Source organism: Cervus elaphus, chromosome 20, assembly GCF_910594005.1.
Source record: "Cervus elaphus chromosome 20, mCerEla1.1, whole genome shotgun sequence".
NCBI lineage: Eukaryota > Metazoa > Chordata > Mammalia > Artiodactyla > Cervidae > Cervus > Cervus elaphus.
In genome coordinates, this window is record NC_057834.1 from 52,537,767 (window position 1) to 52,762,607 (window position 224,841).

Consider the following 224,841-nt stretch of genomic DNA (forward strand, 5'->3'; position numbering starts at 1 on the left):
AGGAAGGAAGTTAATAACTCTATTCGAGTATTGTCCGTTCAGTGTCTTGCCTCAGGCTTGATTTAATGTTGATTAAATGTATCAAGTGGCAATTTAGAATTTGCAGTCAAAAGTGGCTGTCCACAAAATAGTTTTAAGGTGTGTTAGTAAAAGTACACACTGAGTTTCACTATTCCTTTCTGTAAGAGACTAACTTTCATTTTTGGGAACTTGATTTATATAAACTGTGTTTTCAGTTCATTTTTGTTCTTTCATATCTCTGAAACTTGTAGCATTTTGTTATAAGCCAGCAGTTTTATTTTATATCAGATTATAATTTGCAATTCTAAAAAATTTTAAAAACAGATTATCTTTGTAGGTCTGTTTGGCATAAACCTGGATTTTTTTCCACTTGAGAAAAATAAGACAATTCCACAGAAGTTGATTGGCCGATTCTCTAATTTGTAACATCATTCACCTTTTATGAAGTTTTAAGTCTCTCTGGTGCTAAGAGTTGGCACGTTATGGCCTGGTGTCTTTACTCTTGAGAGAACCTATTGCTAGTCCCCACAAAATATACTTGAAAGTAAGTCAACTTTTTTTCCAGTGGTAGTATAATCATAGTATTGTTCAAAGAATGTTGAAAATTTTGTCCTGTGTATGTGTATGCACATACATGTGCTTAGTTCAGATGCTGAGTAAATTTTATTTATTCTGTTAGATATTATTAGTCAATTCTTCAGTTTTGTCCTACTTGGAAATCTTCAACTTGGGTAGTTTATCCAGTGTGAAGAATATATAATAGGTTTATTCACATCATAGTTATAGGTACTACATTCTACAGTTTAATTTATATATAACTTCCATTTGTAATTAAGAACCATCACTTGTTTGGATGTCTTTCATCACTAGTACTAGTAGTTTGCTTTTTTTTTAGATCCACTTTTGACAAGGAAGCAAAGTTTTATCACTTAATGAGAGTTTATTTCATTTCTGGAAGCTGTGTTGAGAGTCAAATGCTAAGTGATCAGCTAGGCTCACTCGTCATTTGATTCCCTCATCTCAGTTTATCTTATTTCAAATTTATAAATTACTCATGTAATACTGTCAATTTAGTTTTGCCCCCAAATAATTGAAATAATGAATGCTAAATCTGTCAATATTTCCCAATTACCCTAAGCATTGTACTGCATGGGATAGGCACATCACTAGAAAGATTTTTGTTAGTGCTTTGAGTGGTGTAAACTTTCTTTTGTACTGCCATAAAGAATTAACACCAATTAAAACAACAGAATTTATCCAAGATATCCTAAAAGCATCTGATCCCAGTAATACTAACAGACTTTGCCTATAGTGGTAGGCTGTAATGAATTGGTATATGTCATTTTTTAATTTGTCAGATTTCTATTCAGAGTCTTGTAAGCAATTTGAAAAACATTTCCACCCAAAGTGTGGGTCTTCTTATCTCATTTCCTGAGTATGTAAACTTTTAGTCTGATCATTTGCCTTGAAGTGCATGCCCTAAGTGCCACCATTTCCCACAGTTCCATTCAGGAGGCAGAAAAATGCCTTTTGTTAGCTGCCATGGCCAATTTTGGGTGAAAATGGTAAAAAAATCAAAAGACCCATTAAAATATAACATAGTGTCCCTTTATCTGCTCTATGTCCCTTTAGAGATGTTTGTAGAGTTGTTTATATCTCAGATGTCAGGATAAATATAAATACTAACTTTTCCCTGGCAAATCAAAAACTTGAAGCTTGAGTCTCAACAACTCTCAAGACCCTGTATAATATAGAGCCTAGCTGGTTTTAATACTATGAAAATAGTGTGTAGTTAAAGAGGAGAAAGAATGTTCTTGACTTGGTTTGAGTATGAAAGTTTACTTTGCAGTCGATGAAGGAACTTGACTGGTTTCCAAATTTTAGTACAAACTTACCTTTTTGAATAAAAATCTCATTTTGAGAATAACAGCTAATATAACTCAAAATGAGTCAAATTATTAGAAAGTGCAAAGGTTTATATTTCACTTATATACCAGCCTGTCAATTAGGGCATTTCATAAATACTTCCTAATTATCAGATTATAGTTAGTATAACCAAAAATAGTTATTTCTGAAATGGTTTTAGAGATGTACTTATAGTTAGAAATCATAAGTTACATGATTACAAGTCAAAATGTAAAATTAAAACAGTTTGGAAGTGTCTTGAAAATTAAGTATTATTGAAATCTACCTTTATTGTGATTATTATTAGTCATTAGTTATGTCTGACTCTTTGTGACTCCATTGACTGTAGCCCGCCAAGTTCTCTGTCCATGAACTTTTATTAGTATCATGCATAATTTGATTCAAACACTGAAAGTCTATTTCAGTGTTCCTCAAAATGTGGCTCACTGACCTAAAATAGAAGTTTGGGGATGGAATCTAGGAATTTGTATTTTAATAATCATCCCAGATAACTTCTAAGGACATTAGTTTGAGAATGTCAAACTAATTGACAAAAAAATTCAGTGTTTTCAAAGAAAAATCTGGTAGAGAGGCAAATGTGATAAATAAAAGGATGTATTGAGTATAGAGGAGGAACTATCTACAACTTGAGAATCCTATAGAGACAAAATAAGGCTGAATGCTGAAGAATCTGAAGTTGAATGGTTCTGTGAAGACCTACAAGATCTTCTAGAACTAACACCCAAAAAAATGTCCTTTTCATTTTAGGAGACTGGAATGCAAAAGTAGGAAGTCAAGAAATACCTGGAGTAACAGGCAAATTTGGTCTTGGAGTACAGAATGAAGCAAAGCAAAGGCTAATGGAGTTTTGCCAAGAGAACGCACTGGTCATAGCAAATGCCCTCTTCCAATAACAAAAAACAAGACTCTATACATGGACATCACCAGATGGTCAATACCGAAATTAGATTGATTATATTTGCACCAAAGACGGAGAAGCTCTATACAGTCAGCAAAAATAAGACTGGGAGCCAAATGTGGCTCAGACCATGAACTCCTTATTGCCAAATTCAGACTTAAATTGAAGAAAATAGGGAAAACCACTAGACCATTCAGGTATGACCTAAATCAAATCCCTTACGATTATACAGTGAAAGTGAGAAATAGATTCAAGGGATTAGATCTGATAGAGTGCCTGAAGATATATGGATGGAGGTTCATGATATTGTATAGAAGGCAGGGATCAAGACCATCCCCAAGAAAAAGAAAGGCAAAATAGTTGTCTGAGGAGGCCTTACAAATAGCTGTGAAAAGAAGAGAAGCAAAAGGCAAAGGAGAGAAGGAAAGATATACCCATTTGAATGCAGAGTTCCAAAGAATAGCAAGGAGAGATAAGAAAGCCTTTCTCAGTGATCTGTGCAAAGAAATAGAGGAAAACAATAGAATGGGAAAGACTAGAGATTTCTTCAAGAAAATTAGAGATACCAAGGGAACATTTCATGCAAAATGGGCACAATAAAGGACAGAAATGGTATGGACCTAACAGAAACAGAAGAGATTAAGAAGAGGTGGCAAGAATACACAGAAGAACTGTACAACTCATGACCCAGATAATCACAATGATATGATCACTCACCTAGAGCCAGACATCCTGGAATGCAAAGTCAAGTGGGCCTTACGAAGCATCATTACGATAAAGCTAGTGGAGGTGATAGAATTCCAGTTGAGCTATTTCAAATCCTAAAAGATGATGCTGTGAAAGTGCTGCAGTCAACATGTCAGCAAATTTGGAAAACTCAACAGTGACCACAGGACTGGAAAAGGTCAGTTTTCATTCCAATCCCAAAGAAAAGCAGTGCCTAAGAAGGTTCAAACTACTGCACAATTGCACTCATCTCACACGCTAGCAAAGTAATGCTCAAAATTCTCCAAACCAGGCTTCAACAGTACAAGAACTGTGAACTTCCAGATTTTCAAGCTAGATTTAGAAAAGGCAGAGGAACCAGAGATGAAATTGCCAACATCCGCTAGATCATGGAAACAGCAAGACAGTTCCAGAAAAACATGTACTTTGGCTTTATTGACTATGCCAAAGCTTTTGACTGTGGATCACAACAAACTGTGGAAAATTCTTCAAAAGATGGAAATACCAGACCACCTTACCTGCCTCCTGAGAAATCTGTATGCAGGTCAAGAAGCAACAGTTAGAACTGGACATGGAACAACAGACTGGTTCCAAATAGGGAAAGGATTATGTCAAGGCTGTACATTGTCACTCTGCTAATTTAACTTCTATGCAGAGTACATCATGCAAAATGCCAGGCTGGAGGAAGCACCAGCTGGAATCAAGATTGCCGGGAGAAATATCAATAATCTCACATACGCAGATGACACCACCCTTATGGCAGAAAGCGAAGAAGCACTAAAGAGCCTCTTGATGAAAGTGAAAGAGGAGAGTGAAAAAGTTGGCTTAAAACTCAACATTCAGAACACTAAGATCATGGCATCTGGTCCCATCACTTCATGGCAAATAGATGGGGAAACAGTGTCAGACTATATTTTTGGGGGCTCCAAAATCACTGCAGATGGTGACTGCAGCCATGAAATTAAAAGACACTTGCTCCTTGGAAGGAAAGTTATGACCAACTTAGACAGCATACTAAAAAGCAGACATTACTTTGCCAACAAAGGTCCATCTAGTCAAAGCTGTGGCTTTCCCAGTAGTCATGTATGGATGTGAGAGATGGACTATAAAGAAAGCTGAGCACTGAAGAATTGATACTTTTGACCTGTGGTGTTGGAGAAGACTCTTGAGAGTCCCTTGGACTGCACGGAGATCCAACCAGTCCATCCTGAAGGAGATCAGTCCTGGGTGTTCATTGGAAGGACTGATGCTGAAGCTGAAACTCCAATACTTTGGCCACCTAATGTGAACTGACTCATTGGAAAAGACCCTGATGCTGGGAAAGACTGAAGGTGGGAGAAGGGGACGACAGAGGATGTGATAGATGGTTGGATGGCATCACCAACTCAATGGACATGAGTTTGAGTAATAAACTCCAGGAGTTGGTGATGGACAGGGAGGCCTGGCCTGCTGCAGTCCATGGGGTCACAAAGAGTCTGATGCAACTGAGTGACTGAACTGAACTGAGAGACAAAAATAAGTAGGAGAACTAGAAGGCTGGGTCCTTTCTAGTTATTGTAAAATCTCCATTTCCAGTTGTACTTCATTTTACAGATACTCAGGTACAAGGAGGTTATTCAAACAGAAACCAAGATTCCAATGCAGACTTGAAACATATTCTTAACTATTAAGATTCCTTTAAATGCCAAATAATGTTCAGTATTCAAGTGGTTCTTGATAAGCAAAATCTACTTTTATTAATAGTGGAAAAGAAACACCACAGCCTACATATTACAAAATATCATGAATTTAATAATTGAAGCCTGGAGAAGGAAATGGCAACCCACTCCAGGACCCTTGCCTGGAAAATTCCATGGATGGGGTAGCCTGGTGGGCTATAGTCCATGGGGTTGCAAAAAGTCAGACACGACTGAGCAACGTCACTTTCACTTTCACTTTAAGTGATGAGACCTAATTGTCATCTGTTTTCCAGTGTGTGCATGCAACCGAAAGGAACAGTGTTTAATCAGTGCTTAGCAGTACTAACTACATACAGGAAAGGATGTGGTTCTGTCTTTCAAATCTGCCTCATTAGCATATTTTTCATCTTTCATGCTATATTCTTGTTGCAGGAAGGTTGGTGCTGTGCCAGAAGTCATGTCCATGTTAGAAAGCAGGAAGAAAATAGAGGGGGGAAATAGCCTATGCCAGCTCTACCTGTTCTCTTTTATGAGGAAAAGCAAAGCTTTCCCAGAAATCCAGACAGTTTCCTTTGTCTTATTTGCCTGACCTGTTAAATTGTGAACTTCTAACAGCAGAGGAGGCTGGGTACATAGCTGCCCCAGATAAAATCAGTATTCTGTTAGGAAAGAGCATTAAGAAAGCAGCTAACAACAGTCTTTACACTGAATAGTTTTTAACCATTGTGTTGATGTTGAATGGCCAAGGAGTGGGCTGCAGGAGATACCTGTCATCTCTCTTCTTGGCTGCCCATTATCCTAACTCATACTATAGTCAGGGAACCTATCACCTAATGAGGCAGCACCTTACTCCCTCCTGACAAATTTGAAAGTGTCAGATACTTGTTTTCCCAGCCTCTTTGCAGCCAGGGAAGACACCTCTGCCTTAAAAGTGTGTGATAGAAAGATGGAGGGCTATGCAGAATTCTTTGAGTAAAGGCAGTGATATACAACACCGGCTTCTACATCCACAGAAAGCAACAAAAAAATGGCGGCACTGACAACACTCAGTGTCCAGTGTCAGCAAAGTCCACGGTGTAAGCTGCAGTGTCTGCCCAACAGTGGAGACGGTGGGGTCTTCACTGAGGCTATTATCTGAAGTGATTATAGAGGTTGTACAGCCTCTAAATCTGGTCTTCAGGGTATCCAGAGATCCTGAGGACTACTTATTAGCTTTTACTAATGTCACTTTTTGTTAAAATTAACCTGAATTGACTATAATTAAGAATGGAACCCTGACTGATAAAATAAGCATAGTTTAAAAAGCAACCTTTTGAATATAAATCTTGTCCACACTTTATGCATAATTTTACACTTAATGTTTTAATGTAATTTTTGACTTACAAAAGGATGTGACATGCATATAAATTATCAAGCATAATAATTCATCTCTTAATTTAAGAAATAGAACATTACCCATTTGTTTCATTTATTTATTTGAGCTCCTCTCCTGTCTCTATCCCTCTGCTCCCTCTTTTTAATAGTTTTGTCACATGTAAAAAGACCTGAAATATGTATCTCACCCTGAAATGACATTTTTAGTTTTGTTTCTTTTTGAGCTTTATGAAAGTGGTATCAGACTGTATAGGAGCCTATGGGGATTTTATTTTTTTCACTCTTTGTTATATTTCTAAGATTCATTATGTTATATATAGTTGTCATTCATTTTCATTGATGTATAAGATTTAATCATGTGACTACAGTATATTTTGAAGGGATACATAAATATAAAATAATAAAATCGTACTTTTTAAAAAAAATCCTTGATACTTTCTGACTCCTACTTTATAATTCTCCCTCCATATACCTTATTGGTATTATATACATTTCACTATAAGCAAGTGTATTTCATATTCTGTAGTTATTTCACTTGCAGTCGTCTCATGTCGACTTTTAAGGTGAATTAAGGAGGAATATTCACTAATATGCATAGTGGAAAGCAAATGATGCTTTTTTTCTGTCACTCTTCAAGAATGCTAGAGGAGGTGGAACCTTCAGAGCTTCGATGAACTACATTTTGTTCACATTTTGTCTAGCCTCCTAGAAATGGATTTCTTTATGTTATTGATCCTAAGATTTATTTTTATTTCATACTTTAATGTCTCTGAAATTGGGATATGTCTTATACATGTTGGGGTTGTGGTGTAGTTGATTCTAAGCATAAGGAAAATTGATTTGAATTTCTGGTGGCATGACTGGACAAAGGCAAGCTCTTGACAGTTCAGTCAACAAACTAAGAACTATTTGAAAACGGAATGGGGGGTTAGCTGTTTTCTGTGAACTTTCCATTAACATTTTATTTGTAAAATCAAGAGTGCATAAGAACTTGGGAGTATGGCTGTCTTATTTTTCTATTGCTATATAACAAATCACCACAAATTTAGCAGCTTAAAGCAACAGTTATTTATTATCCTATAGTTCTATAAGTCAGAAGTCCATGCAGGGCTCAACTGGGTTTTCTCAGGATCTCACCAGACTGAAGTCAAGGTGTCATCTGAGCCTAACATCTCATCCAAGGCTCTGGTCCCTCTCCCATACTTACATGGTTGTTGGCAAAATTCATTTCCTTGCAGGTGTAGAACTCAGAGGCCTTCAAGGCCAACAGAAGATCATCTCTGACTTTCATTGTCTTCCACTTCTAGACTCCCTTATAAGAGCTCACATTATTAGGCCCACATAGAATAAGCTCCCTCTTGATTAACTCAACTGATGAGATACCTTAATTACATCTACAATGATCCCTTTTGCCGTTAAGGAGATATAAGTGGTATCCTCTAACATCTACAAACTCAGACCATGCTCAAGAGGAAGAAATTATAGAAGGCAAATGTACCATATGATGGGAATCTTGGTGGCCATCTTAAAATTCTGCCTACCACAGTGGCTTTTGGAAGTTTGGAATAAAATCGTGAAGACAACCGGTGGCTCAGCAATAAAGAACCCACCTGCCAATGCAGGAGACCTGGATTCAATCCCTGTGTTGGGAAGATCCCATGGAGGAGGAAATGGCAACCCACTCCAGTATTCTTGGCAGGAAAATCCCGTGGACAGGGGAGCCTGGCAGGCTGTGGTCCATAGGGCTGCAAAGAGTCGGACAGGACTGAGCACACATTACATACTCAGCATTACGACAGCAATGAAATGCTGCATTACCAGTATTTTTTGTGGCCCCAGAATACTTCCGTGTAGAAAAACCTGCACATCTATGAGACCAAAAAAAAAGAAGAAAAAGATTTATTAGTAAAATCCACCAATGCATGCTAAAATGAGTGAACCAAAGTTCAGTCAGAAAAAGTCTCCTTATCAGTTTCCCAGAGTTGCCATAAGAAATGACCACAAACTAGATGGCCTCAAACAACAGAAATCTATTCTCTCGCAGTTATGGAGGCTGCAAGTCTGAAATCAAGGTGTTGGCAGGTCAGCTCCTTCTGGGAGATCTGAGGAAGAATGTGCCCCAGCCCCTTTCTAACTCCTGGTAACTCCTGGCACTCCTTGACTTCCACATGCATCTTTGCAATCTCTGCCTCCTTAGTCTTCACATTATGTTGTACTTATATGTCTCTGTGTCCAAATTTCTTTCTTCTTCTAAGGATGCTAGTTATTGGATTAGGGTTTACCCTAGTCCTGATTTCATTTTAACTTGACTATTTGCAAAGATACTATTCCAAATAAGGCTACATTCTGAATTCTGGGTACACATGTAGGTTAAGAGTACACTATTCAATCAAGCATGGTCTCAGAGTATCTCCCCCACAATATTTTATTATTATAAAGGGAAAAACAGTAATTTTACCATGAAAAATGCAGGCAGACAACACTGACCAATTGGTTAGGTAAACATCACTAATAATACTTTCAACATCATATAAGCCCGGTGTAGGATGCAATGAGAAGCATACATGACCTCTCTGTAACATTCTTTCAAGTAATGCATAGTATCAATCTAAGCAAAGGAAACATCAGACAAAACCAAATTAGGGAAGTTTACAAAATAACTCACCAATATTGTTTTATAACATCTAGGTCATGAAAGAAGGAAAAACTGAGGAAATGCCACAGAATGGAGGTAACTAAGGAGACAGGGGAAACTGGAAACAGTGTCAGACTTTATTTTGGGGGGCTCCAAAATCACTGCAGATGGTGATCGCAGCCATGAAATTAAAACACTCCTTGGAAGGAAAGTTATGACCAACCTAGACAGCATATTAAAAAGCAGAGACATTACTTTGTCAACAAAGGTCCGTCTAGTCAAAGCTATGGTTTTTCCAGTGGTCATGTTTGGATGTGAGAGTTGGACTGTGAAGAAAGCTGAGCACCGAAGAATTGATGCTTTGGAACTGTGGTGGAGAAGACTCTTGAGAGTCTCTTGGACTGCAAGTCCATCCTAAAGGAGATCAGTCCTGGGTGTTCATTGGAAGGACTGATGCTGAAGCTGAAACTCCAATACTTTGGCCACCTGATGTGAAGAACTGACTCATTGGAAAGGACCCTGATGCTGGGAAAGACTGAAGGCAGGAGGAGAAGGGGGACGACAGAGGGTAAGATGGTTGGATGGCATTACCGACTCAATGGACATGAGTTTGAGTAAACTCCGGGAGTTGGTGATGGACAGGGAGGCCTGGCGAGCTGCGATTCATGGGGTTGCAAAGGGTCGGACACAACTGAGCCCGACTGAACTGAACTGAAGGAGACATAGTATTAAGTGTAGGGTGGGATCCTGCATTTGATTCTGGGAGAGAAAATGGATGTAAGAGAAACACTGGTGAAACCCAAATTAATTTTGTAGTTAATATTATTGTGTCAAGGTTCATTTCTTACTTTTCTAGAAAGCTTATTATGTCAGTGACTGAAAAAAATTTTGAATGAGGCTTGAAACTTCTCATCCAATTCTGTGAATATAAAGAATTATGTTGTTTAAAAAAACAGGAAATTAACATGTGATACAGTATTAAATTACAGATTATATTCAAACCTCATAAAATTTTATGCTAGTATCTGTTTTCATACCTTATTCAAGACTCCACATTGTATTTAATTGCATTGAGCAGCTTCAGCTGCATGCAACAAATTCTGGTAAATTCTCTTTTCACTTTTATTCTATTACAAATACTTTCCTAATTTTCCTTGTTATGGCTTCTTAGCTATACCCCTCATTTAAATGCAGGCATTATTTTCCAAATATAAGGGATTTTTTAAAAGTATCTTTGATATTAATTTCTCATTTAAATGCTTTGTTCTCTGCAATCACCCTCCATTTTTTCAGTCTTCTAACGTTCAGTGAGGCTTTCAATGGCTAAATCAAAGATCTCTCTTGGTGAATGTCTCACTGCACTTGAAAATATGTAGGTTATTTTCAAATATCTTTTGATACTAATCTCTAACATAATTCCACAGTAATAAGAGAACAGACTCTGTATGATTTCAATACCTTTAGACCAGGAAATTTCTGGATATATTCCAGTGTCTCCTAGTTTATAGTCTATAAACTAGGGAACTTAAATAGAATTTTAATCCTACTGTTGTGTGAAAATTGTATAGATCTTAATTATTTCTAATTGGTTCTTAATGCTTCTCAGGTCTACTATATTCTTGTGCTTCTCTGTACATTCATTTAATTAATTTCTGAGAATTTGATATGGAAACTCCAACAAAAAATCTTCATATATCTACTTAAAACAAACAGCTATAATATATAGCGGAACTATGTGTAACTTTGTTCTGTATTTTCCAAGTCTCCTGTAAATGTTACCATATTTTCATAATTTAAAAAATAAAAAAGAGATAATTTCTTACTTTTGAAAACTGCGATGGTAAGGTAAGATTAACATGATAGAAAACTGGGTGAAAGGTTTATGAGAAATTTCTGTGCTGTGCTTCTAATTATTTTGTGAGCCCCACATTATCTCAGAACAAATATGCATTCCCCTAATTACTAATGAGGCTGAGCATAATTTCAAGTGTTTATTTGCCTATACAGGGATTTAAAAAATAGAGACATTTGAGTTTTTCCTCCATTTTCTTTTGCTTTTTTCTTATCATTTGATATGAATTAATTTACTATATATTCATGATAACATTGTCAGTCTTATATGTTCCAAATATATTTTTTCCTAGTCTGTTGGTTTTTTATTTTTTTATGTTTCCTCAATGTATGGCATTAAAAAAATATGTTAAAATTTATTACTAAAAAGAAAGAGATTCAGAAGAGCTGGACTCTGTAAAGAAGTTTTAGGAATGCCTTAATTAATTTACTTTGCTTACTTTTTTTTACTTTATATACACACAAGTGTGACACATGATTTAAAAAAAAACTAGGTCTAAATAACTTTATTTTTTGTAAATTAATTTATTTTAATTGGAGGCTAATTACATCTAAATAACTTTAAAAGAGATATTTTAATAAGTACAAAATTCTCAGTAATAAAACTATTATGTCGGACTTCCCTGGTGGCCCAGTGGTTGAGAATCTGCCTTGCAATGCAGAGGATGTGGGTTCAATCCCTGGTTGGGGAAGTAAGATCCTACATGCCCCAGAGCAAGGAAGTCCATGTACTATGAGGAGCAACAAAAGAGCCCATGTGCTGCAAGCAAGACCCTACACAGCCAAATAAATAAATTTAAAAAAAAAAAAAAACTATTATGTCATGGTGAACTGCCTTTTTTTTTCCGGCTGTGCTAGCACAGCTTGTGGGATCATAGTTGCCTAACCAGAGATGGAATCCATGCCCCTTGCAGTGGATGCACAGAGTCCTAAACACTGGTCTGCCAGGGAAGTCTCTGTGTCATAGTGAACATAGCAACACCTTTTCTTGCTGGTACATAAATAATGACATATCACAAAATCAATACTGTCTTTTCTTCAGTTGCTAAGTTTTGTCCCAACTCTTTGCAACCCAATGAACTGCAGCACGCCAGGCTTCCATCCTTCACTATCTCCCCAAGTTTGCTCAAACTCACGTCCACTGAGTCAGTGATGCCATCCAACCATCTCATCTTCTGTCACCCCCTTCTCCTTTTGCCCTCAATCCTTCGCAGCAACAGGGTCTTATCCAAGAGTCGGTTCTTTACATCAGGTGGCCAAAGTATCAGAGCTTCAACTTCAGCATTAGTCCTTTCAATGAATAGTCAGGGTTGATTTTCTTTAGGGTTGGCTGGTTTGATCTCCTTGCAATCCAAGGGATTTTCAAAAGTCTTCTTAGAGTTAGTTAAATAAGTATAATTCATTCATTCAATGAATATTTATTATTTACTGTTATCTCAGTCACAATTCTAGGTTTAGAGGATACAACAAAGAAACAAACACAGAACTAAAGCTTACACTGTTGTTCAAGAAGTAGGGCAGTAAAACTTAAATTCACAAATGTGTTAATTTTGGAAAGAAATACATTTATAAACAAGAGAGTTTCAGAAAAGCATCTACTTTTGCTTTATCGACTATGCCAAAGCCTTTGACTGTGCGGATCACAACAAACTGTGGAAAATTCTTCAAGAGATGGGAATACCAGACCACCTGATCTGCCTCTTGAGAAATCTGTATGCAGGTCAGGAAGCAACAGTTAGAACTGGACATGGAACAAAAGACTGGTTCCAAATAGGAAAAGGAGTACATCAAGGCTGTATATTGTCACCCTGTTTATTTAACTTCTATGCAGAGTACATCATGCAAAAATTCCGGGCTGGATGAAGCACCAGCTGGAATCAAGATTTCCGGGAGAAAAATCAATAACCTCACATACGCGGATGACACCACCCTTATGGAAGAAAGTGAAGAACTAAAGAGCCTCTTGATGAACGTGAAAGAGAAAAGTGAAAAAGTTGACTTAAAACTCAACATTCAGAAAACTAAGATCATGGCATCTGGTCCCATCACTTCATGGCAAATAGATGGGGGAACAGTGGAAACAATGACAGATGTTATTTTGGGGGGCTCCAAAATCACTGCAGACGGTGATCACAGGCATGAAATTAAAAGACGCTTACTCCTTGGAAGGAGAGTTATGACCAACCTAGATAGCATATTAAAAAGCAGAGACATTACTTTGCCAACAAAGGTCTGTCTAGTCAAAGCTATGGTTTTTCCAGTAGTCACGTATGGATGTGAGAGATGGACTATAAAGAAAGCTGAGCACCGAAGAATTGATGCTTTGGAACTGTGGTGGAGAAGACTCTTGAGAGTCTCTTGGACTGCAAGGAGATCCAACCAGTCCATCCTAAAGGAGATCAGTCCTGGGTGTTCATTGGAAGGAATGATGTTGAAGCTGCAACTCCAATACTTTGGCCACCTGATGCGAAGAACTGACTCACTGGAAAGGACCCTGATGCTGGGAAAGACTGAAGGCGGGAGGAGAAGGGGACGACAGAGGATGAGATAGATGGTTGGATGGCATCACCAACTCAATGGACATGAGTTTGAGTAAACTCCAGGAGTTGGTGATGGACAGGGAGGCCTGGCCTGCTGCAGTCCATGGGGTTGCAAAGAGTCAGACATGACTGAGTGACTGAACTAAACTGAACTGAAAGACAATAAAATAAGCTAATATTATGAAGAGTAATGGTAATAGTGGTAATATGGAGAGTAATAGTAATAGTGGGTACTTTTACTTTAGAAAAGATTTGTGAGGTGGTAACATTTGGGCTTGAATGATGAGAAAGTGTCAAATATCTAATGATTTGGGGAAACAGCATTCCAGGCAGAGGCAAGAGAAAAGGTAAGAATTCTGAAGTCTGAACAAATTTGCAATGCAGTGGCAGTGGATTAAAACATAGTGAATCAGGAGTTAGAAACTTAGCAGGGACTAGTTCATTTATGGCCTTGCAGATCATGGTAAAAGAGTATGGATTTTATTCTAAATGCAATTGGTTTTATTTTTAATTAAATTTGAAATAGGCTTTGCTCCATGCTTTTCTCTGGCTAATTGACAGAGCTAAAATGTTATGGTTATTACTTTTAGTGTGGAGTTTAGCCTGTCCACATAATTCTTCTGTTAAGTGCAATGTTGACATTTTAAAGAGAAGCATTATATTAAGCTTTTGCCTTATTTTTATTTAAATTCTAATAATTGCTATTCTTATATGTTATCCTCAAAAAATCACTTTAACTGTTTGGGGGCTTGCTGATGAATAAAAAAGTTTTGGATTGTGGTGTTCTTAAGTCTTATTTGGGGAACTTCCCTGGTGGCTCAGACGGTAAAGCATCTAACTGCAATATGGGAGACCTGGGTTCAATCCCTGGGTCAGGAAGATCCCCTAGAGAAGGAAATGGCAACCCACTCCAGTACTCTTGCCTGGAAAATCCCATGAATGGAGGAGCCTCGGAGGCTACAGTCCATGGGGTCATGAAGAGTCAGACACAACTGAGCGACTTCACTTTTTCACTTTTTAAGTCTTATTTGCATTCCTATAGAAGTAATATTCTTTATGAAAGTTTTTGCTCTAACTTGTGTTTTCCTGTTCTGAAATTTTGAATGTGGATCCACTTGCCATTCACTATTACCATAATTTTATAAAGGAAATTCCCATTACCTTCTCTAGCTAGGAAAGACATAATATGAGAATAAAAACAGTCTTAAATCTTGAATCAATTAAAATTTATTCAAATTAAATAAAAATTTAAAAGAAATCTCTACATTGATCTAATCTTTCTCATTTCACAGAAAACTGACAAAAATCTCTCCATCACAGCTCCAAGAAAATATTATAAATGTGTAGAGGATACTTACTTTTGATTCTCAAATAGACTCTGGAAAAATATGCTTATTGGTAATTGTAAGGAAAAAAAACAACTATAATCAATTTCATTGTCTAAGTTTCTCAGAAATAAAAATTAGTATGATAAATAAACAAAAAAATACACAATTTTAAAATTCTGATTATTATTTCTTAATGGACTAAATATCTTCCCCAAGTCTGTGATTATCCTTTTGTATAGGAAATGATTTCCAAGTGACTTCACAAGCTTGTGATTTAATTAACTTCACGTAAAAAAAATAAACATGAAAACATTTTGGATTTTTTTACTTGGCTTCAAAGTTAATTTGAATAAATATTGTCCCCTTAAAATGTGATCTAAAAATGAAACCTATCTCTACCTAAAAATGAAACCTATGAGTACTTGTAGAAAAACTAAATCATTGAAACCAGTGATTTAAATCAAATTACTCCATCTCTTACTTTTTTTAAAGCTTGGAAGCTAAAATATATGCTTCTGGGTTTATACATATTTGCATTTTGTCTTAAATATAATTTGATACGAATTATGGATCAAGGGGGAATATAAAGGCAACTGAGCTGTATCAGAATAAAGATGATGAAATGGTTTAAGGTCTTACATGGTTTAAGGTCTTTAGAAGTTAAGAGTGATGGTAGAAATTGAGACCTTATTCTCATTAATAGGATTTGTACTTATAGAATTTAGTGAGACTATTATTTTTTACATTTCCCATTGCTGTGATATGAGACCTAATTCTACTTTTAGCCCAGCTTCACATGACCTTATTTCTAGTGCAAGAGCCCAGGGCAGTTCCTCCATAACATTAGATTAGAATATCAAACGGATCTATTGCTGGGGAGGAGAAATCTCAATTTAAGTTTTGGACAGAGGAAACAAAACAGCTAGTCTGATGTATTTACATTCCATACTTCCCAACAGAACACTCCACTTTCTAACAACTTCTTACATTGTTGTTCTGTGCTATTCATTCAACAAACTTTTGAAGGTTGTCTATGTCAGGCATTGTCAGGATAGAGCGACGCAAAGATGAATGTCACAGGCCCTGTTCTAAAGTATCACTAGCTAGTATAAATTAGCAAAAACAGAGTGAACTATGAAAGCATTAACAGTGAAGCCTGGGAAAGCTGTGGTGGAGCGGGTAAGCATCAAAGAGAAGGGGCATCTTGTGGGATTAGACCAATAGCAGAAGAGTTGGAAAAAACATCTTTGAACTTCGGAAGTCAGATACTACCTCCTCTTATAATCCAAGGTTACATACTCTCATAACACTGTGCACCTTTCCTTCATTGCAGTTATTTCAATGTGTATGTTCAGACTTTGGTTTTGTGATTAAATGATGCTAGACTGAAAGTTCCTTGAGGACAGCACCATGTCCATTTGTTGTTACTATTATACATCCCAGCAATGACACATATGAGATGCAGGACAAATAAGTGTTGAGAGGGAAAATAAAGTGGGTGGGCAAGTTCTCAGAAGCATGACTGGTCATTTTTTATCCAGTGTTCTCAAGTGAGAGAGCCACAGAATGTGAAAAGCATTCCTCTCACCAAAGGGGACTGCCTGATCTTTGGCAAGGTGTAATTCATTGAACTTTTCTGTGGTCAGAATTAACATTTCCCTCCTACCCTCTCTCCTTGTGAGATAAATCATCCATTTATCCTTATTTCAACCTTTTGGTTACTGATTCAGTCCCGTGGATCACACTATGAACACCTTCCAGTAACTAGAAAGGTCAGTTGAAGGAGTTTAATGGCCATGATACCTCGCTCACTCACTGTCTGTGGCAAGCAACACAGTTTATGGGAGATAAAGTTCTCACTTAAGGCGTTCAAAGTACCTTGCTAAAAATCTAACTCTATACTAAATAAAATTCCAGTCTAATGTAGCAGACAAGAAAGCCTCCAATGTGAGAAAAATGAAACTGCGGTTTGGGAACTTCTGGATTATTGCTGAGGAAGGAGAATCCTTTATATGACATTTCTGATACGTCCTCCAAATTGTTCTCCCTGGAGGTTCACCCTGGTCTCACAGCCTAAAGCATATTCAAGTTTGCAAAGATCAGAGACACTGAAAGTCACCCGACACCCCACCCCTTGCGTCCCAGTGGAGTCAGTAAACACAGATTGATTTCCGCAACTCAAGGGGGAGGGGATCTAGGGGAATTTAGACACCACCTCCGTTGTGGTTAAGCACAGCGCACTGCTGGCGTCATTCAGCCCTCGTGCGCAGGCGTACTAAGGATACACTCCCCCTCCCCTTCCTGTGCACGCGCTCGGAGCCTGCAACTCTCGCGAGAGAAGCGAGATTTATTCCTACGTACCGGGCCGTGCTGCTTATGGCGGCGCTGGAGAGGGGGCGCTGAGCTGTTGGGGTGAGTACGACCTCAGGGTCCAATTGGGGGTAGCAGGAAGCCAAGTCAAGGGCGGATGAAAAAATCAAGACAAACGGGAGAGACCTCTGAGTCAGGGTGGGCACTTCTAGAGCCTCGTGTAGATTACATTTCGCCCTGAGTCCCCACCCCGGGCTTTTCCACCCGTCCCCCGTTCAACTGTCTAGGCCTCAAATCAGGCAGCAGAGCCGAAGTGAAGATTGGAGGCCAGGCGGCAGCGCGTGGTGGTGCTGGTGACTAAAGTGGGGGGAGGGAGCGAAAATGGAGGCTCCGACCGCAGCCAAGATGGAGGCAGGGGTGCGGGGCTCGGGCGCGGAGGCTGCTGGGAGTTGTAGTCTGGCTGTTCCCCCCTCAGCCGCTTGGTGGGGGAAACGAGAACTACAAGTCCCGGCGGGCGGGGCGAGGGGGTGGTGGCGCGGTCCTTTGTGTGAGACTGGAAGAGCCGGAGGCAGAGGAGAGCGGCCTACTCTGACTCTGGACACTATAGTTTCTTAGCCATCACCTGCTTGCGGCTCTGCCTACCAGTAGCAGAGCGCAGTGCGGCAGTGGCCCTTCCTTTGTGTATGAACTGAGACCCCGCTCTATCTAAGTTGCTTAGAGACACCTCCATTCTTCGGCCACTTCTGGCACGGTAGCCCAGCCGAAGTGTCATCTTTATTGCCATTCACCCAGAGCTGTTTATCCTGGGTCTTAACCCTAGCTTCCCCGTCTAACCCTCTCCTTTAGCTTCTTGAGAAAGAGAACCGGCCTCTGAACTTAGGCGCAGGGCTCTCACCCCTCTAATTCTAGGGTTAAAACAGACTCTTTTGAGAGCTCAGTGGCGTTCTTCTTACCACCTTCTCTGGTTCTTATGGTGTAAGAGCCTGGCCCATATTGTGCAATGAAAGACTTGACGTCGTCATTCTGTGTAGTTTTTTTAGAGCTCTGGTCGCAGACACTTCGAGGTTCTTACCATTCTATCCTGAGGAGGAGATCTTAGTACCACGGTTCTTTTTTGCCTTAAGGTTTTGCTTTGGAAACACCCGGATAGCTCCTCCGTTGCTTAACTTACAAGTAAGGCAGGGAACACTCTAAAATAGCCTTCATTCCGCAAATACAAAAGGCTGAACGTTGTTGTCCGAGGTAATTTCCTTGTTTTGCACCTAAAATGAGCGAAAGAATGTGGTCCTCTTAAACAGTTGGTAGGCAGGATAAAGCAGGAGGGAGGACGCCCAGAGATACTATGATAGTTAAATCTTGAAATATTTCCTGTCAGAGATTAAGCTTTTTATCAGGATGGTGTTAACTGGCAGCTTTTGACTAGAGCTATTAATCTGTAAAATGTAGTTATCAAATTATTGGCGCAAATATAAGTTACTCTGTTTCAAAACGCTGAGTAATTTTCTTGAGTTTCTAGAAGGCGAGCATTTTCAATACTACATTGAGGGCCAGTAAAATGCCTTGGTGTCATTTTGGTACTAACCATTATTGGGTATTCATGGTGTGGGTCAGGAGGGGGTTTATATACTTGAACAGGCATAGACTTGAGTCATAAAATCTTGAAAAATGTTCAACTTTGTGTTTTTTTTTTCCTTTTAGCCATAGGCCCGAAATAAAAGAGATGGTAGTGGTTTGAGTGATTTTGCAGCTGCTCTGGATGCTTACCATCGAGATGAGTATTTATAGCAGCTGAGTTGAAAAGTAAAGTATTTGAGGCGCAGAAGATAGGTTTTCCTTTTTTGTAAATAAGTTCTGACTTAACAGGTATGACCTTTAGAGTTTGTTTGAAAATTCTGGTAAATTCCTACCAAATAAAAAATGAGAATGTGAAAACTGACTTGTCCTGCTTTATCCTACTCCTGTTTTCCCTCCTCTCCACTTAAAGATGTAGGGCCAACATTTTAAGATTATTTTTTTCTTTCAAATTGTAAGATACACATAATGGAATTTACCATTTTAACCTTTTTTTCAAGTGTACAGTTCATTAGCATTAAGTTCATTCACATTGTTGTGAGGACCATACTTTTAACAAGGTAGTTTAAAAATGGAAATGCTGTGTGGGCAGATTTTTAAGGAGTTGAATTTGAGGGCTGTATTACAAAATAAAAATCTTGATCTTGTTAAATAAATACAAGGCATTGATTTATCATCTTCTTAAAAAACAAAGTGGGAACTACTTCGAGACCTTTAACCCAGACTGTCTTGTGGAAAGCTCTAACTTGTAGGATTTTTCATAATAGAGAATTACAGCTAGAAGAATTAGAACTATTTTTTAAGACTTAATAGCTGGAATGTCCTCAGTGGTGATGTTGCTGTGTTGGGAGTAACTTGTTTTCTTGAATTCCATCATTTCTTGCTGTTAAATACTTTCTGCCAAATTACAGTTTTTAAAAATTTCTTTGTCTTGTATTGGAGTGTTTTCTGCTTGCATGTATGAGTGTCTAGTTAGAAAACTGAATAATTCAAAACTTTTTTTCCATTTAATTATATGTTTTTCCTGTGCTACATTGTGTTCGAGAAACATAGATGTTTCTCTTGTGCTACATTTTTTATTAGAGGTATTAAACTGAGTATGGTGCATTGAAAGATTATTTGGGGAGCATTATATGTGCTTTTATACTGAGGTAAAACATTAATGTATAGTTGAAAATAAATTGATCAGCAATTTATTCACATTGAACCTATGGACTATCCATTGGTTTACAGTTGCGGCTGGTATATAACCAGTTAGTTGTTTGGACTTCTGCTTCTTGGATGTATTGATGGTAAGTGTAAACTGCCCATTGCAAACTCTTTCTATGGGCAAGTTTGCTAGGTACTGCTGCTTTTTATCAGCGAAGGTCTTTGCCCAATGGCCTTACATTTGCTCTTGTTTTACTGGGCATGCCAATGCCTTTTCCTGGTAATTAGTCTATACCTTCTCTGGCCAATGTGGTAGCCACTAGCTTTGTGTGGCCTTTGGGCCCTTGAACTGGGCACAGTTCTGAGAGTTGAAATGTGCTGAAATATAAACATTCAATTTCAAGGGATGTTAAAAGCATGTCGATTGTCTGTGGGAAGTGATGACATTTGGATTTGGCTAAATAAGATACTTAATTAAAATGAATTTTACTGGTTTCTTTCAGCATTAATATGATTACTAGGATATTTTTAAGTTGCATATGTCACTTGCACAATATTTCTGTTGGACAATGCTAGTCTGCACTGTTCTGATTTTTGTGTCTGGAGCATTTCTTCAGCTTCTTTCCACACTACCGTTTGTCCTATTTCAAAGTATTAGTGTATCATAAAAGAAGTTAAGTGATGGGAGGGTATAATTTTAAGTGTCTGGTAATAAGCACAATTGTTTTTACTACAGTGAACCTATACAAAAAGATAGTTGCAGCAATTTGATATTATTTCCACTCAAAATGGTGATGACTTAAGTTGTTTTGAGGTGGTTAATTAAATTTATTACTTTCCTTAGATCCCAAAGTGAAACTGAAAACTTATTATAAATAAAATTAAACTTGTCTTGAGTTACGGCATCAAGAAATATGAACTGAGGGGAAAAAAAGAATTATGAACTTCGGAGTTAAGGCAGGAATGAGTATTGGTCATATAAATCAACAGAGAACCTTTTCAGTTCCATGCTATTTGGGTCTTTGCTGTTGTTTTCAATGAAAGTAATTTGAACAGAGTGGATTAGGTAGAGAGACTTAAAGACTGGTTCATCATTTCTTTAGCATTCTTCCCAAGTGAATGCTGTACAGACTTGTGAGTATAATTTGTCAAAATGATAAACTAGGTTATATGGTAACATTTTAGATGAAGTAATGCTGTAAAAATGTACTGGTTCAACATATGTATTACTTTAGTACCTACTATGTGCCTGGCTTCGGCTAGCTCTTTGAGATAAAGCAGCCAACTGGAGGAGACAGTAAATAAGACAGGTCATGATAATTTTAAGGAAGGTGAAATAGGGCATGACTGTTTGGATATTCAGTTCAAGTAAAGGAATTGGCATTAATTGCTGAAACAGCAAGTCATAGTAGTTGATAATTAATGGTGATAGTGTTCCTATACAGAGCAAAGAGAAAGAAGTTCCTTATCTAGAGGTCAGGAAGACTCTCAGATCCACATTTAAATTGCTCCTTAGTTTTTGTGGGTTTTTGGCCACACTGCAGTATGTGGGATCTTAGTTCCCCGACCAGGAATCAAACCCATGCCCGCTGCAGTGGAAGCACAGAGTCTTAACCACTGGACCAACCACCAGGGAAGTACCCTAGTGTTTTAAGTTAGCGTTCTGTATATAAGTGTCTGGGGCAGGGGGGACGGGGGGTGCTGTAGGGGGTACACTGAGGATTAAAGCAAAATGATTTGTCAGTACCACCCATGAATCTAATAATCTTGGCATGAGTGAATAGCCAGTTTATTTCAATTCCAGGTGGGTGTCTTTTTTTCAAAGAAGAGGTTACTTCTTGGTTGGATAATTAAGTCTATCCAGTTCAGTAAAAAAAAAATTTTAAAAGTTGGTAGAACTGTATACCAACTTGAATTGTCTTTTGCTTATTATCTATCATTGTCTTTTTGCTGTATTAGTTTCTGCTGTGGTAAGTTTAGCAGTACCTAGTAAGGTGCTAAAGGACGCTGTGATAAAGAAAGAAACTTGAGTTTGTCTCTCAGAAATTTGAAGCATATTAAAGGAACAAGATACATAAACCTGTAAACCAAGTGCAGAAATGATTTGGTACCAGAAAGAATGATGCCAGCAGTGGGAGTTAATGCCTCCTTTAGTGGGAATTAGGTAATCTGTGCTAGAATGGTCAAGAAAGGATTTTTTTTTTTTTTTTGTAACATTTAACATGACAAAATATGTACTTTGTGGCGAGACCCATATGCACAGAGAGTAGAATTCAGAAATCTCCCAAGAGTTAAGTTTTAAGAATTAGGGAGGGAAATGTACCAACCTAGAAGACTTGGAGCTCAGAGGAAAGCTGTAAGTAGAACAGAACACACCTTGAATGTCGGTGGTTAAATGCTGGCTGGGAGTCAGACACCTTGGGGAGATGGGTGGAGGGGAAATACCCCAGTGCCCAGGGCCTAACCCGTTAAATTCCAACCTCGTGTTGGGAGCCAGGCTTTGATTCCCCACGCCACGCCCCCCAAGTTGTCCGAGTAGGTTGGATTTGCAGTCAGGATTAAGAAATTCCCATTTAGAGTGCTGGGAAAATCACTGAGGATTTTGGACAAGGAGATGAATGAGATGAAATTGGAATTTTAGGTAAGTCAGTCTGGTAGTGTTACATGACAGAATGTGGAAAGAGTTGATACTGAAGTTAGCAAATGTGTTGGCTGACTGGACACATAGGTCATTTAGAACAAAAAAATATAAAAAGTGTAAATCTATGGCTGATTCATATCAATGTATGACAAAACCCACTGAAATGTTGTGAAGTAATTAGCCTCCAACTAATAAAAAAATTTAAAATATATATATATAAAAGATACCTTGAAATATTGGCAAGACTTGCACCTTTGGGTGTGTAGATGGAGAGGGAGGACTCAAGGATCATTACAGAAGTGGCCCTAAGTCAGGCCAGGCAAATTACTGTTTGAGTGGGGACTGGACATAGGCTTCCCAGTGATTTGAGAACCATTGCTCAAAGAAGTGTCTAGTCTGGGTAATAGGTGAATGATCCAAATAAAACTGAAAGATTGAACAAATGTAACATTTGATATTTGAAATTACAGTATGAAGTCATGGAATGTTTACCCAATGGCGGTAGATCAGCTGTTACTGAGTTTTCATTTTGCATTGTAGAAACTGAAATTCAGGGAGATTAAATAACTTTTTGTTTGTAGCATTTACTGGTGATTAGTATTGAGCTCTCCTCCTCTAAACTGTTTCACAGCTCTGACCTCACTTTGTAGTCATTCTGATTTCTGATGTTCTTCAAATATACTGTCCCATTTCTCAGCATATCTAAAACCAAATCCTCCTTTACTTTTCCCTGTATGTCATTTTGGTTAACAGCACCATTTTAGCCAACATTTGAGGCACTGCAAAATAATCATTTTTTTACAGCTAATAAAAGCACAATTTTGTGGTTTTATTTATATGTCTATTTCATTTCTCTTTTGTTTTCTTAATTGTTTCTCTTCTCAAGACATTTCTTACCTGCTTATGGCAACAACTCAAATGAGATGTCTGTTTCCTTCATGAAGTCATCTCATAGGATTTCAGGACTTCATACCATTTCATCAAGAACTAAGGCTCTCAAAAAAAAGAACTAAGGCTGTCTGTTTCTTGTTATATATCAAGTTGAAATGCTTCATAATCTGGCTCTGGTACATCTGTCACACCATATATCTCATTTCACTTTAACCCAGCACTCTGTTCTAGCCAGACTAGCCTATTGATTACTCTGAAACAGCAAACCACACTTGTTGTAACAGTCATTCACAAATAAAGCTCCCTTGATGTCAGGTATAGAAAATCATATACATGGTCTCTGCTCTCAAGGAACTTATGATTTAATTGCATATTCTGGTTTGGTTTATGTTATAGTTTATGCCTAGGATACTCAACTATTTTCTTTTTCTCAAAAATCTGCCTATTTCTCCTAATTAAGCTGAAATAATGCCACCTGTTTAAAAGCCTCTGACCATGTAGCTTTAATGTCCATATAGTGATGAATAAACCATAAGTAGTATTTCTCAAATAGTATGTCAATAGTAGATGTCCATGTATTAGTTGAACAAATTAATTTTTGACATTTTGTCCTATAATCTAATTTTTTCTCATGTATAACTCTGTTTTTCAACAGGAGTATAAATTCTCTGATGACAGGAGATTCTTTCGTATTTTCCACAGTTCATAACACAGTGCTAGGTAGTTATAAAACACTACACTAAGTAGAACATTTATATAACTGAATTTGTTTGTGGGGAGGGCATATCAATAAGGAATGCGAAATAATTTCAGGGTTTGAGTACAATACCACAAAAGGTATCCATTAACACTTGAGAGATTGCTTAAGTGATGAATGTGTGTGCATCCAAGTTTTCTGCATTGCTTGATTTGAAGTTAATGAGATGAGCTTTTCCCTCTACCTACCTTCTATCCCTGATTATTTACTTAATGTCTTAATTTCTTATCTCTAGTATGAAGTGTAACAGAACAGACTTTACCACCTGAAACTGCTGCTTCAAGTTCAGATCAGGCAAGGAACAAACCTCGAAACAACCAACAAGACCAAAGAAGAGTACACTTAAGTTGAAGACACAACACTTGATCTGAAACAAGAAGTTTGTGCCTACTCAACAGCTTTGAAAGAGCACTTCCCAACGCTGCTAGTAGTCTTTGTTTTCTTCAGTGCTGTACTGTGAGATTGCCCGGTGCAGCAGCAGTTGTATTCTTTATTAGCTTGATAGATCGTTTTCTCTCGCTCTTTTTTTTTTTTTTTTTTTTTTAAATACTAGCAACTTTCATTCTTTGAAACGTCTGCTGAAAAAGAAGAATCAGCAAATACTACTGAAAGTGCAATATTTGATTATCACTGCGAGGTAGGTTTATCGTTTCCTATTGGCAAGAGTTAGTTTATAATTCTGGATTTCCTAATTATTTGGTTAAGTATAAAATCTTAATCTACTCGCTTCTAAAAGTATTCTGAAAACAGTTTATATTTTTCAACTCTTGTCTGAAAATATCAACACTAGTTTATTTTATTTAACTTAATTGTCTTTTCTTAGATGAGGACAATATTTATGGCCAGAACTGGGATTTTTTTCACCCAAGATATTTATTCGTATATACAGATCTCTTGATTTATTGGTCTCATAGAAAGAGAACTCCATTGGTACTATTTAGAAATTAGGGCTTCAGAAAGGAAAGCCCTTTGCGGTCTTGTTTGAGGTAATCTTGGGTAAAGAAAATCTGCAGGAAAAGGGATGTTTGAAGGTGAGTAGTACTTTGTTAAGAGAGAGAAGGGTCTTTGGTAGAGATATAGAGATAACTGAATGAACCGGTTTGGGGAGATCTGAAAGCCCATGATGTATATTGAGTAGTCCATTATGAACAGAGTAGAGAATAGAGTTTTATGGGGCAGAGAGAGTAACTGGAAAGGGATGCTGGCTGGAGGGGTCTAAAGGGCCCACTATATTTGACTTTATTCTTCAGGAAAGATGTCAGCTGTTTATAAACGAGGACTAAATAGATTTTGTAGTTCAAACCTGAAATAGTTTATTAATTCAGATTTTAAAATTATATATTCACAAGTGTATCTTTAAAAGACAAATGGTACTGCTTTTAAGGGATAGGTTGACATTGGGGAGATGTGTTACAAACAGTGGACAGAGTGTAGGGAAGATAAAAGCTAGGGTAAAAGCTGAGAAAAAGGTATAGACACTGCATGTTTTAATGGTAGAAGTAATAGCGCTAGTGACCAGTTGAATGTGAAAATGAGGCTGGAGGGAATTAATTTAGTCTATCCAGTTGTCCAAGTTAGAAACCTTTGTTCATAGAAATAGAGAAGTTCAAGTGGGAACCTGTGGAAATCTATTTTGTATGTAAGATAATAATCTAAAGTTGAGAAAATATTGTAGTATGGAATGCTGAACAGTGGTTGTTGGGGGGAAGTAGGATTGTGAAGGGCAGTTCCTTTTAAATCTTTCATTTCTAGATTTTCTGAAATCAGAAATAAAGACTTGGGATTCAGAATGGAGTCATCACTTTATAGGTAATTCAGGAAGAAATGCCAAAGAGAAGAATGTTTAAAGAAATAGAGCTAGTCAGGAAGGACTGCCAAGGAAGATAATTTCAGGGAGAACTTGGTAGTAATTCTTTTGTAAAATGCATGCTTCTCTGGTGGCTCAGCGGCAGACAATCTGCCAGCAATGCGGGAGGCGAGGGTTTGGTTTCTGGGTCCGGAAGATCACCTACAGGAGGAAATGGCTACCCATTCCAGTATTCTTGCCTGGGAAATCCCATGGATAGAGGAGCCTGGTGGGATACAGTCCATCGGTCACAAAGAGTGAACACGACTGAGTGACTGAGTGTGCATGCATTGATCAAATAAGATGGGGAGTGAAAACTGATCATTCTTAAGATGATTGTTTTACAAAAGCTTCATTACTGTTCCAAAAAGCACTTGGACCCATATCTACAATTTATTTAAAGGTTGAAAGCTTAATTGTGGTAATCACCTTACTATGGACCAGAATTATTTCTTAATTTAGAACTACCAGTAATACCAATTTATTTAAATTACCCATAAACAGACATTTAGTTACTTAGTTCTAAGGTTATTTTACCACTTGATTTTTCTCTTTGTTTCTTCTTCCCTCCTCCTCTGACTTTTTAAAAATAATTTTAGACTGCTGCCAATTGTGCTGAGCTAGATAAAATAATGGAGATTGAAATTGCACAGCTTTTATCTTTATTCAGAAGGGTAAAAGACAAGATGGTAGAGCTTTGACTGCCTTGACATGAATTGTAGAAATGGATTTTAAAGTAGAAGTGCTTTATGTTTAACCTAATCTTTGTATTCTTTTTACTCTGGTAAGCAGTTTAGTTTACGATACATAGGCTAAATACTAATATAGTAAATATTTACAAACAGATAAATGAGTGGGGGTATTGACATTAAAACATGTTCTCATTGTACAGTTGTGAATTCCAGTTAACAGGAGTGCAGCTAACGAAACAGATTTGGTAATGCAATAGACTACAGATTTTTTTTAATTTAATTTTTGTTGAAGTATAGTTGGTTTACAGTGTTACCTTAGTTTCTTGCTATACAGCAAAGTGAATCAGGCATGTGTATACATATATCCACTCTTTGATACAGATTGGCTCCCCATTAAATCACCACAGAGCACTGAGTAGAGTTCCCTGTGCTCTACAGTGGGTTCTCATTAGTTATCCATTTTATATTCAATAAATAGTAGTGTATATATGTCAATCCCCATCTCCCAATTCATCTCACCTTCCCTACTCTCTTGGTACCCATAAGGTTACTCTCTACATATGAGAACCACGTTTAAGAGATGTTTGTTTTTTGTTTTTTTGTTTCTTTTTTCCTAAAAACAGTTTAAAGTAGTACAAAATTAGGAATGAATAAATATTGAAGAGTAGGATTGACCCTAAAAAGTACCAGGAAAGAATAAGGTTTTTAAGAAGTTTGATTGGCATGTTAAAGATATACATGGATTGTTTCGGTGAGTATTTTGATCAAGACGGATGACAGAAGGAAAGCAAAGCTAGGAACATTAAAAGAAAACTAACGCCCCAGTCAATAAGATGACAGGGTAACTTGCTGGAGTGTGCTAGTAGTTAATGGAGATCCATGACCAGGAACTTTACACGTCTTGATTAATTTTCACAGTCAGGTGTGCAAACTTTTGAGCTTGCTCTTCATCCCTATCAAAAGTCCAGGAGCCCAAAATAAAAAATTTTCAGTAAGATTTGACAGAGTATGTCATGATAGCATAGTGATCAGTATGCAGAAATATAGATTGCATAATAAACATTAAGAGACTTTGAATAATGGACTGATTTTCAAAGGGGTCTCCACATATATGCTGCCAGATTCTATCTTCCTTCCTTTTCAAGATTTAGCATAAGTAGTTACGTGAATATTTATGTATAAGCATCATTCCAGGCTTTTTGTATGAAGTAACTAACCCTAACTATTAGGTTAGTTTTTTTCTTTAGTAATAAATGATCAGTTATAAGAAATAGGAGAAGGAGAAACCTGATTTTACTGATTTATTAAGTAATATAGAAGATTTTTTTTTCCTAGTTATATGAAGTTACGGAAACTTCTTAGTCTACAGAATCAAGAAACATAATCACTCAGCGCTGTCTGTATTATAATATTGGTCACGGTACAATAAGAGAAGTAGTGACATGTACCTCAGTGGATAATTATTTAGAACATATCCAGAACACAGCAATTAGTCTGAAAAACGGTTGCATTCGGAAAACTGAAAGGAGCAGAGGAAGGAAGTTAAGGGAAGGTATGTTTAGATTAAGAAGACAGTCATTTTCTAAAACTGTTGTACAGTGAAATAGATTGGGGGTTTTTTGGTAAGAGTTTATTTGAACATTTATTGATTTCAGTCGGGCAGTGGCAAACTGAAAGTGGTAAGGTGTGCTCCTACGATGGGAGCAGGGGAGAAGACTTACAGAGAAGTGGAAGCAAGGACGTTATAATGGTCTGTAGCTTAAAGCCCAGTTGTCTGTGATTAGTTGACCTTGGTTCATTTTTGTTTGTTTTTTAATTTTTATTGGAGTATAATTGCTTTACAATGTTTAGATTTGTTATATCATCAAGTGAATCAGCTATATATTTAGAAATATCCCCTTTTGGATTTCCTTACTATTTAGGTCACCACAGAACATTGAGTAGAGTTCTCTGTGCCAGTAGGTTCTCATTAGTTATCTATTTTATACATAATATCAATAGTGTAAATATGTCAGTTGCATTCTCCAATTCATCTGACTCCTTTCCCCCTTGGTATCCATAGACTACCTTTTCTAAACTAATTCCTTTTCAGTGAGAGCCAAGCAGACTAGGTTAGGAAAAACGGAGAAACAACTCAAGAGATGTTGGAAGAAGAAAAAGTCTAAACTTGGACTTGGTAATATTCGTTTGTTGTGTTCACTACTATACAAGTAGAACCTCGAACAGCACTGCTGCATTGTAGGCACTCAGCATGGTTTAGTGCATGAAGCAGTGGTTAGGGATGTGAAGGTGGAGTGAGGAGTGAGTACTAGATTCTGTTCCCATTTACCAATTTTACCTCTGTGCCCTTCAAACACCATCTAAGTATTTTCTTGTCTGTGAGTATTAAAGTAGATTTTCATGGTCTTTTCCTTTTTAAAATACCAGTTGAAATCATATAAATATTTTTTGCCATTATATAAATTACTGTGACTTATTGACCCATTGTTAAACTTTAGATTGTTTCTAGAAATTTGTTATTAAAACATTTTAGTGAACACATTTGTGCATAAAGCCTTGTCCACATTTCACATTTCCTCAGGATAATTTTCCTGCAGTAGAATTATTAAGGAAAATACCACCATGTTTTGGTACATGTGATTAAATTTATTTCAGAAAGATTGCACCAGTTTACTACCATGAAAAAATATTAGCGTGTTCTTAACCTACTTTCTCAGTATTTTTTAAATCTTTTCTTTGGTAGTTTGATAAATGAATAATTTGCTTTTATCTGAATATTTGCTTGCCACAATTGAAGCTTATATATTTTGTCTTTAATGAATAATCTTTTAAGACTTAATTTATTTGTCTTCCACAGTTCAGCAAATAAGTGCTTACTATGTACTAAACTCTGTGCAACACTGGAGATTTAGCTTTGAACAAAAAGTACCTGTTCTCATGAAGCTTATGTTCTGGTAGTTTAATTCTTAACTGATTTGCTTAAATTCTTTAATGATACACTTATATATTTACATGTGCTTTTCTTCTCTTTAGGTTTGAGTATAAAAGTTTATACTTTTTACATAATCGAATATCGATCCTTTGCCTTACACCGTTTTCTTTTGACTTTAAATCTACAAAGTCACCTTTCCAAAATCTTTATAAATACATGCATTTTTATTTAATATGTTAAGACATTTAACACAGTTTATCTGAAATATACTTTCTGTATGCTATGAGTTGAGCAACTATAGATTTTTCCGCCTATTTTTTAAAAAAGCCAAATAACATTTATATACTGGTTCATTCATCCTACCACCACCTCCTTTTTTGTTGTTGTCTTTAATTTTTTATAAACAAGCATCTGTTGTTGAGCTACTTGCTTTTTCCATTGAATTTCTTTTTTTATGTAATTGTTTGGTTTTATATGTTTTTTCTTCTTTAAATAACCTACCATTTTGTCTAATGGTGTTTTCTTTAAAGTTTTGTTGGTGCTTGTTTAAAAAAGAATTTAAGTGTACTATTAAGAATTTTATTAAGGGTTAATGTACTGTCTTCTCTAAAGTTGCTTGAATAATACATGGTTTTCCATTTTTGAAAAGTAGTTCTCAAATTGGATAAAGGGTAGAGAAAAAAACTTAAGATACTAGGAGAAAGGAGAGGTTCTGTTTCAATTCTGTTTTGATGTGCACATCTAAAAGTGCAATGAGATTCAAGCAATACAGCCTAAATTCCAATACCCTCCCTGGGGAACAGTTTAGTCTTAGAAGGAAATGACAGCTGTAATCCCTTTGATTCTGGTTCATTTTCCCTTAGGGTGAGAAAAATGAGTTACTACCTCCTACCACTGCTAGGACTGGAGATGTGGTTTTTGCAGCTTGCTGGCCTATGTATTATAGATCAGCATTCTTACTTGAATGGTTAGAACTAGTCTAAACATGAAAAAAGCGGAAATTGAAAGTCATGATCTAAGTCAGTGATGGTGGAATAGTGGCTTTCAAATTAATTTGAAAATGTACATGTGTATATTTTATAAATTGTGTGATTTTACTTTACTTGCATTACAAAGCAGTGGTACAAATAGGACAAAGATAAAATAAGCAGTATTTTAAAAGTAGTTTACCTGTTAACAGAAACTTTCCAGCCTCACTCAAAATACATATCTGGATGCTTAGTTTGTAAGTGTTTAATTTAAAAACCTTATACTACCATGAATTAACATCTAAGGCACAGCATGGATTTTGTGTTTTATCACTACTATTGGTGGCGAAGTATCACAGTCTTGATCTTAGTTTTTTGTGAGACTTGTCAGATCTCATTAATGGTTATTTATTTCATAATGTGGAAGTATAAGAACTAATGCCCGGATTAGAAGTATTGGCTCCCAGTACTCTGCCTTTGCTTGCTTTATTAGCATTATCTTCTATCTAAGATTATTCTCTAGGAATCTTTCTCAACACTTTCTGTTTGTGAGGGCAGTTTAATTAAACTAGATAGCTAAATTTGTATGTGCACTTAGTTGGGGAAATGTAAACTTAATATGCTGAAAGTAAATGAGGGCTTCACTGTCAATCTCTTGTGAGGCTCTCCACTCTTAACCTCAGAATACTTTATGTTTGACCTGTGATATGATCTGACAAAGCAATTCAGCAAAGCCTCTTCTATAAATACATATTAACTATTTAAAAAGCTAATTGTTATCTCTGGACAAAATACATTTATTCTAGTTAAGATTCTTTCTTCCTACACACCATTGAATTATCCTGTGTATAACCTTCTTTAGGGAGGCAAGTGATTGATAATATTGGATTCTGTGTGAAGTTGTGAGACATTTTGAAGACTTTGGGCTCAATTGTCTCACTGTAGCAACCACCAGAGTCCTTAGAGCATTTTTAAAACTGTAAATATTGTGGATTTGGGATTAAGTAAGTGCTTTAAAAAATTTCAGTTTGACCTTTTAATGTTAATGCTATAATTTATTTTGTTGGTAGAAATCTGATTAAATGATTCCTATTTTGCTAAAGTAACCTAATGGTAAAGGTAAAGATACACAGGTTGACTAACAAATGTGCGTTAAATTGTTACTGATGATAGTTATAAACATTGTGCTATGTTATCACAGCTGTTTGAGATGGAGAACGTTTTTACTGTGCCATCCGATCCTCATCCCCCTCCTGCAGCCCCTCCTTCACTTTCTTTACCTTTATCTTCATCTTCTACCTCATCTGGGACTAAAAAACAAAAGAGGACCCCCACGTATCAGAGATCTGTAAGTCAGGGAAGCAGTCATCCTAGCTTTTTTCTTTGTGTTCAGAGCATGACTAAGAGGCATCACTCAGTTTGATTGAAATACCCTGCAAACTCACTTTCTAACTTCCCTAAGCATTTCCTTCACCTTGAATCTCGAAAGGTAAGTTTAGTAGTGTAGGGCTTGCTACTCAGAGGGTGTCCAGGAATCAAAAGCATTGGTATCCCCTTGGGAACTTGTTAGAAGTAGAGAATCTCAAACCCCTGTCAGTGAGTCAGATTTTGTATTTTAACCAGATCACTGGGTAACTTCACTTTGACATGCCCTAGTTTAGAGTCTGTTGTGCATATGTGCACATTGTGCATATGGTTTTGAATCCTCTGTCATTTGACTTTTGCAAGTCATTTAATCTCAGTGTCTTTCATCATTAGTGAAATAGGGACAGTATTACATCCTCCTGGGCTTTTGTAAAAATTAAATGAGTTACTACACATCCAGCACAAAACAGTGTCTACCATGAAAGAACTGGAATTAACCACCTACAGATGTGATGGCTTTTGCACATCACATGTTTTGCATGATTTGGCTATCCCACACAGTGTTTAACTACTTGAAACTTGGGTTTATCTTTCTATAATTTCAGTGGTCTTTTTTTTCCTAATGAAAAATATTCTTATTAAGCCCAACATCAAACAAGTGAAAATGCTTGAGTCAAATTTTCAATGAAAAAGTCTAAAACTAGTTGTAAAGATGTGGATATGTTGCTATAGTAGATCAGTTATAGACCTAACCTAACCTTCCCTGGGGATTTTGTCCTATGTCATGCTTCACTTAAATAAAATGAAATACCCACTGTGATAGACAGTATCTGATGATTAAATAGGTGCATTGCATTTAAATAGCCCCTCTTTTACTAAAGAATGTTTTTATTTTGCTTTATCTAATCACAGAAACAAATGACAGTATTTGGAGATTTCATCAGTGTCTGCAACAAATGAAAAGACTTCTTTTAATTGTGCCTATGAAGTGATTGATTATTTTTAGGATTGAAGAGTTTTTGTTGTCTTGGAGTTCTTAGAAAACTCTTGTCTAACTCACTGTTTCCAGTCATCTTCCATTAAAAGACTTGAGTGTGCATGCATTTTCTGGTTTGAAATAAGTATTGCATAGAAGGTTTCTTTTATTCTTTTTACTAACTTAAGTAATTGCCTTCAAGATGCATGGCTTACCAAATAGCATCAAGGTTTCTATTTATCTTTCAAAATAAGTATTAATAAATTCCTTAATGATATGTCCTGGTAGTTTGGTTTTCCATTTCTTGAATATTAGTTGCCTTTGTCCTGATCTTCTTGTTTTAGTAATTTAATTAAAGGCAGCTTTTACTTACGTGGTTGCTTTGTCTTAATATTTAAACTCCAGAAATGTGATTTGTGGGATGTGAAAATCCTACCATAAATTGGGACTGTTCCCCAAAATAATTTGAATTACTTCCTCTGAAATGTTTTATTGGCTAAATTAACATTTCCATAATAAAAACACATAATCTTCCCTTTACTTGTATTACCTTTATTTTCTTTGCCTTTTCATATTAAAAGTTCAGTGATTTGTTAATCAGACTTAGTATGCTACAGAGAGAATGTACAGATCTGTATGTATTGAGTTCTTTCTCTTTTTAAAACAGATGAGCTTTGATCCAAACCTTCTCCACAACAATGGACATAATGGGTACCCCAATGGTACTTCAGCAGCACTGCGTGAAACTGGGGTTATTGAAAAACTGCTAACCTCTTATGGATTTATTCAGTGTTCAGAACGTCAAGCTAGACTTTTCTTCCACTGTTCACAGTATAATGGCAACCTGCAGGACTTAAAAGTAGGAGGTAATTTGTCAGTTCTCCTTTTTATAAAACTGATCCCAAATTTTTCTTGCATATCAACGTATTCTTGACAGTGCTATGGTTTTGGCCTTTTCATTGTACCAATTAACTGAAATTTGTCTATATAAATCAGCAGAATCCTGATTTCGCTTGTGGTGGTGATCTTTTTGAGGGATGAAAGAGTAATTGAGTAAAAGATACCTTTGAATATTTTTTAAGTAAATACTTGGTAGATTTGTTACTCCCCCTAATAATGATTGTTTGGCTATTAGGTTTTAAGCCAGTAAAATATTAAACTTTTATAATGTTAGTTTTAATTGTTTTGCCAGGTCCTAGCTTGGGTAGTAGCTGAAAAAAAATAACTCGTACAATGTCACCATTGGACTAGATGGAAATTCATTTTGGCTGACACCATAGAAATTACTTTCATGTGTAGAAAAAGTGTGGCTTATTAAAGGACTGAAGTTACAAGGTCTCTGTGTGTTTTAAAATATCTTTGAGAAAAAAGTTAGAGCAATAGTTAACTCGTTATTGACTGAGGGATTTTTGCAGAAACCAGTGTCTGATATTTTTATCTTGGCTGGCCAGAAATTAATTCTGTTATTTCACTAACACTTTGTGGGTTATTATGTTGAATAGTTAACACCTGACACACCTGTAAAGGCTTCTGCAGCACCATGAGTTTCATTTTCACTTTCTGTATCAGAATCAGTCACTAAGGATTTTTGTGTTTTTGTTGGTCTAATAGTCACATCATCTGAACTATATTTTGAAGAACTGTCATCTTCTGAGCCACTAGTATATATGTCTCTCAGTTAGTGAGAGAAAGAATCTGTGTAAAATTCACCAAAAAATTTTTCACTCAAAATTTTGCAGTATCATTTAAAAAATTTTTACGGTGATAAACTTGCATTTATAATATACACAGGGTTGGCACAAAAAAAGAGCAAAATGAATGATAAGGACAGTCGTAACTTGTGTAATGAACCTGTGATAAGTTTTAAGATCTAATGACTTTGAACAGTGACATTGATTATCTTTCTCTAAAAATGTATTGATACGTCTCTGGTCAATAATGTGTTAACGTGAATATTTGGCATTCCAAATATTGTACAAGAGTGTTATATTGGTTAATCCTCATTTTACAGATGAAGTAACTGAGGGTATAGAGGGATTTTAATGGGGGGGGGGAAGCTTGCCAAATCACATCATCATCACGTTGCACCATTTGTAGTATGTGTAAGTGCCATGAAAACTAAGACTGAGATATGACTTAGTCTAAAGCAGTGGTTCTGAAACATTAGTTTGTATCAAAGTTACCTACAAGGCTTATTAAAACATAGATAGCTGTACCTGATGCCCAGAGTCTGTTTTTGAGTAAGTCTGGAGTGGGCCCTGAGAATTTACGTGTCTTCTGTGCTTCAAGTGATGCTGCTGCTGCTGCCATTGGTCCAGGGACTACACTTAGAGAAAAACTCAAATGCAGCATTAAGTTTAACTTTAAAGTGAGATACCATTTTCCCAAAATTAGTTCAACAAATATAACACTCTTTATTTTAGATGATGTTGAATTTGAAGTATCATCTGACCGGCGGACTGGGAAACCCATTGCTGTTAAACTGGTGAAGATAAAACAAGAAATCCTCCCTGAAGAACGAATTAATGGACAAGTTAGTGACTTTGATGCTTTATATTTTCTTAGGGCCCTGAATTTGCATATCTTTCACATTAGAAAAGGAAGATTCACCCCATCTCCTCAGTTTGCACGCAAGAGAGCTATAGTATATAAGTTACTATTTTAAAATTATATCAGAAGCACTGGCATTTCTTGACCTGAAATAAAAATCAGGTCAAGAGTCATTTGGGTTTTTACATATAACCCTAAGTCTATACTTACAGTCCGTTTCTGTACTGTAAGTTTGAAACTTGGCAGCATGACATCCTCTGTGGATCATATTAAAATGCATCCCTGTGTATAGTATAGAGGATATTAAAATTCAGTTTATATTGCACAGTGCTGCTCCTGAAATGATTAGCAATGGAAATTTTTTTTTTTTTGACTGGTAGGTTGTGTGCGCTGTTCCTCACAACTTAGAGAGTAAATCTCCAGCTGCCCCGGGTCAGAGTCCAACAGGGAGTGTATGCTACGAACGTAATGGGGTAAACTTGTGTATTTTTCTTAAACCTTTGCCTGATCCACCATGTGATCTATAAGCGTACTTTAAAATTCAAAATAGAAAACGTAAGCTGCAGTTGATTAAAAATCAGTTTTAAATTTGGTTTCAAAGAGGCTTTGAGTGCAGCATAATCAAAAACTTTAAAAAGAAAAAAAAAAATCCATAGGACTTCCAAGTGTCTTAGCTTGCCCACGTGTGACCTTAGTTAGAACATTAAGGTAAAATGCTTCTTTTACTTACTTTTTGTGGGGGTTGTGGGAAGGGATCTTTTTTCTGGTTCCTTTTAAGCACTAACTCCAGCTTTTTTTGTTTGGAATGCCTTATATAAAAATTGTTTTTTTGAAATGTAACTATAGCCTCTGGGCAAACGCTTCCACGTGTTTAAGCTTTTTGAAGTTGGATTGCTGCTCAGCTGTGGACTCGCAGAAGTCATCAGCACCTTGGAGGGAAAGTGTGTTTATATGAATAAGTTAATGTACTTGTCAAAAAGTCATTTAATTAAGAGATTCGGTTTTAAATGCCAGTTTAAGAAGTATTTAACAAAGTAAATCAGATTATACAGTGAACATGCATCCTGCAATATAGTAATAATAACTTGTTAATTCACAGGAAGTGTTTTATCTGACTTACACCCCTGAAGATGTTGAAGGGAATGTTCAGCTGGAAACTGGAGATAAAATAAACTTTGTAATTGATAACAATAAACAGTAAGTTCTTTTCTCCCATTTAAGTGGATTTTTTCTTTTTGCAGTAAGAAGTTTGAAGTGAGTCAAAAACCTGACTTGTAAATCTGGATAATTTTCATGATCTTTTACATTTTTATTCATCAGCTAAACATTTGAGCATCAGTTCTTTGATAAACACTATGCAAGGTGTCAGAAATAGGAGGATAATTAAAACATGATCAGAACTTTCACAGATCTCTACTGGAGATCCGTGAAAGTTTTGCCAAACAGCAGTGCTTGAGGCACACTTTGAGATGAGGAGTCACTAGGGAAATGAGAAAAACATTCTGGGTAAAGGAAGTAGCATTTGGGTGAAATGGCCAAAAGTTTGAGTTGATTGAATTGACTGGATCATAGAAAGATGAAGTTTGAACTTTATTCATTAGTAACAGGAATCTTTGAAGGATTTTAATTGGGGAAGTATGGTTTCAATTGTTGGAAGTGGTGGGGATGGTAGGCTTTTGGAGAGTAGGGATGCTCTAGACAAGAGGCAGAGATGTGAGAATTAATATGAAAGATAAAGGTCTAATATGGATAGGCCAGTGGTAGTAGGGTATAGGACTCAAGTCACATAAGAGAAAAAAAGTCACCAACTTTAATAACTTGATAGAGGTGTTTATTAGATCTAGGGGAAGAGGAGTCCCAAATGCCATTTTTCTTGCTTGGGCTACTGGACAGCTAATGATACCAGTAACTGGACTTAGGAGGTACAGCAGAGATTAAGAGTGGGAGAAGAATTATGCTTATTTTGGCATTTTGAATTTGAGGTGTCTGTGGGTAAAGATATTAAATATGTAGTTGTATGTATAGATCTAAACAAGCTAGTGACAGGCAGGAAATAGAGCTGTTGAATTCTTTGGCATAAGCAGTTAAGGAAAGTGTAGTTAAGAAAGCCCATGGATGGTTATTTTTAGTTTAGACTGGAAAAGATAGATACAAGCACAAAGGGAACTTAAAAATAGGAAAAGTTGCTGGGAATGGACTTTCAGTGGCAGTACAGAATAAAGTTCCAGGTGTGTGCAGAATTTTTAGCCTTGAGCGTTACCTCTTGTGAGACTAGAAGAAATCAGATTGAGTTACAGGTGTGGATAGTCTGAGGCCTCAAATTAATCTTAAGTAGGAAATAGGGCTTGAGGTGGATGGGGAGCCAACGAAAGGGCTTTAAATAAAGTCTTGAATGTGCTAAGCTCTTGTACTAAATATTTATGTACAGTTGTTAATCCTCAGCCTTACCTGATAAGTCTTCCATGTGTAAAGTGAGGTATGTTCTCATAAAGTAACTTGCCTAAAGTCACACAGCTTTTAAATTGACATTTCAATCCCAAGTCTGGCTCTACATAAGACCTTTCACTGTAGTGAGTTGCGAAAGCACGTAGGATTTTTCCAGCATCTTCTGTTAATCTGTTAAGTTTCTGAAATAAAAAGCACAATTGGGCTACACTCTGTCCATGAAGAATTAAGGGAAGTAATAAGACCAATAGCTTGGCCTGAAGATCTTAAAAACAACACCAACAAATACTCTTCCATCTTAGACAATTTGTGCCATCTTTAAGGGCTTCCTGGTAGCTCAGACAGTAAAGAAATCTGCCTGTAATGCAAGAGACCTGGCTTCAATCCCTGGGTTGGGAAGATCTCCTGGAGAAGGGAATGGCTACCCATTCCAATATTTTTGCCTGGAGAATTCCACGGATAGAGGAGCCTGGTGGGCTACAGTCAGTGGGGTCACTATCAGATTTACATGCTGCTGCTCAAAGATGGGGCCAGTTTAGCAACATATGACGTCTCTCTTTTCAGTGGAGGTGAATGTCACTTTTTTAAAGCATAGCAAATATCTCCTATAAGCACTGCATTACACGTTTCTTTGCTGTAGGATTGATAGGATAGCTACTACAGTATTCATTGCAAACAGGACCATCTTTTATTTATCTCTGTTTCCTCATATGTTTGTTTGCAATACATAATTCCTACTCCATGTTTGTTCAAGTAATAGCCTCTCTAAAACCTTAGCATTCCCCATCTGATGGCAACCAATTTGTGGACTTATTTTCAACAGCCCAAAAGAAAAACGGTTACATATAAATGTGCCCAGTTTAAAAAGCTAGGAAGTTTGGGCAAAAGTCCTTTGCATGTGAAGCTATATGAAAAGGATTGTGTATTAGAAAATCTTATATTAGTGATGATGCAGAAGTCTTGAGGGCTTAGAAAATTATTGTTTCTCTAAAGTCATCATATCTAACCAAATCAATGCATTTTCCACCCCTCTTTGTTCCCCACCATCTCCACCTGATTCTTTTTTTTCCAGTACTGGTGCTGTAAGTGCTCGTAATATTATGCTGTTGAAAAAGAAACAAGCTCGCTATCAGGGAGTAGTTTGTGCCATGAAAGTAAGTGTCATCAAATTTGACAAACTTGAGTTTTTTTCTTTGGCTGTGTTAAGTCTTTAAAACCCAAGGCTTTGTTTTTCCTTTAAAAAATATTAACTTCAAAAGCAATCTGGTTACTAATTATGTTCTTTAAAATGGCCATTTAATTAGTATTAATATTAGACTTTACCAAATAATAATGTTGCCACTGAAAAGACTTCTTAATTGTAATCATAAATATATATGCTGAATAGTGCATAATATTCCTGCTGTTTTTTTTTCATATTTGTTTGCCTCTAGGAGGCGTTTGGCTTTATTGAAAGAGGCGATATTGTAAAGGAGATATTCTTTCACTATAGTGAATTTAAGGGTGACTTAGAATCCTTACAGCCTGGAGATGACGTGGAATTCACAATCAAGGACCGAAATGTAAGATAGTTAAATAACTTGACTTTGACCTTTTAAGATAAGTAGTTAAAATTTATGAAACACTTAAAATGACATGTGTGCCCCCCTTGCTCCCTTCTGATTTAGGGTAAAGAAGTTGCAACAGATGTCAGACTTTTGCCTCAAGGAACAGTCATTTTTGAAGATATCAGCATTGAACATTTTGAAGGAACTGTAACCAAAGTTATCCCCAAAGTACCCAGTAAAAACCAGGTAAATAGTCTTTTTCAGGAGAGTCATCTTTTGCCTCATCAGAAATAGAGTAATGTGTGGTATACAGAAGTTTTATTATATTCAATTAATGTAATTTTGTGATAAGTATTAAGTATTTAATGTGTAGAAATAAAACTAAATAGGAAACCATTGGTACATTCATGAATATGTTTGTTTGTTTGTTTTAACTGAGTGATATGGAGAAAGGGACCCAAAAAAAAAATGCTTGTTAGATGGGGGGGAAACAATTCATGTGTGTGTGCTTGGGCCCCAGTTGGGCTTTTTTGTATGTATGGGGTCTGGGTGGAGTGAAGAGATGAGACCAGTGGTATCATTGTTAAGGAAATGTAAAACATAAGAGATTGAATTTTTTTCCCTTAAATAAAATCTCTCAGAGTGCAGGATCTTAACTGCAGTATCATGAGTTCATGGTTGTGTCATGTGACCACAGAACACAAAAGCTTTCAAACTGAACATAGGTTTTCAACACCTTTTTTTCCTTTAGGGAATTATCTATTATAAATAACATGGGTTTACTGTGTGTTCTTCTGTTTGACTTAGAACTAGGAAGGATGAGAAATCTCCAGCTAAAATAGTTTTTCCTTCTCATCAGAATGACCCATTGCCAGGACGCATCAAAGTTGATTTTGTGATTCCTAAAGAACTTCCCTTTGGAGACAAAGATACAAAATCCAAGGTGACCCTGTTGGAAGGTGACCACGTTAGGTTTAATATTTCAACAGACCGTCGTGACAAATTAGAACGAGCAACCAACATAGAAGTTCTATCAAATACATTTCAGTTCACTAATGAAGCCAGAGAGATGGTAAGTATCAGACATTATTAGATTCATATCCAAAGTGGAAGGTAGGTGGGATGATGTTATATATAAGTTTGTGATATGGTATTGAAAATTCTTTGAGACATGACAATATTGGGTAGTTACCTTATTAAGGTGATTAAGAATATAGACATTGAATCAATCTTGGTTTGACACCCTACTCTCCCCATTACCTTGAAATAGATGTGAGAAGGTTTTAGAATGGAAATCTGGAGAGGATGATTTCTAAGGTCTTTTGAGAGCCAGTGCTTCTCTGGCCCTTAAATATGAAGACTGAGTTGATTTAAGTTCATCTTTGTAGAAAGTAGATTTTTCCAGATTGTTCCATAAAATCCTCCACAAAGTAGGTTTTGTTTTTACAGTAGGACTTGCAGTTTTTTATTAGTGAATATATGTCTGTAAATGATGTATGCCAGTGTTGCCCAAACATTTTAAAAGTTCAGCTTTCATGAATTGGTTTTATCAAATGTAATATACATTTGGTGCTGTTTAGTTAATAGCTACAGCAGGGCGGTGGACTGGTCCTTAGCCTGTTAGGAAACCAGGCTGCGCAGCAGGCAAGCTCTCGAAGCTTCATCTGCTGCTCCCCATTGCTCATGTTACATCCTGAACCCCCTCCCTACCCCTCACCTCTAGGTCCTTGGAAGAGTTGTATTCCATGAAATGGATCCCTGGTGCCAAAAAAGTTGGGGACTGCTGATCTGTAATATTTCACAGTGTTGTCAGTCGGACTGGATATGTTCAATGAAAATTGAAGTTTCTTGAGACTTTTGTTAACCATTAGGAGAGCTGATCTTCTTTGACATTTGCAGTGTTTTAAAAAAAAAAAGTTTCCTAGATCTGTTTTGCTTTACAGTATGGAGAACATCATCAGGATTTAGCAAGGATTAAATGTCAGAATGTAGCTTAGGCTATATTCAAAACTGATTATAGAGTAATCATCTCTGTAATATGTAAATATGTAATATGTAAGTCATTGGTGTGTTGATTATAGTTGTGTTTCAGTAACTATTCATGTACCTGTCATGTCCAGTTATTCTGGATATAAGGCCCTTACAGAGCTGATAATTTAATATGAAGGAAAAAAAACATGAGGATGGAATGGAACTTTATATAGTTTATTTCAAACCTAAATTTAAGTCCACCTGTGCCTAAAGTCAAAAGATTTTTGAAACTGAGGTTATGAAGTTGCCTTTAGTTGACTTTTGAGGTATTTGAAGTATTGTTCCGTTGATTTTTCATTTCTGGAAGTTACAGTGTCATAAAGCTTGGGCATTATTTGGAATCCATTATTTGCCACTTAGTAGCTATGTGCTTTGGGCAAATTACTTAACCTCTTTCGACCTCAGTTTCCTCATCTTGTAAAACAGAATATTTTTGACAATTGAAAATTAAATGGACGAGGGTGGGATGTTCAGAGAGAATAGCATTGAAACAAGTACACTATCAAGGGTGAAACAGATCACCAGCCCAGGTTGGATGCATGAGACAAGTGCTCCGGGCTGGTGCACTGGGAAGACCCACGGGGATGGGATGGGGAGGGAGGCGGGAGGAGGGATCGGGATGGGGAACACATGTAAATCCATGGCTGATGCGTGTCAATATATGGCAAAAACCACTACAATATTGTAAAGTACTTAGCCTCCAACTAGTAAAAATAAATGGAAAAAAAAAAAGAAAGTTAAATGGAATATGCTACATACATTTACTTCAGAAATAATTTTTCTACTGTTTATTGGCCAAGGAGTAGCATCTGGGGAGTCTCAGTTGCTTAGAGATTATTTTATTGAAATCAGTGAATTTGTATTTAAATGGAAATTTTTAAATGTGGATATAAGATTTGGATATTTAATTCCTAACAAATTTAATGTGATACTTCCAAACTTGAATGTGGTTTTGACAGTCTTCACAGCCAGTATTACTTTGGTTTCAGGGTGTAATTGCTGCCATGAGAGATGGTTTTGGTTTCATCAAGTGTGTGGATCGTGATGCTCGTATGTTCTTCCACTTCAGTGAAATTCTGGATGGGAACCAGCTTCATATTGCAGATGAAGTAGAGTTTACTGTGGTTCCTGTGAGTAGTTTCTGTGAAAAGTATGAGAGGTTTTCTTGGTCTTTCCTTTTTCAGTTTTAAGTTACTTTTTTTTTATCATTTGTAGGATATGCTCTCTGCCCAAAGAAATCATGCTATTAGGATTAAAAAACTTCCCAAGGGCACGGTTTCGTTCCACTCCCATTCAGATCATCGTTTTCTGGGCACTGTAGAAAAAGAGGCCACTTTTTCGAATCCTAAAACCACTAGCCCAAATAAAGGCAAAGAAAAGGTAAGTTTTAATCAAAATGATTTTTGCAGTTTGTCTCTTCTCTTTAAAGGAAACCACTGTGCACACAGTAATGGAGTGTTAGTCTTTCAGAATCCCCTATAATATGAACAGTGAATCAATATAAAGCAAAGATTTTAATCTCAGCAATATTAACATCTTGAGCTGGATAATTCTTTGGGTAGGAGGAGGTGGGTAGCTGTTCTTTGCATTTGGGGATGTTTAGCAGCATCCCTCTCTGGCTTTTACTCATTAGAGGCCAGTATCTTTTCTCCCCCTGTGTGACATGTCTCCAGAATCTGCCAAATGTCTCCTGATCACTCCCAATTTAGAATCACTCATCTGAAATGATAGTGTTTGTCATCCAAGAAATTTAAAACTTTGAAATTTTGGTAGACTGAATTCACACGTTGGAACTCCCCATTTTTTAAAAAACCCACTGAATCTAAATATGAAGCTATCCATAAGATTATTTTTGCTCTTAAAGTAACAGATTAAGAATTGTATAGAAACAGGTTAATCCAAACAATGTTAATGCTACTGTAAAAGGTCAGTAAGGGATCTTTGTCAAAAGTTAATTTTTAAACTGGCAGCATCTGGGACAGTTTCACTAAGGACATTGACATTTAACAGGTGGAGATAAATGAGGAAAGGATATTCCTCACGGAATAGAGGTACAGATGAGAAAGTCTCAAGGTTTCTTTATAAAGCACTAGTTAGTTTAACAGGAAGATAGGGCTTTTTCTTTGGGCGAGGTGATTTCTGATTGGCTGTGAAAACTAGCATAGACATATTGTCAGTAAGTTCTCCATCATCAATGTTAAAATTAGGGTAAGATTTTAAGACCAAATTACAGCAGATTGAGTTGGCCTTGAGTTAAGGTAAGACTGTATTTTTATTCATACGAAAAACATGTATTTTGGAGAACCCTAGATAAGAAACCCCTGCCAGTTCTCTGGTCAGGATTCTGTAACAGCTGCAATGGTGCTGATAGTGTTTGTTCAGTTGTTCTTGATTCTTTGCATTGTTTTCTGTCTCTGTCTCTCTAGGAAGCTGAGGATGGCGTTATTGCTTATGATGATTGTGGAGTGAAATTGACTATTGCTTTTCAAGCCAAGGATGTGGAAGGATCTACTTCTCCTCAAATAGGAGACAAGGCAAGATAATTCTTCTTACCAGAGAAAGGAGAGGGAGGGAGAGTTAAAGTTTATCATCTTAATCTTAAATTCTGAAAAATGGTTTCTTTAAATTTTATCAAGTTTTGCTACAATTCTTTTGTGCTTACAAGTTTAATATATGAACATCTTCCTATTTAAAAGCAGTTTATTCAATTAGAATAGGGTCTAGCAAACTTTTGTTAAAAGATTTTTGAGGAGTTAGTGTTTAAGCATTAGATATGTCAAAAGAATTACCTTATTTAAAATAAATAATATTGGTAAGAAAGTTAAAACAGTCACTGAAACATCAAAGTAAAATCATACCAAAGGTTTTTACATTGCAGTTAATTTTTTGTTGTACTTGGTTAGAATGTCTGGTTTTCTAATTGACCTCCTTTAGAGAAATTGATATCTATAAGGAATACACACTGGAGAACAACTTGATCTTTATAGAAAATGGAATGAGAAGTAGAAGTAGTTCTGTTCCACCAAATTATTTATACAGAATATTTAAGTGGGAAGCAAGGTCTGGGGGAGTTGTCATTTCCACTTAGTGTGGAAATGTCATAGTAAGCATCCTTATTTTTCACAGGTTGAATTTAGTATTAGTGACAAACAGAGGCCTGGACAGCAGATTGCAACTTGTGTGCGACTCTTAGGTCGTAATTCGAACTCCAAGAGGCTCTTGGGTTATGTGGCAACTTTGAAGGATAATTTTGGATTTATTGAAACAGCCAATCATGATAAGGAAATCTTTTTCCATTACAGGTAAGGATTGCCTTTTAGGAACTTGGAGCTTCCATTCTTTGGTTTTGGAGTCAAAAATATTAATATTGGGTGGCTACATAGTTTTTAATCTCAGATTTCATATTGGTAAAATTTTGGTAGTATATAAAGTTAATTGTTTACCTCTATATAGAAAACATGTGGTCAAAAGATACGGGAAGACCTGTATCTGCTTTGAACATTGTATAGGACCCTGTCTACTTCAGTAAAAGAATTCTGTTTTATATGTTGCTATCAGAGAATTGTGTATTTGATTTGGTATTATAGCATAGTGGTTAGCCATAGCCCATAGCATGGGCTCCTAGAACCATACGGTTTCAGTTTGAATCCAGGCTCTGCCTCTTAATAGCTATGTAACTTTTACTATCTTTTTATTGAACGAAAATAACCTCCGAGCATCTCAGTTTTATTATCTTGAATCTGGGGGTAAAGGTACCTCTTCATAGCATATTCTTGAAGATCATATGAGTCACTGCTTAAAACTGTATCCAATTTGTAAGCACATCATGAATATTATAATAAAAGAAATAAAGGCTGCTTGCTTCTGTTGATGTTTGTGGTAAATATTCTAATGTCATCTCCTTCCCCTCCCCTGCAGTGAGTTCTCTGGTGATGTTGATAGCCTGGAACTGGGGGACATGGTCGAGTACAGCTTGTCCAAAGGAAAAGGCAACAAAGTCAGTGCAGAAAAAGTGAACAAAACACACTCAGGTAATGAATTGTAACTTCTGATGACTCTGCCTGTTTAGGAAAAAGGGTGAAGGGTAAGGGGGGAGAGGGAGCAAAAGCCCTAATGTTCTAAGCCATTGTTCTCCAGGTGTGATCCCTAGATAACAGCATCATCACCTAGCCACTTGTTAGAAATACATGTTTGTCAAAAAGAAAAAGAAAGAAATACATGTTCTTTGACCCCAGCCCTACTGAAACTTTGGAGATGGGTACCCTGTTTTAACAAATCCTTCAAGTGATTCTGATGAACACTGAAGTTTGAAAACCACTGTTCTGGATTATTTACGTCATTTGCTTTGAGTTTATTGTCAGTTCAATATCTCTTTTTGAAAAATAACCCCAAGATAATTTCCATGGGATTAGGGAGGGGAGGCATTCCTCTAGAAGACAAGAATGAGTTTAAATGTGAAAAATAATGGGAACTTCAGAAAATCGTTGCTATTTAGAATCTTTGATTTCTTACAACTTCCTTTTTGGGTTTTAAGTAATACAATTCCCCAAATAACACTTTCTCTTGATGTTTTTCTAGAGAAGTGGGAGTTAAGAATGTTCATTCAGTTTAACAAATACCTAGATGTATGCTGTGTTTTAGATACTGGGGGTACAGCAATGAAGAAATAAGACAAAACTGGCCAACAAGATGAGTGAAATATGTAGCATGTTCAGAAAGATATTAAGATAAAATAAGTTGGAGAAGTATATAAGTATTGGGGTTGCCACTACTTCTAGAGACCAGGGAATACCTAACAAGGTGACATCTGGTCACCTGGAAAAGGAGAGTGAGACATGTTTAAATATGAATACTTCTTAATTCTTTGAACATCTTTAATAATAGTTTAAAAGTATTTTAAGACTAGCAGACAGCCAGCTAGCCCTCTATTAACATTTGTCCTGATGATTTTTGCTTTTTGATTTTTAATCCTGTGGAATAGCATTTCAATGTAATTGTTGACAGAGAGGTATACATGCTTTTCTTTTGTAGTGAATGGCATTACTGAGGAAGCTGATCCCACCATCTACTCTGGTAAAGTCATTCGCCCCTTGAGGAGTGTTGATCCAACACAGACCGAGTACCAAGGAATGATTGAGATCGTGGACGAAGGTAAGAACATCTCTATCATGTTTTGAAATTTGCCTTACCTTCAGATGAGCCTGTCAAAGATTTAAAAATGTGGTGTTGCATCTGTCCTTAAAAACTGAATTAAGAAGTGATTTATTTTCCTACCCATGCTTGGCTTTTATTTTTTTTATTTCTTGGAAATGAGGTCAGCCTGGATTTATGTGAATAAATGACTGATATGTGAGCTACTGACTGAGTTATAATAGACTAAGAACAAAATCTCACACTGAAAATATGCATTTAATGGTTGATAATCAGACATTCACAATTGGCTGGGTTTAATACAATTTTGTTTCTCCTCTATTATTCACTGGTTATTTACATCAGTATTGACAAAATGTCCTAGTAACTATTCAATTCTATAAACATTTTTGCTTCCTGTAAAATTTTACTATGTCTGTTACTTACAGGATACCGTGAGGATCCTACTACTTGTCTCTAGGTCACGGCTCCCTATTTTTCATTTTTCTGCCTTTTTTTCCCAGTCTTTGACAACTCCCTGAGAACTGCTGTAATGCCTTGCTCCAAACAATACCAGAAAGACCAACAGATTTGCAATAGAAATACAGTAGGGAACACTGGATGATTAATACAGCGGAATTACCATAGGGATGAGGTTGATAAGAGGGTTTGAAATGCCAACCAAAGATGATAGCTTGATTTAAAAAGAGAATAAATCTTGTGCCATCTGGGAGTCATAGAAGAACATAAAGTGGAAAGAGCAGGTCATTTGAGAGAAGGACATTAGCCTTGATGAACCTGTTCTTTTATCACATGAGGTTCTTAAGAATTTCTTTTTTCTGTTAAACCAGTATCCTCATACATGCACATCTCCAAATATGAATTAACTTTATAGCAAGTCATTATTGAACTATGATGCCATGATGATTATCAAACCGTTAAAAGGGCCATGTGGGTGTGGGCAACTAACTTTAACTCATGAGATAACATCGAAATATCCTTTTTCCTCTCTTTGATTATCCCTTACTTTTTTTTTTTTGCATTCCCAACCCCTAATCCACTTACTCTTCAACATTTGCAATATAGTCTAAAAGCAAGGTTTTGTAGAAAAGGAAATTTTCCTGAAATCTCCAAGCCTAGAGTTTTCTGGAACTATACAGATCACATTTTCCCCACTTGGTGGTGAGAACAGCTCTTTTAGGAAGACAGCTAACCTAATATAAGACCAGGGGTTTCAGTGCTGGACAGACCTAGATCTGCACATGAGCTCTTCCACTTGCTAGCTGTACAACCTTAGACAAATCTTTCCTTACTCAGTTTCTTCATTTTTAAAATGAAGATATCTTCAACCTCAAAAGGTTCTATAAAGATTAAGTATGAATCAGTATAGTAAGTGTTTAATAAATGGTAGTTACTACCAATATCACTTAGTCAGGTTGTCTCTAATACTTCTGTATGACTTGCTCAATTGGCAGTATCTCCTCAAAGTTTTAAAGTTTCTCTCAGTTTGAAAAGAAAATCTTCACTTACCTCTATAATCATCAAGAGAATGGTTAAATGCATTCCCAATTTTGAAGCTACTACTTCCATCTGATATTTTTACCTTCATTTCTACTTTTGTTGATTCAGTGAATTCACTATCCAGGTGAACTGATAGGTAGCTGAACCCTTTGGCCTGGTTTTTGTCTGTAGCCTGCCTTGACTTCAGCCAACTTTTTATTCTAGGGCAAAGCTCAGCAAATAAGACGACTTGTTTTTATTAATAACGTTTTCTTGAAACACAACCACAGCTGTTCATTTACATGCTCTCTTTGCTTTCTTACTGCCAACAGCAAAATTGAGTACTTGTGACAGAGACAGGATTCTGTAAGATTACAATATTTACTATCTGACATTAAGAAAAAGTGTGACAGGCCATCTAGGAGAACAGTGTCTTAGGTTTGATAGAGCCACAATCAGAACAAAGAAAGGAGGTGGAATGCCAAAAAATTTATCTACATTGTGTTTTTGCTTGGCATGTTTAATGTCCAGTTGCATGTTTTTGCTTGTGCTTGGCATGTTTAATGTCCAGTTGCATATGGATCAGAAATGTTTTTGACTCATTCATATTGTGCACTTGGAAAGAAGATAATCCAGTGGATCATGTGAGCAATCCATAGTGCTTTAAAACTAAGTAATGAGATGGTAAGTGATAGTGTTGTTGGAGTTTTTCATTTTCCCTATAAATGTGGTTTATAGCCGTTCATTAGCTAGTACAGTGACAATGAGCTACAAGTTTTCCTTTATTTTCATGGTAGTGTTTAACATTCAGGATTTTATTGAAGCTTTAAAGTAGAATTTCTCAGGTATTAAAAATCTTAGTGAATATAATATTTTTAGCAAATTATTTATAAATTTATTAGGACCATCAACAGAGAGGGCTGTTGTGAAATATTAGCTTTTAGACTTTGTACCTGTTTCTCCTTACAGGGGATATGAAAGGTGAGGTCTATCCATTTGGCATAGTTGGGATGGCCAACAAAGGGGACTGCCTACAGAAAGGGGAGAGCGTCAAGTTCCAGTTGTGTGTTCTGGGCCAAAATGCACAGACTATGGCCTACAACATCACACCCCTGCGTAGGGCTACAGTGGAGTGTGTGAAAGATCAGGTAAGTGGTAATACCTCTGGGTCCAGTTGGATCCTTTTATGAGTTGGTAACCAAACCCTTGAAAATTTTTCAGCCAAGCAGGAACCATCAACATTCATTTTGTTTTTATTTCCACTTTATCTTCCTTTTCAATGATTTGAAGAGCTTATTAAAAACTGAAAAACTACATGGAAAGAAAAAAATGGCAATAGTAGCAAAAGGAAAGTAAAAGTAGTACTAATAACTAACATAACGGGGAGAATAAGTTCAGAGTGAGACTTCCAGAATAGAAAGACATATTAACAGTTGTTCATACTTGAGCTCAGAGCTGCTTCTGCAGACCACACAAAGAAAGAAACCATGTATATAGAAGTTTTCATAAAATAAACTTTGGGCGAACAAAACTATTCCTGGTACTTAAGATCTCAAGGGAATCTGTGAGTCCTCAGAAGACTTTTTTAAAAATTTCAGTACAGTGAATATAACATTTTGTATGGCTGTTTCTAGTAATACCATAACCCAGCTTGATTTTGGAAGGAAACAGAACAAGCTTGTGTTCAAGTAACAACTTTTCTGATTTTGCTTAATTCAGTAGCTTAGTTCATGCATATGTGTAGGCACAAGATAACCTTTGTTACTCTGGCTGTGGTAGAGTGGATGGCAATGATTTCAAAGATATATTTCTTCCCTAAGTTTTGCAGAACCCAGGCATCAGCATTGACACCATGTTTTATAAATCCCCTTCTAATTAGGGTCAAGCATTGTGTTTCATTGAAAGTGAGTTTTTCCCTCCTATGGTGTGTCTTTTTTACACTACTGTCTTTAAATTTTCAGTTTGGCTTCATTAACTATGAAGTAGGAGATAGCAAGAAGCTCTTTTTCCATGTGAAAGAAGTTCAGGATGGCATTGAGCTGCAGGCAGGAGATGAGGTGGAATTCTCAGTGATTCTTAATCAGCGCACTGGCAAGTGCAGTGCTTGTAATGTTTGGCGAGTCTGGTGAGTTTTTTGTTGTTCATTAGTAACCTCCTTTGACTGTCTTTTAACTCTTGTGATCTCTGCTTTATCATGTTTCTTCACTTTCCATCACTGTTTTTTGTAATTCACTTCTGCCACTTTCTGGTTATTTCTTCATTGTCTAAATTTTATAGTTTAGCATTTCTGGCACTATGTTTTTGTTTTAATAACACCGTTAGCATGAGAGGAGCTAAGAATCTCTGGAAATATTTCTTCATATTTTTCCTTTTCTATGTTTTGGTTTTTTTTTTCATACCCAGTACCTTGTTTTATGTGTCTGCGGAACTGGTCTTTCTGATTGCGGACCTAGGGGTGAGGGTCTAGGGATGACCTCACCCAAATGATTCTTTCAGCTCCTACACAGTAATAAACCTTGCTGCTAAGGCGCTTCAGTCGTGTCCAACTCTGTGCGACCCCATAGACGGCAGCCCACCAGGCTCCTCCATCCCTGGGATTCTCCAGGCAAGAGCACTGGAGTGGGTTGCCATTTCCTTCTCCTTGAGTTGGGAATAAAAAGATAAACCAACTTGTCTCTCCTGTCTTGCTAGCCAGTTGGCTAGGTGAGGCAAGAGTCCCCCCTCATTAACACTGAGTCATTTGGGTAGTTAGGTAGTAGACACATTCTGCATGTACTTACTTTCTTCCCACCAAGAGTTGCTTATTCTCATCTCTTGACTTTGTTACAGCGAGGGCCCCAAGGCTGTTGCAGCTCCACGACCTGATAGGTTGGTCAATCGCTTGAAGAATATCACCCTGGATGATGCCAGTGCTCCTCGCCTAATGGTTCTTCGTCAGCCAAGGGGACCAGATAACTCAATGGTATGAGGGCATACAAGTTTTAAGGGGGAAATGGGGGCAAATGATAAACCAACATACTATTTGAGGTCCTCCTATTTTAGCATGGCTCAAAGGGCTTAATTTTCAAAAGTGCTTCAAGTATCATTATCATAATCAGTTAGGATCCCTGCACATCGGGTCAGCCCCTAACATAATGGTTGCTTACAATAAGAGGAACATTTCTTGATGTTCTGATACTTTGAACATAGTTTAGGTAATAGATCAGGAGAGCTTACTATAGATTTCCTCCTCTGCAAAAGAATTGGTGGTGATAGAGAGTAATACTTCGGTATTATATGTTAATAACACACATACATATATGTGATATATATATCATGTTACATTTTGGGATTGTGAAATTAGCCATTGTCATGCACCTGGGTCATTAACTGGCGATTTTATTTCTTCACAGGGATTTGGTGCAGAAAGAAAGATCCGTCAAGCTGGTGTCATTGACTAACCACATCCACAAAGCACATCATTAATCCACTATGATCAAGTTGGGGGGATTCTGGTGAAGGGTTCTGAATATCTCCCTCTTCATCCCTCCCAAAATCTGGGATACTTATTCTATTGAGCTATTACACCAGTTTTAACACCTTCCTCGTGTTATGTTTAAAAAAATAAATAAATTTAAGAAAACCATTTTAAAATTATGCACAGTTGCAGCCTGGAAAACTTAAGGTGGCGCCTTATAGTATCAATTTTAGGAGCTTTATTTGGTGCATTTAACGCAACTGGTAATTGCAAAATCCACTTCGCCTGTGTAAGAGAAAAATATAGACTGTTAACTTGTTGGCCCTATGAAATTCTGCACTTGATATTTAGTATATACTCTACCTTCATTACTTCTGGCAAAATTTCTGCCTTAGCACTCAGTTGCATTCTTTTTCCTTTTCTGTTTATTATGCTTTAATTCTGAGGACCATATGAGGGTAGAATATATTAAAAATTACCAAAATTTGTATAGGCAAACCATTTCCTTAAGTTGATGGCCAAATGTTAAAATGTTATTTTTCATATCATTTATAATCTTGTCACAGTCCACTTAACGAAGTTTGGTTAGATTTCAGTGAAAATTATCTTCCAGAGTAGTTTTTTTTTTTTTTTTTCCTGGCATGGGGGGGTAACTTTACTACAATTAGTATGTATGGTGCAGAATTTCATGCAAATGAGGTGTGCCAGCAGTGTGATAATTTAAACGTATTTAAACAAAAACAAAAAGACGAATGCACAGACTTGCTGCTGCTTAGATCACTGCAGCTTATAGGACCCAGTTTCTTTTACTGATTTCAAAACAAAACAAAAGAAAAAATAATAAAAAAGTTGTGCCTGAAATGAATCTTGTTTTTTTTATAAGTAGCCGCCTGGTTCCTGTGTCCTGTAAAAATACAGGCACTTGACCCTTGGTGTAGCTTCTGTTCGACTTTTTATCACGGGAACGGATTGGTCTGATTTCTTGGCCCTCATCTTGAATTGGCCATATACAAGGTCCCTGGCCAGTGGACTGAAGGCTTTGTCTAAGATGACATGGGTCAGCTCAGGGGATGTGGGGGAGGGTGCTTTTATCTTCCCCGTTGTCGTTTGAGGTTTTGATCTTCTCTGGGTAAAGAGGCCATTTATCTTTGTAAACACATAACATTTTGCTTTCTCCAGTTTTCTGTTAATGGCGAAAGAATGGAAGCGAATAAAGTTTTACTGATTTTTGAGACACTAGCACCTAGCGCTTTCATTATTAAAACGTCCTGTATGGGAGGGGCGGGTCTGGGTGCGGCCTGCCGCGTGACTCCTGGGTCAGAGGCCCACGTGGCTGGGGCGGGGACTTGGGCGCAGATTGATTACGTATCGGGCGGGGCCGGAAGTGCCGCTCCCTAGTGGGGGCTGTTCATGGCGGTTCCGGGGTCTCCCAACAATTTTCCCGGTTGTGGTCGTAATCTATCCGAAGTGGAGGCAGTGGAGCTAAAGGTAAGGCTCTGGCGTGTGTAGCGTTCAGCTTTCGAGCATAGTGATAATTCCTTGTTGCCAGAAATCGAGCGGAATCTACGAACTGAAGACAAAGGCCCTGGGCGGGGGTGTCCTTCGATTTGAGCCCTACGGAGTTCTCTGGAGAAAGGGGGGGTGGGGACTAAGAAAGGGAGACAGCCTGGCGGCCGACCCCCAAACCTGAAAAGATTTACAGGAGGAGTAGGAAGGGGGGTTTCCTTTCTCTTAGGCTGAGGGCGGGGCCCAAAGTCTTGAAACCGAGGGTGAGGGTAGCTGGAAGATTAATCCAGAATTCTGAGATCCACAGTAAACTGCAAGTGTTTTTGCACTCGTGAATCACTTTGAGAACCAAGTGGAGATGAACGTGTACGGAACCAATCCATTTCAGATTCTGGTTTTAGTTACTATTGATTACAGAAAGCTTTGAAGTTCTGTGGTTCGCCAGTTAACCCTAATTGCTGCTTTCCCATAGGTTCTTGCTGGTGTGAAATGACTGAGTACAAACTGGTGGTGGTTGGAGCAGGTGGTGTCGGGAAAAGTGCACTGACAATCCAGCTAATCCAGAACCACTTTGTAGATGAATATGATCCCACCATAGAGGTGAGGCCCAGTGGTGGTCCGCTGACCGTACCTCTCTCTTTCCATTTAGTCTTACCCCGTACCCTTCAGCTGTTCTTTAGCTAAAGGAATAATCAGAAGAGAAAAAGTTATTTGCGGCTCTGTGTTTAGTAATAGAATAAATTAAGCTTTTTTACATGTTTGTGGGAAAGAGTTCATTTTTATTAGCTGCTGAAGATTTTATAAGAAGTTTACAATTTTTAACCGTTTTGTAAGTCTGTTGCAGACTCATTGTTGAACTCGTTTAGTTTCTTCACATATGACAGCTCTGTTAAAAAGAACACAGGTCATAGCATAAATACCTGAATAATAGCAGGATGGAGAAAAAGGATTGAGAGATCTAGGTGTTTCTTAGCTAGTTGAAGCAACTGAGACTGTGGGTTGAGGTAGAAAGAGCATGAGATTTTGAGTCACTGTGCGTTGAGTACCGTCCTGTTTTCAGTTTATTAGTTATGTGACAGTGAGCAGTCACTCTCTTCATCTAGTAGAGTATCATAAATTTGTCTTGCCTGACACACCAGCAGTGTGAAAAATCAAGTGTGTTAAATTTTTATGGATGCTGATGCAGTGTAATTATTACTTATTTAAGGATTCTGTTGTTTTTGTAGGCGTTCATGTTACAGATTGATTTCAGTAAGTGGCATCTAAAACCCTTTACATAAATAGTTTGTAATCTTATTCTATTTAGAAATGTCAAACTCTAGAGATTATTTTAGTCCACACCCTGGTCTTTGTACTACCCAACCACTAAGTGTTTAATGCAAGGTATCTCCAATATAGCCATTCTTAAAAATTAGTCCTTGGCAAAATTTTATTTTAGGCTTACCAGCTTTAGTATTAATGGTTATAATGTTTTGATGTTTTTCAGAGTTTTATTTGTTAAAAGGTAGTTTACATAAAGTAAGTCTTATATCTACAGCTCAGTGGCTTTAAATTTGTGTACACCATGTAAGCACCACATATAGATATAGTTTTATCTATAGATAAAACTATAGACTGTTTCCAATGCTCAGGAGAGTTCTCTCATGCCCCTTTCTAGTCAGTAAACCCCCTTGTCCTGCCGGGAAATAGCCACTTCTCTGACTTCTATTATTATATTTTAGTTTGACTAAAACCTATCTTTATAATTTTAATTTTGCCTATTTCCCCAGAACACTCATACACTTGACCATATTTCATGCTTCAGTGAAATTTTGGCAGTGTGAATTCTCTGTTAATTTGAAAGTATATTACAGTCGTGAAATGCAGTAAGTTACTGAGAAGCTGTTGAATAGGCTGGCAAGCTGTGTTACACACTGTTTCTGAAGCCAGATCTTTAGTGTGTGATGAGGTTATTTTCTTTGGGCTCCCAGAACATAAATTTTTTTTTTTTAAAGTAAAAATTTTGTGTTAGAGCCAAATTGAATTTTTTTTTTTAAATATGATCTGTGCACCTCTCTTCCCAGGAATTAATGTAACTTAACCTTGTTTGGAACTTTTAGGAATTCATGGGGATGAATATTCCCAAATATTCATGATGACAGTCTGTCATGATGAGAAAAATAGTTTGGTATTATAACCTTTTCTGAAATAAATGATACTTGTGTATATAATCATGAACACAAAAGACACTGTATCCTAGGCCAAGTTATAATTGGTGGAGATATGTTTAGAATAGTAAATCGACAGTGGACAAATGAGAGAAGTGCAGTTCATACCTCAGTGAAATACACTGTGACCCTAATCTCTAGTCTTATCTGCAATAGAACTATCTTTTGAATTACCATGTTTTCTTCATCTTTTCCGGTAACAGGGTGACCACATTTTCTTTTCTGCAGGCATATAGCATTTGGGACTTTTTCCTAGGGTGACATTAAGTACTTTCTATGTGATTATATATATATTAGCAGTTTGAGGGACAAACCAAAGAGACAGAGTTGGACTTGGTTAGAGTTTATTTAACCTTGGCCGTAGCATTGCATTCCCTATGATTTTTAATAAAAATGGAATCTCCCTCTCTCCCTACCCTCCTACCCTCCACACCCCAGGATTCGTACCGAAAACAGGTGGTTATAGATGGTGAGACCTGTCTGTTGGACATACTGGATACAGCTGGACAAGAGGAGTACAGTGCCATGAGAGACCAGTACATGAGGACAGGCGAAGGCTTCCTTTGTGTGTTTGCCATCAATAATAGCAAATCATTTGCAGACATTAACCTCTACAGGTACTAGGAGCATTGTTTCTTCTGAAAGGATGATCTTTAAGTGTGTTCTGAAGTTTTGGGGTAGGGATAAGGATACCACACTAGGGAAGATACAGATTTTTAATTATGAAAAGAATTTCTTTTAGGTTGTAGTATTGGGAATCTGGGGTTATTACTGAAAGTTAATACTGGGATTTATTTTACATAATCTACTGTGGCTAGAATGTGTGGTAATACATACATGAGGCTTGCTAATGGTAGTGATTTAGAACTAGAGGTGTTGTTACGAGAGATCACAAAGGAATCTCAAGAGCAGAAGACACCCGTGAAAAACATTCTTCAGTAACAGACGATAACAGGAAGAAACAAATGGGGAGAGCGTAGATAAACATGAAAGCAGGACAAAGGAACTTAAAGATGGCCTTTCTCCACAGAACCTTTAACTTCCAAAGCTCAATTGGACCATAAAAATTCTAGTAAGACATTCTTAATTTACAGAAGCAAAGTTCAGAAGGAGGTTTGTTAGGTTTTCATAGTCATGATTGTTATTAATAGGAGACCCAAAACCAAAAACCCAGGGCAGAAAAAAAAAAAAAAAAAACCCAGGGCTTCTTTTTCTTAGACCTATGTTTTTTAAGCAGAATAATATAGTGGTTAGGAATATAAACTCTGCCTGGGTTGCAGCTTGGCTCCATCATCTCTTAGTCATGGAAGTTTGGGGCAAACTACTAAATCTCTGAGCCTCCTTATCTAACAATATGAAGACAGTGGTACTTACTGAGAGTTGCTGTGAAAATTAAATTAGTTAATAAATATGGGAATCCTTCAGAACACTGTTTGCCACAGAGGAAACGCTACGCAAGTGTTCTGCCTGTAACCTTGAGTCCTGGTGTACACTCCAACCATATGAAGATGTCGACTCTCAGAAACTAGTCCAAAACTGGTTTTCTTCCCCTCAACCTGTTCTACTTCCCATTTTCTCTCTGGAATTAATAGAGCACTGAATAAAATGCTCAGCACTTGGCAAGCACCTAATAAATATTTGCTAAATTTCTACAAATCATTTTCCTCTTCAGCTCTCTTGTATTATCCCTTCACATAGGGTACTGCCATCACACCGAACAAAGCTCAGTTCTGTAGATAGCCAGTGAAATGCATTTCAAGTTCATGACTGTGTGTGTAATTCAAAGGGAGAGTCTAGAGCAGTGCTGTGTAGTATGGTAGACACAAGCCATTTGTGGTTACTCAGATTCAGTAGAATTAACAATTCAAAAGTCAGTTCCTTGGTCCCACATTAGCAACTGACTTCAGGTGTTCAGTAGCTTCATGTGACTAGTAGACATAGTTGGACAGGGCGGCTGGAGAATGTTTCCATCATCATGAGAATACCCGTTGGACAGGGTTGGTCCAGAGAATCTGGAGCAATAGTTAACCACACTGCTGTGTCGTATGTCTTGTCATTGAAGAGAGCACTATCAGTTGGGAGTTCCAGGTCTTTTTAATCTGCTTTAATAAGAGCAGTTATAGTGTGTCCTAATTTATATCTTGGACTTCCAGCTGTAATTTTGTTTGAAGAAAATGAACACCACCCATCCATAGAAGTGGATAGACTGTCTTTTCATTAAATACTGTCATACTCCAGGGATCTTCAAAAAGTTATTTGGAGGCAGTAAGCTTTACTTTGTATACTTCAGACCTTAATCTAGAGTGTGATTTTGAGTTGCCAGTTAAATCCAGAGCCCAGCTCTTCAGAGAATCAAGAAACCTAAAAGGGGCATGTGTCAAGATAGAAAGTGAACTTGTACTTGGCTTCCCTGTAGCTGTTGCATCCAGTCTAAACCAGTCTTCTTAGTATGCAAGTAGTTAAAAAAAAAGAAACAGGGAAACGCAATACTAGAAGCCAATAGGGCTAGCTGAAGTTTGTTAGATTTTATTTTTTACTTTAGACTGTTTATTCCTTCCTAAAAGTTTATTCTTATGTTACCATAACACATTCCCTTTTTTTAGGGAACAGATTAAGCGCGTAAAGGACTCGGATGATGTACCTATGGTGCTAGTAGGAAACAAGTGTGATTTGCCAACAAGGACAGTTGACACAAAACAAGCCCATGAACTGGCCAAAAGTTATGGGATTCCATTCATTGAAACCTCAGCCAAGACCAGACAGGTATAGTACAGCTTTCAGCATCTGGCAAGGGTTTGTTTAAGGCAGAAAAAGTTTGATTGATGGACTCTTTGCCACAGATGTGATCTGCATTCTTTGTTGTTTGGGTTGTTTTGTTTTTTTTTATGAATTTGACTGCATCGAGTCTTAGTTGCTGCATGTGGGACCTAGTTCCCTGATGAGGACTCAAACCCTAGCCACCTGCATTGGGACCATGGAGTCTTAACCACTGGACCACCAGGAAAGTCCCTGGTTTGGATTTTTTAATAGAGTTCTAGTTTTTTTAATCTGCAGTATAAACCCAAAATAATTTTATTAATATTCTGATCTGGTTTCTCTTTTACGCCTGCTTTAACATGCACAAGTATTTCTAAATGAAGACCCTTGATTAAAGATACTTAAAACATTAGTCCTCTCTCCATCAACACCAGCTACTGTTTAAGGTATAAGCCCTCCCGAATGAAATCTTTAGATTTGATGGTTCTATATGTCTCCTGTTACCCATTTTCTTTTGCTTGAATGTTATTTTTGCAAAAAGTGCTGTTTTTATATCAGCCTGCTAATGTGATACAGTAGGAACACTCAGCCTATTTTTCAGCTAGTAATTGAAGAATTGCAATTTTAAAATCCACATAAGGAACTACAAATTAGAGCTTACAACTTGGGTTTTGTAAGCTGTCTTTATCATTTTCTCTTTTATAGGGTGTTGAAGATGCCTTTTACACACTGGTAAGAGAAATACGTCAGTACCGAATGAAAAAACTGAACAGCAGTGATGATGGCACTCAAGGTTGTATGGGGCTGCCATGTGTGGTAATGTAACAAGGTGAGCATGTAGTGTCTTGATGTAGGTATAAGTATTATTTAGGCAATTTGGAGGTGTATTGCTGTAATCTTTTCTGTGTTGCTATTTAACTGAAGAGTTTCACCTCACTTAAAAGTCTAAAATTAACTGCTTTACTTTTGGCACCCTTTCTGAGAGTCCTGCAGCCTAAACTGTTTTTAAAACATGTAATTATTTTACAGACAGTGTTACATTTTCAATAGTATTAGAAATTAGAAGACTTTGTTTATGAAATATATTACCAGAAATGTGAAGGATCACTATTTGATGATGACATGGTGCATATTCTTTTCTCATAGACACTTTTAAAGTTATCACATCAGAAAAGAGCCACTGTCAAGGTAGGACAAGTTTGGAAACGAATGTTACATCATATATGTTGGTTTCGTAACCTTGTTTTTCCAATAGTTTCTATGTGCCATTTATACAGATTCCATCTTTATTTCAGCTGCACTGACACCCTGGTCCTGACTTCCCTGGAGGAGAAGTATTCCTGTTGCTATCTTCAGTCTCAAAAAGAAGCTCCTGCGATTTCCCCAGCTCTCAGTAGATCAATATAATATTCTCTATTTGAGAAGTTCTCAGAATAACTACCTCCTCACTTGGTTGTCTGACCAGAGAAATGAACCTCTTGTTACTCCCAGTATTTTTCCACCCTGGGCTCTCCCCCAGCACACACAAACACACCTCTGCCACCCAGGTTTTTCATCTGAAAAGCAATTAATACTCTGAAACAGAGAACCAAACTGTAGAAACATGAAATTCTGTAGAAAACAATGTCTTGAGCTCTAAAGTAGCAACTGCTGGTGACTTTTTTTTTTCCTTTTTATTGTTGAACTTGGAACTGTGTTGGTTTTTGGAGAAATGTCATAAATTGCTGTTTTGCTGAGAATATAGTTAATGTTGCTGTTTGGTTTGTTTGTAATGTTATCAGCTATATTCTATAAACTGGCATCTACTCTGTATTTAGAAATACAAAAATGAATACTGACCTTTTGAGTCTACCCTCATCTTCTCGACTTTATTGTAATTAAATGTAACTTTCACGATGAAGTGCCTTTTTCCTGGAAGTGACTTGTAGACTTCCTCTACAATACTTCAGTGGAATAGATGTCTCAGAAACTGTTATACATGAGAATGAATGTCTGAGATATGTCTATGACCCATCTAGCTTTGAGGGAAAGATAACACCAATATGATAGCAGATGCCATTTCTTACATCTATAAAGTTGATTTTCTGGAGACCTATTTTGGGGCTCTCTCCGAGAGACTATAAATGATTAGGAATAATTTCACTTAATTTTTACCTAACCTCCACTTTTTTTGGTAGTCTACTACCTGCAAAACATATAATTTGTTTCCTTTTAGCTTACAGATAGTCTAATGTTCAATGAACTTCCATTCATATTTTAATTTGGATCATATCAGGAAGTCTACATTTGCAGGTGTTCAAAAATTGTAAAAGTTTGATGCAGTTTTATTTAATAGCTGTGATCAATGATTTTCAAGCCTCAAATATGTTAATAGACACATTTTCACTGTATATCATGGTATTAATAATTATTGATGTATATAATCGTCCTTGGTCCCCTTCTCACCCCACTGTTCGTCACCTCATGGCAGTGGCTTGATTAATTATTTCAGCCGAGTAAAGCATGGTGCTAATAGACCAGGGTCACAGTGTCAAAACTTCAGTGAGCCAGTTAGCATCATAGAGAAAGAAATTCTTTCACATTTGCTCACTGTTAACTCCAGCTAATAGTTTTGCCAGATGTGTGTGGTTAGTCCTGCAAGGAAAGGAGAAGTCAGTTAATACAAATTCTTAACCAGGACTGGAAAAACTTGTTTTCCTGAGAAGGGTCAGCTTAGAAGTCTTTATCTGGACTCTGTTTTTAGCCACATGGAAACCAAGTTAAGCTGATCTTCTTTCTCAAGTTTTTGAGAGTGAGGATGCCTCAGATCAACATTTTAAAAATATTCTTTATTCTTACGTTCTTTTAAGGGTTTAAAACAACGTTGAGTAATTAGTCTGGGCATACCAGGTAACAAGCTGGTAAGTTTGTGCTGAATAAGAAGTAGCCTTTGGATTGAAATTGCTGTTTTGAGAAGGGATAGAAAATAATAATTATGAGAATTTGGAGACTTGACTTTTCTATTTGCAGATAATATCCTGATAATTCTAATGAAAATAGACTTGGATAACTTTTGATAAAAGAATCGTTCCAAAATGGCCACTTTCTGTTCTCGTCTTCTAACGTGTAAATATTTACTGAGGTCCTCTTCTTATATGAGTTGTCATTTATTAAGCAAATTCCACATTGCCTTGAAATAAATTTGGAAGAGAAAAAAAAATCATACTGTACCCAGAGAATGAAAAATCCAGAGACCTGTGCTCCTTAGTGTTAATTCTGAAAGCTTTCGTAGTCCACATCCATACACAGAAACTCTCTGCCACTTTGCTTCTGCTCCTCTTGGAGCATTGCGCTGTCATTTCCTTGAGGATAGATTGAGGCTTCTCACCTCAGTTGTATTGTCTTCCTCCTCTTCCGCTTGTCTGTGTGACTGACAATGTGACTGTTCGTGATGTCAGATTCGGGGATGCGGGGAGGTGGGGGGGAGTAGCTCATCTTAGGCTCTTGCACCCATTACCGTTGTATGTTTGTATCTTTTAGTTTTCTCAAGTATGTTCTAAGCACAGAAGTATCTAAATGGGGCCAAAATTCAGACTTGAAAATATTCTTTTAATAGCTTCTTAAAAAGTTACACTTTGGTGTGAATTTTGGCACGATAGAGTGACAAACTTTTAAACGCTGAATAACTTCAGTTAGTGTGTTATAGTTTTTAGAATATGTTTGTGATTGCTGAAAACAATTATAGTTTACCTCAAAATCTGAAAGTCTCTTTCCCCAAGTTAAGTGCCTGGCCAGCTGTCATAAATTACATATTACTTTATGTTTGTTTGTTTTTAAAGGTTGCACATTTAAGATTGTGAAAATAAGGTGTTCTGTCCGAAAGCTACCATGCCTGTCTGTAAATGAATCCATTGAGTGCTGTACTTGTTTCAACAGCTTACTACAGAATGCTACTTGGTAATATCATACTTGTTATAGTTTTCACTTCAGGAGTGTAATAGGTAAAATGAACCTAGGTATGTATTGTAGTGGGCCCCATGTTTAGTCTTTCATCATCCTTTAAACTGCTGTGAATTTTTTGTCTTGACTTGAAAGCAAGGATAGAGAAACACTTTAAAGAGATACTTTGGTTTTTTTTCCATTCCAGAATTGGTGAGCATAGTTATATTTTGCTTTACATTTACAGTCATGAACTCTTAAGCTGGCAGCTACAACCAAGAACCAAAAAAGGGTGCATTCTTCTTGTAATTCATCTCTGCTAATAAATTATAAGAAGCAAGGATAATTAATTAGAGAAACTATTTTATTTGGGTGGTTTCTATAAACAAGGGACTATAATTCTTAAACATTATTTTTCATTTTTGCTGTTTCTTTAAGAAACCTAATGTGCCACAACATTATTTTAAGGTGTTTCTTAAAAGAATTGTTTTTAAAAGTGTTCTCATTATCAGAGTAATTGTAGATATATTTCAAAATATAACTGATAATTTTTAAAGGCCTGAGTACTGACCTAAGAAGCAATTGTATGAATTCTCTGGGGGGAAGGGAGGAGCTCAATGAAAGTTGTATGACTTTTATATTTCTGTGCCATCAAATAAAGGTAAAAATGTCTATTGTGCAGTTCTGCTGTTCGAACAGAAACTATTGGCCTCCTTGGCCCTAAATGAAAGGGCTGGTATTTTAAGTTGACTATTTTATTGTAAATTAATCCATCCTAATTTTTTTTAATTTGGTTGAGTGTTTTCTTGTTAAATGTTTAAAAAATAAAAACTGGAAGTTCTTTGCTTAGTCATAATTGTGTTTTCCACTGATGTGCCTTTATCGAAAGTTAATATTAAATTCAGACTTTTGAATGTGATGTTTGGGCTGTATTGGAAGGTCTGAATTCCTCATTTTGTCAGTATAAGTCAGAGCCTGCTTTAGTATGTCAAGTATGATTCATAGCTATATGTCAGATTCTCACACATTAACATGAAATGCTAGAAACTACCATTGGATCTTTTGATCTATTTTTGTGCTACTGCACAGTCTACCAATCTTGGTAGTTTTTTTAAAAAATTAATTTTTATTGGAATATAGTTGCTTTACAGTGTGTTAGTTTCTGCTGGGTAGCAAAATGAATCAGCTGTACATATACATGTATCCCCGCCCTTTGGATTCCTTTCCCATAAGATGTGAACCATTTTTGATGGTTGTGTAAGATTCCACTATGTGAATGAACTATAATTGATTCACCTAGTTGTCTGCTGATGGATTGTTCAGTCATTTCTGGTTTTTTGAGGGCAGGGTGTTGGGGAGGCTATTGTAAATAGTGCTGAGATAAGCATCACTGCACACATACCCTTGGGCACATCTTCCAGTTTTTCCTTAGGATAAATTCCAAGAAATTGAATTGCAGGTTCTGAGGTTTCAGGCTTGAATCTTGGTATAGTTTAGAGAGCCAGAGAACATGGGTTCCAACTATAATTTTGCTACTCTAGCCAACAGTTTCCTCATTTTGCAAAATAGGGAAGTTGAATAAGGATATCACAGATTTCCCAATCCTAATTTAGGAGATATAAAAGAATGATTTTAAACCTAGACTTTCTCAGTCAATACCAGAATACTGTGATTATGAGGACCTTGGTTCATTCTACCAAAGACATCAAATTTTTTTTGTTTTTTTTTTAAAGGCCGAGATGTGGATCATTAGTATTTGACTGAATTAATCTTAAGAACACCAAATTTAAGCAACAAAATAATGTTTCTAGCTACTGGGATGAGTATAAATACTTAAGATTGTAAAATGTATATGCCAAACAGAGTCATTGACTTGGTATATCTAAAATAGATTTCCTCCTGAGTCAGTTACCTATGCCTCACATCAGATGTTTTGTTCTAATATTTGACCCCCAAATAACTGAGAAAGAGGAAAGAATATTGTCTTACTGATGAGAGCTGCTGTTTGCTTAGCAAAATGAAACTATAGAAAAGACACACGATGAAAAAGCTAAGGAAGCTTGTTTATTTGGAATATAAGGGGACCTCCCATATATCTCTGTGCTTTTAAGGTTTCTATTCTTAGAAGGAGCAATTCTCAAGGTTATTAAAAGGCCAACAGTTGCACGAGTTATTTGATAGCCATAAATACATGTAAGGGGGCCAGGAGGTCATGCTAGTTATCATTTTGCAAAACCACTTAGGACACATTTCAGATTATGTCCAGCCCCATGACTTGAGAGCACAGAGACAGTCAGTGTCTAGTATCCAAATGGAAGGGTATGCTTTTGTAATGCTCCCATTGTACTCTGGGCAATGAAATGTGGTCCTATACCTTAGTAAAGGAAAACTGGAACTCCAGGAGCATCCTAGAACATCCAAAATACAGATAAATACCCGTTGCAGTGCCAAAGGGAATATCAATGGTTCAGATTCGGGAACTGGAAGTAGACCTAGTGCATTAATCATTCTTACCTGGAGACGTTGTGTTCATGATTTACTTGGCATTTGCACGGAAATAGTTTACTTATTAACCTATATCGGGGAGAGGGGAGATGTTGTTTTCAGCTTAATGTTTAATCTCTTCTTAAAACTAGTATAAATACAGATTGCCATCAGTTTGTAGGCATCATATAAAAAAGGGATAGTGCCTGCAGTATTGGGGGTTAAGGTGATAATAAATGTTTCTAAAGATAGAGGCAGCTACATGCCTAACCAGGGAGGATGTGGTTGGAACTGAGCAGTTGCCTGCTAGAGCCTGCAGAGGCAGAATGCTGAAATACTATCCTGGTTAGGAAAAGCAGTCTTCTAAGAATAGCTCCTGTGGATGTGATAAAATTGGCACTACTGACACTTTCTATAGGAGCTCGAGATGTGTGAGTTCTGTATGATCCTTGTTTGAAGGAAAACTTTTAACGTTGTTAAAAGTCCAAAATGAAACTCTAGCACAGCCTATGAACTGAAGTTACCAAGGCCTATGTCCCTATTGCTGCCTGGTTCTATAGCTTATTCTCTGACATTTCCTCTCAGAAAACCAAGTGCAGATTCCACTGTGAGACAGCCACGTGATGTTTTTGTTTCACTGGCTTGGTAAGTTTTCCTTCCTAATCTACTTAGCAGGTTTTTATTGAACCTACTACATGCCTGGATGCTGAGCTACTCTGGGTGTACAGCAGTGAACCAGACAGTCTCCTCATTGACTTTGTATTGAGAAGAGAGCTCAAAAACAAACATTTCTTAGTTGCAATTTGGTGATTATTTCAAAGGAGAAGGACATTTTTCCCTGAGACACAACTTGTCTAGCCTCGCTGATCCAGCTGCCACCCTCATGACACTGCCCAAGGTCACCTCCTTCCTGATTTTTCTGAGAATAATCAAGGCTACCCAAGAGCCGCTAGAACCTGTCTCAAGCTTCATTCCTTCCTGCGTCTCTTCTTTTCAAGTCAAGGCTCTCAAAAAAGGACATTGTATATTGTTTCACAGTTTCAAAGTGTTCTTACATGCATCTTGTTAAACCTTCCATAAAAGCCATGTGAAAGAGGAATGGTCTTTTTATACTGATGTAAATCACATAAAAATAGATGGATTTATTCCAGATTTAACCCAGGTCTTTTGACCTTAGATTCTGTGCTCATTTTGGTTCAGCTAGTGCAAATGACTCTTGAACAACACACATTGAACGGGGCAGTTTCCCTTATATGCAGATTTTTTTCAATAGTAAGTACCACTGTACTGCACAGTCCAAGGTTGGTTGAGTCAAGAATACAGAGGAACCACGCATACTGAGGGCTGACTGTAGGTTATAGGTGGGTTGTCAACTTCTTGCAGAGTGGGCACCCCTATGTCCTACGTTGTTCAAGGGTTGGCTGTAGTTTTCGAACCATGCTGCTCAAAGCCCTTGGAGTATCATAAAGGAGATGTCTGAGAAAGCCTGAGTGGACAGGGTCTTCTCTTCCTCCCTTGTCCTTCAACTCAGGCTCCATTTTCATCAGTTTTGGGATTTGGGGGTTTTGGGGGTTTTTTTGCATATTAGTGACATTTTATTTTTATAGTCTTAAATATCAAGAATGACAATTTTTAATTTACTTGAAATTTGGTATGAAATGACTTTATCTTTCAAGTAGTGTTACTAATTTTATAATAGTAATAGAAGCTGCCTTAAAAAATTGAAAAGAATTGGAAACCACATGTAGAATTGCAGTTAACCTTTACGCAAAGTTAATCACTTTAAAGTTTTGTTACTGTTGTTATGTCATCTTTAGTGATGATTATTATGCACAGAGTCATAATTCATGTGCACACAGTCATCTCTGTGTGTGAAAATTTTGTAATTTTTCACAAATCAAGCCATCTAGTTCTGTACCTTATTCATTTCACTTAATAGCATACATTCCACACCTTTTCTATGTCAGCATATTTATAGCAATATCTTTCATTTGAAAAGTATGTAGTGTTATCATTTATATAACCTCTCTACTGACAAATACATAGGCTGTTTATTTGATGATTTTCTTTTATCAGATCTCATTATATTCAACATATATTTGCCAGTATATGCATAGAGCAAATTCCCACAAAATAGTTGTTTGTACTTGATGCGTTTTTTTTATTTTAATACGTATAATTTTACTTTTCCTCCAAATAATTCTTTTAATTATTTAGTTTTGTCTGTGCAGGGTCTTTGTTGTTGAGTGCAGGCTCTCTAGTTTCAGTGAGTAGGGGCTACTCTCCAGTTGCGGTGCATGGGCTTCTCATTGCAGTGGCTTCTCTTGTTGCGGAGCACAGGCTTTTGTGCATCCCAGCTCAATGGTTGTGGTACATGGGCTTAGTTGCTCCTCAGCATGTCAGATCTTCTCAGACCAGAGATCAAACCCATGTCCCCTACATTGGCAGGTAGATTCCCAATCACTGAACTTCCAGGGAAGTTCCAAATAATGTTTTATGAATAGATTCCTTCCAACAGTATATGAAAGAATGTTTTATCCCAGACCTTGGCAACTCTGGGATGTATCAAAGTTTCAAACTCTTACCAGATTAATAAGTCAACTGTGATATTTGTCTACTGTCCAATTTGCATTTCTTTATCAATATAAGCATTTTCATCTTTTCGTTTTAGTCTTTCATTCAAGATTTACTTTGAACATTTCATAAGTAAACTTTTAAACACCCTTCGACTTCACTGGTCTCCTCATACAACCATCTGTCAAGCTGGGATCACTAGTCACATCCTCATGTCTAGGTTCAAAACCAAATACTCTGGGCACAGTCATGGTCATTGCACAACTAAGCAAGAGCAAGGCCGTATATAACACCATGGTCAAGAGCCCTGACTCAGGAGCCAGAAATCCTGAGCTTAAATCCCACCTCTACCACTTAATAACTGTGAGACCTTGGACAAGTCAGTCTTTGTACCTAAATTTCTTCAACTGTAAAATGGAAGTAATGATACTTCCTCAAAAGATTACTGTGAAAATTAAATGCATTAATACATGTTAAAAAAACAAAAAAACCTCAGAACAATGCTAAGCATTGCTGCTACTGCACAGACCCCAGGGCATGCTTCCTGTTCTCTCCTAACAGAACACAGTATACTGTTGATGTTTTGATTGCTTTGTTAAAAGCAAATTGCTGAATTTTAGTTCCATTCAAGAGGCAGAAAACAAAGTCAGTTTGTCTCATGGAAAAGGATGAGTATTACAAATTTGACTTCTTCATTTTTAGGCACATGTGGGAAATTATGACTGACAGAGAAATGAGGCTGAATCCAGTAAAATACCATAAAATTTCATAATTTGATTGTATTCCAAACTAAAACTCATCCCTTAGGTTTAAGTTAACTTTTACACACCTTTAAAAGGTGACCAAAAAAGTCCACAGTTAAGAAGGTTACTATATTCCAAACTGGAGTTGTGAGGAACTCAGAAGTGCTGCCACTGAAGCAATGTTACAAAGGATTAAGCTTGTCCTGAACATTTACTATGGTACCCTGAGCCCTACAGAACACTTTGGCACCTGACCCGTGAGTGACTGTGAGGGCATTGAAGACGGTGAGGTGAAGAGCGGGTTGGAAAGGCTGGGAACTCCCCGCAGGTCTTGCAGCAGGGAGGGAAACCAGCTGTAGAATGGAAGGGATTTCTGGACAGAGAAAGCCAGGCAGCAGTAATCTGTGCACACAGCTCGTTCCTGTTAAGTGTCTGATACCTCCTCCCTGTAAAGCCTTAAGTTACAGGTGTCTCTAACTCGATAAAATACAAAAAATCTCCGCTTTAAAAAATAGTCTGTAAATTTGTTACTTGGTACTCTGAATGCTTTCCATTGGAATAATGTTCTAAATGATGGGACGTGTGAGTTCCAACCAATGTAGCCATAATTTGGCTGAAATATTTCACATTAACAATTTCTAAAAGACATAGAAAATAGTTTTCTTTTGCTAAAAGACTAAAACAAAAATAAAATTAAATAAAAATTAAATGAGACATTTATATACTGATACTTGAAGAAAAAACAAGTTTAATTACAGAAAAAGAGCAGAGAGATTTGTCTCATTTAAAAGGACTTCTGGACACTTTTCTTTAAGGGCTATACATGATGATAGGACCAGATTATGTTTTGTTTTGTTTTAAATTCGGTTTGTTTGCTTTTTATGATAAAAATACTTGTTCACGGTAGAAAATGCAAATAAGACAAAAAACAATCGCCATCATTCCACTGCCCAGACAGAACACTTGTATAAGTTGTCCAGGGTGTTTTCAATGTCTATACTGATACATAAATTAAATGTCTTTCTGGGACTTCCCTGGCAGCCTGATGGTTAAGACTGCGCTTCCGCTGCAGGGGGCGTGGGTTCCATCTCTAGTCGGGGAACTAAGATCTCTTATGCTGCATTGCACGGCAGATAAATACAGAGGTGGCAGAAGAGGCCCTGGTGAACAGCTTCCGGTTTCCACACCTTTTCACGTGCAACCTTGAAGCCATGCTCAGCACCCAGCCATCCTGCAGTCAATGATCAGGCGTGGTGAGGGAGTAGAGTTGGACCAGTTCTGCTCAATCCTGAATGCCTACAATGAGCAGTCTTTGTGGGAGCTCCCCATTTGCCTGGCTAAGATTTTTTCAGACTTCAGTCTGAGGCTCATCAGTCCCAACCATACTGAACTAATTACAGTTCCTCAGGTGGGTCATGAATTCTTGGAAAGAGTACATCCATGGGACTTCTCTGGTAGCGCAGTGGATAAGAATCTGCCTCCAATGCACGGGACACGAATTCGATCCCTGGTCCACCCTGGTCCAGGAAAATTCCACAGGACACAGAGCAGCTAAGCGCTTGGGCCACAACTACCGAACCAGCAGTCTAGAGCCTGTGAGCTACAACTACTGAGCCAGCATGCTGCAACTACTGAAGCCTGCGTGCTTAAAGCTCACGAACCCCAACAAGAGAAGCCACCACAATGAGAAGCCTCGCACTGCAACACAGAGTAGCCCCCGCTCACCACAACTAGAGAAAAGCCACACAAAGCAACGAAGACCTAGTGCAACCAAATAATAAAATTTTTTAAAAAGTGCATTCTTTGAACAAGGGACTGGATTGTAAATTAGGTGGGTTTATAATAAATATCTGAGGAAGCCCCAATGGAATAAGACCATGAAATAGCAAAGAGGATCCCATAGGTTCAAGGAACTTTGTTTTCTCTCTAGCACTCCGTAGTCGTGGGGAAATCTACTTCAAGTTCTGCCATTCATTTGGATAGAGTCTTTGATGATAAGAGTAGAGAAGTGCTGCTGCTGCTGCTGCTGCTAAGTCGCTTCAGTCGTGTCCTACTCTGTGCGACCCCATAGACGGCAGCCCACCAGGCTCCCCCGTCCCTGGGATTCTCCAGGCAAGACCACTGGAGTGGGTTGCCATTACCTTCTCCAATGTGTGAAAGTGAAGTCGCTCAGCCGTGTCCGACTCTTAGCGACCTCACGGACTGCAGCCCACCAGGCTCCTCTGTCCATGGGATTTTCCAGGCGAGAGTACTGGAGTGGGGTGCCATTGCCTTTCTCCGAGAGAAGTGTTGGAGGTATCTAAAAATCCATACTACCAATCTGAATAGTTCTGAGAAATGATCTACTCGTGTCCTCCATTACTGATAGAATTGACTGAAAACCTTCTCTCATTAGAAATCACCTCATTTTGTTTCACAACACCCATTACTACATGAAGTATTATCTTATTGTGCCTGTGTGCCAGAATATAAGCAGAGGGCTTGTCTTTCTTGTTCACTAAATGCCAGTGCTCAGCACAGCGTCTAGTTAGGTTCAAAAGTTGAGGCCACGCTACTGGTAAGAGGAAGAGACGGAATTGGAACTGAAGTCTTGTCTACCTTAACCACTTAAACTTGGTCTTCTTAAGTGCCCAAGAAATTTGTTGAAACAATGAATGAAGTTAGCGAATGTTTTTGAACTGAAAATATAATGATCAAAATTGTGTTTCATCAAGGTTTAGTCTGGCAGTATTTTTGCTGGGTTGAAGATGGGAAAAACAATTAGAATCTATTGCAGTCCTCCGAATTTGAAGTCATTCATGTTACTCAGAATTACATTGATTGCTAGTAGCTAAAAAAAGAAATAAACCCTGACTAATCAGTGGGCAAAACAAATTTATTTTTCTCATATGTTAAGAAGTCTGGAGGTGGGCAGTCCAGGTCTAGTTTTGTGGCCTCAGGATACCCTGTTCCTTTCTTTCTGCTCAAGCATTCTTCACATGTGGTTTTTGTCCTGCTTGTAATTTGTGTTACAACAATGGTTGATTTGCACTTACCCTACCCTAATATTTTTTTATTATAGGCAGGAAGAAGAAGAGCAAAAGGCAAAACATATGCCAACTGAATTAGCCTCTTTTATTTACTTGTTTTTTAAATATTTATTTTAATTGGAGAATAATTGCTTTATCATGTTGTGTTACTTTCTGTTGTACAACAAAGTGTATCAGCCGATATGTGTACATATATCCTCTCCCTCTTGAACCTCCTTTCCACCCACCCTCCCCCATCCCACCCCTCTAGGCTATCACAGAGCATCAAGGTGAGTTCCCTGTCCCGTATACAGCCTACCCACTAGCTATTTTACACATAGTGGTGTACACACATCAATGTTACTCTCTCAGTTCGTCCTACCATCCCCTTCCCCCACTACCCTGTGTGAGTTGGCATTTTTTAAAATAGCTTTTCCAGGCATCTGACCCAGCAATTCCGCTATTCTATTGGTCAGACTGTGTCACATGGCCACTCTCACTGCAAAGAAGTCTAGCAATATAGTTTTTTGGCTGAGTGCATTGATAACACTTGTCAACATTAGTTAACTTTTGTTAATAAGAAAAAATAGAAATGATTTTTGAATAGACAACTAGGGTATCTGTCACACATAAAATGGGAAAATTGGAGGGTAACAAATAAAGGGAAGAGTCATTTGAAGGGGAAGCAGATTTGAGAAGGAGAATGTTTGGTTTGGATATATCAATTTGTCAGTACCGTTGGGAAATCCAGGTGGAAATGTCACACACACACACACAAGAGTTCAAAAGGAACAAAAATATTTTGGTTCAGTAACAACTTTGTAATGTGTGCTAACATTGTGGATTGAAAGGAGAGGATGGCCAAAAAGCCAAGCTACAAAATGGTCTCTTTTTTGCAGACAAAGAGGCTTATTCCAATTTTCAGTAGGAAAGCAAAGTTAAAAGATTATTCAGTTCAGGACCACCAATTCTGTTCCAGATCCAAAGTTCCACACTGATATTACTGTCTTTAATATACACTGTTACAATTTCATAAATTCTGCTGAGTCTACCAAAGGACTTTATTTACCTAACAGTAATTATTGCAGACAAGTGTACCTCAGAGTTATTGCAGGTTTGGTTCCAGAATACCACAAGAAAGTGAGTATCACATAAAGCAAGTCACACAACCTTTCTGGCTTCCCAGTGCATATATAAGTTAGGTTTACAGTATCCTATAATCTTAAGTATGCATTAGCATTATGTCTAAAAAACAATGTACATATCTTAAGCTTAAAATACTTATTGCTGAAAAAAAAAAAGAAAAAAAAATACTTATTGCTAAAAAATGCTAACCATCATCTGAGCCTTCAGTGAGTCTTAATCTTTTTGTTGTTGGAGGGTTTGCCTCGATGTTGGTACGGCTGCTGACTGATCAGAGTGGTGGTTGCTGAAGACTGGAGTGGCTGTGGAAATTAAATAAAACACTAATGAAGTTTGCTGCATCAACTGACTCCTCCTTTCAGGAACGATTTCTCTGTAGCATATGATGTTATTTGATAGCATTTTACCTACACTAGAGGTAGGAGGTTATTTCATCTACATCTATTGTTTAGTGTAGCCACTTTCATTAATTACTTAGGTATATCTTCTGGATAACTTGCTGCAGCTTCTTCATCAGTATTTACTGCTTTACCTTGCACTTTTATGTTATGGAGACAGCTATTTTCCCTTAACCCTCATGAACCAATCTCTGCTACCTTCAAACTTTTCTTCTGCAGCTTCCTAATAAATTTCAGCCTTTGTAGAATTGAAAAGAGGGCCTTACTCCAGATTAGGCTTTGGTTTAAAGAAATATTGGGCTGGTTGGATCTTCCATCCAGACTAAAACTTTCTACATATCAGCAATGAAGCTGATTTTCTTTCTTACCATTCGTGTGTTCACTGGAGAAACACCTTTAACTGGCTTCAAGAACTTTTCCTTTGCATTCACAACTGGACTAACTGTTTGGCACACAAGGCCTGGCTTTTGACCTATCTCAGCTTTCAGCTTTCCTCACTATGTTTAATCATTTCTAGCTTTTGATTTAAAGTAAGAGACATGGGACTCTTCCATTTACTTGAACACTTAGAAGTCATTAGGGTTATTCAGTGGCCTGATTTCAATTTAGTTGTGTCTCAGAGAATAGCAAGGCCCAAGGAGAGGGGGAGAGATGGGAACCAGCCACTCAGTGGAGCAATCAGAACACATACAAGATTTATCTATTAAGTTCATATTTTATATGAGCGTGGGTAAATGGTGCCCCAAAACAATTACAATGGTAACATCATAAATCAATGATCACCAAACACTATAGCAAATAATAGTAATAAAATGTGAAATATTATCATAACCAAGCTATGATACAGCGACATAAAGTGAGCAAATGCTATTGGAAAAATGGTGCCAGTAGACACGCTCCATGCAGAATTGCCACAAAACTTCGATTTGTAAAGCAAAGCACTATAAAATGAGGTCTTTCTGTATTTAGGTGTAACCCGGACTTTGTGTTATTGTGAAAGGAGCATGAGGTTTTGGTCCAGAGAGCCTTAGCTTTGCATTAACAATTGGAATGCTTTGGGCAAGATACATCTCTCCTCAGAGCCTAAATTTCTCATTTGCAAAATAAAGGTAAGGTACTCCTTGCCTTACAGGATTTTAAGAAGGATCAAATAAATAATACTTGATAAATGCTTTGCATACTATAAAATGTTATACATAAGAAAGATATTCTCTTTGTAACAATATATTGAGTAAAGGTACCTGAGCACTCTAGGCTGCGGTTGTGTTTCCGTAAGATTTGAAGTAGGACTTCCCTGGTGGTAAAGTGGATAAGAATCCACCAGCCAACACACAGGGGCTGGAGTCGCTGAGTCATATCCGACACTTTGTGACCTCATGGACTGCAGCACGCCAGGCTTCCCTGTCCTTTACCATCTCCCGGAATTTGTTCAAACTCATGTCCATTGAGTCAGTGATGCCATCCTTGTTGTCCCCTTCTCCTCCTGCTGCCTTCAATCTTTCCCAGCATCAGGCTCTTTTCCAATGAGCCGGCTCTTTGCACCAGGTGGCCAAATTGTTAGAGCTTCAGCATCACTCCTTCCAGTGAGTATTCTGGGTTGATTTCACAGGTTCAGTCCCTGATCTGGGAAGGTCCCACATGCTGTGGAGCAACTAAAGCCTGTGCTCCACAACTACTGAGCCTGAGCTCTAGGGCCCACGAGCTGCAACTGCTGAAGCCTGTGCACCCAGAGCTGGTGCTCCGCAACAAGGGAAGCCAGCACAATGAGAAATCTGTACGCTGCAATGAAGAGTAGGCCCTGCCCGCAGCAACTAAAGAAAGTCTGGGCACAGCAGGGAAGACCCAGTACAACCAAAAATAAGCAAATAATTTTTTTTTAAAGATTTGACGTAAATTTACCACTTAACTTATTAAGTAAATTCTGTCAGGTGAATTTCTGCTAAGTCAGGGATATATCTTACGAAAGTGTGTTTGTGTGTGTGTGTGTGTGTGTGTGTGGAGAGCTTGATGAATGTATCAGCATATTCACCATGGCTGTTCTCCGGACTGAAATCCTGAGAACTTTGACTTTCCAGAGCCTGCAAGACTTCATTGTGTTCCACTAGGGTGGAAAATAGTCAGCAGTGGTCCAGTCAGAGAAGAACACTATGCATTAAGAGAACCCAATCCGCAGGAAGATTTAGAGAGTATTGAAATGCAGTTCTTGGCCTACCACAGATATCTTGTCTAAAATCCCAGGGTAAACACTGAAGGCTTCACCTGTTATTCACTGTCAATGCCTAAAGTTATAAATAGGTCTATAGCTCATCTGTCTCCTTTTAGAAGAGAAGGGTCAAATTACAGGGGGAAAGCAAAATAATAAAATGAATGTCAGCATGTTTCATAGTGTCAGTCAGTCATCCCTCCTGTGTGGTGTCTCTTCGTTTCTGCTGTGCTACCCTAGAACACAGGATCCCAGCACAATGCCTCTGTTGAAACTTCCAGGTAGGTGTGCAAAAGTGTTTGGAGAGTTCAATTCTTTTGATATGCAATCATTCCTTTAACTACCATTTCAGGTCTGGGAATCCTTTATTTGGGGTTCATAGTATTTTTAATTAATAATACACTTCAGGAAGAGACGAGACAAGGTTTTCAAAGGATTTCTGGTTTTTAGTTTTAGGAGGGAGGTAATCTTCTGAAACTGTATCACGTAGTAGCATCCTTGATGATCCTGGTAGAAAACTATGTAAGATATTCATTATCTACTCTGTTAGTCTAAACAAAACCTGTGCTGCCACACTTCTGAGAAGAGTCATAAATAATGTCTTTAGCAATAGTATTAGCTGAAAATCATGAGAATAACAGTAGTTTTAACCCAATCTGTATATTCTGATGGTTCATAATCCAGGTTTATACACAGAATAATTTTCAAAATAATAATAAAAGTCTTTTTCATTATAAAAGTAATACACGATTCATGTGAAATAAAAGAAATTTCACTGAAAAATAGAAGTAATAAACACTCATTTAGAGAATTTGGGAAATTTAGAAAAGGAGTAATTTTTTAAAAAACCCACAATCCCCATCATCTAAAGATAACACTTTTAACATGTTAGTGTTTTTCTTTCAAACTATATTCTTTGCAAGTGTAAAGAATTAAAAAACACATTCAGAGTTGAGACTATATTATACAGGTGACTTTGTATCCTGTCCTTCTTTTGGCTTCACGTGATAACTTAATCATTTATCATGGTACTCTAAACTCTTCCTAAACATCATTTTAAATGGTTGTATAATATTTCCAATTTTCTCAACCAATCCCTTAGGTTCTTTATGACTTTTTTAAGTATTAATATGCTCTGACAATAATATTTGTACCTAAGTTTTTTCCACACTAAGGATTATCTCAGTAGAATAGATTCTCAGAAATAGCTGCTTGGTAGGTGTTACTTAATTGTTTACCAAATTATCTATTTTCATTTACTTGCTATCTGCATTGTATAAGATTTTCCATCCCTCTTGATCATGTTTTTAAAAATCACATTTTACAAAGAGGACTTCTTTAAAATTATAAACCTAAATTTAAGAGAGGTTAGAAAGGAAAAGAAAATGGAAGAAGTATATGATGACTACATCCCCAGGGTTTTCTAATGGCAGCAAGTTGTAGAAAAATGGAAGAATGAGCTCTAATAACACATCCCACCCCCCCCCTTCCTTGTACCAACCTACCTATTTCTATTCCAAAGCACTGATTAGTAGCCATGATTTCTGAAAGTTGTTCACATATTTTATCTTGTTCTATTTTACTTCATACAGCTGAAGAAAAACGTGAGTATTTGGGGCTATTTTTCCTGCCATTTGCCAAAGTATCAATATTGTAAGGATACTATTCTTTAATTCAGAAATATGGGTGTTTTTCAGCAGTGTTTATTAATGATACCATTGAAAGCCATCAAAGGTTTATAATGACCATAGATCTTCCAAAGCATAGCAAATGAACTCATGGAAATCCTGACTCAAAAAAAAAAAAAAAACCAAAAAAACTACATTTTTGAAAAAGACGCTTAGACATTAGCTAAGGGGATCTATTGAGTTCTGCCTTAGTAAACCCTCTCATGGTGCATTTTTATTATCAGATAACATAAAATCCCATTTTTTAAATAAAATTGTAACTTTTTATGTATGCTACCTTCCATCTCAAATCAGACTTGTCCTTTGACTGACTAATAGTACTCATGATGCCTCTGAGTTCCTCTGAGATGTGATGTGGCAGATGAGAGGCCTACGACCCATCTTTCCTACATATTAATAAAGCACTGCTGAGAAATAAGCATGTTTTTCTGGACCTGTTGGGTGAAAAAGCAAGCATGATATTCCTTTTCTCAAGAGTCTTGCACTTCCCATGTTAATAATAATAATCCCCAACTTCTGGATAGTACTATGTAGTTTCTTGTTTAATCTTTATTAAACAAGTCTCTGAAGTTGACATTATTATTATTAACATTCCTCTTTTATGATGATGAACATTGAGGTTCCTAGTGATTATATGATTTATCCAAGTCCACACAGCTGTCACAGACACTTTTCCTCACTTGTAGCCCAGGGTTTTTTCTGCTTCACCACTCTTCTTGTTTCTGTCCTCTTACCTATTCTCTATCTAAATGTGGATGTCTTAACCTCAAGACATTACCACTCAGGTGTTCCATTATCTCAAACATGCTCAAAACAGAACTCGGCGATTATCTATACAAACCCAAGGGACCCCATAAATTAGCTTGTCACCCAATCTTATCTACTCACCTTTTGAAATATCAGTTTCATTTTTTCTTTCTCTAATCACCACCACTCCCTGAAGTATTTTTGGAAGGCAGAGCTCTTGAATTAGGAATCAGATTTCAGCTGTGTTACATGAAGGTAAAACAATTGGTTGATTTAGTGGAAGGAACTATCAATCGTATAATTTTTGGTGTTAATGTAAGCTACTTCTTGAGAGTAGAGTTTCTACTTTTCGACTGTCTATAGTGACTTAGGGAGATACAACCTTAGTAAAAAACAGTGTTTAAAGACATGAAACAAATAGATGTGTGCAGTCCCAAATAATGGATGCTTATTTTGGAAGAGCCAAATTTCAAGCAAATAGGATTAGGCCTCCAACAGCCCTGCCACTGACCCATCATGACAAAGCAGCTGCACACTCGTCTTCATCCTCCTCTTCATCATCATCATAGCCAACCGACCTATTTCCATTTGCTCTCCATGGTGCATGAAACCTCTTCTGACTTCTGCTTGTCATTCATCCTTGAGGTGCATGTGCTTGCCTATGACGCTGAGGGAGGAATGATACTATTTCTGGGGAACAGTTGGCTGTGGGATGGGGAGGCATTCTCAGGCCATCAAATGTATCTACTTAGTGTTTTGTCTGTTCCTTCATGGATCATGGTGCTTGCCAAAACACTAGGCATAGCATCCAACTGTGCTTTTCAGTTTCAGGAAGTGCTTGAGTTTAATGAGACAAATAGATGCATGAAGTTCAGCCAACGTAGTGGGCTTCTCTGTTACTCTGCTGTGACGAGCCAGGTTTGAAAACTGGCTGACCTGACCGTTAGAGTTGGTGAAGTTATGAGTCAATTACTATCATTTCCAGTGTATGATTCCGCCTATACTAAGCCATTCCATTTATCACTTTCTTAATAACCCAAAGCTAATTCCAAATACCAAATATTTGTCTGATCAATGCTACCAAATCATATCATTCAGTTTAATCTGATGTTTTATTTTCCTTTAAAATATGCTTTAAAAAAGCATTTTCACATACATTATCTCACCTGATGTCCCAAGAGCCTTGTAAGGTTTGTAGGTAAAGGTATTGCCACTTTATTGATAAGGAAACTGAAGCAGAAGAAGGTGTAGGAGTTGGTAAGTACAGAACAGTACTTGAATACATTACACTTACCTAAGTTATAATTGAAAATGTGTCATTTTGGAGACTTGTATAGATGTCAATGGGGCAAGAGTTGGGGGCGGATTTATCTTTATGTCTGCAGTTTGCTTTGTTATTACATAAAGAATGTTTTTGTCTGCTACTGTTGCTCCAAATATCTAACTGTATGCCATTCTCATTATTTGCTCCCTGCTCTTTTCTGGAAATGCCAAGAGATTTTTACAAGTATTGGATTGACTAGAAAGTTCACTAAGGTTTTTCCCTGAGATCTTACTGGGCCAGTCCAATATCAGAGGTAATGACTACTCAGATGGAAACAGTTGGGTATCTGGAAAATACAATGGAACTTAACAGAAAAGCAGACACTTGATGGCCATCACCACCCTATACAATAAAACTGGTTCTCTTTTCTCCTGAAAGTCTTGGGGTTGTTCATTGCCAAGCTAAAAATCATTCTTCCACACATGGTAAGAATGGGAATGTAAAAGTAAAATTGCCATTCCAAAGTTCATTTATTATGGAAGCTACATGTCCACAAGAAATGGGATTCCCAACACTGGGCAGTAAATTTTAGTGACTCCCTCCCCTGACATCACCAAGATGTCAGGATTTGAAAATAATGAGGTTGTGATATGTGACAGCAACACACTTTCTGTCCTAGGAGGAAGAAAGGCTCTAAAGTACACATTTATTCCTCAAAACTATTGATATCACTGGCTCTCTTTAGTAAGAAAACACCAAAGATCAACAACCCTACCACATCTTTATTTTACTTGTTTATTTGTCCATGCCCTGAAGCATGCAGATCTTAGTTGCTCGACGAGGGATCAAACCTGTGCCCCCTGCATTGGGAGCCCAGAGTCTTAGCCACTGGACCACCAAGGAACTCCCTCCACAGCTTCAAAACCATCAGAAAAACTCTACCAACCTAATGGGAAGGACTATGCTGCAAAGTTACTATGAAATCAAACTTAGTCCCACCAGAAACAGGTGATCTTAGCTGCTAATCATATAAGAGCCCGATCACATCTTTAGGACCCTCCTAAAGTGTGCTGCGGGCTTCCATGGTGGCTCAGACAGTAAAGAATCTGCCTGCAATGCAGGAGATCTGGATTTGATCCCTGGGTCGGGAAGATCCCTGGAGTAGGAAATGGCAACCCACTCCAGTATTCTTGCCTGGGAAATCCCATGGACAGAGGAGCCTGGCAGCGTGCAGTCCATGGAGTCACAAAGAGTCAGACATGACTGAGCGACTAACACTTTCACTTTCAAAGTGTGCTGTAAGAATCTGACTTGTGATTCTGAGAGTGAGTTTCCTCGCTACCCACACAGAAACCCACTAAAGAGAAAATAGGCATTAAGCTCCATCAAGTTTCTGGCACAGTTGTCAGAGAGCAGGGCACACATGTATCCAGGGCCGTCCTTAGCACTGTGCCTTACATGTAGCAGAAACCGTTAGGTGAGTTCTGAGAAAGTGCTTGAAGACTAACACGTGAAAACCTCTTCTAGCTATTGATGATGCAACGCGTAGCTTTGCTGAAAAAGTGTTTGCCTCTGAAGTCAAAGATGAGGGAGGCCGTCATGAGATTTCCCCCTTTGATGTGGATGATATCTGTCCAATTTCTCAACATGAGATGTTTGCACACATGATCCATCTGGAGACTCAGTCCACCCCTACAGAACGCAGGAGGTAAGCGGTGTAAGGGGAATGCTTTGTACATTGGGACACAAGTAAGGGGAAGTGTCAGGACCAATGGTTCACTCTGAATGATGATTCAACTTGGAGGAAAAACTCTGCCAGAACCAAAAATCCCCCTACCCCCCCAGACACACACACACACACACACACACACACACACTATACCCTAGGGCAAAGTGACAAAGACTAAAAAAGAAGAAAACAGTGGCCTTCCTACTTTCATCTTCATCTGCCTTTAGTTGAAGCCTCCCTATCCACCCAAGCCCTATCCAGGTGGCTCAGTGGTAAAGAATCTGCCTGCCAATGCAGGAGACATAAGAGACGTGGGTTTGATGCCTGAGTTGGGAAGATCCCCTGGAGGAGGAAATGACAACCCATCCCAGTATTCTTACCTGGAAAATTCCATAGACAAAGGAGCCTGGCGGGCTGCAGTCCATGGGGCCACAAAGAGTTGGACACGACTGATCACACACACATCCACCCAAACAAGAGGAAATTATCTACCATGTGATTATTGTGATTATTCCAAAACAAAGTGGGTGATGGCTACTGTGCACTCATTCAATTTCTACACTATTGGTGTGGAAACTGGAACTCAAGAGCCTCATCTTCAGACTCTGTCCTTAGTCAACCTTATTGCTGTGCTCCCTGACAGGAATCCTTCCCTCTGGCCAGTCTGACCTCCTCGAGGCCTCAGGGATACAGCCCTCTATTTCTGCCCTCATGTCCTGCCCATCCTATGCTTGCGATGCATAGTTACTACCTTCCCTGAACAGATCCCTCTCCACAAACTCTATTTTCCCTTATTTGAATCACTCTAGTACTCACTACCTGTTGCTGTGTGCCACAGTTTAGTCTTCAAACCTATTACTGACCGCTTACTTGGAACTCCCTCCTCATAGCACGCCCCTCACACCCCCACCCCCCGCTTCCAGCCAGTTTCACTGGGAAAAATGGTTCTGCTGTCCTTCCCTTGATTTCATGTCTTTAAAGAAAGAACGGGCTTCCCTGGTGGCCCAGCTGGTAAAGAATCCACCTGCAATGCGGAAGACCTGGGTTCAATCCCAAGGTTGGGAAGATCCCCTGGAGAAGGGAAAGGCTACCCACTCCAGTATTCTGGCCTGGAGAATTCCATGGACTGTATAGTCCATGGGGTTGCAGAAAGTCGGACATGACTGGGAGACTTTCACTGTCACTCTCAAGGAAACAATAGTAATCCACCTCCTTTAGTATCCCCTGTAGGACCTCACACAGGATATGTATCAAAGTAGAAACTTAATGAAGACATGTTGATTTGAGGAAGGAAAATTGATTAAGCAGCTTACAAGTTCCAGGTACTGTGCTAAGCATTTTATAGACATTAAATCTCACAGAATTCCTATATAGTAGACATTAATACACCATTTTTTTAGATAGAGAGACAAGTTCACAGAATTTAAGGGACATGCACAAAATGGCAAGGATACTAAGTGACACGGCCTGTGCTTATGCAACACCTAGACTGGCTGTTCTGCTGGGAGGGGGCAATGCCCAGACTGGCTGTTCTGCACTGTGCAGAACAGTGTTGTGCTGAGAATCTTCTAGTATGTTTCCTAAGGCCCACTATTCCCAGGTATATAGGAAAAGAGGGACACTTAGGTGACACCTCCTACCATTTGGTTAGATTCTGTTCCTGACTCCCAGCCCACATTGAATTTTCACTGTTTGTCCTCAAAATAAAATTGTTTCAAAATAATAAAACATCAAGTTTATCACAATGAAACTCCAAATGAAGATAAAGTGAAATCTTAATTTATTTTTCAATTTCAAACTCAGAAAAAAGCGTTTCTTCGGACGGAAGACTATTAGTTTGTCTGTTCCACAAACTGAAACATCTTCCACCAAACTGTCCCTCATCGATGAATACATTTCTTCATCTCCCACCTACCAGACCGTGCCTGATTTTCAGAGAGTGCAGATCACTGGTGATTATGCCTCTGGGGTGAGTTGCTTCCTACCTCTCAGACGTAGCTGCTGGGAGATACTTAACTTGATAGTTTCAGCTTCTTTTCTTCCTCCCCTTCCTTTTGAGGAAAGTGTAAGCTCACTTGCCCTTTGCTATCCTTCATTATCTCATTTCAATAGCAATATGCTATGAATTCGAGAAATATTTTATTTTACTTATTTTTGGATGTGCTGGGTCTTCATTGCTTTGCACAGCTTTTCTCTAGTTGCAGCAAACAGGGGCTACTCTTTGTAGCGGTGAGCGGGCTTCTCCTTGTAGCTTCTCTTGTTGCAGAGCAGTCTCTAGGCACAAGGGCTTCAATAGGTACAGCATATGGGCTCAGTAGTTGCATCTCTTTGGCTTAGATGCTCTGCGGCATGTAGAATCTTCCCATATCAGGGATCAAACCTGTGTCCCCTGCATTGGTAGGTGGATTCTTATCCACTGTGCCATCAGGGAAGTCAGAAAATTTTATTGAAGTATTACTGATTTACAATGTTGTGTTAATTTCTGCTGTATAGCAAAGTGATTCACATATATATATATGAACATACTTATGAATATATATGAATATATATATTTTTCCATTATGGTTTATCACAGGTTATTGAATATAGCTCCCTATGCTATACAGTAGGAACTTGTTGTTTGCAACATGCTATGACATATTTCTATTTTGTTTTGATCATCTCACATAATTTCTCTTCCTTTATCTTATTTGCTTGCCCATGAGAATATGCAGTAGAATGTGGCTACATACTGTGTGTTACAGAATGTGTGTTACAGAAAACAGTGGACAAATTTTGGCAAAAGAACCAAAGAGAATAGCTACTGATATAGTCTCACTGAGGTATGATAAAGCAAAACAGGGAGCCTCAGGAAGGCATGGAGGCTCTTGGTAGAAACATGTACTCAGAGCAGGATAGAGAGAAGGGCTGCAGGTAGCATAAACCAATCAAAGAAAACAGAGCAGGAGAAAGAGAGGGAGAAGAGGAAAGAAGCGTGGAGAGACTGAGAAAAGAAGATGAGAGAGAGGTTAGAACTTTCTCATGGGGTTATTGTTTTTCGACCAACTGTCCTCTCCAATTTCATTGCAGATGCTTACACAGTAGATTACTATTTGGAACAGATACTAGTATGCCACAGAGATAGTAAACTCATGTTGCAAACAACTTGATCTGCCTGTTCTGTCCAGAACAGTTGTTCAATTAATAAATCTTTGCCACACGAGCTTGCAGAATCAGCATCATGCTGGTGAAACTTCTGTTTAGCCATCAGTCTATGCTCCAAATATAGTTTTAATGACCAGTCGTAAGCCCTCTTCTCATGTAACTGACCCACTTAGTGTTAGTCCCAAGATATTTAAAAGTGACAGAGCAATCTGTGACAACCTAAAGGGGTGGGGTGGGGTGGGAGGGGATTTTAAGAGGGAGGAGATACATATATACCTATGGCTGATTCATGTTGATGTATGGCAGAAACCAACACAACATTGTAAAACAATTATCCTCCAATTAAAAACAAACCAAAAAAGTGACAGAGCAATAAAATGGACACTGTTTTTCTTTATTTGTTTTCTGTGTGGTAACATGTGTGCTCTACAAGCGGCAGAGATTTTAGATGCTAGATAATTGAAATGAAATGTTTAATAATAGCTTGGAAGAGTCCGTGCTCGCTTCGGCAGCACATATACTAATAGTAGTTTGGAAGAGTCCAAAGTTCCATAAAACCACAAATATTAAGAGTCAAACTCGACCCCTATGTGCTTGGTGGAAATGAAAACAAGAATGAAAAGAAAGAAGATGAGAAAAAGGACAAGGTTCTCAGAAGTCAGGGAGTAGCTTCTCCTCCTATAAAAGCTGGAAGGCACCTAAAACCTTGACTTAGAGTTTTTAAAGAACCAAGTATGTGGCTACACCTGTTGGCTGAAAGTGACTAATGTGTTGAGCTGCATTTCACCTGGTCATGGTCTGTACCTGAACCAGTCTTCACCTTCATAACTGAACAGAGAGGTAAAGGGGGGAATTAGGGTTCCCAAGGCCATTCATCCTAGATAAACAACCAATTCAATGTTATCAGTCCTTACTGAGCACCTCCTCTGTGCCAGGCACTGTGCGCTAAGTGCTGAGGATGCGAGGGTGAATAAGATCCAGCTCTTGTCCTCAAGGAGCTGATAGGTAGCCTGTTAGATGGCAAAGAAACAAGCATGCCCTTGGAAGCAGACCCCTTAGACCTAGTACCCCTGTCAGAATATCTTGGCTAAGGTCAGCAGGTCTTTAAAAGAATTCAACTGTTTAGGATCAATAGCTGGACCTCAAACCATCAGGGGCAAGCTTATGTTGGGGTTGGTCCCAGAAAGTTGTCAGGCCCTGATGATGAGCATGCAATGATTTCAAATTACAACTTCTTGGGCATGCCAGGCCTGGCTGGGAGTCAGGTATGGGGCAAGAGAAATAGACCAGTTTAGGAAATTTGCTGCAGTTCTAAGAAATTTTTACTCTAGAGTCTTTCTATTTGTAATTCCAGATTAAGTTCTCTTTGAAACCATCCCGAAGAATGAGTTCTAACAGGATGATGTTCTGTCTGTCTCTAGCTACAGAAGGCAGTGTGTGCATGGCAGGGTTTGAAGGCCGTGTGACACCTTATTCCTCCCCCAGTATTTCCCACACTGACCAGCAAGTGGTTTGAGTTCTCAAGCTATACCAACTTTGTCTTTCAATTGAGGTACTATTTTCAGAAGTGCATACTTAAAATGTTTGTTTGTCACCAGGAAGAAGTATTTTCCATGTTAGAATGGGTTCTTTTCATCATATTTGTTGGATGATTGCTTATATCTAACAAAAACCAAAAACAAACATGGGACTTCAAGGAAAGACTCATAGGACAGATATGTCTTGGTAGAAATAGAAGAGCTAAAAAACTTCTGGACCTGCTCGTGGAGGGAGACCCAGGGTCCAAGTCAAATGGGAAGTAGCCGGGTGGGCAGAGGAGGCTCAGCAGGGCCAGCTCAGCGGGAGAGCTGGGAGATGCCAAAGACAAGCTTTACCCACTTCTGCAATTTTTATAGGTGCTACTCTGAAATTTTCTTGGTAGGTTACAGTTGAAGATTTTGAAATGGTTTGCAAAGGTCTTTATCGGGCATTGTGTATACGGGAGAAGTATATGCAGAAGTCATTTCAGAGATTTCCAAAAACCCCTTCCAAATACCTGAGGAACATTGATGGTGAGGCTTGGGTAGCAAATGAGAACTTCTATCCAGGTAAGTAATTTTCTTATATAATTTCTGGAATATAGTTTGAGGTTTAACTTGTTATTGTTCGGTCGCTCAGTCATGTCCAACTCTGCAACCCCATGTACTGTAGCCCACCAGGCTCTTTTGTCCATGGGATTTCCCAGGCAAGAATATTGGAGTGGGTTGCTATTTCCTTCTTCAGGAGATCTTCCTGGATCAGGGATCAAACCTAAGTCTCTTGCATTGGCAAGAAGATTCTTTACCACCAAGCCACCAAGAAAGCCCTTAGGTTTAACTACTAATGATTAAATATGCTCCCATGGTTTTAAGTCTAAACCATAAGTTCATGGTTTATAAACTTAAGGTTATAAGTATAAACAGTTTGAAGTATCATAGTCATCTTCAGCTCCATCCTCTCTTCTGCCCCATAATGCCCAATTATCTGATTCAGACTGTACAATATCTCTCAGAACCTCCTCTCTTCACCATTCCCCAAGCCTAAATTTAGGCCCCTATTTCTCTTTGTCTGGATTGTTGCAGTAGCTTCCTAATTACTCTGTTAAATTCTAACCTTATTCTCTCTCAATTCATCCTTACTTTGGTACCAGTTATTATAACACAAATCTGAGCACATCCTTCTCCTGACAAAAGTCTTTAATGACTCCCCCAATAAGTCCAGTCTTTAGATTGGCATTCAAGGTCTACCATCTGTCTTTCTTCTGTTTTTGTTTTTGTTTTTAATTAAAAAGATAATTTTTTTTTGGCCACGCTGCACAGCATGTGGAATCTTAGCTCCCCAGTCAGGAATCAAATCCATGCCCCCTGCAAGCGTGGAGTCTTAACAATTGGACTGCCAGGAAAGTCTCTATCTTTTGTTTGTCTATTACTTATTTTTGGACTTGCACACTCAATCTATTTCTAACCTTACCTCCTTTGCTCCTCCTTTGAACTTTTTGCTCTGGGGAAACCATGTACTTCAGCACATTCCTGCGCCGGCACTGTTTCCGAGCGGTTCCCTGTGTCCCACTGCCCTTCCCTTCGTTTTCTTACTATGTGTCCGCATGTCCAGATCCAATGTCATCCTTCAAGGTGCTGCCCAAACATTATCATTTCCTGCCTTCCTCTGACCTCTGGATAAAAATAAGCTACACGTTTTGACTTTCCATAGCATTTTATTTACATGTCTCATTTTTTACTTTCTGTCTAGTATAAAGTACAGAGACGGCAATGGCACCCCACTCCAGTACTCTTGCCTGGAAAATCCCATTGACGGAGGAGCCTGTGGGCTGCAGTCCATGGGGTCGCTAAGAGTGGGACATGAATAAGCAACTTCACTTTCACTTTTCACTTTCATGCATTGGAGAAGGAAATGGCAACCCACTCCAGTGTTCTTGCCTGGAGAATCCCAGGGACAGGGGAGCCTGGTGGGCTGCCGTCTATGGGGTCACACAGAGTCGGACACGACTGAAGAGACTTAGCAGCAGCAGTATAAAGTACCTATTTAAACATAAACAAATTTTAAAAATTTAATAAATTCCATAGTATAATTATATCATAATTTATGTAATCAACTCCTATTTTTAAGCACTTAGATTTCCAACTTTTAAAAATTTACTTCCAACAAGGTTATGATAAGCATCTTTATCATTAATAAATCATCTTTGTGCAGTTGCTTTTTAGCTTTAGGATTAGGCTTCTAGAAGTGAAATTTCAGATGAGACAAATATTTAAGGTTTTTTAACTATTAAACTATGTTGTTAAAGATTTCCAGTTCTAGAACCTCCTCTCTTTAATTCCTTTGATTATTAAAATCATATTAAACATGTGTCCAGTTTGATAACTGGATTGGTTTGTTCATCTTCTATAATATTGACATTTAGGTTGCTTGTCTCACCTTTGTTTCTCCTAAATTATATTTTATATCTCTAGTATATTTAAGTGTAAGTGTAAGTATTTGAAAGTTGATATTTGATGCAGTAATGTACTATTTCTTTCGTGTTCCTTATCTCTCAGCTTTGTATAGAAAATATGCAAGCTTTTTCTTTCTATATTATTTTTCTTACTCTGACCTTTTAGTCATTACTTGCAAATGGCAGATTTTCTGATGCCTTGGACATATACTTGTTGAAAGTAAAAGGAGTGCTCTAAAGCCTGTAACAATGTGGAATTTGTCCTCAGCTTTCTTAGGTTGAAATTGTTAGCAGTGGAAAGAAGGGGACTTTCATCCACATTATCCCTTCTCAAATCCGTTAGCAAAAATTGCATGTGCTTTACAAGGTGGGAAATATAAGTACAGCAAGAATTATGTTTAGAATTTATTTTATATTTCTGTTTGTATTAAAACCACTCTAGATGGAGCACAAAGGATTTTAGGGCAGGGAGACTATTTTGCATGATACTATGAGAGCAGATACATGTTATTATTCATTTGTTAAAATTCATAGAATATGCACTACCAAGAGTGATCCCTAAGGTAAACACTCTGGATTTTGGGTGATAATAATGTGTCAGTGTGGGTTTGTTGTTTCTAACAAATGTACCATTCTGACTTAAAATGTTGATAGTGGGAAAGGCTATGCATGTGTGAGGATAGGGGTATATGAGGACTCTGCACGTTGTGCTCAATTTTGCCGTGAACCTAAAACCACTCTAAACAATCAAGTCTATTAAAAAATAGCCTTTCTAAATAAAGACTGATAGAGACGTTTAAATAAGGGAAAAGTCCAAATTCTACTTTTTAACTCTATTTTTATTTCTATGCAATCATCTCATATGTTAATAAAATACTCTGTCAGGAAGACTTTGATAAACAACTTTATTAAATAATTAAAATTATTTGTAAGTAGTATAGCAAATTAAACAGTATTCTAAAGAACTTGAAAATCATTTTTGCACTAGATAACATGTTAGGCTTATTTTATACTACTAAATTAGTCACATTTGGAAAATAATGTAAAAATGAACTTTAGCTTGGCTTTGGATAATTACAACTTAATGACATATAGAATTCCAAACAAATGAGATCTTATAGTATTTAATTTTGGCTATTTTTATGTGGTCATTCATTCTATATGCTGATATATTATTGTGTGTTTTATTGAAAAAGTCTTTACCCCTCCTATGAAGAAGGGAGAAGACCCTTTCCGAACAGATAACCTCCCAGAAAATCTGGGTTATCAGCTCAAAATGAAGGATGGTGTCGTTTACGTCTATCCCAATGAAGAGGCAGCCAGCAAAGATGAGCCCAAGCCACTTCCTTACCCAAATCTGGACAGATTCTTAGATGATATGAATTTTTTACTTGCTTTAATTGCCCAAGGACCTGTGTAAGTGTTAAGACCTGAACTACTGCTACTGTTACTACTACTGATAGTAAGACTAAGGATTTATTAAGAGCTTACTATGTTCAAACACACATTAAACACTAAGTGCATTACTTCTTTCACTCTTCATAATCATTGTATGAGGTGGGTATTTTTTATAACTCCAGATTTATAAGCTGAGACTTTGATGAGTTAAGTAATCTGCCCAAAGTCACACAGGTGGCTAAGCCAGGATTTGAACCCAAATCTTCCCTCATTATTATTTATGTCCAACTTTGATGAAAAGATTAAGTGCTTGAAGCCCAACACTTTTCAAATTAGATTAATGCAGAATAAGTCAGTTCCATTTGGAAACAAACATAATTGTTTGTGATAAAGGTGATAAGGGTACCACTGATGATTTTGAAATTGACTGTGCCTTAAATGTCTGAAATTTTTTACAATTATGTGATTTAATTTTTCACAGTAAGACCTATACCCATCGGCGCCTGAAGTTTCTCTCCTCCAAGTTCCAGGTCCATCAGATGCTCAACGAGATGGATGAATTGAAGGAGCTGAAGAACAACCCTCACCGGGATTTTTACAACTGCAGGAAGGTAAACGTGTTTGCTGCTCAGAGATCACTCCTGGAAACATTAATACAATTATTTCTTGAACAAGATAAGAAAGATCCTGTTTTTCTGATTAATTTAAAATTTCTGCAGATTCAGTGGAATTTAGTGAAAGCAAATAGATGATGTCTAAAAGATGCAAATGCCTTTCCTACTGTTTTCCACATAGAAAGGGTTGCCACATTATTGCCATGAAAGTTATACTTATCATCAACAAAAATAACAAAAACAAATAAACCTCAAAAGCCACTCTTCTAGGATTTAGAAGATCTTCATTCTAGTCTTTTTTCTTCTACTTCCTGACTGTAAAACATTGGGGGAAGTGATTAAATATTTCTGAGTTTTGGTTCCCTCATTTGTAAAATTGGAAAATATATCTGCTCAATCTAGCTCACAGGAGGATTGTGAATATCAAATGATCTAAACCTTGTGGAAAACTAATCAACTACAAACATTTCAAGGATGCATTCTGATCATTTAAATGATTGCAAGGACGTGGGAGTAGGAAATATATGAACAGAGATTTGGGACCAAATCGTGGCTTTGTCATCCATGTACACTTGGGCGAATTGCTTAATTTATCAAACTTCCACTTATAAAATTGTTCTTATAAAAATACCTAACTCATAAGTGTCATCACTGTACCATGGATGCATTAGTTCAATCATTTCTCCCCTTGGGGCTGAAAACTCTGGCAACTACTTCACTTCTAGTTGTGTCTCAGGGGTGGAAAATTGTCCCCAAGAATTTTGTGTGGATCAAACGTAGGAAGTAAATTGGATGTTACAGATATGCAAGAGAAGCAGGCAATATTATTTCATCCAGCCTAAACATTCACATTCTTACAAGGGCACAAAAAGGTGCTATGTGTTCATTCTTGCTTGACCACCTATACCAACTGTCAGGTCACACCCCTATCGTTTACTCCTTCTCTTAGCACAGTGGGATTTGTGGGCACTGTAGCCTATAACAGAGAAGCGTAACTAAGCATTAAGGATTGTTGGTTTTTCTTGACCTGAATGTACACACAGGTGGACACTCATATCCATGCAGCTGCTTGTATGAACCAGAAACATCTACTGCGCTTTATTAAGAAATCTTACCAAATTGATGCTGACAGAGTGGTCTATAGCTCCAAGGAGAAAAATCTGACCCTAAAGGAACTTTTTGCTAAATTAAAAATGCATCCCTACGACCTGACTGTTGATTCTCTGGATGTTCATGCTGTAAGTTGATAATGTCAGTTTCATCTAATACTCAGAACCCACAAGCATTTCTCCTACAAACACTCCCTTCTCAGAGCTCTTTTAACCATGTGGGCTTACCATGCTGACAGAAAGAACCCATGCACAATTTCAAGGTTCCCTCATTGTCAGCTATCCTGTATTCCATTCTTGGAGCCCAAGCCCTTCCCCTTATACCAGGCTCCAGTTCCTTGCGGTCATTCCCTAACTCTCTGTGTCCAGGCAGCTCTGATAAGGATACACTTATGCTCTTGTTTCCTGATGCAGGGACGTCAGACTTTCCAGCGTTTTGATAAGTTCAATGACAAATACAATCCCGTAGGAGCAAGTGAGCTACGGGACCTCTACCTGAAGACAGACAATTACATTAATGGGGAATATTTTGCCACTATCATCAAGGTGAGAGGGAACCAACCAGATCTATGGTACCTGGCCTGATTCTTGAGGAGGGGGGAGAAGAAAGGGAGGGAAGGAAGAAGGAAGGGGGGACGGAAGCAGGGAAGAAGAAGGGGAAGGAGGGAGCAGGCGGGAGAGAGAGTGCTGTCACTTGGGTCAGGCGCTACACAAATGAATGGGGTCATTTCTTGTGAAACATCCACTGAAATGATTTTTGAAGGCCTTGATTCCTAGGACAGAGAAGCTGAGGGTGTGGGTTAGGGATTAAGGACGTGGTTCTTCTAGACTTGTGGAGTTGTAAGTTCGGGAAGAGTCAGGATCAGAACCCACCCTGATCTTCATGACACTTGAACGTTAGGAGACAGGAATGACAGGTGCAGTTGGGAGATGTGTGTTTTGGGAGATAAGGGTCATATGAAAGTTGAATTCATTTGCAGCAGTGCCTTGGGATCGCATCATCTGTAGTCTGACGCTTTCTCTCTGTGGACTCCATCAGGTCCCATCAGTCTTTCACCCCAACTAGATGCCCCTCACCTGTCGGTCTCCTTAAATCTTAACCTTAATAGTTTTCCTCTGCCTTCCTTTCTCATGACCTCTGTTCTTCTTAGGACCTCTAGGTCCTAAGAAGATTCCTCTCCCTAGACCCCACAGGTATAGACTCCTGAGGGACTCCTCTCTTGGCTTTGCAGGAGGTCGGTGCAGACTTGGTGGAGGCCAAGTACCAGCACGCTGAGCCCCGCCTGTCCATCTATGGCCGCAGTCCTGAGGAGTGGAGCAAACTCTCCACCTGGTTCGTCCAAAACCGCGTCTACTGCCCCAATATGACATGGATGATCCAGGTCCCCAGGATCTAGTACGTAACTGCTCACCGGAAACCCTAAAGCCTGCCTCAGCCCACCTGCCCTCGCCTCCTCCACATGAACAAAGAGCGGGCAGCACGTCTGGACAGACACAAGCTTTGTTAACGGCACTCGGTGCTGGGTCCCCGGTGGGTGCCTGGTGTTGTCCACTCTAGGTTTAGCACTTTTAATCACAGACAGCAGGTAGGAAGATCATTTCAGTTCAGTTTTCTAACCAGGTTGTTTTTTTTAAACAGGGCACTTGATGCAGATCACAAAATAACTTACTAAGAATGATTAAAACTTAGCTAGGAGAAAAACTACGTACATTTTACTGTACACTTTCTTTCTTTCGGTCCTCTTTTCTGTGTCCAGCTTCTTCTTTCCCAAGCACATCTGTACTGGGGTGTAGCTTTCTTGTATCAGAACTTCAACTACTGTCTGCTGATTATCTCATCTACAAGTGCTCAAGTTCTCTATAATCAATGGCTATTTATCAATGGTATTATCACCTGCTAATTACTCATTGCCTTCAGGGATATTTGTATCACTGATCTTCTATCTAACTTAAGTATTGGTGTATTGTCTGGCCATCTGCCTCTGTGTTGTGTGTGCCCTGTGACAATATAAGAGCTTTAGCCTCTCTCTTTAGCCAAAAAAAAAAAAAGAGAGGAACACTTTAAAAAATTATTGTTTATTATTTTATGTTTGGTTCCTCTGGGTCTTCGTTGCTCTGTGTGGGCTTTCTCCAGTAGCAGAGAGCAAGGGCTACTCTTCTAGTTGCAGTGCATAGGCTTCTCATTGGAATGGCTTCTCTTGTGGCAGAGCAGAGGCTCTAGGACCTGTGGTCTTCAGCAGTTGCTGCATGTGGGCTCAGTAGTTGTGGCACATGGCCTTAGTTGCCCCATGGCATGTGGAATCTTCCTGGACCAGGGATTGAACCTGTGTCTCCTGCATTGGCAGGTGAATTCTCATTCACTGTACCACCAGGAAAGTCCCAAAAGAATAACTTTTTTGAATGGAGTAAAACTTCCTGTCTAATATTATTATGACAGAGAGGCAGTGAAGTGTGGTGGTTAGAAGCATGGGCCCTGGCCCTGGGCTGGCTATACTTGAATCCTAACTCTACCAGTTACTAGCTGTGTGACCTTTGGCAAGTTTCATGACCTCTCTGTGCCTTAGTTTCATCATCTTTAAAATGGGGTCATCAGTTCAGTTCAGTTCAGTCGCTCAGTCATGTCCGACTCTTTGCGACCCCATGAATCACAGCACGCCAGGCCTCCCTGTCCATCACAAACTCCCGGAGTTTACTCAAACTCATGCCCATCGAGTCGGTGATGCCATCTAGCCATCTCATCCTCTGTCGTCCCCTTCTCCTCCTGCCCCCAATCCCTCCCAGCATCAGGGTCTTTTCCAATGAGTCAGTTTGTCGCATCAGGTGGCCAAAGTATTGGAGTTTCAGCTTCAGCATCAGTCCTTCCAATGAACACCCAGGACTGATCTCCTTTAGGATGGACTGGTTGGATCTCCTTGCAGCTCAAGCGACTCTCAAGAGTCTTCTCCAACATCCACAGTTCAAAAGCATCAATTTTTCGGCGCTCAGCTTTCTTCACAGTCCAGCTCTCACATCCATACATGACCACTGGAAAAACCATAGCCTTGACGAGACAGACCTTTGTTGGCAAAGTAATGTCTCTGCTTTTTAATATGCTACCTAGGTTGGTCATAACTTTCCTTCCAAGAAGTAAGCGTCTTTTAATTTCACGGCTGCAATCACCATCTGCAGTTATTTTGGAGCCCCCCAAAATAAAGTCTGACACTGTTTCCCCATCTATTTCCCATGAAGTGCTGGGACCAGATGCCATGATCTTAGTTTTCTGAATGTTGAGCTTTAAGCCAACTTTTTCACTCTCCTCTTTCACTTTCATAAAGGTACCTAATTTATTGTGTTGTTATGAGGATTAAATTAGCTAATACTTCTGGCCACTCAAAAGAGTGGGTGGCAAATATTAAGTGCTGTATCAGAGTTTGTTAGATTGCCTCTGGCTACAGCATATCAGAGGTGTTCTTGATAAGTGTTTCATGTTCACCATCTTGTATACCACACATAAAAAAATCATTGACCCTTTCATGACATAGTTCTCATACTCTTCATTCTCTATCTGGCCTTAGCTGTGAAGATTTAAACTTTTTTTCTTTTTCTTTTTTTTTTTTTTACCACAGAGCGTTTGTAGAAGATATAATATAGGTGCATGTGGTCCAGCAAGAAATTTATACCTCCTATGCCAAACCTAAGGTCCCCTGGAGAAGGAAATGGCAACCCTCTCTAGTATTCTTGCCTGGGAAATCCCATGGACAGATGAGCCTGGTGGGCTATAGTCCTTAGGGTCACAAAAGAGTTAGACATGACTTAGAGACTAAACAACAACAAATGTCAAACCCAAACTGAATCCTTCTTTATGGGTAACCAAGAAGAATATACCAGGGTGGACCTAGGATGGAAACACTAGGTCTTTTCTTAAACACGGCATTTGGCTCTTTGCTTGTCTTTGGGCTTCGCTTTGAACTATCAGTCCCAATATCTTCTCCTCCTAAATTCTCTTCATTTCTGCCTCTAGTGATGTGTTTCGATCTAAGAACTTCCTTCCACACTTTGGAAAGATGTTGGAGAATATTTTCATGCCAGTGTTCGAGGCCACCATCAACCCTCAGGCTCACCCAGACCTCAGTGTTTTCCTCAAGCACGTAAGCATGACCTCGTGGGCCTTCCTAAAGCTGCACATGAACCAGCCTGCATACCTAGCCATGATGAATTCTTGATGCCTATCTCTGACATTTGGTCCTTGCCTCTGGGAGCTGAAAGTCCGTCTGAGGGCTGGGTCTCTGCATTCAGACTAAACCCATTGCCTGCTCATTTTTCCTGACAGATTACGGGCTTCGACAGTGTAGATGATGAGTCCAAACACAGCGGCCACATGTTCTCCTCCAAGAGCCCTAAGCCACAGGAGTGGACCATGGAAAAGAACCCATCTTACACTTACTATACCTACTACATGTATGCAAACATCATGGTGCTCAACAGCCTGAGAAAGTAAGTAGATGAGAACTGGAAAGAGAATCTATCTGACACACTTCTTTCCTCATACACTGGCACCCTCAGTGGTTGAGGGATGCTGCCAGTTGGCCCAGAGAAGAAATTTCTTTCCCTTGACTTTTTCTTCAGTTTCCTTATTTATTTGGGGAGGGGGGATGGATATTTTGGAGACTTCAGTAACTTTCACAATTCCTTTTCTCTGGAAGCTTAGGAATCTACACTTATCACTGTGCAATTTATGATAAAATTGCATACATTTTGCCCATTTTGGTATATCTGAGCAAGGAAGAAATATAGGACTATTATAAGGGGGTTTTCTGGAAACTTTTTCCCCCTAAAGTGTGAGTAGCAGAAGAAATGACATGGTGATATTGGTAAACTTTGGTGGTAACCAAAGATGTTTCTGTTCAGGTAATCAAATCTTAACTTTTCTCCATAACCTCATATCCTATATTGCCTCATTTTCCAAAAAGTCTGTGTTTTAGGAGGAGTTTTTGGGCTTCCCAGGTGGCTCAGTGGTAAAGAATCTGCCTGTCAATGCAGGAGATGCAGGTTCGATTTCTGGGTGGGGAAGATTCCATGGAGGAAGAAATGGCAACCCACACCAGTATCCTTGCCTGGAAAATCCCCATGGACAGAGAAGCTTGGTGGGCCACAGTCCATGGGGTTGCAAAGAGTAGGACACGACTGAGTGACTAAACAGCATGAACTGGAATTATCTGATTTGCTGAATCCTTTGGATACCCCACTCCCTTTCAGAGTGTTAATTTTTCCTACCAGATTTTCTGTGAATCACTTTAGGCCCAGAATGGTTGTCAGGTTCTGGTCAGTCACCTGTGATTCCTATAACAGCTCCATCTCCCTAGGGAACGCGGCATGAACACGTTTCTGTTCCGACCTCACTGTGGGGAAGCTGGAGCCCTTACTCATCTCATGACAGCATTCATGACGGCAGATAACATCTCTCATGGCCTGAATTTAAAAAAGGTCAGTTGGAGGCTTTCTTCTCAACCTTAACTTCTTTGTGGGAGCAAGAGGGATAGCTTTTTTCCTCCTTATTATTTTGTCACAAGTCATTATCAACACTGGAATCAAAATAAAGGAGAGCAAAAAATATTTTTGAGATTATTTACTGCACTTCATTTTACAGAGGCCCAGAGAAGTAAAGGAATTTGCTCAAGATTACCTAGCTAGTCAGTGGCAGGGAGGGGTTAATGCAGATCTCCTGACTTTCATTTTAGAGCTCTGACAAGGGATAAATGCGAGGCGGCTTGGCCTACCTTCAACTGGTTTTTGCCAGATTTCATGTTGTAGCATGTTTCAAAACGCCTCTTGGGAGAGTCAGAACTTTCTTGTAGAGAAAAAAAAGTTTCACGGTGAATTCTTTTGCCTAAGATGGACCATTAACTTAGACAATTAAACAATTTGGTTTGACTCAATGCTTCTGAAAACTGATCTCATAAATTTATTCTAAATAGTATTTACATTTAAAAACTATTCTTTTTTACAACAGGATTTAAAGAATAGGTGATAATTTTGTTGAAAGCTAAAACCTGAAGTAGATCATGGGTTTTAACATTTCTAGTTTGCATCCCTTTTCCAATATTTTAAAATATTTTTTTTCACTTTTCCTTTTCAGAGTCCTGTGTTACAGTACTTGTTTTTCTTAGCCCAGATTCCCATCGCTATGTCGCCATTAAGTAACAACAGCTTATTTCTAGAATACGCCCGAAATCCTTTTTTAGATTTCCTCCAGAAAGGGCTAATGATCTCACTGTCTACAGATGACCCAATGCAATTCCACTTCACCAAGGTACACATATGGAATTTTGAGCAATACAAGTATATTTTGCTGAACTGTTACTTACCATCTAGAATTTTAAAGTTGAGTCATGATATTTCACTATTCTTTTGTGCAGGATGTGTGTTATTTCTTTTAATGCATCCCTTTTTCTTTCCCTCTTTTAAATAAATAACCCAAGGAGCCCCTAATGGAAGAATATGCCATTGCTGCACAAGTCTTCAAGCTGAGTACCTGTGATATGTGTGAAGTGGCAAGAAACAGTGTTCTGCAATGTGGAATTTCTCATGAGGTAGACCTGCCTTTGATTATCCTTCTGAGTCTGGAATTTGGTAACCTGAATATTGAAAAATTAGTTGAAGAAACACATGTTGAAAAATTATTTCAGGAATCATGTGCAGTTACTATGGACAGGGTCTAGAAAGACTTATTCTCTCTCTCTGGCTAGGACTGTGGGCAAGGAAGATAAAATACACTTATTTCTCAGCAAACCATGCTAATTGAGGCACTGGATGAGTACTCTTAGTGGTTTTTTGTTTTCCTCTTGCCTGTAGCTAATGTAAGGAAGGAATCTTTCTGGAGGATGTAATTATTGTCCATATCAGGGTAAAAAGCAACAACAATCATTCTGTTTCCTTTTTTCTTATAGGAGAAAGCAAGGTTTCTGGGCAACAATTACCTTGAAGAAGGCCCTGCTGGAAATGATATCCGAAGGACAAATGTGGCCCAAATCCGCATGGCCTATCGCTATGAAACCTGGTGCTATGAACTTAATTTAATTGCTGAAGGCATTAAATCAGGAGAATAAAACAAACAAAATAATGACATGGGTGAGATTTTCATTGTAGGGTATAAACAGCAATGGTTACTAGTTATCAAATCCCTACTATAAGCCAAAGATTGTATTAGATATTGGTCCATTGACATTATTTCATTTAATGCTTTGCACAACTTTATAGATATTATTGTTCCCATTTTGGGGAAGATGAGTAAACTGAGATTAGTTTATAAGGATGGTATTAGTTTATAAGGTATGACCTATATAAGGATATACCTAGTGAGAGCTAGCAATGGAGACCTGGGTTTGTCTGACTGCAGAGTCTCCATGACTTTCAGGCAAAATATTTATTAAGTCAGGGCAAAAATACAAGCAAATGATTTGTTATAGGGAGAATCCAGGCTTTTGATTTATAGCATGGAACTTGCTAAAGGCATTTAGACCACTGAAAATTCCTTTTGACAGGATACAGCTGAAGAGTGACTTTCTTAGACAAAAACAGAAGTGGTGTAACCCAATAAAGAAAATCTGTAATTATGAGTTGTTATACTTAGGGAGAATTTATCTTACAAAAGGATTCTTAGGTTGTTTTTTTTTTTTTTTTTTGCTTGAAATATTCCTTATTTATTGGGAACATTCTGGCAATGGGAAGAACAGCTTGCACTTAACAGTAACAGGAAGACTAGAACAAGTTAAATGATTGCCATTACACATCTCTCCCCCAAGAAGAGTATCAGTCACTCAGTCGTGTCGGACTCTTTTCAACCCCGTGGACTGTAGCCCGCCAGGCTCCTCTATCCATGGGATTTCCCATGCAAGAATACTGGAGTTGGTTGCCATTTCCTCCTCCAGGATTCTTAGTTTTAAGAATGTAATTCACAATTAAGTTATACTCAGCAGTAGTGGTACATTTTAAATGATTTTATTTACCAAAAGAAAAGTTACACATGTAACTTTTTAGAATCATTCCTGTTACTCAAGGTCAAGTGGAATTCCAATTAACCAGACTATACTTCTATACACTTATGGTTGTGTTGCCATCTAATGGTTGGGCTGATAACTTCATTCACCTTATTCAATAAATAGTTACTGACCAAACATCTAAAATATCAGGTACATACGTAAACAGCAAAGGTATAAGGAATAAGATCTCATTCTTTTATAGACTACAACTAGTATCAAATTGTTTGCAGCATGAAGTTACAGCATTAGTAGGTACAAATGTGAAAAGGAGCATTTTGTGAAATATCTCAGAAAATAGACATTTCAAAAGGAAAAAAAAATTAAAAACAAATTCCTACATGCTTCCACATTCTGTACAGGTGGTCCTAAGCATAGGTGTGATTCCAACAACATGTTTGTACTTGCCCTGGTGTAAGAAATCTCTCCCTGATTTCTGAAGTTGAAGTTCTCTTTGCTGAATATTTTTAAGTCCCTTAGACAACCTGATTTTTCTTTTACCTTGACCTCTTTGTTACCAAAATAATACAAGCTGCCAAATTAAACTTTCTATTCTCAGATTTTAAAAGGCATGAACTACCATTATGTATTATCTCCATCTTACCCATGAGAGGGCAGTAGAATACATACATGTCATTTATTACATCCATAGAGAGGATGAAGATGAAGATTTGGTTTCATATTTAGTACTTGGAATTTGATCTGCTCATTTTGGCTTATAATCTTCCTGAATGTGAAGTCTGGAATAAATCTGAATTTTGAAATAAATTTCAAAACCACACTGTTTTAGCCCAACATTTTATCTTAAACAATTGTTTGGGGAGTTTTCTAAATACACAGGGATTTTTTTGGTGGTGAGGGGGAAGGGTCTGATCGTTGTTCAAAATTTACCACAAACGATATTCACAATATCCACATTTATTTCCTCATTGAGAAGTGATTAAAAATATGTCTTGACATCCTTCCTTCCCTGCCCCCACCATTATAGAAGAGAATTCCTGTTTTATTGTCCACAGCTCATGGTTTCACAACGGTTCTGGATATGCAGCTTTTACTCCTTTGGCTAAGTTGGCCTGTGACAGTCACCTGTGATGTTTGACCAAACACGGCTCTTTCTGGTCTTCCATTTTGGTACCCTCATGTGAACAGATGTGGGAAGAGTTTGGTCACCAGATCCAAGAGGCTCTGGTGGGGTGGCGTGGGGTAGGGTGGAATCGGGCGGGCCCAGGCTGGGTGGGGTAGTTAGCAAGTGCCTGGGAAACAGGCACAACTCATCCTTGCCTAGCAGCCTTGGTGAAACTGGGCTGCTGCTCGCAGTCGGCACCGCGCCATGCACATACCTGAGGACGCGCGTGTTGCAGGCGCAGCGCTTAATCATGTCACAACAGGGCGTGGGAGCCGACCTCAGGCACTGGGAGTATCAAAGGCTCCTCTGCTCTGGGATTTCAAGCCCCAAGTGTCGGGAGCGTTATACGCAGCTGTACATTTCAAGTCGGGGCTGTATTGCAACTACCGGAGACATTTTTGACCCCCTGAGCTCAGCCCGAGAAATGATGCTGCTCTTTCACTGGAGACACCAGGCCTACTACAGTCGTTGGCAGGAGACAGTTGTACGGTTTCCTTGAGTGAGGTGCCATTTGAATTTCTTGATTAGGCTTTGTCTCACGGGTAGCTGTGAAGAGTCAACATTATGTAAAGTTCTTGTCCATCGCCGTGGAGCCTGTTGGACGGCAGGCACGCTGACAACTAAGGAGCTTTGTCTAGAGGCCTCGGCCGGACGACAGCCGTGCCTGCCGCTTGCCTGCCGCAGCCGCAGCCTCTTGGCGCCCAGGCTCCTGGGCAAGGTTCTGGCCCCCACACTGGACTCGAGCCGGGGCGGTTCCCCGCAGGAAGGTCCTCGGGCGGTGCCGGGGGCGGGTCCAAGGGCGGGCCCAAAGGTGAGGGGTGGGAACATGAGCCAATAAGAACAGGGCTTGGCCGGGCCGGGGCGGGGCCTGCGGCCGGGTCTGCGGGGGCGGGACAGAGCCCACCCCAAGTGGAACTCAGTCGACTTGACGCCTAGGCTGAGAGGATTAAGCCCCGCAGCCCAGAGGCGGAGGCGGACTCGAGGCCCAGCGCAGGTAAGAGCGCGGTGACTTGGGGCGGGTTGTGAGGCTGGGGCTTCGGCCCGTCGCAGCGGAGGGTGTCGCACATTGGGAGCCGGGCCTTGGGGCGTCGGGAACCGTCCTGCCGCAGAGCGGGAGCGGGCTGGCGGCCGTATCGGCACCTCTCCGGCCTGGAGGGGCTCACGAGCGTTCGGCCCCGCGCCCAGCTGATTTGGGAGCCCGCTGGTCGGCGGAGGCGGCTGTGATGGAGCCTGACTGAGGGTCTCCTCGCCGCTCACCTCGGGGCGCGGGGACCGTCGTCCGGGTGGCGCTCGGGGGCGCTCGGCGGTCCTGGGGAAGAGGCAGGGAGCTCCCGGCGCTCAGGAGGAAACGCGGGGCTTTCGTCGGTATTAAGCCGCGACAGGCTGAGACGGTGGGTTTTTCAAACATTTTTGCTTTTTTGTGTTTTGAGCCTTAACAGAAGCTGACGAGCACAGTAAAGTCGTCAAGTAGGATTTTGATTAAAAAAATCTGACAGTGGAACATCTAAGAGTTTCTAACTATTATAGTGTGACAGAAGATGATCAGAATATGAGTCAGGGGTGGGAGTTTCGGCCAGGACCCACGTACCAGCTGTGATACCTCGGTTAAAGTCGACTTTTCTGGGCCTCGTTTCCTTAGCTGTAAAATCGGGATGCTTTTGCCTGGCGGTATTCTTAGGGTCAAATGAGATGAGTGAGAGTGTCCTATAAATGTTAGGTATCATATATTCTGTAAAACAACTATTAAGCACCAGGCACGTAGTAGGCTCTTTGTAAACCTTTACCCTAAAGCTAGTGGTTCACCTACGGTGTTTTAGATAAAGTCGTACATCTCGGTTTACTGTGTACATTGTTTAAGCTCATGTTTTACAAATCACCATTGTTGGAAGTGTGGTCCATTTTTCATTGATTAATGAATTTTTCTAGAATGGTACACTACACTGTTACTGAATCATTTACCAAGAAGTTTGGTAGCAGTTAATCTGTGTCTTTGCTTTGGGTAAATAGTTGTAGTTTAAGTTACCTGGTAAAGTAAGCTAGGAGTATTGCTTAAAATCAAGACTGATATTAGCTTTTGTAAGATTTAAGTCGCCCAAAACAAAATATATTAATATGTAGCTGCATTTTTTGGTACAGCTTTTATTATAGACATTTGCGTTCTTTTCTGCGCGTTTGTGAATGTGTGAGGAGTTTTGGAGGAAGATTTTTGGAGGAAGACTGGAAATGAAAAAAGGAATAACAGTTTGTAGCCAGGACACTTTGACTAGGGATAAATGTAGGCGTGTTCTGAAGTTGTTTCCCAGGCAGAAACCAGGAAATGTGTCCCTTGGCTTTTCATTAGTTTGTGTGTGTGTGTTGATAGATTTTTTTAATGAGGATATAAAGGAAGAATATTAATTTTTCTGATGTGACAATAGGCAGTTTTCTAAAACTGGAAATTATATTTTATTATTAAAATAGTTTCTTAACTTTTTGGTGACTGTGCCCGGTCTTCCCTGCTGCACAGGCTTTTCTCTAGTTGCAGCAAGTGTGGGTTACTCTCTAGTTTCAGTGCCTGGGCTTCTCCTTTTGGTGGCTTCTCTTGTTGTGGAGGACCAGCTCTAGATTGCATGGGCTTCAGTAGATGTGGCACATGGGCTCAACAGTTGCAGCTCCGAGACTCTAGAGCACAGGCTTAATAGTTGTGACACATGGGCTTTGTTGCTCCATGGCATGTGGGATCCTCCTGGATCAAGGATCGAACCCATGCCTTCTGAATTGGCAGGAAGATTCTTTACCACTGAGCCACCAGGGAAACCCTGGAAATTTTATTTTAAATGATCTGTAGTTAGTCTTACATTATAGACAAGAATTTTAGATCACTGGGTGATCTAAAATGATCTCCAAATTAAATGGAGAAGTAGAGGGAAAGTTTCTAGTGAATATAATTTTTGTTTTGCTTTAACAGTTTTACATGTTTCAACAGTTCAGTGCAAGATGAATGTTTTGAAACACCAATTTCAAGCATGTACTCCATATATAAGGTTTGCTTTGATTTCTAATTTGTTGGTCTTGGCAGACTGAAATCTTAAATTCACATTATTTATTAAGCATTAATATATTCTAAGGCACAGTTTTAGCACTTAACGTTCCTGTATGGGCAGCTTCCCTGGTGGCTCAGTGGTAAAGAATATGCCTGCCAGTGCAGGAGACGTGGGTTCGATCCCTGGGTTGGGAAGAACCCCTGGAGAAGGAAATGGAAACTCACTCCAGTATTCTTGCCTGGGAAATCCCATTGACAGAGGAGCCTGGTGGGCTACAGTTCATGGGGTTACGGAAGAGTTGGGACAGGATTTACGAACTAAACAACAACATCTGAGTCACCAGAGAAGCCACCCATACATTAATATAAGTGCTAAAACTGTGCATTGGAATGTATCAGTAAATAACGTGAGTATAAGGCTTCAGTCCGCCAATATCAACAGACAATAAAGAATCTGCCTGAAATGCAGGAGACCTGGGTTCAATCCCTGAGTCAGGAAGTCAATCTCTTCTCCCTTGAGAAGGGAATGGCTACCCACTCCAGTATTCTTGTCTGGATAATTCCATGAACAGAGGAGCCTGGCAGGCTACAGAAATGGGGTCACAAAGAACTGGACCCAACTGAGAGACTAACAATTCTTGTATGGGCAGGATTTAATTCCTTCCATCTAGGAGATTACATTTTATTCCATGCTGCTGCTGCTGCTGCTGCTAAGTCGCTTCAGTCGTGTCCGACTCTTAGCGACCCCATGGACTGAAGCCCCATAGGCTAGCGAAAGTACAGAGAAAGTTTTTTAAAAACTGATGATAACGATAACATCAACCAGCATTTATTGGGATGTGCTTTGGGCTAGGCAGTGTTCTAAATTCTTACATGTATCAGCTTATTGAATCCTTAGAACCACCTTGAGGGGTGTTATTACTATGATCTCTTCTTTGAGCAACATAGAAAGGTTGAATGACTTTCCCATATCAAACAGCCTAGGTGCCAGAGCTAGGTAGGATTCAAACCAGACAGTTGGACTCCAAAAATCCTGATCTTTGCCCTTTCACTATACTGAGTTTAGAATTCTGTGAGTGAGATACAAATGAAATCCAAGGAGTACTTAAAAGAAAGTTCTGTGAAGAACTTCTTCAAAAAGAAGGAAAGAGAGAGAGAAACTGGTATTACAAAGTATAGATGAAGGCATATCCAAGCTTCAACTTAATTATGCTTTATATATATATGAAAAATATTTTTTCCTGGTGAATGATGTGAGATTCTTTTTGTTTTTGAGCTCTCTCAGTCACTCAATTACTGCAATTATGGCATTATCTTAATACTATGAGAGGTGATTATTTTTCAATAAGTAGTTTAAAATGTCTTTTTGCAGAGGATAAGTTAAATGTTAGAGTCAAGAAAATGTTTCCCTGACTTCAAGATGCTTATAACCAGACATGTAAGTAAGTCCCTACAATTTCAGGGTAATAAGAGTTATAACAGAGATACATGCTGGGCTGTGCTTAGTCACTCAGTCGTGTCCCACTCTTTGCGACCCCATGGACTGTAGCCCGCCACGCTCCTCTGTCCATGGAATTCTCCAGGCAAGAATACTGGAGTGGGTTGCCATGCCCTCTTCCAGGGGATCCCAACCCAAGGATTCCCAAACCAGGGATCAAGCCCAGGTCTCCCGCATTGCAGGCAGATTATTTATTGTCTGAGCCACCAGGGAAGCCCCAGAATACTGGAGTGGGTAGCCTATCCCTTCTCCAGGGGATCTTTCTGACCCAGAAATTGAACCAGGGTCTCCTGCATTGCAGATGGATTCTTTACCAGCTGAGCTAGCAGGGAAGCCCATAACAGAGATAAAGTTAAGAGTTTAATTGAACCATTGATGAGGGAAGATAATTCTATATATGATGAGAGGAGGATTAGTGAGATGATACCATATTTGAATTTGGCTTTGAAGGATGAATAGGAGTTTGCTGTGTTGGGGAAGGGAACAGAAGATATGGATGCAATCCAGGAATATTAGGTGGAAGTATATGGTATGTTTCAGGAATGTGTTGTAGTCCACATTGTCATTAAACATCGGAGTGTATAGAAATGAGGGATTGGGCTAAAAAAGATGGTGCCTGTAAATAAACTGGAAAAAATAAAAAGGTTGCAGAGCTTGGTTGCCAGTCATGTTAGGATTGCTGAAATTTCTAGAAATTAGGTTAGGTATGGGATTTCAGTACCTTTTGTTTGAAATAAGGAAGATTTTTTTCCTGTTTGACATAATCTTTCACTATAGAATATGGTGTTAAAGGTGGTTTTAATACTTTGAAGTATAGGATATACTATAAAACAACATACAGATTAGGCATATAAAAAGTTATGGCTCAGAGAAATAGAGTCTTCATTTGGTGAAGGGCCTTTGTATCATGTTGAGGACTTTGGACTTGATTCTAAAGACAATGGCAAGCCAGTGAGGAACTTTATGTAATTAGGAAAGATAACATGGTGGTGGTATGATGTAGATGCTGGATTGGATGGATAGGCAAAAGATAGAGAGATAAATTAGAAAGCTGGTGCTACTGAAATAGCCCAGATGAGAGAGGATAAGAGCTGAGCAGGAAAATAGTAATAGGGATGAAAAGGAGAGGACAGATGATAAAAATGTAGAATTTACATGTAGAATTTACATTTACAAATGTAGAATTTAAAAAGTGATTGGCATTGAAGGTCAACAGAAAAGTAAAAACTTAGTTTCTCAGCTTGGGAAACTGGATAGAAGAGCTTGATTTAATTTTTAATGGGAGGGGGAAGTTAATTGTTTAAGATTTGAACATGATGAGTTTGAGGTGTCTATGGAGCATCAGATGGAGATGGCAAGAGAGGATCCAGAGCCCAGAGGGGAGGCTGAGATTGGGGATTCAGATTTAGGAGTTAGCCAGAGTGGGAATTGAAGCCCTAAGAGCAGATGAAATTGCTCTGGGGCAGGGGCTGCAGGGCGGGGACACAAAGAATTTTGCTTTGTATGAATGGAAGGGATTATTTATTCATTTATACTTATTGTCTTATTAATAATGACTATAAAACAATTAAATGGGTTTTATTTGAAGATTAAATAGTTTTTACATCCAAATGAATCCTGTTCTTTTAAAATTTCACTTGACAGTCATTTATTTATTCCCAAAGTGTTTTGCCCAAACTATTATTGGAGTATTTCTTTGTAAAAAAAAAAAAAAAGCAAACTCAAAGCCAGTCAAAAAAGTTCAGTTCAGTTCAGTTGCTCAGTCGTGTCTGACTCTTTGCAACCCCATGAATCGTGGCACGCCAGGCCTCCCTGTCCATCACCAACTCCTGGAGTCTACCCAAACCCATGCACATCGAGTCGGTGATGCCATCCAGCCATCTCATCCTCTGTTGTCCCCTTCTCCTCCTGCCCCCAATCCCTCCCAGCATCAGGGTCTTTTCCAATGAGTCAACTCTTCGCATGAGGTGGCCAAAGTACTGGAGTTTCAGCTTCAGCATCAGTCCTTCCAATGAACACCCAGGACTGATCTCCTTTAGGATGGACTGGTTGGATCTCCTTGCAGTCCAAGGGACTCTCAAGAGTCTTCTCCAAAACCATAGTTCAAAAGCATCAATTCTTCGGTGCTCAGCTTTCTTCACAGTCCAGCTCTCACATCCATACATGACCACTGGAAAAACCATAGCCTTGACTAGACAGACCTTTGTTGGCAAAGTAATGTCTCTGCTTTTTAATATGCTATCTAGCTTGGTCATAACTTTCCTTCCAGGGAGTAAGTGTCTTTTAATTTCATGGCTGCACTCACCATCTGCAGTGACTTTGGAGCCCAAAAAACTAAAGTCAGCCACTGTCTCCCCATCTATTTCCCATGAGGTGATGGGACCAGGTGCCATGATCTTAGTTTTCTGAATGTTGAGCTTTAAGCCAACTTTTTCACTCTCCTCTTTCACTTTCATCAAGAGGCTTTTTAGTTCCTCTTCATTTTCTGCCATAAGGGTAGTGTCATCTGCATATCTGAGGTTATTGATATTTCTCCTGGCAATCTTGATTCCAGCTTATGCTTCATCCAGCCCAGCGTTTCTCATGATGTACTCTGCATATAAGGTAAACAAGCAGGGTGACAATACACAGCCTTGACGTACTCCTTTTCCTATTTGGAACCAGTCTGTTGTTGCATGTCCAGTTCTAACTGTTGTTTCCTGACCTGAATACAGGTTTCTTGAGAGGAAGGTCAGGTGGTCTGGTATTCCCATCTCTTTCAGAATTTTCCACAATTTATTGTGATCCACACAGTAGAAGGCTTTGGCATAGTCAAGAAGGTAGATCCTCTTTATTATAGAATTATTTTTCATCTTCTGTACTTTGTAATTCTATGGTTATATAGATGGACCCCAGTTTCAGTTGGTTCCACTTCTGTTATTTCAACTTTAGGATGGTGCAAAACTGGTGCGTATTCAATAGAAACTATACTTGGAATTCTGATCTTTTCCTGGGCTAGTAATATACCATGTGATACTCTCTCTTAATGCTGGGCAGAGGCAGGAAGTCAGCTCCTAGTCAGCCACACAATCAGAAGGACAACCAACTGATACACATATAACCATTTAGTACCCATACAACCATTCTCTTTTTCAGTAGTCAATAAACGACATGAGATATTAACATTTTATTTTAAAATGGGCTTTTATCAGATCTTCCTGAACTTACTGGGGGGTTATGTTCTGATAAACTTATGATATGGTAAAAATATCATAAGTTGAAAATACATTTAGTACATCTAACCTACCAAACATTGTAACTTAGCTTCAGTTCAGTTCAGTGTTAGTCGCTCAGTCGTGTCTGACTCTTTGCAATCCCATGGACTGTAGCCTGCCAGGCCCCTCTGTCCACGGAATTCTCCAGGTAAGAATACTGAAGTGGATTGCCATTCCCTTCTCCAGGGGATCTTCCCGACACAGGTATCAAGCCCGGGTCTCCCACATTGCAGGCAGATTCTTTACTGTCTATCTTATATGTGCTCAGAACTCCTACTTTAACCCCAAATTAGGCAAAATCATCTAACACAAGACCTATTTTATAATATATTTATTATTTCATGTAATTTATTGAATACTGTACTGTATATGAAAAACAGAATGACAGTATATACAGAAAGGTTGTGGGTGTATTGGGTTTCCAGCCTTATGATCCTGTGGATCCTATGGCCTGCTGGGAGCTGCAGCCCTGCCCAGCATCATGAGCATCACACTGCAGTCACTGCCCCTGGAAGCTTGTACACTGTCAGAATCAAAAATACGTTTGAAAATATTTTTCTGTATTCAGTACTCCTTATTAAGCCAGTAAAATGGCAATCTTTTTCCCCAGTGAAAGTGAGGACATTGAAAGCTGGGTGGAATAAAAGACAAAAATTGGAAGTGTCCTGCACTGGTTCCCAGAGGATTGGACAAGATGGAATCTCTTGTCTTTTTCCTCTTAAAGCTACATGAATAATTTTTCTCCTAAGAAAAAGGAAACATGAAATTTTCTTCGCTTCAGGGACATTAAAGAGATTATAAGATTGAAGAATTAAAAATAATGGTGAGATAAGATAAAGAAGTTCAAAGGACTGACTTTTCCACATTTGGCATCTGAGATGTTTCTTTTGCACCTCATGTTTTTGAGTAGGAAATTTATGATATTTTTTTACATATAAATCTTAGATTCCTGGTTAGCAACCTGAAAGTATAATTTTAACATTCAGTTTAGGCAGTATTAATCCATTTATATCAGTTATATATTTTATTTATGTTCTCCTATATTTCTTTAAGTTAGATTTCTGACGTTCATGGTTTTCATAGCAGAGATAAATGTTTATAACAGAGGACATGGGGGACAATTATTAATTTTACTTTGAAGTTTAAATTCATAATAGTGACATATTTGTGATTTTTTTTTTTTTTTCTTTTTTTTTAAAAATATGGAACGCTTCACGAATTTGCGTGTCATCCTTGCGCAGGGGCCATGCTATTCTTCTCTGTATCGTTCCAATTTTAGTATATGTGCTGCCGAAGCGAGCACGATTTTTTTTTTTTTTTTTTTCTTGTGTGGATGTTAATGTTAGAGGACTGTTTTGAGGAGGGTGAGATTTTTTTCTTGGTGCTACTTAAAAGAAGTTTCCTTTTTTTCTTTCTCTCTCTTTTTTTCTCCATTAGAGTGAAAAAACAAAACAGTCCAACTGTCCAGGATATTTTTGAGTTGGTTACTTAGCAATATGAAGCATAATTTTGTATTTAAATATTTATCTGTATTCTTTGATACTCTGATTAAATAAAAGTCTATTAAGGTTGATGCTATTAGAGCCTGCTGGGAGGAAATGACACAGGCTGCTTTTCAACAATGTTTACTGCAAATCATCTTTTCCCTGCTACCTACTTAAACTGTAAGGAGTACCATGGAACAAAAGAGCAATATTATGTGAATTAGAGTGATGGTCAGTTTGGTGATGATTGTAATGCAATGGTTATTGCACAGTTAATTTATATTAATGTAATTAAAGGTCAAGCAGAATGTAGCAGGATTTTCTTTGCTGTTGGTAAAAATGGGAGACTCTTAAATTTTATTTATTAACTTTAAATACGTTCTTCAAGTGTGATGTTTTTGAGTTCAGTGATAATGGTTGTTCAGAAAGAAATTAGACCAATTTGCCCTCTAAATGTACTGTCTAATTATTAGGAGAAGAAAGAAAGCATGAAATGAAAAAATACAGAGGCTTGCTGGAAGTACAAAAATGTTGAGGAAAAGGTGACTCAAGAAAAAGTGTAAGATATCTTACATGAAGATCTTCTCTTTCATGAAGATAATTTTTAATATGGGTGTATCAAATGTGCAAAACCTCATGAAAATGACTCCATGTATTTGTGTTAATGTTGCAAATGAAAGTTACGATCTTTAACATTGAACAGATTTTTGGAAGCAGCATTCTGGACTTTTCAGTAAGCCTTTTCAAATATTTTCAAAGAAAGAAAAGAATATAAAACTATGTCAATTTCCTTTTTATTTATTTCATTGTTTTATTTAGTTGCATTATCAGTGGCATAGAGAAAAAAGGCTACATATTTATTGAAAAAAGTTTTTGTTTAAAATGCATGGATGAAAAATAATGCATGGATGTTACATGTGTGATGTTTGGTGTTTAGTCAGTGGAAAATCAAAAATTGCACCTTTTCGTATTGACATATCTCTGTTCTATCATTATGGGACATTTCAACAGTGCTTATAAGGTGGCTAAAATCTGATATAAACTTTACAATCCAAATTGATGCGATCTCTATTGGAAGTTTCTAATATAATATTATCTTTTAAATACTTTTAAGTAGCAGAATCTCAAAAACGACAGAATGATCTCTGTTCGTTTCCAAGGCAAACCATTCAATATTACAGTAATCCAAATCTATGCTCCAACCACTAATGCCAAAGAAGCTGAAGTTGAACGGTTCTGTGAAGACCTACAAGACCTATTAGAACTAATGCCCAAAAAAGACGTCTCTTCATTATAGGGGACTGGAATGCAAAAGTAGGAAGTCAAGAGATACCCGGAATAGCAGGCAAATTTGGCCTTGGAATACAAAATGAAGCAGGGCAAAGGCTAACAGAGTTTTGCTAAGAGAACGCACTGGTCATAGCAAACACCCTCTTCCACCAACACAAGAGAAGACTCTACACATGGACATCACCAGATGGTCAATACCAAAATCAGATTGACTATATTCTTTGCAGCCAAAGATGGAGAAGCTCTATACAGTCAGCAAAAACAAGACTGGGAGCTGACTGTTGCTCAGATCATTAACTCCTTATTGCCAAATTCAGACTTAAATTGAAGAAAATAGGGAAAACCATTAGACCATTCAGGTATGACCTAAATCAAATCCCTTAAGATTATACAGTGGAAGTGACAAATAGATTCAACAGATTAGATCTGGTAGACAGAGTGCCTGAAGAACTATGGACAGAGGTTTGTAACATTGTACAGAAGGCTGTGATCAAAACCATACCCAAGAAAAAGAAATGCAAAAAAGCAAAAGGGTTGTCTGAGGAGCCCTTACAAATAGCTGAGAAAAGAAGAGAAGCAAAAGGCAAAGGAGAAAAGGAAAGATATACCCATGTGAATGCAGAGTTCCAAAGAATATCAAGGAGAGATACAAAAGCCTTCCTCAGTGATCAATGTAAAGAAATAAAGGAAAACAATAGAATGGGAAAGACTAGAGGTCTCTTCAAGAAAATTAGAGATATCAAGGGAACATTTCATGCAAAGATAGGCACAATAAAGAACAGAAATGGTATGGAGCTAACAGAAGCAGAAGATATTAAGAAGAGGTGGCAAGACTATGCAGAACTATACAAAAAAGATCTTCATGACCCAAATAACCACAATGGTGTGGTTACTCACCTGGAGCCAGACATCCTGGAAGGCGAAGTCAAGTGGGCCTTAGGAAACATCACTAAGAATAAAGCTAGTGGAGGTGATGGAATTCCAGTTGAGCTATTTAATATCCTAAAAGATGATGCTGTGAAAGTGCTGCACTCAATATGCCAGCAAATTTGGAAAACTCAGCAGTGGCCACAGGACTGGAAAAGGTCAGTTTTCATTCCAATCCCAAAGAAAGGCAGTGCCAAAGAATGTTCAAACTACCGCACAATTGTACTCATCTCACACACTAGCAAAGTAAGGCTCAAAATTCTCCAAGCTAGGCTTCAACAGTACGTGAACTGTGAACTTCCAGATGTTCAAGCTGGATTTAGAAAGGGCAGAGGAACCAGAGATCAAATTGCCAACATCCACTGGATCATCAAAAAAGCAAGAGAGTTCCAGAAAAACATCTACTTCTGCCTTTGACTATGCCAAAGCCTTTGACTGTGTGGATCACAAAAACTGTGGAAAATTCTTCAAGAGTTGGGAGTATCAGACCACCTTACCTGCCTCCTGAGAAATCTGTATGCAGGTCAAGAAGCAACAGTTAGAACAGAACATGGAGCAACAGACTGGTTCCAAATAGGGAAAGGAGTACATCAAGGCTGCATATTGTCACCCTGCTTATTTAACTTATATGCATAGTACATCATGTGAAATGCTCGGCTGGATGAAGTGCAAGCTGAAATCAAGATTGCCAGGAGAAATATCAATAACCTCAAATACGCAGATGACACCACCCTTATGGTAGGATGGAAGAAGAACTAAAGAGCCTCTTGATGAAAGTGAAAGAGGAGAGTGAAAAAGCTGACTTAAAACTCAGCATTCAAAAAACTAAAATCATGGCATCCAGTCCCATCACTTCATGTCAAATAGTTGGGCAAACAATTGAAACAGCGACAGACTTTATTTTCTTGGGCTGCAAAATCACTGCAGGTGGTGACTGCAGACATGAAATTAAAAGATGCTTGCTCCTTGGAAGAAAGCCATGACCAACCTAGACAGCATTTTAAAAGGCAGAGACATTACTTTGTCAACAAAGGTCCATCTAGTCAATGTTGTGGGTTTTCCAGTAGTCATGTATGAAGATGAGAGTTGGACTATAAAGAAAGCTGAGCACCAAAGAATTGATGCTTTTGAACTGTGGTGTTGGAGAAGACTCTTGAGAGTCCCTTGGACTGCAAGGAGATCCAACCAGTCCATCCTAAAGGAGATCAGTCCTGAATATTCATTGGAAGGACTGATGCTGAAGTTAAAGCTCCAATACTTTGGCCACCTGATGCAAAGAACTACCTCATTGGTAAAGACCCTGATGCTAGGAAAGATTGAAGGCAGGAGGAGAAGGGGACGACAGAGGATGAGATGGTTGGATGGCATCCGACTTGATGGACATGAGTTTGATGCTCTGTCGGTTGGTGATGGACAAGGAAAGCCTGGAGTGCTGCATGCAGTCCACGGGGTCGCAAAGTCAGACACAGCTGAGCGACTGAACTGAACTAAAGTAGTAGAATTCCAAATATGGTTAGAAAACATAGAGTTATTTTAAACATTGTTTGAAGCTACCGATAATAGTGCTTTCTCCCACCCCCAAAGATCCACACTTATGTTTTGTTATTTCCTCAAAGTACCCTTCCAACACTCAAGCAGAGGGAGGAAGGGAGAGACAGAGAGACAGAGACAGCGATAGACAGAGACAGAGATGGACATAGGGGTGACAGTCACAGCAGCACGGCTGGCAGTGAAGGCATCCTCCTACTTTCTTCTGAATGTCCAGGGCAGCTCTTCTGCTGGTCTCCTTGAAGCTTGAGGCAAAAGCAGTAGACTGATCATGAGTGAGCACACTGCTCAGCAGATCATTGCTGGACTCTTCTTTCTATCTCGTTTGTTCTAAGTACTTAAGAGTCCTCTCTGGAGTCACTGTTTTATGTATACAGAGCTTTGGTATATGCTGAAAACCTTCCAAATTTCTTGGATATATTGAAAAACACTCCAAGTTATTCATTGTTGTAAAGGAGACTTGATGAGTAGCCAAGATTTTAAAATGTGTTATTCAGAGCTAAGTGTACCCATTCACTGTGTCACAGCAGAGTTTGATAGCTGTTAAGAGATAAAGAGCTAAGCAGATTGTATGGATCTAGAATTTTTCTAGTTGAAAGACATTCTCATTTGGCAGATGTTTTCCAATATTTTTGGATAACAAAATTGCATATTTAGCTGATATTTTTCACAACCGAGTGAACTAAATTGGAAGCTCTGTATCTCAGGGTTCCAAAACATTGTTTCTGCAGGTAATGCTCCTGCGGTTTTACTCTTTCAAACATGCTGCTACATCTAAAAGAGAGCATCATCACTGAAGAAAACTTGGACAGAATAAAACGTAGAGATATTATAAAATTTTCTCTTGTCTCCAGACTTTTAAATACTGTTTTCCTCAGGGGAAGTTTAAAACGTTGAAGAAAAACATTTGTCTGAAAGATCCATTTGCCCTGCATCAATGATTGAGTTCAATGTGTATTCCAAGGAGAAGATGAATTCTTACAGCTTAGTTCTTAATGTACTCTGAAGTGATTATGAATGATACTGCTGACCATCATATTGTATTAAGACCAAAGAATTTCCGTTACTAAATAGAATTAAGTTCAGTACTATTTTTACCTTTCACAACAACTTATTGTTTCATCTAGGGTTTTCAACCCTGACCCAATTTCAAGCAAGAGTACAAGACTCTATTGTGAACCTGTTAAGTATGTAACATGGTCCTTGTGTTTTCCAGACTGGAATTAGTTTATGAACAGGAAAGGTCACTCACTGCATTGCATAGACTCTTTTCTAATTTTAATGTTTATATTGTGTATAAATTTTGGAATTTTAAATGTATTTAAATAATAATCAAATAATACTTGATGTTAACTTTATGTTTTACTTTATCATATGTAATAAGGTTAATTGTTTTGTGAAACTTCTGTTTCAGTTGTGTGTGTGCATGTATTGTGACTCAAATGTATTTCTTATCATGGGTTTTGGTGATAACCCATGGTGATAACTTCTTTGCACACCAAGAAGCAAAGTATTCCACCTGCTGGATTAATTGCTAGTTTTCCTGTCTTTGACTCCAGTTTGCTTTGTTCACTCTTGTGCCCAGGTTCAGGAGACAGATGAACAGTCATGTAGGCCAGACCCTCTGTGAATCATGTTTCCAACTTCAATTGATTATACTACCATTAATCTATTAATTACCTAGCTCGTTGTTGAGCAGCTCTTAAAATTTTTATCCTCAAGTAGATGGGCTTTTTCTCTAAATTTTAATATGGTGGTTGTAATTTTTATAGATTAAAGTCATATAATATGACCTTAACTAATTTGGCTTGGGTCTTGTGCTGTGCTGTGCTTAGTCGCTCAGTCATGTCCAACTCTTTGTGACCCCACGGACTGTAGCTTACCAGGCTCCTCTGTCCATGGAGATTCTCCAGGCAAGAATACTAGACTGGGTTGTCATGCCCTTCTCCAGGGGATCTTCCCAACCCAGGATCGATCCCAGGTCTCCTGTATTGCAGGTGGATTCTTTACCAGCTGAGCTACCAGGGAAGCCTGGTTTGGGTCTTAAGCATACACAAACCTTATCTTTTTTCCAGTTCCATAAAAACGGTCATCTTTCTCAAACTCCTGACACCTCTTTCTTCCATGTGACTTAACTTTCCCTTCCCTCTTCCTTGTATTTATTATATCCTTCATTAATTGTTTGCTACAGTTTTAAAATACATAGTTTCCCTCCCCCTCCAACTTTAAAGCATTATATTTATTTATTTTTATTGGAATATAATTGCTTTACAATGTTGTATTATTTTCTGCTGTAGAGTGAAATGAATCAGCTATACCTATATGTATATCCCCTCTCTCAGGGACCTCCCTCCCATCCCCACCCCATCCTGCTCATTTAGGTTATCACAGAGCTCTGAGCTGAGCTCCCTGTGCTATCCAGGAGGTTCCCACTATCTGTCTTACACATGATAGTGTATGTCTGTCAATCCTAATCTCCCAGTTCGCTCCAGCCTCCCCGTCCCCCTCTTGTGTCCACGTGTCCGTTTCTCTATGTCTGCATCTCTGTTTCTGCCCTGGAAGTAGGGTTGTCTGTACTGTTTTTTCCAGATTCCACATATAAAAGCACTGTATTTAAAATTGCTTCTCTTTTTTGACCTTACTCTTCTTCTCATTGACTTTACAATAAATGTTGTGTTCATACTTGATCCCTTTTCTCCCTAATTTTCTCCCTGAACTTTAGCTGTTCTCTGTCCTCACTGCCCTTTTGGCATTTATTTAATGTCCTGTTACCAGATACAAGGACGCTTTCTTAGTCTTTATTCTTAACTTTCTTTTTTTTGTAGGACCTTTTCCTTTAATGATTATCCATGATTCATATTTTCCTCGTTCTGTTACCGCTATTGCTCTTTTTTCCACTCCTTATCTGATTCTCCCTTTTCTTTTCATCTGTGGTCCCTAATAATGTTTAATGTTCTCAAAGGTTTAGTCGCTAATTCTTTGCCTTTTATAAACTCTCTGCTTATGTAATGTATATGTAAGTAACTGTATGTCTTCTTGGTATTTTTTTCCCAAGATGTCTATTTTTAACTTTCTTTACTTTCCTTAACCCTTTGACTTTTCTCTCACTTTATTCTCAGCAAATAATTGGACATTATTATTTCAAAGAGAAAGTAGAATCCATTAGGGGGCATGTTAATAAGCATACAGACCCCAAACTTGTAAATGTACCTGCGTCCTTACCTTTCTTTCCTAATTACCTTCTGTCCCAGTGGAAGAGCTGTCCCTCTTCCTGTCAGATGCTGATTCCTCTGGTTTCGTTTGGAGGTCTGAGCCTTCTCTCCCATTTGGGATTTGCTCTCTACCTTTATTTCTTCCCTCTTTTCTACCAACTCCTTCCCACCAATGTTTAAACAAGCATTTTAAGAAAGGTATTTTCTTTCTTAAAAAAAAAAAAAAAACTTCCCTGGACCCCATGTTCCTGTCTAGGTACTACTCTGATGTCCACTTGCCTACCTGGTTGAACTCTTTGAAAGGGTTTTCTACAGGTGCAGTTTCCATTTGTTCTTTCCCATCAGCTTCTCAGTTCACTGTGCTCTTCCTTCAGTCTCTTCCATGCCACTGAACCTGCTCTTGCCAATATCCTAAGGACCAGTAGACACTCAAGTCTTTACCTTATTTAACTTCTGATGGCACATCAGCCACTGTTGACCTTTCTTTTCTGTTTGAAAGGTTTTCTTCCTTTGGCTCCCATGATTCCACATACCCCATGTATTTTTCTCCTTTCTGTTATCTATTTTTATGACTTAAATGACTATCTATGATAGAAGAGGTCTGACCCTGAATGTTCTAGAACTGACCTGTTTTGGATTAGTAATGTTTTTGGAGTTTATAAAGCCTAACTCTTAACAGAGCATAGTGATCTGTGAAAGTCATTTTAAAAGTAAAATATATATAATTATTTAGTAATAAAGGATTTGTGACATGATATGGTAAGAAATGAATTTAATTTTAAAAACTTAACTATTGTTCTTTCTATTTTATTTCCCACAATGTCTTTTATGAAGTGGGTGTTCAGAACAGAACAAGTGCTATATGAGTAATTTATATTTATTTTTTAAAATTAGACAAGCCAAAAGAAAGTGCAGCCATAGTTCTAATACCCAGAGATAATCACTATTAACATTTTGGTATATGTACATATTTACTTTTAAATTTTATTTATTTATACATAGAGTTTCTTTTTTTGGCCACAACACATGGCTTGTGGGATCTTAGTTCCCCCACCCGGAATTGAACCCAAACCCTCTTCATTGAAAGTGTGGCGTTCAAACCACTGGACTGCCAGGGAATTTTTAATTAACTTATGCTATACAATGTTTTATAACATTCTTCTTTTACTATGAACATGTTATGACTTCATAATATTTCATTAGAGATCTCTTCAAGAAAATTAGAGATATCAAGGAAACATTTCATGCAAAGATGGGCTCAATAAAGGACAGAAATGGTATGGATCTAACAGAAGCAGAAGATATTAAGAAGAGGTGGCAAAAATACACAGAAGAACGGTACAAAAAAGGTCTTCAGATCTTCACGACCCAGATAATCACGATGGTGTGATCACTCACCTAGAGCCAGACATCCTGGAATGTGAAGTCACGTGGGCCTTAAGCAGCATCACTACAAACAAAGCTAGTGGAGGTGATGGAATTCCAGTTGAGCTATTTCAAATCCTGAACGATGATGCTGTGAAAGTGCTGCACTCAATATGCCAGCAAATTTGGAAAACTCAGTAGTGGCCACGGAACTGGAAAAGGTCAGTTTTCATTCCAATCCCAAAGAAAGAAATGCCAAAGAATGCTCAAACTGCCACACAATTGCACTCGTCTCACACGCTAGTAAAGTAATGCTCAAAATTCTCCAAGCCAGGCTTCAGCAATGTGTGACCCATGAACTTCCAGATGTTCAAGCTGGCTTTAGAAAGGGCAGAGGAACCAGAGATCAAATTGCCAACATCCGCTGGATCATCGAAAAACCAAGAGAGTTCCAGAAAAACATCCATTTCTGCTTTATTGACTATGCCAAAGCCTTTGACTGTGAGGATCACAACAAACTGGAAAATTCTTCAAGAGATGGGAATACCAGACCACCTGACTTGCCCCGAGAAATCTGTATGCAGGTCAGGAAGCAACAGTTAGAACTGGGCATGGAACAACAGCCTGGTTCCAAATAGGAAAAGGAGTACGTCAAGGCTGTGTATTGTCACCCTGCTTATTTAATTTATATCCATGGTACATCATGAGAAACGCTGAGTTGGAGGAAGCACAAGCTGGAATCAAGATTGCCAGGCGAAATATCAGTGACCTCAGATATACAGATGACACCACCCTTATGGCAGAAAGTGAAGAGGAACTAAAGAGCCTCTTGATGAAAGTGAAAGAGGAGAGTGGAAAAAGTTGGCTTAAAGCTCAACATTCAGAAAACTAAGATCATGTCATCCAGTCCCATCATTTCATGGCAGATAGATGGAGAAACAGTGAAACAGTGGCTGACTTTATTTTTGGGGGGCTGCAAAACCACTGCATATGGTGACTGCAGCCATGAAATTAAAAGACGCTTACTCCTTGGAAGGAATGTTATGACCAACCTAGACAGCATATTAAAGAGCAGAGACGTTACTTTGCCAACAAAGGTTTGTCTAGTCAAGGCTATGGTTTTTCCAGTAGTCATGTATGGATGTGAGAGTTGGACTATAAAGAAAGCTGAACACCAAAGAGTTGATGCTTTTGAACTGTGGTGTTGGAGAAGACTCTTGAGAGTCCCTTGGATAGCAAGGAGATCCAGCCAGTCTATCCTAAAGGAGATCGGTCCTGAGTGTTCATTGGAAGGACTGATGTTGAAGCTGAAACTCCAGTACTTTGGCCACCTGATGCGAAGAGCTGAGTTATTTGAAAAGACCCTGATGCTGGGAAAGATTGAAGGCAGGAAAAGAAGGGGACGACAAAGGATGAGATGGTTGGATGGTATCACCGACTCAATGGACCTGAGTTTGGGTAAACTCCGGGAGTTGGTGATGGACAGGGAGGCCTGGCATGCTGCTGTCCATAGGGTCGCAAAGAGTTGGACACAACTGAGCAACTGAACTGAACTGCACTGATGGATTTCTCATAATACATTTAAGTCCCCTCCTGGAAATAGAAGTTATTTTAAATTGTGCAGTATTCTAAATCTCCTCGTGTGTGTGTATACATATGTATATATATAAAGGTATATCTAGAATGCAGTTTATTTGACCATTCAGATAGGTCCTGTTTTAAAATTAAAAACAACAACAAGAAATACATAACCCTAGTTTAAAAAAAAAAAGGTCAAACATTGAGAAAAGCTATAAAATGAAAAATAAAAAACTTTCTCCCCTACTCCCAAGTTCTTGTCACTGGTCCCACTGTTGTCAGTTTCTTCCATATCCACTTTAATTCAATAAGCAGGATTTATAAAATTCAGTCCTGTAAAACATTGAGTCATGTTATTACAAGGATAATAAAAAACAATATTTTTAAAAATATGGTCTGATTGTGTAAAAAGCACCAATGTGAAGATAATGGAACTTCTGTTGACACAATCAGCCATATACAGAAGTGAGAATATCCAGATGATCATAGGATGATCACTTCCTAACCACCTTCTTCCTCCACTTTGAGGAAGATAAAAGATCTATCTCACCCACCCCCATTTTAGAAAAGGGGACTCCACAGGGTAGAGGTCAGCTGTGTAACATCCAAACTCACATATTGCAAGGTATGTGTGTGAGTGGGTATATATAGATATATGTGTATCCTTCTTTAAGTTCTATAGAAAAGGAACCATAATTGAGAAATGTTTTTCCCCACTGTTTTGAGGATATCTTTCCATATCTGCACACAAATCTCTACCTTATTTTTTTTTTTCTTTTTTTCTTTTCTTCTTTTTTTTTTTCTCTTTTTTCTTTTTCTTTTTTTCTCTACCTTATTCTTTTAATACTTGTGTAGTAGTTAATCAGGATGTCCTATGTAATTGAGCAGTTTGTATATTACATGTAGACACCCAGGTGAAGGGTTGAAGGTCCACTTGTCAGTACTCTTGACTAGCTGCCCCTTCCCACAAGGGTCCTCTCTTCACCCTGCTCTGGCTCTGACGGCCCACACCATGCCACCCATCAGGCTGGTAGCCCCTTGTTCTGCTCCATCACTGACATTTCACAGAGGCTGCCCCTTTGTGGAGTCGCCCCCTTTACCCTTTGGGAGTCCTGGCAGCCCACATTCACAGCCCTGCCGCGCAGATGCTTTTCCTACTCCTGCTCTAGTGCTTTGGTGACCGGTCCTGCCATCGTGGCTCCGGAGCATCAGGCAGGGAGGCCTACCTCACTCTGTTCCACTTCATGACTCTCAGCTAAATTGTTCAGGAAGACCGGGAAGAGCTGGTGATAATTTTTTATCTTAGTAATAACTTCATTTCTAAATGATATTGTTGGGCTTGAGGGTTAATTTATTGCAGAGTTAATACTTTTATGTGTTTTAAATGGTAATTTGAAGAATAGCAGTTACATTTAATAACCATGTGAATGCAGTTTTACCCAATGAATGTATAATTTGGGAATGTGATTTGAAAACCTGAGAAATCTGTCTTCTTGCTTTTTAAAAAGCTTTAGTATAAAATGGAAATTTGCATTGTACAGTGGATATGAATGTATGCTTTTAGGAGAGCTTGTTATATTTCAGTTTTAAACCTTGAAAAGTACATCTTTTTATACAACCATAAAAAGAAAAGCAGGATACAATTATATATATACTATAATTGCATCTATATAAAAATATCTATGAAATAAAACAGGAAGGAGATATACCAAAATATACCAGTGATTATGCTGGATGTGGTAGGCTTATAGATATTTCCCCCCTGTTTTCTATATCTTCAAAATTGCTGAAAAGTAGCAGTATTACTTTATGACTTTTAAAATCCTTTTTTGAAAAATTGCTTCTTTTTAGTTTCTCTTTAGTTTTTAGAAATTTGTTTCAACCTTTGAACACTCTAGGAAGTGAGAATTTTGCTTTTATTTTCTAATGTCTTACTGAGAACTTAACCAACTTTGAGTTTATGATTTAAAACTAGGTTATTTATTTTAAGTATTTACAAAGGTGAAAAGATCTGGGACAGTGATTTCTTACATTAAGATTTTTTAAAGAATAATTAGGTCAAACAGGTTAAGATAAAACTTAATTTAGAAGATATACAGATGGTCAACAAGCACATGAAAAGATTTTTAATATCACTAGTCATAAGGGAAATGCAGGTCAAAACCACAATGAGATACCACCTCATATCTGTTAGAATGGCTGTTATCAAAAAGATAAGCAATAGCAAGTGTTGGCAAGGATGTAGAAAAAAGGGAACCCTTGTGCACTGTTGGTAATAATGTAAATTGGTGCAACCTCTATGAAAAATAGTGTGGAGGATTCTCAAAAATTAAAAATAAAACCACCGTATGATCTAGCAAAACCACTTCTGGATATTTTTCTGAAGAAAATGAAAACACTGATTCGAAAAGATATCTTCACCCGCATGTTCATTGCTGCATTGTTTGCAATAATGAAGATATGGAAACACCAAAGTGTTCACTGATAGATGAATGGATAAATAAGATGTGGTATATACATATACAGTGGAATATTACTTAGTCATTAATTTTAAAAAGAATGAAATTCTGCCATTTGCAACATGGATAGATCTTGAGGCATTGTACCAAGTGAAGTAAGTCGGACAGAGAAAGAAAAATACTGTGTGATCTCGTTGATATGTGGAATCTAACAGACAAATAAGCAAAACCCAAGCTCATAGATACAGAGAACAGATTAGTGGTTAGGAGAGGTGGGGATGGTGGGCAAAATGGGTGAAGGGATCAAAGGTACTTACAAATTACAGGTATTAAAAAAAAAGTGGTGGGAAGGTAATGTACAGCATGAAGACTATAGTTAATAATATGATTGCATATTTGAAAGTAGCTAAAAGTTCTCATAACAAGAAAAGATTTCTTAAAATTTTGTAACTATGTATGTGGGTGGATGTTAACTAGACTTATTGTAGTGATCTTTTCACAATGATAGACATAGTGAATCAGTGTGTTATGCACCTGAAACTAATGTTACATGTCAATTATACTGCAATAAAAAAGAAGATAAACTTCATTTAATTATGCAGATAGTTACTAACATTGCATTAATTAAATGAATTAATTAATGCATTAATTAATGAAATTCTATAGTTTCATGCTCTTACAGTTAATTTTACGTGTGTTTTTCCACATGTGGCATTTTGTAAAACTTCCTCTTCTATTGAAATATTTAACTGTGGTATACCTAAACAGTTTTTAAAATTTAACTCTGAGCCAGTTCTTTTCTTACCTACACCACCCCACCCCCACCCCTAGCCAGGTTTGGTACTTGTCCCATCCCTCCTACTTCAGGATACATGCTAAAGCACTCTGAGTGGTTATCTGGAGGTTTCAGTTCCTTGGCTTGAGGTGGGCAGGAAGTATCTCCCCCTTTTCCCTCAGGAGGCAGAGAAACATACACCACCTGGTTGCTTTAGAAGTGCTCTCTATTGTCCCTTGAAATCCTTATAATTAAAGAAGTGAAGTTCATCTCATATCTTCTTGGCAAGGGTACTGTACTGATGTCAGCAGAGCCAGGTTTTGGCCGCCCTGCTTGTAAGCCTTGCACGTCTCTTTAGAATAGGGAAGTACTTGACTTCTATTGTTTTGATTTTGGCCTTTGAGGCCCCTGCTGAACAGAGAGGACAGGAAGAGTTGCATTTGACATCCTGTTATATTAGCTGATATTGTTATGTCTACAAAAGCAAGTAATATATAGTCGTTAAATGCACAAGATTTGGAGTAAAGCAGAGCTAAGTTTGTATTACCTTCAGTAATCTTTTAATACTTAACCTGTTCAGTGTCAGCTTCTTCACTGACGAAAGGGAGGTGATAATGACTGTCAAGAGTTTTGAAAATTAAATATAATAATGAAAACAGGTACTAAGCACAGTTCTTGACACATATAGTCACTTAATAAATAATTGATTATCTATATTTAGGGCTTCCCTGGGGGCTCAGATGGTAAAGAATCTGCCTACAGTGTGGTAGACCTGGGTTTGATCCCTGAGTTGGAAAGATCCCCTGGAGGAGGGCATGGCAACCCACTCCAGTGTTCTTGCCTGGAGAATCACCATGAACAGAGGAGACTGGTGGGCTACAGTCCATGGGGTCTCAAAGAGTTGAGTGACTAAGAACAGCATCAATATTTAAAATATTACTATACAAATGTATCTCTTCTGCACCACCTGTATTTCTTCTTATTGAAAATATTTAAACAGTGATAATTATTTAAATATATCAGTTTAAAAATATTTAAACTGATAATTAGGTTCTACTGCAGATCAAAAATATGGAAGAACTAAATTAGACTGAGAGAACTGCTTTGACCTCAGCCATGCAATTAGGTAACATTAAATACTTGCCTGTTAAATTATAGCCTTATTTATGGGAGAGGAACATTGATGTAGATGATGAACCATGTCAGATTATTTAAAAACTATTTGTTAAACTTAGATTATATGTTTTCCAGTTTTTCAAATTAACTTTATAAATTTATTTTTCTTGGATAAATTTAGTTGAATGTCTTCAAAACGCTGGTATTTAGTAAAATGTTATAGGTTAACTGCATTACACTAGTCTTTTAGTCAATATAATTGTTATTTTTCAGTTCAAGGATGTGATTTAATCCATTTACTAATTAGCATATATAACACTGGTTCTACAACAAGAAAATTAGTTTTTCTGTAAATCCTGATACAGTCTTGGCTAACCTGGTGTCTCAGTGGTAAAGAACCTGCCTGCCAATGCGGAGATGTGGGTTCGATCCCTGGAGAAGGAAATGGCAACCCACTGCAGTATTCTTGCCTGGGAAATCCCATGGACAGAGAAACCTGGTGGGCTACAGGCCATGGGGTCACAGAGTCAGACACGATTTATGGCCTGAACAGCAGCAACAGCAACAAAACAAAGTCATAGTGTAAGAAGCTGGTTTGGGAAGTCAGTTCTTTTTCAACTTTATTTAAGGTCTGGTTCTCCAGTGGCCCATATAGCCTTTTGGGACCAGTACGTTTCTGGATAGGGCCTAATTTGCAGTCACCATACCTTGATTGTCTCTAAGCTAGATTACTAACTGGAGCACTAGATTAAGGTCCAGCTGCAATAGAAGTATAGCTACTGTTGTGATTTCTAACCTCCTTGATGTTTAGTTCTCCCAAATCACGTTCATCTTTTCTTCTGCCTGTAGTGTTTTAATATATCTCCCCTATTATAGACCTCCTTTATGTTTTACTGTCATTCAGGAAAGCCTGAGACCTATCCAGATGTAAATGACCTCTGTGGGCATATACACCTTTCAAAAAAATAGTTCTTGGTGACTGTAGTTAACAGTGCTGTTATAAGAGAGTAGATCTTAGATGGTCTCACTAAAAAAGAAAAAAAAAAAGAGGTTATGTGAGGTGATGACTATTAACCAAACTTAATGTGCTGATCATTTCACAGTATATATATGTGTATATATACTATGTATGTATCAAGTCATCATGTTGTACACCTTAAAATTATACAATGTTTTATGTCAGTTGTATCTCAATAAACCTGAGGGGGTGGGAAACAGTTATTGCTTCTTCTGACTGTTCTTACTTGATTTTCAAAGGGAAGAGTGTTTATATTGTCTATTCATAGAATTTGGAGCCACCTGGTTACTTTAGCAGACCCCTAAATATTCTCAGGTTCCTTTGTAAAATGGTGAGCATTAAAGCTAATGCATATAGAAGTTGGAATATCTTACTCTATACTCAAGGTCTTTTGGGGCTGTGTAAGATGATATATTAGGATGTGAAAAGAGCATTTGAGTTGTTACTTATATTTGTTTTCACCTTAAAAAGTAGTAAGTTAAAAAAGAAAAATGTAGTAAGTTAGGCTTTGTTAAATATTTAATATACAGATTGACACTACTGCGTCCAGTCTCATCAGATTTCATCTAAGGCGTTAATCCCGAGGGGAAAATGGTCATTCCCCAACAAAAAAGACTTGAAAGTGCATTCCTTACTTGTCTTTTAGCTGTTGTTCACTTTTAGTTATTGCAAATAATAATGGTCATATGTGTCCAGTTTATATATGTTTAAGTGGATTTAGAAATTATATTTTAAATGATAGGGTCATTATAGTCCTTGAATATAAGAAGAACATTGGCATGAAGTTGCCAAACTTAAAATGTCACACAATTTTCCTTTACTGTAAGGATTCAGAAATTGTTGGTTCTCTGTGATAAGTCTTAATCAGCAAAAAAATTGAATATAAACACATTTAATGTCTTCCTAAAGACAAAAGTTAATAATCACTGAGAAATCAATTGTTTTCTAAAGAAACTCATGAAATTTGGAGAGTGAATTTTGATCATTGAGAATATTCCCATTGCTATTTATTGTTGCCCAAGACAAAGTATGTGTGTCATCTGTAAAACTTCCATATCTGCACACTTAGGATGCTTGGAAACAATTTTCTAGTCTGTTTTGAAATCTTTCAAAGTAATCTCAGGGGATTTTTAATCAGTTTCTTAAAAGTTTAAATAGTATAATACTGTCCAGTTAGTTTGCAAGTATAGTTGACAAACATTGGCTAAGATGGAGGTTACTAATCAGATTTCAATAAAAATCCTTGCTTAATTGGTGAATGAAATTGACCAATGAGTATTTTGATTCTGTCTGTGAAGCTCTTCTTTCATTGACTCTATGTATTGTGGGGAGTTAATCCTATTCAATTACTGTTTATATAATTTATGTTAGTCAGATCAGGCTGCCATAACAGAGTACCACAGGTTGAATGGCTTAAACAGCAAAATTTTATCTTCTCACACTTTTGGAGGCTAGAAGTCTGAGATTAAGGTGTTGGCATAGACGTTTCTTCTGAAGCCTCTCTCTTTGGCTTTAAATCAGTAAATGACTGCCTTCTCCCTGTGTCTTCACAGAGTCTTCTGCTGTCTGACCACATTTTTTTACTTATAAAGACACCAGTCATATTGGATTAAGGCCCACCCTAGTGACTTCATTTTAACTTTACTACCTTTTTAAAGGCTCTCTTTCCAAATATAGTCATATTCTCAGGTATTAGGGGTTGGGACATCAGCATGTGAATTTGGACATAATTCAGCTCATATACCCTTAGAACCAGGAATTGAAATAAACTGAATTTAGAACTAGATCTTTGGATTGCTGTTTCAAGGCAAAATCATCATGTTTAATCACATTGCTTTTACTAATATTTGTAATTAATCATATTTTAGTGAGTGATATGGTTATTTTACCCTCCTTTTACATACTTAATTTTTAAGAAAACTAATAACATGATTTTTAAAATACCTCATGCTTTTAAAGTTTTAATTTTTATGTTTATAATATGCATCATGTGATTATAGTTGTGTGTGTCTATAATTTATAAAATAAATCATTCTTTCTTGTTCATAGGGGTTTAGAATCGAAATTTAGAGACTCCTGACTTAGATATTGCCCCCCTTTAAATTGTCTATCATGAAAGGAGTATGTTACATGTTATTAATAATAGCATGGGTTTTGGGGTTCAGATTCTACTTTTCCTACTTAAAGTAACATACACTTGCTGTGCTTAGTCGCTCATTCATGTCTGACTCTTTGTGGGCCCACGGACAGTAGCCCGCCAGGCTTGTCTGTCCGTGGGGCTTCTCCAAGGAAGAAAACTGGATTGGATTGCCATGCCTTCCTCCAGGGGATCTTCCCAACCCAGGGATCGAACCCAGGTCTCCCACATTGAGGGCAGATTCTTTACCATCTGAGCCACCAGGGAAACCCAAGAATACCGGAGTGGGTAGCCTATCCCTTCTCCAGGGGATCTGCCTGACCCAGGAATCAAACTGGGGACTCCTGTATTGCAGGCAGATTCTTTACCAGCTGAGCTACCAGAGAAGCCCCTATAACAACATATATGGGCTTAAAAAGTTGTCTAACCTTCTAAGCCTCAGTTTCCTCATCTAGAAAATGAAGATATCTTCCTCTAAGTATTATTGTAAGGATTAAATGAGATTATACATGTAGTCCTGGCAAATAGGAAATACACAAAAAAGTCTTTATTGTGATGCTTATAATTATTTAAGTAAGTTGTTTTGGTATTATTCATTTATCTTTAAGAGCTTCCCTGGTGGCTCAGCAGTAGAGAATCTGCTTGCAGTGCAGGAACTGCAGGAGACATGGATTCAATCCCTGGGTGGGGAAGACCCCCTGGAAAGGGCATGGCAACACACTTTAGCGTCTTGCTGGAGAATCCCATGGACAGGGGGGCTGGCAGGCTACAGTCCAAAGGGTTGCAAAGAGTCGGACACAACTGAATCGACTTAGCACGTATGCACGTTTATCTTCAAAGTATTCTAGTATTCTTAGATGTTTTCATATTCAATGAATGGAGCAACTTCAAATCATTAGAGGCCCTTAAAGTAATAGGCACTGCTAATTTTCATAAACCTTTCCTTATTATATATTCTTATAGTCAGGATTTAGTCATTCATTTAACAAGTATTTACCGAGCGGTTACTGTCTGGTGCATAGTCTTCTAGATGCTGAAATATAGTAGTGAAAAAGCTTATGTTCCAACAGGGGAGACAAACAAGTAAATAACAGAATTTCAGTTAAGCGATAAGCTGTATGGAGAAACTGTAGCAGGGTGAAGGCATAGAGAAATATGGGTAATATGGACATGGACTATGAAAACTGAGTAAAAATTGAAAAATGAGAGAGGGAGAAATGACAGTGACATGGATTAATGTGATAGCAGTGAAGATGGTAAATGGTTAGAGTTACAGATATGTTTGAAGGAGGAGCCAATAAGAGTTACCATTTGTCCTAGTAAGTTTGGGCTGCTGTATAGCAAAATTTCCGTAGACCTGGTGGCTTGAACAACAAAATTTTAGTTCTCACCTTTCGGGAGGCTTGGAATTCCAAGATCAAGATGCCATCCAATCTAGTTCCTGGTGAGGGTCTTCTTCCTGGTTTGCAGATGGCTGTCTTCTCATTGAAACCTCCCGGAGTGGAGAAAGAGATCGTCTTTATTGTGTCTCCTTTGCAAAGACACTAATCTCATTCATGAAGGCTTCAACCTCATAATTACCTCCCAAAGTCCCACCTCCAAATACCATCATAATGGCAGTTAGTGCTTCAACATATGAATTTGAAAAGTGAAAGCGCTCAGTCGTGTCCGACTCTTTGTGACCCCATGGTCCATGGAATATACAGTCCATGGAATCCTCCAGGCCACGTTACTGGAGTGGGTAGCCTTTCCCTTCTCCAGGGGGTCTTCCCAACTCAGGGATCGAACCCAGGTCTCCTGCATTGCAGGCAGATTCTTTACCAGCTGAGTCAGAGGGAAGCCCAAGGATACTTGAGTGGGCAGCCCATCCCTTCTCCAGGGATCTTCCCCACCCAGGAATGGAACCCAGGTCTCCTGCATTGCAGGTGGATTCTTTACCCACTGAGCTATCAGGGAAGCCCTGTGAATTTTGGGGAAACATAAACATTCATCATTTGGGTTAGTTATAGGGATAACCCCTAAGGTCACACAGCTGTAGCAAGTAAAGCCTCCAATAGTACCCAGTAAAATCAGTGAACAGCAAAGAAGAATTATAATCATTTGGATATTTTTTGAGTAATGTGGATAACCAACTATATAACACTATCCCAAAGTTAATATTATTCTAAGTCTTTGACTTGTGCCTCAGAATTCTGAATATAATCTGCATCAAATCAACTATCAGTTTTTATTCTTTCAGTTTAGAAAAATCTCAAAAATTCCCATGACAGATGTCTCAACAGAGTTTATAGAATTGTTAAAATTCAGGTTTTTTGAAGAATCATGTTTCTTGCTTTGTAGTTAGGCAGAATAACTACTGGAGATGTTTATGTTGTCTATTATTAGTAATGTTGGGGTTTTTTACATTTCTTTGCTATTTTGGGAATCATTTTTAGTTACCTATAAGGCTGTTTCCTCTGATAGGAGTGAGATAAAAGGCTGATATCCCCTCCCCCCAAAAAAGGCTGATATCCTGTATGTGCTTGCTTTGAAGATTTGTTTTTCAAGAAACAGCAAAATGGTAAAAGTTTTGAAAGGCAGAAGCCAGTCTGACACTTAATTTTTTTTCCTTTGTTGCTTTATTCCTTTATCATTTGCTTTAAAGTATTTTTTGCTAAATTTAATGACAAATTTTAGGCAAGTTTTTTTCCTGTGGGTTTTACTATTTATCTTGAGGCTTTACAGATTAAATACTATATTAATATTTAATTAAATATACTTAATAGAAATTTTAAGCAAATACCATGTGCAGTTCAAATTCCTACCCATCCTCCTGAGCAGATTTTATGATGTTCAGTTTTCTCTGATGCATGTCTTAGCATCCTCTGCTATAACAAGTACAAGAGTGACTTTCTGAGATTAAAGACATTAGGTCTTTCAAGACAGCATTGCAGGGGCTTCTCTGGTGGTCCAGTGGTTAATAATCTGCCTGCCAGTGCAGGGGACATCGGTGTGATCCCTGGTCCAGGAAGATCCCACATGCCATGAGGCAACTAAGCCTGTCCACCACAACTGCTGAGCCCACGTGCCATAAATAATCTTTAAAAAAAAAAAAAAAAAGCAGCATTGCAGAAGCATTTGCTCCTCTTGGCTGTTAATGCTATCTCTCTTTTCATTTTCATCCCTGAGTTTCCTTTTTTCCCTAAATATACCCAGGAAGAATGACTCCAGAATATTAAGATTCTTGAGATCATGGAGCAGTATGAAGAAGTATTTGTTGTAAGGAGTATTCAATATTGGGAAACAATTACAGAATACTGTTAAGTGTAATGGGAGCGCACAGAGAGATTAACCCTGGGTAAAGGGGTAAGGAATATCTCACAGGAAGTTTTGAACTGGTGTTGAAAGTTTATGGTATGTTCATGAAGTAATTAATCGTTAACTGTTACTTACTGAGCAGTTTACTAAGTGCCAGGAACTGTTTTAAACATTTACATTATCTCATATTTAATCCCCACAAGAACCTTACAGAACAAATAAATGCTTCTGTCTTTTGGGGCAGAGAGTGCTAAGATAACGTCAGTTACTTAACCTCTATCAGTTACTTAACCTCTTTGTGCCTTGTTTCTTCCTCTGAAAAATGAGAAAAACAATACTACTAACCTACTTATGCATTGTCACAAGAATTAAATGAATTAATACTGGTAAAGCAAATAGAACTATGCCTGGCTCATAGTAAGTGCCCACTATGTTATTACCTATAATCATTATGATTGTTCTATAGATGAGGAAGCAGGCTTAGAAGAATTAGATCTAGGAGAGTGATAGAGCATAAATTAAGATGGTTGTAATGGTGATAAAAATGAAGAGAGGTGAAGGGGAAAAAAAGAAGAGAAGCATTCAGGAGGTTAGGTTGGCGAGGCTCTGTACTGATTCCCATACACATACAATATTTAAGTAAGTTGTGACAGTAATGTCATAGGCATTATTGCATACTTTGTGCAAGATACTTTATATTAATATATTATTTCATTTTATCCTTCCAATAACTGATGGTAAGTCTTATTCCTTTGTTATAGATTAAGGCTGGATTGGTTAAGAGTACAAGGCCATACCACAGAGTAAATTGTAGAGAATTTAAATCCAGATGTCTTCCTCCAAAGCCTGCCCTCTTTGTACCATAAGCCATGATGCTGCCCATATAAATTAACTATTGGAGTCTCCATATACGTTTACGACATTTCTGTAGTTTATTTCATTGATTGCTGAGTTAAAAGCTATTTATTCTCTTCCCCAGGAATAGCTTTCCTACATTGAGAGAATATGCTTGGCTCTTTCTCCCACGCTTAAAAAAGAGATTTTGAAAAGATTTTTATTAAGGAAGCAAAATATAAAAAGAGCGTATTTTCTCTCCAGAATCTTTCTTTGCACTCTTAACCTAATAATAGGAATCAGTAACAACAAATTGAATTACAATACATTGGTCCAGAAACTGGATTTAATTAAAAAATCAAAGACTGTTTATTATTAAAATATCTGAATGTGTTTTAGTCTTCTCTAACAGCAGTTGCCTATTATGATAATTTTGAGTTTTATATATTTTTACAGGGACTTATTTTGTTCTGTGTTGATACGTAAAAGCCTTTGGGTTTCTGAAAAGTTTGAATACATGAAGTTGATCTAGGACTAGACTGTTTTTTTTTGCACATTGGTGTCCTAATATCCTTTTTCTAAACTTGTGCTTTATTCTGAGGCAGACTTCAATGTCTCTAGAGAAGAAACTTTCCAAAAACATGATAAATACATTTGTAAACTATTAAGAACACACACACATCTGAAATAAACATATCTGAAGTGATATTTTTCCTTATTTACATACAGTGTATTCTGATTTTTTCTATTTCGTACTATTCTGTTTCATTAAAAACATTTTATGACTTTCTCTTCTAATTAGGTTTAGAAGGACTCAGAAAACATTTGCTGCCATAGTGGCAAGAAAATCTTGGACAAAATAAAAATCACATATTTCTCTGGGGCTTCCCTGGTGGCTCAGATGGTAAAGAATCTGCCTGCAATGCAAGAGACCTGGGTTCAACTGCTGAGTTGGGAACATCCCCTGGAGAAGGGAATGGCTATCCACTCCAGTATTCTTGCCTGGAGAATTCCTTGGACAGAGGAGCCTGGTGGGCTGCAGTCCATGGGGTTGTGAAGAGTTGGACATGACTGAGTGGCTAACACAGATAGAGAAGTGCATAAAGAAACTTCAGTGAACTGAATTCCAAAATGAATTGTTTATAAGTGAGTAGAAAGCCACAGCAACTTTCATACTTGGGGACAAGCATGTGGTTTGGATATTGGAACCCTGACACAGATGGTGAGGCTTTACAAAGTCAAGGGGAGATCTGCCGAGCCTTAGTTAACATATGGACTCTTGGAATTGGAATGTGGATTGGAATTTGGAAGAATCCCAAATGCAACAATAAACCAGTTGGCCCAACACTTATCTGCTGTGTCTGCCATCTTCATATTTTTACTAAGAAAGCAGCATCGCAGGTGAGTGTGGGAGGCATAGAGAAATTGTGCATTGATGCTCTGCCAGAATTGAGTCCAAAGGTGAACCAAAAATACCTGAAACTATAACCAGGGGGAGAAAAGCAGATAGAAAACACTAACTCAAAATCTGAGAATCTCTGCAGACCTCAAACAAGATAAATATAACTGAAACAACACTTGGGCCAAATTGCTGAAAAGCAAAGATAAAGAGTAAATCTGAAAAGAAGTTAGGAAAAAATAGCTATGTTATGCAGGGAAACTAACATAAGAATGGCTGCAAAATTCTCATTCTGTAGAAACAATGCTGACTGCAAGTCAGAAGAATGATAACTAAAGAAAAATACTATCAATCTAGAATTTTGTATCCAGCAAAATTATCCTTCTAAAAAATGAAGGTGAAATAAAGTTATTTTAGATTAATAAAAGAGGAGGAAATTTGTTCACCACAGAACTGAACTACAAGAAATATTAAAGAAAGTACACGAAGATCAGTGGTAAATCAGAATTTACAGATGAGAAAACTGAAGCCCTAAAAGATAAAGTCACACAGCTAAGGTCACACAGCCAATTAAGTTACAGGGTCAGGACTGTACTCCATTTCTTCTGATTTCTACAAACTCTTTGCTTGGGGAACAGTGTAATATACGGAGTGGGAAAAGCAAATGACGTTGGGGTAGGCACATTCAGGTCTGAATCCTAGCTCCTCCAGCTGTTGAAACCTTGGACTGTTGAGAAAATTGCTCATCTCTACTTTTCAAATGGAGAATATGCAGAGAGCAATTAATACCTACTTCGTTTGGTTGAGAGGAGCACTATAATTGTTAAAGGACCTTGTATGCTGTAGGCATAAAATGAATCTTAATCTCTTCACCTCTTTGTAATATGATACCATTTTGAAAAATCAGTAGAGGTTTTTTTTGGGTGGGGGAGGGAATCGTCTTTCTCAGAGATTTTATCTTTAGTCTTATCTCTTCTGAAATAAGCCACCCTTATGACATCAGTAGTGATTCTGTTTTCATTTGGCTGTGTTCCTTCTAGTGTCTGAGTAGTTAGAATCTTTTTGGCATCCATTTTCTTCAGATAGCAGTAGTCATTCTGGCATTACACCTGAAACTGGTATTTAAAAAATAGGCATCTATACCTAAGCACCCTTCTTTCTTCGAACAAAGGAATAGCTAAAAGCTTAACGGAAGTTTTGCAGTGAATAGTGTAGTATTATTGGGAGCTAAATGCATTTATGAGAAAGAAAAGTCAGATTATTTAAATGTTTAAGAATACAGTTGTAAAAAAAAAAAAAAAAAAGAATACAGTTGTATGACAACTCATTTTAGATTTCCTGACCAGTCTGTTGTTCAGAGAAAAGTAATATTGATCCTACAGAATTTAGGCTTGAATACAAAGAGTGATTTTTGTTTATGGTTATTAACATATCTCATTCAGTGTACATTCACTGTTTCTAAAAGGTCTAAGATTCATTACACATATATGGGTCTGGTCTGCAATTCATTACAAATATGGACCATTATTAAGTAGAGAACTTGCTTTGCATCCAAGCAGCAAGCCTTATGTGAAAATTGAATAGAAGATTATTTTAGTCAAAGTTAAATTGTCCCTAAATTGAAGTTCATTGTATTTGGGTTTTGTTTACTTTAGCAACAAATTTAACACTGTTTAATTAAAAGATTCTCACTTCATTATTAAGGATGAAGAAGATCAGTAACACCTTTTTTGAGGGGTGTTAACTTCAAAGAGGAGAACTTTTGTTTTTAAATTTGATATTGGCAGTGTTTTCCCTGAAAGTATTCAGATTCAAGAGGTTAAATCTTGTTGGCTTTTTTTTTTTTTCTTTCAGATTCAAGAGGTTAAATCTTGTTGGCTTTTTTTTTTTTCTGGAATGGCATACAATTAGAGAGCTCAGTGTCTCTGGCTTTGGCACAGGAAAAACAGGTTGAAATGAACTGACCTGTCAAGTTTTTAATAATAGCTGTGATATAGAAGAAAACCTTGGACTTTGTGACCTGGGCAATTCATTTATCTTCTCTAAGCACAAGTATCCTCACCTACAAAAATGTGTCCAATAATATAATAATCAAGGTTGTTATGAGGAGGAAAGGAGGTAGGCTAACTAACTGAAACTGCTTTGTAACTGAACTAGTGTGGAAATTAATTTTGAAGTAAATGACATGTCTTATCTTTTTTGTTGTTTTTTTTTAACTTTTTATTTTGTATTGAGGTATAGCCAATTAACAATGCTGTGATAGTTTCAGTGAACAGTGAAGGGACTCAGCCATACACATATATGTATCCATTTTCCCCCAAACTCCCCTCCCATCCAGGCTGCCACATAACATTAAGCAAAGCTCTTTGTGCTATACAGTAGGTCCTTGCTGGTTATCCATTTTAAATATGGCAGGGTATACATGTCCATCCCAAACTCCCTCTCTCCCTTCGCCCCCTCCCTCCCACCAGCAACCATAATTTCATTCCCTAAGTCTGTGAGTCTCTTTCTGTTTTATAAGTCAGTTCATCTGTATCATTTCTTGTTAGATTCCACGTAGAAGGGATGTCATACATATTTCTGAAGTAAATGACATGTTTTAAATGTCTTAAAAGTAAGGATGATTTTTCTCATTCAAATTAAGGGCAAAAATACATAGGATTTTCAGTGTATTAAATATTTTACCATTCACCTTTTTTTTTCACATTTAAAAACTAACTTCATTGAGATAAATTTTCAAACAGTGAAATATACCCATTTTATAACACATATAAGATCAGCAGCTTTGACAGATGTATACAGCTGTGTAACTACTATCCCAATCAAGATGTGTAATATTTTCATCACTCTACAAAGTTCCCTTATATGTCTCTGTGGTTAGTGCTTAACCCTCCTGGCCCTAAGCAACCACTGAGTTGCTTTCTTTCGTAATAGATTAGTTTCGCCTGTTCTTGAATTTCATATAAGTGGAATCATACTGTATGGACTCTTTCACTTATGCATAATGCTTTTGAGAGATATCCAAGTTATTGCTCATATCATTAGTTCTTTTTAATTGATGAGTAATATCCTATTGTATGATTATATCACAATTTGTTTGTGTATTCACTTCTTAATGACCTTTTGGTTGTTTCGTTTGGGACTAGCATGAATAAAGCCGCTATGAATATTCATATAAAAGTATTAATATTTGTGTGGGAGAAGGAAATGGCAACCCACTCCAGCATTCTTGCCTGGAGAATCCCATGGACATAAGAGCCTGGTGGGCTACAGTCCATGGGGTCACAAAAAAAAAAAAAGAAAAAAAAAGAAGAGGAAGAAAAAAAAAGAAAAAAAGAAAAAAAAAGTATTAATATTTGTGTGAACACATATTTTCCTTTCATATGAAATGCCTAAGTGAGATTTTTATAGAGCCTGGTGTTTGGACCCTTTAATCAATAGAGAAGTTGATGAGAGGCCAGATAAGAAATTCGGGCAAGGCTTTAATGGTCCTCAAGCAGCAGCAGGAGGAAACAAAAACAAGTAACAGGTTTCCTTGCTTGCTCCCTGAGGTTGGGGGATGGGTGAGAGAGGGAGCTGGTCACTTAAATAGGGTGAGGGTGGGGGTGGCTTTGGTGGTCTGCCCACCCTCTTGGTGATGCATTATGTAGGAATCATGCCCTTTACCTTGCTTTTGCTCCCAGCACCTTGGATGTGGCAGTTACATATTTGCTCATTTTGTATCTTGTTCCTTATTTAACCCAACTGCTTATGCACACAGTTATTTTTAGTTCCTTATAATTTCTTTGTATTCTGTTGCTCTAGGAGACATTTTTCCAGTCCTAAGGACTGCAGCAGTGTCCCAGGTCCCAGCCCCCAGCCTGTCTGATAATTATCTCATATGGCACTCATTGTGTTTCCCAGGAGGCACAGTGGTAAAGAACCCACCTGCCAGTGCAGGAAATGCAAGAGACATGGATTCGATCCCTGGGTGGGGAAGATCCCCTGGAGTATGAAATGGCAACCCACTCCAGAATTCTTGCCTGGAAAATTCCGTGGATAGAGGAGCCTGGTGAGCTACAGTCCATGGGGTCACAAAGAGTCAGACATGACTGGGCAGCTGAGTCCGCACACACACACAAGGCAGTCATGTTTATTAGTAATGTTATAAGCAGCTGCCAGACTGTTTTCCAAATGGTTGTACCGTATTACACCAGCAGTGTTAGAGTAACATGAGCTCCAGTATTTAGTACTGCAGTTCTTTTTAATTTCAGTGATTCTAATGGGTATGCAGTGGTATCTTGTGTTTTAATTTGCATGTTTTTGACAACTAATAACAGTGTACATTTTTCAGGTGCTTTATTGTACTTACTGGCTGCTCCTAAAATCTTTTGTAAAGTGTCTATTCATATCTGATGTACATTTTAATAGAGTGAGTTATCATTCATTTGTTAATAGTTCTTTATGTAATGAATTTAAATCTTTGTCAGATGTATGTATTGTGTATAACACTTCTCACTGTGGTTTGCCGTTTCATTTTTAAAACATCTTTTGAAGAGCAGAAGATCTTCATTTTGCAAGTCCATTTTAGCAAGTTTTTGCCTTTATGCCTTTTTGTATTCTAAGAAATCTCTTCCCTTCCTAAAGTTACAGAGATTTTTTTTTTTCCTGTATTTTCTTCTAGAAGGTTTATAGGTTTAGCTCTTAGGCTTAGGTTTATGATACAGTAATCCTCCCTTATCTGTGGTTTCAATTGCTGCGATTTCAGTTACACACAGTCAGTTGTGGTCCAAAAATACCAAATAGAAAATTCCAGAAATAAACAGTTTATAATTTTAAAACTGGATGCTGTTCTGAGCAGCATGACGAAATATCCCACCATTTTGCTCTGTCCTTTGGGGAACATGAATAATCCTTTTGTCCAGAGAATCCACACTATTTCTGCTACCCACCCATTACAGGACAAAACAATATATATAGGGTTTGGTATTATCAGCCATTTCAGCATCCACTGGAATGTACCCTTCATGGATAGGGAGGGGACTCTTGTACATTTCAAGTTAATTTTGGTATATGGTATGGGTAAGGGTTGAGGTTCATTTTTTTCCATATGAATATCCATTTGTCCCAGTGCCACTTACTGAAAAGATTACTCCTTTCCAGTTTTGTGGAAATCAATTGTCTAAAATGCATGTGGGTCTATTTATGGGCTCTGCACTGTTCTATTGATCCATTTATCTCTGCTTTCACTGATACACATAGTCTTGATTACCACAGCTTTATAATGCCTTGAAATCACTTTATTATTTTTGAAAATTTTAGGCTATTCTAGGTCATTTAAATTTCCATATATATTTGAAAATCAACTTGTCAGTTTCTGCTACAAAGCCTGCTGTGAATTTGATTAGGATTGTGTTGAATCTGCAGCTCAATTTTGAGAGAATCAGACATCATAACAAAATCAAAGCTTTTAGTTCATTAATGTGGTATATCTCTTTTTAAAATTATTCTTTGATTTTTCTCAGCAGTATCTTGTACTTTTCAGTGTGTGAGTCTTTTACTCCTAAGTATTTATCTCCTGTTTTTCATGCTGCTATAAATGTTATTTAAATTTTATTTTCTAGCACTCTCAGTATCTATAAATACAGTTAAATCTTAAATGCTGACCATGTATCCTGAAAAGCAAAATTGAAGTCACTCAGTCATGTCTGACTCTTTGAGACCCCATGGACTGTAGCCTACCAGGCTCCTCTGTCTCTGGGATTTTCCAGGCAAGAGTACTGGAGTATGTTGCCATTTCCTTCTCCAGGGAATCTTCCCGACCCAGGGATCAAACCCAGGTCCTCCCGCATTATAGGCAGATGCTTTACCATCTGAGCCACCGGGGAAGTCACCTGAGACCTTGCTAAATTCTCATGAATTCTACTAGCTTGTAATAGTGGATTTCTTGGGATTGACTAAATATATCATCATGTTGTTTGCCCCAGAAATGTTTTACTTCTTTTCCAAACTTTTAAAAAAATTTTTCTTGCCTTATGGCATTAAGACTTCTCACATAGGGTTGAATAAAAGTGGGGAAAAAAGGCATTGTTGCCTTTTTCCCAGTCTTAAGGGAAAGGTGTTCAGTCTTTTACCACTTAGTATGATATTACCAGTTTTTTTTTTTCATAGATGCCCTTTATTACATTATAGAAATTTGATTACTCATTTTCTAAAGAGTTCTTTTTTTTTTCCAATTATGGGATGGGTAAGAATTTTTTCAAATGTTTTTTCTGCATCTGTTTGTTTTAATTGAGATATAGTTGGTATATAATAATATATTAATTTCAAGTGTGAAACTGATTCAAAATTTTAATATATTATACTCTATTTATACTTATTATGGAATATTGCCTATGTTCTCTGTACTGTACAATATAACCTTGTAGCTTGTTTATTTTATACATAGTACTTTATGCCTCCTAATTACCTCCCTTTATTTTGCCCCTCCTTCCGTCTCCCTACTGATGTTTTCTCTATCTATGAGTTTGTTTCTGCTTTGTTAGATTCATTCATTTGTTTCAGTTTTTAGATTCTGCCTGTAAATGATAGCATACAGTATTTGTGTTTCTCTGTTTGACTTATTTCACTAAGCATAATACCCTCCAAGTCCATCCGTGTTGTTACAGATGGCAAATTTTTTTCTTTTTTTATGACTGAGTAGTACTCCATTGTGTGTGTGTGTGTGTGTGTGTGTATGTGTGTGTGTGTGTGTGTACACAAGACGTCTTCTTTATCCATTCATCTGTTGATAAACACTTAGGTTGTTTCCGTATCTCCCTATTATAAATAGTGCCACTGTGAACATAAGGGTGCATGTAGCCTTTTGAATTATAGTTTTCATCTTTTCCAGATGTATGCCCAGAAGTGGGATTGCTGATGCATATGTCTATTTTTAGTTTTTTTTTTAAGAAACCTCCATACTGTTTTCCATAGTGGCTGCACCAATTTATGTTTCTAATAACTGTTTACAAGGATTCCCTTTTCTCTACACTCTCTCCAATGGTTATTTGTAGGCTTTTTGATGATGGCCATTTTGACCAGTGTGAGTGTTTTTTATTCCCTTTATGTCATAAATGTGATGGCTTTTGCATCATTGTTAAATTGTACTTAGTCACTTTTTTATATTTATGGTTTTTTTCTGGCTCATATTTTAGAAGAATTTTTGCATTTTTTTCATGAGTCTTACTTTTCTTCTCTTGTAAAATCTTTGTCTGGTTTTCTAACAGGGTGATGCTGGCCTTATAAGATGAGTTGGAAAGTGTTTCTCTTTGTTTTATGAGAGAGTTTGTATAAGATTGGTATTATTTTTTACATGATTAATGAAATTCACCAGTGACGCTCTCTAGACCTGGAGTTTTCTTTATGGAAAGGTTTTTAATTAAAAATTTTAAATTAATTTTAAAGTAAGTATAGAGGTATTCAAAATTCCTAGATCTTCTTACTTCAGTTTTGTCACTTTGCTTCTTTCAAGAAATTTGTCTAAGTTGTCAAATCTACTAGCATAAACTTATTCATAGTAGTCCTTTATGTCCTTTAATGTGGGATCTGCAGTGATGCCCCCTTTTTCATTCCTGATATTGCTAATTTGTCCTTTTTTTCTCTTTTTTATTTATTTCATCTACCTAGTGGTTTATCAATTTATTGACCTTTTTAAGTAACTTTTTTGTATTATTAATACTTTTCCATTATTCATGTGTTGCTGTTTCATCAGTACTCACTATTATTTCTTTTCTTCCATTTGCTTTGGGTTTATTTTTTTCCTTTTTGAGGGAGAACATTAAATCATTTATTGTTCATGTCTTAGGTGAAGTGATGACGCCCAAATTTCACTGCATGGTTTAGAAAAATGTAACTTTGAAAAGAACGGTAGATTTTGTGCTGGATTGGCTGTAAAACAATTTAGACATATGTTAAACTAGAGCGTTTAATCTGGAGAGAAAATTAAAATATAACTTGAAACTTAATGGGGTAAAATGTGTTCCAACTTAAAACACCAAGAAATAATATCCTCATTCATTGTTTTTAAACTTCTTTTTCCTTTTGTAATATAAGTGTTTATTTCCAAGCATTTGGGGATTTTCCTTTTGGTTTATAACTGATTTCTAATTCAGTTCCATTTTGAGTTAGAAAACATTCTCAAAATGATTTCAATCCTTTTAAATTTATCAAGTCTTATTTTATGGCTCAAGATACGGTCTGTTGGTAAATGTTCTATGTGTATTTGAATTATATTGTTGGGAGTAGTATTCTAAAATATCACTTATAAGTCAAGTTGGTTGATAGTAGTATTCAAGTCTTGTATATATTTACTGATTTTCTGTTTTTCTGTCAATTACTACTGATGAACAGTGATGAAATACTTACTAAAATTGTGGATTTGTCCATTTGTCATTTTTAGCTCTGACATTTTTGGTTCTTGCATTTTGAAATTCTATCATTAAGTACATAAACATTTAGGATTGTAGTTCTTCTTGATGAATTGACTCTATTATCTTTGAAATGTCTCTCTACTTGTGCTAATTTTCTTGCCCAGGAGTCTGATGTTAATATAGACAATCCAGTGTTCTTATTATAGTGTTCAGTATTTCTGTCTCTACTTTAACTTGATCTATGTCTTTTTATTCAAAGTGCAATTTATAGAAGTGTAGAATTAGGTCTTGCTTTTTTATCAAGTTTGATCATCTTTGCCTTTTATTTAAAGCTTAGCTTATTTATAAAACATAATTATTGGTATGGTCATATTTAAGTATATCATCTTGTTATTAATTTTTTGTTTGTCCCATGTGGTTATTTTGTGGTTGCTGTTTTTCTTGTGTCTCTTCTCACTCCCACATCTTTTTTTGCGTTGAGTATTTTTTAGAATTTCATTTAATATTTTTTATTAACTTCTTGGCTATTCCTTGTTTTTCTTTTAGTGGTTGCTTTAGAATTTACACCACACTACTTCAACCTATCCCCTTCAAATAATGTGCCACTTAATATGTAAAGTAAGCAGCTTAGTGCTGTACTTCCATTTTTCTTTCCCTCCTTTGTGTTCTTGTCTTACATTTACTTTGACATTATTTTAAATTCCACAGTACCTTACTGTGTTTACTGTAAATAGTCAATCATTTTTAGAGATTAATAATGGCAAAAATGTGTTTTTCTAAATGGATTTATTTATTTTTGGCTGCACTGGGTCTTTGCTGCACAAAGGGCCCTAGAGCACAGACTCATTAGTTGTGAATCACGGGCCTAGTTGCCCTGTGACATGCAGAATCTTCCCAGACCAGGGATCAAACCTGTGTCCCCTGTATTGGCAGGCAGATTCTTTACCACTGGACCACCAGGGAAGTCCAATGTGTTTTTTATTTATCTATGTGTAGCATTTTTTGATTCTCATCATTTCTTTGTTTATATCTGGATTTCCATCTGGTATCATTTTTCTTCAATTTGGATAACTTTCTTTAACATTTCTTATGGTGTAAGCAGGTTGAGCTTCATGATCAATGTAGTTACACAGGTTCCCACACTTAGAAGGGCCCTGTGGGATTTTATGCTGTGCAGTAGCCATCTAGAAATTCTGATAAATGTTATCTTTGAATTTGAGTTTTGTAAGTGAAGTCTAATTGGACAATGTAGTGTGCACTAGGGGCTTGGAGTCACACTTCATAAACAGTCTGCCTTCCTGCCATCTTGCTAGTATGGATTCCAGCTGTCTTCTTTCTCTCTCTGACTCCCTGGCATATCTGGCCCTGCCCTATTGCCCTTTTCTCACCTGTACCCTCTGACGACTGCCACCCTGTACTCTCTCAGCAGACGCTTGGGTGTTTGAGGGTTGAAATTGGATGTATAAATGGCTGTCCCACCCCATACTGACAACACCATGGTATATCTGGCGAGCCACCAAACAGAGGTGTTGGTTTTGCAGGGGCAAGTCTATTGCCCACCGCCATCCAGAAATCAAATGTGTTCTGGTAGAGGTTTAAAGACTCTCAGGGGTTACCTGTATGTCATGAGTTAAAGAGGCAGGCCTGTGAAATGGGGAGACACCTGACTGTACTTGCCCAGACCTTGCCTCAGCTAGAGCGTGGCCTCTTGGTTTGGTGGGTAGCAGGCGGGGGATTCCAGCAGGCATTAGGCCCAGGTTAGCATGTGCACGCCCCACATCACAGGACTGGGCTCCCAGGTTCTTGTGAGGATCTGCACCCGCCTCCCAAGTATACCTAGGCTTGAGAGCATTCTCTTGGCTAGATACCATGCCTGAGGGGACCTTTTCATCCTCCTTCCAACCTTCCTGAATCTGGCTACATTTGTCTCTTGTGGCCAGCTGGAGTAACCCATCAGGACAGGCCACAAAATAGGAATTGTTTACATTCACTGATTCTGCATTCAAGTTACATGCTTTGATATTTGCATTTAAAATGGTGTTCTATAATATATAGATGAATGGTAAAAGCTTGCAAATAATTTAAATTAAAATTTTTTACAGAAAACATTAAGTAATCAATTTAAAACTGAGACAAGTTGAAAGGGAGACTTCCAGGAAAAAGGAAGAAGCTTCGTATATACCTTTAAAGCACTTTGAATAAGGGACCTCACATTTTCATCTTGTCCTGGGGCCGACAAATTATGTCACTGGCCCTGAGTGCAGATCAGCAGTGACAAATTCACAAGTCTTGAAGGATTTGTCTAGAATTCTAGATTCACAGTTTTTTTTTCCCCCTTAGCATTTAAAATTTTTGTTTTGTGTGTTTTTTTGGGGGGTGGGGGTTCGCCGCGTGCCTGTGGGATATTAGTTTCCTGACCAGAGATTGTACAAGAAACTCAGGTTCAACCTCTGGGTCAGAAAGATCCTCTGGAGTAGGAAATGGCAACCCATTCCAGTATCCTTGCCTAGAAAATTCCATGGACAGAGGAGCTGGCGTGCTGCAGTCCGTGGGGTCGCGAAAGAGTCAGACACGACTGAGCAACTGAGCACGCAGGACAGGACCGGACCAGAGACTGAACCCAGGCTGCGGCAGTGAAGTCGGCAAGTCCTAACCTCTGGGCTTCTGTGAAAGTCCCTAAATATTTTCCATTGTTTCCTTTAAAAAAAAAAAATTTTTTTTTTTAAATTTATCTGTTTGGCTGCACCAGGTCTTAGTTGCGGCATGCAAGATCTTCGATCTTCCTTGTGGCCTGCAGGGTCTTTAGATGAAGCATGTGAACTCTTAAGTCATAGCATGTGGGATCTAGTTCCTTGACCATGGATCAAACCAAGCCCCCCTGCATTGGGAGTTTGGAGTCTTAGCCACTGGACTTACCAGGGAAATCCCTCCATTGTTTTCTGATATACCCTGTTGTTCCTGTGTATAAGATATATCCTTTCCTTTGGCTCTTAAGAATTTTCTATCATCAGTTTTCAGCAGCTTGATTATGGTTTGCCTTAGTAGGGCGTTCCTTATATTTATCCTGTTGGCACTTTTTGAGCCTCTTGGCTCTATGGGATAAGAGTGTTCATCAAATTTAGAAAAATTTCAGCTGTTGTTTCTTGAATATTTGTCCCCTGACTCCCACCCCCTTATTTCTAGTAAGACTTTTTTTTTCAACCTTTTCTGCTCTCTGTGCTTCAGTTTTTGTTTTAGTTTTTGAGTTTCTGTTACTACTTACTCAACTTCACTGGTCATTTCCTCTACAGTATATAAATCTGCTGTTCAAATAACCCAGCAAACTTTTCATTTCAGATGAAGTGTTTTTAAGCTCCAGAAGTTAATCTCTTTGTTTTCTTTTTTATATCTTCTGTTTCTCTACTCATTATGTTCATATTTTTCTTTAAGTTTATGAATATATTTAAAATATTTGACTTAAAGCCTTTCTCTGCCAACTCTATCATGTCTGTCACTTTTGGTTTTGTTCCTATTAACTGATTTTTCTCCTGATTAGGAGTCTCATTTTCATGCTTCTTTACATGTTTAGTGATTTTTACTGGGTGCTGGATATTGTAAATGTTATATTGCAGCACGTCTAGATTTTGGTGTCGTGTAAAAATTATTGACTTTTGTTTATGTGGGTATTTAAATTACTTCTGAGTCAACTTGATCCTTTTAAGGCTTTTTTAAAGCTTTTCTGTGGTGGCTGCAAAGCATCCTTCACTCTAGGGTTGGTGTAGTCCAACTGGGAAGCTGTGACCGCCCACTGTCTCTACTGAATTACTGGCTATTTGACAAGGCCTCCCTCGCGTAGATCATTGGAAGTTGAACATTGCCCAGACCTTTGTTAACTCTGGGTATTAGTCAGCTTACTGGGTAATTAGCTGTTCTTTCCCAGTAATTTGTGTCCAGCCTTGTGCAGTGTTACCCTGCACATCACCCTGTACATACTCAGCCCATGACTCAAGTAGATTCTCTAGATTTCTGGAGCTTTTTCGCTGTGCTGCTCCCTCCTCTCTGATACTGTACCCTGAAGGTTCCGTTTGCCTCTGCCCCTCCACACGCTGGTCTCTTTTTCCTTGGTTGGGCATGATTACCATGTTCTATGCTGTTTTTTGAAAAGAACCTTGAAGGTGAAAACTGGGCCATTGTGGTGTCCACTTCATTTGTTTTTCTTTTTCAAGAATCAGAGTTCTTTGCTGTTATCCAATATTTGAAAGCATTTATTTATTAACCAGTTTTATTGTTATCTATGTTGAGAAGGCAAGTCTAGTCCAATTATTATGTCATACCAAAAGTGGGAGTCTTCTTGGTCCCTTTCATCAACCTTTCTGATTGAGGTAAAATTCACATAACAAAAAGTTAATCATTTAAAAATATACTCTTAGGGACTTCCCTGCCATCCGGTAGTCATGATTCCACACTCCCAGTGCAGGGAGCACTGCTTTGATCCCTGACTGGGGAACTAATATCCTGCATACCACCTAGTGTAGTCAAAAATAAAAGTATACCCTTTTATCAGTTTTAAAATCAACTTTGAGAATGTAAAGAAACTGCTTGAAATGCAGAAGACCTGAGTTTGATCCCTTGGTCAGGAAGATCCCCTGGAGAAGGGAATAAGCTACCCACTCCAGTATTCTTGCCTGGAGAATTCCATGGCCAGAGGAGCCTGGCGGGCTACAGTTCATGGGGTTGCAAAGAGTCGGACACAACTGAGCAACTAACACTTAGAATATTCCAAATGCTTCCTATTTTGCCAGATTGTATTTAATCAATAAAATAGTTTAAAGGGTTTGGAGTGAGAAACTTTCTTATGTAGACGTGAATTTAGTAAAATAGAACATTAATATTCTCTTTCTTACAGAGAATTTCACTTAACCTGAATAGATTTTGGTTGGTTTCTCTTAAAAGGCTAAGAACACCAAATCCTATATATGATAGTTTATATTATGAATTATATCTTAAGCTGACAAACTATAGTTGATGTATTTCTTGGATCAAAGTAAACACTCATAGAAGCAATAGAAAATAAAAACAAAGGGACATGATTAAGAATCACCTCTTTGGGAAAAAGAATAGGGGGAAAAATTGATTAGTACCTTTTTTCTCCTAGTATTTACTCCAAATATTCTGTTTTATTATATTTTAAAATCATGCTTAGTTTGTCACATTTACACTTTTGCTCCCCTGAGGGAGTGAGTTGCTGTTTCTTCTGCTGAGGTTGTCCGTTGTGCTTCTCATGAGCTCTAGTTTCTCTTTGTGTGAGTCCTGCCTGACTTAATGGTCTTTAATAGTTGGAGAAGCCTTTGACTCATTTTGTAGCATTAAGAGAAGAAGCAAAATTTTAAAAATTGTTGAAGCTGTTACATTTTCTTAATCTGTGCTTCTGTTAGAACTGTTGAGGCAAGCTTGAGAGAGCAACCTCTATGAACAAATATGTGAATAAGTTGGCTTTAGGAAGTTTTCTAAAGATGAAGTTTGGAGAGGTCTAGGACTGGAAAGCTGGGCCAGCACTTACAGATTAGAATGTGTAATGGTAGTGGAGGTCAAGGCAAGAAACTAGAGGAGTGGGGGAAGGGATATAAATCTTTCAGGCTAGGAGAGCCATGGGGCAGGAAGAGGTGGGTAGCAAAGCAACTCAATTTAATTAGGCTAAAAAGGACCATCAGATGTGAGATGCCTGTAAGGAAAAAACAGGCAACTCTTGGTTTGGTGATTCTTATTTTTTGGATAGGACAAAATCACAGCTTATATATAAGATTAGGCAAGTCACATTCCAAAAAGTTTAATTTGGCAAAAATTAGAGCTTTGCATTGATGTATAAAGATAGATTCTCTATAATATCAATGAAGGCATCAATCTAATTAGAATACATTAAAAATTTTTGGCTTTGATATAGTTTATCAGTTTTAAAAAGCTGCCATGTATTAATACACACATTTAGGAGAAAGTAGTATTTCTCTGCATACTGCCTACCAATTAATACATTAGGAGTTCCATGGTGCTATGCTGCTCTGTTGCCCCTGAAACACCATGAACACACATCATTTATATTTGTATGTGGATTCCATAGACAACAAATTCCATTTGTTGCCAGTACTTTTCGAGTTAAACATTTTTTTTTTTAGCCCAACCAGTTTTCATCTTTTTCTTCTCAGTTTGACCCATTCATACCTAAAACACATTAACAAGGGAAGAGTAATGAAAAAGTTAACAAGAAGTATCAAAACCTCAACTAGTCTCACAGTAAAGAGAAAAAAATTCCTATTTTGTCTGTAGTGAAGAAAACCTGAGCCTCAAAGACACCTTTAAAAAGCCTTAGGAATCCTCTGTAAACATCAGAAAGTAGGAGAGGATTTTCAGAGTTTTAATAATGAGCAGTAGAAGCTGATTTGAGGTTCAGAGTCTATGCTTTCGTCTTTTGTCAAGAGTTCTGCACAACAGCTTTTATATTTAGGTGCTATGTTTTAGTTTTTTTTTTTCACTCATGTGAGTTTAATTTCTTAAGATTTTTAAACATCTTTTTCTTTGCATCAGACCCTCATCAAAGTTTACTTGCTAGCAGAGTTGGTTTTTCTACAAACTTGAAGAAATAGTTTAAATTGATAGAAATCCTGATTAGCAGTTGCTCTGCCTACAATAAATTGTGTATGTGTGTGTCGTATATGTATCGGTTTGGTCAGGGACACTGACAGAGCTGGGCCAAGACTTTTTCCTGCCTGTTAATCAAGGCCACACAGACAAAGCTCAAGGAAGGATGACCCCTGCCTCAGGAAGTATTGAATCAGTTGCTATTTTTAACCAGTATACAGTAGAACTTGAGACCAGGTCCTTACTCAGTTACTAGGAAAAGTTCTCTGCCAAACTTTGCATTTGAGGAAACAGTTAATGGGCCTAAATGAGTGAAGCCTCTGCGTGAAAGGAAGGGATGTGACAGTGGCTGTAAGTATTTTTGCTGACTTGGGTCAAGGATGTGGTGGCAGAGATGCGGAAAGTTCAGTTAGTGATGAAATAAGTAATTACATTTCAAAGTAACTGGTAGTTGATGGCACCTTGGATTGTCTTCAGCTCTGTGTATATGGAATTCTTCCCTGGTGGTAAAGAACCTGCCTGCCAGTGCAAGAGATGTGGGTTTGAATCCTGGGTCAGAAAGATCCCCTGGAGAAGGAAATGGCAATCCACTCCAGTCTTCTTGCCTGGGAAATTCTATGGACAGAGGAGCCTGGCGGGATGCAGTCTATGGGGTGGCAGAGTTGGACATGACTTAGCAACTAAAAAACAAAACAATATGAAATTCTGGGCTGCTAATAGCAAGGTTGAAATAAGGGTATGTGATGAACTAATATTATCTCTCAACATAGGACTAGAAAAGGAAATCAGCTATTGGTGTGTTTCCAGACTAATTGACTCTTCCTCTGAAATTATACATAAACTATTGGTATTTGAGATGTATTTCTGATAGTACTCTGTTGCTCCTGTTTCATTAAGTGAAAGTTTCATAAATAGTTGATTTATGGGGATTTTCCTGGTGGTCTTGTGGTTAAAAATTCAATTCAGGGGATGCAAGTTCAATCTCTGGTCAGGGAACTAAGGTCCCACATAGCACAGGGCAGCTAAGCCCTCATGACCCAATATGCAGCCAAATCAATCAGTCAATAAATATTAAAGTTTCTTTTAAAAAAAGAATTGATTTATTACAAAATAATGTTGTATACTACTATTATAATCTCTTATAAAACCTCATTCTATTTAATATTAGGAAATATGGAGAACATGAAAGCAGGTAGTTTGAGAAATACCATAAATAATATTTTCTCTGTAATATTATGCCACTATCTTAGGAATGCCTTAATGAAGTTGAATTACTTAATGGATGACAGGCACATCTTTACATATGAAATATAAGTGAGTTATTTAGGGATAGGTGGGCAGTGTTTTAGTGGAATTTAAATTAGGAAATTATAAAACTGTGTTAACATATTCATCTCATTTTAATAGGATTATTCAAGATAGAGCTGTAGCCATTTTCAACAAGGATCGATGATAAGAATTTTTCTTTTTAAAAAAAGATTTTCAAGTTAAAGATGAAAGGAAAATACTGGAATATTTTGGATTCTAACTCGTGAGATAATGAATATAGTTTTTCACAGTGACTTCTGATGGAACCTTAGTAAAATTCATCGTTTGTCATGCACCCAACTGGGAACATGGATGTTGGCTTTTCTCGTTCTGCTGTTCATACACTGTCAAGAAGCCACTGCAAAAACATCAAGCAAAAAATTTCCCAGTGGGAAGGAAGAACTAATGGTATATCTAACCCAGATAAGTGGCATCCAAAGGACTTTGGAGTGAGATATAATAACTGTAATCAAGAGATTCTTAAGAAAACGCCTATTGCTGAGGGAAAGAGCAAAAAGTTGGATGTAACCAACACTCACAATGTTGTTCAGAGTATTAATGAAGATGTCAAAAGCCACAATCAAAGTGAGGATGAAAGTGAAAAACGTGAATATGATGATACACGCTTATTTAAAAATGAATCAGAACCCAACTGGGTGTGTTCTCGGGTCAAACAAATTGAAAACTGGAAAGAAGTTTTAGATCCAGAGACTTCATTACCTCCGGGAAATTTCTATACCTCACAAATATTGTGGAAGAAAATAGAAGCACTTTCCCCAGATAAAGCCTTAAATTTGGCTTTAGAGCGTTGTGGCTCTTCAGAAAAAGAACTGAATTTCAGAGTTCTGAATAGTTCATATGGAGTAACGAAGAGCTTAGAAAACATTTACTCTGAGCCTGAGGGACAAGAATGTGGACCTTCTATAAATCCTTTGCCAAAACCTCGTAGGACATTCAGATATTTATCTGAATCTGGTGTTATGCCATATAAAGAAAGAAACTGTGACGAAAAATACTGTGAAAATAATTCTTGTGCAGAATCTTCTTTGGCCTCTTCTCAGGAACCTGAACCAAGGAAATATGGTGGAAAAATCAGAGGGAGATCTAAAAGGTATGTTTTTATTTGAAAGGTAATGATTTTCAGTATTCTCCTTTGAGAACCATTGAGCTTTTTCCTTTTCAAACCAATTTCCATTTCCATGTGTGGGTTACACCTCTAATTTGATATACAGATGTTGATTGACCCAAGGGGAAAATACCTACAAGAGTATTAGGAGTACAGGTAATATCTAAGACAATCTTCTGACACAACCATAGAAAAACTTATATTTTTTAATTAAAAATTTTTATTGAAATATAATTGACATGTAACATTATATGAGTTTCAGGTGTGCAACATAGCAATTTGATATGCCACAATAAAGCTAGTTAATAACATAATAGTGTATATTTGAAAGTTGCTAAGAGATGTTAAGAGTTCTCATCACAAGGGAAAAAAAGTAATTACGGTGCTGAGATAGTTTAATGATCATATCAAGTAATATTCATAAAATGCATGTACCTGGAAGACAGTGGATCTACATGTTAGCCACGTTATTTTTTAAACTTTTTATTTTGTGTTGGAGTGTAGCTGATTAACAATGTTATATTAGTTTCAGGTGGACAGCAAAGGGACTTAATAATACATATACATGTATCCCTTCTCCCCAGACTCCCCTCCCAGCCAGGTTGCCGCATTACATTGAGCAGAGTTCCCTGTGCTATACCGTAGGTCCTTGTTGGTTATCCATTTTAATTATAGCAGTGTATACATGTCGACCCCAAGCTCCCTAACTATTCATTTCCCTCATCCTCCCCTGGCAACCATAAGTTCATTCTAAGTCTATGAGTCTGTTTCTGAAAAACTTCCATTTTCTATCTTTAAAAATATATAGGGAAGCTAGTACGTTCTCCTATTTCGTTTGGGGCATGCTGGCTGTAGTCTCACTTTTTATTAGAGAGTAAATTTAATAAAGTACCCAAAGAAGAACATGAATGTAACTGGCTGTGTGCGTGGTAAGTTGTTGCTTCAGTCCTGTCTGACTCTTTGCAACCCATGGGCTGTAGCCTGCCAGGCTCCTCTGTCTGTGGGATTCTAGAAACAAGAATACTGGAGTGGGTTGCCATGCCTTCCTCCAGGGGATATTCCCGACCCAGGGATTGAACCCACGTCCCTTGTCTCCTGCATCAGCAGATGGGTTCTTTACCAATGGCACCACCTGGGAAGCCCATGCAATTGGCTAAAAACATTCAATTTTCTCATGGTTCATATAAGGCTCCAGCCTAATTTATTATTTTTAGGTATATGATAAAAACATCTGTGTAGTTTTTCACACAAGTCCTTTACTTATTAATTTTTGTCATGCCATAGTTTTAAAAGATACAACCTTAAAGTATATCTCCTTTCTTAAGGAAATCCTTTGAGTTTGAGGACATTCAGCACTTTCGAAATCGGAACTCACGGAAGATTCATGAAGAACTTGGAAGAAATTCTGGCTCAGCACTTTATTACACACAGTCTGAGGACAATATCTATGAGGATATCATATGTAGGTGTTTACAAACTCTGCAATTCAATTTAATGAGTATGTAGTTGAGGCAGCCCTTAAGTAGAGTGTGGTATTTTCTTTTACAATCAAGCATGTCTTGCTGTAGATTTTCCTTTTTAATACTGAAAACTTTGTTGTATAAATTCCTTTATTCTCGAATGGATTTTACATCTAGTTTAGTGGACTCTTCAGTTCAGAAGTAGACTTTTGCAGCATGGTACCTTGCAAATTCTTTTAGATTGGCTAGACGCCTGAGTGGTTTGTAAGTGTAAAGTACCACTGATTTTAAGACCTATATCCCTAAAGCAACGTAGAGAGCTGAACCAGTCAGTTTTTTCTTTTCCTTTTACGTGTAGTCACTTTGTTCTCATGTAATTACCTTCCTCTAAACTTTCTTATTTTCCTTTTTTTTTTTCAAGATCCCACCAAAGAAAATCCATATGAAGACATTCCAGTGCAGCCTTTGCCCTTGTGGAGATCCCCTTCAGCATGGAAGCTCCCACCCCCTAAAAGTGCTTTCAGAACACCCAAGGTATAACCAGAGAATTAATATAAGAAAACATTAGAATCTTATTTATGATCCCTACAAAAAAAGGTTAAAATGGTTTAGTTAGGGCCGAAACTGAAAGGCACTGAAATATGGGTTTATTGTTCTTTGTTTTGGGGGAAGCAGCACAAAACTATCTTTTAAATTTGGTTTTGGGGAGGGGTTTTGTTTGCTTTTTAGCACTTCAAAAAACTTGAATGTAAACGCCTTTGGACAAGCCGTAAACGCCTTTGGACAAGCCATAAACCTTTCAGTTCACTCTAGTTACCACAGCTCCGTAATAGGTTTGCATCACCTGTGGCCTAAATTACCTGTCTGATTCCTGAGAGCACTCACCACCCCCAAAAGCAAAGGCTGCCTTGACCTAATGAGGACTCTGAACTGTTGTTCTCTGTAAATTCAATTACATTGTTGTAGAAGAACTTTGGATTAGAATCCTGAGAAATTTCTTTACAGTGGAAAAGAAAGTATGGTATCCTCACTTGGTGGTGGTGGTAGTTGTGATTTAGTCACTAAGTCGTGTCCGTAGCCCGCCAGGCTCCTCTGTCCATGGGATTCTCCAGGCAACAATACTGGAGTGGGTTGCCATTTCCTTCCCCAGGGGATCTTCCTGACCCAGGGATTGAACCCGGGTCTCCTGCATTGCAGGCAGGATCCTCACTTGAGATGATTTTAAAGGAAAGATAAATATTTGGGAGAGGATAGCTTTGACTTTGAGAACATAGGCATTACCTAGATGATCTTACCCTTACCAATACCTCTTCTTTTTTAGCTTCCTCCCAAACCTCATTTCCTTCACCGGAAGACTATGGAACTGAAGAACTCACAAGCTTATATAAGGTCAAAGCTCACAAAGGATACTACATTGCCAGTCACGTTAACTGAATGGAAGCTTTTCCGAGCTGGAGAAGTTGCAAACAGGAAAAGGAAAAATCTCCCAAGGGTAAGAACTCCAATATTTTCATTCTTTGACTTTTATTTCAGTGTTTCCACAAATGAGAATAAATAAACTTTAGACTGAAATGAATAGCAAGTTAAAACTGACCTACTGGAATTAGAAGATTTGGAAAGCAAACTTAAGTTTTAAGTTTTGCTCATGCAAGAAAAATGAATGAATGGCTTTTGCCAAGGTTTTTGTGTGTATGTGTGTGGATTTGTGAAATTGATTTTAGGTGAGTGAGTGAGTGAAAGTCATTCATTCTTGTCCAACTCTTTGTGACCCCATGGACTGTAGCTGCCAGGCTCCACTGTCCATGGAATTCTCCAGGCAAGAATACTGGAGTGGGTTGCCATTCCCTTCTCCAAGGGATCTGATCAACCTAGGAATCAAACCGTCCTCTCCTGCATTGCAGGCAGACTCTTTACCACATGAGCCACCAGGGAAGCCCTTAGAGGGCTTCCTTTTGGTTATCTTTGTTGTTGTTCAGTCGCTCCGTCATCTCCGACTCTGTGACCCCATGGACTAAAGCATGCTGGGCTCCTCTGTCCTCTATTGTCTCCTGGAGTTTGCCCACATTCGAGTCCATTGAGTCAGTGATGCTATCTAACCATCTCATCCCCTGCTTCCCCTTCTGCTTTTGGTTTCAATCCTTCCCAGCTTTGGGGTCTTTTCCAGTGAGGTAGCTCTTCACATCAGTTGGCCAATATATTGGACCTTCGCTTCAGCATCAGTCCTTCTAAAGAATATTCAGGACTGATTTCCTTTAGGATTGACTGGTTGGATCTCCTTGCTCTCCAAGGGACTCTCAAGAGTCTTCTCCAGCACCACAGTTTGAAAGCATCAATTCTTCGGTGCTCAGCTTCTTTATGGTCCAGCACTCACATCCATACATGACTACTGAAAAAGTCACAGCTTTGACTGTATGGACCTTTGTCAGCAAAGTGATGTTTCTGCTTTTTAATACAATGTCTAGGTTTATCATAGCTTATCCTCTGCGGAGCAAGCGCCTTTGAATTTCATGGCTGTAGTCACCTTCTGCAGTGATTTTGGAGTCCAAGAAAATAAAATCTGTCACTGCTTCCATTTTTCCCTCTTCTATTTGCTATGAAGTGATGGAATGGGATGCCATGTTCTTAGTTTTTTAAATGTTGAGTTTTAAGCTAGCTTTTTCACTCTTCTTTCACCTTCATATGAGGCTTTTTAGTTCCTGTTGACTTTCTGCCATTAGAGTGGTATCATCTGCATATCTGGGGTTGTTGATATTTCTCCCAGCGATCTTGATTCCAGCTTGTTATTCATTCAGCCCCATATTTCACATGATGTACTCTGCATGTAGACTTCCCTAGCAGCTCAGCTGGTAAAGAATCCACCTGCAATGCAGGAGACCTGGGTTCAATCCCTGGGCTGGGAAGATCCCCTGGAGGAGGGCATGGAAACCCACTCCAGTATTCTTGCCTGGAGAATCCCCATGGACAGAGGAGCCTGGTGGGCTACAGTCCATAGGGTCGCAAAGAGTCAGACACGACTGAGCGACCAAGCACAGCACACAGCACTCTGCATATAAGTTAAATAAGCAGGGTGGCAGTTTACAGTCTTTTCATACTGTCCCAATTTTGAACCAGTTGTTCCATGAGAGGTTCTAACTGTTGCTTCTTGACCTGCATACAGGTTTCTCAGGAGACAGATAAGGTAGTCTGGTATTTCATCTCTTTAAGAATTTTCCACAGTTTATTGTGATCCACACAGTCAAAGGCTTTCGTGTAGTCAATGAAGCAGAAGTATAGATTTTTCTAGAACTTCTTTGCTTTCTTCATGATCCAATGAATGTTGGCAGTTTGATCTCTGGTTCATTCCTCTGCCTCTTCAAAACCCAGCTTGTTTATCTGGAAGTTCTCAGGTCATGTACTGCTGAAGCCTGCCTTCAAGGATTTTGAGCATAACCTTGCTAGCATGTGAAATGAATACAATTGTATGGTAGTTTGAACATTCTTCAGCACTGCCTTTCTTTGGGATTGGAATGAAAACTGACCTTTTCCAGTTACCTTAGTTCTCATTGAAATCAGCTGCCCATGTTAAGGAAGCACTCGAATCTCATGTAAAAGAGCCTTCTATTAGGCTGGCTTCAGTGATTGTCCCTCATTTATGTAATAGCCAAAGTTAACTCAGCTTTGTGCCTGAGTTTATAAATTTTCAGTAGTGACAAAGTATATGCGAAATATTTCCATTCAGAGGAAGGAAAAAAGAAAGTTTACTCTTGGAAATATAAATTTTTGCCAATTATACTGAAAAACTGACTTCTGTCTCAAAGGAGAAAAGGAAGTAAATGTGTAAATCATCTCGATGAGAGCCATTGAACCAAAATGAAGAAATTTGGGTTATCTGTAATACATAATATTTTTAAGAGAGACACTTGAGAAATTACATGAAAATATTTAAAAACTCTTTATGTTACTCTGTTCTTCTGTAATTCAGAATGTTCTCAGGATTACTATGCTGAAATGAAGAAATAAAATCTTTTAAATAGTATTTCTTCCCTTAACCCCATCTCAATTAGTTATATGTATTCATTTAGCCCATGAGTTTTGCATCTGATTTTAACTTTAAACAAAAGTCATAGCTGTTTCTTGGTTTAGTAACTGCTGATTGGTTCCTTAGGAAATACTCTTTCCACAGTTACTTTAATTCTTCTGATTCATTTCCTGCCCTTCCCTCTTTAACATGTGAGGTGTTAAAGACACAGAGTTTTTCTAAGCATTAAACTGATCTCTCTGGAAAAAAAAAATTCAGGTGTTTATTCTCCCGTGTATGGTGAGAACTACTTAAAAATCAGAGGTTTAAAGAATTGCCAGGATATACATAATATATAGGGCTTCCCAGGTGGCTCAGTGATAAAGGATCTACCTGCCAATACAGGAGACGCGGGTTTGATCCCTGGGTCGGGACAATCCTCTGGAGGAGCAAATGGCAACCCACTCCTGTATTCTTGCCTGGAGAATCCCATGGACAGAGGAGCCTGATGGGCTACAGTCCATGGGATCACAAAGAGTCAACAGGGCTTAATGACTCAGCAACAACAACAATGTATATATAATGCATAACTGAATCACTTTATTATTCACTAGGAACTAACACAACATTGTAAATCAGCTATGAAAGTGAAAATCACTCAGTTGTGTCTGACTGTTTGTGACTCCATGGACTAAACAGTCCATGGAGTTCTCCAGGCAAGAATGCTAGAGCAGGTATCTGTTCCCTTCTCCAGGGGATCTTCCCAACCCAGGAATCTAACCCAGGTCTCCCGAATTGCAGGCGGATTCTTTACCAGCTGAGCTACCAGGGAAGCCCACAACATTGTAAATCAGCTATACTTCCAAAAAAAAAAAAAGAATTGCCAGGCATTCTGCATAGTTCTCTTTGATAAATCATGCTGGCACAACAAAGCAGCCTCCCACATGTTACAGAAACAACAGATCGTGTGTTCACATGAGCTAGAACACAGACACATAAGGAATTGTATTAAGATGTGGTTCTTGGAATAACATTAGCAAATATTTAGAAATTGTGGATTGTGGGGTTCGATGAGACCCGAGGAGCTTTGCAGTGCTTTTGATTTCATCCCTCGGTGTTTATGTACTGTGGATCCCTTGAGTACTCAAAGCTTGCTCTCTTTCTGATTATAGGTGAGATGATTCAACTTTTCCTGTTCTAATATTTTCCCAAAGGTTTTTTTGAGAAGTAAGGAAGACAAAATGGTTTTTGGAGTTCTTGATTGTCAGGCAGGAACAAACTGTTAGCATTTCTGTTTGTAAGCCTCTTTGGATTAAACCCCTGTAGGATATTCCATTTGCAATACAAATTTTGGTTTTGGACTGTCTTTGGGAACAACATTCCATGAGGAAAGCAGGTTTTGCTTATTTCCTCTTTGATGACTAGAGCTCTCCCTGGAAGGGAAACTGGTTTCAAAGTTTGAAAATAACTGATCTAGTCCATATGCCTCTTCCCCTCCCTTCCTTTCTTTCTCTGCTGTGGAAATCTGTGTGGGATTGTTTGCTGGAGTAGATTTCCTAACGTTTTATGTTGTTTGTCTCTAGTGTGTACATAGCAATATGGTTTCCATCATTCTTAGGAAGAATATTCTACAGTATTTTCTATAACTAGAAGGTAATTATAGGCTCCTCTTCCTAGTTCACAATCAAAATTTTAATTTTATTACTTTATCTCATATTTCTGGAATAGATAGTTCCCTTTCCTTTATAACATTTCAGTGTACTTTTGAGTATACTTCTCAAGTGTACATGAATATTTTTACTGTTTTTGGACCTTGTGTACCCAAAATGCATGTTTATTCTCAAACATCTTTCCTATAGCCCCTAACAATAAATTTATATGTCTGGATCCTCATATTTATAATGCTAATATTTAAGAATATGGGTAACTTTTCATTTGAATTACAACTACAAAAATCATTAAAGAAAAATCTTTAAAAGAATAAACTCATCCAAAAATGTGGGAATAATCTGTGTAAGCACATGTTTCTCACATGTTATTTTTCTTGCAGTGGACTGACTCACTGCTTATGGATTGCCAGGATTGCTAGAGAGACAAGGACAAAAGAGAAAAGAGCATTTTTCTCAAGCAACTTTGTTGGTTATCATCTTACATTAATATAATGCTCCTAGCAGTTGTTAATTCTGGACACTAAATACGTTAAATCAAGATTAATAGTTAATGGAGAAGGAAATGGCAGCAACCCACTCCAGTATTCTTGCCTGGAGAATCCCGTGGACAGAGGAGCCTGGCAGGCTACAGTCCTTGGGATCGCAAGAGTTGGACATGACTTAGCAACTAAACCACTGGAGAAAGACTACCCTCAATTTGGCAGCAAGTGACAACTGTCCTTAAGATTTCTTTTTTTTTTTCCCCTGATAGAAAAAGAAAACACTTGGAAAATGAAAATAATAAATTTCCTATTCAAATGTAAAAAAAAAATTAATAGTTAAGAAAAAACTTGGAATTTTAAGAAAAAAGAAAAATATACATAGAAAACCTAATCAGTTTCTCCTTTTAAAAGTAGCTGTTGATCTTTCCTCCTTTTTAAGCCCAGTCTGTATCTCTCTCTTGCTGTCTTTTATACACACTTCCCAGAAGCAAAGAAAGAATTGTAATGAATAATGCATGTTAAATGTAACATGGTTTTTGTACTTGGGCATATTTGAGAATCTCCTACTTTTATGATATATTTCTAAAATAAATTGTAATATTAGTGTTCCCAGTAGTAAAGAGAGTATTTCTTTTGACTAAAACTTTCTAAGTGAGATTATCCTCTTTTTTGCAAAAGTTCATGGGAGCAAAAATAACTGCGCCTCACCCTGCCTTCCAAATGAATAAATGTCTCACTTCTTACTCTGGGCATGCAAAAACTTGAGCCCGTTGGTGAGGCTTGGTCAATACAGAGAGTGCAGTAGCCAGATTTCCTGCATGTTGTGACATGGAATGACAAGCAATCTCTGTAGGAGCCTGTGCTGAATTCATCTAGAAAGGAAATATCCTTTCCCACTTCTCTTACCTATATTAAATGGATTTTGTGTTAGAACAGCATGTCATCTTACTAAAGATAATTTTAGATTAAAAATTGAAAACTGTAAAGGTTTTATTTATAAAATGGATCTTTCTCTGAATGAGAATCACTAATAAGTTAATATCATCAAGCTGCAAAACTTGTTGGTGTTTATTTTAACTTGTACTATTCTGGTCTTTTTTTTAGCTTGTATTAAAAATAGATGATATATTTGAGTCTAAGAGAGGGAAGAAAAGGGTAAAGTTACACCCTTACACTGGAAAAGATGTACCTCCCTCTAAAGGTAAGAATTGTTCCAGCAGTCTATAGCTATTAGCATATGATAGGCAGATCATTACATAATTTAATGTTTGATGTGAATTATAATTTTTGGTTTACTTTCCTGTCTCTCCCACTTAAACATAAAACTTCTTTAGCCTAAGGAATTATTTCTTGTTCTTCCTCAAATCCCTTTTATTTAGTTCTGGTTGTTGTTCACTCACTAAGTCATGTCTGACTCTTTGCCAAGTAATAGCTACTGGATGAATAAGTACATAAATTTAAAAATAGTTACAGACCAATGAGAATGATTTTTCATAGACAGATTTCATCCTTATTTTGTAATCCTTTGATTTATAGTCTTTTGTCAGTGTAGACTCGTTCAGTGGAGAAATGAAAATATTAAGTATATATATACTGAAGGTATGTGGTATTCAACCTATAGTCATCTAATAAGTTCAGTAGTTTTGTCCTTAAGATGCCTAGATAAAACTTAGATTGTCTTGACTGAGAACCTTTCAACATTCATAATGAATTATTAGACTTTACAGCTAACTTACTTGTCTGGCACAGAATATGTAGAAGTTAGCAATTTTTATATATGAGATTCATAAGTGAGAAACAACAGCCAAATCATACCAGAGAATAATGTTTCATATTTTTGCAAAGACTTCCAAAGACAGAAATTTCTTAATTCCCATTAAAAATCTATTCCTCTTTCTACAATTGAACTATGTGAAATTAAACTTCCGCATTCAACAATTCAAAACTCTTTCTTCTTACTTTGTGATGATTAAAATCATCCTGTCACCATTTAAAATGTGAATTTTCATATTTTCAGAAGCAATTATCAAAACATTTTAGTCTTCTATAGAAGAAGTACTTCTAGTTATTGTTAATAATAATAGCTACTACTTAATTGAATGAAGTAATGGTTTCTTTATGTACTTTATCTGGTGTATAACATATGACCACACTGGGAGGTGTGGGACTATCCTGATTTTACAGAGTAAGAAGCTGAGCGAGAAGAGGAAGCATCTATCTGAATCAAGGAACATTGACACCACAAAGTCTTATTCTTCTTTATCACCAACAGTTACTCAGTTTTTCTCATAAGTCTTAATTTTTAGCACTTTCACTATCTCCTCTCTAGATGTTTTCATATATCCAGTAAAGATATGGTCAAATGCTCTTTATTTGTATAATTCAAAAAGAGATACAAAAAACAAAACAAAAAAAAGAGATACAGAAGATGAAAAGTAATGCTAGATATTCTGCTAGATCTTTTCAGATACATTATGATTGTCATTTCTAAATAACTGTATATAGCAAATATTATTGTTTTTATAGATAAGGAAATAAATTATAAATTGCAAATTATATGAAATATCAAGGACAAATTCTTAGAAAAGATTGTCAGTTTTCCCAGATTAACAGCAATCTGTTGATAAGTATATTCACCAGATATGCTACTCTACGTAGATTATCAGTGATCTGTTATTTGTATGCTTTATGGATTAGGAAGATTTTAGTAAAGTTGACTCTAAGAAAAGTTTTTGAAGCTTCAAATCCTTTTTTTCACTGTCTTTATTGAAAAGAACAAAAGATCAACAGCATAAACTGCCAACTTGAAACACATACACACGAAAGGGGGAGTCCCGACAAGTTTATTTTCTTTTGCATGGCTCAGAGGAAATGTGCATTTACCCAATCTCTGTGACCAACTTCTTCAGTGGACAGGAGCAATTTCTCTCATGCTTGAGGACTCTGGCTCAGTAGTCACAGTTCTCAGGTTTTTGTTTTCCTCCTTAAGCTTTTGTCTGTGTATCAACAATGCCTCGTAGAACCAGATAATTTTTTTTACCTACTCTGCCAGTACATGCTAGGTTTTACTGAATCTATTCCAGCCTAAACATTTCTTAACTCTCAATTCTCAAGTATCACAAAATGATTTACTGCCCTTCTTCAAAAGTACAATTTTGTGTGTTGAAGTCACTTATCAAAAAGGGACAACCTAGTACTTTTTTGATCCTTATAGATTCTCAATATTGGCTTATAAACCCGTTAACCTTCATTCCATGTCTTGGAATGCAGGTCATCAAAACCCAGAGGTGAATATGTTAAAGCCATATAAATGATCTTTTCTAAGGTCTTTGCCAGGTAAATTACCTTTCCTCCCTTCCCATTTTCTCCTTCTTTTCTTTTCTTTTTTTCCCAGACACCTCACAGGCTCCCAAGAGGTGCCTGGTGCCAAGGATATAGAGGGTTCAGTAGCTTGAAGTGTTTATTCTTACTTATTGATCAATAGGAAGAGCCCCACTATACTTTGTGCCATTGTAGTTAGTTTGAAGTTATAGAACCTAGATAGTACACAATATTTAGATAGCTACCTTTTCTGTAACATCTCTTGTGTACTTTTCATGCCTATCTTATGGAGAGACAGTATTTTTTTATCTTCTCTTCTCCCTTATTACAAAACTAAAATGAGCACAGCAAGAAATTGTAATAATATAGAATAAGATAAAATGGAAAGCCGGTGTTTCCAGAATTTCCTGCTGCTACTCCCAGAAAATTTTATGTACATGCAAATGTTTTTTCTCCCCACATAGCTTTATACTATGTCTTGCTTTTTTTTAAAAAAAAGTATAATTAATATATTTTGGAGCTCTTTCAGTATCAACACACAGAGATCCACATATCTACACTGCATTTCTTTGTATAAATGTAAAAGAATTTTATTTAGCTGTTTCTAACATTTTATTTAACCTGTGGATAATTAAGGTTTATAAGTAGATATAGGTTTTTTTCTCTTCAAACAATGCTGTGATGTACATTTTTTACTTATATATATTTTTGTATATTGGTTAGAATATATCTATAGAACGAGTTCTTAGCAGTAGACTTAATCAAATACTTTAAAGAATGCATAAATTAATATTTTTATAACTGCTACCGAATTGTCTCATAAATAGATTTTAACAGCTTACATTTCTATGAGCAACTTTTGAAAATGATATTCCCTCACTATCTTAGTTAATACTGTGTTTTATTAGAGATTTTTTTTACCAGTATCATGGTTGAAAAGTATATCTTACTTATTGTTTTAATTTACATTTTTTAATTATTAATTTGGACAGTTATGTTTATCAAGATTTATCGGTCTTTTTCTATAAATTGCCTATTCCTACCCTTTTATTCATCTTTTGTTGTGCTGTGTTTTTCCATATTCATTTATGACAACTATTTGAATATTAAGAAGACAGTCTGGTGTCTACAATGTATACTACAAATATTTTTCCAGGTTATTTGCCTTTTGAATTTACTAATGATTTTTTGTTAGATTAGAAATTTTACATTTTTATACAATCAGACTTACATACATTTTTCATTTATAACTCCCTAGTCCTCATTTTTCCTGATACTTAAAACTTTACCCCTTTCTTTACATATTAAAATTTCACTTTAACTTTTTAGATTTAATTTAGAAATTTTTCATTCTCTTGTTTACAATGTTTTATGTCTTGGTTTCTTTGTTGTTGTTTTATAAATTGACAATACACCTAGTATTGTACAGAATATTCCCTTCTGAAAGCAAAGCCCCTTAGCCCCAAAATGCTTAAAGTCCAATTGTGGAAAATAAGAGCAGTTCAAAGCCGTCTGAGTACTGTAAGAATTCGGAGTAAAGTTCAGTTCAGTTTGGCCTTTGAGGTGGCTTAGAAGCATCTTAAAAGAGGTAGAATGTTACTTCATAAACTCATTTGGTAATCTTTCTTAACTTCACATTTTCTTGTTAATCTAAACTCATAGTTTGTCCCATGTTGAGACTTTTGGTTAGCCAGGTTGATGCTTCTACCTGTGATTCTTTATTTGGGAATCAAAAGATAAATATGTCTACATTCTATGAATATAGAAATAGAATCTACTCTAACCAAGACTTCCTGCAGCTAGTTTGGACTGCTGTTAAATTCTAGATTTACGGGTGCGAGGGGAATTAAGGAGGAAAATGGGTGTGGGAAGAAGGTGGAAAGTAGTTTCTTCTCTGAGCCTTTTATTCTTTTTACAACTGTCCTGCCCTGATACAGCTAAGTGGTTTGGAGAAAGTTTCAGCCTCCTTATTATTCCTTGCTCTTAAGTCCCCAGGTCTGTGGAACTTTTACATTATTCTCTTCCTCATGTTTCTCCTGCTGTTGTTGGACAATACAAATGGAAACTCTTTTTTTTCAGGTGAACCCAGTGGGTACGAAAGTGATGCTGAGTATCTACCAAAGAGTGAGTGAGTCAGTGGTGCTGCTCCCTTTCGCGTGATGATCCTGGTTTTAGGTGGAGTGGCACCTACCTTTGTGATGAAGCATGTGTTTTCTACACCAAGTTTCACTTTGTCGGTGATTTCTTCATTATAAGATCCTGTTGAGATTTAGGGAACTAAACAATACACTGTCAGATGTTGTGACAGCATTAAAAATCTCCCATAGTTGAGAATGGATACATGTATATACATGTATGGCTGAGTCCCTTTGCTGTTAACTGTCATAACATTGTTAATTAGCTATCCCCAATACAAAATAAAAAGTTTAAAAATTCTCCCATGGTGGTATGAGGCAAACCTATATATTTCTTAAGATGGAATGTTCTGAGGGGAGCGGCAGAGCTGCGTGTTCAGACACATATGCAGCCATTTCCCAGCAGCCAAAACAGAGCATGTGAGTCATCCTCTGAGACAAAAATATCTGATTTTTTCATAGTCACTCAGGTGTAATTCTTTGTGTCTTAGCTACCTCTGACATTGAGATAGGCAACACTGATCTGTTTCTTTTTCATAGGCACTTATATTCTAAATTACTGTGCCATTTACTTTCAGTTAAGAGTATAAACTATTCCATGCATTTTTGGCTGTACTTGTTCAAGTACTCAAAGGCTCTGTATCCTGCATCTAGTGGATTTTCACAGCAAATTATTTCGTTTCTGTTTAACTGAGGCATGGAAAAAGTAGGAGACATGAATTATCAAAGCCAAGAACAGGGCAGTTCCAAGTCTGATATTCTGACTTTATGATTAATAATCATGTGCTCCTACCAGTAGCTTCAGTTGCTTCAGGTGTTTGATTCAGTAGCCTGATTTAAGGTGAAACTTAAATCATCATCAAGTTCAACTTGGATGTGTAAAGATGACTAACTTAGTGCTGTTGCTACTGAGAATCAGGCCCTAAAATTTTCTTGATCTGAGCTAAGCCCTTTGGAGTAAGAAGGCTTGCCTGGAGCACCTTTTTAAGTGTTCTTAATATTTTGATCCACATCATAACTTCTTTGGGGCAGAATTCATCACATCTCGAAAGAAAAGCAAAACAATTAGAGGGTGAGTCTTTCAGTCATTGGCTTAGAATGCTACTGCTGCTAAGTCGCTTCAGTCGTGTCCGACTCTGTGCGGCCCCATAGACGGCAGCCCACCAGGCTCCCCAGTCCCTGAGATTTTCCAGGCAAGAACACTGGAGTGGGTTGCCATTTCCTTCTCCAGTGCATGAAAGTGAAAAGTGAAAGTGAAGTCGCTCAGTTGTGTCCAACTCTTAGCAATCCCATGAACTGCAGCCTACCAGGCTCCTCCATCCATGGGATTTTCCAGGCAAGAGTACTGGAGTGGGGTGCCATTGCCTTCTCTGGCTTAGAATGACACATAAGCAAATCTCTGGGATGCTTAGATTATTTCTTCTGCAAGTACTGTGTCCCCCCTAGTGGAGACTATCCCAAATTATCCAGAATTTACAGCAATGAGAATAAAGGATAAATGTTATCCACTTTTGAGTGGGATTGCTCACACTGTCTAAATAGTACGCGTCTATAAATTCTTTCTTTTGAGAAACAATCTGCTAATGAATATCTCCTTATTCTTCATTTTTTCCTCTTGTGTTTAGCACCATTTATTGATATATGTCCATCATTCATAATACATGCCAAAGAGAGAAGGGAAAACAACAGTTTGTTTCATGTGAGAATAGTTTTGTTTTAATTTTATAAAAATTGCCTCTTTATCTACTTACCTTCTATAGGACTCAACTATTTTATCAGATCTTTTCCCCCACCTGTGATTTCATGGTCTCAGCAGTGGCATCTGTGGTCTGGCCAGTGCTTTTACCTGACCTTGGCCGTGTGTTCTGGTGTCATGCCGTGAAAGAGGGGCTCACACACAGCATGTGTTGGGACATGCCCGGGTATCAGTTGGGACACAGAGCATCAGTCCCACTGCAGAGCGCCCAGGGGCCTGTGAGAATCTGCGCTTGTCCTCCACGCGTGTCACAGCCCTAACAAGCTTGTCTGGGTGGTAGACGTTCATGAGTAACATTCATAATAACGACTGAGTGAAGATTAGCCCCACATGGGTCATGACCCCTGGGTGCTAGGGGGAAGATAGGGCTACAAAGGAAGACAATGCTCCCTGATCTCATCGCAGGTCGCCACAAGCGCATAGCACAACTGCAGCAGTCTTCCAAGAGGAATCCGCACTACCAGACTTTAGAGCGGGATCTGATTGAATTACAGGAGCAGCAGCTCTTTGAACTTTTTGTGGTGGTGTCTCTACAGAAGAAGCCGTCAGAAGGAAGCTACGTTCCCCAGGTCATACAACAATTCCCTAGCAAGGTAGGTGTACAGAGGCCATGAGGCATCCAGAAGTGGATGGCATTCCTGTGTCTGTGTATTTATCCCTGTCCTCCTGTTTACTGTGGTCTCCATCAGCTTTTATTAACGCTGTACTTCTTGTAGGACATGGATCTGATGATATCTTGTCATTATTCAAGTTGGGTTTTTATTTTTTGCTCTACTGCTTGCTAAGTGACCTTTAGCAAGTTCAGTTCAGTTCAGTTCAGTCGTTCAGTCGTGTCTGACTCTTTGCAACCCCATGAATCGCAGCACACCAGGCCTCCCTATCCATCACCAACTCCTGGAGTTAACTCAAACTCAAGTTACAAAGCCTCAGGTTTCCCCTTCTCAATGAGAGCGAGTGAATGAGTGAAAGTCGCTCAGTCATGTGTGACTCTGACCCCACAGATTGTAGACCACCAGGCTCCTTTGTCCATGGAATTCTCCAGGCAGGAATACTGAAGTGGGTTGCCATGCCCTCCTCCAGGGGATCTTCCTGACCCAGGGATTAAACTCAGCTCTCCTGCATTGCAGGCAGATTCTTTTTTTTTTTTTTTAAATTTGTTTATTTATTTTTTTCAGTGGGTTTTGTCATACATTGACATGAATCAGCAATAGATTTACACGTATTCTCCATCCCGATCCCCCCTCCCCCCTCCCTCTCCACCCGATTCCTCTGGGTCTTCCCAGTGCACCAGGCCAGAGCACTTGTCTCATGCATCCCACCTGGGCTGGTGACCTGTTTCACCATAGATAATATACATGCTGTTCTTTCGCAACATCCCACCCTCACCTTCTCCCACAGAGTTCAAAAGTCTGTTCTGTACTTCTGTGTCTCTTTTTCTGTTTTGCATATAGGGAGGAACCAAGATGGCGGAGGAGTAGGACGGGGAGACCACTTTCTCTCCTACAAATTCATCAAAAGAATATCTGAATGCAGAGCAAACTTCACAGAAATGCAGGCAGATTCTTTACCCTCTAAGCTACCAGGGAAGCCCCATTCTTTTTTTCTTTCTTTTTCTATTTATTTTTATTAGTTGGAGGCTAATTACTTTAGCCTCCTAAGTATGGTTTTTGCCATACATTGACATGAATCAGCCCTGGATTTACATGTATTCCCCATCCCGATCCCCCCTCCTGCCTCCCTCCCCACCCCATCCCTCTGGGTCTTCCCAGTGCACCAGCCCCGAGCACTTGTCTCATGCATCCAACCTGAGGAAGCCCCATTATTAATGAGGGGAATGATAAATGTGGCAGAATAAGGTAGCAGTTCTGAGCACGGACTGTGAGCCAACTGTCTGCAATTGCCACTTATTAACTCTGTGAGTTAGAGCAGTTAAACTGGTCTGCGTCTTGTTTTCTTCATTGGTGAAGGAGGGGTAATCATAACAGTGTCTACCCCATATGGTGAGCATTAAATTAGCTCATTATATAATAATTAATATAAGGCACTTAGAACAGTGTCTAGCATATAGTAGCACAATATAATGTTATCCCGTATTAGTGAGGATTTAATGAGATTATGTAACATGCTTAATGCAGTTTCTGGCTCATAGTAAGCATGTGATAAATGGTTACTATTATTAACAGTATTATTTCCTTTACTCTGCCTTTTCCACAAAATCATTCATTCATTTATTTCATCAGTATTTCATAAATACCTACTATTTGCCAAGATTACATGCTGAGAACACAACTAAAATAGATCTTCTTGGTCCCTGCCCTCACAGAGCTTACAAAATAGACCCTAAATGTGGCTCTGAGCTTTGTGACTGTAAAAATAAAGAACATGATCATTACATCAGGACTTACAAACTGATAGCCTCTGAGCTTATTGAGCCCACAGACATATTTTGGGGGGGTTGCTGTAATATAGTAATAAAATAATAATAAAGTTTTTGTTGTCAGTTTTTTGTTTAAAAGTCAAATTTCACATAGAAATCTGTATTTTGGCTTTTTCCTGAGAAACTAGAAAGACTGCCGGCACTCAGCCCACATTCCTAAGTGGCATGAATTGGCTGAAGCTGAGTAAGGAGCAGGACTAACTTCATGGGTATGTGACCAGTGCAGTCACAAAAGGCCTCTCTCCCCTAGAAGGGCCCTGCTCCACAGGAAACTCTCAATTTATATTTGAATTTGTGTTTTGTAAGTGAGGAGTGAGGTCTGATGAGACGGTGGGGCGTGTGCCAAGGTCTTAAAGCCTGGGTTCATGCATGGTCTTACCTGCTTCCTCCCCAAAATGGGTTCTCTAGTTGTCCTCACTCCTGCTTCTTGGTTCCCCAGGTCCTGTCAGGCTTCCCCCTTTCCAGCCTCACTCATTGCTGCCACCCTCTGCGGCATGCATGGGGAGAGTCAGGATCAGGCAAGCATTAACCCCACAGTGTCTTAAGCAACGCATGGTCTTGCTTAATGCCTTAATGCAGTGTCTTAATGCCCTGCCCTGGGCATTGCTACACCTATTCAAAGGGTGGTCTAGAGGGGCAAGCCTTTTCATCACCCCCAATCCAAGTACTGAGCATGTGCCTATGTGAAGGCTACAGCCCCTTGAGGGTCACCCAGCTGCTATGGGTTGAGTGGCAGGCTCATGGTAAGGGAGTTACCCCGGCTCAACTTCTCTACCCCTAGTTAGGACACAGGGTTTGAGTCCTGCGCCTGGCCCGAGGGGAAACCCCGCAGCTGGTGGGTCAGTTGTGCACCAGACTGTGGGCCAGGGTCCCTGAGCACCTGTGAATGTCCACACTTATCCCCAAGATCCTCGTGCCTGAGGGAGCATGCCTCTGAATACAAAATCAAAAACCCTGTTTCGTTTTAGAAATTAAAACAATTGATATTAGTTACATGAAGGCAATATGGTAATTAGACTTATCTGCTTATTTTTGTACTAATTTTTAAATGTCTTTTGACTTAACTAGATTTAGACTATTCTTTAAAGTATAATACCAAACTTGCACAAAAGGGTCTTCCATGCTTGAATTTTACAGGAAGTCGCAAACCCATAATTAGGTAGCAAAGATTACATGCTAAGGGAAATGATTATATGTGGAGTGGATTCTAAAAATACTATTTTTTCTAAGTAACAGTCATCTGACTTTTCGAAACATCTTGGATTATTGATCAGAGAGTATCTTGAGCTGACTAGGTTTTTGCTATCAATATATTATAAAATAGATTTTCATTTATTTTATATTCCATGATTCACAAAAATATTCTGACTAGTATGTGAATACTTGAACTAAGATTCTTTCTCTAGATAAGAAACTGTTTTCAATAATTTCTCTCTTACATCAGATTATAGGATCTCTTCAAGTACCCTGTCTATATAAAAACAGAATTCTTTTTACTTAGAAACTGTTCCTTAGAAATTTTCAGTGATTAACACTCTTGGCCCTCCTGTTTTATTAAACTGCACAAAACCACTCTGAGATAACTACCTTGACTTATTGGATACCTCTTTTCCTGAGAACAGGCTGAGTTTTTTATTTCTACACTCCACTTACATAGAATATTACTCACTTCCAGTGTTATTTTTTTTTTCAGGGTGATCATGGCTTTAAGCAATCCAGAGACACTGAAGAGAGGCTCAAAGTTATCCCCAAATTTTGTTTTCCTGATTCAAAGGACTGGGTGCCAACCTCAGAACTCAAGAGGTAAATAGACTACTTTATCTGATTTCTGTTTGTTGAAACTGCAAAAGTAGAATCAGAATGTTCGAGAAACAGATAAAACCAGTAGTAAAGCTATGTGTACTCTGTGGTAGGGAAGGAAGAAACAGAATTAGGACATTTCCTATGTGGGGCTCCCAAAAGAAAAGCACAGTGTCAACGGGAAAACAAGTTTGAAAGTCTCTTCAATTTGCCAATTCTGCAGGAAAAAACGTTCCACTTTATATACAATCAGAAATGCCACCAAGTGGACATAAAAGGAAACAAATACTGAACTTAAGAACTCAGAAACAAAACACGGCAGTGTCAGCATCTTGTATCTCCCTCAAATGTTAGAAAAAGCTATAGCCCAGACTGTATGTTCCCCTATCAAACTTGTACAAAAAGGAGGCTGGAGTTTGGAAGGTGTAAGTATACTGGAAAGGAATTATAAGAAATTTCTTCCCAGTATGTAGAGGAAATTACTATTTTCAATTAATAAGACATCATCATCTCATATCCTGCTTGTAAATAGATGACTGCTGCTTTCAAAACTGGAATTACTGGTCATGTATTTAGGCTGAAAAGCATGATTATGTGAACCATGTCACATGCTGATGACCTGCTGGAAGACAGCCTCCGCTCTTGCCTAAGTGGCTGTGCCCTTCCACGCCGCGTTGCCTCCAGACTAAGCTGCTGCCTCTCACAACCAGTTTAGCCTGATCGCCACTCTCATCTCTGCGCCATCAATCCTGATGCTTTTGTGCTGTCAGTTGCACTGCTGACCACATAGGCAGCTTCTTTCATATGGACCTGGCTGCTCCATGGTTGGCTTTTCCCTCTCCCCAGGAGTTATGTGTGTTCATTCTAAAATATATGGAAAATACAGAGGAGTAAATAAAAAGCAAAAATTAGAAGTCACTGGCATTCTGGTTTACTCAGAGATAATCACTGTAAGTGTTTTGAGATGTTCCCTTCCAATCTTTATTCTTAGCCATATATAAACATATGTATATAATGTTGTTCAGATTTGAATTCCTTTTGATTGTTAATGAATTTATTTCTTGGGCCTCTCTAGGTCTTCATTTTGTGAGTTATCTATGCATTTTATCTTTTGCCTATGTTTCTAATGAGGAGATGACAATTTTCCTATTAATTTTTATATATTAAGGATATAATCTTTTGTCTATCACTGTTCCATATGACCTCTCAAAACTAAGTAGAAGAATTTGGAAAGGAAGAATAGCTTATTAAAATCCTTTTTAGTTTACCTATGTGTTTGGCTAAGCTGAACATTCAACAAAAGGCAAATAGACTTGATTAATAGCTGACAAGATAAATAAGAAAGTGACAGGAGGCAGTGGCTTCAGCAGCTTATCCGATACCTGTTCTCTCACTCCAGTGCAAAACAAGATGTTCTCAAGGGCTGGACCTTTGAGAATTTGAGAGTTTTCCCTCCGGAAGAACATGACTTGCAATAAATATAATATCGATGCTTCCTCTTACATCACAAAATGGCTGCTGTTAGACACTAATTCTTAATTGCTTGTTCCAAGGAATGTTATAAGTAGTTGTTTGAATCTCAAACTATTGACTGTTTTTTCAGTGAAACCTTCTCCTTTGTCTTAACTGGTGAAGATGGGAGCCGGTGGTTTGGTTACTGTAAGAAACTGTTGGTAAGTACCAGACCTGTGCTCCAGGCAGCTTTGGTCGAGAAATAATAGAGTCAGACTAGGAACTTCAGAAGCATAATCTCTAGATGAGTCTGGGGACCACTCATTGATCTGTGTATTACAAAGAAACTATGTTAGCTTTAAATAGTAAGAGCAGGGTGGAGGTTAGCCACAGAGTGTTTCAGAATAGAAAGGGTATGGATTTGTTTTATTTGTTTGTCTGTGATAGATAGTGAAAGCACTGACATTATAGCTGAAGTCAGTCTGCTTATGTTTGAGGAGTGGAGTACACTGAGCAAGTCGAGGGAGCTCTGATTTACTTTCTTCTTGCTTAGGTGCCTTCATTAAGCTGGAATAAATCATACCATTTTTTTTTCTAGCATTTTTCCATCTTTCAGTGTTCATTGAGAATGAGACCTTTGGTTCCTACTCTATACTAAGGAGTATTAAGAGGTACTAATAGTCCAAATTAGTAAAGACTTGTGTTACTTAACTTTTGCTTTGTTGTTATTGTTGTTGTTTAGCCAGAAGGCAAAGGAAAGCGACTCCCTGAGGTATACTGCATGGTCAGTCGCCTAGGCTGCTTCAACCTTTTTTCAAAGGTGAGTGGAGAATGGGTGCTCTGAAAGGTGGTGTCCTTTCTGAGCTCTGAGTATGTCTTTGTTTCTGATGACTTCACTAGGCAGTGTTAAGTGGCATAGACTTTTAACATTCTACTTTAGAAAGGGTTTTCCATTAGTAGATTCCAACTACAGGTTTGAAGGCTTAAACTTAGATCTCTAAACCACATGATGTTGCCCTATAATTCTCATTTTGGTTTGCTAAACCTTGCTACTTAAAGCGGAACTTTGCCTGAAGTTTATCTTGTCTCATGTCTTTCCCAGACACCGAACTGCAGGATATTATTGTGTTACCTTCTTTGCCCCTTCCTTGGTGATATAAAGAGGGGCTGCTTTCTAAAATTAAAGTGATTTATTTTAATAACTTTTCTTAGAGATTTAAAGATACCTCCAAGAGAAAGGAGGCCTTTAATGAACTTTCATTAAGTGTGGCAGAAGCTTATCTGTCTTAAAATTAGTGATTGTATTATTTTCAAGTTTGTGCACCCAGTTTTTCAGTTCCTTTAATAGAATTCTTTTATGTTTTTGAACTGAGTCCTTAATTAAAAAAAAAAAAAAAGATATGTTTTGTGTATGTAGATTCTGGACGAAGTAGAGAAAAGAAGAGAAATGTCTCCAGCTTTGGTTTACCCCTTCATGCGAAGTGTCATGGAAGCTCCTTTCCCAGCTCCTGGACGCACCATCACAGTGAAGAGCTACCTCCCTGGGGCTGGAGATGGGGTAAGTTAGTTAATGTTGAGGAGACTCGCTAGCTGCCAAAAAGCAGTCCTTATGCTAGTGGACCTTACGTGATAGAAACCTTTCTCCTTTTCATAAATTGCAGAGAGTGTGTTTCAGTCGCAGAAGTACTAGAGAAACATCCAGTTCATCTGTGAGATTGTTGATCCTAGACGCAAGAACCAGAGGTTTCTGTACCATTCATAGACCAAACCACTCATAAATTGACCTGCATGAGGTCAATTTCAATATGATAAATGTTGTCCGGTGGGATGAAAGATTTCACCAGAAATCTATGGCATGAAACTAAAGTATTAAGTCTTGAGATCAGTGTAGGCTGCTTCACAAACTCTGCAGCAGCCCCTCTCTCTTGAATTTAATCTGTAAAAGAGTGACAGGGTCCATTAGTATTTTCACTAGGGATCTTTTCCCACCTCAGCTCCTCTGATTGAAATGTTTGCATTTCAGTCCATTGAACTGTGCCGGCCACTGGACTCGCGACTGGAACATGTTGATTTTGAGTGTCTCTTTAAGTGCCTCAGTGTGTGCCATCTCATTCGAGTCTGTGCCTCTCTCCTTTTGGAGCGGAGGGTAATCTTTGTCGCCAACAGCCTAAGGTGAGAAATAAGTAAGATATGTCACTTCAGACTGGGGTTTTACTTGTTCTTAGTGTTTTAGAATTTGGCCATATTAAAAAAAACGTTTAGGTAGGATCTCAATTACTTAATGCTGTAGCGACATGGATAATCCAAAAGCTATTTGCGTTCAGCTATACCAGTTTCTTTTGAGGGCTGCAATTAATTTACCTTCAAAATATGTTCTGTTGAAACTTGTTAAAAATTGGTATTGCTTCTCTGAGTATACACTAGTTTTTAGCAATATAAATTGTGGGAAACAACTGGATTGAGATTAACGATTCTCAGAAAATTAAGTTAAAAATTAAATAGGATGTTAATGAGTACCCACAGCATTGTTAACCTGCGATCACTGGCGTCGGTTTGTCGTCCTGTGTTCACACCTGACGTGCCCACCGTGTGTCACTGTTCTCTCCTCTGGCTAGCACCCTGTCAAAGTGTGGTCATGCCGTGGTTGCCACGCTGTACCCGTTCACCTGGCAGCATACCTACATCCCGGTCCTGCCAGCATCTATGATTGACATCGTGTGCTCACCTACTCCGTTCCTTATTGGAATCCTGTCTTGCTCCTTACCACAGCTCCAGGACCTACCCATTGAAGAGGTAATATGGGAGAATTAGTATCTGTGAAAAAGATTGGCGCACTGGCAAATGAAAACAAGGGATTTTTAACAGTGATGGATATGTCATTAATTAATAATAACATGTACTTATTATTGTTATGTTATCATGTTTTTTATGCTTATTAAAATGAGAAATATACTGTAGTACACATGAATCTGAAATTATATCTTATTTACAGCATTGAACCATGGGCTAATTCTTGTGTTATTCTGAAGAGTAGGTCTTTTTTTTTTTTAAAAATCATACAAAAAACTACTCTGGGTTAATTTTTAAATTCTTTCAAATATAACACACATATAGATAAGTTCCCAAAACAAAACGTACAGCTCAGTTAATTATCACAAAGTGAGTGCTAATGGTAACCAACACTGGAATAGAATAGAGACATTACAGCCATGGAAACCAAGTCCTCACCATGCCTTCTTTTTCTTGCTTTAAAAATTTTTTTTAATATAAATTTATTTATTTTAATTGGAGGCTAATTACTTTACAATATTGTAGTGGTTTTACCATACGTTGACATGAATCTGCCACGGGTGTACATGTGTTCCCCATCCTGAACCCCCCTGCCACCTCCCTCCCCATCCCATCCCTCTGGGTCATCCCAGTGCGCCAGCCCCGAGCACCCTGTCTCATGCATCGAACCTGGACTGGTGATCCGTTTCACATATGATAATATACATGTTTCAGTGCCATTCTCTCAAATCATCCCACCCTCGCCCTCTCCCGTGGAGTCTAAAAGACTGTTCTTTACATCTGTGTCTCTTTTGTTGTCTCGCATATAGGGTTATCGTTACCATCTTTCTAAACTCCATATATATGTGTTAGTATACTGTATTGGTGTTTTTCTTAAATTTTTAAAAAATTATTCTTACTTATTGTTTGGCCACACTGTGCAGCATGTGGAATCTTAGTTCCCTGACCAGGGATCAAACCTCTGCCCCTGCATTGGGAGCTCAGCATCTTAACCCCTGGACTGCCAGGGAAGTCCCCCATCATGCTTTCCTCTAATCACTGTTCTCTTCCCCACTCCTTGCAAAAGGTAACTATTATCTTGATTTTTTTGATGCTCATTTTCTTGTTTTTCTTTATACCTTAACATCCTAGGCATGTATCCCTAGACAATATATCAGTTTTGCTTGGTTTTAAGCTTGATATAAATGGATTCATGCAGCAATATTTTTCTTTTCTTTTTTTTCTTAGTCTGGCTTCTTTCAAGCAACATTATATCTTTAAGATTCACCCATGTTGATGAGTTTATCAGTAGTTTGATCATTCTGATTGTGTATAGTAATCCGTTGTGTGAATGTACTGCAATGTTCTCATCCATTCTATAGTTGATGGACATTTTAGTTGTTTCTAGTTTGGGGTTATTATTAATAATGCTGCTATAAATATTCTTGTTCATGACCCTTGATACATATGTGCATGCAGTTTTATGGGCAAATATTTGGAAATGGAATTGCTGGGTCATAGAGCAAACATATCTTCAACTTTAGTAAGTAAAGTCAGGCTTTTCCAAAGTAGTTGTGCCAAGTTAAACTTCCTCCAGCAGTGGATGAGAGTTCCTGTTGCTCCATATCCTTGACAGCCCTTGTTGTGATCACTTCATATCATTTACCTTATCAGATAGTTGTATTTTATTTTGATTTTATTAGTATTCCTTGATTATGGTTGAGGGTGAGCATCTTTCTATACATTTATTAGCCATTTGAGTGTCATCTTTTGTAAAATTCATAGGCTATCCTTCTACTGAATTATTTACTTTCACTGATTTGTAAGAGGCCTTTTCATACTCTGAATGTGAACTCCTTTGTGGTTTGCCTTTTTGTTCTCCAAAAAGATTTTTTTTAAATATGGAAATGTTCTTAATTTTAATGTGGCCAGAATTGTCAATCTTTTTTTTTTTCCTATGGTTAGTGTTTTTGTGTGTGTGTGTGAACTCCTTAAGTTTTTCTTAATATTAGCTTCATGGAAATAACCTCCTCTGTTAGCTCCTGGAAGCTTTATTATTATGCCTTTGATTTTTGGCTCTTAAGCCTCGGGATTGATTTTTTATTTTATTTTTTTGTATATAATAGGAGGTAGGGGGAATTTCCTGGCAGTCCGTGGTTAGGACTCAGCACTTTCACTGCTGAGGATGTCGGTTCAGTCCCTGGTTGGGGAACTAAGATCTCGCAAGCTGTGCATGTGACCAAATTAAAAAAAAAAGAAAGGAGGTAGGGATCGTTTCATTTTTTTAATGTGGATAGCCTACTATCCCAGTACCACTTATTGAAAAAACTCTTCTTCTCTATTACACTGATGGGTTATCCTCCCCCCTCCAATTTTATTGAGAAATGATTTACATATAACACTGTATTAGTTTCAGTGTACAACATAATGATATGATACCTGCATTTATTTGAGGGCTTCCTTGGTGACACTAGTGATAAAGAACCCACCTACCAATGCAGCAGGCATAAGAGACGGGTTTGATCCCTGGGTCGGGCTGATCCCTTGGAGGAGGAAGTGGCAACCCACTCCAGTATTCTTGCCTGGAGAATCCCATGGACAGAGGAGTCTGGCAGGCTACAGTCCGTAGGGTCACGAATAGTCAAACATGACTGAAATGACTTAGTACACATGCATATATTTCAAAATGATTACCACAGTAAGTTTAGTTAATATCCATCACCTAACATAGTTAGAAAAAATTTTTTCTTGTGATAACAACTTTTAAGATGGTCTCTTAGCAAGGTTCAAATATACAATATAGTATTGTTAACTGTAGTCACCATGCTGTACATTACATATCTAGCACTTACTTACCTTGTAACTGGAAATTCGTGCCTTTTGATTCCCTACACCCATTTTATCTGTCTTCCGACCCATCTCTGGCAACCACCAATCTGTTCTCTGTATCTGTGAATTCGGTTGTTTTAGATTCCACATGTAAGTGAGATCATATGGGATTTGTCTTTCTCTGCTTGACTTATTTCACTTAGTATCCACATTGTTACCACTGGCAGGATTTCCTTCTTTTTATACCTGAATAATATTCCATTGTATATATGTACCACATCTTTATCTAGTCATCTGTTAACGGACAGTTAGGTTGTTTCATTGTTATGGCTGTTGTGAATAATGGTGCAGTGAACATGGGGGTGCAGCTATTCTTCAAAATAGTGACTTTGGATACATGTCCAGAAGTGGCATTGCTAAATTATGCACTGGTTCTATTTTTAATTTTTTGAGGAACCTCCTTAATATTTCCAGAGTGGCAGAACCAATTTATATTTCCATAAAGAGTACACAATAGTTTCCTTTTCTCTACATTCTTGCCAGTATCTGTTATCTCTTGTCTTTTATTAATAATCATTCTAACAGGTGATAATATCACATTATGGTTTTTTGGTCTGCATTTCTTTGATGTGGAGTACCTTTTCATATGCTTGTTAGTCATCTGCATGCCTTCCTTGGAATAATGTCTATTCAGTTCCTCTGCCTATTTTTTGTTTTTTTTCCCCTCCACCTGTTTTTATTTTTTTTATTTTTTTTTCCTCCACCTGTTTTTAAATTGGATTCTTTGGGGTTTCTTTTTTTGCTGTTGAGTTGTGTGAGTTCTTTATCCGTTTTGGATATTAACCCCTTATCCAGTATATGATTTTCAGGTATTTTCTCCCATTCTGTAGGTTTTCTTTTTATTTTACTGATGGTTTCCTTTGCTCTGCAGAAGCTTTTTAGTTTGATGTAGTCCCACCTGCTTATTTTTGCTTTTGTTACCTTTGCTTTTGGTGTCAAATCCAAAAAATCATTGCCAAGACTAATGTAAAGATGCTACCCCACTATGTTTTCTACGAGTTTCATGATTTCAGGTCTTATGTTTAAGTCATTAATTCATTTTGAGTTGATTTTATGTATGGTATAAGATAGGGGTCCAATTTTATTTTTTGGCATGCCGCTAATTTTCCTGTAACCATTTATTGAAGAGATTGTCCTTTCCCTGTTGTGTATTCTTGGCTCCATTGTCATAAGCTAATCGGCTATTTGTGAGGTTTATTTTTGAACCCTGTATTCTGTTCCATGAAGCTATGTGTCTGTTTTATACTAGTACTACACTGTGTTGATACCTACAGCTTTGTAATATAGTTTGAGGTGAGAAAGTATGATGGCCTCTACCTTTATTCTTCTTTCATAAGATTGCTTTGGCTATTTGGAGTCTTTTGTGGTTCCACAGAAATTTTAGAATTATTCTATTTCTGTGAAAATTGCCATTGGAACTTTGCTAGCGATTGCATTGACTCTGTAGATTGCTTTGGGTAGTACAAACTTTTTAACAATATTGATTCTTCCACTCCATGAGCACAGAATATCTTTCCATTTATTTGTGTATTGTTCAGTTCCTCTTACCAGTATCTTATAGTTTTCAGCATAGACATCTTTTACCTCCTTGTTTAAATTTATTCCTAGGTATTTTGTTCTTTTTGATGTAGTTGAAAATGAAGTTGTTTTCTTAATTTATTTTTCAGATACTTTATTGTTAGTGTATAGAAACATTTCTAATTTGGGTATTAACCTATTTTTTAACTTGTTACTATGGAAATTTTAAACATATGTAAAAATGAAAAAAGAGTAAAATTAATTACCCTCCTTAAATACTTATAAAGTTTAGGCTAATTGTACTACCTCTCTCCCATAATATTTTGAAGCATATCCTGATGTTATTTCATAATTCTAAATATTATAATGTAAATCTCTAAGCCTAAGATCATTTCAACATAATCACAATACCATTATCATACCTAAAAAATTTAATAACAGTTTCTTAATATCAGAAAAATTCAATACTCAGATCTCTAATTATTTCATAAATTTTTAACAGCTTGAATTAGGTACCAAATAAAGTCTATGCACTGTATTTGGTTGGTGTGGTTTTTTTAGTCTCTTTTAATCTCTAGGTGTGCCACCATCATTTTTTTTTTAACCTGAAATATTTTTTACTAGTGTTGATGAGTTAGCTTTTAAATGGGCTAAAACTTTAAGTTAATGCATAACAATATCCAATCACTTTATATGCTGGAAACTATTATAATATTTAAGTCAGTTATATTTCAACTAAAAACAAAACCAAAAAGCCCTTTAAGTTTATTTAAAACTATTCCCATTGCATGAAAGAATCAGAGCGTTACTCCTGGTCTAACGATGCCTGGTGCATTCTCTCTGAACGCCTCAGGTGTAACTTGTCTGGCTCCTTTATTCCACAGGTGCTGATCGTGGACCTCTGTGCAGACAAGTTTTTACAGGAGGTGAGTGACAAAGGAGATGATTACATAATGTTTGGGGATAATTGGCCAGAAAATATGTGAAAGTACTTAGAGAAGGTGACTCAGGCAAGACCCATAGTTCCTACACACACACTTGACTTGACACTGTGGCCAATCATACAAGATTGACCTGAAAAATTTGTCTTGGGTTCATAGCTGTCTGTCTCAATTTAAGGAAGGAGGAAACAGATTAAATGTCATTCTCAAAAGAGGTAACCCTCCCTTCAAGTCTTATGGGTTGATGTATAGGCCTCTAATTTAATTAAATTTAACAAGCATTCAACACCAATTATTTCTGGATATACTTCTAGTCAGTCAAAAACTAAAGATGAGTAAGACACTCAGCTTGATCCCTCAGGCCTTACAGTTTAAAGGGGGAGAGGGAGTAGATATAGCCATAAAGTTTTAGAAATGATATATATTTGAAATTTGCACAAGATACAGTAGGGGCAAAAAAGAAGTGGTCACTTATTCTGGATAGTGAAGAGGAGAATTGGAAAAGCCTTAGAGTAGCCCTCTGTATGTAACCTGTATATAGGTTTGTGAGCACTGAACACAGGGTGGAAAGAATGTTTCCCGAGACTTTCTTTTTTCGTAATCAATCAGCTCATCACATTTGAAGCATCATTTATTTGGGAATGATCTTTGTAATATATCATAAGACTTGGAGATGAGAACTATTTGGTATGGAAACTTCCAAAGAGTCTTATAAGACATATTTATTTGTCTTAAATTTAATTAAGATGTTCCCTGGTGGCTCAGATGGTAAAGAATCTGCCTGCAGTGCAGGAGACCTGGGTTTAATCCCTGGGTCAGAAAGATCCCCTGGAGAAGGGAATGGCTACCTACCGTAGTACTCTTGCCTGGAGAATCCCATGGACAGAGGAACCTAGCAGGCTACAGCCCACAGGGTCATAAAGAGTCGGACACGACTGAGCGACTAACCATAAACATCATGGATTCTGTTCAATGTAGGGAAGGAAGCTTCAGACAGACTCTTTTTAGCCGAAATACATACAAAGCCACCTGTGGAACTTGGGGGACTTTAATAGGGCCCTAAGTTTGAGACTTTCTCTCTCAAAGCTCATGAAAATCTCAATTTTCTTCTCTTAAGGTATCTGATGAAGATGAAATTCTACCACCTAAATTACAAGCTGCCCTGATACAGATTTTGGAAGAACGAAATGAAATATTGGCTCAGGAGCAGAGTTTTTCACAAGGTATGAGACAAGTGGCTGAGAGTTTAAGGTCAAGACAGTAAAAACCAAATGCCCAGCATCCTGCCAAAGCATATACAAAAATAGTATGAGATGGCCTGTGCCTTCATAAGCTGATGGTCAGCTTCCTTGCTCACCCTCGATGTGCCAGGTCCCCGTCTGTTTCAGGACTTTGGCGCTGCTCAGCTCCATGTGTGGGATGCTGTTCCCTTAGGCACGTGGCTCCTGCTCTTTGTTCTTGTAGGTCCATGCTCAAATGTCACTTTCTTAGTGAGGTTTTTCCTGACTGTACTGTTTAAAATTGTTCCCATTCCCTTAGCACTTCTTGTCCTCCTTCCTGACCTAATTTTCTCCATGGCCTTCATCACCATCTGATGTGCTAGAATGTAAGTTCTATGAGAACAGTGACTGTCTATTTGTTTTCTATTTCCAATACTTTGAACAGCATTCACTAAATAGGCACTCAATAAGTATTTGTTGAATAAAAAGATGAATAATATTTATTGGGTGGCTTACTGTATGCCAGGCATTGTTTTAAGCACTTAGCATACTCTTATTTGATCCTCGTAATATCTGTATGAAGCAGGTGTTACTATTTAATCCCCATTTTACAGATGAGAACTCAAAGGCTGTTAGAGAAGGAGCAAGTTTAGAGGAGTAACCAAAAGTTCAGTTTTGAACATTAAGTTTGAGATACCTGAAAGTCGCCCAGTTGTGTCTGATTCTTTGCGACCCCATGGACTATACAGTCCATGGAATTTTCCAGGCTGGAATACTGGATTGGGTAGCCTTTCCCTTCTCCAGGGGATCTTCCCAACCCAGGTTTCAAACCCAGGTCTCCCGTGTTTCAGGCGGATTCTTTACCAGCTGAGCCACAAGGGAAGCCCAAGAATATTAGAGAAGATAGCCTATCTCTTCTTCAGCAGATCATCCTGACCCAGGAATTGAACAAATCGAACCGGGGTCTCCTTTATTGCAGGCAGATTCTTTACCAACTGAGCTATCAGGGAAGCCCATAATTTCAGAGAGATTTATATCATTCTCTTAACAGTTTCATCTTCCCAACCCAGGGATCCAACCCAGGTCTACTGCATTGCAGGCAGATTCTTTACCAGCTGAGCCACAAGGGAAGCCCAAGAATACTGGAGTGGGTAACCTATCCCTTCCCCAGTGGATCTTCCCAACCCAGGAATCAAACCAGGGTCTCCTGCATTGCAGGTGGATTCTTTACCAACTAAGCTATCAGGGAAGCCCCTTGAGCTACCTATTGGATACCTATCTAATATCTGGCAGACATTCAGCTGGAGATATCAAGTAGGCATTTATATACAAGAATTTGAGATTCAGAGGAAAGATTTAGACTAGAGACTTACATTGCTATTTTAAAGCTGAGAAACCAGATGAGATAACCCAATAGAGTGAGTATGAGTAGAAAATTTAAACAATTTAAGGATTGAGCCCTGGTTGGGAATGATGTGCTTGAATTTACAACTTTTGGCAGTTGGGAAGAGAAGAATCCAGCAAGGGAGACTAAAAGGAGCAGCTAGTGAAGTAGGTGGAAACACAGGAGTATGGATTGCAGAAGCTGAGTGAAGAAAGTATTCCATGAAGGAAAGAGTAAGCAGTTATATTTAATGCTGCAAAGAGGCCAATAATAAGAAAACTGAGAACTGACCAGTGGATTTTACAATGGGAAGGGCTCTGGAGACCTTGGTAACAGCAGATTCAATGAAATGGTGGGAAGAAAGTGAGACACAGGAAAGTTCCAGAGAAAACTAGAATGACCTTCATCTTCTTGTAAAATTTTAGTGGAAGCGCAAAAGGCCAAGAATAGCTAAGACTCTCCTGAAAAAGAACAAGATTGACGAGCCTGCCCTACAGAACATCAAGAGTAACTATAAGATCACAGTAATTGAGATTACTTGGTTTGGGTTCAGAAATAAGCAAATAGAGCAATAAAAATGGGAAGAATAGAGAATGCACATGCCTAAGGAAACTTGATTTGTCTGTCAGCACCAGCACTGAATAGCAGTGGGAGGATGATCCATTCAATAAACAATTCTAGGGCAACTGGTGTTCCACATGAAAAGAAAGAGAGATGGATCTGTACTCCACGTTATACACAGAATTAATTCCGATAAATTAAAGACTTAAATGTTACAAGTAAAACATTAAAAATGTTTAGAAAATGAAAAAAAAAAGAAAAAAAAATGTTTAGAAAATGATAGAGAATATTTTATGTTTGGGGACAATAATGGATTTCTGAAATGTGGCACAAAGAGCACGGACTGTAAAGGATGAGATTGGTTAATTTGACTCTGCTAATTTAAAAAATATTGACTATTTATTTATTTGGCTGCATTGGGTCTTTAGTTGCAGCATGTGGGATTTTTTTTTTCTTTTTAGTTGTAGCACATGCAACTTTTTTGTGGCATATGAGGTCTTTTTTAGTTGCAGCCGCCTGTTGGGTTCCAGTTACTGGACCTGGGATCAAACTCAGGCCCCCTGCATTGGGAGCATGGAGTCTTAGCCACTGGACCACCCAGGAAAGTCCCTGACTATGTTAAATTTTAAAATTTTCTGTTCATCAAGGGACACCATGGAAAAGGAATAAAAAACAAGATACAAACTAAATGAAGACATTTTCAACAAATATAACTAACAAAGGAATAGTATCTAGACCTTAGTCTTAAAAATTCCTCCAAGTTAAAAGTAAAAAGATGATCAACCCAAGAGAAAAATGGGGGAAAGATACGAACCATCATTTCATAGAAGAGGAAACATGAAAGGCCGACAAATATATGAAAAGATACACAACCTTATCAAAATCAGGAAAATGTAAATTAAAACCACGCTGAGATACCATTTTATATCTATCTTATTGGTAAAAATTTTAAAATTCTGACAATATCAAGTATTGATAAGAATGTTTAAATTATTTCAGGGGGATCAGGATGGGGAATACATGTAAATCCATGGCTGATTCATGTCAATGTATGACAGAAACCACTACAATATTGTAAAGTAATTAGCCTCCAACTAATTAAAAAAAAAAAAGAATGTTTAAATTAGTTCAGTATCTTTGGAAAAACAATTTGGCAACATCTAATAACGTTAAAGGTGTATATATCCTACAACCCAACAATTCCATTTTAAATATATACACAAGAGAGCTCTTGCACATGATAACAAGGAAACAAGTACAGTAATTTTTGTAGTGGTATTGTATGTGATAGCAAAAACTAAAAACAACCTAAATGTCCACTGACAAGAGAATATAGCATTAAAAATGAATCTTAAAAACACACACTGAAGACTTCCCAGTGGTTAAGAGTCTGCCTGCCAATGCAGGGACACCGGTTCGATCCCTGGTCCCAGAAGATTCCACAAGCTGTGGATCAACTAAACCTGTGGGCCACAACTACTGAAGACTGCACACCCTAGAGCCCACGCTCTGCAATTAGAGAAGCCACTGCAGTGAGGAGCCCACACACCGCAACTAGAGAGCAGCCGCACTCATCGCAACTAGAGAATGCCTCTGTGCAGAAACGAAAACCCAGCGCAGCCAAAAATAAAAAATTTTTTTAAAAGATTAGTTTAAACATACACACACACTGAATAAAATAATAAGTTTCAGTAGAATATAATGTTTTATATAATGTCCAAAGACATACAGAACCTAACAATATGTTGTTGGGGTTGCATGTGTATAGTAAGAGTATGTAAAGTAAATGAAATACCAAAATTCCAAATGAGGTCACCCTCTATTGGAAAGTAGGGGAAGAACACCACTGAGAGGGCATCACACAGAGAACTTCAGAGATTCACGTGGTGTTCTGTTCTAAGCTTGATGGTGGGCATTTGTGTGGTCATTTCACTGCTGGGCTTATGAAATATTCATGCGTGTAAAAGAATGTATGATGTATATACATTAACAGAGAAACAAAGAATGGGAGATAAAGTATTGAAAAGCATGATTTTTAAAAGAAGGGGAATTAGGTGTAAGAAAGTGGGTGGTTTAGTCGCTAAGTCATGTCCTACTCTTTGTGACCCTATGGACTGTAGCCCGCCAGGCTCCTTTGTCCGTGGGGATTCTCCAGACAAGAATACTGGAGTGGGTTGCCATCTCCTTCTCCAGGAGATTGTCCCAACCGAGGGATTAAACCTAAGTCTCCTGCATTGGCAGGGGATTCTTTACTGCTGAGCCACAGGGACTCCCTAAGTATAAACAAATCTTCAAGAAATTTTTTGCTGTAAACTGGAGGAGGGATGGGACAATAACTGGAAGGGATGAGAGAGTGGGGCAAAAGTGTTGACCATAAAAGCAGTGATAGATTCTCAGTTGCAGAAAAAAAAACAGATGAGAAGAAAGTCTGTTGAACAAAATATAATGGAAATCTAGATTAGAATAAAAACATAAGGACTTCCCTGGTAATCCCAAGGCTAAGACTCCGCGCTCCCAATAGAGGAGGCCCGGGTTCAGCCTCTGGTCAGGGAACTACATCGCACATGCCACAACTAAGACCCACCACAGCCAAATAAATAAATAACTTAAAAAAACTTAAAAATGTAATGTTAAGAGAGGGGTTTGGGGGAGAAGGGATACACACGTATGTATGGCTGAGGCACTTTGCTGTGCACTGAAACTGTCACAACAGTGCTAATTGGCTGTACTCCAATATAAAGTAAAAAACTTAAAAAGATGTAGTGCTAGGAGAGACCTTAGAAACTGCCTATCAGCCACCTCATTATGCAGATACAGAGAGAGAGGCCCTGAGAGGTAAAGCAAGTTGCCCACTATTATACAGCTGTTTCATGGTAGAAATCTGTTTAAACCTCAGTCCCAGATTCCCAGTCAGCCCATGGGAAAGAGCAAGAGACACTGTGAGGGGAAAACAATACTATTTTGATATGAGAGGGAAAAGGAGGAGTCTAAGTTCATCCTGGGGTTTGAGCCTGGAACCTGCAACACATTGTGCTAGATTACAGTGGTTAAGATTCACCCGACTTGGGAGTCCTGCAGCTTCTCTGGTACTGGGTGAGGTGACCTGAGAATGTCTTTGATTTGAGCTTGATTTTCCTCAGCTGTAAAAGGGAAATGATACGTCTGCCTCACTGATTATTACTACATTTGTAAAACCACTCATTTAATTATTGTTTATTATGGAATAATCATCATACAATATGAAATTAGAAAGTTGAGTGAGAAACTGATTTGGTGGAGAAATACAATGAATTTGGTTTTGACATGCATTGTTTATTTATGTGATTCACAGTCTACCAATTTCCTGAAAGGACCTGAGATGGTGACTTTTTTTTCTTTTGGCTGAGCCATGCGGCTTGTAGTATCTTAGTTCCCAGACCAGGGATCAAACCTGTGCCCTGGGCAATGAGAGCACAGAGTCCTGACCACTAGACTGGCAGGAAATTCCCTAGATGGTGACTTTTAGACAAAAGGAATATAAATACTAATGGGACAGCCAGTTGATGATCACCTAATATGTAGCCTGAAAGTGTGGAAGGTGAAGAGGAAGAAGAGTCAAGAGTAAAACAAACGTTTGGTCATAAAGGCAGGAGAGGACTTAGGAGGAGCATCAAATCGTGGGAGACAGAAGGAATGAGGACGAGGGCAGCACAAGTGCAGGATAAAAATTGAAGAGTAGATTAAACTCAGCTGGTTCTCACTGGTGGTCTTTGAAAGAGCAGTTCCAGGGAAATTACAAATGTGCAGACCGCAGTATGTGTGGGAAGACAGTGAAGGTAAGGATATAAGCCATTTGCTATTTTTCAGGTCATGAAGAGGGCAAGAAAGCTGAGAATGAGGATTCCTACATTTATTCTCTGATCTTTAATCTATGATTCCCTAGGTGTCACTTTTATAACCAGAGCCAGTGTCCCTATAAACACAAAACTTAGGGGATTTTTTTTCCCCTTTCATTTTTCTTTTATTTTGCAGAAGATGTGACACTCAACTCTCTGGTGTCCGAAGCATTTGTCAGGTTTTTTGTGGAGCTGGTGGGACATTATTCTTTGAGCATGACTGTCACTGAGCGTGGGGAGCGTGTATTCCAAAGGGAGCCATTTCGTAAATCTCACACCTCCCGAAGTGTACGCCACTTCCTGGATCTCTTCATGGAAACTCAGATGTTTGCAGGATTCATCCAGGACCGAGAGCTTCGGAAAAGTGGAGTGAAAGGTCAGTTTCATCATAAAGGTCTCCCTCTGTATTTAGTGAGCACTTGAAAGATTTGAAAATAATATAAAAAAAAATAACATAAGGCTACAAGGACTCACGATCAGTTGTTTATTATGGGAAAAATTTTATTTTGTGATATTGTTTTAGCTCCGGAAGTACACTGGTAATGAGCACAGAGTTTTATTCAGTTGATTTTCAGTCTTGAGTGTATGACAGTTTGAACAGCATGAGTTTTCTTTGTAGGTTTGTTTGAGGTCCGGGCGCTCCAGTATTTGGAAACAATTCCTGAGTCTGAGCCCAGTGGAGTGAATAGAATTTTGCGAAGTCTTGGTAAGTTGCTGTGTTTTCCTATTATTATTAGATAAATATAGTTTAAAAAAAAACAAGATAACAAACTTTTGTGTAAACATGCCTCATCACAAAAGCTTTACCATCACATCAACAACATAACCTCACATACAGTGACCAGAAATCATGACCCTGTTTCCACAGTGTTTGGAGAATGGCAAGACTCTCAGAGGTTAGGATTCTCCATCAGAGTTTTCCATGGGACTGTTTTCATCAGATGAAGCTTCCTCATGATATAAGAATTTTGCATATCATAGTTATTCATCTTTTCTAGGCCATAGCCCATGGAGAATCTTATTAAAAACTGCACCTTTTCCCAGAAGAATACCCTTAGAGCATATAAACACATTTTGCATATACTTTTAGGGTGTTCATGGACCCCCTTGAAGCCCATCCATGCACTCCAGGTTAAAAATACCTGGTTCAAAAAAAAAAAAACCAAATACCTGGTTCAGTGGGCATCTGAAACAAAAGAAGATTTCCTGCAAGTCTCTTAATTTTACACTTCAAATTATGCCTAGAGCTGTTACTTCATCTTTATACCACAGTGTTAGATTAGATCAGTGGTTTTCAACTGTGACTACAATATTATACTCTCTGGAGAACATAAATGAAACTTCAGGGAATTCCCTGGAGGTCCTATGGTTAGGACTTGGAGCTTCCACTGCAATTGGCATGATTCACTCCCTTCTTGGGAAACTAAGATCCCACACTGAAGGCTGCAAGGTGCAGCAAAAAAACAATTAATAAAATCCACTCCCACCCCTCACCAGGCTCCAGGAAATCTCTGGAGAACAGGAAAAGCGATTTTAACCTGCAGTCAGATTTGAAAATGGCGGAATTAGATGATGTCTGAGTTTCCTTCTATGTCTACAATTAGACATTTGGGGGTTCTGTGTGTGTATGTTTGGTTTGGGTTTTTTGGTGGTTAAACACATCAACTGATAACTTGAGATGGCAGCTTACTCCTGGGCTGTTCTGAATGACTAGGTTTAATCCCTTGCATCAAATAATGTATCCTAAATAAAAATGAACTAATGAGAGGTCACTCTTTTTTTCCTTTAGGAAGTAAAATGAAATTTCTGCAGAAGAAATGAAATCTTGACTGCCTCCATCCTGAATAGAACAGAAAGTGCCAAAGAAACTATTTTTCCAAGAATCAGGGTGCCCTGAAGTATTCTACAGAATGTTGAAAGGTTACAGAGTGGGCCGGGTTCTTGGAGGATTCTCCTGTTGCTGCTGTAGAATCACTGGAGAATTGTTGGGAGTAGTCTGGAACCTATACTTCCTTTGTTCTGTCTGCCTCCAGATTTTTTCAAGTGGCCTTTTAAGTCTTGGCTCATTCTTTGTGTTTTGAGTTTAGCCGATGAAGGCACTTATCTTTTATACAAGAGAAGGACATGGTGTTGCATTTTTAAAAACAGCTCAAAGATGAGCACAGCGAGAAAAGTGCTGCATTTAAGGTACTAGGGAGGCATGATAGAAGTAGACGACACAAGCCCTTCACACATAATTCTCATCACTGAAATTCCATGGCAGCTTTAAACCTATGGGCTGTTTAAGGAATATACTCATCTCTTTTTTTAGGGGCGGGGGTCGGGGAGGAGTGTTTAAAGCTAGGGGACTCTCTCATGGAAGTCCTATTTATTAACACTGTTGTTGAGTATCTTATAAAAATAGACACCCTACAACATTCCTTCCACATTGTATGGCACTTGGGTAACTTGTCCCTCATGTATCAACATTAAACACTGGGAAATTATAGCTAATAGGGGGACTTCCCTGGTGGTGCAATGCATAAGACTCCACACTTCCACTGCAGGGGACAGTTTCATCTCTGGTCAGAGAGCTAAGATCCCACGTGCTGTGTGACATGGCCAAAGAGAAAAAATATATATAGCTAATAGGAAAATTTTGTCTCAAGGGCATGAAAACTACCTTCTTTTTCAGGGTCCTTCTTGGGCCATGAATGGTATGTGTGTGTATGTCATCTTTAATTTAGTCTTTAAATCAACTGTTTGCATCTCTCATTTCACTGATGAAGAAAGTGGAATTCAGAGAGTTTCAATAAACTGAAGCCAGGACTATTCATTTTTTAACACAAAGCTGGTTATTCCTACAGATAGAAAATTGGGCTCTGTGGGATTATAGCTATTGGAAAAGGTTTTTTTTGTTTTGTTTTGTTTTTTAAGCTGAAGTGCGCCAAAGCCAACTTGCAGCTCTGAGGATACAGGACGTCATGCTACAGGTGTCCAGCTGAGACTCTCTTCTTGGTTCTTTTTAGAAATGTTGGGCTTTTTCTCTAAATTGGACTCAGAATATGGACATTTCCTGGGCACACACCACATAATCACCCCAACTTTTAATATCTAAAGTAGTAGCAGTGATTTGAAAGAGAAATTTGTCAGCCATGGTGTAATTTTAATTGATAAATGTTATAGCAAGTGTCAGTTTGTTTTCTTCAATTCCTGCTGATGCCTTTAACTGCATAAAAAATATTCAAACTTAAAACATTGTTGTGTTATGATACAACTTACTGACTTGTACAGTATTGTCATTACAACCCATTCAGGTGTGTGTGGATGGATCTGAAGCAGACAACATGTAAGATGGGTGCTGTATAATACAATTCCTACAGATGTGGGTCCAGAAAATAAAACTGAGCCCTTGTCTTTAAAAAAAAAAAAAAGTTTATTAAGCAGCTTACCCCAGTGGGACTTTTACCAGACATTTCCCCATTTGGTCTCTTCTGACACTCCCACCCTGAGGGAACAATCAGTAACTGGGAATTGAGTGTTTATCCCTCTGTGAGGAGCCCTTTACTTCAGGAATGGGAGTCTTATTTTTATCCCTCCCATCTGAAGCTGCTTCCTTAAGTCTGTTTTGTTTTGTTTTTGTAAAGAATTACGAATTCTGGACATGTTTGTAAGATAATCGCTCAAGATTTGTATAAAATGTTGTTCACAGATCTTTTAATGAATAAACACAAAAAAATACCATGGGTCTCTTGGAGAATTTGAAATAAAATTGCTTAAATTGTAAAGATCTTTTACTTCATTTAAATCTATAGCTAACACACTTATCTAAAGGTAGGTAAAGGATAAACAGTCCTAGAGTAACCAAGCCTAATAACCGTGGCCAACATTTTCAAGCTCTTGGCGAAGTCGGGGTCTAGATTTGCACACCGGGCACAGTATATAGTGCTACTATCAAAGGGAACTGGAAGCCAGGGACCAGGGACTGGGCATCAGCAATAGCAGGAGTGGCTGGAGGCAATGAGAAGAGTGTAAAGGCAAAATGACTGGATTTTAGACACGCCCTGAAGGCAAAAATCAGCCTTTTTAAAAGATGGGATTAACGTGCAGTCACCCATCTCGCCCTGGGGCGGGGAGATCAAGTTCGTTTCCTACTGCAGACCTAAAGCTTCGCAATTTAACTGGAGACTAGAGCCCACTCCCTGCATTTAGTCACTGCAAAGCTTCTCAGGACGCCGAGAACAAAGAACTGTGGGAACACAGCAAGGAACTGCAAAGGGAAAGAAGTTTAAGGGAAGAAGGGGGAAGGTTAGGGGAGTAATGCCGAGGTGGGAACCCAGTATCTTTCTCCCTGCCAAATCCTGCAGCCAGTTCCCTCCAAAGATTTTAAAGGATTACACTTCCATATACTCGAATCCTGGTCGAAACCGAAAGCCCCAAATCGCACGCACTTGGCTGCCAGTCGACGGCAAAAAGATGGAGCAAGCGAGGACAGGAAACAGACGTACCGGGGACTCTGGGAAACCACGAAGTGACGTCATATCCGACCAAAACAAAAATGGCCGGGCAATTTCTAGCGGGTGCGCCCTCAGAATTAACAACTGGGCGTGCGCCAAAGCAGATACAGGTGACGTCATTACGTTAGTGTCGGGCGCAGGTGACGTGATTACGTTAGCGTCGGGCACTGGCGTATTGAAGTGAACCTGAACCGGCGTAGACTTAGAAAGCTCCAGTGAACTTAAGGATGGCGGGCACTGGTTTGGTGGCCGGGGAGGTTGTGGTGGATGCGCTGCCGTATTTTGATCAGGGTTACGAAGCGCCTGGTGTTCGCGAAGCGGTAAGTTCGGGGTTTTGTGTAACTGGCTCAGCGCTGGCTGGCCCATAGTGCCGGAAGAAGCGCCTAACAATTTGCTGCTCGTACCCTGTCTTCTTTTCGTCCTTAGGCTGCGGCGTTGGTGGAGGAGGAAACTCGTAGATACCGACCTACGAAGAACTATCTAAGCTACCTGACGGCCCCAGATTATTCTGCTTTTGAGGTAAGTGTGATGTTTTGAGCCCAGCGCACAGTGAACCCCTTTGGACCGAGAGCCTTTGCCTTAAAAGCTTTCACTTAAAAGTGAATTACAAATTCCAGCTTAAGTGTTACTTGCTTCACTACTACTTACCCTGTTGTCAGTATTGTCAGTCAGTTGAAAATAGCTGCATAGATAAGCCTCCTCCAGAGTTCTGAGACCCACAAGACTTCCTAGGGCTCCACAGACTGACCTAACAATGCAAAAATTAGTGTTACGTCTTTCCAAGATAGGTTTTTGCGTAAATTCTCAAAGGGATCCTCTTCCTCTAAGTATAAAACAAGTGATCTAGGCTGTTTTTTAAAATACACAAAAGCCTAATTACCTAAGCTTCTGAGAGCCACAGGATTGCGGCCTTTGTTTCAAAGCCTAAATATTTACTGAATGTATGTCGTTGATTGTAGAGACAAATAATATCTAAGTGAACCATACTAAACCGTTTAGATATTTTGCCTAGAAGTGCACCCAAAATACTGTGGGTGGTAGATTAGTCGCTAAGTCGTGTCCGGCACTTTGCAACCCCGTGGGCTATATGTAGCCGGCCAGACTCCTCTGCCCATGGGATTCTCCAGGCAAGAATAGTGGAGTGGGGTTGCCATTTCCTTCTCCAGGGAATCTTCCCAACCCAGGAATCGAACCCGAATCTTATGCATTGCAGGCAGATTCTTTACCAACTGAGCTACCAAGGAAGCCCATCCAAAATACTGTTCAGGGTCTAATTGTTAAGTCGCTTAGGCGTGTCTGACTCTGAGACCCCATGGACTGCAGCGCCAAGGCCTCCCTGTCCTTCACTGTCTCCCGGAACTGACTCAAACTCATGTCTATTGAGTTGGTGAGGAGAAGTGGGCGGTAGAGGATAAGATGGTTGGATAGCATCACGGACTCAAAAAAATAGTGGTTAAATTTTAAGTAGAAGAGAGATGTTCCTACTGACACACTTGTTTTCCCATGATTTTTTCTAAATGTTGTTACCCAAATAGATGTTACCACATTAAGAACTAAGGACAGTAATGAGTCCTTATTAGCTTGATTTCTGAAAGTTTCAGATAATTGCATTCAGTCACAAAAACTTGAGCCAGTTTTGTGTTTAGCTCTCTTAAATATAACCTGGTGCTTCCTATCTTTATAGTTAGTATACTGATTATTTCTGTGCTTCCTATCTTAGTAATTAGTATACTGATTATTTAGCACTTTTTATAGTGGGAGCTAATAGTATACTGTGCTCACTATCTCAGTCCTAAAAAAACTGTGTAAACTATATATGTTTAATATTCCAATTTTTTAGATGGGAAAACTGGAGCTTAGGCTAATTTGCCCAAGAACTTAAGCACTCCTCAAACTGCTTTTGAAACCGCTCTTTGATTAGTTCATTTAACAACTGTTTCTGAAGATTGATTCTTCACAAATTATTAGAGAACAGGAGTTTACATTCTAGAGTGTGAGACAGATAAATCAGAAAATATGAGATTGTTGATAAAGCTATACAGAGAATTAAAGTAATAATATGATGTAGAGTGACTCGGTGACTGCTTCAGAAAGTTTGATTGAGGAACAGCTGTCTAAACTGAGATGAGAATGCTCCATGAGCAGGGATCTTTTTCATCTTCTTCACCACTGTGTTTTCACTTAAAACAGAAAATAGGCACCCAAATATTTATCACTGAATGTATGAAGAGCTTCTAAGCCAGTTTAATGAATGCTTAATGTATGCCATTTATGCCTAGAATTCCTTTTATAACTTAGCTCTGTGAGTGCTGTCTCAGTCTTTGAAGAGAGTTAAGTTAAAATTTCAGATCTGTCACTTGTCACGTGAATTAGGTAAGGGCTCTGAGGTTACATGGCTGAAGATAGCTTGTACTGTATATTTGTAGTTTCTTTCTTACCTAATTGTTAATTTTTACTCTGTCACTGTGCATAGGGTTCTATCTAGAATGCCTTAGTTTCTACAGGAAACTAAATAACCATATTTTCTTAGAGTCGTGTGAAGCTCAGCAGTAGTCCAGAAAAGGCTTTCTCCAAGAAGACATACTTAATGCAAAACTTTTAAACAGTTTTGCATTAAGTTTTGCATTTAAACAGTGAATGTGGACTTCTAGAACACCTTTTTAGCTTACTCTTTAGTCTAAATGAAATAGGATGTTGACCTAAAGAGGTAGAACTATACCAAATTTTTTTGAAAATAGTAAAACTGTTAGAGGCTTCTCAGGTGGCTCAGTGGTAAGGAATCCACCTGCCAATGCATGGGTTCCATCCTTGGGTCGGGAAGATCCCCTAGAGGAAATGGCAACCCACGCCAGTATTCTTGCCTGGAAAATTACATGGACAGAGGAGCCTGGAGGGCTATAGTCCATGAGGTCACAAGAGTCAGACATGACTTGGTGATTAAACAACAAAAACAGCTTTTCTTTGGGGGCCCCTTTACATATGAAATGGGTGTGTGCCTGTGCACTTTTCCACATTCTAGAGAGCACTGACTCCAGAGAAGAGTTGATGATGGGGGGATGATCCATTATTATAGGTAGTAGTAAAGTATAAGTATTTAAGAAGGTTAGATCCATTATTTGTTTGGTGGTTTTTAATTTGTTCGTTGATATGATTTTGGAAATAATTCTTTCTTCAATTTATATATCAGACAGACATAATGAGAAATGAATTTGAAAGACTGGCTGCTCGACAACCAATTGAATTGCTCAGTATGAAACGGTAAGTCCTATTCTTGGTTCAGCTGGGCTCAGATCATTCTTTAATTTTAAATTATTAGTAAAACAACTGTCAGTTCAGTTCAGTTCAGTTCATTAGTTGTGTCTGACTCTGCAACCCCATGGACTGCAGCATACCAGGCCTCCCTGTCCATCACCAACTCCTGGAGTTTACTCAAACTCAGTGTCCATTGAGTTGGTGATGCCATCCAACCATCTCATCCTCTGTCATCCCCGTCTCCTCCTGCCTTCAGTCTTTCCCAGCATCAGGGTCTTTTCCAGTGAGTCAGTTCTTCACATTAGGTGGCCAAAGTATTGGAGTTTCAGGTTCAACATCAGTCCTTCCAGTGAATCTTCAAGACTCATTTCCTTTAGGATGGATTGGTTGAATCGCTTGCAGTCCGAGGGACTCTCAAGAGTCTTCTCCAACACCACAGTTCAAAAGCATCAATTCTTCGGTGCTCAGCTTGCTTTATGGTCCAACTCTCACATCCATACATGACTACTGGAAAAACCATAGCTTTGACTAGACAGACCTTTGTTGGCAAAGTAATGTCTCTACTTTTTAATAAGCTGTCTAGATTGATCATAACTTTTCTTCCAGGTAGCAAGCGTCTTTTAATTTCATGGCTATAGTCACCATCTATAGTGATTTTGGAGCCCCCAAAAATAAAATCTGTCACTGTTTCCCCATCTATTTGCCATGAAGTGATGGGATCAGATTCCATGATCTTAGTTTTCTGAATGTTGAGTTAACTTTTCACTCTCCTCTTTCACTTTCATCAAGAATTCTTTAGTTCTTCACTTTCTGCCATCAATGTGGTGTTATCTGCATATCTGAGGTTACTGATAACTTATGTAGCATGTTCAAATAAATGTGGAAAAGGAAAAAAACTTGTCTGCTTTTATATTATACATGTTTTTTCGTATAATAGTTACACTCGTGGTTTATATAATCTTGTTAATGTTCAAAAATGTTCTTTCCACCATCATTTAAATGTAAACTCTTTAAAATCCAATAACAAGAGAATGGAAAAGTAAGTTCATGTTGAAGAATTCCCAAGGACATGTTCCTGATTAGACATGTAGTGCTTCACTGTTACACAGACAGTGTTAGTAAACTCAGAGTGCCTGCATAGTTTGACTTTGGTTCTATTATCTCCCTTCCCGTACCACTTTACTACAAAACTGTTTCTCCTTCCTCAGGGAAAAAACCCGAAACATTCTTTTGTTACTTTCTCTAAAATGGAGAATTGGGTTGCTTACCATCTGAGGTCCCCTTCAGCTCTAAGATAACTATGAAATGAGCACCAGTATATAATCTGGCAGAGCAGAGAGGGCCACATGAACAGTGGGGTTATCCTCTCAGCATACATACAGATTATAAGAGGGATTTGAGCCTATAGAACCAAAGGACCAGATTTTGTCTTTTCTTGTGCTCCATTTCCTATGTGGCCTGACATGATAAAAGCAGAAAAACTTCTAAGACTCTTTAGTTCTCACATTTCTAGGTGCTTCTGCTCTAAAGGTTTTCACGATGGTAGCTCTTTCATAACAGCATATTTTAAACCCATAAGTAGGTTATAATCCATTAAGCAGTTGATTGTGAAGTTATAGTAGGACATCACAGAACTTTTTTGAAGTATCAGAACGCGTTGCATGTAAAGTTAAGTACTGTTTTTGGAAACTTCTGTTCAGTTACGTGTATTTGTATACTGTGTCACAGTGTAAAATATTTCTTATTGTGGGTTATGATTTGAAGTTCTCAAAATGCTACATTTATGATGCATGTGTAAAGTTTGCTTTTTTAAAAAAAGAGAATAGTTTATCACTTCTTAGTCTCAGCTGCATGTACCTCAATTTTTCATAGGAATGATGTGAAGTTTTTACAATATCTAATAACAATAAGAAAATGGAAATGAAAGTTAGTTTGTAGCAACTCAGTAAGGAGCTGGGATTTATGAAGAGTGTATGTTGCTGGCTATATTGGCAGTATTGAAGGACTGGGTATTATTAAAAATAGAGAAAAGACTTAAGTGTGAAATGTAAAAATCATTGTATACCTTTGCCATTTTTTTCTCTAGAGAGATGTAGATATGTGGGTAGGAAGGTGGATAGATGTAGGTGTGTTTTACAAAATGATAGCATAGTTTTTCATATCCTGATTTTTTCCCTTAATGTATTACAAACATTTTAATATTCTAAGTATTCTTTAGTAACATTTAATAGCTAATATAACAGTCCTTTATGTGAATGCATACTTTAGCTTATTGTATCATTTCACATTGAAGTGAACAGTTATTTGTTACTGTATATCGTAATGCTAGATCTTATTTGTAAATTGATTCTTAGGATAAATAGGCTTCTTATTATTGCAAGGCCTACATGTTATCTCTGGTTGGTTTTTTTTTCCAGTCTTCTGTTTTTACAGTGTGTGTAGACCTACGAGGCATTCTGTTGGGAGTAGAGAGAAAGAGTTAGAGGAATATGTGGTTTTATTTCATTGTTGTTTAATTTCAGATATGAACTTCCAGCCCCTTCCTCCGGTCAGAAAAATGACATCACTGCATGGCAAGAGTGCGTAAACAATTCTATGGCGCAGTTAGAGCATCAGGCAGTCCGAATTGAGAATTTGGAACTAATGTCCCAGCATGGATGCAATGCCTGGAAAGTGTATAATGAGTAAGAAACCTCTTTTTTTAAAACCCATCCCACCTGTTTAAGGGGACCTAAACCTAACACATTTATTGTATAACGTTGCGGTAACAAGTTCTGAGGTCTGATTTACAAAACAGCTTGGTAGTAGACTATAATCCTTAATGTGGGGGCGGTGCTTTTACAGTCAGCTCTCATTAGTCGTGCTTTCTGCTTTTTAAAGTGGCCTTGAATACTGAATTAGTAAATACTGAACCATTTCAGTATTTGGGAGAAATACGTACGTGTGTATATATACACATCTCACATAGATGATAATCTTACACACTTTATAACAACTCACCCTGACAGATTCTGTATTTTATTTATTTTATAAAAGAGAAGACAAAGTTCGGAAGTGTTAAGTAGCTTGCCACAGTTGGAAATTAAACTCTCTCCTCTGGTTATCTCTGCATGAGACCTGAAACAAGAAGGTGGAATATCCCTTTGTTCTTCTTTAGCTGGAAATGCACATGTTCAGCAACTCTGAATTTTTTGCTGCTCTGAGCACATCCATGAATGATCACAGAACTCTGCAAGGATTGATTTGGGGGTTACAAATAAATTTGAGTTAATGGGCAAATTCATTTGTACGGAATCTGCAGATAATGAGAATTGATTGTAAGCAGAGAATTAACACCAGAAACAAGAGTGCTACTGAACTCCTATTTTTTCCCACAGAACTAGCTTTAGCTTTAGGTTTTGCTGTCTATGGTATTTAAGGTTCAGTTTCCAATTCGTAAAAGTTAGTGGTTGGATGATCTCCATGGCTTCTTTGAGCCCTAAAATCCCACGTTTCTATTAACAGTTTAAGGCCATTGACTCTCATGACTGTATAAAACCGTTTGTTAGAGTATGATTCCTGAAACAGTAAAGCAAAAATCACAAAATGATAAATAGCTTTTCTCAAGTTTTCAGAATCATGTTTAAACTTCTTTGGTCACATAAGGATCTGTGGGCAAAATCCAGAATGTAAGAAACTGCAGAACAAACAGTTTAGTCTCTATTGAGAACATTGCAAGGCAAATAAAGGAACACGGGAGTTAGGACGATTAAGAAGTTTAAGAGAACAAATCAATCCAAAACAGCATGTATTTCACAAAATGAAAAATGTGATTTTTGTTCTCAAGAAGCTTTCTTTATCTACTTGAGGAGGCAAGATATTCTAGGCCAGATAACCAAGGAGTTCATTTTGGCAGTATGGAGGCATTGTGGTCTGTAAACTGTAGAGATCCGAGAAGGGGACATTAAGGATTAGGTCCACTGTAAGAGGATGAGATGTGAGGGTGGGGATTATTGAAGTGTAGTTGAGTTTTGTGTTAGTTTGAGATGTATGGCATAGTGATCTGGTATTTTTGCAGATTATACTGTATTATAGGTGATTACAAGACGATGGGTATAATTCCCAATGCCATACAGTATACCCTTGTTGCTTATCTCCTTTACATATAATAGTTTGTATCTGTTACCTATCCCTAATTTGTCCCTCCTCCGCTTCTCTCACCTTTGTTAACCACAAGTTTGTTTTCTATATCTGTGAGTCTGTTTCTGTTTTGTGTGTATATTTTATTTGTATTATTTTTTGAGATTCCATATATAAGTGGTATCATACAGTATTTGTCTCTGACTTATTTCACTGAGCATAATATTCTCTAGCACCATCCACATTGCTGCATGTGGCAATACTTCCTTTGTATGACTGAGTAGTAATTCCATTGCTGATGTGTATGTATGTGCCACATCTTAAATTCAGCCATCTGTAGATGGGCGCTTGGGTTGCTTCCATGTTTTGGCTATTGTAAATAGTGCTGCTACACACATTGGGATGCATGTGTCTTTTCAAATTACAATTTTCATTTTGTTTTCAGATACATGCCCAGGAGTGGAATTGCTGAATCATTTGGTATTAATAGTTCTACTTTTAATTTTTTTTTTTAACTTTTTTTTTTTTTACTTACTTTTAGTTTTTTGAGGGACCTTCATACTGTTTTCCATAGTAGCTGCACCAATTTACATTCCTATCAGCAGTGTACAAGGTTTTCAGAAAAGGGTGAAATATGGATGTTTAGAGGAGAGTGAGAACATTCTAGGAATGGAGGCTAACACAGATGGGGGGCAGAGGGGAAAGAGATGCCGCAGATTGAACATTGCTTTCATAATTAAAGCTGTAAAGCTTTAATAATTATTCTTTACTTAAGGTCCAGGCTTTTTTTTTTTTTTTTTTTTTTTTGAGAAAAGCCAGCATAAAGCACTTTTATTGCAATCATGTAAGTGCAGGGTATAGGGGTAGGCTGGGGGAGTAGGCAACAATTTCTCTCACCAGATCACTACACAGGACAGCAAAGGGGTGAAAGAGGGCAAGGAGAAGCCAGGAAACTCTGAGATCAGCATGGGAAGCTGAGCATCAAAAAACAGGAGTTGCTGAAGCTGTGGTGACCAGCATCATTTTCTTAAGACAACACTCAAGGATTTGTCATGATGGCTTGGCTTTCGTGGGAGTTAAGTGTCTACAAACAGCATCTTCAATTTAACTTTCTATTAAAGTTCTTAAAAATTAGGAAGTAGAGCTTGGATAGCTATGCAGTTACAAAAACCCTGGATATCCATCCATTAGAAAAACCACAGGATGGAAGCAAAAAACAAAGGCCAGGCCATGAAGGTTTCAGAGATCTCAGGGAACAGACATCTGCAATGTTCAACATCTCAGTGAAAACGATCTGCTTTCAAAAGGCAGAGGGTCTACGAGGAGGGTGAGGGTGGGGCAGTGGAGGCAAGTGCTCTCCCCCTTCCCACTGCAGTTTTGGGTAGGGCTTTCAATTCAACCCGATGACATCTCTCAACTTGGAGAATAATTCGGCCCTCAAAAGCGCCTTGAATCTGCTATGGCTTTGCAGTGCAGCAGCAAGAGCGTTTAATATATAATAGATAAAACTTCCATCCAATAAAATAAAGATTCTTGCACCCCGCCCCCCCAACACCAATTCCTAGTCTGAAGTTAACTCATCACTTGTGTTGTTAATACTTGACTAATACTTAATTGGAAACCTAGATCCAAAGGACTAAAACTCAATCTTCACCCCAGAACAAAAACAAACTGAGTAATTTGAGGTTTATGGCATATACTTCAGGTCAACACACATAGGAGGAGAAAGGGGAAGAGCAAAGCCGGTGACAGGACACATTCAGTCTGGGAAGATGTTTATACAAAGAGTGTAGTGGAATACAGACTCGCTGTGTGCGTCTGGAGGCGCCAGATCCTTCTGTGGCACCTCCAAGAATGGGGAGCTCAGGGAGGAGGCCACTCCTGTCACCCCGGTCTTAGAAGTTCCACCTCACAGATGAGCGTGGCATTGGGTGGGGTGATGCCTGGGTGCCCAGTGGCACCATAGGCATAGTCTGGGGAGATAGTCAGCTCGGCTGTCTGACCCACGCTCATCTGGGCAACCCCTTCTTCCCAGCCTCAGATCACCTCCTGCTTGCCCAGAACAAACTTAAAGGGCTTGTTTCTGTCCCGGGAGGAATCGAATTTCTTTCCACCGTCAAGCATCCCGTGTAGTGCACCACGCAGGTCTGGCCGCGCTTCGGGAAGGTGCGCCCGTCTGCGGGAGAGAAGGTCTCCACCTGCACTCCCACGGCTGCGGTGGCGGCGGATGCTGGGTTGGCCGATGGGCTGCGGCTGCGGGCAGCGTGGACCGAGGAAGGTCCAGGCTATTTAATGTGATACTCAAAGCAAAAGTCTAGTCCCCTCTTTGGTGACTGTCATAAAATCTGCCTCCGAGCCTTTACTCAGGCCTTACCTCCTCCTGAAATACCTTTTAACTATTCTACCCAAATTCAGCTTATTCAAGGCATGACTTTAATCTGTTTCCTTTTCTTCCCTGATTAAAATTCTGCCTCTGGTACTCTCCATCTTTTGAGTAACTATACAAATCACTATGCGCGTCACTTGTTTTCCATTTAATTGCATAACACTTTCTAGTGTCGGTCTTTCTTTTGCCCATTATTTTGTCTCCTCCAAACCCAATGGATGTTTCTAATAAGGAGAGAATTCTTTACTTGAAACTGAAGGGAAACCTTCAAGGTCAGCCCCTAATTTTACAGATAAACAGATTTAGCCCTTGTGATATCGAATGACTCATCCAAGGAAGCATAGCTATTTAGGGCAGAGCTGAGACTAGACCCCAAGTCTTCTGATTCCCATGGTATGATGTGGTCAGTTTCAGCATTCTTAATACTTGAGGAGGGACCTGTGTGTTTAAGAGGGAAGCTAGAAGAAGGGAGAAGACAACAAATAAGCTGGGCTTTCAGAAAGAGGTGATTCAAAGAAAAGTTCCCTATTAACGGTCAGAGGTCAGGAATAGAGTACTAACCTTTATTGTCTTCAGGGTGGAATAATTGTCAAAGTGGGATGAGCTGAAAGAAAGCCTGGAGAGGCACCACTGTTTGGAGACCAAATTTGTATAGAATTAGAGTTAGTTTTTGAAAATCAGTTGGTAGAGATAGGAGAATTTACTCAGAAGAGAAGCAGGAAATTTGAGTCACAAAGCCCGAAAATAATACTGGATCTAGAGCCAGAGCATAATAGAGGCAGTATGGTTGAAATGGACTCTCCTGCCTTAAGAGGAAATTGATAGGGTATGTGAATTATATCTTAGTAAAGCTGTAGTTTAAGAAAAGAGAGAAATTGAACTCTACCCTTGAACCATTTCTCTAATGATAATTGCAGGGAACTTTGTATAACTCAACTTCTCCCCTCTGCTGGTTAGAGCTGATTTGGACTGGAATCTGAATCTGCAGCCTTCCACAACAGTTCTTTTCTTCTCTCTGGTTAGCAGTAGACAGGAGGAGAGAGTGACATACTAAATGTAGGTGAAGAAATAGAGATAAAAGGAGGTGTACTCATGAGTGGTAAAATGAGTGCACTCGTGAGATATTCCCTAAGATGTGATACAAGTAACAAAAGCATAATTCTAGTAAACAGCTTGGGTTCAAGAGTTTATAAGACCTGAATTCACCTCTGAGACTTAATCATGTTTGTTACCTTGACCAAGTTACTTAATCTGAATACAGTGTCCTAACCTGTGAAATGGGGATAATGATGTCTACCTCATAGAACTCTTGTGAGAATTAGGTTAGTATTGTAGTGTGTCTAACGTGATGTCTGGCACAGGGAACTCAAAAAATACTGGCTTATTTTTAGCAAAAAAACTTGACCTTGTGTCAACTAGACAGTATACTTTCAGTTAGCACTATTTGATTTTAATGTACATTAATCTGATTTTCTTTTTTAGAAATCTAGTTCATATGATTGAGCACGCACAGAAAGAGCTTCAGAAGTTAAGGTAAATTGTTTTTCTTTCTATTTTAGAATGAAGTTTAGGTGAATCCTTAGTAAATACAATGAGAAGAAAAAGGAACCACTGGACTATAGTCATATGAGAGTAAATAATTGATGATCCACTCTGTCCAGTGTTTAGTGTTGGGTTTGCCCTACCTGAGTTGAAAAGAAATAGACGTGAGATCTGAAAACATCTCTCTGGGGTCATTTGCAGTTTGCAATTATTGAAATGATACTTTTAGAAGGAAAAAGTAGTAGAATAGTACGTATAATATGATTTATATTAAACACACACACACACCCTAACCTCTGTATGTATATATACATACAGGAAAGTATCTGAAAGAATACTCACCAAAACTGAACGAAAGCTGTCAGAGAGAAGGAAAAGCACAGGAAAGGAGGGCCTGTCCATTCTTAAGCAGTTAAAGACATGTTAATTATAGACTTTTCTGTTGATTTTAATCTTATGTTAGAGTTAGGTGGGCTGTATAAATATCTTTTTTTTTTTTTTACAGGAAACATATTCAAGACTTAAACTGGCAACGAAAGAACATGCAACTCACAGCTGGATCTAAATTAAGAGAAATGGAGTCAACGTGAGTATCTGTAATTCCATCACCTTTTAAATTGTTTGGCATGTGTTAAGATCAGGATTCAACAATATGATTCAAACAGTATTCAAATAGAGTGCCACAAGTATCAAAGAAATGCTTTTCCGGAATCCCAGTCTTCACTGCTTCTGCCTGTTTCTGAAGTATGAGCTTGAAAGGAAGTTAGAGTTACAAACAAAAAATTGAACCACTGCTTTTTTAAACTCTTACGGGAGGGGAATTCCTTACTTTCTTGATCATTTGTGTATATCTCAGGAGTTTTCCCCCCTTGTTTATATATTTTGTTTCCTCAACATTGTTCTTCATATATTCAAATAAATTTATACAAATCTCTGAATATAGTCATTTTTTTAATCGTTTCTTTTCTTTTTTGACTTGCTCTTTCCCTAATCTCTCTGCCTCCATTACCCACACCATTGTCCTTATTCCACCTTCCCCTCATCTTCTGAGTACCCCATGTTATCAGTCTATTACTGCATCTTTCCACACTCTTCTTCAGATTGATATAATCTTCTGCATGTACATGTGTGTTCATTTGTCCTAGAGATTTTTTTCTGAGAGAAGGGGAAGATTCTTTGAATCTGTGGAATTCTGTCTTAGCAGCTGTAGAAATTTCTTCATTTTTAACTATTGCCTTTGCCTTATTTTCTATCCTTTTCTAACCGAATTAAATACTAACTTCAATCACTCTCTCATATCTCTTCAGCTCTTTCTAATTTGTTCTTTTTTTCAACGTTTTATTTTGAGATAATTGTAGGTTCACATGCAGTTTAAGAAGTAGTACAGAGCGGTCCTGTATACATACCCTTTACTCACTTTTCCCCCTAATTGTGCCTCAGCTTTTGAAAATGTAAAGCTAAAAGTGAAGGTTAGTATTATGGTTAAAAATGTATATACTGGTTAAAAATGTGTGTACGATAAATGTGTATAGTTTTGTGTATACTATAAACATCTTGTAAGAGAAATTTCGCTTTAGGTAATTTTCCCGTCTGTTTTCTTTTCTAGCTGGGTATCCCTGGTCAGTAAGAATTATGAGATTGAAAGGACTATTGTACAATTAGAAAATGAGCTCTTTCAAATGAAGCAGCAACACGGAGAGGCAAACAAAGAAAACATACGGCAGGACTTCTGAAGTAGACTGGCTTGGTGGGTAGAGTGGAAGGTACGTTGGGCTTTCACAGAACATCAAGCATCTTAACTATGAAGAACATCAGCATCTTTTGGAAGCCATCAGTGGTTATATGTTTAGAAACCGTAAAATGTGGATAGTTGTATTCTGTTTGTACATTTTAGCAAAATAAAAAACTTCAACATGGTGGTGGTTTGTTTTGTTTTGTGTTTTTGCTATTAAAAAAAGAAATTTAGACTTCCAAGATTAGTATGGCTTTAGAATAATGTTCATAAAATAAATTTTGAGTCACTGGGACCGTATTTTGTACCCAAGAGATCCTTACTGAAAGTTTTCAACATGCACAAGAAGTTGGAAATTTTGATTTATTAATATAAGTATTTCAAATAAAGAGGTAGTTCTAAACAAATTTTTAATTACCAAATAAGACTAATACAGTGGCTCCATTATGTTATCTGTGATCATCATCACTGCAAGCATCAGTTACATAAAGCTTAGTATGTGCTGAGCACTGTTCTAAGCACTTTAGATTAACTAAACTTACATGAGTTAAGAAAAAAAAATGGATCCTCACAAAAGCCTATGGAATTACATATTCTTCTCATATACAAACTGACAGGTTCTGATGGAGTAATTTGCTAAAGTTTTTTTAGCTAGAAAGTGTTATCAAGGTTTTGAAACCAGTAGTTAGCACCATAGTTGTGTTCTTATCCCTCCACTTGTAAAGAATTAAATTATAAAAGATTCCTAACCAATTCAGAAAAAAATATTTGCAACGTATCAAAGGATACATAGTCTGCCTGTATAGAGACCTTTTACAAATTACTGAGATGAACTCCCACCAGAAAAAAGTTAAAAGATGTTTAGCATTAAAACCTAGAACTTGTCGTACCTGTTACATTAATAGTGCTTTTTGTTGTTCGGTCACTAAGTCACGTCCAACTCTTTGTGACCCTATAGACTAGCATACCAGGCTTCCCTGTCCTTTACCATCTCCTGGGATTTTCTCAAACTCATGTTCATTGAGTCGGTGATCCCATCCAGCTGTCTCATCCTCTGCTGCCCTCTTCTGCCCTCAATCGTCCCCAACATCAGGGTCTTTTCCAGTGAGTCACCTCTTCACATCAGGTGGCCAAAGTATTGGGAGCTTCAGCATCAGTCCTTCCAATGAATATTCAGGGTTGATTTCCTTTAGGATTGACTGGTTTGATCTTGCTCTCCAAGGGACTCTTAAGAGTCCTCCAGCACCACAGTTCAAAAGCATCAATTTTTAGGACTCAGCCTTCTTTATGGTTCAACTCTTGCATCTATACATGACTACTGGAAAAACAATAGCTTTGACTCTACAGAAGGTATAGTGCTTTTTTTGGGGGTGGGGTATAATTGGCAATATTAAGGGTCAGTGGTTTTAAAGCTAAGTCTGTAATTTGTATATCACTTTTTTTAAATCAAAATGTTTGTGTTTATACACTCATACTTTTTCTCTATAATAGTATGGTGTTTGATTTGTTATCTATCAAATATTCAGTATTACTAGGTAGAGCTTATACCATCAGCTTTACTCATCTTTTATATAGCAGTATGTATATAATGTGTTGAATATTTTCATACGTTGCTCTTAAAAGTGACTGGAAAATGAATATATGATATTTGTTGAAACTGGCAAGTCTTTAGCTTCAGTCAGAAGCCCAGTGGTCTTGAGCTGTTGACTGCTTAATTAGAGGACAATAGAGAAATGTATGAAGTACTTAGAAAACATGTCCAAAAAAAAAGTACAGTGGTGAAGTTTAAAAATCTTTAAAGATTAGAATCAGCATCTAAAATGCATCACAATAGCCCAAACCCTAGGAAAAGTTCAGTAGCATGTTAAAATTGTTGAAGATAAAGCTTGCTATGTATGTCTTTATGATGGGAAGGGGAATTAATTGCATTTTAATTTCAACAATTTTTTTTTAAATTTTATGATGTGTTGAACATAACTCAGTCAAACATGACTGAGCACCATGGGTTGATAGTATACTTTTCAAAGTTAGCCATATTCAAAGGGAAAAGTACTTGTATGATTTAGGATTTTTCTATGTTCTAGTTTTCTGGAAACAACATCCTTCTCCCACCCTCTCCATTTCCACTTCTAACTTTTCTAAATTTACTTAGGAATTTATATACAAAAGGAAGTGACTTTCTATCATATGGGCAAATACCTGAAAGGTTATATACTATTTTTAACTGGCTCAAGATCTATAAATAGTTTCAAGGTTTCCATGAACTGCTTCACATCCTGTTTTATATGTGTGTATGCATTTTTAGTAGAGTATAATTTGCATCAGATTCCCAAAGGGGTTCATAATGCAAGAAAGATCCCTCCCCTGGTAGACATGACTGTTCTGTCACATCAAGTTCCTTTCTCCTTCATTCTTTCTCTCCCTTCTCCCCAGATTCAACCTCAGCTGAACTGCATAATTTTTTAATAAGTCCATCATCTCCAGTTTTCTTCTGCACTGCCAAGACTGAATGGTTGGATGGGAAGCGCATGATTTTTGGCAAGGTGAAAAGAGAGTAAGGGACTTCACCAGTGGTCCAGTGGCTAAGACTCTGCACTCCCAATTCAGGAGGCCCAGGTTCTCTGATCAGGGAACTAGATCCCACATGCCCGTTCCACACACCATAACAAAGATGGAAGATCCTGAGTGCTGTAACTAAGACCTGGCACAGCCAAATTAATTTAAAAAAAAAGAAAAGCGTATGAATATTGTGGAAGCCACGGAGTATTTTGGGTCCAGTAATAATAGCGAGACCAGCAGGAAGATCACCATTGCTGACTGTGGACAACTGAAAAATTTGACTCCCAGACCATTTCTTCTGTAGCTCAGGAGAGCACCCTCTACCCCCATCTGCTCACAGTCTCCTGTAATCTTTGTGCTTTTGTTGCAATTCCTTGGGTTCTATGTTTTCTTTACCTTCTGGATTGCAGAGGTAAGTTTATGATTATGATATAATGACAACAAAGCCTGTCCTGCAAGATCGCAGGGAGGGGAGATCTGTTACATATTTAAAAATAAATCAGTCAAAATATCTTCCAGCTCATTCAACATCATTTCTGGAAACTAGAAAGGAAAAAATGGAGCCATACCTTCAGAATTCTTAGAAAAAGCTTACAATCTAAGCCTCGTCAGGCGGTCAAATTATCAGTTAAGAATAAACAGAATAAAGACATTTTCAGTCAAATGAGATCTTAAAAACATTTACTTCCTGAGCATCATAAGGAGCTACTGGAAGATAAACCCTTCTGATCTAACACAGGGGAAGGGTAGAGGGACGCTTCCAAGGAGATGGATGAAAAGATCCCGGGATTATATCTGTACACTCTATAGAGGGTAGCCAGTTCAGGTTGGAATGGTGTGACTCGAGACAAGCATTTAGAGAGCTATCACAAATATGCCCACTACCATGGTACCAGCTTTATACCTCGAGGAGCAGGATGCCCAGGTGAGCTGGCACACATTTCTAACTTAGACTTGACTTGCTCAATGTCCTGATGAAATTCCTCTTCTCCCCCTCCTTGACCTACTGGAAGTGTTCTGCTGTGTCCTACTTCTGAAGACTAGTTCAGTTGCTCAGTTGTGTCCGACTCTGTGACTCCACACACTGCAACATGCCAGGCTTCCCTGTCTAGCACCAATTCCCGGAGCTTGCTCCACCGAGTCAATGATGCCATCCAACCATCTCATCCTCTGTGTCCCCTTCTCCTGCCTTCAATCTTTCCCAGTATCAGGGCCTTTTCCAATGAGTTGGTTCTTCGAATCAGGTGGCCAAAATATTGGAGCTTCAGTTTCAGCATCAGTCCTTCTAATGAATATTCAGGACTGATTTCCTTTAGGACTGACTGGTTTGTGGTACAAGGGTCTCTCAAGAGTCTTCTCCAGCACCACAGTTCAAAGGCATCAATTCTTTGGTGCTCAGCTTTCTTTATGGTCCAGCTCTCACATCCATACATGACTACTGGAAAAACCATAGCTTTTGACTATACGGACCTTTGTCAATAAAGTAATGTCTCTGCTTTTTAATATGCTGTCTAGGTTGGTCATAGCTTTTCTTCCAAGGAGCAAGTGTCTTAATTTCATGGCTGCAGTCACCATCTGCAATGTTTTTGGAGCCCGAGAAAATAAAATCTGTCACTATTTACATTGTTTCCCTATCTATTTGCCATGAAGTGCTGGGCATGCCATGATCTTAGTTTTTGAATGCTGAGTTTTAAGCCAACTTTTTCACTCTCCTCTTTCACTTTCATCAAGAGGCTTTTTAGTTCCTCTTCGCTTTCTCCGATAAAGGTGGTGTCATCTACATATCTGAGGTTATTGATATTTCTCCCAGCAATCTTGATTCCAGCTTGTGCTTCAGCCGGCCTGGCATTTCTCATGATGTACTCTGCATATAAGTTAAATAAACAGGGTGACAATATACAGCCTTGACATACACTTTCTCCCATTTGGGACCAGTCCATTCTTCCATGTCCAGTTCTAACTGTTGCTTCTTGACCTGAATACAGATTTCTCAGGAGGCAAGTAAGGTGGTCTGGTATTCCCACCTCTTGAAGAATTTTCCAGTTTGTTGTGATCCACATAGTCAAAGGCTTTAGTGTAGTCAATGAAGCAGAAGTAGATTTTTTTTTTTTTAATTCTGTTGCTCTTTCTATGATCCAGTGGATGTTGGCAATTTGATCTCTGGTTCCTCTGCCTTTTCTAAATCCAGCTTGAACATCTGGAAGTTCTCAGTTCGCGTACTGTTTTTTGTTGTTTTTTTTCCCTCACCTCTACTCTCCTCCCACTGGTTAACGTACTGTTGAAGTCTAGCTTGGAGAATTTTCAGCATTACTTTGCTGGCGCGTGAAATGGGTGCAATTGTGTGGTAGTTTAAACATTCTTTGGCATTGCCTTTTTTTGGGATTGGAATGAAAACCGAAAGGGGTAAACTCAGTTTCCTCTCTCAGTGACTTACTGTAGGAGGGATAACTTGTCTCTCTGGTATGTGTTATCCTCTCCTATAAAGAAGTTTTAGCTGGGCACACAGCTGCTCAATTAAAAACTGATTTTCCAGTTTCCTATCACATCATTCAGGTATGCTGTGTGACTGGGTTGTGTTCAGTGAAATAGGACCTGAGTAATGTTTACAACTTGCCAGTCATGCTCTTTCCTTAAATGTACAGTTGATTTGCAGTCTCATGTTAGTTTCAAGTGTAAAGCACAGTGATTCAATTGTATATATATGTATATATAACTGAATACATATGTTCTTTTTCAAATTGTTTTCCCTTATAAGTTACTACAAAATGTTGAGTATAGCTTCCTGTGCTATACAGTAGGTCCTTGTTGGTACAAGTCCTGCTCTTAATTTTTTACCAACCAGGAATCTTACACCTGAATAGTGATGACATATCTAATATCACACCATAAATTACTGTCAAGCTACATTAGAAGAAATGGTGGTATACAGACAAGGAAAAAGGAGAATTCTGGGCAGATATGATGTGAATGATATGCTTAGTACTTATTTTACTTAAATGATTAAATAGTCTGTGTACAGTAGCAGGAAATTTTCACTTTAATAAGATTTGGCTACAACATAGCAATTCATATTTATTAAAATGGGGTTTTACTGCACAGTGACTGACGTTACTGTCAACTGCAATGTTTTGAGTTACCTTTGGTTATACTTTGGCTTTCCCAAAGTTGATTTTGCACCATCAGTTAAAAATTGACTACAAGAGAATGTCAAACCAATTGAGAATAGAAAGAAGTATGCTCAAAATATTAATTTATATAAAATTTGCTACAGGTAAAAATGCCTTTAAAATGGGCATCATCATTTGTTACAACCAAATCTTGTTCATGCGAGTGTATAATCTCACTCTGCAGAGCTAGCAATGACATGGATGGTAATGCAGATGTACTATTATATCTCAGTAAGTGAAAAGAAATGCTTTAAATACAAGAGGAGAAGGAAGGGTGTTCATACCCCCAATATGAGATTTTCTTTCTCTAGATGTTAAAAGTTTTTGTTCAAGTGATTTGGATATAGAGTTTAAGATTACATAATTCAGGACAGTGAAAAGCTCAGCTTCACAGATTTAATGCTATCCGTATCAAGTTACCCATGACATTTTTCACAGAAATAGAATAATCCAAAAATTTACATGGAGCCATAAAAGACTCAGAATTGCCAGGGCAATCCTGGAGGGGGAAAAAAAAGAGGAGGGAAAACTCTCCCAGACTTCAGACAATACAACGAAACTACAAAGTTGTAGTAGTCAAAACAGTGTGGTGTTGGTACAAAAACAGACATATGGATCATTGGAACAGAATAGAGAGCCCAGAAACACACCTATGGTCAATTAATCTTCAACGAAGGAAGCAAGAATATCAAATGGGAAAAAAGACAGTCTCTTCGGCAAGTGGTGCTGGGAAAGTTGGACAGCTGCATGTAAATCAGTGAAGTTACAACACACCCTCACACTATGCACAAAAATAAACTCACTTAAAGACTTAAGCATAAAAAAAAAAAAAAAAAAAAAGACTTAAGCATAAGACATGACACCATAAATCACCTAGAAGAGAGCATAGGTAAAACATCTTCTGACATAAATCATACCAATGTTTTCTTAGCTCAGTCTCCCAGGGTAATAGAAATAAAAACAAAATTAAACAAATGGGACATAATCAAACTTACAAGCTTTTGCACAGCAAAGGAAACCATTAAAGAAAATGAAAAGACAACCTACAGAATGGGAGAAAATATTTGCAAATGATGCAACGGACAGAGGCTTCATCGCTGAAATATAAAACAGCCCATACAATTGAACAACAACAAAAAAAAACCCAATCGAAAAATGGGCAGAAGATCTTAACATATTTCTCCAAAGAAGACATGCAGATGGCCAACAGGCACATGAAAAGATGCTCAGCAAAAAAAAAAAGAAAAGATGCTCAGCATCACTAATTATTAGAGAAATGCAAATCAAAACTATGATGCAGTACCAGCTCACACTGGTCAGAATGGCCATCGTTAAAAAGTCTACAAATAACTAATGCTGGAAAAAGTGTGGAGAAAAGGGAACCCTCTTTACACTGTTGGTGGGAATGTAAGTTGATGCAGCCACTATGGAAAACAGCACAGAGGTTCATCAAAAAGAGGGTCATCGATAATAGTAAACACCTACTGAGTCCACACAGTCTGGAGCCCGAGCTCTGAAAAAAGGATAACTAAGACTTGATGCAGAGAAATAAATAGGTATTATTTTAAAAGAAGAAGAACAAAATAATGTCATTTGCAGCAACATGGGTACAACTAGAGATCATTATACTAAGTGAAGCAAATCAGAAATAGAAAAATACCATATGATATCACTTATATGTGAAATCTAGAATATAGCACAAATGAACCTATCTACAAAACAGAAACAGACACATGGACGTAGAGAACAAACTTTTGTCAAAAGAGAGGAGGGAAGGGGGTGGGATGCACTGAGAGTTTGGGGTTGGTAGATGCAAATGATTACATTTAGAATGCATGAATAACAAGATCCTAATATATAACACAGGGAGCTATATTCAATATACTGTGATAAGCTGTAATGGAAAAGAATATTAAAAAGAATGTATCAATATGTATGTGTATAGCTAGGTCACTTTGCTGTATAGCAGAGATGGACACCACATTGTAAATCAACTGTACCTTAGCGGGAAAGTCTCACCTTCATTTCCCCTCAGTCTTCCTTTTATCCTCCATACTGTACAAACAAACTCTTTCAAAGGAAAGATGTATGTACAGCTTAGGAAATAACTTTGTTAAATTGAATTCTGTTAATGGCCATATATGTTAGGCTTTTGCTATAGCTGTAATTAAATCTTGGGTTTCCCAGGTGGTGCAGTGGTAAAGAATCTGCCTACCAGTGCAGGAGACACCAGAGACATGGGTTCTCCTGGGTCAGGAAGATCCAGAGACATGGGATCCCTGGGTCAGGAAGATCCCCTGGAGGAGGGCATGGCAACCCACTCTAGTATTCTTGTGTGTGCTCAATCGTTTCTGACTCTTTGCAACCCCAGGGACTGTAGCCTGCTAGGCTCCTCTGTCCATGGAATTTACCAGGCAGGAATACCGGAGTGGATTGCCATGCCCTCCTCCACAGGATCTTCCTGACCCAGGGATCCAACCCACATCTCTGGTGTCTCCTGCATTGGCAGGCGTGTTCTTTACCACTAGCGCCATGAGAGCACTCATACGTAATTAAATCTTAACCACTCACTAAAATTGGCCCTAAGAACATCTCTCTAGCCATGCTTAAATATTCTTTGCCTTATGTTACATCTTGTACTTTTCGCTAAGTTTGAAGGTCTTTCCTTCAATCCACATTCTGTTATGCTCTCTTAATTTGAGAAACTGCTTATTTCTTGTAGTATTTTTGTCTGACCATAGAGGGCACAAGGTCATAAAAAGTTAAGTAAATTATTTATGCAGCAATTCATAATACCTGTCTGCTCTCCTTTTTATGACTTGAGAAAATGGAGATAATTAACTTACTCTGATGTTTCACATATTGAAGGATCCTTCTGTTTTTTTCCAGAGGTTAAATTTAATTTCAAGACTTCACTTTCAATGTTAAAACTATGAAGTATGTCCTTGACAGAAACTTCTCCAAAGACATGCAGCTGGCCAGTAGGCACATGAAAAGATGCTCATCACTAATTGCTATTGATGATAGCAATATGTCAATTGCAGACCCAGCATTTTCAATAGATGTTTCCCTTTACTGAATTTGTATGTATTATAAAGAGTACAAGGTAAATCTATTTACTTCAGGGTTAAAAACTATAAAGACAACTCCTGGATTATGACCTTGTTCTGCTAAACAGTCAAATGCATACTTTATAGATCTGCAAAGAAGCAGAGTTCTACTTTATACAGAACAGAATTACTTTGCCACCTTTAAGGTCAATTTCTAACAAAAAATTAACAGTAGTGGATACTGATACACTCTATTTATTACAGTTCTTTTGTGTTATTTTGTTATTTATAGCAATTTATTGATTAAAAAATGCAATGGTAGTATTCCAAAAGCGCAGGAGAAACAGATGAGAAAATTAGAAATCATGGTAACATCAAACAATGAAAGTTGTAGGCGTAACTAAGTAAAATTTCATCATGGGTAATACAAATTCCCAGTATTCTTCCAAGTTCACTGAATTTAATCAACTATAAAAAGGGACTTTAAAGAGGAACAAGATATCTTCATACATGAGTCCTCCTGTGGCATAAGAATAAAATGGTATAATAAAATGAGCACATTTTTAAATGTTAATACCAACTAATCAATTGTAATTGGTATAATTACTACTTTGCTATTTTCTCCTAGTATTCATTATTGCTGAATACATAATTACAGCACAGGATATAATTTATTTTTGGCAATATGTCAATTGCAGACCCAGCATTTTCAATAGATGTTTCCCTTTACTGAATTTGTATGTATTACAAAGAGTGCAATGTAAGCCTATTTACTTCAGTATTAAAAACTTGATAATTTCAGTGAGCATTGAATGTTACTTGTTTCTAAACTACATCTATTAATATTGTTTAGAAAAAGACATTTTTAAAAACAAGGCATCTTAAGGACAAAAAAGTGTCTGTAGCCCATCAGCATTATAGATGGCCAATCTCTCCATCCCCTGTCCATACCACTTCTTTCCTTCAAACACTGACAGGCCAAGAATTCCCTGGCAGTCCAGTGATTAGGACTCTGAGTTTTCACTGCCGTGGGCCTGGGTTCAATCCCTTGTCAGGTAACTAGGGTCCCACAGCTATGCAGAGTGGCCAAAAGAACCAAAAGCTGCCAGACCAGTCATTGTCTTAGCAAGATACGTTTCACAGGCACTTTGATGGTGTGGACACATTGAGGCAATCTTTCTAACAATGCTAACCACTTTACCACCAATTTTAGAATGACAATCTTTTGTTGCCCATTTTTACTCCAAGTTTTAAATTTCTGAACTGTTTTCTTGATGCTTTTAAATTGAACGACAGTAATGTGTCTAGCTGAGAGCCATCTGGCAGTATAATTGTTGGTGATTTTTTTTTTAAGTAGTGCTAAGCGCAAAATACATAAAAGTAAGATATTTTGGACAACTGCAAAAAAAAGAAATCAAATGGTGTTGCAATTTCTATGTGACCTGAAATAGCATTCTGTAAAATCTTCAGCTATGGACTACCTCTGCAGGTCACCTGTGACTTGCAAGAATATTACTATACAAGGCACCCAACAATGTGCTCCATTAGCCAAGCGTATGTTCTGCCAAGCCATGGTTACAACAAACTCAATATTTCCTTTTGATTGGTGTTTATTATTTATGCTTAGCTGTTTGTAGCTATACTCTCTTCCTAAACTGAACTGATGTACATTGCCAAAAAAGGTATGTGATCATAGGTATTACAGGTTTTATAGAAGGTAGTTCTTGGTGTTCTAGACTACAGATGTCAACATTATTGAGGAAAACTGCTCAAATCAAAATCTGGGTTCAAAAACTTTCTTCAGTTAGCGTAGATGAAAAGTTGAGTGAAAATATAGTTATCTTGGATGTTGCAGTGTGGTTCACCAGGAAAAAAGTCCAAGATGGAGATTAGCATGCAAGAAGTTTATTACAGAGTATTCCTGGGATCCACACCTGTGAGAGAGTGAAAGAAGTATTGGACAGGAAAAGAAGTTGAACTGTTGCAATAAAGACTTCGATCAATCCCTACTGGGAGCTCTGGAGCTGGGGTGACACTTTTGGACTTTTCTGAACTGGGATGGTTTGGTTGGGTCATTGTAAATGCTGTCAACTAGTTATTGAATGTGGGCTGCTCCCCGTGAGGTAGCATTACATTGGACAAGGTGACTGCCTTCAGCCCAAGACAAGATCCAGAGAAGGACTTAGCTGAGAGTTACCAGTTGTCTACTCTCCCAGAAGCTGGAATGCTTCAGACCTAGAGAAGGGTGATGTGGGAAGCTCACCACAGCCTCCACCACACTGAAACTGACAGCAGTAAACATTCTGTGCAAAAATTACCATAAGAATCTACAGTAGCTCTCTGCTCACTCCAGGTCAATTCTAAACCCCCTTCTCTGGTTTATAAGAACCACCATAATTTGACCTTACACTAGCCAGTAAAACCCTACTTCCCATAAATTCCCAACTGTGATCTTTTAAGTTCAGTCAAGTAAGTGGGCTCACATCTTTATTTCTGTCCACACTTTTTTCTCTATCTGAATCCCAATTCCACTCTCTCCATTAATTTTTATACACATATTATCTTACTCTCATCTCTGAATTTGCATCCCACAGGCTTTGCCACAAAATTCACTCCTTAATTATAAATGTCATTTCCAATGTTTTTCATCTACCATATTAGTGGGTGTATGATAGACATTGAATAGATTCAGAGGTTTAGAGACAAAAGAGATTTCAGAGACCATTTAGTCCAACTTAATTTTACAGATGACTTAACAGAGGCTCAGAAAGATTACGTTTAATCTTCCTCTGAACTCCCACATTACTTTGTTTGTAACTCTTTTATGGTATTTATTGCTTTCTATTTTTTTAAATTATCTTCCTACCTGTTTTACCAGTCTTTATCTATGTTTTTAGAGACTACTTCTCTTCTTCTGCTTATTGCTTATATTCTGGTATTCCCTAAAGCTCTCTTGTGTTGTTTTAGGTGAGGTTACTATTCCCATAGGCTTCAACTACTACCAATAAACTGATGACTCAGTAATCTGGGTCAGAGGTCAATAAGCCTGACTCCCCAGCAGTTTTTTATTTATTTGTTTGTTTGTTTTGGCCAAGAAGCTTGGTTTGCAGGATCTTAGTTCCCCAAAAAGGGACTGAACCCAGACCCCAGCAGTGAATGTGCTGAGTCCTAACCACTGGACCGCTGGGGAATTCCCTCTCCACAGTAACCTTGAGACAATTCCACCTGGATGTTTTGCAAGAGAGGTGTTAATACCTCTGTACTCCTTATATCCAACTGGCCACCCAATCCTATTCATTTACTTTGGACATGTTGCACTAATCCTGGTTTCTTTTGTATTCACTGCCATTTGTCATGAATTCAGGTCCTCCTTATCTCTATAGGAATAACTTCTTCCCTATTTTCCTTGTAACCATTTTTTCCTACTACTCACCCTCAAAGCTGCTACCAAAGTAATCGTCCTTCCAAAGTTAGCCTAATAAGTCATTCCTTTCTTTAAAATTCTTAATTGGCCCTTTGTTATCTATAATTAAAACCTAAACTTTTTACAGTGGCATACAAAGCTTTTCAGAGAGAGGCAGATAGTGAGCCTAGTGCTTAAGTCAGACTTCAGGAGTAAATTTTGATGTGCACCTATAGCTATGTGACCTCAGGCAAGTTTATTTATTCTTTGTGTCTGTTTCCCATGTGAAAAATATATATAACAATTGAACCTGTCTGACAGGATTGTTGTAAGGAATATGTGAATTAATATACATAAAGTGCATAGAATGCATGGAACAATATGTGGCACATGTTAAGTTCTGCTACAGATTCTAAAATTAAGTTATCTTTTATGTCTCATCTACCAATTCATTATCTGAATGCAATTCTTAAGCCATAGTGAAATTTTCATCATTCTCCAAACCTATCATGACATGCCCTTTCATTATTTTGTCTCTTTTCATATGCTTTTTCCTCTCCTTAGAATACTTTCTCCACTTGCTGCTGATGAATTCATGCTTATCTTTCAAGGAGCAGGTAAGGGTCTTAGTCTCCTTGCCATCTTCCCTAATATCCATCACCATGTAGCAGTTACATTCTTTTGTACCTGTTTTCTAAGTTGTAGACATACTTTTATATTTACTTATCACATTTTATGTTAGAACTACTTGTTTATTTGTCAGTCCTGCTAGGTAGGCATCAGGATGTGGCTCCTAGAAGCCATGTTTTTATTTTTTTGGCCACACTGCTTGGCATATGTGATCTTAGTTCCCTGATTAGGTCTCGAACTTGTGCCCTCTGTGGTAGAAGCATGGAATCTTAACCACTGGACTATCAGGAAAGTCCTCCTAGCATTTCTCATAGGGCAGGTCTACTGATAACAAACCCCCTCAGTAATTTTGGTTTGTTTTTAAATCTAGTAATGTTTTAACTTCTCCCTCACATCTGAAGGACAGTTTTCCCATGAATTCTTGGTTTAGTGTTTTTTTTCTTTTGGTACTTTAAATATATTGGCCTGTTGCCTTCTGGTCCCCAAAGTTTCTGATGAGAAATCTGCTAACAATCTTATTGAGGGAAGTTTGGAACCAATCACTTCTCTTTTGCTGCTTTCAACATTTGTCCTTTGCCTTTATCTTTTAACAGTTTGATTATAATGTACTTTGGTGTGGGTCTCTTTGAGTTCATTATATCATACTTGGATTCATTAAGCTTTTTGGATGTTTATACTTAGCGCTTTTCCATTTGAGAAGTTTGGGGCCATTATTTCTTCAAATAATTTCTCTGCCCTCTTTTCTCTCTTCTTGGATTCCTACAATGTTTGTATTAGCCTATTTGATGTTGTTACCTAGGTTCTTTAGATTCTGTTTAGATTTTCTGTTCAGATTTTCCTCTTTTTCTTTCTATTCCTTAGACATGATAATTTCTGTTATCCTATCTTCAAGTTCATTGATTCTTTCCTCCACCTGGTCTGCTCTTAAATTCCTCTAGTTACTGTTTCGTTTTTTCCCCTCATATTTTAAATGATTTATTTGCTCAGTTATTTTGGCTGTGCTGGATCTTTGTTGCTGTGTGGGCTTTTCCTCTAGTTGCAAAGAACAGGGGCCGCTCCCGTTGTGGTGCGCGGGCTTCTCATTGCAGTGGCCTCTCACTGCAGAGCACAGGCTCTCGGGCTCCCAAGCTTCAGCAGCTGTGGTTCCCGGCTCTAGAGCACAGGCCAATAGTTGTGGCACACAGGCTTAGCTGCTCCTCAGTCTGTGGGATTTTCTCAGACCAGGGATCAAACCCGTGTCTCTTGCACTGGCAGGCAGATTCTTTACCACAACCCACTGGGGAAGCCCCACCTGTTTTGTTTAATTTATTGTAACTTTTGGCTTTGGAATTTCTTTTTGGTTTAATTTTATGTTTCGTATCTCCTTGAATATCTTTCAGACAGTTATTTTGAAGTCTTTGACTAATAGGCCTGCCATTTTGTCTTTCTCAGGGACATTTCTGTCGATTCATTTCTTTCCTTTCAGTGACTGTACTTTCTGGTTTCTTTGTATGCTTTGTGACTTTTTGTTGAAAACTGAACTTTTGAACCTAGTAACATGGTAATTCTAAAAATCAGATTCTCTACCTTCTGCAGAGTTTGCTGTTTTGAACTTTTGTTTTTATTTTTTATCATTATAGATGTCTCTGTGCTGATTAAAGACAGGGCTAACTATGATGAAGAAATCATCAAGAGGTAAATATAACCCACAAGATTTTTTTTAAGAAGCACACTAAATGACACTGCACAGTGAATTATTAGAGACATGCAAATCAAAAGTACAATGAGGCATCACCTCGCACCACTCAAAACGACCATTATCAAAAAGCTCCACCTGAAACCTATTGCTTATGGGCACTCAAGATTCCCAAGGACTTCTGGGCTGTAAATGATACCTGCTCTCAAAGAATTTCCGTGGCAAGTCGTTGAAAATAATTGTTTTCAAAATAGGCAGATTTTCAAAAGACAGCTTCAACAGGTAAATTCTACTTTCACTCACTGTTGAAAATTTTAAAATGCCCATGAAAACTTGCTCAGCATCATGAATTCTTAGAGACACCCAAATCAAAACTACAATGAGGGATCACCTTACACCAGTGTGAAAGGCCATCCTCAAAAAGTTGACAAAAAACAAATGATGGTGATGGTGTGGAGAAAAGAGAACACTTTTATGGTGCTGCTGGGATGTAAATGGTAACAGCCATTGTAAAGAACAGTAAAGAAGTAAGTGCCTCTAAGTGTGAAGTAAGTCAGAAAGAAAAACACCAATACAGTATACTAATGCATATATATGGAATTTAGAAAGATGGTAACAATGACCCTATATGAGAGACAGCAAAAGAGACACAGATATAAAGAACAGTCTTTTAGACTCTGTGGGAGAGGGCGAGGGTGGGATGATTTGAGAGAATAGCATTGAAACATGTATATTATCATATGTGAAACAGATCGCCAGTCCAGGTTCGATGCATGAGACAGGGTGCTTGGGGCTGGTGCACTGGTGTGACCCTGAGGGATGGGATGGGGAGGGAGGTGGGGAGGAGGGTCAGGGTGGGGAACACATGTACACCCATGGCTGATTCATGTGAATGTATGGCAAAAACCACCACAATATTGTACAGTAATTAGCCTCCAATTAAAATAAATTAATTCAGCTCAGTCACGTCCACCTGCAATGTAAAATTTAAAAATTAATTAAAAAATAATAAAGCTACAAAAAATAAATAAAATAAAATGCAAAAAAAAAAAAGAAGTGCTTGTAAAATGTAAAAATTCAGCTACCCGGTGATCCAGCAGGCCCCTTCTGAGAGTATATTGTGAGAAAACCAGATTTTGAAAAGACACATGCACCCACGTATATACTGCAGCACCATTTATCTCTTCTGAGCCTGTACCTTCCCCTCGGCATGACTATAAATTCTTTTATATATGTGGTTGCTTTGGAATATCCTAGTCCTTAAATGTCCTAGTCTGACTCCCAAAAGGGAAACAATAGAAAAATAAAGAGTAAGAAAAAAAGAGTATCAGTCCTTTAAATACCTTGGAAGTCATTTCAGACAGAGCTGGAGAGGCTTGTAACAATGTGGGGCTGAATGTAGCAATGGCTGCCCAACCCTGTGTCTGCACTTACTTGAAGAAGAGCAGCAATCATCAGTCAGAACACAGATTTCCCCACATTTAGAGGACAAGAGAAGGAAATGGCAATACACTCCAGTGTTCTTGTCTGGAGAATCCCAGGGACGGCGGAGCCTGGTGGGCTGCCGTCTATGGGGTCACACAGAGTCGGACACGACTGAAGTGACTTAGCAGCAGCAGAGGACAACATCCTATTACCTACCTTGGTTCCCACAAGCTCCATCCAAGTTCCTTCTGAAACATGTGTACAGCTGCCGGCTGTGAGACTAGGATATACAGATAGGTGACTGCTGCTGAGCTAGGAGCTTAACTTGACCAAAATTAACCACAGTTTCCAAGTCTTCCCATGGAAGTTGTGAGCCTTTCTATAGATGTCAGAATTCCAAAATAGCTACACCAGACACATTTTGCCAGTGCAGTTAGGGAGACAGATTTCTGGTGCTTTGTACTTCACCTTTTTCTCTAAATCCTCCTTCCAATGCATCACTTTTTATTCTATTAAATTGGTCAATATAAAAGTAATTGATAATAGTCAGTGTTGTAGATGATTTGGGGGAAAAGGAACTTTAATAATGCTGAAAGTCAGATTGGAGCAAAAAGTACTATTGATTGCTTTAGCTTTTTAAGAAGAAATTGATAATACCTATAAAAATTTTTTGAATGCATATAGTCTTTGATCCAAGAATGAGTTCTACAGATTTACTTGCAAAAAGACCCAAAATATATAGAATAGTATTCACAGAAGCGTTGTTTATACTAGAGAAAAACTGGCAATATCCTAAATGTGTGTTAATGGAGAACTGGTTGAATAATTTATACAGCATTCATACAATGAAATACAGTGCAACTATTAAGAATAATGAACACACAAAACTGGATGGCGGTTTTTTTTTTTTTTGGCTGTACCACACAGTTTCTGGGATCTTAGTTCCTCAATTAGGGACTGAACCTGGGCCCTTGGCAGTGAAAGCACGGAGTCTAAACCACTGGATTGCCAGGGAATTCTCAAAATTTGACACTTTTGAAGAATCATATCTCTCTATCTATTGTGCTCCTGCTCAGTCAAGTTTGACTGTTTGCAACTCCATGGACTGTAGCTCTCCAGGCTCTTCTGTCCATGGGATTTTTCAGACACGAATACTGGTGTGTCTTGCCATGCCCTCCTCCAGGGGATCTTCCCAACCCAGGGACTGAACCCATGTCTCCCATGTCTCCTGTATCACAGGTGGATTCTTTACCGCTGAGCCATTGGGGACGCCCTTTTGAAGAATACAGTTATTTTATACACTATCCCACAATTGGGACAATCATCCCACAATTTTCTGACGTTTTCTTATAATTATCAAGGCTCTGCATTATTCGGAAGGATACTACAAAGTGATGTACCTTTCTTAATGTATCATATCTGAGAATACAACATGATGTTTTGATATCTTGCTGGTAATGTTAACCTTCATCACTTCATATCTGCCGAGATTCTCCACTATAAAGTATTTATTTTATAAAAGGATAAAAGCCTTCAGGGATGAACAAAAAATGTCCAGGATTACTTATGAATATATTGGGGAATACCTATATGTAATGTGAACATAAAATTATAACTTAGATGTGCTATAATCTGTATTATGTGGCCTCTATGAGGTGGTTCTTTCAGAACTAGACACTAACGCTATAAAAATATGGATCTTTGAATAGTTTTAAAGGACTGTAATGATTGTTTTGTCATTGTGGTGGGTTGTATTTTCTAAATTCTTATAGAGTTTTTCAAAATTATATATTATTTATCCAAACACTTTAAATAAAGAAATTATATTAAAGGAAAAAAAAAGATGTTCAGGATAAAATACAAGAAAAGACACTAGAGCCCCCCTTAAAAAAAATAAGAAGAAGAAGACGAAGAAAAGACTTTAAAAAATATTTAGGCAAAACCTCAGATGTGTATTTGGGGATTTTAGCTGATATACTAGGCATCCTGTTGTGTGTATTGTTTAGTTTTCCTTTGGAGAAAGATTGAAATTTCTTTTTCTTTTTGGACAGTTAGTCATCAAATGAGGCTGTCAAAGAGAATTGTGTGTATTCACACACTTTGGGAGCCAAAACTGTGGGGCCTATGTATGCCAAAACTGTCTATGTCAAAACCCATCAAATAGTACACTTTAATATGTGCATTTATTGGATGTGAATTATGCCTCTTTTTTTTTTTCTGGGTTGCTACCTATCAAAGGTCTAGAAAAATAGAGTTAACAGGGGCAGGATTACTTTTGACCAGGGTCGGTTCAGTCACTTGGTCGTGTCCAACTCTTTGCAACCCCGTGGACTGCAGCACGCCAGGCCTCCCTGTCCATCACCAACTCCCAGAGCCTACTCAAACATGTCCATAATGTCAGTGATGCCCTCCAACCATCTCATCCTCTGTCGTCCCCTTCTCCTCCTGCCTTCAATCTTTCCCAGCATCAGGGTTTTTTCCAATGAGTCAGGTGGACAAAGTATTGCAGTTTCACCTTCAGCATCAGTCCTTCCAATGAATCTTCAGGACTGATTTCCTTTAGGATTGACTGGTTTTATCTCCTTGCAGTCCAAGGGACTCTCAAGAGTCTTCTCCAACACCACAGTTCAAAAGCATCAATTCTTCGGCACTCAGCTTTCTTTATAGTCCAACTCTCACATCCATACATGACTACTGGAAAAACCATAGCTTTGACTAGATGGACCTTTGTTGACAAAGTAATGTCTCTGCTTTTTAATAAGCTGTCTAGGTTGGTCATAGCTTTTCTTCCAAGGAGCAAGCGTCTTTTAATTTCATGGCTGCAGTCACCATCTGCAGTGATTTTGGAGCCCCCCAAAATAAAGTTTCTCACTGTTTCCATCATTTCCCCATCTATTTGCCATGAAGTGATGGGATCAGATTCCATGATCTTAGTTTTCTGAATGTTGAGTTTTAAGTTTGACCAGGGTAATAATAGTATTCAAAGAAATAAATAATCAAGGCCTTTCCTTGGCCTCTGTTATTATTCTTGGCAATGTCATTTTAGGGACTGTCAGAAGAACTGTTAGAACCAATGATCAATAAGTAAATTCTGGTAAAAAGTGAATTTATCCAAATTTCAAGGAAGAATTGTTTGGTGAGCCACATAATGATAGCACTTCCCAGGTGGCGCTAGTGGTAAAGAACCTGCCTGCCAATGCAGGTAGACATAAGAGACATGGGTTCAATCCCTGGGTTGGGAAGACACCCTGGAGGAGGGTATAGCAACCCACTCCAGTATTCTTGCCTGGAGGACTCATGGACAGAGGAGCCTGGTGGGCTATCGTCCATAGGGTTGCAAAGAGTTGGACTAGACTCAAGTGACTTAGCATGCACACATGCACATAGAATGTTAAAGTCATTTAAAAGGAAAGAAAAACAAATTGGCATAGAGTTCCCCAAACAGCAAAACTGAATGCCAGAAAACACAAGAGTAATAACTACAATATATTCAAGTAAAGAAAAGCAAAGATTATTTTTTATTGAGCCAAACTGTTCTTTACACATAAAAGTTACTGATGAGCAGCTTTAAGTCAGCAGGAACCCAAAGGATGTTGGTTATGCAAACCTTTCTTAAGGAAACTGCTCAAGAACTAACAGCAGAGAACATGGGCAAACTTTAGCTGAAGGGCTGTCAGCGAGAATCATCTCAGATATAAAACAAATAAACAAACATAAAGGTACAGATAAGAAAAATAAACTTATGAGTGAGGGTGATGCAGTGTTACATGCTCTGACAGTGTAAGAAAACTAGAACCATTACACAATGGAAGGAGACAATTTGGAAATAGAATAAGTTTTTAAAAACTTCATCTGTAATAGCTCAGAGTCAAAAAGGTGTCATTTAAGGGCGACAGATTGAGCAGGACGAGAATGTGCTGTGCTGTGTTGCTCAGCTGTGTCTGACTCTCTGACCCGGTGGACTGTGCCCGCCAGGCTCCGCTGTCCATGGGGATTCTCCAGGCAAGAATACTGGAGTGGGTGGCCATGCCCTCCTCCAGGGGATCTTCCCAACCCAGGGATCGAACCCAGGTCTCCTGCATTACAGGTGGATTCTTTACGTCTGAGCCACCAGGGAAGCCTAGGAATAGGATAAACATATTTAATGTCACAAACCTAAGACGAGTCAGGTAACATTACTAACTGAACCTGGACGAAGAGAACGAGGTGAGAGAGCCAGAACACCCAGGCTCACGTTGTGCAAGGCAGGGAAGTAATAAATATTGCTTAAACAAAGAGGGGGAACGGATAGCATATAAAGGTGCAATGATAAAGGTAGTGAAAGTCACTCAGTTGTGTCTGACTCTTTGCAACCCCATGAACTATACAGTCCCTGGGGTTCTCTAGGCCAGAATACTGGAGTGGGTAGCCTATCCCTTCTCCAGGGGATCTTCCCAACCCAGGAATCGAACCAGGGTCTCCTGCATTGCAGGCAGATTCTTTACCAACTGAGCTATCAGGGAAGCCCATGATAAAGATAACCTTGAGAAAAATAAAATAGGAGCATTTTAAATAGCAGAACTACAGTAACCAAAAATGCAGAGAAGACAAAAAAAAGGGGGGGGGGGAATTAAACTTCTGATTATAAATATAACACACACAGAAAAATACATAAAATATACAGAATAACCAATCATTATAAAGCACACACTCCTTAAACACTACCCATGTCAGGAAATGCAACATTACTAGCATTCCTTATTGATTGTAATCTCTTTTCCCATGCAGATGACCACTCTCCTGACTTTTATGGTAACTACCTGTTTTTTCACAGGAATACCTCATTTTATTGTACTTCACTTTATTGTGCTTTGCTGATTTTGTGTTTTTTTTTAATTATTTTTAAACAAATTGAAGGTTTGTGGCAACCTTGTGTCAAACAAGTCTATCAGCCTCATTTTTTCTCCTCAGTTTATTTATTTAAAAAATTTTCTTCCAGCTTTATCGAAATATAATTGACATATAGCTCTGTGTAAGTTTAAGGTGTGACAGCATAATGATTTGACTTACATCATAAAATGATTAATACAGTGAGTTTAGTCTACCTTCATCATCTCATATAGAAACAGAATTAAATAAACAGAAAAAAATACGTTTTTTTCCTTGTGATGAAAACTCAAGATTTTTTCTCTTCACAGCTTTTATGTATAACATACAGAAGTGTTAATTTATCCTGTTGTACATTCCATCCCCAGGACTTATTTATCTTCTAACTGGAGGTTTGTGTTTTTTTGACTGCCTTCATCCAGTTCTCCCTCCCTTGAACTCTAGTAACCACAAATCTGATCTCTTTTTTTGAGTTTCTTTTTGAAGTACAGTTGACCTACAACACTACTATAGCCCCTTTTTCACAACAAAGTAATCTGATATTTCTATGTGTTTCAAAAATACTCACGTTACAATAGGTAAGCATACAAAGATATTACTTGATTATTGCCCATATTGTCCCCACCTTAAAAATGATACCAATAACTCACATATTTTTTAACTGGAAGTTTTTATCTCTTAATCTCCCTCCCTTTACGAACTTAATCCTCCCTCTCCCCGACCCCTTCCCCTCTGGAAACCACTTGTTTGTTTTCTGTATCTGACTATGTTTCTGTTTTGCTGTGTGTGTTCAGTTTTCTTAGATTTCACATGTGAGTGGAGTCCTAAGGTAGTTGTCTTTGTCTGATTTATTTCCCTTAGCATCATGCCCTCTATGTCTGTTCATGTTGTAGATGTGTCAATCCCATCTTTCCAACAGCTGTCCACTTTGTGTCTCTGGGTCACACATCAGTAATTCTCACAATATTTCACACTTTTACACTCTTATTATCTTTGTTATGGTGATCTGTGATCAGTGATCTTTCATTGAACAACTATGATTCGTGGAAGGCACAGATGATGGTTAGCCTTTTTTAGCAATAAAATATTTTTAAATTAAGGTATGTACATCGGTTTAGACAAATGCTATTGCACAAACTTAATAGACTTTTATATGCCCTGGAAAACAAAAAAAGTTCATATGTCTTGTTTTATGGTGATATTTACTTTATTGTGGTGGTCTGGAACCAAACCTACAATATCTATGAGATGTGCCTACACATATATTTTATACATATAAAATCTATATGAAATTTTACAATTTATGTATACATTCCTTATTTTTCCTGACTTGGGACTTTATATAAATAGACTCATATTATATTTATTCTTTCATATCTTGCTTCTTTTTTATTTAAAAATGTGTTTCAAAATTTATCCATTGTGTTACATGTATCTTTAATTTGTGCATTTTCTTGGATGTATAATATTCTATTGTCTAAACATAACAGCAATTTACTAACGATGCTTCTGCTCATAGATATTTGCATTTTTTACAATGGATATGTTGTGGTACCTCACTTAGAGTTTTATTTGTATTTCATTGATTCCTAAAAATATTAAGTATTTCTTCACATGTTTGTTCAATGTCCTCACTTGTGAATTGCCTGTTGAGGGTTTTTTGCCCATATTTTTCCAGTGGGTTGCCTTTGTTTTCTAACTGATTTTTGCAATACTTTTGTATATTATAGTTTGGTTATGA

At 38.1% G+C, this 224,841-nt stretch overlaps 6 protein-coding genes, 1 non-coding gene and 1 pseudogene across 17 annotated transcripts in view; 6 read left to right on the forward strand and 2 right to left on the reverse strand.

Moving 5' to 3' along the window:
• Positions 1 to 2,341, forward strand: part of SIKE1 (suppressor of IKBKE 1) — a 7,225-nt gene extending 4,884 nt beyond the window's left edge. For both annotated transcript variants that reach the window (XM_043877883.1, XM_043877884.1), the window contains exon 5: positions 1 to 2,341. This exon is cut by the window's left edge and continues 138 nt beyond it. The gene's annotated coding sequence lies outside the window, so the exon portion shown is untranslated.
• Positions 2,342 to 17,253: 14,912 nt separating this feature from the next.
• CSDE1 (cold shock domain containing E1) lies at positions 17,254 to 52,598 on the forward strand. Of its 4 annotated transcripts, XM_043878938.1 has the most exons (21): positions 17,254 to 17,390; positions 24,534 to 24,935; positions 31,938 to 32,084; positions 33,745 to 33,943; positions 35,501 to 35,610; positions 36,008 to 36,100; positions 36,727 to 36,824; positions 39,145 to 39,226; positions 39,506 to 39,634; positions 39,740 to 39,865; positions 40,479 to 40,691; positions 42,640 to 42,780; positions 42,866 to 43,030; positions 44,077 to 44,184; positions 44,777 to 44,952; positions 45,569 to 45,681; positions 46,682 to 46,801; positions 49,250 to 49,428; positions 50,242 to 50,405; positions 51,110 to 51,242; positions 51,673 to 52,598. In XM_043878938.1, the coding sequence occupies exons 3-21, from the start codon at positions 31,947 to 31,949 to the stop codon at positions 51,718 to 51,720; spliced, it is 2,535 nt and encodes an 844-aa protein (XP_043734873.1). In that variant the 5' UTR covers positions 17,254 to 17,390; positions 24,534 to 24,935; positions 31,938 to 31,946; the 3' UTR covers positions 51,721 to 52,598. The 4 variants fall into 4 exon arrangements, with proteins under 4 accessions (XP_043734873.1, XP_043734874.1, XP_043734876.1 ...); XM_043878939.1 differs by lacking the exon at positions 36,008 to 36,100; XM_043878941.1 differs by lacking the exon at positions 31,938 to 32,084.
• A 481-nt stretch (positions 52,599 to 53,079) lies between these two features.
• NRAS (NRAS proto-oncogene, GTPase) lies at positions 53,080 to 62,981 on the forward strand. Its single transcript, XM_043878943.1, has 7 exons — positions 53,080 to 53,225; positions 53,716 to 53,843; positions 55,889 to 56,067; positions 58,054 to 58,213; positions 58,913 to 59,036; positions 59,354 to 59,395; positions 59,503 to 62,981. The coding sequence occupies exons 2-5, from the start codon at positions 53,733 to 53,735 to the stop codon at positions 59,030 to 59,032; spliced, it is 570 nt and encodes a 189-aa protein (XP_043734878.1). The 5' UTR covers positions 53,080 to 53,225; positions 53,716 to 53,732; the 3' UTR covers positions 59,033 to 59,036; positions 59,354 to 59,395; positions 59,503 to 62,981.
• Positions 62,982 to 74,799: 11,818 nt separating this feature from the next.
• On the forward strand, positions 74,800 to 97,445 carry AMPD1 (adenosine monophosphate deaminase 1). Of its 5 annotated transcripts, none has more exons than XM_043877698.1 (17): positions 74,859 to 74,959; positions 76,271 to 76,282; positions 79,194 to 79,385; positions 79,905 to 80,085; positions 81,910 to 82,075; positions 85,172 to 85,337; positions 88,417 to 88,636; positions 89,100 to 89,229; positions 90,276 to 90,470; positions 90,756 to 90,887; positions 91,574 to 91,737; positions 94,342 to 94,468; positions 94,651 to 94,814; positions 95,684 to 95,804; positions 96,457 to 96,630; positions 96,800 to 96,910; positions 97,268 to 97,445. In XM_043877698.1, exons 3-17 carry the CDS (start codon positions 79,355 to 79,357, stop codon positions 97,424 to 97,426), a joined length of 2,241 nt encoding a protein of 746 aa, XP_043733633.1. In that variant the 5' UTR covers positions 74,859 to 74,959; positions 76,271 to 76,282; positions 79,194 to 79,354; the 3' UTR covers positions 97,427 to 97,445. The 5 variants fall into 5 exon arrangements, with proteins under 5 accessions (XP_043733634.1, XP_043733632.1, XP_043733633.1 ...); XM_043877700.1 differs by lacking the exon at positions 79,194 to 79,385 and adding an exon at positions 78,609 to 78,690 and having other exon boundaries at positions 74,910 to 74,959; XM_043877697.1 differs by lacking the exon at positions 79,194 to 79,385 and having other exon boundaries at positions 74,844 to 74,959.
• Positions 97,446 to 100,344: 2,899 nt separating this feature from the next.
• On the forward strand, positions 100,345 to 188,565 carry DENND2C (DENN domain containing 2C). Of its 3 annotated transcripts, none has more exons than XM_043877253.1 (19): positions 100,345 to 100,476; positions 148,105 to 149,116; positions 150,457 to 150,593; positions 151,013 to 151,125; positions 151,913 to 152,083; positions 157,845 to 157,941; positions 162,141 to 162,185; positions 164,358 to 164,545; positions 168,083 to 168,192; positions 169,793 to 169,862; positions 170,384 to 170,461; positions 171,059 to 171,199; positions 171,665 to 171,813; positions 172,257 to 172,434; positions 177,702 to 177,743; positions 178,876 to 178,981; positions 184,935 to 185,174; positions 185,418 to 185,504; positions 186,588 to 188,565. In XM_043877253.1, exons 2-19 carry the CDS (start codon positions 148,296 to 148,298, stop codon positions 186,617 to 186,619), a joined length of 2,805 nt encoding a protein of 934 aa, XP_043733188.1. In that variant the 5' UTR covers positions 100,345 to 100,476; positions 148,105 to 148,295; the 3' UTR covers positions 186,620 to 188,565. The 3 variants fall into 3 exon arrangements, with proteins under 3 accessions (XP_043733188.1, XP_043733189.1, XP_043733187.1); XM_043877254.1 differs by lacking the exon at positions 100,345 to 100,476 and adding an exon at positions 131,347 to 131,697 and having other exon boundaries at positions 184,938 to 185,174; XM_043877252.1 differs by lacking the exon at positions 100,345 to 100,476 and adding an exon at positions 131,348 to 131,697.
• LOC122678449 lies at positions 108,453 to 108,559 on the reverse strand. The gene has a single exon (XR_006336122.1). It is a non-coding gene; the product is annotated as a U6 spliceosomal RNA (small nuclear RNA).
• Positions 188,566 to 189,444: 879 nt separating the features above from the next.
• Positions 189,445 to 202,509, forward strand: BCAS2 (BCAS2 pre-mRNA processing factor). Its single transcript, XM_043877256.1, has 7 exons — positions 189,445 to 189,614; positions 189,721 to 189,813; positions 192,482 to 192,552; positions 195,069 to 195,230; positions 200,534 to 200,584; positions 201,099 to 201,179; positions 202,200 to 202,509. The coding sequence occupies exons 1-7, from the start codon at positions 189,522 to 189,524 to the stop codon at positions 202,324 to 202,326; spliced, it is 678 nt and encodes a 225-aa protein (XP_043733191.1). The 5' UTR covers positions 189,445 to 189,521; the 3' UTR covers positions 202,327 to 202,509.
• Positions 198,504 to 198,949, reverse strand: LOC122677295 (annotated as a pseudogene).
• Positions 202,510 to 224,841: the final 22,332 nt, after the last annotated feature.

Coding starts and splice junctions, on each gene's coding strand:
- AMPD1 (XM_043877699.1), top strand. CDS start 74,839: ATGAATGTCAGCATGTTTCATAGTGTCAGTCAGTCATCCCTCCTGTGT. Junction 90,888..91,573: donor ATTTTGCCACTATCATCAAG/GTGAGAGGGAAC, acceptor TTGGCTTTGCAG/GAGGTCGGTGCAGACTTGGT. Junction 91,738..94,341: donor ATCCAGGTCCCCAGGATCTA/GTACGTAACTGC, acceptor TTCTGCCTCTAG/TGATGTGTTTCGATCTAAGA.
- CSDE1 (XM_043878938.1), top strand. CDS start 31,947: ATGGAGAACGTTTTTACTGTGCCATCCGATCCTCATCCCCCTCCTGCA. Junction 33,944..35,500: donor GCAGGACTTAAAAGTAGGAG/GTAATTTGTCAG, acceptor TCTTTATTTTAG/ATGATGTTGAATTTGAAGTA. Junction 36,101..36,726: donor TATGCTACGAACGTAATGGG/GTAAACTTGTGT, acceptor GTTAATTCACAG/GAAGTGTTTTATCTGACTTA.
- BCAS2 (XM_043877256.1), top strand. CDS start 189,522: ATGGCGGGCACTGGTTTGGTGGCCGGGGAGGTTGTGGTGGATGCGCTG. Junction 192,553..195,068: donor GAATTGCTCAGTATGAAACG/GTAAGTCCTATT, acceptor GTTTAATTTCAG/ATATGAACTTCCAGCCCCTT. Junction 200,585..201,098: donor AAAGAGCTTCAGAAGTTAAG/GTAAATTGTTTT, acceptor TTTTTTTTACAG/GAAACATATTCAAGACTTAA.
- DENND2C (XM_043877253.1), top strand. CDS start 148,296: ATGCACCCAACTGGGAACATGGATGTTGGCTTTTCTCGTTCTGCTGTT. Junction 172,435..177,701: donor AGGACCTACCCATTGAAGAG/GTAATATGGGAG, acceptor TTTATTCCACAG/GTGCTGATCGTGGACCTCTG. Junction 185,505..186,587: donor TAGAATTTTGCGAAGTCTTG/GTAAGTTGCTGT, acceptor TTTTTCCTTTAG/GAAGTAAAATGAAATTTCTG.
- NRAS (XM_043878943.1), top strand. CDS start 53,733: ATGACTGAGTACAAACTGGTGGTGGTTGGAGCAGGTGGTGTCGGGAAA. Junction 53,844..55,888: donor AATATGATCCCACCATAGAG/GTGAGGCCCAGT, acceptor TCCACACCCCAG/GATTCGTACCGAAAACAGGT. Junction 58,214..58,912: donor CCTCAGCCAAGACCAGACAG/GTATAGTACAGC, acceptor TCTCTTTTATAG/GGTGTTGAAGATGCCTTTTA.